At 36.4% G+C, this 288,358-nt stretch overlaps 3 protein-coding genes across 3 annotated transcripts; 2 read left to right on the forward strand and 1 right to left on the reverse strand.

The window, feature by feature from the left end:
* Positions 1 to 9,818: 9,818 nt before the first annotated feature.
* NPY5R (neuropeptide Y receptor Y5) lies at positions 9,819 to 17,777 on the forward strand (the record flags this gene model as incomplete). Its single annotated transcript, XM_080343740.1, has 2 exons — positions 9,819 to 9,944; positions 16,434 to 17,777. 2 exons carry the CDS (start codon positions 9,819 to 9,821, stop codon positions 17,775 to 17,777), a joined length of 1,470 nt encoding a protein of 489 aa, XP_080199866.1.
* Positions 17,778 to 43,530: 25,753 nt separating this feature from the next.
* Positions 43,531 to 62,591, forward strand: TMA16 (translation machinery associated 16 homolog). The gene is made up of 7 exons (XM_080344112.1): positions 43,531 to 44,218; positions 45,405 to 45,517; positions 50,723 to 50,760; positions 51,563 to 51,647; positions 52,756 to 52,904; positions 59,954 to 59,996; positions 61,606 to 62,591. Exons 1-7 carry the CDS (start codon positions 44,090 to 44,092, stop codon positions 61,796 to 61,798), a joined length of 750 nt encoding a protein of 249 aa, XP_080200238.1. The 5' UTR covers positions 43,531 to 44,089; the 3' UTR covers positions 61,799 to 62,591.
* Positions 62,592 to 71,278: 8,687 nt separating this feature from the next.
* MARCHF1 (membrane associated ring-CH-type finger 1) lies at positions 71,279 to 231,389 on the reverse strand. The gene is made up of 7 exons (XM_080344224.1): positions 231,308 to 231,389; positions 163,128 to 163,267; positions 120,310 to 120,360; positions 105,029 to 105,108; positions 91,425 to 91,605; positions 73,812 to 73,959; positions 71,279 to 71,742 (listed from the first exon to the last, which is right to left on the reverse strand). Exons 2-7 carry the CDS (start codon positions 163,227 to 163,229, stop codon positions 71,441 to 71,443), a joined length of 864 nt encoding a protein of 287 aa, XP_080200350.1. The 5' UTR covers positions 163,230 to 163,267; positions 231,308 to 231,389; the 3' UTR covers positions 71,279 to 71,440.
* Positions 231,390 to 288,358: the final 56,969 nt, after the last annotated feature.

Consider the following 288,358-nt stretch of genomic DNA (forward strand, 5'->3'; position numbering starts at 1 on the left):
AGAGACAAAAACCAGCAAAAATAAAACACTGCAGAAAATTTCTTTCCCCAAGCAACACAAACAGGCATGCCTAAATAACCACGCCATTGCAAGGCCTTGGATTTTAAAATCAAAGTTCCAACTCACTATTAGTGGCAGCCACACTGAATCTGGAACTTTCCCTCTGCCTCCTCTTCCATGAGCTAAATTTATTGCACCCTTAACCTTACATTATGGTAATGGAAGTAATGGCACTTAAAATTCACACAAGTGGGTTGCAAACCTGGCTCCATATGGCACTTATCACAAAAGCTGTAAAAACATTGCCCACTAAAATGTGCTTCATTAAAAGTTACCCTTAACGGGTAAGCTTTTGGTCTTAAATTATATTCTATGTAAATCTCAGGTCCATCTAAGTCTCCGGAGCAGAATGTTACTGGTGGTTACTGGTGGCAGACGCCTTTTTAACCACCCATGTGCTGGGGGCCAGAGCTGGGGCAGCTCCTCACTGGGGCAGAGTCAATGTGCAAAGGGCTGGGCTTGCAGCTCCTGTTCCTCCTGAGAGTCAGCCAAAGGATGACTATACCAGTGCCACAGCTTCTCACTGGCCTCAGGAGCTCACCTCAGCTGGCTTTGCAGGCTCTTTATAACCACCACATGGCTACATGAAACTGCAACAGGAGATGTAGCTTGCCTCTGAGTGACATTTTACTGTCAAAGTTAACATAATTTATTTCAGACAAAAGGCATCTCTGCCTGAGGTTTGGCTACTCTGATTTTCAAGCTAGCTAGCCATGGATCTGAGCATTATCTCTCAGACCTGCTGCCTCTGCTAACTAAATCTATGAGGTCTCCCTAGTCTGCAAAGTCTGGTTTAGGGTCTAATAAAGAACCACTCACCCCCTAGGGCCTCTTGAAGCATTTCTTCAGCCAGAGCCAGAAGTAGGTGCTTTACCCAAAGGGCGAGCGTGCAGGTGATGTGGAGAACCAGGACTCCTCAATTCCAGCAGTATGACTTTAGTTCAGCCCAAAAATAAATGTCTGAGTTTAATCATAATCTCAACTGTCACTCATACAGCACAAGGTGAGCAGTCCAGCCCTGAAACTTGATGGGACGATGGCAGGAGCAGAGTCGGCAAGAGGCCGTGTTCTGCAAGGAGACAACTGGGCAGGTTTTCTCACCAGCTGGGACCAAACTGCACTGAGCAATGAGGTGGCCTAGGTTTCAGGCTCTTGGGTTTTTTCTTAGCTAAGCTCTGTTCTTGCTTATTTATTAAATATCAAACTCAAAACCAGAAAATATGACTGCTCCTCCTTCACTCCCCTCTCCCTATAGCAGAAATGCAACCTTAGAGCACGGCTTGGAGCCAGCTCAGAAACACAGCACTGCTGGCAAGTAACAAGAAGTCCTTCCTCCCTGCCCACCTCTCCAAAATGGACCAGACATCAGGAAGGGGTGAAGTTGCATCTCCTCGACATCGACAGCTGCACTGTTCCCTGTCTCCTACCCCACCAACTACCAAGCCAGGAGGGAGATTTGTCCCCATTCTGGGTACTAATGTGAGGTGGGGAAAACTCACAGCTCTGCAGATGCCTCCAGGTGATTGCACAGTCTCCCCCACCACACATGCCCTTCTGACTCTCCAGGAGGATTTTGGTTAAAAGTTTAGCACCAACAGACAGAAAGGGCGAAATAACATGCTGTGAGGTGACTGGAAATGCATTGTAAAACTATTGGACGTCTTCAAAAGGAAGCACAAAATGCTGTCAGCCGAAGCTTATGGTTCACCCAGACACCTGCAAGTCCTCTCTGAGATTTTGTCACCTGCACGTAAACACCAGCCTAACTAGCACACAACCACCCACAGCCATGGGAAAGCAACCGCAGGGGAAACTCACCTTGCAACTGCTCTGCCTGTCTTTGATGTGCTCAGAGGCTGGCTCAGGAGGCTGGACGGAGAAGTAGGGAAAGGAGAAGGATCCTCTGGTATTCCTCCAGCTGAGATCCGAAAGATTGGTGAGGAAGGCTGGAGACTCCCCCTTAAAGCCGAACTCCACCTTATCCCAGTATCACATGATGGTGCTCTGCTGAGCAGATCCTGAAAATCTCACTGCAAGCACATCACTTTTAAATTACACATCTGGGGGTGGGTTGCCTAGTAATTCCGAAACAAATGCAATTAAATATTGAAACAAAAGAGGAGGGGAGAGAGCGAAGGGAAAAGCTCAGGAAGGGAGACAGTTTGAAGTCCTTGTCTGGCTGTTTCAGCATTTTGTCTGCAAGGTATTGCCATCTTGTGGCCAAGCTAAAGATGGAAATAGAAACTTCGGAAAGCGATCGAGGAGGCGATTTTAAGTATAAGGAGCAAGTTACGGAGTTCAAGATCGGCTTTTTAAACCAGTATAACAGTTTGTGGTTTGTATTTATCATTAAGACTGATGACTGGATTAATAAGAAATATCAAATTCCCTTTCTTGCCTTTCTGCCCACTTCCCCCCCAACTAGAAGCAATAAGAAACTATTCTTAAAGTAAGTCAATGAAGTATCAAACCTCAAGAAAATACAGCTATCACTTTGGCTCTTGTAGGTGTTTTTCTGATTCATCCCAGCCAAGTGGCTTGCCATCCTATATGACCTGTGAAAAAAGAAAGGCATTTCTGCAGGTTCATACACAGCAGCAGGATATTCCAGGGTGTTGGAAGGAAAAAGCACCCCTGAAAACAAAGAACAAATCTCCATTGTGAGATGCAAAGCTGGAAAGGTAGTGGCTTTTGCCTTGTCTAGCCCTTCTGCTTTTCTTGAAAACTTCAGTTTCCATCAACCAGACTTTATTTATTTATTTATTTATTTATTTATTTATTTATTTATTTATTTATTTATTTTAAATGCAGCTGACATAACTCTTCAAACTACTACTGGCTATAGGAAGATAGTTTACTGTTTGCTGAACAAATTCACAAAAAGCAAAATGGAAAATTTTACTTTCCATTTGCTCTCTTCATGATCCTGAAATACTTGGCTCTCTCACTCACAAAAAACACTGCTGCAGAACATCCGCTTCAATGGGCATAAAATCAGGAAGCTTGGAGGTCCAAGAGACATTACCCACAGAAACTTAAGCAGCACTTTGAAAATGCCCCGATGAACCTCTCAGGCTGTATTAGGAGTTTGAATTTCTTAGGAAACAGAAGTGCCCTAACTCTTCCAAGGCTCCAGATTAATTTTTCAAGTGTAAGGAGTTACAGTCTCTTACATTCTCACCTTCAGGCATACCCCTATTGTATGGGGTAGGACACTCTTGCATTGTGGACAACTCTCAAGTGAGGAACCGTGTTAATTATAGCTACAAAATTAGTTGCACATAACAAATGAATGTAACATTTTTTTTGCAGAATGAACTTCCTGAGAAGGTTTCAGAATCCAGCACTCAGGTTGATGCTTACACTGTTTTTCCAGGAGCTCAGCTCAACCTCATTGTAACTGCAGTACTCAATGTGAAAAAGAAAGTGGAGGTGTAACTCACAGTTGCTACAAACCAGTAGCCGGGGCACTACTGACATTTTAACAGCAGCAGCCAGAAGGTGAGTGCAGGCTGCACATAATGCCTCCCAAGAACTGCAGTCATATGTGGGTCATTAACATGCACCAGAGTCCATCTGAACAGAACAAAGGTGGATACACTCAGGCACAGATCTAAGCTGAAGATCCCTTAAAGAGCATATTTCTGTCTGAAGCAGTGACCCTCCAGGACATGTAGAACTGAGGACTCTCATTGCTACAGATGTGGAATGATCCATTCACATTACAGAAAAAAAGAGAATTATTGTCCATTTAAGGGCAATAGGCATATTTCTAGGCAGGAAAAAAAGTCTTTTTCTATGCCAGGACGGTCCTACTACTTCCCTGTAATGCTCTTACCCATATGGGCAAGATGGCTATTTAGAAAATTAAAATAAGCATTCTGTGATACAGAATTGTAATACTCTGCCAACAAGTATCCAAAGCAGAGATACATTTTTATGACCACTTTATAATAAAAGGCTTGTGTTTACACTACAAGGTTTTGGTAGTGGAGGCACTGCATGGGTGGCTTCTGTGAGAAGACATGAGGAACTGCTCCCATGTCAGACAGAGCAATTTTCAGCTGACTCCAAAATGGACCCACTACTGGCCAAAGCTGAGCCCATCAGTGCTGCTGGTCATGCCCCTGTGATAACATATTTAAGAATGGGTAAAAAATAATGCATACCACTTGTGAGAGAGAGGAGTGAGAAAAATGTGAGACAACCAGCCCTTCAGACACCAAAGTCAATGAAGAAGGAGGGGTAAGAGGTGCTTCAGGCACAGGAGCCTGTGGTGAGGTCCATTGTGACACAAGTTGTAGCCCTGCAGACCATGAAGGACCATAGTGGAACAGATATCCACATGGCACCCCATGGAGAATAGCTCTCACAGGGGCAGGTTTTCTGGCAGGAACTGCAGCCTGTGGGGAACTCAGGCCGGAGCAGTCTGTTCCTGAAGGACTGCAACCCATGGAAGGGACCCACACAGGAGCAGTTCATGAAGAACAGCAGCCTATGGGAAGGACCAACTTTGGAGCAGTTAATGAATGACTGACTCCCATGGGACAGACCCACACTGGAGCAGGGGAAGAGTGTGAGCAGGAAGGAGCAGCAGACACCAAATGTTATGAACTGACAGCAGCCCCCATTACCTGTCCTCCTGTGCTGCCCAGGGGAGTGAGAGTGCACAAGAATCAGGAAGAAGGAGTGAGGTTGAGCCTGGGAATAGGGGAGGGTTGTAAGGTTGTTAGTTTTGTCTTTGTTACTCGCCATCCTACTCTATTTTTACTAGATTAACCTACCACAGAGGCATTCATTTGCTGCACTAGCAAAATCCAAATAGAGAAATGCCTTTGTTTCTGCCACAGAAATTTCCAGAGTTTCCAAGAGGTCCGATCCTCTTTCTCCTCCATTTTGTCATTAGTCATGAGGATCTCAGTTTCAGCAGTAAATTAAGTGATTCATGATACTTCACATTTTAATGGTTAGTATATACAAAAATTTCAAACATCATATAAATACAGGCAAAGCAAGCCTCAAAATACTTCTTTCATACTACGGAAATATAATGATTTTTTATAAGAGATTGAAGATAGATGCTACATGTCACTAAGTGACCTTAACTCACAGTGATGGCAACAAATATTCATAGAGTTACTCACAATGCAGATGGATGCAAGGTCAGCCTTTAAGCAGAGCAGTGGAGCAATGGAAAGAGCTGCCTGAGTCACTGAGTCTTTCAAACATATATGCTATATATATCTGTATATATACACACACATTCTATAACCCAAGTCTTAGTACAGACTTCCTGCTCTGCCATACTGCTGTGTGCCCACCTCAGATGACTGAGTCTGTTGGAGCCACATCAGTCTTCTCTGAAGCACTTCACATACATGTGAGCACTAAAACACACTAACAAATAATTACTCTAATAAACAAAGACAGGCACTTTTCAAACTCTTTCCATTATAGCTATAGAAAATACATGTTGTGCAGCAAATGCCACATAGCATCAGCTATGTTCTTTAGGAAACTCAGGCTTTAGCAGCTCCTAGCTATTCTGTGCATCTCCAGTCTCAACACCAAGCTGAGTGTCTCCAGCTGGAGACCAAGCTCACAAAGATGTCAAATGTTTCCTCAGTAACTCTTACTCTACTGATGGCCACTGTCAGGACATGAGAACACTGGAGTAGCAAGGTAGCCATTGAGTTAAAGATTATCTTCTTCCAAGGAGTAAAGTATTTTGATGCATCAAAGACACCCTGGACTGGAAGGCTGTGTTTGTTTATGTGCATATGTTTATTTGTGAGAAGGCATGACATTGCAAAGAGAGAATAAGTACAATAAACAGAACACAAGTATATCAACTAAGGAAACAGAACAGCCTGAGCGAAAGAATAGAGAGTTTCTTTAAAGCAAAAGAATTGACAAGGGAACAAGACTTTTTAAGAAACACGTGGCAAAAATATGCCAAGAGATCAACCCATTAAAATTCTCTCTCACTGTAACTCTTAGAAATGGAAGAGATGTCACAAAATGAGGCTGTCACTTTCATTACAATGTATTGTCATGTGTTCAGGCAATGCAATCCCTCTGTAAAACTTAAAAACCACCAAGTGAAAGAACACCACAAAAGTTGTTTGTGCTTTCTAACTTATATAAAACAAACTGAAGTAATTGCTGTAGAAATGAATGGAAACAGTCTCTGAAGGTTTTTTTAAACTTTATTTTTATGGTTTTCATTTTCTAGTAATGAACATCAGTACCGTTGAAATAGTTCATTTCACATTACTCTATTCACAGATAAGGGAACTCAGGCTCCTTGGGGCAAAAGTGTGCCGTCAGTAGGCTAAATAGGCATTTTGCTGTTGAGTACAATAAGAATAGCAGCAAATTCTATGTTTGGCTAAAAGCATGTTTATTCTGCAACTACTCCAACTGACACCAAACATAGCAACAATTCATTTGACTGCTAATGTCACAAACTCAATGAAGCTCCGTGAATAATTACGTGGTTAATCTCTGCTGAGACTTTTGCTTCTGCAGTTCCATTTTCAACAATACAGCCAAGCTAACTAGTGTAAAGCTATCCTGATCATACGCAATGTTACTTAAAGACTGATCTAAATTATGTCCACTCAGGTGAAATACTAAGTCATGTTTTCTGCTTACAGCCACCCCACTCTGTCCATTCAGGGTGCAAACTCATATAAAGTCGCACAAAAGCTCTCAGATGGCTTCAGATGAAGCACAAATAGGCCCCGTGCTTCAGCATGATCATCCAGAATGGGTATTAACAGCAAATGTGTATAACACCAGCCAACAAATATGATGACACCTGTTAGGCAGCAAAAATGATCAATTACATGCTCACCCTTGGAAGTATTTTGTTAGCTAAGCATCAGATGTCCTGTCTTTCATTGCAAAGACATCTCATCCATGGCAACCTTTAGTAATCCATGGCTCACTGTCTTCATGTTCGGCTGCATCATGTGAGGTAGGAATCCGTAGAAGGGATGGGCCAAATTTGTATCTACAGAACTCAGACTTTAGTGGTATTTTTAACAGTCCTTTGTAATAGTATTTTAATAGTATTTTTGTGGAGGAAGAACAGTTGGGTTGATGTGTGTGAAAAATTTCAACCAACAGAAATGCTTTATATATATCTTACAAAATTCCTCAAACTCTCTAGTAGCTATGTCCTACCATTGTAGACTGTCTTGCCCATAGATAGGTGCCCTGTTGGTAGCAGACTTTAAGGTAACATTTAACTTTGATTCATGGCAAGCTTTGACTCTGCACAACTAACCACGTGCTGTGCAGTTTGGACATTAGGTAGCTTAGACCTTGATTTTTCATGGCATTCATCAGTTCTCACCAGTTTCAGTTGGAGCTTTGAGTCTTTGTATGTTTCACAGTTAGTTTTTAGAGGCTAAATTTTCAAAAATATTGGGATGATAATTCTCCAATGCACCAGATTTCTTCCCCAGCTCCTCCAGAACAGGTATTTTTCAACATCACAATCTCTTACTTCCTTGAGGACTCTTCTGTGACTTCAACAACCCTATAGAAGCTGGTTTCTAGGGACCTTTTATCTGTTGTCAGTTCTGACATTAGATAACTCTCATGCCAGTACCTTTCCTATCTCTAGATCACCTATTTTATTATTCAGTAGTATTACTGGCAAGACAGAGGTACCCAAACAGTGAAAAGGAAAAAAATGATAATGGTCTGAATAGCAATTGCCTCTGATGTGTGCAAGTATCAGGGATGAATTGCCCAAGTACAGCTGAGAGAAGTCTAGTGCTGTTTAGAGATCCAAGGAGAAAACAAAGCAAAACAAAACAAACCAACCCACACCTGTCAGTACATTACTGGTTGATGAACTCTCCTGAAATAAGACAGCCAGGAAAACAAGTGTGATATTTTGTTGTTAGAGAAAATTGCTTTGAGGAAGAATCACTTGTCTTACTGACTGCTCTTGCTAAGAAGCATGTAATTTCTGCAGGCTGTTTGGGAAACTGTAGTAGGTGAGTGCCCACCTTAGAAATGGTCAACATGGAGGTAGGATGTTTGTATGTTTACTAAGGTATGATGGCATCCCACATAAATCATAGCTGTCCAATTGAAGAAACCATAATTTCCCATTTGTGGGCTCTGCCAGCAAATTTAGATTTCTTTTTTGAAGATAGTATCAAACTTCTCTAGCCAGAGATTTTCATAGAAAGATACTGTGTCTCTTCCACTCCAAGCAGTGGGGTCAGCAGCATGGGAAGCTCTCCTGGAACAAGAGACATTCATGTAAATCAGTGCCCTGGGAGATGGTCTTAATCCCCTTCCCCCCGTAGCAAGTTAGAACCAGCGTGAGTGTCTTCAGGTCAAATATTTGCATGAAAAGCTCAAAAGTCATCAGTGTTAGGTGGGAAGATGGTCGAAAATGTTATGAGCAGCTGCTCGGCCCTAAAAAGGATTAATTTTGTTCTTTGTGACTAACAGGAGAGCTGTCTTAAAAGGATGAGATGGATTGGCACGTCACTTCCACCTGGCAGCTCCCTCTGCTCCACTTGCACATGCAGTGATTCACCAGCAGTGGGTGGTGAATAATGCAGAAGCAGGCGAAAGAAGATGGGACGCAATCTTCCTCACCATCCTGAGCTCATTCGCTGAAGATTAAGGTTAATTGTTCCCTGTGCCCTGTTCCTCTAAAATGAGTATCTTTTAACCTAAGTTAAATAAGGAACCCAACTGGACTTTCAGTGTTTGTAAGGCATTTTACAATATGTTTGATCCAGCTGTTGGTCTCTGTGTGGCACAGACTTTTACAGGCTAATTATACTGACAGCTTTTCTGCAGTGCTGTCTTAATATCAACTGTCGAAGGAGTGCCTCAGCAAATGGAAAAGTCATTACATTTTTGTGTCAGATTCTGCCACTTGTGCTCCCAGAGACCTACACGTCACTCAGTTTGCCAGTAGCCCTGTAATTGGGCTATGATCAATGAGACTTCTTGTGCTAGAAGATAGCAGCTGTTGAGAACAGCAGAATTTGTCTTTTCACACTCTGTGCTACGACATACCAAACAATTTTTATGCCTTAAAATATTGCTCATTAAAAAAAAATGCCTTGCCTTTCCACAGATGCTCAGAGAAAACCACTCTTCAGATATTTGGCTCTGTAAGAACTGAGTTACTCAGAAAGGAAAGATCTTTTGGGGCAATCCATCACCTCCCACCTGTTCTAAAAGGATGGTAAAAATTAAAGGGTGTCCAAGCAATCTGGATAAATACCGCTAAAGCTCTGCTCCAGCCAAAGTGAGGAGAACTCAAGAGCGCTCAGACCAGTGCTCTGTGATTGACTGCCTGTGCTCGGTGTCCCACCACACAAGGGAGAGCATTTCACCTTTGCAAAATGCTATGTCCTGAATTCCGGGTGAGAATCTGAGAGCATCCCTTAAACACTGGCGAGCGCGGGGTTTGTTTACAGTCTCACTGTATTTCCATGGAAACTCTAATTGTCACACCGGGCAAGGCTGCAATGACAGGCTCCAGATCCGGCATGGAGCAGCCCCTGAAATGCGCCCGCGCGGCGGCTCCCGCCCTGACCCGCTAGCGGCCGGGCGAGCGGCGAGCGTGGCGGCCGGAACCGGCGGCGGCATCCCGCCCCGTGGCCTCCGCAGCGCCGACGGAAGGTGCGCCGCCAGGCAGCTGGGGAGATGCGCGCTTCCCCCTGCTCCCGGGGAGCCGCACTCTCCCCACCGCGGCCCGGGCCGGAGGTATGAGCGCAGCCTGGGGCTGCTCGCTTCGCAAAGCGCTACGCACCCGCGCTACGCACCGCGGCACTTTCCGCCTGCCACCGCCGCGAAACCCCGGGTCGCCCGTGGGAGGCGGGAGACACGCGCAGGTAACGCTGCGGGAGGCGCGGAGCCGCCGCGCAGGGAGATCCGCGGCGGGACTCAGCTGCTCTGGCGGGGCGGCTGCGCAAGTTTGCGCGGGGCAAGTGCACAGTAGTCGTGGGCTTTCGCTGCAGCTGCGGGGAGGGGTGGTTGCCGCGTCTCCGTCGAGGTCCGGCCCCGTCCTGTCCTCGCTGCCCTCAGTTCCAGCCGCGGCGGCTGCGGGGACCCCGGGGCTCCTGCCTGGGGACGGACGGGTGTGTGGTTTGGGACGCAGAGCGGTGCGGGGCGCACAATGCAAAGTGATTCTCTGGCGAGATGTAGAAGGGCAAAATTAACGGCCCTTCCCGTTTTGGGGAGTTGTGTTTGTGTTTTTTCCCATTGCAAGCCGGGAGCTGCTGTGCTCAGTGGCGTAAGATGTAGTAGTGCATCTCAAGTTCTCTGTTCTGATCTACAAATACCCTATTGTATTGCATACATGTCCTTGGAGCTGGAGAAGTAATCTAATTAGTTGGCTTTTGCTTATTTTGGAAAACCATATTCCTATTTTCCAGGGTAATGTTGCATTTCTTTTAGTTAGGCACGTGAAGACGTATACCACTAACATGCATGCAAATCCATTTTGCTGGATTTATGAAGTAATCTTAATTCTCACAGGTTCTCGACTAGTTTTTGTTGTTGCATATAGTCATATTTGAAGCAGCAGCATTTCATCTTTGGCTTGTCTTGTGCATACGACTCTTCAATGGTTTCTGGTTTTTGCTCAAACGTTATCTCAGTTTTTAATGATGTGAGGGCATAATTTCTCAAGTAGCTAAGTGCTTTCTTTAAGCTTAGGTGGTCAGGCACTTACAGCCTGTCATTAACTCTTTGTGTAGAGGTTTTAAGACTTTCTCTGACTTTATTTTCTGTACAGCCCTGATACCACTCCACTATTACAGGGGCAGAAAGCCTGTATTTCTTAGAGAGTTTTCACATTTTGCTTCCTTTCTATATGTGTTTGTCTTTATTTGACTTTAAGTTAGAAAAAGGTCTCCTAAGACTGTGAATTGTTCACAGCTGTAAAGATAAATTGTCCTGTATAGGCACTGTTATACAGACTGAACTGACTATACTATACAGGCAACTAGCCAGTCAGAGTCAACTTAACAGATACTAATATTGTAGGATATAAGTTCTTATCCATGAATAAACCTTAATATAAGTATCTCATCTAATAGAAGGACGATTTTCTGAAAAAAAAAAAAAAAAAAGCCTTCAGGGGAGGATGATTGCCTGCCTAACCTTTGTGTTCTTGAAAATTTCCCCTTAAATGTGTAGAGAAAGAGAAATACCTAGCCTATTCACTTTCCTAAATTATGTTTTATGGATATTGTATTTTAAATACTAGCCTTAAGTGGAATAACAAAAGAAATTATATTTTAAACATACTAAACTAGTATATTTTATGTTATGTGGTACCTCTAACTCAGCTAAACCTGAATAGTGGTTTAAGTTCTCCTTTTTGCTCTCTGGCCTTAGAACAACTGCAACTGAAAACTCCTCTGAAGCATGGTTTTGGTGAAAATAAGTCGCAGTGTTCAGAGAGTCATACTGAGGTATATCATAGATTAATGTGATTTAAGGAGGTGTTACTTGAAATCTTTTGAGATCATGGTACATCAAGTGTCATAAAATACATTTTACTGTAAAAGGTGACCACAAATACTCCTTGCATTTAAAGTTAATTGTATTCAATTCTTACAGTAAATATGCAAATCCATTCTGGATCCTACCATGAAACTGCAGTCTCTCCTGCCTTGTGCAGTCTAGCCTCCTGTCTCAAGCATCCCATTGAAACTAAAGGAAACATAAGCAAACCCACTTCAAGCTCACAGGCTATGAGCTCATGCAGGTGCAGCTGAGCATAGTCTCAGGGAGTGTATGCAGATCAGGAATAACAGAAAAGGGACCTCATTTGCTTGACTGATTGATATAGGAGATGAAAGAGATTTGACTTTTGGAGCTGACAGGTAGAAAATCTCCATCAGGTACCTTCAGATTGATTAAATTTGGTCTTGAAAACAGGCACAAAAACACCCTGGTGCTGTGGTGCATTCATTTTAGAAATACACTTCAAATAGGAGGAGAATGTTTTCAAAAGAAGCTAATTATTTAATTCCATTACCCACAGTGGGATTTTCAGGAATCATTTCCCTGAAAGCTCTGGCCATGTGCTGCACAATTGACAGAGGGAGAATGAGCAAATCTCCAGAAATAGAAATCGCTTTTAAAACAAAGCAGGAAGATAAATGCCAATAAGTGCAGACAGCCCTATGAAATCAGTGGTATGCTAATATGAGTTTGGGAACTGAAGATCAATAATACAGGAGGAAGACTTTTATTTCCATCCTTACTGCCAGTGGCACTCAAGCTGAGAGAGCACCTGGTTCCTTTTGAGCAGGAGAGGAAGCTTAGAGAGCAAGAGATCCACTTGGTGACTTTTGAAATCATGGGGAAAAGTCTGCTTTCATTTCATATATCCAAAATGAAAAGAAAATCTCTTTGGGCATGTTGCAACTGGAACTCCTGTCAGCACAGCAGTTCTCTGTTGAAAGCAGCAGCCTATAGTTTTATTGCCTCTTTCTGTCACTCTGAACTGTGACTAGAGGGAGATGGTGCAAAAGTGGTTGCAGTGCACCTTGACTCCTGTGGTGCCTCGAGTGTCCAGCCAGGGCCTGACCAGAGCATGTCGTGGCTTCTTCCTGTGCTCCTTCCTCATGCAAATCAGGACCTGTGGTAGGGGAGATGGTGCCTGCTCAGCTTTCTCCCAAGGTGGCCACAGCACAGGAGAGATGGAGCTGGAGAACCTATGCTGGACTTCAGAGGCACTCCTGCTAAGCTTCTTCGGTATTGATGTGTCTCAACAAAATAGATCTACTTCAGCAAAACCAGCATATTCACTTTTTGTTTTTAAAGAATTCTATTAAAAACATGCTGAGCAACTCTGCTAAAGCTGCACTTCAAGAACTTCACATGAAGGTGTAGAAATCCACAGAACCTGGCAACAATCTTTGAATTACATTTGTCGGAAGAATGCAGTACACATTTATTTAATAAACATATTCCAATATAACAACACATAAAATTTTGGTCTTTGGCCCTAGTCTTAACATTACCTGTATGGAATACAAATTTCTAGAAGAGAAAATAATTATAGTGCATTTGACTTGAGAGTCTCCTGATTTTCAGTCACCCAAAGCTGAAAGTGGTGGAAGGAAATAACAGTGACACCGCTGGATTTTTTTCAATTTTCTCCATAGAATCCAGTGATTAAGACTAAGCAGAAATTAAGATACATTTCGGATCTTAGCATGTAACTGAAATGGAATGGACTAACTAGATAGAGATTCTTTTCTGCCAGTAGGGATGCCTGTTTTTTCTCCACTCACTGATGAACCTGTGGCCTATGATCAACCTTTTTAATGACAGCAAATATCACCAAAACGTCTAGGGAGAAAGCTGCAGTTTTGGTACAGGCATCAACAAAACTTTTGCATGTACATAACTGCTGTTAAAACTTAAGTATTGGTGTTCATTGCTACTATTCAGTATGACCTTCAAACATATATGACCACATGTGGAAATCTAACTGTTACTGAAAATACCTGTAGATATTCTAAAAGCAATCCTAACCTCAATGTTTCTGAGAGAGAAACAACATTTGCAGTTTGTTTCTTCTTTACAGGTTAGTCCTTTAACCTTCTGTCAGTTAAAATAGAAACTACACATAATAAATGAGAAGGTAATTCCGTCAGAGTCATCATCACTTTGAAAGCATTGTAAGAGTTTCTGAGCTTTTTTTTTGAATCCCAAGATGTTACTGGATTACCTTCCCTCTTTCTTACTAGTCTGCTTATTCTTAGCCAAGAACTGGTTGGTAAGTAACCAAGATTTGGACAGATTCAGCTCTTGAGTAAAGTTTCGTTTCCCTTTCTCCTGATAGGTTTCAAACCTGCTATCAGGCAATGGGATGCTCAATTCATAACGTTCTCTTAATCTGTGCAAGATATAAACTGGAAAAGGGAAGCGTCCAAGAAAAAAGAAAATTGCCCAGAATTTTGCTAATGGATTTTCAGTAAGTCCTCAGTTATATGCAAGGATTTTTTCCTACACACTTCTCAGCTACAGTGAATGTGGTAGTATAATGACAATGAAAAGTTCACCCTGAAAATATTAGGCAGATAATATTTCATACTGAAATGCAATGTAGAGTTGAAATGGCTTTCATGAATAAAGAGAGACTCTGCGGATTACAGATGTGTGCACACACTGAAGTCTGTGAAAACATCAGTCATAGCAAAACCCATCGTTCCTCCATGCTGAACAAAGGAAAAAAAATGATATAAGTATGACATAACAGGGTCATAATTCCATAAGCTTGAGGTAGAGGAACATATTTCATCCAGGGCAGAGCCCTGCTGTGGTTTTCTCAGCCAAAAACTATCTTGAGTCATATTTAGAGAATAGAAATTTCAGTTGATTTTGGAAGTCATTGTGATCTGCAGATCATACTGTTTTCAGATGATTGCTCCCAACTCAGAGAAATGAACTCAGACAAATTAAGTAAACTGTTTACTTCTTTAGCTAATAGATGTATAAAGAGAAGCCCACCAAAGTGAAAACTTCTGAAAATATCAATATAGAAATATAGATTGGATAACTCACAGAATCTCTCGTCTGCCCCTTTAAAGTTGGTCTAAAGCAGGGGTGTCAAACTCATTTTCACCGAGGGCCACATCGGTGTAGGAGTAGTTACATTTATACAGTCCTAAAATTACCTTCGGCCCATTGAAGGCAACCGTGAGGCTGGTGTGGCCCTCGTTGAAAATGAGTTTGATATCTCTGGTCTAGAGGCAAGAGTAGTCTCAGACAGTGTTGCTTCTCTACTATATGTTTTTTCACCATTTCCCTGGAGACTGGGAAAAATTAAACAGAAATAATTTGCATTAATGCCACCCTGCTCATACACACACAGGTATAATACTAAGATTATCTAAATTCACAGGTGCAATTCTAACTTCTATTTTAGCTAGTCTTAAAAAGCACTTTAACTCAACATTGCAAGAAGTTAGCAAAGCTTGGTTCTTTTCACCTCTTCACAACACATTCGTGGAGAAACAAAAACTTGCAATATCTTTATTAATTTTTAAAAAATAGATATTTCTAATCTTACATGAGGGAACTTCACATCACAACATGCTGAAAGTGAATATTCTGAGGATGTTTTATGGTTCAAGTTTCCATATGGCACCTGACAGTAGGAATGCACATATTGTGATGGGAAGGAAGGAGGACATCTGCACATGTACAGGAAACTGATAATAATATTATTGCACTTTGAAGAAGTCAGCATGATATAGCCCACTGAGAATAGCTACATTCTTGAAGAGCCCTCCCTTTTTTAGTTGACAGGTTTAGCCTTCTGCTCATTTTATGTATGTATGGGGTTTGTTTAGTCTTGCCTAAGATTTCTAAACATTAAACAATTTTATACAGGACCTTGGCACTTTGGGCAGTTTTTACTTGGAAACTTTAGTACATGGAGGTGTTAAGGATAAACTGGAGTTTAAACTGAATTCTCTTTGTTTCTTCTAAAGTGAAAACTAATACATGAAGATTCTGTAGGCAGAATAACTTTGTGCTGTGCTAGGTTTTAATGTGGAATGTTTCTGTGCTGAATAGTTAGATGTTTCAAATGTTTGTGTGGGATTTGCTTCCAGTTAACACTGTCCTTTCTATATTACATCCAATTACTGTGGATGTTTTGTAGGTACTTTTCCCTTCTACTTGAGCAATGGTTAAAATATGTTCAACACTTAACAGAAGATGGTTTGCATATGCATCACATTAGGAATTCCATCTTGGATCACTGACAGTGGATCTCCTTATAAACTGATGCTTTTTGAAAGCTCTCACCTATTTTGTGTCAGTGTTCTACTAGCAAGGTAAGAAGTACTACTGCACCTGTTAGCATATGTCAAAACATCATATATTTTCAGGTGCTCTCATTATAATTTGCTGTCATGTTATGATGAGGCACATGCCCAAATGGTGATTGTAATTTCCTTACTCATATCAATGAGCTGTTATTCACATGAGTAATCTCACAGACTCTAAACTGGTTGCTTTCGTAGCTAAGTGCTCCCTCATGGAAAGGCTGACAATATGGTCTATAGCAAAGCATAGTTGAAAACCAGCTTCGTAATGCAGAACCTTAAATTGTCATCATCCCATGTGAGCAGCCAGATAAGAGGCCTAGGTGTCCTGAATGCCACATGATAAAACCTGCAAAACTAATTTGTATTGACCTGAAATTATGCATGATCTGCCTCACAGTAGAATATCATCACTATTAATTTATTAAGGTGATACAAGGTAAATTTCCGTTCCTTTACATTTTGATTAACAGCAGTATCATTCTTCCTACAGATGCTAACTACTGTTCTTCTCGTTCTAAGCAGGACTGTAAAATGGATTTAGGATTCAAAGACCATAACAACAGGACACCTACCAAGAACACCTCTGCTACTACAAAGAATTTTTCTGTCTGGGAAGACTATAAGAGCAGTGTTGATGACATACAGTATTTTCTTATTGGTCTTTACACGCTTATAAGTTTGGCTGGCTTTATGGGAAATCTGCTTATACTAATGGCTCTACTAAAGCGCAAGCAGAAGTCAATAATAAACATTCTTATTGGTAACTTGGCCTTTTCTGACATCTTAGTTGTGCTGTTTTGTTCACCTTTCACACTGACATCTGTCCTGCTTGACCAGTGGATATTTGGCACTATCATGTGCCATGTAATGCCCTTCCTCCAGTGTGCATCAGTTCTAGTTTCAACTTTGATGTTAATATCTATTGCTGCAGTCAGGTACCGTATGATAAAATACCCCCTTTCTAGCAATTTAACAGCAAAACAAGGCTATTTTTTAATAGTGACCATTTGGGCCATTGGCTTTGCCATTTGCTCCCCTCTGCCAGTTTTCCACAAAATTGTTGACCTCAGCAAAACTCTGAATGTAGAGCTACTGGAGAACAGGCTCTTGTGTATTGAGTCATGGCCTTCTGATTCCTACAGAATCGCCTTTACGATAGCCTTATTGTTCATACAATATATATTGCCGATGGTGTGTTTAACTGCGAGTCACACCAGTGTCTGCAGAAGCATAGGTGCCAGACTGTCAACCAAGGAAAACAAGTTTGAAGAAAAAGAGATGATAAACCTAACCCTTCATGCCTCTAAGAGTACCGCCATGCAGGTGCAGCCCTCCAGCCGTTCCAGATGGAGCTGCACCTTTGGCAGAAAGCACCACAGAAGATACAGTAAAAAGACTTCAAGTGTGATGCCAGCTATTTCAAGGCACCATCAGGATACTCATCCCAAAGACCTCCCAGAATCCTCTGGCACAGAAAAAAGCCAGCTCTCTTCCTCCAGTAAATTCATCCCTGGGATACCGATCTGTTTTGAGATGAAACCAGAAGAAAATACAGAGATCCAGGACATGATTACAGTATCCCGATCCATCATCAGAATTAAGACAAGATCTAGGAGAGTTTTTTGCAGGCTGACAGTACTAATCCTAGTATTTGGTTTCAGTTGGATGCCTCTTCACCTTTTCCACATCGTGACAGATTTTAATGCCACTCTCATTTCTAACAGACATTTTAAATTAGTATATTGCATATGCCATTTACTGGGTATGATGTCCTGCTGCTTGAATCCCATCCTCTATGGGTTCCTTAACAACAGCATAAAAGCAGATTTACTGTCTCTTATTCCATGCTGCCAAATACCATGATTTTATGCGCCCTAAGATAAAATAAACAAGTTTGGCTTTCAAGCCCACTGATGTGTAAAAGCTAAATTAGTTTAGTTAGGTTAGTCTGACTTGGTTGTGATTAGTAGCATTTTGTGTGAATGAATAGTTCTATGGCTGCATGTATTTCTTGCATTGACGGAAGTATATACATATAGTATAGTATTCTATCTGTTGCACATAGGAAATCATGCCCTTTGTACAAAACAAGAATACCATTTTCATTACCTGAAATATTGGCAGTCTATACTGTGGAATTATACAGAATATATGAGTAATAAATGGAAGACAGACTGCTTAAACGTATCAGTATTAACTGTCATAAAACTATAATAAAATACATACCATTTACTAAATGACTAATGTTGAGACTATTTCAGTGCCAACTTTGACTGTTTTCTTGGTTAATTCTAGATGTGATGGGAAAAATATTTTCCTTAGTTCTTTGACTGATACTTTGCAGTATCTTTGCAAGATGCTTTGCTCCTGGTTCCCAGATTGCCTTATTCCCTGGAGTAGGTTCTGGGTCGCTGTTGTTGTCTGAATTGTTTCTATCTCACTGTGTTTACCCAGTACAACCCAACTCTGATTTCCTTAGTGAATTTTTACTCTGGCTTGTCATTTTTTCAGCCAGGCCTGAACTTATCTATAGCGATGCCTTTGTTCAGTGATTACCCCCCTGAACATAAAACATGCTTCTGATCAGAGTAAGCCTTCATTACCTAAGTAAATGGTAGTGGAAAGACAAAGAATATGGAAAGGCAGCAGGATTTTTTATTTTTATTTGCCAAAATGCAAAAGCTTACAGCACTTCATTAGAGCTGACCCATTTGTTTTGGAGAGCTGCAGCAGCTTTCAGATAAACATGCATGTGTATGCCTTTTTCACACACGCAAGCGTGCACGCACACGCCCATGCACTTTCTGCATCTCCCCCCTCTCTCCTTTTTAACCAGACCAGTACTTTTCCTTCCAAATTCAAAGCACATGCATTTTCCCTAAGGAAGTCATATTACATTTCATAGCACAAATGTGAAGAGTATTTATTTATTTACTTACTTACCTACCTACCTCCTGGATTACTCTGACTTAATAACCCACCTCTACCCTCAGGATTCAGTAAAAGTACAAAGCCTCTGCCCTGAGTTTTAAGCTGTAAAACTTCTCCCCAGGTCTAGCTGGTGATTATTTCCTTTTTTTCCATTAAGGTTTCTAAAACAATAGGCTTTTTTACATAGCCTTTCCAGGCTGAGAAAAAAACATTATTGTTTTTATAAATGGGTGAATGGGTGCATTTTTTTTTGCCCTGAAATACCTCCCTTCCAGTTAAGCTTTAACAGTGAAAGCTGTTCTTTTATTTTGAGGAATTGTCAAATTATTTTTATCACAGTGTTACATTTCTGAGACCTTTTCTCCCCAAGCCATTATCTGCTAAGCAGTTTATTACATACCAGTGGTAATATCTTTGCTTCTATCATTAAGGTATTTCCCTGAAGTCTAGTTCTCAGTAACCCATTGTTCTTTGTTTTCACTGGTGATATAGTTTCACAGTTTCTTCCTGGACACTGACTATTGCATTTTGCAGATTATTATCTCCTAAAAGCCTGCAGTCTGTCATTTTATAGAGTACAATTGGTATAGAATTCAGAATATTGGAATAATAGATTTTAAAATAGCTTTTAAAAAGTTTTAAATAGCTCAATTTTAAAATATTTACAGCTAATCATGGTAGATAAACTTAGAAAAAAAAATAGCTAAATCCACAGCCAGAAGACAATTATATAGTTTTACAGAAGTTACAGCAGTTTATACCCTATTTATACCTACATATTTTTATGTAATTGTAATGTATCATTTAACCCTATTTATACCATGTGATGTAACTGAGTAGTATAAGAGGATAAGAAAGGAGTCGCATTGTTTCAGCTTGAAATATTCCTTCCAGCCTTTTTTTCTTATTGATTTACTGTTATCTTCCTTCCTACTTGCTGTTTAATTTCTATTCCTTCTTTTCTTTATGTACTTTCAGAATTTCAACCATTTTCAACTCCCACATTTAGGATTGTTATTTAAATACATAATAACGGTTTATTCAGTAATTACTCTGTCCAGATAAAATTCTGCTCATTTTCACTGTATATGACACACAGAATCGTGCTAGGACTTGAATAAGGCCTTCCTCTAGTTTCTGAGATGTACAAAATCTGTACACTGGTGATATTATATGAGCCCTATCCATTTTCCTGGATAGAGTCAATAGCTGTGCTCCCTACACTATGCCGATCAAAGCAGAACGAATTGCAGTGTGGTAACAGAGAGTTAAATCAAGACAGCTACTGAACTTCTTATATCCTCTGCCATCTAAATCTGTCTTCTGTTCTTTAAGATGATCAGTGGTGGAGAATGTATATTTTCTTTTTATTTATAGAGAAAACATCAACATTATGTTTTGGCATCTCCAAACTGTCACTGTGTTTCCTCTGAAATGTTAAATAAAAACAAAATAATTTTCCACCTTCCACCTTCCTTCCAACAGCCAGTGTAACTTGGTCCCAGTACCAGTAAGGAATATATCAGAAGCAGACAGGAGCAGTAGCAAGGGAAATGAAGCAGAAGGCAATTCCCATAAGAGTAACTTCTATGAGTGGGAGAGAAAACAACTGAACCATCCATTTAAGTTTTCTTGGTATGTAACATAAAAAAAAAATATTCAAAACACAAGGATCCCTCCAGCACATGCTTGTTGAGAAGACCTCATCTAGTTTGAGCTGCAATAGATGCTCCTATGGGTTTCATGTGCAACAGTGACTGGCAGCGTGATGTTGTCTCCATTACGTATGTCAGTATATCTGGGGAAGATTCATCTCACCACATTATCCAATGGCATTATATCATTCTCTTATGTATACAGGCATATGTACAGGTACAGACATAGATATATACACATCCTAGAAAACAAGGCACGTTAAAATGTTTTGTCAAATAGCATATTTAATCAACTCCAGGCCAGCTAAACTACTATCTGTCAGTTCCTTCTGTAACTAAAAACCTAAATAATGGGGAACATAGGAGTGTTGTATTGACAATATTTGCTAAATGCAATCAGGAGATGCCAGTTGCAGAGACATCTATTCACTGGAGTTAGAAGAATTAAGTATTGTAGCAGTATGGTGATAACTTTCTATTAATTAAAAAAAAAAAAAGATTAGAAAAGACCCTCTCAGACAGATGGTCATTATGTGTGAAGAATGTCAAAATTCTTATGATGACTTGTATGAGGAAGATAAATGTTGTCATTTTTTTTCAGTTCTACAAAATACCATTGACAAAGTTGACTTTTTGTAAATGTCAAAGATCAAATGTTAATCGCTGGCCTTTGTCCCTCGTCTTTCAGTGCAGAAGAAACAGATGCCCATTAAGAAGTGCTGGCATGGCAGGGTCACTCCTGAGCCAGTGTATGGGGATATAGCGGAAGATTTGGCGAGGAGGTTAGTTAAATGTAAATACGCTCAAGTGACTTGCACCTGTCTGTAGAAAAAGCACATACATCACACTAATTCTTTTACTGACCTTGTGTACTTGATGAGTAGAACCTCTGTGTTAGATAACATAAGTCTGTGAGAAACTCTAGGCACCTTATCACTATGTCTGAGATTCCTGCTTTGTTGTGACAAAGAGCGGGAGGCTGCGCCTGCCTGAAGCCTCGAAATACAGGCGAGCTCAGCAGGCCCAGTGATCTTCCAGCAGGACTGAACTGGCCAGCGCCTGTGTTCCCACTGGTGTCACCTGTGCCTGGGAGCTTAGGTGTGGCTTCGGAGATCCCCCCGTAGAGAGGTAACTAAAATAAAACTTGCTCTGGCGTATATACTGGCGTATATTTATTTAGACTGTGGGGAAGATGTTGGAGCCTCTGTGGTTCTTGATAGTGCCATGGCAACAGTGGCTGAGATCAGATGCGTATGGCTCATATAGGTCTAGAGCAGCTGTAAGCAGAGCAGACAGTGCAGGGTCTCTGCCTGGGCTTGGGCAGCTGGGGCACCATGTCCCAGGCAGATGCCCGCTGGGGGAGAGCCAGCCCTGGGCAGGGCTGTGGGCAAGGAGGGCAGGCAGCTGGGACACAGCAGGAGAGGAAAACCACATTGCCCCTGTATTGGCTGGTGGTTGGAGCCTGTTCCTGGAGCCTGGAAATTCTCATGGCAAAGTGTTTCCATCTCAGCAGTGCGAAAGGAATAAAAAAATGCCATCCACTGATCTGAAGATGTGTGAGAACCGAGAAGAAGAGCACAGCCAGGAAGAGAAGTATCTGCTCCTAGTCATGCTGAGATAGGCTCCCACTCTCCTTTTGAGAAGTATAGAACAAATGGCATGGAAAACTTCCCTACGGAAAAATTACTAACAGATCAAAAAGCCCTTCTGTAATCCATAGTGGTCTGTTGACTATCATGTCACTCGGGAAAAAAAAAAAAAAAAAAATCAATAGTTTTCTTACAATAGTCCTGATACTTTTCTGTGCAGCGTATGAGATAAACAATATTAAACAATATTTCAGAATATTCATGCTTCAGAAATTCATGCTTTGTAAATACTGTTGGGTTTAGAAATTCAGCCTTTGATTTTGATGAAAGCCAAATTATGCCTATACTATTTACAATAAAAAGTCCTAGCCAGAAAATATATTTTTACAGTCTGAAACTGTCTTAGGGCCACTGACAAGACTCTGGTCCAAGACAAAGCTCTTCTTTTTTTCCCCACATAACTGCAATAATGGTATAAAGTCATAATCTTCATGGAAGACTTTTATAAAGACTATTAGGTAAATTTTTGAACAATTTTTGACCATGATGGTTTATGATCTCTGAGATCAGGCTTGGTTTTCTGTTTAATGTCTTTTCAGATACTGTTGAATCCAGAAAAGCAATATTTTCTAAGGCACATAACATGCAGTATGCAATGAAGTTTCCTAAAGTTGCTTGGTTTTGATCCAACAGTATATATTTTTATTAGAGTTATATATTTAATTGGTTGAAAGTTGCCTTTTCACTGAAGGTAGGCAGAGCTGCTGTCACTGTTCATACTCAGTTAAAGAGACTTTTGACAGGAAGGAAAACGAAAGACAGCAAGTGAAATAAAAGCGTGCCCACACTAAAACTCCCTAGCCATTTTATGCCAGCAACAAAGGAACCCATCAAAGCCAGATGCTTCTCAAGTATCTGCCAGGGACAACGAGCTTGTGACACTACCATTGAACATTGCTAATCCCACATGTAGCCAGGGAGCATATTGCAAGTTCTTGAAGTAGTAGCTAATAAATGAGCTAATAATAAGCTAATAAATGAGTAATAGCTAATAAATGAGCATGGATACACGTGCCCCTACCCCTTTCAAAATGCTTCCATAATGTAAAAGCATTTTCTTTCCAACCTTGTGATATGGATAGTTTTGCCTGTGATCACTCATAATGTATCATCCTGTGCCATTAAGACAATCTGTGCCATCATTCTAGGGCATGATGCTATCCACATGCCAGTGAGTCTTAACACAGCACCTGTTTTTAAATCTCTGCAAGCTCAGAGATACTGGCGACATCTGCTCTACTCCAAAGGTTACCATGATCTCCTGGCCTCCTTATTAATCTATGTCTCATTAAACACAGTGAAAAAAAGAATAAAAAGCCTAATACAGTATGTCCTTGGTAAAAATAGTCTTACTGATTCTGACACAAACTTTGTCAAAAACCTGATTTCCTGAGAAAGAATATCACTAAAGACAGGAAAATGTGGTCACAGAGCTTTTCAAAAAGCTAAACTGTGCATTAAGGGTAAAACTAGCATCATTGTTGTAAATACAGTATAACTATACAAATCAGATTTCTATTAACCTTGTTTGCTTTTGAAAATAAAATTTTGTGACATATTTGAAAGTTCTGAAATTTCTTCCTTAACTACTAATATTAGGAAATATTGTAAAAGGAAACAGTGTCACAATCCAAATCTAAATATGAATGCTTCATTTTGCCCTTGTAGTCACATTAAGATGATCCTTTTAATAATAAGGCTTAAAAATACTCCTACGGGAAATTATCAGAATAATGATTTAACATTCAAGACTAAAGTACATTGGCCTTGCTCTTATATCCAGTTAAATAAATGTTTGCTTTGTCTTAGCAGGAAAAGGCTTATGTCTATATTACTTGAATGCCACATTAATTGGACATTTTTCAGCAGGAAACATTTATTACTGTCGCTGTGAACAAAATAATGTACAAAAGGATTTTAAGGGCACTTCTGGTACAAAATTTCTTCAGAGGAGTAACCTGGTGTTAAGCAAGCAGTTTTTCATCTTTTCAGACTCAGTTGGAACCACAAAGACAAGACCACTAATTATAATTTTAACTATAAATCTAGTTTGGTGTTTTGTTTTGTTTTGTTTTGTTTTCATTTGGTTTTTGGTTTTGTGTGGGTTTTGTTTGTTTTAATGAGGAGAAAAATGGCTAAGTAAGGAGATAAGTAAAGCCATCCTTACTACAAGTAATCTTAATGCCTTTTTGTACTTTATGTCCAGATTTACTTATGTTGAACAAGATGTTAAGTTTCACTCTGTTTTGACTGCTAGTTATTCCCTTGGCTTTATGAGACTCTCCACTAAATTAGGGTTCATTTAGTATTCATAAGGATTTTGGCCTCCCGGCCTAAGGATTAAGAAGCTGCTTAAGAGGTCAGAATACAGTCTAAATCTTTACTTTCTGTTGTGTTAGTGTTTGGGGTGTGGTGGTTTTTTTTTTGTTTGGTTTGGTTTTGATGGTGTTAGCACAACTGGGAAAAGCACAAGCTGTTTACTGCAGGAAAATTAAACTCATTTTTATGTAACTACTGGGACCCAATATAGGCAAAACAATTACAATTTTTTTTTAAGACTCCATCAGTTCCAACACACATCTCATAAAGGTAATTGTTTGAATCCTTGATGATGCATTATCTCAATTAATATCCTGGAGTATGAGAGCACATTTCAGAGAGCACAGCCTCATCTGATCCTCACTGCAAATCATTACAGGTGAAGTTCAGAACTTCTTTCCTACTGCAGAACCAAATTGCAATATGCTCTAATTGAGAGCGTGTCTTAAGATCATTCAGGGATTGAAACTCATTCAGGGCACAGTTGATCTCTTACTGGTTTTGTGGGACTCCATTCATCAGAAAAGCTGCTCCAAGACAATTTACGTCAGACAAATTACAGTTAGTTCCCAGGAGCTCTCTCCGGGACATGTAACACCGATCTCCCCCTTGCACATCATCACATCTGCAGTCAGCAGAGGCCCTCAAGTGCCATTCCATTCCCAGAAGAGGGGAGATGACTGAAAAAAGCAGTGAATGAGACTGCAGACTCTATGGTACTTGTTTTCCCTCTTGATCTGAAGCAGTCTAAAATTGGAGACCTTCCAGAAAGTTGTGGAAGACACCTGTGTGAGATATTTTGGTGAGGGAATGAGGAATCACTTCCCAGAGATGAAGTGGAATGAAGGAATCTATCTGCACATCTGATTAGGGCCTTACTAATAGTATGGCAAAAAAACTAAACAGTTGGATGTGGTTCATTTATTTTCTTCTACGAAGATAAATTTATTTTACCTCACTGGACGTAGACTCTGGTATGTGCTCTGATTCAAGCAACTTCACACCGTACTACAGCTCCAACAACAAACTACCCTTTGCTATTAAGGTATTGCCTCCATTTTTATTGGTCCATTATATGGCACAATAGGTCTGATACCAAGAAAACATTTTGTTGAGTTGCTACCACAAAGATGATTAAAGAGAGTAACAGTAGGAAAAAAAAAAAGGAGCACATCTGTCAAAATGAGAAGTTGAGTAGATCAAGCTGTCTCTAAAAAGCTATGGGGACACTACAGCATATTTCATTGACACTTACTCAAATATATGAAAAGGAAAGGTCTATTTTTCACAGTGTGGCTGTTGTTTTTGCTGAACTATAGCTTCCAACCCGTCCCTTTAATTGTGAACATCTATAAAAGACATGACTGTACTAAGAATTTTATGACCACCACCATCAAAAACAGGCTAGAAAAAGCTTTTAAAGAACATACCATAAATTCATCATGGTTTATTTTCTTTGTATATATTACTGGCTGCATGCACTGTAATACTTTCCATGCTTGAATTTCATGGGATAATGCTTACACTAGACTGTAAGCAGAACTAAACCTGTAATTTACAATGATAAACAAGAACTAAAAAGTGGAGTTCATTTAACCATTGTTAGAAACACAATTAACCTTGCTTGTTTTTGTTTAAAGCAGAACTGAAGACAGCATCTGTTACACTAGTTGTGCAATAGCATTCATGTAAAGATTTTACCACATTTGTTTTTTAACAAATAAGAGGAATACTTAGAGGTCGTATAGCCTGGCTGATTCTGTGTTTGTATCATGATATAAATTTATCCTTTTTGATATATAGGGTTATTCAAAGGACAGCAAAAAATTATAAACCATATGTAAAAAAAAAAAGAAAAAAAAAAAGCTTTTTTCTAATTGAAACCTGAATTTCTATTCTCCTAACAGTGATTAAACTTTATTAAGGACTCCAAAATGATGTGCATTTTCATAAAACTCTGGAATTTCCTTGGCAAAGCCAAGCACAGTAGTGATAATCTGTATGTTGGTGGTGGTGCTGTTTACAAAGCTGATTTCTATATAATTTAAATGCTGTTTAACAACATAAAGGGAAAAAAAAAATCCAGCTGAGTTGCAACACCATCCTTGTTTTAAATTTTTTTCCTAAAAAGAAAAAAGGCAAAAGAAGACATTTATTCGTTACGTTTATGGTATCTATGGCACAGTGGTGAACATAATCCGATTTGAGCAATTCTTGCATGAATTTCTCTGTAGCTACTACACCTTTAGGTCTCCAAGCGCCGAAGTTGAGCAATATCAGAAGGCTGCGGGAGCCCTCTCCTGGTCAACACAATTCATCTCCCTCCAGCTGCTGCTCCTGACCAGAGAGTATGGTACGGCCACTCCAAAGGTAAAAGAGATAGTGTTTAGAGCTTTTAAAGTTAATTCACCCATAAATGTACTCCTAAGATTTTTATTTATTAGTTCTTTTTTAAAGTTAGAAAAGACTAAAACCAGGGGCTCCTTTTTCCAATTACCACCTTACAAAGAGAAGCAGAAAGTCAAGAAAAATATGCAAAGGACCGATATCTACAATAAATACAAGCTTTGAAATACTGTCACACTGGTGCGAATTTTGCACAGTTAGAATTGACATCCTTCCAGAAGTATTGCAGTGGTTTAAATAAAGCTACTTTAAAGAATTGTTCATTTAGTGATGAGTATTGAGAAGTCTGACATGTGCCAGGTGGGAAATGAATGAGCAAGCGCAGGCTGAACATCCCATCACATCTAAAGGTGCCCTTGGAGCCTTCAAGAAGGGCAGTGAAGAGGAAGGCTCATGGCAGGAACACAGTTTTTCCCTCTGTAATCAAAAAGAGACAGCATGTGCTGGGTGCATACAACTCTGTATCTTTTCCTACAGATTCCGCTTTCACCCCTAGTGCATACATGAAGCAAACTGCCCACATTATTCAGAAAGAGGGGGAAAGAGAGTATATTAAAACCAATTTATTTTCCTGTCATCCACCTTTCCCCATCTATAGTCACTATTACCAGATTTTCAACCCGGGTCAATACCTGTACTTGTAATATAAATTTGGCTTAATTTTCTGCTCTATTTTCCCTTTCCCTGTAGTAAGCACTTAATTTAAGGTTGAAACACTGAATTTAAAAATCCAGTCTCTCTCACTTGCATTATCCTGCCTACCTTCATATATAAAGTAGCTTGATTTACTGTATTAGCTTCAAGGACACTGTCTCTTTATTCCATCCATTCTGAGGCCCTGAAAACATTAGTTTTACATTGAAATCAGTCTAAGTCAATGAACTACCAAGTACACCTGAGTTCAGCTAAGTATCTAGATAGCATCTCAGTTCAGAGGCAAAGAAAGTTTAAACAGTGTCAACACAATAAGAATACATAAATACCTAAAGCTAAGTTCTTAGTTTGAGAGTTTCAGGAAACACAGAGGCAACCAACACTCTTCAGTGGGAACTAAACATCATGATAGTGATCACACTCCTACATGTTGGGGAGCAGAAGTGCCCAGGCAGCCTAAAATGTAACTCATTGTTCATTTGCATCAAATTCATTTCAGCTAAAAGGTGAGCTTTTGCCAGGTTAAAAGGACCACCACTTTTAACATGGCTCTTTTTTAAACCAGAGAGGTTTGTAGGTCTGCTTTTCTTGCACAGCAGGTTGAATTTTATTGGCTTATCTGAAGGGCCTGTGCAGAGATGCCAACGGCTGGCTGTGTAGCAACTGCCAGGGAAAGAAATGTTCAGAACACAAGGAGTTTAGTTTATGTACTTTGGTCTTAATGTTGACACACAGTTGATTAAAATGTGGTGTGTAGTCAATTTAGTGAGTCAGAATAGCTACATACAACTGAAACTATTACACAGTGGATAACTTTTATGATATGCAATTTGCAATCAGTTAGAAAAACAAGCATTTCACAAGGTAAATTTTTCTGCCTGAAAAGGGAAAGCCTGATTTGTAGCTAGAACACAATTGTTTTCCTCAGCAAGAAGGTAAACATGAGGAGACAATTGGTATATTGAAGAATCTTTTGTGAGTTCAGAGGCAAATATTCTCAGTTCGGCTCTCTTTAAGAGCTCAAAAAAAGAGAAATGCAATAAGGCCTTCTTGTTAAAAAGGAAATGCTTTTATATAAATATGCAGCCTGAATCCCAATTCAAATGATCTAATACAAGATCTTACCTCCTCTGCTTCTTTTATAGCAGCAAAGAGCATCAACAATTCTATTTCTAGCTTCAGTTATACCAGCTAGAATCCAGTATACCAAGGAGACATAGGATCCAGCTGGGAGAAGTAATATTTAGAGGCAGAGTAGTGTTAGCCAAGTTGATCCCTAGGCTGCTATGGCTGAAATGTGCTTTAAAGATTCAAAGTGACAGCTAGGAAAACACTTCCATATGAAACAGACTTCAAGATAGCTTTTTTTTTTTTTTTACCACAAGACTTTTGCTTCAGTAAATAGGTGTATTTTTATCTTTGAAGTTGGGTTGTATTCAAGGTACATTCAAATAACATCAGTAAGTTGAAGGCTCATTGCTTGTCTGGAAATGACTAACTATAGTGGAATGATATGCAAAGCAAACCACCGCAAAGCATTTGTACTCTGCAATGGATTTGAAAACTGAGGTGTATATCCTGAAAAGCTAAAAGGATTGGTCTGAGGACTTGTGTCACTAGGTGAGCGAATGTGAGAAGAATTTTCTGGCAGCCTTTGCCTGGCGTTACTGCATCAAAAAACAACAAATAAACCACTAACACTATTGAATTATTGATTCAATGTCAGAGGAACCCTAAGGATCCTAAATTAACACACCTAAATTAGGGTAAGTTTCCAGAAATGGTGAACACTGTGCAGACACCAGTGTAATCAGGGGCAAACCAAAATACAGAACAGCCTCAAAATGAGAAAGTGTTTCTTGCTCACCTCCATTCAGGAGCTGTGAAGAAAGCTGCTGGATCTCACCCTGAGGAGGGCTCTGCCAGCTGCCATTTGCTTTTTGGAGCTGTGCTTCCAGTGTCTGCTCACATGCTTCAGATGCAGGTAAAGCAGGGTGCACATCTGAGCTTTCACTTTTACCTTGAGCACCTGAAGAAAAGAAATATAGCTGTAGAAGTTTTCTCCCTGCTTCTCTCTGTTGCTATACTACATCTAGGCTGAAATACCTGGGAGTACCATTTCTAAGTACAGTCAAAAAAGCTAGTTGCAATCTAGTTTATTTTATCTAATAAAAAAATAATTATTTTGGGTAGGTTAGTGGAAGCACCAGCTTAACTAGGCAGCAGGTTTAAAGAAAAAAAAAAAAAATCTGACTCAGTTCCTCTAATTCAGTAAACTGACTACTGTTGAGGTGTGTCATTTTAGAAAGGATTATACAAGATTATTATTTTTAATCAGTCAAGGTGTGGAAAATGAAATAATGTGAGTGTCATGCAGTCCTTTAAATTAATGGTGTACTTTTATCTACAATTGCATGTATCATTCTGATCATCTCTGTTTAAACAGAGCAGAACAGAAGATGATCAAACAATCAGATGGTCTCCAGCTGCTAAATACCTTACTAGCAAAAAGCTACATTGGTGAACTTCATAAAAAGACAGATTTAATGAAAAGATAATATAAACCCCTGTTAATCCCTCTGAATGACAGCTGCAGAAATGGGCTCTAGGGTGAAGTGAAACTGCAGACTATAAAAGGATGTTATTAACACAATGCATAATTAATCTGTAAATTTGTTGTCAAAGGAATTGCAAAGGTCAAAGTCTTGGCAAACTGTATTGATTGATGACAATATAAGTAGCACTTTTACAGAAACATCTTTTTACACCTGCTAAGGGGTAAAAGAACCATGAGGCCACAGACTCATCTGTAAATGAGTTTTTAGAAATAGATGTATTAATAAAATATTGTCTGACTGCTACTTGCAAGTCTTGGAGCCACACCACATCCTGATCTGACCCATCTAGAAATGCCCACAAAATTCTGTCCTTGAAGTTGAAAGTTTAAGGCAACATATGTTAAGAACCAAACCAAAATAAAAAAACCCTACACCATCTCTATTTCTTTCTGATATAGTACTTACAGAAAGCTATCAAAAAATAATCAGAAGAAAACTGTAATTATGATAATGAATGACTTCCACATGCATTTACCAGTTCAGTTTGTCAAGTGCTGGATTTTGCACATGGAATGCAGCAACCCTGGCTGTACATACAGACTGGGGTATGAGATGCTGGAAAGCAGCTCTGCAGAGAGGGATCTGGAGGTTCTGGTTGATGGCAAGTTAACATGAACCAGCAGTGTCCCTGGCTGCCAATAGGGGCAACCATGTCCTGGGGTGCATCAAGCACAGCATTGCCAGCCAGGCAAGGGAGGTGATTGTCCCGCTCTGCTCTGCACTGGTGCAGCCTCACTTGGAGCACTGTGTGCAGTTCTGAACATCATAGGATAAAAATGATATAAAGCTACTGGAGAGTGTCCATAAGAGGGCTATGAAGTTGGTGATGGTTTTCAAGAGGAAGCTGTATTACTAAAGTAATTTGGTCTGTTCAGTCTGGAGGAGACTAAGAGGAGACCTCATTGCGGTCTACAATTCCTCACAAGGGGAGGAGGAGGGGCAGGCATTGAACTCTTCTCTTTAGTGATCAATGACAAAACTCAAGGGAATGTCAGGAAGATGTGCCAGGGGAGGTTTAGGTTGGACGTTAGGAAAAGGTTCTTCACCCAGAGGGTGGTGGAGCACTGGAACAGGCTCCCCAGGGAGGCAGCCACGTCCCCAGGCCTGACAGTGTTCAAGAAAAGACTAACAACACGCACAGACACATGATGTGAACTGCGGGGCTGGCATATGCAGGGACAGGAGTTGGACTCAATGATCCTTGTGGGTCTCTTCCAACTCAGGACATTCTATGATTCTGTGATCAGTTTCTCTGAACTAATTCACTTGAGATAAATTATGCAGATGCTGCCATAAACAGCTACTCTGCTTACAATATTTGGTTAACAACACGTGCTGGTTTAACCAGAGATTTAAAATTTAACACACTAAAACTAACATGTATCTAGTTCTAGAGTAAAACAGGGCACAAAGGTACACCATTGACAGTTTCTTTATCTTGCAGAGACCACTACAACTGCATGCCAGTACAACAACTGGCTAAAAGAAATTTAGGAAAAGATTCTCATATTTACCATCAAGGTAGTTCTGAACTAGCTTGAGCTATTGTCCTCCTAAAAAAAAAAAAATAATTGAAGTTTAACATCCAGTAATGCTGTTCTAGTAAGAATTAGGCACTGTAATCCAGACTTTCAAGTAGGGATAACATGAATGGTTCCCTTGGATTTTTTTTAAGAAGTTCTGGATCTGTCACAACCACTAAAATTCTTGAATAGCTTAAAGATACATGACAGTGGAGAGGAAAAAAAAACCTTATCAAAGATCCAGCAAAAAACATTTGTGAAAGTTCATACGACAAAAATCAAGTATGTATGAGAAAAGATATCTCAATTTTCTTACAAAAATTGCTTCATTAGAGAACAATAGCACAAAGAGAAAACAGTTTCCCAAAGTGTGAGCCTCACGCAGTAGACAAGGTTTTTCTTCATATCAAGATTTTCACTTCTTTGTTGACAGACTGTTCAGATCACTTCTTCCAATTTTAGTAATCCAGTGAGAAGCGTCAAGTAATTTCTGAGAGAGCTTCAGCTTGTCTTCTCATTCCTCTCACTGAAATGTATCCACCAGTTAGCAATATACCTGTCAAACTTGCTTAGCAGACCATCAGGAACAAAGCTGAGGCAAACCATAGTGGGCATGGAAATGCTTTTTATTTTAAAAAGTTACTGTGACAGTTATTCCTTGGTGATGCAAGGAAGCCATAAAGCTCTATGGCTTCCTTGCATTCATCAGCATGCTGCAACACTAATCTTGGCCCAGCTGCCCAGCCCACCTTCTCCTGTCACCTCTGTGAGCATCCAGGTTGCATACGGCAGTGCTACCTGCCTGCCATGTGCCTACTCACACTAGCACCCATTTTAAAAATCCGGTTTATTTCAGAGTTGCAGGCTCCCCTCTACCAACTCTGAAAAGAACTTTTTGCCAAATTCTAAAGTTATTTAAAACGTTAGCTGTTAGTTCATAAAGATTGCAGGCCTAAAGGTAATATGCTGCTCATGGCAGTCATTAAAGCTTTTCTTTTAAAGTGCCTGCTCTTGCCATGTTCTTAGGTAGCACTTCTTAAATTCTTCTGTTGCAACAGTGGATGGCATTAGCTGTTGATAAATGCACTCTTACTTGAAATGTCAGATGAACCGAAAGAACAGTTTTATAGTGAAAGCAGCAAATACCCACCAAGTGTAAAACTGCTTTTCAAGACATCAGACTTTTATAAAATAAACTAATTTCTCTTGATAGAAATTGTCACGTTTAGAAACAATAAGTCTGAAAAGGAAAATGTGATCTGACGAGGATGACAAAAGCAAAATCTTCCCAAATATTCCTATTTTTGCACTACAAAATTTAAAAATAAAGCAGAAGATGCAAACCCAATAATTTACTAGGCAATTATAAAACCTGCATGACATTGTGTGAAGCATTATGGAGAATACTTTCTAAGAAGATAATTTTATGTTTTCTCTATTGGAATCTGTTTGGAATAAAACACCTACAATGCCTTTATACTGTTTTTACTACCAGCAGGAAGCCTGGAAATCAGGCTGATATGTTGTCTCAACAGGATTTTATTTAACAGATGAAACAAAATCTAACAAACTTCCCCTTCTCTCCCTCAAAGTAGAGCAAAATAGTCCACTGGCTGCTTATGGCTTGGACTGGCATAGTCTTCACTGAGTAAAAAACAGGCTGGATGGCCAGGTCTGAAGAGCTGTGGTGAATGGAGTCAAATCCAGTTGGCTGCTGATCACAAGTGATGTTCCCCAGGGCTCAGTATCGGGGCCAGTTCTGTTTAATGTCTTTATTAATGACGCGGATGAGGGGATTGAGTGCACCCTCAATTTGCAGATAACATCAAGCTGGGTGGGAGTGTTGATCTGCTCAAGGGTGGGAAAGCCATACAGAGGGATCTGGACTGGTTGAATCGATGGGCTGAGGCCAATTGTATGAGGTTTAACAAGGCCAAGTGCCGAGTACTGCACTTGGGTCACAACAACCTCAGCCAGCACTACATGCTCGGGGAACAGTGGCTGGAAAGCTGCCTGGTGGAAAAAGGCCTGGGGATTTTGGTTGACAGCTGGCTGAATGTGAGCCAGCAGTGTGCCCAGGTGACCAAGGTGGCCAACAGCATCCCGGCTTGTATCAGGAATAGTGTGGCCAGCAGGATTAGGGAAGTGATCGGCCCCCTGCATGCAGTGCTGGTGAGGCCGCACCTTGAAAACTGTGCTCAGTCTTGGGCCCCTCACTACAAGAAAGACATGAAGGTGCTACGGTGTGTCCAAAGAAGAGCAATGAAGCTGGTGAAGAGTCTGGAGCACAAGTTTGATGAGGAGCAGCTGAGGAAGCTGGGCCTGTTAAGCTTAGAGAAAAAGAGGCTGAAGGGAGGAGACCTTATTGCTCTCTACAGCTACCTGAAAGGAGGTTGTAGCGAGGTGGATGTTGGTCTCTTCTCCCAAATAACAAGTGAAAGAATGAGAGGAAATGGCATTAATTTGTGCCAGGGGAGGTTTGGATCAGATATCAGGAAAAATTTCTTCACTGAAAAGGTTATCAAGCATTGGAACAGGCTGCCCAGAGAAGATTTTGAGTCACCATATGTGGGGGTATTTAAAAGACATGTAGATGTTGTTGCACTTAGAGACATGGCCTAGTGGTGGACTTGGCAGTGTTAGGTTTAAGTTTGGACTTTATGATCTTGAAGGTTTTTTCCAACATAAATGATTCTATGATTCTATTTATATTTAGTAAGTTGTAAGTTAGGAGCTGCTGGCTGAAGATGAAAATAGGATCAAGTGGAACCTCTGAAAAATCAAACTAGTTGTACAAAATCTGTAGTTAATGAATAATTCTCCATTATTGTCCAGAATTTCCTAGTAGGAGTAAAATTAATTCAGGTACCTCTTCTCTGCACTTTTTTTTTCACTTAAAAAGCCCAACATCAATAAACAATTGCTCTGATTTTTCCAGGACCAAGCCATGGCAAACCCGCACATCAGCTGCTTGACTACATAATAAATGTACCTATACTGAAGTACCAAGAAAGGTTCTGTGTTAATATATATCCTGACTGGGATAACCACCAGTATGTACCTGCTCAGTCTGTCAGGTGTTGCACAAATGCCTTGGCCACAGGATGAACCCAGCCAGCTCATTGCAACAGAGGGGCCTGCAGGGCGCTCTCACTCCATACTGGTGGTTCTGCTACCTGCATGGCCTTAACTTTATCTAAAATTGCAGCAAAAAGTTGTTATGTGAACAACCTCTAGGAACAGAGTTGTAAGGAAATTACACATTAGCTTGAATATCCAAAAGGAGAGCTTCTCTCCATGGGCAGGGTCTGTTCTCCACAGTGTACCTTGAGAAAGTCCATCTGGGCTCTGTCTGATGCTGCACAAACACAGGGTGCCAAGCATCTGAAGGGACATAGGATTTCCTCACTATCTATATTCATCTTCTTATTTTGTCTTGTTAAGGTACTTATCTTATTAAGACATTTGTTGTAACTGAAAAGGAAAGGAGATCAAATTCTAAATGCATGTAGCAGGATGTAATGCTGAAGCATAACTAAGCAAAGGAACATTCCTTTTGAACACACTGGAATTCTATTGTGTTGTAAATTTTTTAAAAGATCATTAGAGACAAGAATGGCAGGTTAATTTAGCTCCTAGATTCCACGTGATGCCATGTAGTAAAGCTGTATCTCCCTACTCTGGCACTGTTTCACTATAAATTAATTAAGACTGCAGTAAGGCACATGTCATCTTGAAATCCTTTCAATTTCCTCTGGGAAACTAAAGGAAAATAAATTTAAAAGAAAATCAGAAGGAGACAAACTGCTTTTTCTTCTCATTTTTGCAGCACCAAGCTTACAATCTGACTAACTGATCTGTTTTGCTTTTCACTTATACAAATGAAATTGTTTCCAGAAGCTCTTTAGGAGAAGTAGCTGTCTCTAAACCAAAGCAGAGAAGAGTCAGTCAAGGCGACTGGCTGATAGGCCTTACCTATTAGGAAAAAAAAGAGTGAAATTCAATTTAATCTATGCAGATCCACACTTGTCCACACAAGTCATTTTTTAATAACAACAATTTATGATTAGTGTGAATTGAGTAGATTATACACTTCATATACCCACGTAAATGTGGAATGTACTGTCAGACTACTAGATCGACTTATTTTCATGAAAAACTACCAAGAGTTGTACAATTAATATGTTCCATGATAAACATCATGTTTGGGAGACATTCAGACATGCGAGGCAGATTTCACAATAAATGCTTCTGTTTCTTAGTAGCTCTGAATTTTATTCTGAATATAATATAAACTGATTGCTTGAATACTTCATCGAAGACTTCTGTGTCTGTTCCATTCTCAGTACTACGAAGAAAATTATGCCAAACATTGTGAAGTACTTCAGGACTTCTGGAGGACAACAGGATATCTAAGTGACTATACAATTCAGCCATTAAATGGTGGAGAGTCCAAAATGGGTAAGTTGTTTACAACATTGTGCCAAATTATAAAGCTGAACAAGTTTGAAGCCAGACTTGTGCTACAGCTTGAACTTAGGTAATTTTGATGCATAATAGTTCAGCTAGATTTATGGGAGTCTGGGTTATATTTCTTCCCAATACAGGAAAAATATGCTGCCAATTTGTTTATTTAATAAAGCTGATAAGAAAGTAAGTGTGTTTTGGAGATGTGTGATTTTCAGTGCTCTTGACACATCAGGAACCATATAGATAATGAGATTTTGAGTAAGTGTTTACTTTAAACAAATAACAAGTTTCAGTTACAGGTTTCTAGACACAAATGTAATTGCAAGGCTCAAACCCTATTTGCAGGGAAGTGCTAGTCTGTGTCTTTACAGATATCGTGGCAAACTTATCATAGGGCTTTTCTGTAGATTGTTTGTATCTCCTAGCACCACACCCCTGAAACCACAGGTAAATATGGGCACCTCTGGACATTATTAATAGTTTCCCATATGAACTTCCCTAACACGTAGTTTCTAGATATAAGGAGGCCTATGGAGCACAAAGGATATATTTTGAGATACATTTCAACTTCATGAAGACACATGGTCATATTTAAAGCAGATTACAGGTTATCATCTTATGAGGCATTAACATTTCCTAATGGGGCGAAATTAACCCTTTCAGTTCTCTGTAGCCCTCTATTTCCACGTATGCTTTCCACAACAGCATTTTGTTAGCCATACTGACCAACTCCCTGCAACTCAATCACTGAGAAGTTACTATGCATGAAAAGGTCTTAAATGATAGGAGGTAAATATAGAGGCGAGCAGGGTGCTTGTATGGAAAGGTGTAAGAGTTTTTTGTTGAATGGTGGCTCAAGATTCAGTGCTACATAATGGTGTGTAACTTCCAGTTGTATCACACATTGATATGCTCCATGCTATAAAGCTGCAATTGTTAGTAACATTTTACACAGCCCCAAAAGACACTATTTAATTCTACAAATTCACATTTACAGCTGGAAACAATGACATGCAAAAATGGTTTCGGATTTCTAGACACGTAAGTGCCCATTGTGCTATTTCAGTTAATGTCACTGTGTTTTTAGTTGTTTCTTCTCCTTGATTTTAATTATCTTTCCATCTTCTACCATCCAAAAACAAAAGACAAGGTAAAAGACAATGTGAAACTGTAATTATATTCCCTCAGGAAATACTGTCTCTAGTTGCTATGTTTTGGGTTGTTTAGATCTCAAGCCATTTTGAACTACTAGAAAATGCAGGTATGGTTTGGTTATTTCTGTACAGTTTTATGTAGTGGTACTTAATTTTGAAAATAAAGGGGCTTGTCACTTTGCTTTAGTCAGAGCAGTAGAATTATGTTTCCTATGCATGTCCTATTACAAGACAAGTAATAAAGACCAGAATCCTCAGGAGCTGTTGCTTGAAATACTGCCTTCAATGACTGTGATCCCCAAAGAAAGGTAATGTCAAATTATATTCCAGCCTCACAGCAGTGCCAGCTTATAAAACCTGAGGGTCTGGCTGGTGAGCTTTAGGAACAGAGAAATTCTGTTGCAATGTTTTGCCTTTCTCTCACCAATGTCAAACCAAAAACTTCTGGGCTTCTGGCTTAGCGATGCAGATTACAGTCAGTATGATGCTGAAGTCAATACTGATGTGAAGGCTTTTGCCCCAGCTTGCAACCTTGAGGGCCATTTAGACAGAAAAATATACATTATGCAACCTTTTCCTTAGCATGGTAGGAAATGAATGCTGGAGGCAAGATTGCTCATGGATGCTGTAATAGAGAGTCTGAGCAGGGCACATTTTTTTTCCAGTCTCTCCAAAATAGCTTCCAAGTCTCTGCAGCAGTGAGCAAAGCGACTCAGGGTCTCGCTTTCAGTGATAAGCATCAGAGCCTGATTTTCTAGAATGTAATGTTAATTAATCTAAAGATCTTCTATGGAAAAGAGTTAAAATTATTTCAAAATTATTTTTACAGACAATTTCCTTTATTTGTGAAAGAAATATTTCCTCTACTTCTTCTGCCAGAAAGTTTTTGGTTTGGTTTGAAATTTGGAATTTCACAAGGAAGTGAACTCATGATAAATAGCAACACCAAGGATCAGAGCCGTAGCAGCTAGTGCAGCTGTCTTGTAATACTGTGAAAGTGCTTATACTCTAAATACAGTTTCTTTTTATACTGTTTTTAATTACCAGCAGCTACGCAACAAGTTTAACTCCAATAAGTTTTCTTCTCCAAAGCAATTTTTAACATACAAAGAATATGGTAGCCACAGCACAGGGAATATAATCAAATTTGCTGTAAGTGTCAGGTGACAGCTAGTGAGAAAATTGCCTTTTGTTAATGGGTGCAGTTACATCACTGCAGAGCTACATTCGAGCAGCTCTGAATTTGGAGGCAGAGATTTCCCGGGATTTCATTACCTCTATTCAGTGTCATTAACCTACACAGAGCTCACTGTAGATTTCTGCCTTTAGGCAATTTTAGTTTCTTACAGGAAATGTGCATTACACAGTGGTCGCTATGTTACACAATGATGCAATGATTGCTCTGACACTAATTGCATTCAGTAATGATTTAGATTAGGGTAACTGTTGAGTCTGTGCTCCCAGTGTTTCTTACAACAGTGGGAGAAGTGCACTTGATTCACAGACTAATATATCTATATTTATCCAGGGTAAAATTAACAAATTTCTCATGATGACCAATCCAGTTACTGTAATCTTAAATGAAATGTAATGTGCCTCTTCTAATACCTCAGTTTCTTAATTTATCTTATGTATTTCAGCAAATGACATTCTATCCATTGGAAATCCCATCTATATTTTCTCCTATATGATGTTACGGAAATTGCATCTTCTTGATGCTTAACATACGCACAAAAATGAGTCCAACAAAATTATGTTTGATGAACCATGTCACATTTCAATTACTTTTCCTAGATTTATATTATTAATAAGGGCCTACAAAACTAAACGTCACATCTTCTTGATTGAAGATCTCTGTCAAAACAAGTATTACCATTAAGTAAGGTAAGATTTTTTTTTTTTGGGGGGGGGAATAAACACACTGTTGGATATGGACTACAGAGATAACCAGAAAGATTATTAGGATGGTGGAAGGTTTACAAGGAGAAGTTATGTCTAATGAGGAATGATGTAAACCAGCTAAATCAGTCAAAAAAAATATGAAAGGGTATAGTTTGTGATACATGTATACAACCATGAGAGTGAACATGTTTATCTAAACTATCCCCAGATCACTCTTGTGGACCCAGTTTGAAACTTGAAAGTATGTGGATTATCTAATGAAAAATAAACATTGTAGGAGAGGTGCTCACTTACTGTAATGTGGTGTAACACTACAGAAGTTATGCAGATTACATTATTTTAAACTGAAAATATCAGAGGGTTGTATATATGCATATTTTAGTTGTGCATAATATTGTGATGCCCTTTCACTGCAGTAATAAGAAAGTCTATTCCAAGTTTTAAAAAAAGAGGAAAAAAGTCAGTATGAACAACAAAATCAGAAATTATTTGTAGCTTCAGTCACCTGACACGCCAATAAGTGTGCTAGAGGAGCTGGTGAAAACTTCCTGAGACCTGATGGATGACACTTGTTTCCATGAATCTTGGACAAAATTGAATTTACAGAGTCACCTCATCTAAAATATTATACAATATGTTCATATAATAGCCTCAATGCTGCAGCTACAGGGCATGAAGTAAAGAAGATTGAAAAGGACAAGAAGAGACCACTCAAACCAGACAACAGATAGGACTAAAAAATTACCTACTGTCACTCAGAATTTAATGGCACACAAAACACTGAGATTTCACATTTTTCTGTGTCGCATAGAAATATTGGTTTTTTTAGGCTAACTCAGTAACCATTTTCCATATCAGGGGTGTCAAACTCATTTTCACCAGGGGCCATGTCAGCCTCGCAGTTGCCTTCAAAAAGCCAAATGTAATTTTAGAACTGTATAAATGTAACTACTCACTTGCACCCTGAGCAGGTTTGGTCCTTAAGGGAGCCCGTGAAATAGAGTATCTAAAGAACCTAATATAGCAGATTTTATTTTCTTTGCTGAATATGCCATGCTATACAGCAGCAGCATGTTATACTATTACTCTGTAGTCTCATTTCAGGTTTCTTCATCTAGAAAAGTTTTAAACTTTAAATTCTATTAATATGTTCAATATCTTGAAACTGATATGCTACTCGGCTGCTGTGTGACCAGGTAGTTTCAAAGTATATAGAACTGGTTTATTTGAAACATTTCTGTTTTATGATGCACGAATTTTTGGGGACTGTGGTGGAAGCATAGGGAACAGGAAAGGAGGAAACAGATGGGATAGAAGAGGATGATTTTACAAGACACTGTAGGTTTTTTGCATAGATCATTATTTTTGTTACATATTTTTTAGTACACTAAATCTTATTTAGTATTTTAAAGTATCTGTAAGCACATACTGCACTAGAGAGACTCTTAAAAATCTAAACAAATAAAGTAGCAAGAGCACTAATTTTAAAAGGTTAACAGGATTGATAAAATGGCTGACTATGCCTGGTAATTTCATTAGCCTAGGAGGCCCTGTCAAAAGGAACAAGTGGTCTTCTACTTCTCTGATTAGTGACAGGAATCCATTAAGAAGAGTTTGAGAGTAATTAGAAAGGAGAGATTAAAAACAACAACAACAACAACAACAAAGTAACAGCATTTAGAAAAACTGAGAAATGCAGAAATAGGTAGCATGAAACATAATCAAAGGAGCACATTGGGTATTCTTAGTAGTTTCTTGTGCTGTATAGGTTAGAAATAGTTGTAAACCAGAAAGGGAAGAGTAAATTATATAAATAAGTACTTATCTCGTACCTTTTCTTAGTTTATCAGCAGAGAAATTAAGGTAGTGCAAAATACAGAAGAATCAATGACAGTAAAAAACAAATTTGTCATATATAAGCAGTTTTAAGAAAATTTCAAACAAATGCTTGAAAATCTGCTGTAATCCATGTGAAGAACACAAATTTCAAAACAAGTCTCTCTTGCCTTCATTTATAGCTCTGTTGAGTCATTAAAGTCAAATTGTAGAAATATTGCCTTCGTTTCGTAGATAAATGTGTCCATAATCTGTAAACTCTAGAATTAAACAATGGTATGGAATTGATAGGAATGTAATTTCAAAGCATAAACCTGGCTGAATTAAAAGCAAATGGCATGGTATTTATGAAATCAGGATAGAGCAAATATTAGGGTATATCTTTAACCAATGAATGCATCTTCATTTGCTGAAGCTCAATCAGTGACTGAACTGTGACAACGCTGAGTTCAGTATTAGTTGATTTACTCTCCTAAAGGTTCATTTAAAAATAACCTAGATGATGTAACAGTTTCAGTGACTTACCTAATTTATTTACATTTGAACAATCCCTGGAACAGTACCATACCAGTTTCATTTATAGCCTCATTGCTGTGAACAGATTTGAACTCTGCATGTATAGAATGAAACTGACATTCCTAAGAGCATATTATTCATCAGGAACTTTGCAATAAATATACACTATGTGAAACAAACCAAACCAAACACCATTAAAAAAAGAACACAAACCAACCAAACACAATTTAAAGTTAGCAGTGTATTTTGTATTATGTTTACCATCAGGTGGCTATATCCTTCATTCATTAAGGTAAAAGCACGTACAAAAATCACAAATGTAAGACAGATTAGCTTTAAAAAATCCACAAAATAACTGTAGGCATAACTACAATTTTATATTTGTATTGTATTGCTTTGTCTAATTAATAATATGGAATATAGTCAAGAAATGCTACATGTGTCCTTCCACAAAAGCTCTACTACAGGTGCATTTCAGGCCAAGGCAGATCCTGTCAAAGTCATGTCTGACTGCTCACTGTTCCCTCACTGAAGAGTTTCCCCTGCTCATTACTTTTTTCTTGCTTCTAAACCCAGCTGTTAATTGCTTTAACCTTTTGCTGACTACCTTGAACTCAGGAGATTTGCATTTTATTAAAACTGCAATTTTAACCTCCATTCTAATTAATGCAGTTATAACACTGTAAATGGGAATATTCAGAAACTGGTCTGGCTTTTATAGATCAATTAGTCTAAATTTTACATGTCAGAATTTCTGAACATCTGATACATGGTATTGTCATTATATTGGGGTCTCCTTCTCAGAATTGTATGGATTCTGTCTCCTAAGTACCATATTGTAGTTACTGCTTTATATTTTTTAACATGATGTTCCATAGTAACTGGAATTTAATACCAAGCCTGGTTTGGGATGTAAGAATATTTAACCTGTACTTACTAAACCCATTTTGTTTTGTCTCATTGAGACAGAACACTGTAGGAAAGACTGTGATAGCCAGGTATGCTTTTATTTTAATTTATGCATTTGCAATAGTATTGGTAAAATTAATGTGAAAAATGCAAATTAAGATGCATATATCAACATGCTGAATTTAGATTATTGTGTCATGCCCACCCTCTCCCCCCACCAGGATAAATATATGACTTAGGAGAATTTAAAGAGCAGTTGTTATTCTACATAGCTGTCAAGACATTTTACAAAAGATCTTTTTTATATGGAGAGAGTGAAGTGTTAAAAAGCAAAATGTTTTTTTCCAGGTTACACACTATTTAAAGAACAAGATTGGACAAGGAACTGGTGCACATTTACATTGAATAGTTTTTGGTTTGTAACTAGGTCATCAAATTAGATGCATCATCACCCAAGGGTCTCGTTATAGTCAATGACGAAAGACTGGCTGAATAGCCCCTTGGAGCTGCCCATTAAGTATAAGTATCTGCAGAGCCTACGTTTCTTTCTTAGTATTCCAATTAAAAATTTAATCTTAGGTAGAATGAGTCTTGGTAATCCTGCACTGTGGGTACCTTTCAGCTACAGCATGTGTCCCAACCATGAAGTAAAGCTGGTTCCACACCTCTGCCTGCTTCCCACCCAGCATGTCTCTGGGAGACGATAGCTAAGTGGAGACCACAGCAGTTTGTTTCTGTTATTCTGCCAGGAATAGCACAGCTGTTGAGTCCAGACATGCACGCTCTAATGTATCTGAGCTAAGGACATTATCTGTGTGAGGCTGGAGTGGCTGCTGGTGGAGGCTGGTGCTGGCACTTGTGTTTGCATTTGGGAGTGGAAGGAAGGCAAGGACTGCAGTCACAACGAGGGCAGGGTGCGAGGTTGGAAACTGTGCGTCTAAAAGCAAATAATTAAGTCAAGACTGCTTTTTCTTAGCAGACAAAAAAAAAAAAGCGCCACATTTTTGTTCATCCAAATTAACAAAGAGTCTTTTCTTGTTTTTTTGGGTTTTTTTCCAACTTTGGCCTGCATTCATGAGTGGCACCCCACTGTCAAAATGTTTTCACTGTCATTTTACCACAGTCTGATTTATATTTGATTTCACCATTAACTCCCTTTCAAAATATGCCTCCTTCTGTATCCCCCAGCTAAATGTAAGTTGCTGGTCCCATGTAGATTTGAACAGCATTAAACCAGAACTATTCTCAAGTTCTCTACTATGATGCCTGTGCTATTCAACAGCATTTTGCTAGATCTGTTTACTTGGATGGAGGATTTAAAAATCCAGTGTTCAGTTTCCTGTTATGACTGCTACATCCTAAGCTATTCGATGTAAAAACAATGCAAACTGTTCCGTGGATCAATGGAATAGTTTTATTGCAAGTGCACAAGTCAGTGGTGTTCCAATACCGCAGCCTGGGCCAACTCGCACCTTTGCGTTCTTCCTCGGTTTGATTTCCCCGGAAAAAAAAAAAAAAAAAGGAAAAAGAAAGAAGGAAGAAGGGAAAAGGGAAAAGGGAAAAGGGAAAAGGGAAAAGGGAAAAGGGAAAAGGGAAAAGGGGGGAAAAGGAAAAGTCACGCTCGAAGCAAATAATGCCGGGGGTGACAGTGAATCCGGAGGCACCGGGCACCGCCCCGTCGCGGAACCGGAACGCCCGCCCCGCCGGCCGCCCGGGTCCCTTTGGCTGCTGCACCGCGGCGGAAGGAGGGTTGCTCGCCATGGTGTGTGCGGTGGGATGGGCATGGGGCGGGCATGGAGATGGTGATACGGGTAGGGCTGCGGCCACGGCCACCTTTGGGGCGGCGAGGGGCTCCCCACAGGGCGGTCCCGGCCTTTCCCTTCCCACTGGGAGCGGCCACACCGCGTTCCTGGGGGGGCCCTGGGAGGCGGCAGGCGGCCCTGTGGGCCGGGAGCGGCGGTTTCCCCAGCCTGCATTTAAAAGCTGCTCCCTCCCGGGGAGCCCCGAGTGACCCTGCCCGTCCTCCCGGGAGGCGTTCGGCCTGGCCTGCGGTGGGCCCGGGCGGCGGGCTGGTTTTGTGGCTGCAGCGGGCGGCGCCGGATTGACGGGAAGAGCGGGGCTGAGGTGTGAAACGGGGGCAGGGTGCCCTTCATGAGGCATTTAGGTGCTCAGGATAATTTATTTTCGCCTTAACTAGCCTTCTTTTTTTTTGCAATCTCAAACACTGATACTTACACTGATAATACGATGTACTGAATGCTGTTTCCTGCATCACATGTACACATTTAGCTTCCTTTTTTTCAGGTGTTTCTTTTGCGCACACAGTTCTTACTTTAAAGAATTTAAATTGTATATCGTTTGATAAAGCTTTTCAGTTTTGTCCAAACACCTTTTCACCAAAATGTTACCATATTTTTAAAATTTGTGAGTAGTATTCCATCTCTGCTGCACAAACAGCTAGTGAAGGAAGCCTGAGGCTGCTGTCTGGTGTGAGGCACTCATGGTCTGCAGGGGGGGGACAAGAATATCCATCTTTGTTATGTTGTACAAATTACATATGGCCTTTGTCAGAAATCCAGATGCAACAACTGGATACCAGTTGAATGGGGACATTTACTGCAAAAGTACCCAGAGATAATTTTAGTTTCCTAGCTCCAGGGTTCTACAAAATAGGTATTTTGAGAGTAGTCACTATGCGAGATTGCTTACAGCATTTTCAGTGCTCTGGCAGTTTTGTTACACCATGTACCATGTTCAAGTAATTTTTTTTGTTGCTGAGGAGGGTAAGATCTAACTGGTGGAACTGATAAGCTGCTGCTATAAGCTCAGGGCTTTCTGAGCTATTGATGCACAATGTTTTTAGTCTGGACAATGGTGTATGCTCTTAACTTCTCTTTAATGTTTTAATTAACTTCAGTAGTGTAAACTGTCTTTGATTTCTTTTTCAGCCAAAGTTACGAAAAACACAAGGAGGGAAGCAAGAGAAAAAAGTTATCCATCCGTACAGCAGAAAAGCTGCACAGCTTGCAAGAGAAGCTCACAAACAGGAAAAGAAAGAAAAGTAAGTTGACTGTGCAAAATCTGTGTACAGACCAACGGACAGCATCACAGTAGACATTTTGTGTTTGGGGACAGGATGGTGGTGGTGGAAGGGGGCAGTTATGCTGCTAGAACTAACCTTAAGGTAAAGAAAGACATATATAAGTAGTGCTGAGCCATGTGAACTGACAGGTTTAATGAAATCAGCTTATACAAAGTATATAGTTGTGCTGTTTGATTTTTGGTATTGTCTTTACAAGACAGATTTCTTCTTATTGCAGCATTTTCCTTTACATAATCTGAAAGGCGCGATGCTGGTGATTTCACATGAAGCGTAGTCACCTAGTTGGCCTTTGCTCTGGGCTTTAATAAGAATCCTGCCTAGGGTGTAGCTTCTTTTGCTGGACTGCTGACTTCATAGAAAAGGAGAACCAGAAACCTTCCTGCATAAGAAAGACTTCTGAATAAAACTGAATAGTTAACTCCTCTTTGGTGATTTCTTGCTGTTCCATGGCAAGTTTAGTTTTCTGGTTTTAAGCTTTACTTTCTCCTTTCACGGAGGGAAAAGATAACTGGAGAAGACTGGCCTTAAAGCATTTTCTGTCAGAGTATACTGGTATTTGGATGGACAGTGTGAACTGAGCCCAAATGTTCATGTGTGAAGATGTAAAATTACGAACTCTGGGTATAGTTGATATATTCCTCAGAGACTGTGCAACTTTGTGGTTGGGCATGGACATATAACCTTATCTAGAGCTGTAAGGTTGTAAGGTTACTCTAGCTAGAAAGGGTATTTGGACCACTGTTGGGGTGCCTTGGACTACTGAAACCACCTTTAAAGCGGTGGATTTAGCAGTGGTGAACAGGAGAAGCTTCCTCATAATCTCTGCAATGTTTTCTTTCTTAATCCCATCTACAAACCTGATGCCTCTTTGGCCATGTTTCTTATATAGAAATAAGTCTTCTTAGAGGGCCCAAAATTGTAGGCTTCACACAGGCGAATGCACTTCTGCAGCATGGAAAAGCTGATTCATTGATCTTCATTCTAAAATAAGGATCAGAGTCACTCAATTAATCTAGAAAGTTCATATGGTTCATCCTTATTATTTTAATTTAGCTGTGAATTTATTTGCCAGAATATGTTTTTATTGTGGTTGGCTAAATTTGACCTTTTGAACACGTGTACATTTTGTATATTGATTACTACTCAGTAAAGGTATTACCTTGCATGTAGGAAGTTCTTGAATGACATGTTACTGGAAGGCGAGAATGTCTTTTCTGGAAGTAGGAGTAAACTTTTGCCTTGGTTTTGTATGGAGTTTTTTATTTTCTTGTTTTCTTTTTTGTTTGTTTTTTGTTGGTGGTGGTAGTGGTGGTGGTTTTGGTCTCCTTTGGTGCTTGGCTGGAGACAGGATTGAGGACTATAGGCAGTTTAGCCTTCTATTTAAGTTTTTACTTTTCTTTATGGTAAAGGAAGAGAAATAACTCCTATGAAAATTCCTGTTTATGTTAAACAGGAAAGGAAATTACATTTAGTTATGAAATGCATATTTGAGTATCTTTTGCCCAAACAAGATAAGTAAAAAAAGGAAAACGTTACCCAGAAGGAATTTCAATACTTAGTGCAGCACTGGGCAAAAGGAGTGAGAAATTCTGCTCTAAGTTGCAGGAGTCTGTTTACAATCTCCATTGTTCAGATACCCTTCAATGCAATGCAATTCTCCATGAAATGTAACAGTAATACTAAGCTTATTGTTCAGAAACTGGCTGCACTACAAAAGACCAATCTTGACCGTAATTAAGAGAAGACAAACCAGTTGGTTTTAGAAAATTGACTACAGTCTTAAGTTGTCTTGTTTAGTTGAATCGCACCTTTTTCTTGCCTGTATCCCTCTTCTTACTGTTTCTCGAGGTCTACTGAGCAGCAACAAATTCCAGTATATTACTACGGATTTATTCTCTCTTAGTCTACCTGTGAATCCTTATTCCTATAGCTAACTTGTTTGCTCTGTTATAATTAAAAAGATGCTTTTATGAGACAGCAATAGCTGATTCACTGGTGCCAGTAGAAAATTACTTTTTCTACTCTTAAAGAAACCAGAGCATAATGGGATATTCCTGGAACTTCTCTTAGTAGTGATGTACTGGCACCAATCATGGGGTTTTTTTGCTGCTGCTGAAATCTCTCTCTGGTTTTGGTAGCTAAAGCTGATCTAGACATGGATTTTTTTTTTTTTTTCTTTTTCCCTCCTGAGTCAAAATATACTTTTAGGAGTCTCTGCATTTTCATTACAGATATACTAGCCTAATACTGTCATGATGTGAGATATGAGAGTTAGAGTTTTTACAGTATTTCTTGATCTGGCACGAAGCAACCCCTTAGGTGTAAGCAGTAGCCTTAAAATATCTCCTTGTGGAGTTCTCTGTTTGTTTCTCCTTAGCTTTTTGTTGTCTAACCTCTTAATTTCCTTGCAGCCACTATGCTTCTAGTTGTGCTGTTTGCAGTAGTGATGCTTTGAGATCTACTCTTGCAGGTTCTTTATGTGGAACTGAAAAAATGTTAGCTCTTAAAATTCTTTGTTCTGCTTACAGAAATAAAAAAATCAACTGCAGAAAACACCAACATTTTTAATTCTTATAGAAGGATTTTCATATGTAAGTGTCCTAAAGTGCTTAACCAAACCATTAATTGGTGCATAAGCTAACAAAAATGGACATGGGAGAAATATAGAGGTATTTAGCAACATGAAACAAGAAACATGGAAATGTGTCTTGTCAACCGTGTTTTGTTTTGTTTTTCCTAATGGATATGCCTATCTTAGTTCTCAGAGCCATAGATGACCTTTTTGTGTGTAGATATTATAGGGAAAAATACTGAACTGGTGAACCGATTTGGCAACTACTTATTTGTTGTTAGTATTTAGAGTAGAACAGTTGAACACAATATCTGAGATAAAGAGGTGCTGGTGGAGCATGAAAGCTTTAACCTTTTAGGTACCTAGTAAACATCAAGAAAACCACTAATTTTCCTTAGAAGTGATAGAGCTTAAGCAGATGACTTTGGGGAAACAGGAGGAGAAGATCATTACAAAGCAACAGCCTGCCACAAGATGGTATCCCTGTCCTCATCCTCTCTTTCCATTGGGCAAAAGATGTTACTTATTGTGTGGAAGGAGATGAAAGGACCTTTCTTTGATTCCCCTTATTTGATTAGCCTGCCTGTTAATATTATTGTCTTCCAGCAGTCATTGGGGTAAGGCTTTTATGAAAGCTACAATAAGGCAGCATTTGATCCTATCATTCATTTCTCATACTGAAGTACGTTGTTTATACCGAGAAACTAAAGGTTTTCTTCCAGTAGAAAATTGTGTTTATATACTTCATTGCCTAGATAAATACATGATCCAGTGACCCTTGGAGGTACCAGTGGTAGTTTGTAGTGTTTTCAAGCAGAGATACGTGACATAATTTATGATTCTAATCAGGCAGCTTTTCTAGATGGCATCGTAGTTTTCTCCATGGCAACATGTTGCAGGTGTGCCCGGCTGGTTTTGTTGCTGTGCAAGCTTCGCAGCAGGGACTGCTGGTGTAGAGTTCCACAGTGTCGAGTTCCACTGTGTGGAATATGTGTCCTTTGCGTGGTCACTATTACCTTTCAAGACTCCCTGCTATAAGCCCTCCATAGGCTGCCTACCACAATTTTTATTGCAGACATCTACAGCTGAGTTTTAAAGCTGTCTTCTAATCTAACTTATTTTTCCTTTCTTTTTTACATATTATCACCCAGGTCTGTCCTTTAACCCAGAGGAACAAGAGTCATTGTTAAAGCACTAAAATATTTTAGTTAATCAACCAGCTTGGGGTTTTTTGGGAGGTATCATAAAACTCATGCTTGACCTTTATAGACTTTTGCATTAAAAATGCTTATCCCAGATGCTGGGGTATCTATAGAAGTAAAAAGGCTTTTCTTTAATGCCTCAGTAGAATTCTTAGTAGCTCACAGATGCTGTGCACTCGCTTTTATGTGGCTTTCAGACAGTCTTCAGAGAATGAAATGCTGCTTGAAAAAGCTAATATTTATTTTAATAATGTAGGTTTGTGGCCAAGTGACCCAAGTATGTTTGTCTCTGGAAAGCAGGGCTTTCTCTTTCGATCTGGATTTTTGTGACAGGCTAGTTTTGAATTGTGTTGAATTTTGACATGATTTGTTCTTTGTCAATAATATCCTTTATGATTTTTTTTACCCTTTATCAATTTTCTTAGGAAATAATAGTTAAAGTCAATTTTATCAGAGCTCCTTGGATATGTATACTATGAACATGAACAAGATATTTTTTCCAGTGACAAATCTCATCGCGAAAATGTGTTATTTTTCTTTCTGAAAATAAAGTGACATTCAGCAGCATTCATTGCTACAGACTGAATCTGAGAGCTTCAGGATGAAAATGTGTGAGGCAGTGTATTACCTTATATTAACTTATGTTCTCTGAGAACTGTTCCATAGGACGGGAATTAATCCCAAACTGAATTGTGTACCCGCATCCCATAGGCTATAGAAGGCTTCAAGTATCCCTCTAGAGATTGAGGTGGAGTGAAAAATACTTTGATATGGATTTTTTTTCTTTTTTTTTTTTTTTTAATAAAGTTGTTGATTTTGGTTTCTTAACATATCAAGTTTTACTTTTCTCTCAGCACAAATTCTAATTATTACAAGTTTTTTAGATACTAGAGTGGTATTTTTCACATTGTATGCTTGATTTGCAAGGATGCAGTGCCGTGAAATCTTTTGTCCTTGATCTCCAAACTCATTAAACATACCAGCAGAATATTAGAAATACTTAATGAAATTATTACAATGCAGGTCTTTCATAAAATTCCTTTTACCGTGCTCTAAGAAAAGCGTTGTGTCCTGTTTTTATCCTGTTTTTTTTCCATTCAATCCCTTCCAATAAACTGTTTAATTTAACAAGTAAACTGGACAAATTTCAGATATTAGCACAAAAATTTTTTTGCAATTTTTTTTTTTTTTTTTACCAAAAACCCATAAATTTTTAGATGAAGCAGAATAAGTTTTACATTGTTCTCAATTTGACAGAGATTTCTATTTGAAATTTTACTGTGACTTTCATTGTGACTCCAAAACAATGATTCTTGGGAGAAAGAAAATGAAGATCATTATTTGTATGGTACTCATTCCTGGCTAACATGTCTGTTTTTTCTCTGCTAGGTTGAAGACTGACAAAGCTTTGCGTTTGAGTATCATTGGTGAGCAGAAACTTCTGTTACTGAATACAGTATCAACTTTTTAGCATAGGCTTTAAGTTTTAGCAACTTTATAGATACTTTCTCTATAATCTGACTCTATAACCTTAAAATAGACTTTGTTGAAATGCTAAAATCCCTGACATGTTCACTCACGTAGTATATACAGGGCTGAACTTGGGGCTAAGTACAGCCCAATCTTTAATCAGTGTACATGACAACAGGGCAATATACACCAAACATCTCTTGTACATCTGTACATGTATTTTTGTACTCATCTCCGTGCTTTTTTTAATCATTTGTAAAAGAGGATGATACATGTAGGTTAACAGACACATGCTAGTGAGTAACGAGACGCAACCTGGAATATTTTTCATATGATTGACACTGCACCTTTTCAGTTTAATCTGTTTAAGATTGTGATGATCAAAACGCTTGCTCAGCCATTGGGTTGTTGTGTGGGTTTTTTTGGTTGGTTTGTTTGCTTTTTTTTTTTTCCATTTGAGGCCTTCCTAAGTTTCCATCCTAAGCAATTGATCTAGTGATATTTTAAACACTAATTTCCAGTTAAAAAAAACCAAAACGTAATATCTTTTTTTTCTGTAAGGAAGACATAAAGTACATCTGAAATAATGTGAGAATGTTTCTATTATAGCTACCTTCATACCTGGTACACAGAATATCATTGAGTTTATGATGCCATTCAAAATCTTGAAAAATGGGGGCTTATTTCTAAAATTTTGGAGAGCTTTAATATGTGTTGATGCTACAGTGATGATGTAATCATTAATGTTTATTCTTGTAGGAGAAAAATTGGAATGGTTTCAAAGTCACCTTGACCCTGATAAAATTGAATACACAAAGAAGGAAGCTGGTGAACTAATTGAAAAGTAAGACTGATGTTATAATAGGATTAAAAAGCTTGATTTGTCTTTTAAAATAATGTTCTTAAATAAGTTTGATAAAGTGATGATGACTCAGAGAAGGACTTTTAAAATATTACTACTAATAATATTAAATAGTTGATTTTGTTAAAACTGAGGTTCATTATATATTGAAAGACGTATCTAGTCACACTAGAATTCCTGAAGTTGTGTTGTTTGTTGGTTTTGTTATTAAGTATGTGTCTGCTTTTGTAGCGTGTGGAGAATTACATGATTTGGACAGTAGTAATTGCATGAATTTGCTAGTTGGATTATTCTGTGACACTTAAATACACAGGTTTCACTCTACGTCTTTATTCTTTAATTTTCTTTGCTGAGATAAAACAGTATTCAAGTGGGTCAGTTTTTAGGGCAGGAAATCACAAAATAATTGAGTATGCTAAGAAGGAACTCAGTAATTATTTTTGTGCTGCTGGATGTACGTACTAGTGGTTTGTCACCATTTTTCATCTTCTAGCTAAATAACACTATATATAAGTATCCTTAGACACATGTACTATATCAGTTTCCTTTCAGAAACTCTGATGTGCTCCCTACACTGTTCATGAAACCTGGAAACTGCTAATCAATGCCAGTGATACTGCAAAGGCAATAAAAGTGATAGCTGCTTTTTGGATTTAGATTGGAAATTTGCCAGTGATGTAGAACATATGCCAAAGAAGAACTTTAGTTTAAAAATCATTATTGAGGTGGTGAAATTCAGCAATTAAGTTAGGAATACTTAGATTTAGCACTGGTCTTCCAAAGCAGGTGAATGATAATAATGTATTTGGTTTTTTGTTTTGTTTTGTTTGTTTTATGCAAACATAGTTAAAAAAAAAAAAGTCAAATAAAAAAATAGTCCTTCTGGAAGCTGCCTATGATTCATATGAAGTGCTAAATGGAGCTCCCACTTTGAAGATTAAAGTAATAGTTCAAATCTAAGAAACATCTCTGACTAATTTAGAAAATAAATGCAACTAGTAAAAGTAACTTCTTAGGTTATCAAAGTAATTCTGTTTTGCAAAAGCTTTGCGTGATTGCATCTAGCATAAATACATTTTATTTCTTTCAGTTACATGTGTCGATTCAATGCTGAATTGGAGCAGATTGAGTTACAAAACAGTATTAAAGGCAGACAAGGAAGACAGCACGGTTCACGGGAAGCAGTCATCAAGCAGACCATAGAACGTGAAAGACAGCTCTACGAAGGCTATGGAATAGGTTTGTAAAAACATTAGAAATAATCCTGTGGTCACATCATCTCCTGCTTACAAGGCTAGAATCTAAGCAAAATGTATAGGCATTATCTTTATTTTTCTCTTTAAAGGAGTTAACTAAGTGGCAGGTGTTTGTCTTGCAGAGGAATTTAGGAAGAGGGGCATAGTGAAGAAAAGGAAGAAAAGATAGTGGAGATCTGGCTTATATATTTCTGCTTTACTGCTTTGCTTTTGTGCATCTTTGCTAGTACTGCCTCTTTAGTGCAGTCATATATAACTTAGTTTTGAAACCAAAGTGAGATTTAATGCACATGTCTCAAACACATTCTGTTCAGCAGCTTGATGGACCCTCATTATATACAAAGTATTTTTTATCTTAAAAATGCACTTCAGTGGGTGTGCATGTTTTGACATGAATTAGCATCAAGACTTTATTTGCTCATGTGGGGAATAACAAATATCATTTTCTCTACAAATTAATTACTTTTTTTAGGTGGGCTTTGTTAATTGGATTTGTGCCAATGAAGTCATTATACACCACTTCCTCTAACATTCTTTTGATAATATATAAAATTACTGTTAGGGATAAACCTGTGGCCTGACTTGTCCGTTTCCACTGAGGTGGACCAATGGCACAAAGAACTTCAGCAGGTTTCTTATCATGAGAGAGTGGGCTTTAGGTTTCATGAACTTGACGAGAACCAAAGTCTCTGAACTCATGGGCCTAAAACATCTTCAGAAAGAGACCCTTCATTCCATGAAGGTTGAGATGACTTTCACGTGGGAGAATAATTGCAGCAGTAATTGTAGTACAGATGTATTTCCAAAATTTGAATATTTCTGGAGTTTTCTTGTTAATATCTAGGTAATCCAGGAAGAAATCCTGGGCTGTTGTGACACATCTACTCTACAGGTTCTTCTACAAACACAAATGATAATCCACAAGTAGAAAACTACGTTTTTACTTCTGTTCTTCTCAGGTAGAGGAGTTATGCTCCTTTGTCTTACTGGATAAGATGGTGGAAGGAGTGAAAGGCAATATGTGAAGGTCCCAATACTTAACATCTTAATAATTAAAAACCCACAAAACCTCTGAAAATTCAAAACTAAAAGCCTTGTAGATAAAAGCCTAGTTGAAAGCACTTTGAGTTTTTAATCACTTACCTTGGCCTTTATCACAAGTTTGAATAAAATCATGATGCCAGATATTCTTGTTGACTTTTTTATTACTATTTATCTTCCTGTGGGGTAGCCGTCTGTGCCAGCAGATTATCCAGTGGAATCTTCTGAGGAGCATCATGTGTGAAAACCATAACAGAAGATTAGAGAGGAAAATTTCCTCTTAAGGTGCATAGCCTTCTTTAAGAAGAAACAAACTCTTTTTGAAAGTACTTTGTGATTCTGGAGGTATTAATAACATATAGATGCAAGCTACATGTGAGAGAAATAAAACACTGAAAATTTGACAGCTAGAAGTAGGCTGAAGGGAAGCAGAAGTAGTCTGGTGCAATAAGGTAGAAAGACAAAGGGATAATGAAATTTCAAAAAGCAAAGAGTTATTCTGGGGAGAGTCAAGTACAAAATAGTAGTGAAATTGATGTATTTTTCTCTAAGAAATAAGCGTGTTGGAGTTGAGTGATGAACTTGGCTTTAATGCTGCAGTATTATTCAGAGGCAGTCAGTCCTAACAGTAAAAGTGCATAATGGAGGACATTAAAAAACCCTACATTGTTCTGTGGTTAGAATACAAAGCACAGCAAGATTTGGGTTGTAGTCATAATCTCTTTTCCCCTAGTTTATATTTTACCAATAAAGAAAATGAATGGCTCTAAAAATTTTGCCAGTGTTACTTAGTGCTTCCATATCCTACAATAGCATAGGAATTAACAATAGCTATGAGACTTCATGTGTAATCTTTGATTTCTTAAATGAGGGTGAGGGAAAGTCATAGGAAGGTACTATGAATGTTATAAAATAGCTCAGTTGTAGAAAAACTAGGTGTTGATATTTGTTTTCAAATCTTAGTTCTTCCTTTTTTCCTTCTTTGTGGAAAGCTAGCTGAAAAAAGCAGCAGGACCAGATAGAAAGATGTCAAATACACAAGCACAACATAAAAATGAAGAAGAATCCAGAAACATTGTAAGCAGAATTTGAGGTTATTATAGTATTAGTAAGTAAAGCATTCAGAGAGCATGGTGCAACTTCATATATTAAATACACTCTCAAATCATTCATTATTTGTTATCACAGCTGCTGCAGGGTTTGCTCTCTGTCTAGGACAGTATTCATTCAGAGAAAATAGTTGCTGCTAAATACTGTAATTAGAGATTGGGGATAAATGGAAATCAGCTGGAAACTCTGCTTTTATGCTCTAGCTCGCTATTATCCCTGGAAGCTGCAGTGAGGAGAGGTTTTCTAACTGACTTTGTATTTGTTGTGTGTGGTTTTTTTTTTTCTTTTTCCTCTATTCTTGAACTCAGTTATTTCTTGTATACATGTGCCTTTGCTATACAGCGACTACATGATATGAATTGTTTACAGTTAGGAAAGTCTCCTAAAATTTGATGCCATGTATATATATCAGTTATATGTAAATGAAAAGTGAATTATTCTTTACTGGCAGTTTACAAAAGTAGTAGATAGATATCCAAAGGCATAGTAAATTTTAGTCTTTTTTCTTGCCTTTTTTTTTTAAATAGTACCTATACAGGGAATGTTCAGTCTGTCTATGAGAGTTTTGAGTTTTGTTAGTAGCTACTTTGACTTCCTGACTCCCTAAATGTATGTAAATTAATTTTACCGCAATTTTCTTTCTGATGTTGTCATTTATATGTGTGGTTTTTAATCTAGTTTTACATATTCAGAGCTAAGCTATTGAAAGGGAATCCTAGATGTTTACAGTAGATATCCTTAGAACTCAGGATTAGCATGCTTTCAGTTGAAAAGCATCATAATTGTTTCATCTGAACATCACATATTTTTGATAGTTTGCCTCTAATTACCTTGCGTGTTCTCACAGAAGCATAATGTAAATCTCAGGGGGAAAACAGTCTTTAAAGCTAAATGCACCAGTTGTGTTAGTTAATTCCTGAAACTTCATATTATAAGGAAATGGATGTAATTCAGATGAAAATTGTATCATTTACATGTATCTGCTAGTGTAACTACTGCAGTACTTGTTAGCTTCTCTTTTCTGTTATTATCATTATTGTGTAACTGAATGGTTCTTTATCTAAAGAGCATCTACAATTTCTAACATCCTTTTCTTTAACTTTTGGCTGCAATATCATCCTTTGACCTGACTTGAGTGTTTGTCTGTATGACAGCTCCAATGAATGTGATATATATGCAGCCTCTATTCTGTGCAGAGCAGTGACATTTCAGTCCTTGTGAGATTTAAGTAAATCTCTTGCACAAATCTTTGCTTTGGAAGAGAGACATGGTTACTGCTAAGAAGAATGCTAATGTTTTTATTAAGAGCATACTTTTGGAAGGAAATAAGGCATCTTGGCAGACTGTCACAGAGCACTTGGTCAAAAAAATAGTGCTGTGGGACACAGTAGAATCCTGCCTGCCTGTAGAAGGGCACTCTAGCTGTGGGATTAGCTTCTCTATCCCTTTTTTCTCTAGTTATGCTTTAGAAGATCTCTAGTCCATGCCTGTGCACAGAGGTAGGACTGGTTAGACCTATGGCTGGCAGAAGCTGTTTATTTCTGACGCCCGTTAGAACTTTGAAGTAATCCGATCTGGTATGAACAATTGGAAACGTGCTGACTTCACAGGATTTTACACAAGTTCTGTGTTAGAAATTAAGCTCAGTCACTTTGTCTTTGTCATGAAATGGTGTTAAGCAGCAACATCTTTATGACAAAGTTTGAGAGCAAGCATGCTGTTCGTTCTTCCTCAGAAAAAAGATAGAATAATAAAACATTATCTAAAAGGGACAGAAACATGAAAAAAATCCTTCAGTTTTTCACTGCTCTTTTGTTATAATATGTAGGTTACTAATACCTCATCTTAGAAATGCCAGACAGTATCTGCTCCCCAAGCTACTGTCTCTATTTCTTTTCCACTAACCTCTGTGCCATATTTCTCAATCTTCCATTTTTTTCCATCTTTAGTTCAGAAAAAGCTCTCCTGCAGCTTGTTAGTTAGCTTTAAAAATGTTCACAAGTAGCAGCGAAAAACATGACATTTGTGCAGGCTAAGGGTATACATCTGAGTAAGATAGGTGTCATTAATCTGGAAATACAGTGCTTACCACCATCATTTAAAAAATCAGTTACTGTGCAGTATATGATTATACTTTCTACATGCAAAATAGAATGGGACTAGAGTGCTGTTCCTAAGCTGGCAATGCTGGAGTTTGTATTGTGTAACATATTGCAAACACACATCTAAGCAGAACTTTAAAATGTTGCCACTGCTAAAGCACTAAAGATCAGTTCAGTGCCAAATCTTGATTTGGCACAGCATCTCCTGCCTTTAGAATGTGTGCTTTCTTGTGACACTGGGGAAAGCCCTGCATGACAGGCTAGATAAATATGTTAGAATATTCTGTTTGGAAAATGTCCTATGTAAGTTAATAAAAGCCATTAATTTCCAAGGGGGGTTGTTTATTTTGTTTGTTTGTTTTGTGTTTCTTCAGCTAAAACAAAGCAATTGAAAGGGCTTCATTTGAAAGTCTTGCAGTTTAGTCCTGGCTTGTCTGAGAGTAATTCTGAACTGTATGTTGGGTCAGTGCTTTGACAGAAGAAACAAATACGAATCTCGGCACATTTCTGGGGCAGTTGTCCCAAATTAGCATAGTGCCATTTCTGCTGCACTCACGGTTTACATCACTAAGCTCTACCCTAGGAGAAAACTGAGTATGCATCTCTCCTTGTACAGTATCTGAGAGATGGAAAGGAGTTCTTTCATGTGGGGGAGGTTAGGACATTTCAGCATTTGGCACTGTGCTGCCAAGAGTGCTATTCAAGCCATTACAAAGAAAGGAAGAGGGACCATGGCTTTGTTTCAATGCTTAGTTCGGAAGGATGGACCTCATGTGGCACTGATGTTTATCGGAACCCATGAATCGGCAGACAAAAAGAGGATTAGGTATATTTTTATTTGCCTTGCCTGGATAAGCTGTGAGTAGTGTTGCTGTTATCTGTTTGCCAAGAAGCAGGCTGCAGAAATCAATGTAATTGGTATCAACAACTCTTTTGTATATTATTGTTGTTTAGTTGGTAACTTTGTAACCCAGTGTGAAGGGAAGAAAGAATTTCTGGATAATAAAAGACTCTGTCCACGAAGAAAGTGATAGGTGCCATCATCCTACATTCTCTAGTAGCAAGATCATCTATAATTCTGCATTGATAGCATCGTCTGATTTATCACTGTAAGACTTGGGAAAATTGATAGATGAACAGAGGCAGGACTGTAAGTTTGGGGTTCGCTCAGGGACAGTATAAGAAGTTCCTGAAACATCATATTGTTAGTAGCAAAAGTAATAAAGTGGATTTAGCATTACAGAGGTAGCAAACAGTCATCTTTATTAAGAGACCAGCTTGCTGTGAATTCTGTACACTTCATAGACATCAATAAGGTATGTTATACTGTGCAAAATTTCAAGGCTCCAAATGCATAAATCTCTACAGTAAAGTAGTGAAGATGTTAAACATAGGTCACTTGCAATACTTCAGGACTAACCAAGAAAATAATGACATTCAATCAAGGCAAAGCAGCTTAGGCACCCTAGGTAGAATTCTGCATGAGCTTATAAACTGAACATGTAGTAGGAATGTTTTGGTTGCTCCAGAAAGGAAAAAAAATCTGTCCCATAGGTCTCTGTACAAGATGTCTGACAGCTTTTTTTACTATCAAGGGTAATAAAGATCGGTAGTGAGTATACGTCACTTATGTCTGTTAGTGGGGAAGATTGAAAACTTTCAGTCATTGAAACTATTGATCTTTGGTTTTATTCAACCCAGAGGAGGAGACAGGTGACAACAGTCTATAAATATTACGTTGCATTTAGTGCAGTATTTAACAGGCATTTCAGCAACTATGGAATGCTAGTTTCCCAGTATTGAGTGGTTTATAGAAAAGGTATTTAACAATGGAATCTATAATTGGCATTGGAAGGAGACTGATTGTTATCAAATAACCATTCTTTGCTCTCAGACTGTCTCATTGCAGGTCAAAGATAGTAGTATTATATTCCAAAATCCAAGACTATGTTCTATTTAAACACCTGACATCTTACTGTACTTTTCCCAGTGTTTCTATTTTAAAAACACACACACATATATTCTTGTACTGCATGGTAAATTGTATGAAGTGTATATAACTATTTGTTATGTTTTCTTGCTTGAATTTCCAAACTACTGCCAATCTGTCTTGCTTACAGTAGTGACTTAAGTGCTTTGAAGTTTTCTTTCCAAAAACATTTAAAAATACTTATGGACCACTTAGTAGTCACTAATTTTTGTGAGGCTTGTATATTTAGTTCAGCTTTGAAACTAAGCTTTCTTATTTTACCTTTTGTCTGTTGTGCATATTTATAGTAAGTTCTGCAGAGCAGAACTGTGTTATTATATATGTGAATGTCTGTTAAAACCTAGTTTAACCAGACCTTGATCTTGGTTGAGGATGTTAGTTATACTTTTAAGACAAATAATACATTAGTTATTTTTCTAGTTTCTTCACCGGACTGTTTATTTAAGGGAAACTTTAAGCGCTTGAAATTTTGCTATTTTTTGGATATGTCAGTTTAGAGAAAAGGAAGCACCTTATTTTTATTTGTCAGGTCTGTTTTTTTGACAACTGGTACATTTGAATTCTGGAATAGTTCCTAGGTATAAGTTCCCTTCCTTTTCTTCAGCAATGAGAGGTCTTTCTGTTTATCTGTTGCACTAGAAACTTTCTAATATGAATCCACATCCTCATTTGCTTGGTCTTTTAATTTCTGAAATAATATGTTCAGCCCTTTAGCTCACATTTCTTTTTGTGCAGTGAGACTCACTTCACTGTAACACATCTAATAGAATTTCATTTCATTTCCATTAGAAATCCCAGACATTATGAACAGAAAGCATCTTAAATATTTCAGGTAAGTTCTTTTTATTGTAACTACTAATCTGTTTAGGCAAAACAGTGTTTCTGAATTTGACATCTTGCATGTATTTTTTCTTAAAAAAGAATTTATCCAAAACTGTCAGAGAACTTGTCATTTGAAAAAGGCTAGGCGTGGTGTTGCTATTTCAACATTTCTTAGCTGTTACAAGCTAAATGCTGGTGACAGTTAATCATTAACACATTGGAAGGGTTAGAAAGCTTCAACAGTTAGAATTCAATTTCTGTTACTTAAGTATATTTTTTTTCAATATTCTTAGAGAATATTTTCTCTTTACCTAAAATTCTCACTGTTCTCCGCTGTTCACTGATTTACACAAAAAGGATAAGCATTCCCTGGTAGTGTTTAAAGATCATGACGTAGATTTATCGAAAAATGGCATTATACTGTTTTCTTACTTGAAATGAGATTTCAGATGGTAATCGTAGTTATATAGCATACTGACCTAAGGTATTCATAGTCAGAAATTATCACTAAATAACTACAGCAACACAGATTTCTTAGTCATGTTCTTGAAGATCCAACTCTAAGTGTAGTACAGTAGTGTTTGTACATACTAGTTTAAAATCTTAAGTGAATTGACAGCTGCAAGCTGTGAAACTTGCTGCTTGCTTGTCTGGGTGAGCAAGTCAATGTGCCTTTGTAATGGATTGAATGAACAGTCTTGCTGACAGCTCTATCAAATGAGACACTTAAAGGAGAAAAAAGACTTATGAATGCTTATGTTGCCAGGAGCGATATACAGCTAACTCCTAGGAGTCATATGTAGCCAGAAGTCACACTTACAGGATATTGGAATAAAGCCATAAATATCAAAGAAGAGACAGGCCTCTGGCTGCTGCATTTATAAATACACAATTGACTTCTTGCACTGGGACATCTGATGAAAGTGGTGTTTGATTACCTTGGTAGAGCAACAACATGTCTATCTTATAATTGGCAAATACTGTCTCTGCACTTGAGAAAAATTGTCCACAAAGTGCACTTCCTATAATCAGACAACTATCCTCTTTGAGTACTGGATTTGACTTGTGATGTTTAAATTTAAATGAACCCTTCCCTGTTCATGCAGCCTTTTAAAATAATATGCTTATCATGTGAAAGAATATTTGCTAACATTTTGTGTCCCCTTCAAGTCAGTCGTGCAAGGTGTTAACAGGTACAATAAATCATAATGTACGTGTGATATTAGCTCTGCAAATTGAGCATCCAGATGAAGCAGCTCTTCCAAACAGCTTTTCCATTGCTTGCAAGACCTGGGAGGTTAACGTGTCAAACCTAGAAGTAGGTGGCCTAAAGGAACTGAGGATACAAATAGTCTGTGAGAATAAAGTTAATCGTATGTTTTTTTGTTCAGAATGTCAAATCCGAAAGTAGTTATCTTTACAGAAAAATTACAGCTGCTGTGATGTACAAGATCAGGTGAAAACAGTGCTTCTTATACTGCGTTTGGACTAGTAGTAAAATTTAGAAAAGCAGCCTCACGTGAGTTAGCACATTCTGAGGAAAGGTGAACTAATTCTGCCATTCCTTCTTGCTATTTCTATTGGTAATTGTTTTACACTGACTTTTCTTTTTCTTTAAGAGAATGGGATGGTGATCTGAGGAAGCTGCCAAACATCAAAATGAAAAAGCTCTCAGCTATGGACGCTGCTTGCAGTCACCCTGAGGTGGCAGATATGGAAGCTAAAGAAGAATCAAATAAAGCAGAAGAGTCAAATAAGGCAGAAGAATTGGATAAAGCAGAAAAACTGAATAAATCAGAAGAGGTGGCCTAATGAGCACAGCTGATTCAAGAGCTGAAACAGCTGAAGGGAATTATAAGAAATCTATTTTAATTACCACTGGAAACAAGAGTAAATTCTAACTGTGTTTGCATAGGCTTTTGTAGTTGCATTTTTATGAGCTCACTGTGTACCTATCATAAAAAGTAAACAGTATATTATTGGACAAAGTTCTATATTATTAGATAAAAATTTTTGAATATAAATAAAATCTTAATTGTGTCCGTCTCATACTGTACCTTCTCTTTAGGATGCAGGGTCCTAAGTTAACAAAGCAATTTTAGTCTATACCTTGAAATCCTGACTGGTAGAGTACCTCTTCCCTGATCATTGAGCAGTCAGTATTCTGACACCTGTTAGAGATACTCTGTGGTGGGAAATCCTTACGTTTTTCCTGGTAATAGCCAAGAATGTATGTAATTTAGCATATAAACAGCAGGTACCTTGGTAAACAGCAGACCCACCTAGTGGCAACTTTTATCCATCCCTTGTAGTGGTGGCTGGGATGTCTCTAGGTGCATGCAGTTTTGAGGAGAGCAGTCTCACAAAATCTCATAAAATCCTGTACTGCGTCACACAGAACATTTACCCTGGGTGTGAGAAATGTTCTCCTATTTGGTGGAAATGTATATGCAGAAGGTGAGATACATAGAGCATCAGTTAATCGTGAACAACTCTTGTCTGAGAATTTGTGTCAAGAACATAAAGAGCTGGGAAGACTTCAATAAAATATTGGGTATTTTGTATTTCATCGAGAGAATTTTGGAGAATTACATTGTCCTTACCACTCGGTATTGAAGAATTCAGATCAGAAGCCAATTAAAGTTTCTACAGTCGCTTTTTAAATATATCTTTGTCCATACTTGTTTTTCTTACCTCTCTGTTGAGAAAGCTGTGCATTTTAAAATGAAGTTGCTTAGAACTTTTAAATAGCAGGCCTGCTTTAAGAAGCAACTCTGTAGATGCCTTTAAGTGTGGCTTTCAGGAAGGTTCTTAGCAGATTTTCATGTTTAATAATGTAAAATTAAAAAAAAAAGAAAAGGAAAAAAGGGCCAGGATAATTTCACAGCAGGCACTAAGGAGGACATCTCTCTAAGTGCGGATTAGATTGTCTGGGCACAGAAGTCACAGTTCAGATGTACTGTCTGTACACAATGTAGCTGTCACAGTTCAGATTGTCTGTTAATTATGTGAAAATAATTATTCCTAGTGGATGATCTTGATCCCCAATACAGTTCTGTGGGTTAAACAACAAAGCTTTGGCCTGGTAAATAGTTATGTGTGCTTCCTAGGCGCATTTTCTTAGCTGTGCAACAAGTGTTACTAATGGGTTTTATTCTGTTAACATACATATTAAGTTTTTCTCTCTTTACAAATTAGGCTTATGTTATCCTTTAATGTTTTAGCAAACCAATTTAGGTAGTATAGAATTAACTGTTGTCCTCCTTAAATTAATCTAAAGAAGAAACATGAATAAATTTAGCAGACCTGAAGCATGTGTTGGTGATCTAATGCATCTTCAGATGCAAGGCTTAAACCTTCTGACACCAGCCATATCCCTGGGCCATCACATCACTCCTTTGTGTTTTAGAAATAAGTGTGCTGAATTTCAGGGCAGGCCTTTGATAGCTTTTTAACTTTGTTAAATTGAGCTGTGTTGTGGAATTCAGCTTGTTTTGATCTATAAAACTTGAGGTGTTAAACTCTGGTGGAAGCTGAGCCAGGGTAATTGGTCTGAATTAAGACCGTGTGCGTGTTTGTTCAGTGGTTTGACAGATTTTGCCTTTCAGAATATGCATCTTGAATTTTTGCTTGTGTACAACGTCTGATGTGCTTTGAAGCTGTAAGTAGAAACATTGCAGAAAAAGTCACTTTCCTATCGCATTGGGTAAAATACTGAAGGAAAACGAGCAGTAAAGTTACTCGAAGGTTTAGCATGTCACAGTAATGGCAGTATATTAGGCTGACACCTTTGTGAATGCTTTAAAAAAGATGGTTACACAAAGTTACGGAGAATGAGAGGTTCTATATTCCTTGAAACAATTCACTAATAAGGCAATCTAAAAAAAGTAATTTTTACTTGTGTGGTTGATATGATTGTCAAATATTTGAAATTATTCCTTTTTTAACGTCTGTTGTTAACATTTCAAGAATATGTTTACAATTTGGACTTGTTGAGTTTGTGGATTTTGTGTCTCGAAGTCCATGTATTCACTGCTTGTTTAGCAGGCTTTTAAACTGTCTTCTTGTCCTGCTGCGTAAGTCATGAAAAAAGAACAGTTTCCCTCTATGAACTTCTTACATAGATTTTATGAGAAAAAATAATATGTAGCTGTCAAATATTCATATTTGTATTGAAAAGTAATCTGGGCTCAAGTTGATAATGTACAAGACAAATTGACCAGATGAGTTTTGCTGCAGAATGCTAATGTGGCAATGAGAAAGGAAAAAAAAAAAACCAGACATTATTTATTTATTCATATATTTGCTGGTTTTGTGCTGGGAAGCCTGGAGTGCGGGCAGAGAGAGTCTTTTGCCTCTTGTGTTACTGAGACAAGATAGTGGAATCTCTTCTGTCAGTTCCATAGTCCAATCATGCCTGTGCTTTAAAGCCACTTATTAGGGGTTTGTATGGTGATGAGTTTCTTCCCCATGGTGAAAAAAAAGGATGAATGCTGCCAGGAGTTCTGAATTGTTAGTCAGTTTCTTTCTAGTTAAAATAAAGAAAGCAGCTGCTGGTAACAGCGGGAATGGGAAATATTTATGTGATGTTCTCTGTTCTTACAAACTTGCTGTAGGGAATACCTTGAAATTCTGTTTAGTTGTAACTGAAGATTACAGACTTAAGTGTTAAATCGTCTATTACAATTCTGTGTAACTGACAGTGGTTTTGGTTGGTTTGTTTGTTTGTTTTCTGGTTAAAGATTAATTTTATGGAAGATTTCTTTCATTCTTTGCTAGATATTACTTCACAATTTCCCTGCTTTTTAATTGTGCACTGCAAAGGTGTAACTGTTAAAACTCAAGTTTCCTTAACTATAAGGGATCAAATTAAATATAAAAAAATTTCAAGCAGAAAGTAACATTTTAACATGGAAACCCACTTTTATATAAGTTTTTTTTGGAGCATATTTTCTAATTTGTTACATTGTAGTTTGCAGTGTATTTAATAAGGTACACTTCCATTTCAGCCAGCCCTGGAGAAATTGGCCTTGAGGAATTGCCTAAATTACATTAAAACTTTCAGTAGCAGCTGAGTTGTTGTTCTCTGATTCTGGAACATGATTTACGCTCTCCAATTTAAGTTGTTGCCTTAAATACAGCTAAAAAGATCCTGTGTATTATTCCTATAGTGAAACTAAAAATCAGCTGATACTGAGAGACTTACTGTAGTGGTTCCCTAAGCCTTAACTGCTTGTATTGCAAATACTGCCAAGTTTTCTTAAAAGGAACAGTTTAATATGCAACTAGATACCTCTTAGAAATGAGAAATAGAACTATTTAAACTTTAAACTTAGTTATTAGATCAAAATGCCAGCATTACTCAAAAATCAAGGATTTTCTGAAATACAGGAAGGTGGCAGCGTTCTACTAATGTCATCTCATATTTGTGCAGGTTCACACACAGTCAACCAATGCGGTAACATGTTGTTTTGAAAATGTAAAAAGTGACAATGTTTTTTGCTAGGACATGAACTGGCCAAAAATTTTTACCCATATTTTAAAGAGACATTCTTCTTTTTTGCCAGTGCTCAAGATGTCCTCGCAAACCTAGAAGAGGCACTTGAGAAGGATTCACTAAAGCCTTTGCTCAACCTTTTTTCTAGACCAATTTGTTCTTTTGACAACATTCTTCAGAGGTCCTGTAAGTAGCAGCAACGCTTCCAAAAGGCACTAAGATTTTGTTGGTTTCTTTTTTTTCTGAGTTTATTTTAAATCCCATCTAAATCTTGCTACTTTACTTTTCACTTCTTTGCTCCTTGTGAACCATTACTAAATTTTGTAGAACATGGTTACCTCCCAGGCATATGCATACACATATGTAATGATCTATGCTTCATTAGAGCCTTATTTCCTGCCTTATAAATTCCATAAGGTCTAAAGGCATTGTAACTGTATGATAGTTTTGAAGAAAAACAAAAACCCCATGCCATTTATTGAACTAGGAGACCCTAAACAAATATGATAAAAAAGTTATCCTTTCTGTCATAGAGGCCAGACAATTTCCCATGCAGCTTTCAAGAGAAGTTATCCATTGCTAAAATAAGACCTAATTTAGTTAACCCACTTAAAAATGACTGCTACCTTCTGTCTTCTTTGTTTTTTTTATTTAGTGTTAACTATTATCTTTTCATATATATTACCTTTGAGAAGATTTAAAAAAAAAAAAAAAAAAGTTCATGGATTCAGTTAGTATCAGTTTTAAGTATTTGCAAGCAGTAGAAGGGCAAGTTCATCCCAGGGCCCACGTTCTCCAGCAGGCTGGAATTGTGTTCTCAACCACGGTGTAAAATTTATCCAGGTCACAGGCAGTGGGTATGGTATGCCATTTAAAGTACTTCAGGTGAGTTCTTTGTTAACTGACAAATTTTTTTTGGCTTTTAGATAAAGTTCATACAGAACAGCCTCAATGCTGAGGGCAGCAGGGCAGGTGTGAGTAAATACCACATGGCATGTTTCTTCGCATGTACACAGAGAGCAAACTGAACAGAAGTGTATTTTCTGTTCTAATAGTACCCTTCATGAAAAGATTTGAACTCTTGCGTGCAAAACAAAAAGGTGTATTGAACTATACCTTTATTCTCTTAATTCTAAAACCAAATTTGGTTCTGTTTTTCCCTATGCTATAATGAATGGAAATGAATACATCTTTGTCACTGGAATTTCCGTGGTTATGCTGCTTTTTCTGTGTTATATCTTGTAGGGATTCATCAATCCATCTTGGATTTAAATAATGAGATAGTTATGGCAGCTTTAACAAAAGGAACGATCTGTTGACTTCAGATGTAGGGAAAGTAATTTGCTAGAATTCTTCTCCTGTGTTTTGAACATATATTCTTAGCAGTCACTAGCCACATGGTGACTTATTCCAGCTACAAGTGTGAGGTTTGGACTCCTAGTCCACTCCCTCCCTAGCTGACAGTCTAGGGTAAAGATATGGGGCAGGTGGATACAACCCTCTTTAGATAATTAAATTTGTAGTTTGGTTGGAACACTGTATTTCTCAAGACAGTATGCTTTCTTTGGTTTTACACCTGACTTAAAGTACATAGATTCTTTTATAATGCAAACATGAAATATTTATTTGCATTAAAAAAGACATTTATCTTTAAGGTTTTTGGAAACGGAGAAAATCTCACCAAGTAAAATTATAAAATAATAAAAAAGGGAACTTGATCCATTCTGACAGTCTAAGGTGGGATTAGCTTTAAACCATCTAACTCTATTTGTCCAGCCCATCTTTAGAGCTTTCTAGTGTTGGACATAACACAATCACATGTAAAAAACAGTTAATTCCAAGGCACCGCTCTCCTTATAAAGTTTTGCCTCCTCCTGCAGTACTAGTTGTCCATTTTGCTACGGATGCAAAACCTGTTGTTTTCTGGGAGTTAAACAACCATAGGGTTTTTCAGGCGTTTTTGTACTTTGAGTTATTTTTCTGAGCATTCCTGAGTGGTACCCACTCTGGTACAGCAGGTTTACCAGGTGTAAGCATGCAGCTGAGTATATTGTTCACCTTTCCTGCAACAGTGTGGTTTTGCCAATTGATGTTCAGCATGTGATTCTCTATATAACAAAGTGACAAACGTAGAATACTACAGTAATTTGTGTCATTTGTTTAATACAAATACATTTTTTCACAACAATAAGCAGATATATTACTTTTGTTTCCCTTACCTTCTGTCTTTCAGTACACATTCACCCACAAGAACATACAATTTTTCTTTTGCAAAAGAGAGGGAGTTAAACAAGTAACACAAACTCATAGTTCCAAATATTATACACAGTAAAATATTTTCATCATAGAGTAAGTTTTGTTGCATTATTAGAAATTATAAATAGTTTGTTCTGGTGATGGGAAATTACTGTTTTTTTCTACACAACAAAAATAAACACTGCTTTCAGACATAGCAGCGTGTGAATGGCACAACTGGACTAGTTCAGAATCTTTGTAATGCTAATGATAGTCAAAAGTGGTATGTTTATGCCAGTCTGAAATAAACTTCATAATGCTTTTAACTTAAAACAGGGAAAGAAATGTGCGTGTTCCTAGGTTAAGAGTATCTTGTTGAAAAGTCCAGATCTGATCTGACACCAGATTACTTATACCTACCTTCATCAAAACTTGGCTTAAACAAGCATGTGCAGATTAAGCTCTTCTTGTGATGGCAGCTCAGAGCAAGGTTCTGCCCTTGTGGGTTTAGTGAAGCTGAATTCCACTGTCTGCCTATTTGCCCAAGATGCACTGTGGCTACACAGGTAGTTTGGTACCGATCTTTATTTAATATATTATTTGCATAAAAAAGTCTTAGAATGTAGCTTAAAACTTTCAGTATACTGTTTTGCAGGATATAATCCTGTGGTCATTAAATTAATACAGAAAATTGTGCTTTGTGTGGGAATATAAACAACACTGGTTGGTAAGCAGCTGTCTAGTGTCAGTATTTGTGCGCCTTCCTTGTTTGTGCAGACCTGTATGCAGGGCATGTTGGTGTGAATAGCTCCTTTGCCCTCTTGAAGAGGGACCACCCTGCTTCAGAAACAAATGGCAATCCTGCATGAAAGCCCTGAAAGTTCTAGGATACCCAGTGCACTTAAGAGGAGAAAGGGATGCACGGGCTAACATGGTAATGCTTAAAAGGGTAAAGTTTGCTTCAAGCCTGCTGTAATCTCTCTTGTTGCTGACTTGTCTCATGTCTCAGCAGATGCTGTCCCATTTTGCTCCTTTTCCTGCTGTCCAAATTAATATTTAAAAGGAAGAGGAGGAATTAGTGCTGAAGTCTTTCTCCATTCTTTTATTTAACTAACTGTAAGCTCAGTTGTACATGTAGTTTGAGATGAATGCCAAAATAGTGGTTTGAAGTTGAAGTCCTCAGTATAAAATGGCTTTGAAAGTTGTCTGTTCTGTTGCTGACTCTTTGTATTTTTAAAAATGTACGGTAATCTTGTTGGATGCTATAGATCTGCCTTCAGAAGCCTCAGGTATGTTTTTCATTGATTTGAATGTTATACTTGTGCAAGGAAAAAAACAGTGTGAATTAGTCTCCAGTAAACTGTCAAAATAGGGGATAAAGTACTTTCAGTGAGGTCCTGATGCTACAGCAGGTCAAAGAACAAGCTTGCTTGTTCTCTGAAGCGGGGTTACTGTCGCTTAGTAGGAAACTTTCTGATTATTTCAGAAAGATCTGAATTATCTTCCATTACAATTTTCCTTGTCTGTCAATTTTGCTGTGATTGATAAGGTTTTGTTGCAAACGTCTCTCCAAACATTTAGATGCGGCTAGAAACTTTAAGTGTCTAACTTCAGGTATCATGAGATTTACTTCTTACTAAGTAGATTTACATTTTTAGAAAAACGTGCTTTTGCAGGTGCAGTTACGAGGCATTCCTTAATCCTCTCATAGTTCTCTGAAGACCTGAAGTCTCCTCCACAATTATAAACAGGGAAATTATTTGGTTACTCTTGCATGCAATCTCAAGTGAGAAGCTGCTACAATTCCAATTCATAATTGTATAATTGGAAAATTATTTTATATGAAAAAATGCATGTTGTTATGTCGAAAATAAACATTAATCCAACTCACCTGGAGTAACTTAGATAAAATATTAATATGGACCTATTCAAGCACCAATATTCTGTGTCCTGTCTAGCCAGATGGCAATCACTTAGTCACAGCCAAGTTACATGAGCGGTTCCAATACAAAAGAACATAATAGTCTGATAAAAGACACTTTTCTGGTAGTACTGCTACTTAACACATTCAGAAAGGAATGCCTAATATATAAACTCCAACACAACGTAGGCCTAGCACCCTGGATATTTGTAAGAATGTGATGATTTTGTTATTTAACCATAGATATTTGAGTATGTAAAGAGGAAATTTACCATTAGAAACTACTTCTGTAGAAGAATAGTTCACTGGTATTTACAGCAGATTTCCCCCTTTGGATGAACCTCTGCTCTCCTATCCTCTTTACTCTCCTTCTTTATTTGCTTGCTTTTGCTCCTTTAAAGTTACTTTTTTTTAAACATACATTATGTTCAGGCTCCAGACTTGTCCATGCCAAGTCAATGCCTCCTGTTGTGTCCTGATGGTAAATATCACAGGTATGAGAAGTAAATCACAAAATTAGTTCTTTATATATAATTAGTTCTGTTGGACACAGTATTATATCTACATTCATTTATCTATTGCATCCTTTAATGCTATTCACACTTCATTTTTATATGAGAATGCTCAGAACACAAAGTTAACAACTGAACTGTTGAAGCTCTAACACCTCAGGTTTACCTGTACAGAGGGAAACCATTTATATCTTTTTTTCAGTCAGGAAGATAAAAACTAACTTTTCAAAAAAAGGAGATAAAAACTAATGTTCTCTTAAGATACATAGGTATATTTTCTTACATCTACCTTTCTGTATCATGAATCTTAAAAAATAAAGCAAAAAATGGCTTCCATCTTCCTTATATGTCATCCTTTTCCAGAACTTTGATAATATGCAATTTACTATTGTGTGATTCTGCAGTAAATTGCATTTTATAATTTATAGTTCTGCCTCAAACATTTATATATTCAATTAATGTCTAGTTCATGCTTGCAAAGTAAAATAAGTAGCTGAGCTGCTGTTCTAAACACGTATCTACACATCCTCTCCTTCCCGTACCTATTTTTCTGACAGCTGCACTTAAAAAAAATCTGTAGCTTATGGACACATGAGTTGCAATTTCTTACTTTTCAAGAATTCGGGCATATTTAAAAACAACGCTACCCTTCAGATGTTTCAGATATATTTAGTTGACACAGCTGTCCAAACATTCAGGCTCCACTGCAGTCACATGAACGTGTGTTACCACATGAGGCTTAGATAGTGAGTGCTGTGATACAGCTCTATATGCTTCAATTCAGATAATACATATAACTCAGTTGATAACCTTTGGAAGTGTATCTTTAAGAAGATAAATAGCAAATGGAACTTTTAGTAGTAAACAGGTGAAAGGTTTCTTTTTGATTTCTGTAAACAAAATGACTCACTCAGGTCTGTTTCTACCTTCCCAGCCATCCAATTTAAAGAAAAAAAAAAAGGAAAAAAGGTAGTCTTGTCACGTTGGTTTGGCATTGTCTGTTAAACCTGTTCTCTATTGCACTTTCTACACTTCCACTTTCACTACACTTGCTGACTAGTTGAGAAACTACTTCACAAACAGTCACATTCCATACAGTAACAAGTTGCTTTGCTGGATCCATTTTCCTTGTAGAGTTTTCTTTTTTGTGTGTTTTTTTTTTTTGTTTGTTTCTTTTTGTTTTGTTCTCGTAACTGAAAAAAATGCACAGTCATTTCTACTCTCTTTTAGCATTCATAGTGTAGAAAACACTACACATTATTCTGCAAGAAGAAACAACGCTGTCTCTGTCAAACTGGCATGGCCTCAGATGTCGTTTCTTCAGCTGCCGGCTGAGAGTTTGTACCTGTCTGTGCTACTGGCACCACCACCGCCTCCTTGATGTCTGTGGTCTGGGTGCACGAAGAGTTCTTCTCCTCCATTTTTTTGGCGGTGTCTGGGCAGTTCTGAACAAAGATCACTCTGTTGTAGGCTTTCAACCTGCGCCACAGCTGCACGTAGACCTTACACTGCACGTACATGAAGACCAGGCCCCCCGTGAATCCAATGGCCACCACCACGAGTTTTGTCCAAAATGGCCATTCAAGGACACCTTTGAAACAAAACATTTATATTTATTACCATTGTTACACAATGTATAGCAAGTACTGAGTATCAGTAAAGCATTTTGAAAAGATGCCACTTGCTAAGAATCACCAGGTATGTACACACTTTCGGGGTAGTTGTGGTTCAAGTAGGGAACAGCAACTGTTTCCTATCCCATAGGCCAGACAAGAAACTGCAGCTGCACTCAACAATAATAAGAAAAAAAAGAATAAAAATCAAGAATTTCAAATAAGAAATTGAAGGCCACTCTCCTGAAAGAAGCATAATACTTGATAGCATCAAAACCAAACCAAAACATTTTACTAGTCTTCAATAATATCCTCATATTCAATAGCTTGCTTATGCAAAAATACAAGTACCAAACCAGAGATAACAAGATACCTAGAAACATTATGCACATTTTCAACAACTTTTTTTTTTTTTATCTTGCTAGAAGCATAACACTGGTTAGGGTGCCTGGAACACCAACATTTACAATATTATTACCTGGTCCTACCTTCATCTTGGAAGTCAAGGTCTAGTGAAAAAAGCTAGTGTTCATAATTTTTTTTCCCTCCAGTGTTCACTGTCTTTTTTCCCAGCATTCCCATTTAAAAAGAGATAATGAAAAGGGTGAAAAGCAAACTACATATATGTCTCTCCTCCTCTTGCCCCTGCACGCACATGTTTAATTCTGTAAAAGTACTTCCCCCCACCCCCAACCAGCAAATTTGGGGGCAAAAGAGTTCTTTCGCTAAGGCTTGCTTTTGCATGGTCTAAGTACCTCCGAGGCATCTCTTTGTCCATTTTTTTGTGTGAAGAATCATCCCTTATATTTGGCAAACAGTTCTGTACAAATAGTAAATAATTTTTAAGCCTATGAGGATTAACATGATTCTTATGCATTCTGTATAACGAGAAAAATTCATGTTAGCTATTCTGTTGTGTAAATTCAGTTAATCCACAGACACACCTTTCCCCTTTTTAATAAGCAGGTTGATGTTATAAACCAAAGTTCCAAACCATTCCTAGTCCTGTCCTCATGGCCATTTTTTTTCAGAGGAAAAACGGGGTTACCCATTTAGAAAGAATGCAAAACAAGACCTTGTATTATACATTTGTCTGTGAGTTACTGAGGCTTGTTACCTATACCCATACGCAAGAAAGGCAAGCGTCAGGAGTATAATTAAATGTCTAACTAGCAAGGCACAAGGCTCTGCCTGTTTTGTTTGTATAACTTCATAGCACAGCACAAAGCTAGAGACCTTTGTCCCTCTACTCTCTAATTCTCAGAGGCAATTCAGAACAAAACTCAGAAGCTTCTTTTGCTCATCATCATCATGATAATATTTAAGATTAAATTTAAGAACAAACAGATTAGAAATGGAAAACAGTAGTTCAGTTTGCAATATAGTTTCCACATATGGTGCAGTCCAAAAAGAAACCTACTTATGTTATACATGCATTTTGTTATGCATGTCCAGCTGGGTTTTCAGTATCTCCACAGACTGAGACTCCAAGACCTCTCTGTTCCAGCATTTGACCATCCTCACAATAAACACAACTGGAATAAGGACATTCACAGTGACATTCTATTCAAAAGGCCACAGGAATGGCTTTCCATGCTGCTTAAGTCTCCCACAGTCCCCACTAACACAGCTGGACCACAGTCTCTTCGAAGTTTGTATTAGGAAGATATTCTACAGGAAATCACAGTTCAAGTGGGTAATATAAATAAATTTCTGGTTTTTGACCTAAACTTTCACTGAGCTGTTTGAATTTGACTCATCTTTTTGTCTGAGCTTTAGAAATATCTAGATAATGGGAGATTAACCTAAGAACAGCCAACAGGCTAGTTAAGCTGTTGTAATAATTACACTAAGTAGAGGTCTCTCCGCAGGGGCATAACATAAGCTTTTAACACTGATGCATTCATTAATTCTGCATTAAAGCATTTGATGTAGCCACGTATCACTGAGCTGTTACTTCAGAACAGAATGTGACTGGTTAAACAGCAGCATCTCACATCCATCCATTGCATTATCAGCAAGATTGAAGAAGATAAAAGATAGTTACCATTATCATTGCCTTGTTTAATTTCCTCAGCAGTTCTGTCAATTAAAACATACAGTGACCAAACAACACAGGTAATTGCAATTACATGGAATGTGACTGAACAAACTATTTTCCTCCTCTCACTCGTTGTCATCTGTAGTTTCTCCCACTGCAATAAAAAAAAAAAAAAAAAGAATAATCAGACTTGTCTCTTTCTACCAAAAACACATGCTGTAATAGAAATAGCAAATCCTTTTATTTTGATAATACATATTGATAATACATATTGCATTAGTATGTGCATTGGTCACTCTAAAATTCACAATTATCTCATTTTCGTGGATTCAGAGGAATGAAGAGTTCTGTTTCTGTCTGCTTGCGAATGACATCTCCAGTCACTTCATTGCAATACAGCCATAACACTTTAATATACAGGTATACACTGTATATTTATTTTAACTTTACCTGACGTACACTTCTGGAGATAAGAGAAGAAAAAAAACTCAAGAACAAACATGAGCTAGTAATACTTAAACTATTCTCAGCTATTCTCAGTTGCTTAAAATTAGAGGAATGCAGTGTGGAACAGCTTTCCCATAGAATAAACACATAAAAAATGCAACTACATCAAGGATTAAGTTCAATAAACTTGCAAAGACTGTTATGTGGAAATGATCATGAGAGCACAAACAGCCTCAGTAACACAAGAAGGATCTTCCAGGCATGTATTTGTGAGTTATGGCACTAAATCCTAGCTTAAGTTAAAGCTATTTTAAAATGAACTAGGCTATTCTCTGCATTTGAACAATGCAACATTTGAAGTGATTTTTTTTTAAATCTTGCTTGTGAAGACATTTTTTTCAGCACTTCTTTAAAATAGGACCCTTCTGTACTAAAATGCTGCCTTTGAAAACAGATGAAAGAATATGACATTTAAAAGCAGAATGCCTCAATTCTGACGTATAATCTCAGCCCGTGGCCAGCATCTGGTGACTGAACCAAGTTCAAACCACAATACAACAGTGCCACCGCTCTGCAGTTGTGTGTACGCAAGACTCACCTGGGGCTCAGCATCCTCATCCCAGCATTGACCGCTGCAGGGTGCTGAGGTGGTGTCAATTTACTTTGAAGGTATGTGTTTGGCTTTGTTTTTCTGGTTGGGTTTTTCTCTAAGCATTTTTTTTTTTTTTTTAAATTTTGTTTTGATTTGGGGAAATCACGAATTTCCCAAAATTATTGCTAGTGTTGGAGATGGCATCTCAGCTAGATGCTTAGACTAGACTGTAACCTGAACTGAAAGGGCCAATCTTCTAGTCTGAACACTATTTGCTGTCTGGTCACATTTCTACAGAGCACAACTGCAGTAAAAGCTGAAGGAATATCAGTGCAATGTTACTACAAGGGTTCACTCTCAGAAACGCTGCTTCTTGCCATTAGTTTTAGAGCAGTACCTACCAGTCCAAACAAATTTCTTTCTTTAACGGCAACTAAAGCTTGCACATTTCAGAGCCGTTGCCTCAAAACACAATCTCTGGAGCATTTTTTAGCCCTTGCCAGAATTTTACAAACACAAGGCCTTAAAAACTGTTCAGGAGAACTGAAATATTTTCTGAGCAATACAAAAAGGGACAGAGCTATCAGCTACCAGCTGATACCTGATTTCAATTTCTGAGATGCACTTAAGAGTGAAAAGTAAGCTTGCTGGATTTCATATAGCAGTCTGGAAGAATGAGAGGCATTAAAAAAAGTAATAAAACCCAAGAATCTTAGGTTCATAGTGATTTACGTAGGTAGTATTCAGCAGTCAGGCCAGACAGACTGTGGCATTATCATATCATTTACAGTTACCAGGTTACACAGCATTCGACCTGGAGAGTTTCATCCTTTTTGCAGTGAAAATTCAATTCAAGCCTTGCAACAAGCTTGCTTTCTAAAGCAAAGTTGTCTTTGTCCAGATGGAAGAAAGGATTTTACCTTAACCCTTCACTCAGCGTTGGATGCTTTGTGGGAGATCAATGCTGGACGTAAAGAAGAATAAATTGTGTTCTTAAACAGAATTTTTCTGTCATCTCAACTCTGATACTGCAGGTTTGGTCTACTGGAGAGAAAATTCTGTTCTAAATTTTCATTGTAATGTATACCTGTAGTCTCATTATAGCCATTTTACTCTCTATAACATACACAAAAACCTTTGAGTATTGATCTGAATTCCCAGTCAAATGAAGCTTTTTCATACGGAATTTTAAAGTCAAAGAAGAAGAATGCTGGTACTATTACTCTAAGTGTAAACATTTTGTAGGTGGAAAATAGAAAGACAAAACCAACCAACAGGCAGGATAGGTAAATAAAGGCACAACCTCACAAACGTTTGCTGAGATTTACAAGAAAGGTGTATAATGAGAGGAAGCTAGCAGAAACAGGCTAGAGCAGGCATTTCTTGCTGACATTCCATGATCAAATCCAGCCAGAAGGCAAGTCAAAGCCTACGGGTCTGGCCCCTTTTCTTCTCCCACAAGCCAGCACACCTGGGTGTCTATTCTGTACACACATGTGTTGCCACACCAGAAATAAGCTCCATGGCAGGAGAACGGGAGTGGCCAGAAGAGCATGGGTGGTTATGGAAATGGAAGACTGTGCAACACACCCCAGACTCCCAGTTGGCAGGACCAAGATGAGGTTCCTCCTGCTCACACGGACAGGTGCAGGGGGACCAGGGAAATCTGATTAAACTTTGCGCTGTACTCCTGGTGATCCCTGTGGTAGCTGAGGTAATTTTCCTGTTCTACTCACGTATTTTAGGTTGGCTGAACAGAATACCATGTGACTACTGTCGATCTCTACTAGACAAGTGATGTTAGCAGATAAGCCAGCAATTTAAGTTGCCCTGGAGCAGAAAAGTGCGATTCACCATTTTAGGATTGTCCTGGTTTTGTTAAAAACAAGACTGGTTCTCTTTTAGTGATTTTTCTTTCAGCTACGTTGTTCTAGGTGGCTGTACTTTTCTGAGTTTTAGCCTGCATATTTTTTTTTTCAATAGGTTTAAAGTGAAAATTTAACTGCTAATGTTAGTACAGACTTGCTTGGATGAAAACACAGTTACGTGACATAAAAATTGCTTGAAAATCCATTACAAAGGCTATGAGACAACACTATATTGAGCAGTGAAAGTGTCAGCCTCTTTTATTTGTGTTTTATAGTCCAGGTCTCTATATGACCTAAAGCTGGGTGAGTAAGTTTGGCAAGTGCTACCATACTAAATGGCAAATTAATGCCTCCTTAACCGCTGAGAAATTCACCCCTGCTGTATTTTGAGGCTTCTGCAGTTCTGATGGCTCTTTACATTTGGTACCTGATGGCAAGATAAAAATAAATTGCATCACATTTTACTATCTTCATCAGTGATCTGGAAAAAACATACAACCATGAGGCTGATGACACTGTGACATACTATGGATAGATTATTAGATGCCACAAAAACCAGAAAAATAACACAGAAGTATGTGTCCAGATTCAATCTTCCTTGGAAACTTACATGTTAATACTCCTAAGGTGTTCAAGAGGCTGGAGGGAGAGAAAGAAATGGAAGACTAACAGCCAGAGGAGACATTTATAGTGACTTGCAAATTATTGAGTCACTAAATTGATAAACACTGTAGTTTTTGCTCAGCCTCCTCTGAAGTGCCCCTTCACTGTTGTACATACGATTGTCACCACCCACAGATTCCTTAATCCTGGCAGCAACATATACACAGACTGCAAATCATCACAGATGCAAACAGTTTAATGTCCTGCAAATGCAAGCAACTGCATGAATATCATTACACCCCACAGAACAGGTGTGCTAAAACACGTTGTAAAATCTGACAACCACAAGACCTTTTACACAAGTCATCAAATAAATCTGCAATGCAACAACTGTATCTCCAGAACGCCTGAAATCTTCCCAGCCCCTTTTTTATTTTCTGAATAAGCTTTCTGAAGATGTTTGCACTGTGCTCTGCAAACCACTGGAGGGTGGTAGGAGACTGTCGACCTGCTTCAGAGGTTCCTACCAAGAAGTCAGAATGAACTGTCAAAGGAAAGAAGCTGAATTGTAAATGTGATCAGAAACACTCCTCCTAACCTAACTACTAGTTATAACTGCTTCTAAAATATGATGTGCATCTCAGCCTGAATTTCTATGCTTTACTGCCAGAGAAGTGCGTAATCATCTTGAAAGTGGCAGCTGTAAAACTGTACCCTGCTCTAGGTTTCTACCTTGTGTTTTGTGCTTGTTTCTTAAATACTATCTTGCTCTGAAACTTAAAGCAAATGGTTACTGATTTCATAATCCACTCTTGAAGTTACAAAATGTAGTCATGAGTCTTCTGGGGAAAGAAAAAAAGAAGAAATTAATGGCGTGCTCACAGGGAACATCTCAATCATATGTAGCCAACCACTTCCCTTTCCTGTAACACAGTCTGAGAAAATCCCTTGTACTTATTTTAAAGGACCAAAATTTGCCTCCTTGTGTGTAACTTCTACTAAAAGCTTGGTTAATTGATATGTGACAAATAAATATGGATATTTGTTAATATCCTTTGAAAATGGGTTGTTAGCAGATCTGGGGATGCTGCTTCATATTGTACAGCCTCTCTTATAGATGAAAGTAGATCTGCAGTTTTAATTCCCTCCCATATATTAAGCTCTCTGCAAAGCAGTTTCATGATGGCCCAAAGCAGAACAAAAAGCTTCACATTGCTCACACACAAAAGCCATTACCACACGACAGAATTACACTCTGCAAACTTTGCTGCTTGTATTCTTTTTCCCCACCTTCAAGGTGTAGATTTACTGTCTGCTTGCCCCCAATTTGTGTCTGCATGTTGCCTCCTGCCAGTGGTAATCTTCTGTCACTTTGGCTACAAAATTTTGCCTACAAAGATTTCCTGAGCCAACTCCATATCTACTGCAGGTCTGCAGATTCACAACTTTACAACAGAAGGTCTCCTGCAGGGGCTCATCACTGAGGATGCCAAATTGAAGGTGAAGTTAACAGGCTGCTTTGCAAAAATGCCATGAATGCTTGGACTTTTAACTCCTGGGTACTTTCAGAAGTCCTGTTTTTAAAAATTGCATGTAAAGAGGCCTGACAGAGAATCTGGTGTGGGCATGACATTGCTAATAATAAATATTTTACTTGTTTTGACATGTATCAAAGAAATGACAACAAATGTAAACAGCACCCACAGCTGGAGGGATCCCACCTAGAGCTAAAACAATCATGCAACATTTTCTGAATTCTTTCTACAATCTAAAGAAAGAATTTGAGCCAACCTCTATCTTGAAATAAGCATGCCTGCAAAAATGAAGGCTGAAATTATTTACTAGGGGCTGTTGTAGTGGCTGCATTCTGCATGCAGTCTAGGAATACACAGAAAAACATCTTTCTTTTCTCAAACCAGGCCTGAAAGATTTCGGCAGCACTTTCGAAAAAAAGTTCTTAAGAACTGGAGCAATGTACGATGAAGTGAACCGAGCAGTGAAGATACGTCAGGGGTCTGAACATGTAGCTTACAGTTATTTATTTTCTGTGGTTTAGGGACAGTGTTCTAGTCACTTGTTGCAGTATTAATTGGCTCAAGCTCCACAGTAAACTGGTCACTACTATCAGCCTACCAGCTGGAGTAAAACAGCTGCAACAGTAGTTTGCAGGAATGGAATTTGGGCAGGGGGAGGAGGAGGAAGAAATAATAGTAAAAGAGGACAACAATTTGGGAGAAGAAAATGCCACATGCAGATTCGAAGTGTTGACCAGAAATGAGACTTCAAACCTTGTAATTTGAATAAAAGCATTTTGGGCCACCCTGTGCCATCTAAACAACCTGTGGTTATGGCCTGTGCCTGAGGGCCTGCACCTTAAAGAAGGACCAGCCACGCTTCGCTGCATCCTTCTCCGAGTAGAGAAGTGCCCCTCATACCGTCCAACAGAATATGCCAGTGCTGATGCCTGAAAAGAGAAGGGTTTGAGCCACAAAAACACCTCCTCTGATTTCTTTTCCCCAAACACATCCAAAGCGTGTGCAGAGAGGAAGAACTGAGCAGGTTCACAGAAAACATATAATACATATTTGTTGCAGAGAAGAAACTCTTGTAAGGATAAAAACTAGAAGACCAGAATTAGACACTTGCTACATCAGCCACTGAGCACAAAAATAAAATAAATTTTAAAAATCCCATGTTGTATGGTGCATCATATGGCCATATATACACACAACCTTACTTTGATCTAGTTAGCTTATTAGATGAGCTGGTACAAATCCTTCTCTTGCAAACCTGTCCGAAGTTTACTTAAAATCTATTGCTGTCCCCAGGTGGCACTAAACAAAACCTTGTTGGAATTCATATGAAAGTCTGCAGTGTATTTTAAAGACCTATTAAAAGTTTAAAAGTGAACCAGAAATGGGTGCGAGTCTAAAGTCAAATACACTTTCAAATTCACTTTTATGTGTGATATGCATGCCTAGAGTAATAAAAGAACTGCATAACGACAAATCTCACTTTGATAAACACATTAAAATTATCATTGGCAAAGAACTAATAATTCAGTTCTATAAAAATCAAGACAGTGCTATATTTCTTATTTAATTGACAGTTAAAAGAGCTGGCCTTGAGTAATATAATCGGTATACACTCTTCACAAACTTACGCAATTTTTAACTGTGTATGGTATCAATTAGTAGACCCTTAAAAAGTGTAAGATAGGGGTATTAAGTAATTTGAAAAGATAATTTCTAAAATGAAGTAGCTGTTTTTGCAGTCTGGAAGTACTATTGAGAATACTTGTCATTTATGAACTAGAACTTCAGTACTTGCATCCTAATCATCCCAACACAGACTAAACAAAAAAACGCTGTGCTTTGGAAATACAGGAATAGCCAGACCTCATGTCCCTCTCATCCGATGCACTGTCTCGGACAGAGGCCAACACTGGATGCTTCAGAGAAACATGCAAGAAACTCTATGGCCAGTAATTATAGTATAATCTCTCCATATTGGGAGCTTCTTCCTAGCTCCCATCTGCTAGAAATTATTTTACATCAATATATAGAATGCAAAAGTACTCTACAAAGTGTTTACTTTTCAAGCATCCTCCTTGAATGCCAAAACATTAACCAATTCTTTATTCGGAGGTCTACATGATCAGCTTTCAGTACTATCATGAGCTTCCCTTTTACAAGTGCTGTTTCTTTTCTTGTCTTGTAAGCTATTTAAGAAAAGGATCGTTATTTCCTAGCACAGTGCGCTTCAGCTACCTTACCTAAAAAGAAAATCTTGATGGATAAGCTGCAGGTGAAACATTAAACCACAAGTTAGGAGCAAACTATCACCATAATGCAAAAACTATGGGGAATGTCTGGTACTAAGAACAAGAGGCACACATCTAGCTGCCTGGGAATATGCCTTTATTACTCAAAATTCAGAAAACAAGCTACAAGTGGGGCAAGCCATAAATAAGCAAGGAAAAAGGGTATAGAATCTATTTCTCCACTAACTTTTATCACAGTTAGTCAAGAACAGAAGCAGAGGCTACTGTTACTTGCTCTCCCTACAGCATTTCTATAATCTTTCTATCTAATCGAAAGGATCTAGTTTGTGCATCACTTTTATTCTCTTTGCAGTTAGTCATCTCTCTCCTCTGTCTACTCTGTCTTGCCAAAAGAGTAGCACAATTAATTGAAGGCATGACATTTTCCTCCAGTCACTAAGTAGCAAATGCCTTTAAATGACAGTCCAGCTCTCTAAAAACAATTACTTAGGCACCAAAACAAAACAAAACAAAATAAAAAAAAGAATCAATCAATCAAACAAACTACCATACCACAAACCACAGAACATAATTTTGCTGCAAGGCCAGTTAAGCTGAGATTTCATTTTCCAACCAAAGCAGGTGCGGATGCTGCATTTTGTGGTATGTACTATATGGGCAATACAAGAGCAGCCATGACACACTCTCAGTGCTGAATTTGAGATGGATTTGCTGGAATCAAAGAAACCACAAGTCCTTCTCCCATTGCAGCAGCCATAACAAACCACCTCCCAACAGTCTGCGCCAGAGTCTCTGTCTTCAAGCACCAAGTAGCATGTGCTCCCTTTGTACATCTGTGTGTATTTTGGTCTTAAACAGTGTGATGGATGTGGACAAAAGGCTGGGATAGCATGGTAGAAATAGGAAAAGGCAAGAAATTAGAGAGAAAAGTGGATATAGCAACATGCTAGAGATCAACATCCCTTTACATAGTCTTGTACACTTCTCTACTTTCTCTAGTCCCATCCAAGTAAACTGAAAATTCTGAAGAACTGTTCCTTTAGGCACCTAAGACATAGCTATAATATACAATCACAGGTTTGTTAGAGTTTTTACTTGAATCACCTTCTTTTTTCAGTATTCCTCACACTGCTCATTTTTCTTGATGTCAAATTGTCTAGCCTGCTGAGAAGTATCTCGAAGCACATATTTTGAAATTGGAGCTGATGAAATAAAACTGGTGACACCTGAAAAGCTACATCAACAAATATACTTTCTGTTTATTTAGCTGTGGTTATAAATGATGTACAGGGTCTTCCCCAGGAGTTACATTACAATACTACTTATTCTACCTTCCAACCTTGAAAATACTTTTCACCTAACTTTGCCTTCTTTTAGACCAGTGCAAGCATGAAAATTCTCATTACTGCCTTCTACTAAATGTGCGTGGTCTTTTTTGTATGCTGATCATGTTCTTGATTCTCCCATTTGATACATTAAGGAATTTTAGGTATTGGAAAGTGTGTTTAAATTACTAGACTTATAATTTGTTTCTTACAGAAGAAAAACCTAAACTGTTTACCTGGAGAACTTGCTGTGCAACCTGGCACAGAGAAGCATATATTACATCCCTACAGCCCAAGGCCCTTCAGCATCATGTGTAGCAACAGGAATGGAAAGAAGTGTAGCAGCAAGCGGAGGAAGGAAGGGTACAAAGACACCTTCACATGCTGAAGAGTCTTACGGGAAAAGGAGTACAGTTGACTGGAAATCCAAGTCTCTGAATGAAGAGTAGCCATTTAGTACTGCTGGATGAAGCTCAAGAACATTTTGTGTATCTTTTGATCTCATTTTCTATCAGTCACTTTTATAGATCAAAGGTGCTCTTAACAATTCTTCCTCCCCTTCATCACCCACTAAATCAATAGTACAAGTGAACCTGAACACTTGTTCTTTTTTATATGGTCATTATTTTCTTCCTGAAGTTGTAAGAGCAATTGACCCACATTGTATAGAAAATGTAATGCTACTTCTGAACTTCTTTGAATAGTTACAAAGATGTGACTTGGTTTAAATGTCCTTGAATATAAAAACTCTGATATTTTAAAATACATTGTTGTTTAAACACATCTAGAGACATCTTATGTTTGCAACTATATATACATGCATATGTCTGAATTGCCATATAATCAAGATTTAAAAAAGGAGCTGACATGCTTCATTATCTATAAATATGTCTTTAGCCTGAATACTGATTTCTCAATTAATAGCTACAGCTACCTTCTCTGCCTTTTCACTTTTCCCACAAGAGAGACTCTTTTGATCCAATTAAATAAAAATTAAAAAGAGGAAATTTGTGCTGAGGAAAGGCTACCATAATTAACACAAAACTGTAGCCTAGTACTCTGGCAAAGAGCTGAGGGAAGCTATTCATTCTGAAACACCTCCACCAAATGCCATACATTCCAATTTTGCCACATACATATTGGAGAAGATGAATAAAGATCTGAACAACTCTTGGAGGAAAAGCTTCTTTTATTCCAAGTAATTGTAATAAAACGCTACAGAAATAAAATTAAATTAACACCAAAAATCATAAAGTATACTGAATAAACTGACTACTCTCCCATTCAACAACAGTTTAGATCAAGTACTGTAATGACATGTTCAAGAGAACTTCGCTATGTTCAAGAGAAGCCATTTATTGCATGTGTTGCACTAACAAGAAAGAATCAGCCTGTGAACTAGAACTCGGTTCACACCATTCTCACATCAACAGGTCCCAAGCAAAATAAACTTGAGGCACATAACCGCTATAAAATTGTATGTATTAGTTATGTAAGAGATTAATACATACATTAATCAGGTCACGAATAGCAGCCCACACCCATTAGAGCTGTTAAAATCCCTAGCTTCAAAATTTAACAGCAAAAATGGCAATTTTACAAAAATCCATGAATAACAATGACTGTTTTAGGTCAATGCTTGGTTTGATTATGCTCTTTAAATTTTATATTACTAGCCATACATTTTGTGTCAGGGCACCATTTCATTTACAATTTCTTTAGTTGTAAAGCCAGTATCAAGAGATTCTCTTAATTATTTTCAATGCTTCAGCTCCTCTGTTATAACTATTGATGAGGCCAAGCTGTAAAATGGAACACTGAAAGGGCTGAAATAAAAAATAAAAAGGAGACCCTAAGTTCTAAAAAAATACGTCAGAGGCTGATGAACTGCAGGATGGGATGTGAAGTAAAATGGAAGTGAAACCTTTTGATGCAAGTTGCATCTGTAAAACAGCTCAAAACAAACTGTTTCAGCCTCCGAAGGCACAGAAGGATGTGTACCTCCCAGAGCTTATGTTCATGGTTTTGTGCAATAGCCGATAACAACACTGATACCCAGAGCTGGACAGTCTCCTGAATTCCCTTTGCTTTTGTAAAGTACCCAATTTAGTTACTAGCAACTAATTAAAAGAGGAAACAGTTTTTATTTCATTTTCTGGTATAAGAATTTTTGTTTGCTTCTTAAAAGAATGCAAGGTCAAAGCAATGACAATAAAAACACCTTGTTCCACCTCCAGGAAGGATGCTGCATGTGTCCCAGCAAAGTATCACAGTAAGACAGCCTTTGCAAGCCTAAGAGTATATTATGATTGTTTCAAGGTACGAGGCACAAGATGTCAGAATCTCTCATCAGAAGTCCATGGGAACTCTAACAGCTGTGTGAATAAAAGCTGCATTGAATGGAAGAGAAAGAAATATGGAAATGGAAAGCTACTCCAAATTCTACCGCTGTGAGAAAACTAAGATCTATTATTCTTGTTATGGCACAAAATGCAAACCAACAATACTCTGTAAAGTACAACACACTATCTGTATACAGATAAGTTAGCAGTACTGCTGTATTACTCTCTTTCAAAAACTAGGAAGACAAGTGTCTGAACAAAGTAGTCCCTTGCATCCTCAAAACACCACAATAGGATATAAATGCTATAGAATTATTTTTACTTTAAAAGCTTTAATAAACACATTCTCCCTTGAGCACAAAGTTATTCACCCTAATGACATGATAGCCAATAAGAAAGTAATAGCTTTGTGCCTTTGCGCATACTGGTGAAGTGTCTGACCCCACATATTACAAGCAATGATTTGAGGCTGGTGATGTTTTGAGACAGCTTACTGGAAGAAAGAAAACGCCAGAGCAGGTTGCCTTGACAACACTGTGTAGCTGCACCAGAAATCAAAAGGAAATGTAGGATCTTGTTCTATCTTAAGGACTGCAAAGTATTCACCAAACTGGGTTAAAATGGAACTAATCCCTGAGCAAGTCAATGTCACCTGACCTATGCAATATTAGCTATCACTTCTTATCATGAGCCTTATTGAAAAATTGATGAAAAAGCCAGATGGTTCATACTTTACAGCACAGGGCAATAAGACGTAAAGAGAAAGTGATTTTTTTTTTTTTAAGTTTTTTTTTTTTAGTTGTTTGTTTGTTTGTTTGTTTGTTTGTTTTTGTGTATTTTGTTTTGTTTTTGTTGTTTTGGGGGTTTTTTTGTTGTTTTGGGGGTTTTTTTGGGTTTTATTTCCTGGGAGGCTCTGCAAGTCACTTCTGGTTCTGAGAGTCTCCTCTGGTGGGAGAAGTGGTTTCTAATGGTGACCACTCTTGATTTCATAGCAAGATTTCACAAAGATGTCTCTGCAGGCTCTATCACTTTTGGCAGCAATTGCCATATTCTTAAATGAGGAATGTAAATATGAATTATCCAGCTAGCATTGAACCAAAAATAAATCAACACCCTAAACATATTTTGCTGTCACTGAATTTATTATGCATGCTACCAGATTTTATCAAAAAAGGATTTAGCCACAAAGCATCCAGTTATGAATGAATTCCTCCAGGCACTCATATTTTTTAAGATTTACTCTTTTTATAGGACTGTGTTAAGCACAGAGAAGGGAGCTGAATTTGTCTCTATCACACATTAGCTAAGAACTCTAACAACTGTATTTAGAGTAGTGCAGGTGGTGACTGTTTTATAAAAAAAACTTTAACTCCAACAGGAGATGAAGAAACAGATGTGTCCTTGCTCCAGAGTGAAATGTTAAGTCTGGGAGAGAAACAGGGCTTAAACTTTCACTTTAGACTTTCTTTTGTCTATCATAGCTCTCAAAGAAGCATTCTGATTTTCTTCTGTTGTTTCCTTAGGTGATTTTTGGTTTTTTTTTTAAGAGGCTGTGGAATCACTGATTTCTCTGTCTTACAGCTGGGCACTACCCACAAGTTGTCTGTTGGCTCAAACCGTACATTTTAATTGGTTACACACCTCCTACTGATCCAATAGTCGTCTTGCAAACAGAGTATCTTTAACCTACTACAGTAAAACTAAATATTTGCTTTTGATCCAATAGTTAAATCAGCACCATACCAAACAGTTGAAATCTTCCCCAAACTGATGTAAGCAGTTAATCACTAATCCAGCCGCAAAGGGGCACTGATATGCCTGCACTGGGTATTGCTCTGTATGGAAATCACAGTTAGCCAGTTCCAGAAGTTCTCTCCAGGGCCTCAATACCCTGTGCTATGCACTCGTGAACCACACATCTCCAGCTGGTACTTAAACCTGTGCATCCCGAATGGGAGTTAAAGCTGGCACGGACATTTTATCATTCTTATTACAATCTGGTTATCTATAAAATAAATGCTACCAAGCAGAGAGAGAACATTCCTTCCTCCTCCTCTAATAACAGCAACTGGGTACATGAGAAGTTCCACAGAGTTCAAGGGTGTAAAACCCAAAGAGAGACACCTCGTATCACATTTAGAAGTGCTATTTATCAGTATATAAGAAAATACAGGATGCAAGAGGAGTATACACTTAGAAAATACATGTATACATTCAAAATAAACAAGGAGATCAAGCTTCTTTTATTATCAGTATTTTAAGACTGGCTTTTCCTCTGTTTAATTTAACAGACACTTATCACTCTGTTCTGAAAGAACACTCCCAGACATCTATTTTTAAAAGGGTTGAATTCAGATACCCTTTCTATCAGAAAGAAGATCATCCTCAACTAGTACACAATGCTTCCCTAAACAAAAAAATTTACTTGCTCTTCCTTAATGACCAAGAGTAACTATGTGGTAACAATGTGCAACATTGCTTATGCCTTACATAAATAAGACATTATTTGTAAGCCATTTCAAAGATAAAACAAAATCAGGACAGAAAACAGATATATCTGACACCACAGAATAAGCTGTTAGGATAATGCATCAAAGTAAAACATCTCATCAGATACCAGATGTCTTAAATGGACAGCAAAATTTAAATATGAAAAGTATTTTGAAGAATAATGAGACACTGTGGAGAAATCTCCATTTGAAGGTATTTCTGCATCTTAAGCACCTTTTGGAACTTTAATCCATTTCATACTCACAGTATTTTCATTCGTTTCCTGTTTCTGCTATGCTTCAAACACCAAATTCAGGAGATATGAAATGCAGGTGCTACTTTACCAGGATTACATCATTTTTAAAGAAGTGATTTTCTCAGGATGAAGCTATTACCTGAGAGAGCTCAATAAGGAACTCACACAAGCTTCTTGCCACTTTCTAATTCCTTTCATGATAAATAAATTCACATGAGAATTTCTGCATTATGGATTGCAAATGTTGAAAGGTAAAGCTGCAAATGCTGAAAGGTAAAGCTACAAATGTAACTGTATTATTTATAACCATAGATAGACATAATAGAGACTATGAGAAATAAAACAGACACATGAAGCAATGATTAGTATTTAATCTCTAAATTTATATTTAGCCAAGTAATTAGACCTGCTTAAATATATGAAACACTTGCAATGCCTGTTGATCAATGCTTAAAAGGATTACTTCAATGCAAAGACTCACTAAAATGATTAAACTAAGTTTTATTTGATGTCTGGTGCTTTCACGGATTCTGTAATTAAATAACTGTTGCTTATTGGTACAAGCCTGTTGATTTAATAGACGTATCTTGATTTATGCTAACTCAGTATGCATATTGTCAATCATGGGTGCTAACAGCTGTATGATAACATTCAAGCATGATTTTTCTGTGAAGCCCTAGACTTTGATAAAAAACTGTTAGGAAACATTGAGGGTGCATGAAAGGCTGAGGCATGAATAAAGATGGTAATTTAACAGTCGAATAAAATAGTTTGTTTTATATTTAAATTCTGCTTTTCTCATACTGCAAAACCAAAAGTATAGATACCTGTAATTAAGATACGTGGCCTGTAATTTTCTCCCTTCAGGAGACCAGCAGTTAGAATGTTACAAAGGTATTATGACAAAATTCATCACACTCAAGCAATGCACAGTCAGGAATCAAACTTTAGAATCTCACATAATGAGTAAGGTAGAGATTTAAAAATCAAAACTGGTTGAGTAATTTGTAGAATGCACTTCAAATACAGGTCTAGTGGCCATGGAAATGGCATCTTCTGGAGCTGGCCAGAAACTTTCATTTTTGGTGAAACATTTTCTTTCTTTCTTTCTTTCTTTTTTTTTTTTTTTTTTTAAATAAAATGAGTTTCTTATGGAACTGAAACTCTTTTGTTGGAACTAAATCTGTGGTCTTTTGTTTAGGAAGCACTGAAATGAATTCAGAATTCATCAAAGTTTATTAGCAAAATAAATTATTTTTTTGTCAATTTTGCTGTTCCTGTTTGGCATACGGTAAAGCTGACAAGAATTGCATTGTTTCCAGATATAACTGCTACTTCTCATAATGTGCTTGTCATTATGACTAGAGAATTCCAGAGATTTGGGAAATTTTAATTTACTGATGCCAGGCTGGAGACTGGAGGATCTCAGGGTGTAGTATACAGCCAGGCTTTAGCAAAACCTAAAGTTCTCGTGACGGTCTGGAAACCCTGGAGTCTGTAGTGCTTTTCAGATCCTGCATCAAGCAGACAGGATTGTGGAGATCTTCAGCTTTAGGTGCTGCCTGTCCCACAGTGCTTTGGTCTCTGGTAACAAGTCTTGATGCCATCTGCTGAAAACCTCAACTCCTAGGGATCACCCCACAGCTGAGGTTCTGGCCTTTCTAAAATCTTGCAAGAAAAATGACATTGTTTCATCTGAACTTTCCATTTTTGCAAAATATATAGGTTTTTACAAAATAGCACTTTCAGTGATTTTTACAAAAGAAGTTTTGGTGCAAAGTTATCAGTCAGCTGTACTTACCCAATAGGTCTTGTGATGATCACTCGTTCCTCCCTTACCTTGTCTTTGCTACAGCTGTCAAAATGTTTGGTTTACAAAACAGCTTCTCATAAACTGTTTAGAGTGTCATAAATTTGTGAATGATGGTGATGATAATGCATACACTTACTAGGGATGATATATTTAGATTAATATAACATATAAAAGGGTGTAATGGTTGAATGTCATAATTGCAAAAAAGGATAACTAATTTTCATTTTGAAACATTTGGAAACATTGGCATTGGTTTGTGAAATGGGTGTAAATTATAAAAAAGGGATCTGTAGTTAGATGTTCGGTCCATACTATACAGGCAAATATTTGTTGTACTGCATTTGAAGGGGAGAATATTGCCAGCATTCACTGTTGGGCAGATAAATTATATTTGAGTACTGCTTTAAGCAGAAACAAAGTACCCTGTCTGAAAGAAGAGGCTCATCTGTGCTATGTCAGAAACCAAAAAGTTACTTGAGAACCAATGATAAGATAAATAAGGTGGTAACCATACAATTAAGAACAGACAGATTTAGAAGAATTACATTACTACTGTATATCTGCCAGTATTCCATAATTTTTTTTTCAATTACAAGAAAAAAATGGGGGGCAGCAATGATGAGATACACATGTAAAAGTGCCTAATTCTGATACCGACAGCGATTCACGTATTTCACTTCTTTTTGCTTTGGATGCTACAAATTTTATTTAAAGTTTTTTAAAGACACTATTAGACAACACAATCAAGAAAAGGTTTTTGTTAAAAATACTGATATCTGTATATTCTCTTGGGGAATGCGGCTGTTGCCAATGTAGTCGTTAGATGACAGGTTAAAGCAAGGTGTGTTGAGAATAGAAACACACAGAAAAAAAACCCAAAAGATATGCTACAGGCAGGGGATTTTATACAATTATCTCCTTCCTGTCACATTAGCTAAAATTTATCTGGAGTTACTAAAAACTAAGTCAATATAATTAAGTTTTTAGGCATCAGTTTTTTATTTACTTCTGTTTCAATTTCCGATCTACTTGGCAAGGTCTACCTGGCACTTGAGAACTGTCCTTTCTTATCACAAGCTTTGCTTGTCAAATCAATCCCAATTCTCTTTTTAAAAGTGGTTTATCATCAAGGACTTACTAGATAATTTATCTGATGAGAAATGAGAAGGAATTTCATTTGCTTTTCTTTCTCTGAATCAGTGCTACCTCTGCAAGGCTGACAAAAACAAAAGGTCTTTTGCCATAAAAACACTACTACATATGCATACACCACTTATAAGCTAATGGTTTCTACATGTTTTTCAAGGTCTCTCATACTGAAATTTAGTTTAAAGCAAAGCTTGCCCTGTTCTAGATTGCCTCAAACTTGAAGGGTGCAACAAAACCCAAAAATGATGAGAGAAATTTAGAGAAAAATTAGAAGATAAATTACTCATTCCAAAGAAAGCAAAGCCCACATATGTTTAACAAACTTTTCACCTTCCCTATACTGACAACCCATGTACTATTAAATTGATTTATCCTGGAAAACATGAGCCCAGATAACATACATTTGACTTTCAGGATGCAAGGTTGCCCTCTAGTTTGGATTCCATTAACTAATCTTAATGTATGAATGATTAATTTGCCCACAAGTGTAACAGTTAGAACAGATGTAGCTAAATTGATTGAATGTTTTTTCATAATTGCTGTCTCCACATTGGTGTAAGCATTGTTCTCAAATAGAAGCTATGGGCTCAATGTAAAAATTACTGCATGATCCGGCTTGTGTTATTCAGGACCAAAACATGATGAATAAGCTTCCTTTGTGGCTTAAAAATAAGCAGGTCAATAACAAAAAGCTGAAGATAAAACTTCTAAATACACAAACCTATTATTTGTGCATTTAGATTGCATGTGTGGTGAGTCTTTAGTCAAAATCCCCTGCTGCTGCCCATTAACTAACTTACATGTAGCAATAAAATCACTGGGACTGATTTAACAACAGCAAATAGAAAGCCATTTTGTACAGGCAGATGCTTCTTTAATTGTACCAGTATTTTGCACAGCCATTCTGGCCATTTGGCACTTGAGGATAATGAGATACAAAAGCACCATACCTTCCGAAGAGGTTTGAGCTTGGTCTCCATTATAAAGTCGTACTTGCAGAGTTCACAGCAGCGTGTGTCTGAGCTCTTAATCCACTGGTGCAGGCAGGCCTGATGGACAAAGCGCAGGGTCCCTGTGCAGCGACATGGCGTGATGAGGGGACTTTCATCATCTCCCTCACAGTGACAGATCCTGACAGGAAGGACAGCAAAAGCTAGTGAGGGAACTTGCCAACCAGCAATGCAAAGGCACCAGTTTATCTACACATCTTTTTCATTTTCAGACTTGACATTCATAAGACGCAAGTTACATGACCTTTCGGATTGAGGCCCAGGAACATATTCCTTGTTCCTTTCTGCCACTTAGTAATTTCTCTTCACTTAGTTATTTCTCTTTGAATTTGCTATGTGGTCAGAAGGTGAATCAATAGAAATAAGACTGTTTCTCCCTTTTATGCACAGCAAAACCTTTAAGACAAATACCAGGGCTCGCTCTTAGAGCTGACTAGTTCTTGATCTGTTAGTATGGCCAATAAGATACACAAACTTAGCAGAATCTATCCCTAAACTGGAAACATCCAGTATGAAAAGTACAAAAAGTTCCTATGATACCTTTTTGCAGCTACATGGTTAAAAGAATAAGAAAACAGTTTTGAGTACTCTGGAGTAGTGGGTATGTCACAGTGCACACACGCGTGCACACACTTTTTAGGAGGCAGGTGTTAAAAAGGAACGGTCCTTCCTCTTTTTCATTCTTCACTGTCCCTTTGAAGCAGATAGCTGCGTTATCTGGGAAAACAAAAACTACAGCTGCAAGCTGCAAGCCCTAAGGCAGAGGCTGGTACCAGAACTGTTGTTACCTTGTAATGGGATACAGAGCTTTTCATGTTGTGGTTTTGCATGAAATGATCAGTGTCCTAACATCACAACCTGATGGTGCTCATCTGTGACACAAGTCCAAATGTCTGGATGATCTTCCCTTCTTCCAGGCTCCTGGAAAACTTTCACCCATTGAAAACAACACTAGCTTTAGTGGCAAGCATCACTATGAGGGCAGAGGAAGCTCTTTGGTGAGCAGAAGGCTTAACTGAACACCTGAAGTGATGGATGCTCACCTCACTGAAGAGTAACTCACTCCCATTCCCACCTCAGAGAACCACTATAAAGTGTCCAAGCCCTAATGAATGTCCCAAGAATCAAACTGGTGTGTAAGGGAAAAAAAAAAAAAAAAGAAAAAGCGGAAGCTTGGGAAATATTATTTTGAAATAGAGAAGTAGCAACAACAGCACAGATCCTGGTGTCACACAAAGGAAACTTAGAGTTTAGAAACTTAGTACTTGGGAAAGTCACCCTCAGATGGATGTGTTCAGAGGAGTCTGAACATGTCTGAGGAATAACTTGGTCCTTTCTGCAGAAAGCTGTGGCGACACCACTCCTGGGGTAGCAAAGGGGCTGGGGAGCGCCTTGCAATGAGGTTGTCTTCCTACTACTCGGGGGAGGGAAGAAGGTGACCACCTTCACAGCACAGGAGCACCTGGCAGACATCAGGAAACAACCTGGCAAAGACACCCTATGACAGACTGGCTACAGCCCAGCACCAAGGCTGCTAAATCCACAAGCAAGGGGAGGAGGAAATATCAACATCTAAGTAAAAAAATCTATGGAACAAAACCAGCTGCTTCACTATTGTTCTGTGGTGTAGCCTAGAGCCATAAGAAAATGAATCTACGATAATGGGAAAGCAGAACAAAGCTACTTTGATGGATATTTAGAGAGAGAAAAAAAAAAGCTTCTGTGGAAACCCGGTACACAAAAGCCAGATTTCAGTGTCTGTAGTGGTGCCCACACAGTATCTTGTACCCCACGGGAATGGAGGGGAGAAGAAAATACCCACAATGTCCATCTTGCACACATTTGTTTTTTGAGACACATTTTACAAGAACTCTATTTACAGTCTTTTTTTTTAGTAACCCAGCCAAGCTAGGTGCATCAGTGGCTTAGTTCTTAAATGGAAACTGGCTGTATGCTGACTTCTTATTCAGCCTGTAGCTTAAGTAGAACTAAATTTTCAAAACACCGAATAGGTATTTTGCTAACAAATGCAGTCCCAGCTGAGAGTTACATAAAAACCATCATTTTATTTTAAAATTAAAACTATTACCCAAAGGAAAAGTAGCATTCTTGTTCATTTAAATTCAAGCTATACACAATTTATTTTACAGGCTTAACATTTAAACTATTTAGAAATGAGACAGCTAAGCTAGGTACCCAAGAGCCTTTTTTCTACTAGTGCCATAATTGTTTAAAATTATTTTAAGAGCTAAAATACAAGACTAAAACTCCACTGGGATCTTCAAATAAAGTGACATTGCAAATTTGAAATGAATAGAAACATTCTTCAGTAGAAACACTTCTACAGAAAACCTCTATATGAATTATACATTCTATTTATTCTTTCATTGTACTGAAGTTACAAGCTAAATGCATAAATAACAGGGTGACATTAAGAACCTTTATTATACAGAAGCTCCAACTGAATAATCTAATGGCCTCTTCTAGCTTTCTAATAATGAAATATGTAATGAGAATAAAAATTAACTTCAAATGGAATTAAAGTCCAGAGAAAATAACCAAAGGCATGTTTTCCATTAGCTTGAATGTTCTTTGGTGCATTTTAGCTCTTTGTTATTTGTTTAGCCAGATGAAATTACCTTAAAATAAATTTGTGCTACCTAAACTCACGATCACAGTCTTTAAAGATATGTGGGTGCCTGACAGCCATTGAAATAGACTGTTAGTTAACACCTTAAATCTTTTAAAGACTTGGGCCAAATAACTTATAATACCTTGCTTAGCCATGAGTACTGAATCAGAATTCTGTACATCTGTGCCCTTTGCTGTATTTATCTATCATGTAGATCATCATTATCACAAATTACAGAAAAAAAGCTATAGACAATGGTTTTGAAAAATATGTTGTTCAAATGGAACTGAGATAGAAAGCACAGACTTACCTAAGTGGTATCTAAACCAAGTTGGAGGCATAGAACTTACATTCTAGTTTCCTATTTTTACATCATCATAACTGCTTCAAATTTTCACCCATCAGAATGATTCTTTACAGGACTGATCTTATCCCAAGATTAAAATTTGCTTACATACTTTAGAAATGAGTTAAATGAAAAAAAAATAAAAACAACAACCAAACCTCACTCTCCACTATAAAGCAAAACAAAACAAATTGTAAAATCTATACTGATCTATATATAAAGTGTAGTGCAAAGTGTAGTGCAGCGCTGATCACAGTTAATAGTTGCAGTTTCAGCTGTTCAGATACACCTACAGAATTTACATACTCAGCTTTTCTCAGCCTTCTAGTCCTTTAAGGCAGATAAATGGCCTTCATTATAGAGCAATACTTTTGACTATTCCAAAACAGAGGGGAGGAAAGTCAGCTATTTGACCAAATCCTTTCGGTTAGAAACCCTTTATAGTCATAAATTGAGCCTGTTTTTTTTTTATTTTATTTTATTTTATTTTTTTTTAGGTTTGACAGCTTAATTCTTTAAGATACCAGCCTGTGAACAGGACCTTGCTTGTCTAGGGAAAAGATGAGTACCAGGCTCCAAAGGAGCTTTTGCTCTACAAATCATGCGTACACCAGACAATGCAGCATATACAAGCTATTAGATGATCTTCTGATTCAGATATGCACATTTTTTGTGTATGTGTGCAGAATATACAGACATATCCCTACACATTGAGATCATAGAATATTTTTTTAAAGAAATCTCATTGTGCATCTTTATGAAATAATATTATAACAGTGCAGTCATTCTTATGCTTAAATTTTTGTTTTATATGGCAGTATTTTAATTACCCAGCCCATATTTCTCTAGCATAGAAGTGTTTCTACAACCTTCAACACACATATGTACCAAACAGAGAAATTAATGCCAGCACTGTTCATATATCAGACAAAAATCCATATAAATTATTTGAAGGATGTTATTAAATAGCAGGTTCACTTATAATGCAATAAATTAGAAAAAAAAATATATATAACACTTCAGGAAAAAAATAAAAAATGCTAAACTGAAAACAAAATTTGTGGTTTTGAAAGATTTTGCATAATTCCTATTAAAACTGTTGCAGATTTCTTGTATGTTCCCTACATAAAACCCAATTCTTAAACAGAAACAGAATACTTCAATTTAGAAAACGTTTAGAGAAAGATAAGATTTATGTAAAATGGAAAGCTAGAGAAGTTTACTGAGAATATTTTAGAATTATCTTTCAGTATTTCTTTTTGTTCAAAATATTAATTGCATTCAAGGCACATTCAAATGATGCTGAGAACCTAACAATAATGCAATGCTTCACTGAGCAATTGTATGTGACATATTAAACTCTGTACCATAATGACTATGACATATTAAACTCTGTATCATAATGCCTATGCAAAATGAGTACGCAAAGTTGCTAGTAGTTTCAGGTATACCATGTACTTCACTGAAGGGCATATTGACACCATATTCATATAAATGAGAGATGTTTCTTATTGGATTAAAATTAAAAGATGCTGCTAAAACTAAGCATTCAGAAGACAGGCAACTTCAGAATTTGGTTTTGTTGCAGCATCTTTAATTCCATTACTATGAACTGTTTTCCCTCATTTCCCCTGGTCCTGTTCATTGCAAAAATAAGAAGACAGGAAGGGAAGTATGAAACAAGATGGCTACAGTTTGTAGACATTCATACGCTAATTGGATTCAGGCTGATTTTCAGAAAAATGGCAAGAGCTATCCTGCATGACTGTACTTCACTTCTCATCAAATGAAGTTTACTTGCTTGTCTTTTTTTTTTTTTTTTTTTTTTTTTTTAACAAATAGACAAATATTTCTTACATGATCTCAGTTCGAAAGGTCAACTAAAATTAGCGTGGAGCAAGGAGTTCACATGGAAAATTTTCAGGTTTTCCTGACAGCAAACAAAATGACCATCTAGATGATTAGTGACCATCTGAGCTGCTTACTGCAACAGATATAGGTAGATTCCAACAGGTTTGTAGCGTTTCCTTCACAGGAAAGGTAACAATTTTACTGTCATTAAAGAGGATAGCTGCTAATCTTAACTATCATTGGAAAGACAGCAGTAATCCTAACCTGTCTTTCACTAACTCACTTCAGTTTTCTGTAATTAAGAAAACAGGCTGACTTCTATGCCACTGCAGTGAAGTATAAAATGCACTTATTCTGCAGGATGCTTGTGCGCATTGTGAAACTTAGTGCTCTGCCCTTACCCAGTTGGCAAGTGCTCCTCTGTGATGGTGTCTGAACTGCTGATTTCCTTAAGTGGCTACTGCTCAAGGAAGGTCATCAAGGATAAGAATGAATTAGCATGTTCCTGCTTGTGCTTCGAGCTACACAGGTGCCTTGTTAATGGGAACTGCACAGGTGGAAAAGAGTTTGCAGAAATTCTGCACCACCAGAATATTTTCAGTGGATCTCTCCTATTTGAGACTGGCACAGTATCTCAGTACATAATAACATTTTCAAGCATCTTTGGTCATTCCATATAGACAAAGGGTTTTGTTACAGGCAGGTAGTGCAGACAGCTTTTATAGTCTTCCTTAAAAATAGAACAGTTCAAATTTTACTCTCATTAACAAATACATAACCTAGGGGAATGCCTCCGAGGTTTTAAAAAATAGAAGTGTATGTGGGGGCATAGGCATACTCATGATGATGTATGATAATGTTTAAGGGCTATAAATAACCTAAGTATGTAAAACCCGTATTGTTCTCTAATAATCCTGGGTGCTATGTCCATGCTAACTAGCATTGCAGTGAAAGTGTACCAAATCTGTTGCAAAAAACAGCTAGTGTTAAAAAGCTGACGTCATAGAATCATAGAATACCAGATTGGAAAGGATCACAAGGATCATCTGGTCGAGCCTTTCTCGAAAAAGGCACAGTCTAGACAAGATGGCCCAGCACCAGGGACATAGTACTGGTTGCTTTGATGCGATATTGGCTTGAGGTTGGACCAGGCACGCACCTTTCAGTTGACTTTCAGTCAAAGGAAATATAGTTAGAGAACCCTGAGAGCGATTCTCAGTGTGGTCTGGATAGTGGCAAAAGTAAAGGTGATCAGATGTGCTTCAAATACAGGCTCCTTATCTGAATGCAGGCACCAATGGAGACCACTTCACTGACAAAATTAGGAGGGGCTACTGCCTGTGATATGTTTACTGCCCCTGTGATCTAATTTCTATGTACTGTGAACTAGAGCACGATAATAAACTAATGCAGATGCCTTATCCCTCTCCTCAGGAAAATGACAGTATGGAAGTGTACCAGTGGAAGACAAATTATTTCAAACTTTTAACAAATCTCCATAATAAAAGAGGGAAATATCTTCTCTGTATAGATATGCTCAAGGAAAATAATGCCTATTCCAAAAATATTGGTTTTGGAGACCAGAGATTGAAAAGGCAGTTAAAATCTTGACCTTCACTGGAAAGCATACCTGGACTAAATGATTATTCAAATTTAAATTCTTACTCTGTTCAGGGGGTTCATCTCATTGCTGTATCTTGCGGTTACTAAAGGGAGCTTAGTCAGGAAGAAACAGCATAGTTGTAAAATGTTGGACCAACTGAATTCTTGGCTTTGATTCTTGGCTGTGAGGATTATTAGCTGCCAGAATGAAATACCATGAGCTCCTAGGTTATCTTAATTGGACCAAAAGGAAACAATTCCATAGGCTTGCAAAATGATGTACAAAATTGCTGTCCTTACTGTCTGATGATCTTAAGAAAACTGTTCTCCTGTCTAAAAAAGGTCATTTTCTCTTTCTGCCAATTTCTAAAGTGCTTACAGTGCTTTTAGATAGTTAGAACATAAAATTAAAGCAAACAACTTTATTAACAACTCACAGCAAATAATTAACTCATTCATAAGCAGAAATGAAAAAGATATCAAATACTGCTCCTGAACAATTTATCACTTGGAAATAAAAAAGTTAAATTCACTAAATATGTTCACCCTGCAATAGGCTACAGCATGTCGTGTTTCCCTTGCTTTCATTTTGCAGACTTTTTTTTTTTTTTTAATCTCATTTCCATTCTTTCCACTGTTAAATCATAAAGTAATCTGAATGACAAATTGGTTTTTCTCTCCATTTAAACACAGTGTGAATGAAGCACATATTGAGCGTAATCAATTTGTGTACCTCTCCCCTGTCACTCCTGTCCTTCTATTGTATTAGACAGTCAGGCCTTTGTCTGACCAGATAAAAAAACATTTTCAAAATGTTGCACCACACCAGTAGAATTTCATAATGGTCAAGATAAAGCTTTCTCTTGATTTGTGCAAACATGATCAGAATTTGCAAGAGACCAAAGAGCAAATACCATTAGGAACAACGCATGAAATCTTTTATTTTGTCAACATTTTCCGTCCTTGTATTAATCTTCTATTAAAGGTCATAAATAGGATAACTGACCATCTAAGTAGTTACGAGTAATTCCTGCCTCACATGCACTGTCAGAGCAACTCGAGATACATGTCAGACAAGATTTAGTGCAGTGAGCACAGTTCAAAGAACTAGGGACTGCATCTTAAAAAAGGATTTATATTTCTTCCTACCCACATAGTGGAAGTCAAAGCTTTAAGTAACTGTACTCGTTTCAGAACAAATGCAATCTTTAAGTATTTAATAACGGGACTCTTAAAACCAAAGGTCTTCCCTCACGCAATCCTTCTATAAGGAAGTGGCACCATTTCACATATTTGCATTAAAAATAATAAGAGGTTTTGAGAGAAAGAGGCAGAAACCAGGACTTGGTTCTCCCCCAGTTGACTGACCCTAGCCACAACAAACACAACCAGCTTGCCTTGTTTAATTTCCTTGCATCCTTCTGGATCATGGAGAGCTTCCAAAAGAGACTGCATAACCAGATGGCTGAAGAGGTGACAGATGGGGCTTTGAACCATCAGACAGAGAATAGAATTAACCAGAATTTCATACTGCTTCAAAGACTGATGAACCACTAGACCATCATACAGAGGAGGAGATTCCTCAAAAAGCAGCAGATTCCTATCAGAAAGTCACCTTGCAAAAAGAAGGCTTTAAACAGGAAGGTAAGCAGCGGTTGCAATTCTTTAAAAGGAAGGGGTGAGGAACCAACATGCAGCAGGAGATTCAGAGATTTGGCTCCTAACGAAGGAAAGTATCAACTGGAGACCCCAAGGAAGGCACTAACATCCCAGGGACAAACAGGTTAAAACCCCTCATCAGCCAAACAGTGTAGTCCGGCATCCTCCAGTTTTTGGTGATTTTGGAGGGCTCTGGATGGTATTATATTTCGAGTCTATGTATTCTGCACTACTGTTTAAATTATTTACTGGATCCAACTTCATGGTTTCAGTATAAATATTTCAAATGAATGTTAAATTTCAATGGTAGTATTTGAGCCTATATATCTATTTTCTGTTCACCTTTCTCCTTTTTCCTTAAGTCCATGAGGACTTATTTACTCACAAGAGGCTTTCTGTCTGTCTGCTGATTTTGTGAGCACTGTACTACATGAATACTTCAAGATGTAAGTATTTTCAAGCAAGATGCTACTTTTCAGGTCCTGCTATAATATTATCATATTATGAAAATAAAACCCCTGTTACAACACTTGATTTCACAGAGAGAAACCACATAATAATTTTGCCTCTTCTCAAGTGCAAAGTATACTATTTCTTCCTTTCCATGATTGTATTAACACATAGTAATAACTGTATTAGTCTTTTCCTAAGTTTATAATGGACTTTTAATTAATACACTAGCTTTTAAAGCTGATCTTGAAAAATTATGCCTTGAAGTAGACTCTGCAGATTTCATGAATCAACTTCATCATCTCCCTTACTACTTCTCCCCATTCTTACCAGCCTTCTGGCATGCTCTACTCTTGTATTTACTCCACAAATGAGGGCCTTACTTTTCCTGACTGTACATGGAGCTCAACAAAATAAAAACTCTACTTCCAATATGCATTTTTTTCATAGTGAGAAATTTCATCTTATTTAAGTGTGTGTGTTTTTTATCAGCTTACAGAAACACAGTTCAGTGTTATTGCTGAAATGACTGCATCAGTGCTACAAAAAAGATTTTACACCAAAAGCATAACTAGTCAAACAAAAAATATCTTTCAATTCTCCCATCATAAGTAATAAAAATACCATCATATTAATTCAGAATCAGAACACAGAGCACTTATGATATACTAGTTGCAATATCAACTAACTCTTTTTCTTTCCTTAGTAATTCCTATGGAAAATCCATGGGACTAAATCCTCACAATCTATTCACTTTATCATAGCCCACACACAGCTTTTCCTTTCAGTAAAATTACCCATGTGCAGGCCAAAGAAAGCTATTTCTGAGGCTGCGTCTCAAGCCACAGGGCAAATTCCACAATAAAGTACAGTGTGTTTCAAAAAGATGGACCCAATTTGAAATCACATTGCTTTGAAATTGGGAGGAAAATCTCAGACAGGTGCCAAAACAACTCACTATGGTCAGAACTAACTTATATAGTAGTCCTTAATCCCAGAAGCTGAAACCTTGCCTTCTAACAGAGTTCAGAAGAAAGGAATATGTTCAGGGAAGAAATTGTAAAGATCATCATTGGTGCCACGTCATTGTTTTGTCATTTTGGAAATAGAGAAACAGTGACATTGGAAGGTGAAATATCTCACTTGAAGTGACCAAGAGTCCTGCCTTAGACTAGCTGAAGTATATAGTGTGCCATGGTACTGTACTTTATCTGTATGACTAATGCGCTTATGCTAAAATGGGTGCGTCCCATCACACTTCTGCTCAGCTATTAATAAATGCACATTGAGGAAACTGCTTATAGCCTTATGTGCGTATATAAATGTGTTTCATAGCCAGTAAATAATGAGGAAGTAAAGAAAAAAAAAAAAAAGCCTACTCAAACACTTAAAGTTACTGGCACCAGTAGATATTCAAGAACCCTGTTCCTCTGCTATTTCCACACAATGCCATCTAGTTGAGAGCCACTCAGCCAGTTTTGTCACATCAACTAGAAGACATGACTACCTAGGATGAAAAGCCTGAAAAAATGTCTCAGGAAAACAAATTTTTCACATAGCAACCAGTCATGTTAATTCCAGTTTTAGAATAAGCATCACAAAAAAAAGAAAACCCACCAAAACCTTTTTCTCATGCAGAAAAATGTTTACTGTATATATGCACATCAACATTGAAATTTAATTTTTTGTTTGTTTGTTTCAGAAGCAAGACTGTGAATGTGAATAAAAACAGGCCAAAGATCATGAGTCAATTAAGTGCATGGGCCTGCCCTGAAAACAGAAACTGTAGTCTTTACTGTATTGGTAGTAAAAACATGTTTTTCTTTTTCTTCAACTGTCTGCAAATTGATTAACACAATTTACCAGCTATTAAAAATTAACAAGCTTTAACATGATATATTATCATCAGTACGCTACACTTAGTAATGACAACAAAAAATACATCATTACCCATGACACGAAGGTAAATGCAATTATGACTGTATTGACCAATTTTGCACAACAGGCCAAGTTATCAGCCATGGTGAGAATAACTCCGGTTGGTCAAAGAGTGCCTACACTGACGGTGCACCCAGGAACACATAACTATAAAAAGTTTTCAACCTTCCCCAACTAAACAAGAGTCTCGCTGAAAAGTGTGTAAGCACATCCAAAAGGTGCATACTTGAACCAAACTCCAAGTCTTGCAAAGAGTGTCTGAATAATATAATTATAATAAAATTGCATGGATTGAGAAGACAGATGAAATACTGGAGTCTGCTTTCCATCTGAAAGCAAGTCTATGTTTGTGGATTTAGGGCAACAGTTAGGACTATTTACATGAGACAATTACTTTAACTTTTTTTTTTTTTTTTTTTTTTTTTAATACAGTAGAGTTAAGACTGTATAAAGACTTATAATAAAATAATTTACTTTAGTTTTTTGGTAGCTCATATTCAGTTAATAATGATTAAACAGTCCTGTTATATATGTACTGTGCCCACTACGCTGGATCTTCAATCCACGCAGGCTTGGTGGTTCAGAATTTTAAGACAACTCAGAAGATGTTGAAGTAGTTATCTGTGCACATCTCTGCGTCATACCATGTAGACCTACTTCAAGTGTTTCAAAAATATGTAACATATTTACACCACTGCTGCTTTCTTTGCATTTCTGTAAGGAAAAAGAGGTCCCAAGATAGGGGCATGGTCTTGATGTACAAGCTGATGTACAAACACAGCTGGACTTTACTCTGAAGAATATTAAATTATCATGACAGGCAATAGTCAAACAACCAAAATGTCCATTCTTAGCTTGTAAGCGTAACAAGGAGTGCATGACACTAACTGCGTTAGTAATGGCTTGTATCTCCCGCTATGATAAAACACAACGCCTACATGTTACCTTTTTTCTTTTTAAAACTAGGATCTTTGTAGTGCATCACTACATTGAAGTATACTGTGAAACTGAATGATGTGGCATCGTGAACTTCCTCATTCTGACTGTTTACATTTCCATGCAAATTTCTTCCCAGTGAAGAAAAGTGAGAAATTTTGTGTTACCATATCGAGAAAAAAAGCTTTGTAGATGAGAGTCAATGCTGGCTCACAAGTTTGGGGAGGAAAAAAAACCCCAAAACTTGTTTCAGTTCTGCCTAACTTACAGGATGGTGCATTTTCAGTTACCACTAAATTAAGTAACTCAAGTCCACCGAGCTGCCTACTCCAAATTCAGACATTTGCTCAAAAGTGGCCAGCTTGCTCTCATTTCCAAGGGAATACATTCACGCTAAGGGTATCAGCCTGGCTGAAGACTGAACTTCTTAACTAGGGAGAACTGTTGGTGTTGATTTTTCCTTCCCAAAGCTTATTTTAATACTTATTCTGCCCAATCACACTTTATATTGTGCTTATGATGGGTCCCAGACTAACAGCCCCTACAAGTTCACAATGTAAAGGTACTGAGCTGTGCAAAGTCCTGTACAGCTGGAGAGGGTGTTTTGCAGGCACTGTCCATCAGATTGCTGCAGTAATGGTAGCTCTAGAGGACACTGAATCAAAATCATAAATTTATTTCATGCAAGTTTATGAAAAATGAGAAAGAGGGATGAAAACTGGATTTGATCATATAAGAAGGAAAAACTCCATATCCCATTTCACTGAGCTAACTGGCACTTTGCCTCATTCTCTGCCTCTGGCTGGAGGTTTAAAACACAGTAATACTCTGCCAGAGGACACACTGTGTCCATTGCCATGAAGAAAAATTGAGCAAAGAAAAACATTTGGTTCCCTTGTAGGATTACTGTTTTTAAATAAGAGAAGTATGTCTTCAGATCGACATATGCTAACTTCTCGGTAGCAAAGGTTTTTCTGTTATTCCTTATAGCCTGCCCAGCAGTTTGTTACTGAGAAACAGTGGCAGAGAGCAGTCAAGAGGAGGACACTCAGCCCCCAGTGGTGAGAAATTCCTTTTAAGAATGCTAAATCTTTCTTGTTAGGGACTAACCTGCATACTTCTAAATCATCAGACCAGTCATCATACAACACTGGAGGCTTCTGAACGGCACCAGTCCCACTGGGCTGTGCCCCAGCAGGTGCTCCATTAGCTGGGACTGCCGGAGCATCACTGCCAGAGCCTGCTTCTGCAAAGCAGTCCTTTGAATCTTTATTGTGTCTAAGGAAAGATGTAGGCTGCCGATCTCTGTAGTAGCTTTTGCTTTTTCTTTTCCCACATTTTCTTGAGGAAATCCTTGCCTCTTGAGATGATGCTGAAGACTGTGATTCTGTAAGCCTTGGAACCCTTCTTCGACGGTGATTTAAAGTAGGATTCTCAGGGTCAGATACCTCTTGCTTCTTTTTCCCCATCGTCCCCAAGGTGACAAGTTCAACTGCATTATTGTTTGAGGACCCATCCTGGTTAGTGCATGATCTATTGTTCCTTCTCCCCCTCCTGGGCATTCTGGCCTTTTCTCTCGCTTTCCTTCTAGCCTGAGCCCACTGACTCTCATCTGAAGATGATGATGAATCAGATGCATTCCAGCCGGATCTCACTGACTCAGGATGTAATTTACAGTCTTTTCCCTTTCCTTGCTTTTCTGTATGCTCACCATTGTCTCCAGTCTCTTTTTTCCGCCTAAACCTTCGTTTTACTTGTTTCTTACCAGACTCCCTATTAGAAGGGGTCAGCACCATGACAGGGGTTGCATGTTCAAGCTCATCTTCTGAAAAATCATGCAAGGTAGAAGATCTAGACAAGGCAGTAAGCAAAGGAAAGGGATGGAAGTGGTAAGGATGGGTGGAAAGAGAGAAATCACAAAAGAAAAAAAAAAAAAAGAAAATGAGAACATGAATTTTAACAGAAAAACACAAGACTGAAAAGCAAAACAGAACCAAACCAGAAATCAAATGAAAACTGAAGTCTAAATTATGAATAGCGTTAAGCAGAAGCAAGAGCTACATATTACTTAATAAAGACAACAACTAATGAGCATCAGCCAGATTTGAGCATATTTTTCTCAGCACATACCTACAAATGTCCTGAGTGGAAGGGCAGACAGACAACCGTGACTGACTCCTGGGAGCTGTTCCTGTTGTAGGACTGCTTGCCTGTTGAAATAAATTAGACAGTTTGGAATCTTTGTCTATGAAATACATCGCAGATATTTTACTGCTTTGCCACATTATTACAAAATTAAACTGTTGCTGCTGTTCATAGCACACTGTTGAACACTTGCAAGCTCACAAAATACAGGAAGCCTGACCAAAAGCAAAACCTATTTGTGGAACTAAATATGACTGAAGTGTTTCAGCTCTCATTCGCTCACAACTACTTTTGGTCACTGTTTGAGGAAGCAGCTTTCAACATTTGAATTTTCACTTTGTTTTTGATCTACTGTAAATGTCTGATGGGAAAGGATGTTGTTTTTATTTCATGCAATCAAACAACCATGATGATTCCTTTCAAATTGGAGTGAAGCGCATTTACATTGTGCTGAGTGATGAAGAGCACTAAGTTAACCTATGTTGAGTGGACTGACAGAACAGCGAGAACATTAAAGTATGTTTTAAAAGGTTTTCAAGGCAATCAGATCTTCTAGAAGAGCTCAAATATGTTAAACTGATGAGCCTGGTAAAACCAAAGTGCAGGCTGCATCTCTACAGAACTGATCACATTCTTAAACAGCAGGAGAGACGGAAAACACATTTAGTATGTGGCATTTTGTTCATAAGGTTGTTGCTACAAATTGCAGACTCAGTTGCTCCATACTCGCAATGAAAACATATTTTGATGATGCTAACAGCAAACCATTTCAATCTGCCTCACAATCTACTGTTAGCATAGCTGTACAGAATCCAAATTTAAATCTGAGGCTTCGTGATTCTTCAGGATCACTCACAAGGTATAGTATTGTGGAGAGAGGGTTTAATACAAATCATTCTTAATCTATGAACTTCCTTTAGCTGATAAGTGCATTAGCTTTCAGTATGCAACACTATCCCACTGTGAGCACCACTACGAAATGGAGACAAAATGTTATAAGCCTAAGAGTTCTACAGGATCACGCACCAGATGCAAGGGAAGAATGACTATTAAGCAAGAGTAACAAAAATAATACAAAGATGCAACGGCTGTCATCCCAGGCTTTAACACAAGCAAATCAAATTCAGTCACACGTGGAGTCCATAATAAAAATTATTTCTAGCTCACTTTTCACAGACATTTTTGTGGTGTCAGTTTGAAAATTAATAGTACAGGCATAAATAAATAAATACAGCAAGTACCTGCTGACACTTCACTTTTATTCAAGGTTCTTAATATCCATTATGGCTCTTGCATAGATCTTTTAGAAGCATCAGTCACCTCTATGTGCATTTTTGCTTTTAATGGGATACCAGCTGAGACTCAAGAACAGTGCTTTTGCGTGAAAATAATTTAGTTTTTGGAACTCAGGTAACCTTTTTTACCTCTTGATGTGTTAATGTCACAAATCCAAAAATATTGCTAGTTCCTTATGACTAGTTCCACAAAATGAAACTCAGTAGGATGAAAACCAAGCCCATATCAGAAATTAAATTGTTAAAGCTTCTGGGCACAATCCTTATGTTCAAATAGATTTTCTATGCCTGTGACCACCAGGCAGAGCAGAAACATCAGAATAACTGCAGCCTAATGTTGGAAAAAGAAAGGACAAGTATCAGTGAGAGATATTGTTTGTATTTCATATTTCTTTTTCTACAAAAGCAACATTTCATTTACATACAGTGTGAAGGAATATGAATTTGTTTTACATACACATTAGAAGCAGAAGGTACATGGGACTGCTTCTACCAAGTTCAAGATTAGAGCATCCCGACACACAGAAAGTCACGGAAGGGAGTCAGGAGATCTGCGTGGTTAAACAGGGAACTGCTGGGCAAGCTCAAGTGGAAGAGGAGAGTTTACAGATCACGGAAGGAGGGGCTGGCCACTTGGGAAGAATGTAAGGCCACTGTCAGAGGATGTAGGGAGGCAACTGGGAAAGCTAAGGCCTCCTTAGAATTCAACCTGGCGAGAGGGGTCAAGGACAATAGAAAGAGTTTCTTCAAATACATGGCAGATAAAACTAACACTAGAGGCAACGTAGACCCACCAATGAATGAGGTGGGTGCCCTGGTGACAGAAGTCACAGAGAAGGCAGAGTTACTGAATGCCTTCTTTGTCTCTGTCTATTCTGCCGGAGGCTGTCCTGAGGAGCCTCGTACCCCTGAGGCCCCAGAGGAAGTCACAGCAATGGAGGAATCTGCCTTGGTTGATGAGGACTGGGTTAGGGACCAATGAAGCAATCTGGATATCCATAAATCCACGGGTCCTGATGGGATGCACCTGCGGGTGCTGAGGGAGCTGGCTGAAGTCATTGCTAGGCCAATATCCATCATCTTTACTAAGTCGTGTAACGGCAGAGATGCCTGGGGACTGGAGGAAAGCAAATGTCACTCCAGTCTTCAAAAAGGGCAAGAAGGAGGACTTGGGTAACTATAGACCAGTCAGCCTCACCTCCATCCCTGGGAAGGTGATGGAACAACTTATCCTTGGTGCCATCTCAAGGCATATCAAGGATAAGAGGGTCATTAAGAGCAGCCAACATGGCTTCACCAACCATGCTTCACCAACCTCATAGCCTTTTATGAGGACATAACGAGGTGGACAGATGGTGGCAAAGCAGTGGATGTGGTCTACCCTGACTTCAGTAAAGCATTTGACACAGTTTCCCACACCATCCTTGTGGCTAAACTGAGGAAGTGCGGTCTGGACGATTGAGTGGTGAGGTGGACTGTGAACTGGCTGAAGGAAAGAAGTCAGAAAATTGTGGTAAATGGGGCAGAGTCTAGTTGGAGGCCTGTATCTAGTGGAGTGCCTCAAGGGTCAGTACTGGGACCAGTACTATTCAATACATTAATCAATGACTTGGATGAGGGAATAGAGTGCACTGTCAGCGAGTTTGCTGATGACACCAAACTGGGAGGAGTGGCTGACACGTCAGAAGGTTGTGCTGCCATACAGTGAGACACAGACAGGCTGGAGAGTTGAGCAGGGCAAAATTTAATGAAATATAACAAGGGCAAGTGTAGAGTCTTGCATCTGGGTAGGAAAAAAAACCAGGTTCCAGTATAAGTTGGGGAATGACCTGTTAGAGAGCAGTGTAGGGGAAAGGGACCTGGGGGGTCCTTGTAGACAGCAGGATAACCATGAACCAGCACTGTGCCCTTGTGGCCAAGAAGGCCAATGGCATCCTGGGGTGAATTAGCAGGCGGGTGGTTAGTAGGTCAAGAGAAGTTCTCCTCCCCCTCTACTCTACTTTACTCTACTCTACTCTACTCTACTCTACTCTACTCTACTCTACTCTACTCTACTCTACTCTACTCTACTCTACTCTACCCTGGTAAGACCCCATCTGGAATATTGTGTCCAGTTCTGGGCTCCTCCGTTAAAGAAGGACAGGTAACTGCTGGAGAGAGTCCAGTGCAGATCCACAAAGATGATTAAGAGAGTGAAGCATCTCCCATATGAGGAATGGCTGAGGGAGCTGGGTCTCTTTAGCTTGGAGAAGAGGAGACTGAGGGGTGACCTCATTCATGTTTATAAATATATAAAGGGTGAGTGTCATGAGGATGGAGCCAGGCTGTTCTCAGTGACAACCAATGATACGACAAGGGGCGATGGACTCAAACTGGAACACAGGAGATTCCACTTAAATTTGAGAAGAAACTTCTTCTCAGTAAGGGTAAAAGAACACTGGAACAGGCTGCCCATGGGAGTTGTGGAGTCTCCTTCTCTGAAGACATTCAAAACCCACCTGGATGCCTTCCTGTGTAACCTCATCTAGGTGTTTCTGCTCCAGCAGGGGGATTGGATTAGATGATCTTTCCAGGTCCCTTCTAACCCCTAACATTCTGTGACTCTGTGATGTGTGGTTCAGCATATAATTTTTTTCCAACTCAGCCTCTGTGATTTGTTTTAAGTGATTAGTTGTACCTTAAGCCATTTGTGCAGCTTCTTAGTGAGGAAAGATGCAGACATCAGCACCAGAGCCACATTGTTGGGCTACATGCTGCGGCTATGTGAAAAAACATCCCCCCAGACTAAACCCCAAATGAAGGACTGCCCTAGAGTTGAGTGTGGGCTCCTGAATTCATCCTCTGTGACCAGTTCCCATTTCTTTTTTCCCATCACAGCTGCAGAACTCTACCATTGCTTCTTTCAGGATCTGTGTACTCTAGAGCTTTGGCTCGATCTTAAGTGGTGCTCAGATCATCCCCATGCCATAAAGACAAGATTTATGTCACCTTGCCACAAGCATTACCTATGAGAGGATAACAAGAACAGCTAAGCTGGCCCAGTAACCCCCTTCAGGAGGTCTGCACAAGTTCAAGAATCTCTCAGCAGCTATTAAAAGCAGGAAGTCAGCTAGACGGTTCTTAAGAGGGCTGGAATCAAGCCAAAAATTAAAACAAATTCCTTGAAAAGCTTTTACACTTATTATTTGGGACTGGAGACAGGTGGAAATCTAATTATTTTAAGATAAAAATTACATTATCAGTTTGATTGCTTAAATCTTATATTTCACTCTCAGCTGTAAAGAGGTCTGGACTGTTTCAGCACTGCCCTTACTTTCTAGCTCCGCTGCACCAGTATAATGACATTATGTTTAGTTGCACATAACTCAGAGGAAGGTTTATTTCCTTCTAAAATAATTTACATCAAATTCTTAAAATTTGATTTTGCTTGTTTGTCTAATTCCTTTTGGAACAAAGCTGTCATCTGGGCAGCAAAGAGCCTATGCACTGCTTAAGTCTTCAAAAACAAACCAAGAAAACTCCAATATGCCAAGTTATGCACAAGAAAATTCAGATTCTTTGAGCAAGTTTCATTCAATAGGTTTCTAAAATTTTTAAATACAAATTTTGATTTTTATGCACTTTAAATAGCTTTTAGTAGTAGAATGAACTAATGGAGTAATTTCTAAAATCAAGAAAGTTACGTGTTTCTGATATTCATTATCTGATATTTACTTACGGACATCACAGGTACTGGAGGGCCTTATTTTGTAAATAATTCCCATCTTACCTTTGTAAATCAAACAGGAGTGGAAGGATCTGTTAATATCAGGTCTGTCCCTGCTACCATGTTATATGAATATAATCACTCACAACTAGCCAAGCTCTTTTTAAAAACTTGTAAATACCAACTCAGCTGGAAGCCTATTCCAGACCTTTACCCCCAAATTGCTTTGCTTTTTCACCCTATCCATATTCTCACAACATAAACTGCATTTGCTTTCTGCTGCCAACACTGCCTCTGGGCTTGACTCATTTCTTTAAGTAATGTTCCTTCTTAGCCATCTCCTCTACAAGCTGTACTTCTCATAGTCATGAAAAAAAAAATAAAAAGGGTCACAATGAAGATACTTAAAGTAGCATTTAGTTGGCTGGTGTATTTACAGAGCACAGCATAAAGCCATATGGAAGTTCCAGGTAAGATCATGGGAGTGATATCAGTGTTTCGCTTCCTCTGCAAGGTAGAATGGGCTGATGCTACCTTAGGGGCTCTGCAATACTGTGCCACCACAAACACAGCATTAAACAAGTCCATCATCCCTGCTCATAATATAAGCTTTATTTTATTTTTAACCATCTTTACTGTTAGTTTTAACAACAAAATAAAATATCCTTTAAGAGGCATAAAGTTTATTTTAAAGGCATATCTGACAAACCAAAAAATGATCATTTGAATATATTCTGGTCAAATATCAGTCTGGCTATTATAGGATTGTATATACAGAAGACATTGGAAACAGCCTCAAGCACACAGATCTTATGGCTATAACTGCTGTCCCATTGCTATGGTGGTATTTAGCACACTGAATATTTTCAGATACTGTATTTATTGATAGAGGGATCAGATTGATGCTGTGGATTCTAATTCCACTTGGGAGGCAGAATAATGAATTTTTTTTAAAAAAAACATTATTCTTTGAATAGATGTCTACTTTAGACAGCTTTATTGTACAGCTCATTAGAATGGGAAAACTAAACAAGCACTGTACTAATGCTATCATAGCAAATTGTATCAGCAGTGTAATTAAATGTGGTAATTCAAAATAAAGTTGTCCAACAATTCATTTATAAACAAGGCAGCTCATTTCTCTATGCCATCAACACAAGGAAAATTCTTGAGGGATAATGCCAACTCCAGCTGATTAGGTCTGGCATTTTGAAAATGTTGTTAGTAGAGAGAGATTCCCCAGTCATCACCTTCTGCTGTCTTGGCCAGTTTACATAAACTTTCTTGTCAAGGATATCAAATTCACAAACATGACAAGGCACTTACCCATTATAATTCTTGATACATTCACCATGATTTGTTAGTATGATTTTCAAACTGAATACTGATAAATATGGAGTTTTCAGGACAAGCAAGATGATATTAATTTATCTGACACAAAGGGACTTTAATATCCCACACATATGTCCATGTTAAAAGACTGCAGCAAAGACAGAGATGGGGGACATGCTGAAGTTCAGCTGATGAAAACAATAAGAATTTCAAATCAAGATTGCTTTTACTTTGGTGTTCGGGATCTAACAGAATTTTCCAGACCATAACAAAAAATGAGAGTCAAACTAATTTTCACCTTTTCACCATATATATACATCAGCCTCACGGTTGCCTTCAAAGGGCCGAATGTAATTTTAGGACTCTATAAATGTAACTACTCCTACATTTATACAGTCCTAAAATTACATTCGGCCCTTTGAAGGCAACTGCGAAGCTGGAGGGGCCCTTGGTGAAAATGAGTTTGACGCCCCTGCTCTAAAGCCTCTGCTCTGTGCAAGGAAGGCCAGAGGCATTTTCAAAAGCTCCTCAGCTCACAACACAGCTTAAGTACAAAGTTATAGAAAATGGAGGGATGACAGGGCAGACAGGGAATATGAATAATGCTTTTATCTCTTACTAAGTATGCTTTATAGCAATGATGCATCACAGAATCCTCTGGATCCAGCCAATAAAGTAAAAAAGCTGAAACTCTGTCCTATTAAAACAATGGCATACCAAGGAATAGATACCTTAGAAGATCAGAGCAGTTTGCATGGCAAAAAGCTCAGCAGGAGATCCAGTCTTTGTGTTTTCATCTGAAAGTTTCTACTCTGTAAACAATGCAACTTTTTATGGAAAACAGCCATTCATTATGAACTTTCATTTGGATAATTTCTCAGATCTAAAAAGATTTAAACCATGGTAGAAATGACCAAGACTGGGTGTATCTTATAAAGCATGTTGGTGGAAACGGAAACATATGCACATAGGTTTGGGAGAGGGGGTTTCTTGGTGTGTTTTTTGTTGTTTTGTTTTGTTTGTTGTTGGTTGGGGTTTTGTTTGGTTATGTATGTGTGTTTTGTTTGTTTGTTTGGTGGCTTGGGAGGAGGAGGTTTGATTTTTTTTTTTCCCCTTTCTTTTTTTGGTCTTTTTTGATGGAGTTTCTGCTTTGTGCTCTGATCTCGAAGTTCATATAGTCTGACTGATGGCTTTACAGCAACAGTTAAATTAATTGGTAACTCAATTTACGTTACATTTTCTTTCATGAGAATTTTTTTTTATTATTATTTCTTGCATATCTCTTCCCCAAACCCTTTCTTTCTCTCCTGTCCTCCTTCCCCTCCTTCCACCTGCCTCTGAAGAGAAGGAATAAAGGGAAAAGTAACACAAAAGGAAGGAGAGAAAATATCCTTATGATTCTGCTGAACAATACCATTCAGCATCTTTGAAAGTAAGGATGATCCTGTTATAAAATAGTTTGAAATCTAAATCACTAAAGCAGGTTTACTTTCCATCAAAGGAAAATCAAAATTGCAAGTGGCAAATCTATCCTACTATTTAAAAAATGAAAACAATAGAAGCAATTACAACTTTGACTTGTAGATTCAATAAACTTTTAAATTTCTTTTCTCCTGTCTTACCTATCTATGTTAACTTTTATTTTGAAAGTAGAGGTTCCACTCTAAAATTCACACTTTTGGTAGATGCAGAGGTACTGATAGCTAAGCTTTGAATTATCAGATGGATTACAGTTTGCGAAAGTAATTGTACTACAGTGATGCAAGATTGTTGATTCATTATTCTCTTCAAGGGTGCATCTTTCTAGGCATTATCACTTTGTTAATAAAAATGTTATGTGGTTCCTAAAAAAAAATATACTCTGATACAGGCAGTTGAAACAAAGGATGTGCTGGTCGTTATTCAAAAGTCGCAGAGCCCTGAGACCAGAAGCTTTTGTGTCTGGAAGTAGATAAATGCAAGTTTAGCATCTAGGAAAGGCGAAGCACAAAACACTCATCTTCTTTGTTACTGGATTTTGTAGTATTTTAGTTCTAAGGGTAGTCAGTGTCAGTATTCAGAGAATATTTAGACTTTCTCTTCCAAAGAGGGCATCTGTTTCTACATGTCCCTCTATCTGCAAGACTTGAAGCCTGTCCTGGTTTTGTTAAAAAACAAGTTTCTCTTTTAGTGAATTTGCTTGTCAGCTGACCAACAGGTGACCAAGAAGCTGACCAACTGTGTATAACATTCCATTCACGTGAATACTTCATCTAAAAGTGAGAGATCATGACGATCTCGTCCCTTTTTCCTTTTTCCCTTTTGCTTATGGCCGACATTAGGAGAGGATCTTGCTAGTCGTCCCTGCGAACTGAGGCCTAGTGAGAGACTGAATCCAGCTCCGGTTGGCTGCAGAGTCCAATCCAGGACTTTGGGTGCCAGCTCTGCAGTTGCTGAGACTTTCAAGATTGGTTTTGTATATTTTGTATTATTTTCTCTACTCTCATTAGTAGCATTAGTAAAACATTTTTAATTTTTCCAACTCTCTTCTCTCTGTCCTTCTTTCCCTCCCAATTGCCTGTCCTTGGTGGGGGAGAGGGAGGGGCAAAAGGAGGAAAGGCGGGGGGAGGAGGTTACCAATACATCTGCCAGGGTTTTATTGTCACCCCGCAATCAAAACCCTCAACAAAGCCTCAAAATACTTCTATGTACTAAGCAGCCTTCAATCATATGACATTCCTGTCACTCTCCCACCAGTGCATAATTGAGTGAGCGCACACACTCACCATATTCTTCATTGGGTCTGATAGGCTATGAAAGACACAGACTCGCTAAATTCCTATATCTGTAAGGATATCATTATTATATTTGAACAAGTCTACTCTAGTGTGTATTTGACATCTATTTATTCCAGTGATACAGAAGAGAGAAATCTAAATGTACCAGAGCAAAGGACCTGTAGAAAGAATATCGAAATGACTAAGCTGAAAGACAGTGAAACCCTGACAATGCATCATTAGAAAAATCAGGATACACTATATTTTTATGAAGTACAAGGAATCTGAGATTGCAGCCAAAAATAAATTTGTAACACTGTAGAAATAAAGTTTGCTTATTTTAATTGTTTTAGGACAAAGACCTGCAAAGTGCTTTTGACTGACATGGTGAAAAAATAAATGCCATATGAAGATTTCCAGGAGTACCTATGGACTAGGTATGTTAAAGATCACAATTCTTGTTGAAAACTAAACAATAAACATATGTCATAACTTGCATACCATGTTTACTGAAATTAAAGCAAAGCTACTTTTCCTGTATGTTATTGCATATCATAGGATAGGACTGAATTCAGTGGTAACACAATGTCTTCACAGAAGTGGAAATTATATACAGGGTTTACACACAAAGTAAACTCGTATAAACACATAAAGTTTGTGGTACTTTAAACGCATTTCAAACATACTTGTGATTTTGTCTGGCTTGTGGGTCTGGCACATTTAGGTATACTCAGAATATGCTATTGGTAAGAACTGTGATTTAATAAAATATACTAATTTTGTCTATATTCCCTCTCATCAGAACACAAGTTTAAAACAGGTCAAGTGTATCCAAGAATAAATTGAAAAGATATTCTTTTCTACTGATTGTCCCCTGGAACTGAGATGTATTGAATGCAATTTTATTCAGAAGTTCAAATATCAGGCAGATTTACGTAAATTCTGCAGTCATGCCTTTTGTTAAGCTTATCGTAAATAAAGAATAAATTATTATTACAAGTCACAAAGTATTCTCTAGCCAAAAAAATCAAACAGTTACATTTAAGAGGAAAAAAGTGTGCAGCAATAGTTATTATGCCATTGAATCTATTTTTTTTGCCTTTCTATGCTTTCTATTTTGATGAACAAAATAGTCTTCACTAACTTGTTTACTTTATGCTGTTGTTTTTTACAGTAATAGAATCATAATGAGAGTCAAATGCTAGGTTAGTCTTCACCTTTGGTATTAATGATTCTGTTTATGAGCAAGAAGAATAATTTAGATGACTAACATAACATTTACACTCATTTTTTAATGCTGGTTTGGTATACACGATATTATTCACTGTAACAGCATTTTTGAAGGCTGGCATTTTACACTTAACAAGAGCAACTTGTTGTTTTCTTGAATGACTTTATTTTTTGAAAGCTGCAAGTTTTCTCAGTAGCTCATTACAGTAATCTAGAAGTTACAGTTGTAAAGGATGGATATACCTAGTTCCTTAAAAAAAACAACCAAACAAACAAGCACCACCACCAATCTGGATGAGAAGTGTCACTAATAATTAGATTGAAATTGGCAAAGAACAATAAGAATAACAAAGGTGGATCAACTTGTAGCAATGCAGACCTCAGTAGCAAAATGCAAGGGGTCACACTTTTGCTTTTTACGATTCAGTTGTGCAACAGGTATCTTGGAGATGCTGCAATCCTCTTTCAGGCTATCAAAGTCTATGATATGAACTTTTAAAAAAATAATATTTAAGTTCCTTTATTCTTTTTCCACCATAAAATCTATTATTTGTGCTTACAGTAATTCTGACAGCAGATATTATGCATTCTCTGTAGGTATCATGGTCAAAGACATGGTGGTATGTTTACTCATTTTAAAAAAAATGTACCATGTGTAACAGTGAGTTCTGCTTTAAGTTGTACAAATCTCCCAAACTGTGATGCAGGACTCTTTACACATTCACCTTGTACTGACAGAGGGTGCGAAACTAGAGAACATCAAAATCCACGTGAAAGAACATACAATTTTAATGGAAGAGTGATTAAATGGAAAATTATAATTAAAAAATAGAGAATACTATATCACATATTACATAAATTGATAGTCAGTTTGTGAAATATATTTCAAAATCACAAACCAAGTAGCTCAAATCAATAACCAATAAATTGCCAAAAACACCTTTTTCATCTGAAACTTTAGTGGGCACCACTTTGACATGCTAGTGTCTTTTGATTTTTATTTGTACGTTACTAAGAGAAGCCCAACCTGACATAACAAATCAGTATAAAAATTGCATGAACATACAGTAAAATAAACTATTTCATTCTTTCCTTTCTCTGTTGTTTTTCATATTATAAATTAGACCTGTGAATATTATCACACTGAATATTCTGAAACTATCACTTCTTCCTGATGTAACTCAACAGAGTTTTATTAGATGGATGCTTCAGAGACTTGTAAATAAAAAGTGTTCTAACACCTGCTCCAGGCTTTTGAGAACCAATTGAGGCAAAACAAAAATCAGGCATTTTGCTCCAAGTCTGAGTTTCTCTGCACTGAAAAATAAGCCCAAAGTTCCCATCAGAGAATTTCAAATCTTACTGCTGAGAGAGCAACCTTCTCTAAGGAGCTCTTGAATCATAATTAACATGCAGAAAGATAATTACAACATGTTAGAAACATTTCTTCCAGAAAGCATTCTAACAAACCAGGCAGCCTCAGAAACACATATAAGCATAACCTCTATGGACTGTAATTCAAACACAAGATTTGTTCCACTGGTTAAGCACAACAGAAATAAATGAATCCACCAGACCCTTCTCAGACTAGCGTTTCTCTTATATTATATTTTGGAAAAGATAAAATGTTTACTGAAAAATCTACAGTGCACAGAACTAAGCAGTGGCAAATAGCTAATGAACAAGATCAAGTTTTTAATTTACTTAGATTTTAAACACCCAGATAAGATAATGCTAATTCTGAAATCCAGAATAAGACTCTCTCTTACAAAGAACAATGAAGTTGCCTCTACTACCAGCACCAGGGGAAATGGGTGGGACATAGTAAAGTCTAACAGTTAAAGGAAAAAAAATATAGCGAGGCTGATTCAAAACTCTTATTTACAATATTTCTCTGGTTTTGTTTATATGTATTACAGTAGATGATAGGTTTTGAAAGCCGTAGTCGTTAACTGGGGCTCCACTTTGTCACTACGAGTTAATATGAAACACAGATCAGTCCCAAATATAACCTATTACTCCCCACACGAGCAGAGCAGAAGGCAGGAAAAATCTAGGTTATTACCAGAAGTGCAGCAGAAATCAGACACAGCTACATTTTCCTCTGCTTGGAAAACCAGCTGAAGCAGTTTCTCTTGGAATGCCAGGGTAGTTTTATTGATGTATAGGCTGAAGCAAATGAACAAATGTCCCAGGTGAACATCCACTGAAGACAGCCAGAGCGGCTGTCAGTCAGGAGTACCAGGAAACAGGCAGATAGAATTGGGCAGAGTACTGAAGAGATTACTCTCAAAAACCTGCAATTAACTCAGTGGTTACCTCACAAATGGGATGCTTAAGGCCACTATAATGAGCTGGAAAAGAACAAGAGATGGATCAGCAAATGAGTTTGAGCAAATGCTCTCTTCTCCCTGCTACCTGCCGAGCAAGATGGTGCAAGACACAGCAAGGGAGTGTCAAGGGCAGCAGGGGAACAGCACAGTGTCTTCTGGGGACATGGAGTGGTGGGACCTATAATCCTACTAGACTCAGTTTTCACTGTTCACATACTCTTGCTCACAAATAAAATAGCTGAGTCAGGTTAACAGAATGGAAGTGCAGGATTTTGCCTTACTCCTGTCATATGTACGACAAAATACTGGCCAACCACTGTTTTGTTTACTTAGGAACATGTATTACAGTGGACTTCACAAATAAATTTGAATTTAAATAATATCTAAATATTTTAAGTTTTGTCCTTTTATTTGCCTAAAATAGTTTGTTACTGAAATTCTTATCAGAAACTTATATGCAAGAGAATAAAAGTCTTTGCAAATTTGTACACTCTGAACAAACAGCAAAAGTGAACTGTAAGACTGAAGTGCTGACTTTTACTTCACCTCTAGGGAATGTTGGATTTTAAAATCTATAGGTTTAATAGGTATACACTAACTCATGTCTGGCAAATAACAAATTAAACCAAAGCCACTCCTCATTATCTCTAGATAAGACATATTCAGTGTTGAACAACTGGGTTTAGTCTGATATACCATATAATTCAGATTTAATGTACCTAGTATGCAAAATTGTCCAAGCATACACTGTAAACCTCAGGTGTCATCTCTGAATAAACAACTTCTGAACATTATGAAATATGAATCTGTATTTGCAGAATCTTTGCTGTATTCCATTTCACAAATAGGGTGGTACAAAATCCAGGGATATCAGGGAACATCTACTCTGCTCTGGAGCAGGAGCTCCATAGATACCTTTGGTTGTATATGGAGCATACACCATACATAGTAACCACTAAAATTTAGCTTTCAGTTCAGCCCATTTTAGCTTATTCATACAGGCAAACAAAAGCAATAAGAGATACAAAATCAAAGTTTTGATTACTGTAATTTACACTTCTAGATAAAAACTTTCTGATTTTTCTGTCAATGGAAATTTTTATTGTATGCAAGATGCAAAACTGCACAGAACTCAGCTCTTGCCTTTGCTACATAATTTACACTACCTAGAAGCTTCCATTCTTGTTTTGGGGTGTAATATTTGCTATCGTTACTTTGTGCCATGCAATATTAACCTGAAAATTCAGGTGTTTTCTGTGTTTACACATATACTCTTGTAGAAAAAAAAAAAATCATTTTGAATCAGACAACAAACTGGAAACTGGATTTCCAATCAATGTATTTCAGCATTTAAGAAACTTCACTGGCAGGTAGCCCCACAAAGAAAAATATAATGCTATACATCAGAAAAAGATAAAGTGCATGTCTGAAAACCTTGCTTTTAAACTTACTGCCTTAAAAGGTGCAAGTACCCCTTCCTAATACTCATCTATCTGGATTTCTGCAGTAACTACTTCAAAATAAATGTTAACGATTAGAACTACAGACATTTAAAACTCTTAGTGAGAATGATACATACAACTCACTGTGATCAAACTTGTAAGCATATAACCATACACTTCTTAAAAATAGGCAGCAAGTCAGGAAGTGATTCAGCCATAACCTACAACAGACTGGATATATTCTACACATTTTTCCCTGCATTTTTTTCCATCTTAATGAAAAAGAGCAGAACTTAACATATAACTAGTTTATTGAAGTCAAAAAAAAAATAAAAAAACCCCACCATTTTTGTTTGTTTGTTTGTTTGTTGTTTTGTGTTGGTTTTTTTTTAATGTCTCTGAGAAGAAAACATTTTTACAGTGTATACCCCACAGACAATAATATTGTGGGGAAGGGGCTTAAGGGCACTGTGCTTGCACTGGATGCAAAATATTTAATCTCTAGATACAAACATAATATATAGCAGAGATTTAGGCTGGGATTCAAACAATTATTTTTATCTTTTACATTCTGTGTATACTGGCTTTTTGGCATAGATTTCAGCCACATCTGAATCAAAAATACAAAAAAAAAGGAGTTAAAAACAAAGGACTCCAGTACAAATCACATTTTGCCTTTTCCTAAAGTTTCCCTTCTCCGTTTCCTAGAAACTAAAAAGCATCTAGATATAAAGTCCTGGTTTCAGTGACCCATAAAGACCTGTAAAAGCAATTCAGTCCAAAATGATGACACATTGGTAGCTTTACACATCACAGCTGTTATTATTTGGGTAGCGGAGGGGTCAAGGAGGTTGAAAATCAAGCAGCAATTTCTTCTTAAGCTAAAGTGTTAATGTAACACTAAGCAATTGTGGAAAGAAGGTGAAAAGAAATGCAACTGTTGTTTACTTCTTATTATTACAAATATTACAGAAATGACTAATTATATATTTATATTTTAAGAGGGATTTTACACAGTAGCCATAAAGATAGGCAGTAAAAACTTAAAATCTGATGTTTATAAAGAAAATATCAAAATATGCAGATATGGTTAAATGGAGTAAATTGCTGCACTGTATTTCATAAACGTAATTTTCTTTGAATTCTATACAAAGGAAATATATTTCACATACCTTTGAAATGTTACTTGATCGACTTGTGGAACGCCCCGGTGATTTGTCATTCTGGAAAATAAAATGACGAAAAATTTCTGTAATTCAAATTCTACCTAAGAAGCTGTTGTACTCTTTTGGGGATTGTGAGTGCACAGAGTTTCTCTTCCTCTATTTTTCTTCAGTTTATTACTGACTGTACAATGGAAGACAGCTCAATAAATAAACCATTATAATAATCATGTGAATTACATCAGTAAAAATTGAAAAAAATTCAGTAAGAAATTAATGTTAGTACTCAATTACTGTTGGTTTATTTTGCGGGGTTTTAAACAACATTTGAGTGAAAGATTAATGTATCATCACAGCTTCTCATGAAAACTGGTGCTCTTGTATGAAGAGGAATATTTCATGATAAATAATAAAATCCACCTAGTTACACTGGACACATCCCTGCTCAAAAAGTTGAATTCATCCTTGCAGGAAAATTAAAACAGTACTAGATGACTTCTTGGCCAGGCATGTTATAAAAACAACAAACTGTTGTAGTCATAGGTGTAGTTCAATTTAACACGTAATCCCTCCATCCCCTCTCGTTCATGCAAAAAACACATACACACAAACCAACATCATAGCCTGAAATCCACTAATAAAGTATATGTTGAATAGCTACTTTTTTTATAGCACTTTTTTTTTTTTTTTTTTTTCCAAGAGGAGGTAGTGAAGCAGTGATTCGATAACTTGTTCAGTATTTACACTTCCCCAGCAAGAGATTCAGCTTTGTTTACATTGAAAAAGATATTTAGAAAACAGTGCTCATCCCCTTGGTAAATGCACATATCTTAGGGAGGTCATGGAAATATTTTTCTCACCGTTGAGAATGTAGGTTCAAATACTCAGGTGAAAAATTCATATAAACGAGATTGATTTTTACCTAGAAGGGGTGGAACTAGATCCATTTATGCAAGTTTGTTTTACAAGCTACTTGGGACCACTGAATAGTCCAAGTTGAGAGAAAGAGTGCTGGCTCAACAGCTTTTGGGAAAATAAAAAAATAAACAAATTTAATTATAATTTCCAAGTTCAGGTATTTCGTGGTGATTTATCCTGAAGAGCATATAAATAAAACATAAAATGTTGCACTAAATAACTGTACATAAATCACACACAGAATTCTTGAAGTTTACATTGAACTCACATGACTGTTCATACAAAGAAAGAACAAAATAGAAAAGTTATAGCAAAATCTCTCTTGAACTGTGTCCTTATAGAATGGCTGTGTGCTCACATTTTTATGGTTTATCTTTACGAAGTGTTCACATGGTTAAGAATAAATGATTCATTTTCTTAATATAAGTGCAGAGGAACTATCTTTATTGAAGAACATTTTTCATATGAGCTTGCTAAACACTAACAAGAAGATTTCTTTTTCCCCACATTCAATATTAATTTATGTTTGAAAGGTTATATCTGAAGAAATGTGCAAAAAATATTTATAAATGTTTGAACATACATCAGGGAAATGTCTTATCATGCCTTTTCAAAAACACTATTTCAAGGAAGGTAGCATCTGCCTATTAGAATTAACACTTCTCATGCAGACATTATTTAATGTCTCTACCTAGGATTCTTGATCTCTCTGACTTAAGTTTTCTGAATTTACACATACAGAGGTCTGGCCCTTGAGCAGAGTAAAAACAAAATATTCAGCAGGATCTCTCGCTAAAATTATCAAACTGTCTTTTCCTCAAAAGGAAACAAGCAGCAAAACACCTCCTGCCAAGACTCATTCTGGCCATGACAGGTATGAGATTTTCAGGTTGTATGTTGTATTGTGCAATCCAAAATTCACACTGGAATGCCACTCCTTATTTCCAGATATTTTATACCGCAAATATCTCTTCTCTCCTATATCACATTCTGCAAACACTCATCAGGCAGCTCTTCAAAACTGTTATAGCACAGAAACAAGTTCCTGTAACTTTTCCACTGTAATATCGAGAAAAATCAGTCTATGTTTGTAAATTTCCTAAGAATTCAGTTTTACCAAGATCATTTACAAGGCTATAATTGTAAAAGAAATTTAACCTTCAGTATAAATTCTGGGAGAAAGACAAAAGAGAAATAAGGCCACGAAATATCAGATGATGACATGATCAGGAAACTGCTTTGGGAGAAATGTTTATATGTGCCTGTCCCAACATATCATACCAAGAAACTAACTCTGGTTGCAATAAGGAATTAAAAGAATTAAAAATAAAATAGTATGTATGTCTCTCTTCTTGTGTCAGTAAACCACTTCTTAAAATATCATTTCAGCATAAGACTGGGTTGTTGAACTGCTCTTTTAATTTTTTTTTTTTTCAGTGACCAGCCTGTTAAACATTTGTTAAACTTTCTGGTGCTTAAAGATACAGTTTTTCCCAACTTGCAGATGTGGTTTACATTGCTAACAAACAGTATTTTTATTAAAGCGAGAGGATAAATAGAGTAGTAGTAACAACAGCTTCCTAAAATACTCCCGTGAATGGTTCAGGCTCCCATTCTAAGGAGGAAAGCAGTAGAATTGCTGGTTGCTTTCTGACTCATGCTAAAATTTCATATGCACAGTTAATGATCTTGCTGAGCAGCAAAGCGCATTGTAAACTAACTAATCTGTTTGTCTGGTTTCTTTCCTTTAGTTGCCCCGTGGTCTGCTCTGGCTCTGAGCATCACTTGGGCTGATCCAGGCAGCTTGCTAACGGATTGTACTTCACCTCTCTGAAGAGTGCACGATAGCGTTACGAACTAATAACAATATCTCAACTCACAGGCAAATCTTAAGCAACAAATTCTGTCACATATATCCCCCAATCCACCGCCCATAAAAAACAAAACAAAACAAAAAAACCCCAAAAAAACCAAAAAAACACCACCACAAAAACCTTTGCACAAAATATTTTGCCTTTCTTTTTTTTTTCATATGGTTGCTAATCTTTGTATCCCAGTGGTGCAAAATGCTGCTTCACACATTGGCATGCAAGCCTTGCTTAAAATAATAATAAAATATAAATAATAATACCTATTAATACCTATTATTAAAATTAAATGAAATATCAACAAAATGCATACAGTATAATGTTTTTATATTATTCATATATACATCATATCTATATATGTCTATAAAACATTTAATATCTATGAATGTATTTATATGTATATAGATATGTAAAAGTATTAATTATTCTTCTAGTTATCTGCTACGGGGAATGGCCAGAACCAGGATAACACTGTCTCCCATAGTGTGGCTGTTGTTACATTATTCAAAAACTAATTCACAGTTTCTTGTGTTGGAGGTCTTAATTATTAAAACAAATACAAGTATATACCTATTTATTTACAGCTGTTTATAACAAGAAGATAATCACAATGTTACTACTGACAGAGCACACAACCCACCTCTTGGCCACCTCAGACTTGGACGGCCTTTTCTCTATAGGAAGGAGGGACAGGGGAAAATCAGTTGCTGGTGACAGCATCCGAACATCTTTCAGAATAACTCACAATGTCTAAACAGCTTTGATGTAGAGAATTTGAGTCTTAGAAAAAACTCAAAGCAGATTTTAGCCTTAAAACAGTACTGAGAAAGCAGCTCATAATGAATTGTTAGTCATGTTTTATCATTCATGGAATTCTTTTCTATGTCGTTACATATTTTAGCTGAATTTTTTAATACTTTCAAATATTCAACAGTTAGCCATATAAATCCTGTTATAAATGAATCATACCACTAAATCACCACATATAAAATTTTTAGTAGTTAAGTCTGTATTTGAAATCACTCTTTGTAAACTAATAACTTGTCATTGTAATAAATTTTAATTTCACTAAGAAGCTCTACATTCATGTCAAATCACTTACAAGTCACTATGCAAAAAAGCCTCTGGAGAAGGTAAACCTTAACAGACTGAAGGTTACATTGTAAAGCACAGCTGTACAAAAACAGCTGATTACCTCAAAAAAACCCAAAGGATTTTGAGGATGCTGAAGCATTTCAAGCATGCCACTCTGACTCTCCTCTGTGGAAGTAGACTACTTAATCCAGTGTGACACAAAGAAGTTAGGTTTGTTACCCTAGAAGTTGCATATTTTCCATATTTGTATGTGGGCAGAAGAAAGCATAGCAATGATCGAGGATCCTCCCTATTAGTGGGCTGTTGCGTAACCTTACATAAGAATAATGTACAGGTGCTTTAATTGTCATATGTCCTATTACTTATTTTGCAACTAAGATATTTTTGTGGTCAGATTCGCAGCACATGAGACCATAAAATTTGCACATTGATACTTTCACTGCAATAAGTTTGAGAATTAAATATTTTCTGAAGTTATTTTCTTCTTCACCATTTTTTCCTCCAAACAAACATCTACAGTACCACCAACTGCATGGTACAGACATATCACTGAGTTAAGTACAGCTGCTTCTTGCACTAGCATCTCTAGTGGGCTGGGTTCCTTTCCTCTCATATCTTATACTATCTTACACCACATCAGTCTCACTGGACTCAGTGTAGCAGCTTTTTGTTTAGCGTAATCTGCTAATGAGCATGATAAATATATCAGAATCTCATCCACCATCCTTTTGAGTGGTAAATGTTAATTTCAATTTAATGAGGATCAGAGCAATTTCCATCACAGGCCAAGATGAGTCAATACCATGCTTGCTGTTACAATGTAAGGGCTTCACAGTGATGCTTCTACCTGCAATTACATGGACAACTTCCGTGTTACAACTTTTGGTTCTTTTCTCTGTATTGCCTGTACAGGGTCAAGAGCTTTTTAAAAATGGGAATAAATACACTATTTTATTTTAAAAAAATAACAAACAAAACAGCACTGAATCAACCTTGAAGAACAGCATAGACATGCACAGAATACAGTCAGAAAACAGCACATACTAAACACTCATCTGACATCAGTACAATTCCTTTAATAGCTCACATAAAGAGCCAGATTTTACTTTGTTGTACCATATTTAGCAAAAGTGAAAAGTTCCTAGAAATCCTTGCCAAAATTACAAATGAAACCATCATGAAGTTGGAAACAAGTTCAACACAAATCAGTAAACAGACAATGTGCCATGTAGCTACCCTGACTGATCATGAGACAAGAAGCTAGTCAGATTTTTTTATCAGAAAATGATTTCTAGTAATGCCTAATACTAATGAGAATGAGGTTAAAGGAACAAAACAGAAAATACAAAAGGCCAGGCTTTCAGAAGATCAACATATAAAGGTAAGCAAGAGTTGTACAACAACGGAACCACACACTGAAGTCAAAGGGTCTTGCTCATTAGCATGTCCTGCTTTATAGGAGCAAAGTGAACTTGTTCCTACTGCAATTAAGATAACCAGGAACTGAGCGCTGGAAGTGGCTCTAATTTCCTTCTGCGCCTGCAGATCAAGAGGAGTAATTTGATTCAGTTTGAAGGGTGAAGGAGATCGTGCCCTTTCCCTCACTGAATACAAGAAAAAAACTAACAAATCTTAAACTGATCTAAGAACTGTCTTCCACATTTTTCTGCTGCAGATTACACACTTCTTCATCCAAGTCAATAAAATGCAGTGCAACAATCCAGTCCTGGCCCCACAAAATTCAAGGTCTGAGCATTTGAACAAGTTACCACAAGGGAAGTTTCCAATGTACACTATTATAAGAAGATCCAGCACATTAACAAAAAAAAAAAACCCAAGAAACCAACAATCCAGATTGCCTACATAACCTTCAGCAACAGAACATCCTTCAGAAAGTGTATTTGAAGCAGACAAGATGCTATAACAGCCTGACTTGAAGTATGTTTCTATGTCCAGAGCATCAAATTATTAAACCACGAAAGAGAACTGAGGGGATTTGTCAAAACAAATGTGAATAAGAAGTATCAATATTTTCCATCATTTGATACAATGTATCATATTTTTGATTAATGTCTCCACTTATCCCTACTAGGAGCCAAAATGCATATGTTGCTCAGGATAGACTTGGGTAATAAGCAATATACTGTTGTGTGGCAACAGCCTGGTGCCAGAGGACCTTTCCACCTCCTCCAATCTGGGGCAACACAGTGAAGTGCACCTACTGGCAGGGAGGTTCATGGTGCTCTTCTTTTCAAAAATAAATCAGTATTATATAACCCAGTCCATTTCCAAATGACTCTATCCATTAGAAACTATGGACACCAATATCCTAACCAGTCTCTAGGTTAACATACTCTAAAAAACCCATAATTTCACATGACTGTTTCAATTTTTTAAGTAAAGGTGAAATTTCCATACCCTCCTAGTTTCACTCACTTCAGCAAAAATACAGAGCTTTTTATTATTATTATATCTATGTCTAACTACAGTCTGTTTAATTTCTTCCATTGCACTACATTAATCAGAAAACTTTAGTTGCAAGAGGTAGAAATATAATTTTTGATAGATTTTCACCTGTCAAAACCAACTTCTGCTACTTCATTGATAAAGTCAAAATTTACTGACAATTATAAACAACTTGCATGATTGCACTAACTCTTGATTTACATTCATTTATTACTGGAGACATGCTGTAGGAGATTTTATGTTTGGGTGTTGTTGATAAAGATATCTTACCTTGGAAAATTGTAAATGTTATTTTTATACACTTTTTACCTTGGCATTACTGAGCTATAGAAAATGAAGACAAGCACCAGTTTTGGTTTTTGTTTTTTTCTGGTTTGTTTGTTTGGGGGTGGGAGGGTTGTTTGTTTGTTTTTCTATAAAATACAAATGTAAAAAATAGTCTGGAGGCTTTGTTAATCTGTTTTGCTAACATGTGACTGCCAGTTCAACTTTGTTTTATTACTTCTACATACGTGTGACACATATATGTTGTGTACATCTTTGTTTCAAATATGAAATAAACCCACTGTTTAATTATCACTTATTTTCACACTGTGTTACCCTTCTTAAACAGGTTAGACACAAATAGGAAGAAAGTGAAATAGAATCCTCCTCACTATGACATCAAATTATAATTTTGTCTCTATTGATTATGAGCAGAAACAATAAATTGCACTGCAGCATTCTTAAATGGTACTATCATATACATGTTCTACAATTCACAGATAATGTATTTAAGCATTTCCGTCCATGATCAATAAAGACCTTTTTTGTCATTCTATCATGTATTGATGGCAAATTTAGTACACTAGCCACTATATTTATTCTCCAAAGCTCCCAGTAGATCATGGAACTTCGCTTTTTGTTAAGTCACAGTGAGTCTGAAGAGATGACTTGCTCTTCTCATCACTATTTCCAATGAATGTTAATTCAATTATCAGCCTGAGTGCTCCTTATATTTTGCTTGTGAGTGACATCCTTTCCTCATCCCTCAGGATGTTTCCCCAAACATCTGGTCTCTCTTGTATGAACATTCCTGGTGGTCAGTAAACAAATATTTGCAAGGCTTAATGACTAGGTATTTTTTGACAAGAAACTAGACACAGATAATTGTCTGTGAAGTATGTCATCCAATTTTTAATTCATAGTATGATATGCATTTGGTTTTGCCTTTGTTAAGTAGGACTATAGGCAATTTTTTTAATAGAAAAGACAAACTTGTTTCAGAAGCCAGAATTCAGAGGCCACTTTGTTGTCTGCCAGTTATTGTGACCTGCTGGATTGTAGTAAACTACGACCAGAGATGAAAGACTCTGGGTGGCCAACTACTTGTCTAACAGCAAAATATTTATCAAAGGACAAAGGATTAATTAAAAATACAAAGTCAAAGTGCCTCAACTACAACAGAACTATAAAACATTACTTGATACTGTACATTCAAATATCACCATTTTCATACCTTTTGTCTGATTACAAGTTTTATGTCTTCTGTATCCCTTTAAAACAAGAACTTAAAGTCCTTCAAGTAATAGGGAACATGAAAGGAAATAATATTTTCCTCAGTCCCCTAAAGGATATCCAGGAATGGAAACCTTTTGAAGAACAGGTACCACCTTTCATTGGCTGATTTGACTCATTATTCAGCCCAAACCTCCTGATTCCCAACTGCAATAAGAATAGAAGCAAAATTATAAATAACTAAGTTCTTAATCATAAGTCCTATGTACTAAGTAATAACATTAAGAAAAAATAGTGGAAGTAGAACTGGACAAAAACCAATACTATTTGAGTATACACCTGGCTTCTGATCTGCAGAAAACCTGTATCTCAGGGATCTTCACATGAGTAACAGAAATGTGCTTGTAAGCAGAATAGTAGAGCTCACAGAAAATACTGACATTAGATAAGAGTGAGATTAAGAGAATTTACATTGAACTCTGGTGATTGCTACCACTGGATGCAGCTGAAAAATCAGAAATGTTACCAGCTGAACAATTTAATTCTGTACCAGCAGGCTCAGATTCAAAGGCCCACAGCTCTTAGCACTATGTGCTTCGCATGTCTGAAATCCTAAAATCACGAGCTGAAAATAACAAATGTAAGGACATGAAAGAATTTTATGCCAGTTGAATCTGAGGTGCACATAGATTCCACAGGTGCATTTATCAACATCTTTCCTATCTCTTCTGGAAATTCCAAAATTCATCTTAATGCTAGATTATCTGAGATTAAGAAATAAACAGTTTTGGGCTTATTGTTCTATTTAATTATCTACCCGTTAGTTTAGTCATTGCATAGTTTGTGGAACATTGCAACTCCTCTCTCTTTAAAAATCAAAGCAAAATGTAAACTTCAGTGCTTGAACAACAAAATTCTTAGAAAAATTCTTCTCAACCAACCTCTACACTAAAGTTCGTGGAGTGATATATTTAGTCACACTAAAATATATAGAAAATCTGAAGGAAAAACACCTTCAAGTTAAAATATGTATCCACAGCTGTTTATCTCTGTTTCAGATAATTCAAATCTTATTTCTATGTAGTTTGATTCAATGATCATCACCCTTCATAACTGATGTGATCTACCATCAAGGTAATAGAAACTTTCCAACTGTGCAGTTTCCATATACGCCATCATAGATCTTTATTACAGAAATGATCATTTTTGTTTACAAGTAAGCGTTCTCTGATTCGCATCTCTAAAGTTACTGAGTCTGCTCATAAAGAAGTTAGCAGCAGAAATCAATAGTAGTTTACTACTGCACAAACCCAGAAATGTGTCATTTACTCTTTTGAGGAGATCTGATGACAAAGACTAGATCCTTGTTTCAGAATGTTTTCGGACAGCAAGTTTCAGGATCCAGGCCACAGTTTTTTTTTCTTTCTTTTTTTGCTTTGCCTTCTGTAATATTCAGTGTATTCATTACATGAAAGATACTGTAGAAATTACAAGTAAATTTGATTTATTCTTAGAACTCACATGTATATCTATTGCTATATATTCATTTATTCAGTCAGGGGATTGAGTGAAACTACTAAACAAATTTTTTTGTTTGTTTTTTAAAGCGACTCTAATGTTTAATTAAAGGCTAAATTTTGATCCTATTTTCCTATTTTCCACTATTTTCCGTATATCTATTGCTATATATTCATTTATTCAGTCAGGGGATTGAGTGAAACTATTAAACAAATCTTTTCTGTTTGTTTTTTTAAAGCTACTTTAATGCTTAATTAAAGGCTAAATTTTGATCCTATTTCCCACTTAAAATAATGCAGGTAGAAAGAAGTGTGGAACATAGTATATACCTATTTCTTAGCAGACTTGCCCAGTAAGTCATACATATTCATGGCAGAAGCTTTCTGCAGGTCTTTTATTCCCAGACAGACATGATCAACATATTAAGTCTCAAAGATGTGTTGAGAGAGGGACATATAAAGCACACTATCTGCTGGTTACTCCTTCTTGGCAGATTTTGTGTTCTAACAGAAATCTCTCAGGTGGAAAGAGGAACACTGGGAGAGAATATGGGGAGACTGTCCTGGGGAAGAGAAACAGCTACGCTGTCTTAGGCAAGGGAAAATTTTACTGTTGAGAGCATGATTTCTGATTCCAGGTATGACTAATAAATTAATGAACGGGAAAAAAAAAAAAAAAAAAAGAAAAAAAAAAAAGAAAATAAAAAAGGCTATAATGCAAAGACATTGTAGGTGGTTGTTAATTCCTCCCAGTCAGACCTTCATGCCTAATAAAAAAAGTCCTTGGTATAATTAGGACAGACAATAATTCAAACTTTCCCAGAGTGGCTATAAATAACTGCCTAACAGAATATAGAACATACTATATTTATTTTATTCATATCTGTTAATTACTGCATAGAATTTAAACTAATGTGTTGGGAGTAAAATCCTGACACTGTAATTGACTCAAGTATTTGCACACAATATTCTGTGCGTTTATGTGTGTCTGTCTTCAAAGGCTCTAGTTGTTAAAAACATCACTGATATCTAGTCTCTCATTCATGAAACATTTTAATTACTGTTTTAGATATCAGTTAATACCTTAGGCTTTGCATATTTTCCCATTACTACAGGCAACAATAAAGCGTATGTGATTCCATTCTATTCTTTTCTGTGCTTGATCACCAAGGAATCCTGCTTTTCTTAGTCACAACACGTAATATGAAATAACATCACACAGAAATCCCTATTGTCATTTTCTAAACACATACCTCAGCTTCTCTCATTTCACAACAGTAGGTCTTTGTGATAAATGCTGTGGATTTTTAGTCTTCATTAGTCTTCAGTACACTTCAAGATTTCCAGAAGTCCATGTTAGAAAGGACTTCAAGTATGTTTTTACTCTTATAAGAAAATAAACAATATTCTGCCACTTGTATCTGAAGCAGGTATTTGACTGGTGACTTACACAGTGTAAACGTGAACAAGGTCCACTGAAGATCTGGCTTATGCATCTTGGGTCATGGCCCATACTTTGCAGTATGATGTTCATAGAACATCCTAGCAACATGTTATCTTTCAGGTTTTTGGGAAAAGGCCTCCCAACTCTGGCAAGCATTGGCTTACATAGCTATAAAAATACAAATGGTAATCAAGTGACTCTCTTTTAGATCTAAAAAATATTTTTAGCTCAAACTGATTTTTTCCCGTTACACAGAAGCAGTATTCTTGGCAGCTATTGCTATAAACAAGCAAAATAAGGCTTTCACAACCTGAGATACTGGAGACAAAATTAGTACAAAGAAAAGCCTCAGAGAAAGGATACAGATTCAATTTTCAGTCCTAATTTTTGTATTAAGCATTTAACTGATTACAAATGCTCAGTGATCAAGCAAAGATCAATGTAAAGGGATTAAATCTATTTATTTTTCTTTACTTGCTTCCAGAGCTTAGTTTCTTTTAAAACTTACACTCACACAATAGAATTCCACAGAACTTGTGCTTTAACTTGGAAGGGCCTTGGAACACTACCATAGAGAGTTGGAACACAGGACATGTTAGGGAAAATGTCAGTAGAGACAGTGACGATTCAGTATCTCCTTTGCTCTTCCCATTTCAAAACAAAGATGAAGCATGAAGATGTAATTTCAGTATTCCAATTTTGGCTTACCTTAGTTCTTCCCAAGCTCAGCTGTATGCTTCATCACTTCAGTAATAAACTTTTACTTTAATCTAATTCTGGACAATTATACTGTTTCTAGATATCAATGATCCACTACAAGGATCCCAGTAGAACTTAAAACATATGGGTTTTTGAGTATGTTTCAAATATGTGTCCTGGTTGGGAAGGTTAATTAAACTATGATTCTATCTATCTTCTTTTCCAGTTGTAAAGGTCAGTATCCAGATTCAATCTACACTGAAACAAAATTAACCTTTTGCATTCAAAGAAAATAGATGTGCTAAAACCACTGAACTGTAATACAGCCAAGGACTACAGCACATAACTCAGCTTCCTCATCTACATCAGAGACAAACTGACAGAACTTCTGAATAGAATACCAATTAGCAGGAAGAGAAACATAACCTCATACTGTGATTAGACAGAAGAATTTTACTGGCAGTAAAAAATGAAAATACAATCCCCAACAACAACAGATCTGATATAATTTATCTTACTCTAGTTGGAAAGGACAGTGAAAGTCCCCTCTCCTTCCCAGTGTATGCAAAAGACTAAACTACAGACCCTGTGAACATGAACATCTCAGCCACCCAGATTCTCTCAGCCTACACAATTCATAGTTAGCACCAGGTGAGATCACTTCCTTCCCTACATTATTCTTCCCAGGGAAACTTTATTAAAACATGCTCAGATGGCCCAGATAAAAGACAGAAGATTAAGTATTACATAGATAAAACATGTTAAGCCCCTGTGATGTAAAATATCTATAAGGCAAAGTATTACAGCTCTTTATATAAGAAGATGTGGGTGGGAGAGAAGTCATGTAAATGTCGCAGCTCTACCTTACACAATAGACAACGTTATATCCCTGGAGTCACTCTCTCACTATGATATTTTCTCATGGTGCAAGTATTTGGCCTCTGCAATTAGCTGGAAGGAAGAAGTAGCACAGCTGGATTTTCTTCCTTTCTCAGATCTGTATATAAAACTGCTCAGTAAGAATCTCTACAATGTAAGGAGAAAGTGAGATTAGCTCATAATTGCAGAAACGTTAGCGGACACTTCCAGTTAAAAAAAAAAAATTAAAAGAGCCTAGCTGTCAGCCCCTCAGTTCTCTCACTGCAAAAATCAGTACTGGGAGCCCTGAATCAGCTACAGGACTTAACAGATGCAAGGAAGAAATCCCCATCCATTCTCTGAGATGCTCAGTCATTGGCAAGAGTCTATTCTTCCACTTTAAACATAAGAAGAAATGATACTTTTACACCACTTCACGTCACTTCTCCACTGCACTTCAAGCTAAATTCCTGCTTTTTAACTGCTGCAGTGCATGCAACTTTGAGTTCATATTTGTACTAGCTTTCCAGTTCAGTATTACAGTGCACTTCTCCATAGGCTATAATTGGTATGTGTTCTTTTGTGGTACAAAGAAAATAGGACATGAAACAGGAGCAGAGAATGGAAAGCTGTATGACTTTTACTAATACTTACTGGAATCTGAGAGTAGATGTTGGGATATCAGTAGCTTCCCTTGCATCCTAAAATTAATGTGTTCTGATCCCTGTAGTTTATTTAGCTATATAACACAAACATTCACTCGATAATCCATTAAGGTGCTCCCTTTACCAATGAGTCAGGCATACGAGTTGTGCACTGATCTCCATGGCAACAAGCTTGTATACCTGGCAGCTAAAACAATCTGGTAAATTAAGGGTCATTTCCTATACTTTTTTTACTCTTACGCACTTCTAAAAGCATAAAAAGGAAATAATAAGAAATAAACAGTTTACGATATTTTTCATAATGAAAATGACTCAAACCAGAATCACTACAAAAAGGCGGTGCTTTTCAGAGTTATTTCAATGAATTAATTACAACACCAATCATATCTGTCAAATGAACATTACTTGGCAAATTGCTAGTTTATTAAGTATGCATTTGCAATGTATTTTAAACTGCCAGCTCTGCTGTAACAACCACTGTATAGAAAATCCACTATACAGTATATTGTATACTTAGGATAACCAAAAGTAAAAAAAAAAAAAAAAAAAGGAAAATAAAAGGTTCTTTGCTTTTCCAACACCTTTGCAAATTCATCTTGGCCACCAAGAAAAAGTATTTCAGCAATGGGTGACCTACCCTAGTCTGGCTGTGTCTCTGCAGAACTTCATATTCTGTTTAGGATGACAAATCAAATTCAGATATAACAAAAAATACTATCAGTCTAGACTGTACATTCAAAACTGCAGAGAAATTAATAGTAATACTAATCCCTATGAAAATGACTGAGATTCATCTACACCCCTTTGGAGCTCAGATTCTTCAGGGTGAAATTCTGCATCTTGACTCATGAAGCAGTTAGACAAGATGGCTTTTTTCTTGCCTTAACATATATTCTTCCAGACTTCAAAATTTGAGACTCTTGGGTAAATTTTCACATTGCATTCAGTACCCTTCAGTGTTGAAAAAACTGAATGTAGAGCTGTGAAAGAATCCTACAAAAAGCTTAAGTTGTGTCCATGTGATGAAAATATGAATAAATATACGCTATGTGATTATAAATAAAAAGACATGGGTCAAAATTAAAAAGACAATAAGCAACCATTTGCCAAAGGCATAAATATTCATAGTAAGCCCCTTTCTTCCCCTAAACACATGAACAGTGAGATGTCTGCTGGAAATTTTCTATGATCAATAGATGGAATGGCCTCTGCACAAGAATCAAGTAAATAAACCATAGCCATTCAAACTAGAAGAGGGACTACTGAGTTGAAATATGATAAGGCCAAAAAATCATAAAAGGCATGGAAAACAGGAAATTATTTTCCAGCATACCAGTACAAGAGAACACCAAACCAAATTAGCTGAAGATAGGTTCAGAACGAAGTAAACACCGCAAGTGGCTAATGTTTAAAATGCATATCAGAAATTTTTAAAAGCTTACAGAAGATCAAAAAGTGACAGAACATACTTGCAGAAGAAAAGATTTTTCAAGGGGAGCACATAAAAAAGTACTTCTTGGCCGGGAATTCTCTGAACTTCAATTTACTGGATGACGGGACAGTATTTTGGGCGGCCAGGCTCATGCTCTTACATCACCTTTCCCAGAGTGTTCACAATTAACTGCTGTCTGAGACAGCACTCTGGGCTACACGAGCTTTTAGTATGCCTTTATCTAGACGTTCTTACATTAATAGAAATAAACTGGATAATTATAAGGCTGAAATTTGTCCTTTCAATTACCAAAATGAAGATAAATGAGAACATATCACACTACTCAATAAAACTCTTGTACAAATTATGTATGACAGTATTTCACTAATTCAGGCCTGGAACATATCTTTGCAAATGTAAAGCAAATTACTTAGCTCTCAAGTTCCTGGAAACTCAACAGTTCTTAAAATTGTGAGGAAAGAATTTTTTATGTAAATGTGAAAAATTGCAGTGAATCATAGATTGCTAATTCATCTATATTTGGGAAAGTTCCTGGTGAACATAAAAAGTCTGTGTATAAAAAATATTTAAAACTATTCAAGATTTAGTCCTGTGTCCATAGCTTTGTCCTTGTTTTATTCCTCACAGAATAAATTCAGAATAAAATAAACAGTAAGTCCTTACCTTTGTTGCATAACATTTTGAAAAAATTATTAGCATTTATAAAGAAATGACTCAATGACTTACAATAGCTGTGCAAAAAACCGCATATCCTTTATAAAAGAGTTACAAATACCACACAATATAAGTCAGATTATCTTTGATTATACTTTTAGTATGAAGCTAATTATCCGATGTCCTCAATATAATTTTTTTAATTTTACTTTTTAATTTTTTAAAAGTGAACAGCATCATGCCAGCATACTTGTATTAGACTAGTGGCAAGAAAAATATGATAGTATCTGAGTATCCTAATTACACAATATTTTTGCTAAAAGTTTCAAAGCTAGTATCTGTGCACATTCTGCTTAACGTACCATTTTACACAGCATGTTCTTGCTCTTTACATTGCAACCTAACAAATATCAGGTATGCAGAGTAGCAGACAATAAGCTTTTCAGCTCTGAAGTACCAAAAAGGGAAGCTAAATCCCAAGATGTTATCCTAAATTCACAGTGTGTACATGTAGCTAAAGCTCTTTACAATAGCAGACTTTATTCTTCGGGTCACTCAAAGTATACCAAGGAATATCTAAATTTTTAGGCAGAATTTATAATACTTATTTAATGGGAGATATATAAAAATTAACTCAACTTTTTCCAACATTCCTGTGTTTACAATACAAAAATTAGTCAACAGAGACTAGATCAAACACATATCATCAAACAAATATATACACACCAATTGTGGTTACTAATACAGATAGTTCAGATTTTTTTCCATGTTCTGATTAGTAGCTGTTCCTTGAAACAAAACCATTTCATACCCATTAGGATCTGAATAAAATTTCCCTTTGAAAGTGTTCCTACTCACCTCACAAAAGAGGTTAGTTGCTGGAGTTAGCTTATCCAGCTGTGAGACTTGGATGCTACTCCCTGTTGTGTCTGATCCAAATCACAAAACTACTAGCTCTCTTGGGGTGATAGCTGTCTGTTGCTGGGGAAGAAATTAAAAAAGAGGAAAAAAAAAAAAAAAGGCAAAAATTCAAAAAAAAGGGCACCCTGGTTTCACCATATTCTGAACAGGAAAATTATTTTTGCTGTTGTCAGAGGTAGGTAGGGTTTTTCCACCATAGTACACTGAAAAACTTTACTTTCTACTCCCACATAATTCTGAACTAACTTGAATTTAGACACTTCTGATATAATATTTAACTTCTACATGAGATAAAGGAGAATCATCAAGACTACATTCATTTAATAAGTTGCTTGTTAATAGGTAGGATAATCAAGAATAAGCAGTTCTCTTTCTCATTCTAATTTACAGGTCATATATACGCATTTTAGTGTATAGCATACTAGTATCTCCTGTCTTTCTTAATGCACTCCACCCATCTATCAAACATTTTAACAAAGTTTTTAAATATTTCAACTTTTTATAAAGATCTTTGGTGAAGGATTATCACAAAGATAAGCAAAAAGCAAAGAATAGAATATTGCCAGATACACTTAGAGAAATGAAACCAGATGCTAAATAGTGATGTGGGAATATAATTTTACATGCTGCCATCAAAGACAGAGAGAGAGAGGATAAAAAATGGAGTTATGGCATGCATCCTTCATGTTCTGTGACTCCTGAGAGTAATTATTCTGAAAACCATCATGTGTAGATGAGTGCTATAAAAGGTCATTAGACACTACACTGAGTATTGTACTGTAAACCTGAAGGAACTAAATGAACACGAAAATAATGAAAACAACATAAAATTAAAAAAAAAAATAGTCAATCTGAATTAGTTGTACAGACTTAACAGACTTAATTCATAGCCCCACAAGCCTCTAAGATGAAAAGAGACTTCAAAGAAGGATACACAGGTTCGGTGGCTTTGGGGAAAGAGATAGAACTATCAAAAATATAGACAAATATTAATTATGTCTTATCAATCTCTTGCCACCAAGTTTGGTTTTGTTTGGGGTAAAGAAAGGGAAGAAGATTTACTCCACATGAGGCAGGGAAAGACCTCTACATATTGGTACTGGCAAAATGATAATTCAGCCCTACCATAAAACAAAATCTTGCACTCCATATGGTGCATCACACTTCTCCTTCTGGGAACTGATTTATATCTTGTTAGCCAACTCACCTTTTCTGGAATTCTAAATTTTTCCATTCTTCTCAGCGGAGTGTCATCTTTACATTGTTACACAGATCATAATAGAAAATACTGCATCATGAGAAACATAGTACTCCATTAAAAGTTTGCTATGTCACTTAGTATCTGTACGCTCTTTCCTTACTTCTAAAGTATCATATCTTTATCTTTTCTTGAGTTGTTATTTCCTATTTTGTTACTATTTTATTTTTTCCAAGCCTTAAGGATAAGGCTCAAGGTTCAAGATTTAATCTAAATCTTTTTGAGTCACAGTTTTTGAAATGTGGTCAAAATAAACAAAGCATTCCAGATATTTTGTGTAGGGTTTACCATGGATTTACATGGTGTCATTACATCATCTGCAGTGTTATTTACTCTCACATTCAATATACCTATTCTTACACTTCTAGTTTCACTGAATTTAGTTGTTAATCCTGAGGAAGACTCCCCAGAGAAACTTGTAACAGCACACCAACCATTTTTCTGAGAGAGTTAATTTTGGATGCTGTATAACGTATATAATACTTTTAGTATTTTAAGTAGTAAACAAACAAAAAACTAACTGGCTTTGTACCAGCTTTTCTACTTTTTATATCATGTAACATGGACATTCCTTACAGAACCTTTGGCTTCAATCTCTTCTGTGCAAAGCAACTAATTTTTAGCTGAAAACTTCTTTACTTCCCTGCACCCTTCATTCTTTTCAAGACAAAAATGCTAACTGCTTTTCTTATTAAATGATATGTTTTTTTAGCACAGTATTTTGTATAAGGAAACTTTCAATCCAAAAACTTCAATTACACATTTCTTTATAATCCTTTTCTTAAAAGACACTAGAAGAAAGATGAATGCTTTCTGCAAACTATCAGGAAAATGTTATCATTGCTGTGCTAGGCACTGATGAGATCACATCTAGACTAGCAATGTACAAGGACAGGCACATAAGAAAGATTAATTGAAACTGCAACAGAGGTAGAAAGGCTAGCAGAATCATTAGAGAAATGGAAAGCCTGCTCTCCAAGACAGGCTGAAAGAGTTTGACTAGTTTACCTTACCAAAATGATGGTAGAGATGGGCTACCTGGTATGTTCTGCAGTAGATAACTAGGGGCGGGAAAATTTAAGATAAGCCTCAGTTAGCACAGATTAAATGGGTATAAAGTAACCATAAAGTAAATTTTGGCTAGACATAGAAGATTCTTAATTGCTAGGAAAACAGCTTCTGAGTAAAAGGAGAAAACATATAACTGTTTGACAAGAAGTTGACAACAATAATATTAAAATTGCAACAGTGGGTGACTGGACTCAGTGATGGAGTAAGTCCCCTCTAAACATACATTTTACTTTGAAAAGAATGTTTGGTAATTTTCATCAGAGACAGTAACTCATTTTCACCAAAAGCATTGCTTGGTAGGAAAAACATTCTTCTTCAAACATCTTCCGTCCTCTGAAAATATGATTTTAGAAAAAATTTAAAGCACAATGCCAACAAAATGAAAAATTTTTCATTTCAAAATTGGCCAATATCTATAATAATGAATTGCCTGTGCAATACTTCCAATGAAATAAAAACAAAAAACAACTAACCAAATTAAAAAACAAACAAACAAACAAGTTTCAGTTTTCAAATTCCTATGAAGCATAAAATGGCACGAGCACTTTATTGACATCTGCTCCCAAGCAGCTCCATGATGTCTGCCTTCTCAGGCATAAGACTACAAGTATCAATACAGTTTATTAAAGACTTTGTAAGATGTAACATGCAGTAGTAATAAGGCAGTCACAGTGACTAACATGAATAAGAAAAACCTGATTCAATGTTCTCTGGTTTCAAACAAAAAAGCTCAATTTTCAACTGCAAGTTTAGTTGCAGTGTTTTTTTTGTTTGGTTGGTTGGTTGGTTGGTTTTTTCTAAATTGGTTAAAAGACCTCAGTTATCAGCAAGAAAACCACATTTTTAAACACTAAATATTTTGATAAGAATATTCCTCAGGAATATGACACAAAATTACCTACTCTTTCCAAGATGAAAATCTACTAATAAATCAAACCTGAGATTAACAGTTATTTTTTTTATAATTTATTATTTCCTGTCCACTGAATAATCCCTTAGTATCAGCAGAAGTCATCCCTTTCCTTAGTTAGCCAGTTTAATTTTTCCCTTTCATCTTGACAGAACAAAATAATTAACAAATGCATAATTTGCATAATCCTTTTTCTCTGTATCTCCTCAATGTTTTCAAAACCATTTTATTAGTCATAGAAAGGATTTGGGCTTTTCTCATCTGGCATTTCTCTTTGCTTGTCTAAAGGCTATTTCCATTCATTGTTACTTTTTCTTTCCCAAACACATTTTTCAGTTTTCCATCTTGCCTTTCTTACACTGAACACTGCTACAAAACTGAGCTTCAAAACTGTGTTTGTGAATATGCATTCCAATGCAAATTTTGAGTTTTGCTACTTTAGCTAGGATTATGCCCAAGAGTGACCACCCCTCCTAAACATCCTTCTAAATATTTTTTAAGATTTGAATATAGAGAATTTATATAGAAATTTGGGAATATTTCCCAATAAAGAAGTTGGCATTTGCATCAAATAAATACCTAATCTAACAGGATTGTATCAGTCATGTCTTCTGAAAACTATACCAATATCATTTAGATTGAACTTCTACCAATATACTTTCAGACGGGAGTCCTGTTAGAGAGATAGGCTTGAGATGCAGGGCAGAACCTTGGCATCTCAGCCATGGCATCTCACTGCTCCTTGTATCACAAGCACAACAGCAGGAAGACCCACAGAGCTGTAGTAAATGAGGTAAGGTCCATGAGATCAAAGCATAAATCATTTTTTATATCAGAATAGTACATGGGCCCCAGCTACCTGAGGTAGGGATTGCTCACTGGCTTTTAGCATTTTGTTTATTCCAACAAAGCTTCCTAAGTTTCATTCAGAGCCCTTCAGTTTGCTTGTGCACACCATTTCACACATAAATTAAATATATCTGCACTTCTCCGTACATATTGCTTCTGCTGTCTCTAAACACAATATGTCACTACAGAGGATTCAGAGAGTTATTTAGCAGATTTTCAAATGTGATTTAATTATGCTGTACTGTTAGCATATGTAAATTAAATTATTCTGATATTTATTGCCTTTTAAAGTGTTTTCCTGTTAATTTTTAAACTATTTACTAGTATTTGTAATAAATAAGCATTTTTCAAGTTTTCTTTGGAATAACTGTCAACAAAAATATATTTATACAGATCAATATTTTCATTCAAAATATTCCCTATGACAACAAGCCATTATTCCAAGCTATGACATGACACTCGTACCCTCCAAGATGTTTTCACTGAAATTTTATGGCACAATGAGTCCTTGATTCTCCTCTTCTTTCAAAAGTGACAGCTTATTTTGTTATTCAGATCTTACTCTAAGAAGTTAATATTCAAAGGTATGGAAATAAACTAAATTCTGGCCTGCTCACTTTTAAATACCACTATCTGACTAAATATGACAAATTGGACTGACTCCCCATTTTTCCTAGTGAATTTTACATCTCGGTATTTCTATAACACTTTGAAGGATCACTATTTTCAATTCAATCTATGGGACAAACCAGGCAGTAAAAAGCCTGTATGAAAGACTTTGCTAGACAACATCCATTCATTAATAAAAAGGTGTGCTTTATTCATGGGAAAAGCTTTCTTCTCAAACAGTATTACTATACTGCACAGATGATTCCACAACTGTCAGTTCAGTTGACATGAAAGTATAGACAAAACAAATTATTCCAAAATCTGTACCACTTTCACAATGTTATTGTCTAGGATTCATCTATCTTCAAATTTCTAAGATGTTGCAAACACCAATATATATCTGGTTTGATTTTGTAACCCCATGTATTGCACTAGTATGTTATTATAAAACATATCTAAGGTGCAAGGTATACCTTGCAACTTGTTATCTTGGCATACTGGTGAATATCTAAAGTATGCTCAGTTTATTCTATTCAGTTTTGGTAATAGGACATTAGATTCCCTTGTTTGATGAGAACCTCATTAAAAACTAAACAGAACTTTGTGTTAGAATTTTGATTCACACAACCTAAACCAAAAATAAAGTGAGAAACACACCTAACTTGTGACAGCAGGGCAAAATTATAATCAGCAATTTTAGCTTCCGAGTCAAAGCATGCCCAGTGGCCTATGCATCATGGTACTCCTTCAACCTCGCAGAATACCAAAATTACAGTCTCTGACAAATAATCAAGTTCAGTGAATTTAATGGTTTTGACTGCCCACGCTGACATGAGATTGTGGTGACTTTGGAAAGCACAGTAAGGTAAAAATTTGAAGAAAACCATGTTTTAATCTTCCCTAAATGAAGGAAACCCGGCCAGGCTGCAGAACAAGAGGCAGCACCTAAAAGGAATGTGTTCTAGTTTGATCAAACACCCTTGCTTGATTACCAATGCACAGGCAGGGAGAAAACACGTTTTCATCTTTTTTAAGAGAATCTTGGTTACATATCTGCAACACTGGGACTGGCTCCACTGATATGTGCTGGCTTCTTATGATGAGGATTGCAATGTAGGACACATGAAGATTCATACATTCGTATATTATCTCCTCTCTATGCTCAACATTCTGCTTACTGTTATCAACCAAATGAAAAAAACGCTGTTGTAGGCGGTTGTAGGCCATTGGTTATTAATTCAGACTTGATTTACAATAGAGAAAATAACATCTAAAATTCACATTCAATTTGCTAACAACATCAAAAGCTTTAATGAAAATCTACACATTCAGTGTAAAGCCTCAGCTTGAATGACCTGAATTGCCTATCATTTCAGTTTCATTTATTTCACTAGTAAATTGAATCCTGCTATGTGCGCATGGCTATATAGCCACGTAATTGTAATGAAGTCATTATAATACAGAAAATACAAGAATTAATAGAAAGTGCCTGATGATATGCTCATGTTCCTAGTGAATGCTACCACTGGCGTTCATTATGAGTCCTGTCCCAGCTCATTGTCAGAAGCCTGGAATATGAGCATGCTCTTAACACTCTCAGATCTGTTTTGAAGTCTATTTAAGAAAAAAATATATCAATCCTGCACATACCATAATGCTTAGCCAAACAGCCTGAGCGTGCTTAGACCTACTAAAATAAGAATAATAATTTTAAAAGTTGATTTCAATATTAGTTTACCTTTTGTTTTGTAAGAAGCTCATTTTGCTTCTTCAAAAATTCCAAGTACTTGAATCACTCTGCAAACTCCTGTGCTGATAGAGATTAAAATAGTAGGGTATAATACAGCAAAATTATTCATTATTTATTTTGCTGGTGCCACGGGAGACTTGTAAATTTCCCGTTAATTGTAAACCAATGTAAAATATGTATCTGAGCTTATTTTAAAATACCTGAGTATTAGAAAAGGTCAATCATAGAAAAGTAATATACACCTGAATAGTTTAGTTATGGTGATATTGCATAATTTAGTTGAATTTTTAAATTACTTCAGTATTACATGAGCTTAAATAGGAGGTATTTGATCATTCAGCTGGAAGCAGCTTTACCTATACTGTTGACATGTTCTTATACACAAACTACCCAACATATGTTAATATTTAGCAATTCAACAGGAACTAAGATGTCTTTTTGTTCACCCACTGAATTGCTGGAATTGATATTTTTTATAATCTAATCTCTTACTATGTACCTGATAAAATTAGTATTATGGTTAACAAGAACCTTGACATCTTAACTTGCAACTGATGAAACTCAACATACTTCAGCATAGAATGTGTACAACAGAACAAGAAATTATTAAATAATTATAAAATTATTAAAATCTTAAAATCATACAGTTTATTGCCAACTGTAAACTATTAACTAGATAACTTGATGAAAATACTGCATTTATACATACTAATGACCACGTGACAGAGAACAGCAAAATGCATAGTTAAGATTCCTCCTAATATATAAAGCCCCAGGCTATTTCTAAAACAGGCTGAATGTTTAAAAAATGCTTGAAGATTCTCTGACAAAACCCAAGCATCTCATTTCTAAAGATGTGTGATCCCACTTAGAAATTTTACTTTAAAATGCTCTAAGGCTGCTGTTATAAGATACCAAAAAGATAAAATTAAATATGCGCACAATAGAAGGCATAAATAAAAAATATTCTTCTCAATGCAAGTATACTAGTTGAAGGACTGCACTATTAAGAACAGGCACAAAAAATAACATAAAATATGGAACTGTAGAAAGACTCAGCCCTGTGACAGTATATTCATTGCTTATGCACTTCTAGCAAAAAATTAAACATCATTGCTCCAAGAGAGGGATACATAAGTTAAAGGGTGCAAACTAAACAGGTCACCTGCAGTCCTAGCTTCAGGACTAGTCTGACAATACTCTCTGCTGCTTTCACATATAGCCCGTACTTAGTCCTTTCCCCCTCCACAGCTGCACATCTTGGTTTCCACCCTTTTAGGTTTTCATCCTATTAATATCACATCAAAAATTTTAATTATTATTTTCCAGTGAGTGAGCTTCAAATGATAGTATGTGACTCCAGTAAAGCCTTTGAACATAAAGCTTTTTCCACCTTTATATGATAACTTGTCTGTCTGCATAATTCATGAAGGCAGATGAAGACTACTTCCCATGTAAATATGTCAGGCAGAAAAATCACTACCTTAAAATGAAACTGAAGGTAAGATTTAGATCAGACTTCTGGAGTTAAAGCAGAAAGCCAAACTCCTAGCAAGCATTACAGTCCTTATTTGTGGCAGAGGGTCTGCATAAATTATAGACCACATTCTGCCCTGTACCAAAATAAAAATCTGACTTTTAGCTAAGTGGACTGTGCAACATCAAAACATCTAATACACTATAAAAGCTATATAATGCTGAGGCATTCCAAAATTAGGTTATGTGAGGAACACCAATTACTTTTGAAAAACAAATGATTATTCTGCACTGGTGATTTACAGAAACAAAATGAGAGCATCTGCCTTAGCAATGCTTTTTGTACAAATATAGCTCCACATTTGCAAATCATGGAAGATCTGTCTTCAGGTAGAAAAGCGAACCTTTTAATTTCACCTTTGCTTATGCCTGACAGGATAAACTCTGTTACCAAGTAGCTAAAGAACTAACCTGAGTACAAAATTATACACTGAACTTCTTTCTGCATCTACTCAGAGAACGCTTTTCAAGATGCAGTATTCAAGAACAAGCCTCTTTTCCAGACACTATGCCCTGATTCAAAGAACCTTTCAGCATAAGCATCCTCAATTTAAAAAAAAAAAAAAAAAAGAAAGATTAAAAAAAAAATCCAAACACATCCTTTTTGATATCCAGACTAAAGTCAGCAATTTTTATTTACCCTGAACTTTCAATCCTTTCCTCAAACCCCTCAACCATCCACTCAGCAGCCCGAGAAAAGGTGGTGTCCTTTTCTACCCTTGCAAACAATAGTGGAAGCCACACAAGAGCAACCTCTCTGAAGCTGAAAGTCTAACGTGCACATGCTCATCACCCATGTCCCTTGCTTCTCATTCCCAAAGTGACTGGGCACAGCACCAAGACTGCAGACAACAGTCGGATCTGCCAAAATGGAACCACTAATGCTGCCTTCTACTCTTCCGTGGAACTGAATTTTCAGTGTCTGAGAACGTGCTGACAATTTTCCCCCTGTTTTTTTTGTTTGTTTGTGTTTGTTTGTTTGTTTTTTGGGGGAATCCACTGCAGGGAAAATTGAAGTTAGGAGTAGCACTCTGCTTGATATGCTCTTGAAGGTATTTCATATTCTTCAGACTTCCAACAAGAACAGGTGTTTTAAGACAACACATTTGATAGTTTATTTAATTCACATCTCAGTAAGAGCCTAGAGAGTTTTTCAGAATAACAACGAGCAGTAGTTCTTCATGATATTAAGTAATTAAGTAATTAAACACTGGAACTCTGCTAGAGAAATTGATCAATGTTAAAAGTTAATGTTCAATGGACATTAAAAGGCATGCAACTGGAGACACTAATGAAAGAAAACACATTTATTAATGGCTGTTAAAAACCCTATGATATCCCAATATGGATGAAGAGGACCTGTGATGCATATCTCTTCAGATTTGAGAAACACGTCACAGAAATACTAATATCTGTATTCTTCTACAGGAATCTGTTGTTTTTGAAGGAGACATGACATAGGGTTAGATGAAACCTTTGATAATCACCCAAATAACTGGATTTTGGATTAAACTGGCTTTGGGAACCATTTTTATGTCCAAAGTAAACAAAGATGTAAGGCTTTCAGTTTGGGATGTCATTGCTTTCTCATTGTTCAACATTTCAACTAAAGAGAAAAATAATTCTAAGAGCAGCAGATTATTTCAATTTTAGGAGTACAGTGAATAATACCAACCTCAGTCATATTACAACATCCTTTGACAGCAAAAATATAGTTTGTGGCTTACTTTATATAATACTCAGCCTCATATAAAGACATTCCATTGTCGCTATAGCAAGAAATAAAATTAATTTGAATTACAAACATATTTGTATGCTAGGTAATATTGTATACTCGTAAGTGTTTATGTAAAAGTTGTATCTACTATCTAACATAAGAACAAGAAAATGTTTTATCTACAAGAATGTCCAAGAATTCCATGATGAATGGTAAAGTTTCTTTATTTGCATTTTCAAAACTATGCATCTGAAAAAGATAAATTAAAAACCACAGAAGAATAGTATTTGCTGGAAGAAAAATAAACCAAATCTTAACAAGAAGAGAGCTGTCTGTTTTGCAGACCCACTTTTTTGTCCCGTGTTGATGTTTAAACACTGATTAGGTGCAGGTTTGCTTATCTTATAAGATCCAACAAGATCACAGCTTGTGGCAATATAACAATAAAGGATTAATCTCCTCCTTTAATGTGTTCATTGCTACCTCAAGGAGTGAGATAAATGGAATAGGGAAAAGGAATGAAAAAAACAGTGAAAGTACTTCAGGTAGGTCCAAGTACAACTTGCTTTTCTCATCCCTCAACTCACATGTGCATATGTGGTTTAGACACATGCTGTCTATAAATCATGGTTAAGAAATATGCTTATGAATGTCCTTAGTTATCCTATTCAGTAAAAAAGATGCTCTTTAATGGCACCGTAATGCATACACTTGGTGAGATTTCTCATCTTAGTTCTCAGAGTATTAATTAGTATGATCATTATTCAATTAATTCCCTCATAACCAAGAAGACTCCTCAGATAGGACAGTTTGGTGTACTAACAAAATCAGCCATGAATTTTTGATCCCTGAACGTTCTACTGTTGATTTTTGTACATAAGGATTTTCCCTAAATCTATTCTAATTTGAAAATTAGAAGAGATATTACTAATCAGAACAAAAGTCTCTCTAATGGGTAGCATTTAAGCTTTGATCATGAAGTTTATTTAAAAATTTTCTTCTTTTAAAAACAGCATACTGGTGAACTGAAGTGTATTTAAAATTTATACAGAGTTGACAAGGTGAAAGGTAAAATATTACAAAATTTTGTCGAATATCCTTCTATTAAAAAAAAAGTCATCTTTGCTGACCATTACTGAGTCTTTGAAATCTGAAAGACCAAATCCTATAATACTTCCCTCCTAACTGAAAAGACCTTTAGAAATGGGGATGACAGATGTGTATACCTGCCAATATATTTCAGTATGGGTAATGGAAGAAAACAGTAAGGACACTATGGCTCATATATATTCTGAATGTGATTTTCAAGTTCAAAAAATACTGAAAGGTTTATTTTTTTTCTATTTAAATCAAGAACTAGAACCATCCTGAAAACCTAAAATCTTAAAATAAACCTGAACTTTAAAAATTAAATTTAGAAAAATCTTTTCTAAGCAAAGGAACTCAGCCATCAATGACCTTTCACTTATTAAAAAATAGAGGAATTTCTTACAATACAAAGCAAAATCCATCTTGTGTTCAAAAGGTGAGCCTTACAGAACACGATAAAAAAATTGATGTTTCCGAGAAAAAAGCATTGCAGGAACATCAGAATGAGTTTCGAGACTATGGAGCTTTCTTCACAGCAATCTCTTGGCAGCATAGGTTTTACTAAGGATTATAAAGCAGTTTTAACTACATTGTTTTCATTAATATAACTATCTCAAGCCATGCAAAGCCAGAGGCATTGACTGGAAGGTATTAAAGAAGAATAATAAGCTTTCTTGAGTAGACGTGTTATTCACAGAAATGCTGCTGAATCTCTTTTTTACATATATTCTGTCTTAAAGATAACCTACAGGTCAAATGCATTGAAACACATTCAGTCTTCACGCTCAGCTTTCTAAATAATGCGTATAAAAAGCTGACATTTCTTAGTCTTGGACTTCATTTAGTATTGGGGTTGAAGGGGAAAGGAGTGAATATGTAAACATCCCACACAGCTGATCCCCCACACATCCCCCATTTAGGAAAAAAAAAAACAAAAGGATTGTCTTTATTTTGGTACAGGAAACTTTACAGTAGTTTAATTCCTATGCCTGAAATGTAAATATTTGTCCTTTGCCAACGTATTTTAAAACTGCATATTATTGAAATAATAATACACATGGTCTAATTACTTGCTTTTATGTAAAGAATAAAAATAATAATTATGTAGTCCTTCAGACAGCTTCAGATGGTCTATAGAAGAGCTGATTAATCTAAACAATGAGCTAATAAATCTCAAAGTAGTTAACATTTTCTAGCAGCTGCAATCAGTCCAAAGCAATTGAATGGTTTCTGAAATATTTTCACATAACTAATAAAAAATACAATCTTTACACTATTACTATGTATCACAAGTTACTGATTCTTGGATTTCCCATCTCATGTTTTCTTATTTATAAAACTTATCTTATCTTCTACCTAGAATATGTAACCAGACAGAAAAAGTAGAAAATATATCATGAAACATGACATCAGAGATTTCATAGTTTCCAGACCTTCTTACAAAGTCTGGCAGAGATTCAAAGTGATGTAAGCACTGAACCTGAGGTGATGATAGTGAGTAGAAAGCTCTAAAATAAATGGTCAGCTTCTTTGAGGAAGGATGCCTACTTACAATTTCATGGCAGCACAGATGTTATTTGATAGGTAAGCTGCTGTAGGTATTTGGGAAAAAATAAAATGCTTGTGCATCAAATTAAAGTCTACACTGTCTGCAGAAGCTACTATGCTGTATTAGAGAAATGTCTTGCTAAATTCTTAGCAATATGGAATGAAAACAAATACATTTTACATATTATTTTAAATAAATCCACAATAGGAGTTTATCCAGTAGCGTCTATTCCATCCATGTTCGGTTTTAAACTACATCTAATATAAAAATGCACAAAAATGATCAGAAGAGCATTAGTTTAATTAAATAACTGAATATATTAACTTTTTTAAGAAGTTCTAACAGATTATGTTAGAAATTACATTTACTTTTTCCTGAGAAAGGCATGCTGCAAGTCTGCAAGCTTGCCAGAATGCTCTTTAGTTAATTTCTCTGAAGGAAGCAACCTGTATCAAAGCAAAATATAAATCTGTAATCAGAAAAATGCAAATACCAGATTTCTAGTCCCTCAATTTAGAGCAAAAAGCATACAAGTAAGGAAACATTCATCCCACTATACTGCTTTGAATATGTACTAAAAAAGATAATAATTCATGAACTTGGTCTGATCTTTATGACTTAACAGAAAGTAAAATTCTCTAATATTCTTCCACCTTTATGCATACTTTGGTGAAGAAAGAATTTGCCTGTACCATGGAGTAATCAAATGAAAAATAAAACAACAACCCCCCCAGACAATGACCCCCAGAAACAAAATTCCTAATAATATAAGTAGATCTCCAGATGACTAAAATTTCTGAAAAAATCCGAGAGGCTCTTTGCTTGTAGGGATTTTTTTTTTTTTTTATTAACGTACATTCTAGCCTTAAATATACGTTTTATGCAGACAATTTGATAGTCACTTCTGAATGCACTTATAGATAGATAGGCACAAACAGATCCCATTCCAACTGGCCTTCATGCAGTAAAAAAAACCTGCAAAAAAAACCCCAAAGTACATATATAAGCAAAGTATATTGAATTTTCTCATGTATGAGAAGAAATTGTTTTCAATTATTCTTTTATATGCAAAAAACCAATTACTTCACTACATGTTTCGAACTGGGAATAAATATACAAAATTACTAAACTAATTGCACATCTCATACATCTGAGAAGCTGATAAGGAACACATTTTCCATGACAGGTACCAACTGACCAAAGCACTTCACTCACGTTACTGTTATTCACATTATTAAAAAAAAAAAAAAAAAAAAAAAATCTCTTTGTGAATGGTTCTTTTTTAGAATAAACTAAAACAGACCATACTTTCAAGACTGATACTAGAGTTAGCATCTCCTGATTCAGTCCTCTGTGTAGACATGTATTACACAAAAGCATTCTGTATATGTTAAACAAAAAGCTTTTAGGTCACTTGCAGCATTAAAGCAAATATTTACTGTCAGACTTTGCAGAATTCTTTGCCTTTTAAACACTTCTTCAGAGCCATAGGAAAAATGTTTTCCAAGAAACACTTTTGCATTAATTATGTTACACTGTATGTTTGCTATGTCCATGTTTAGAAAGAAAATATGATCAACATTCAAGATCATGAAAGGAAAATGAATAATCCTCTGATTAAAGTACAGAAATCAGCAGCAAGATGACAATTTGTGATTCCTGTCAATGATGGTGCATGTAAAAACTCAGGTAAAGTTTCTTTAGAACAGATCTTCAAAAACAACAGAGTAATGACAGATATCTCCAATTTTTTTTTTTACATTTTTTTTGAACATACTTGCATGCTAAAAGGATAGGCGCCCACAGAACATTTCAAAAATGCATTTAGTTGGAAGTTTCAACATATTCAGCCTTGCAGATGCTGTCACCCATCAGTACTGCTCAATATATAAGCCAATGTGAACTGTGAGTATGGTATGATAAAAAAAGTATTTGGAAAAAAATGAACATTTATTTTTTCTGAGAACAAGGGAAGTCATGGTTGTACAAGATACTAATCAAATTGGAGTTGACATCTGTATTTACACAGAACTGACTTTTTTTTTTCTTTTTTTTTGTTTATTTGTTTTTTCTCCATTCTCTTCCTCATCTGATTTTCTTTCCCCTCTATGGAGAATTAAACATAAGAAAAAAAATGTTCTGCCTGAATCATCCTCTCATTATTTCAAACAACTCCTGACAGTGTAGAACCTTGATTTCTGCAAGATTTCAGTAGTGGCAGATTTTCTGATGCTATCCGAATTAGACCTTGCACCTAAAAATCACACTTGGATAAATCACCAAACTCTGAGATGCATCACTTCAGATATTCTAAATGTGTAATTTCAATTGGTTCCTCTGAAAGGTAGCCCATTTTAATTGAAATCCTAAAGTAATGATTTAAAAGCAAATTTTAGGTTCACACTTTTGCAAACACTTCATTTGACTATGGAACAGGATTTTCAGAGACAGGTAGCATCATTAGCCATTTAAAGTTACTGGGAGATTAGCACCTCTTTAAAAATGACATTAATATCTTGAATCAGATATCCAGAAGTAGAGATTTCAGGATTTTGCTTTAAATAAAATAGACTTAACCCACATCAGCAAAGAAACTGAAGGGAAATACTACTTAGTCTGTATAAAATATTCAAACTATATCACACTGCTGTAGTTCAACGAGAATCATTATTGATGTTTTCATAATTTAGTAATTATCTACGCATTTATAAAATCAGTTTAAATTGATTAATTGAATTCCTCATTTTTCTGTATTTCATTTTATCAGCTTTTATTAAGATTTCATGAGCATTAATATTTATAGATTACAAAGATTACAAGAAGCAATTACCACATTCTGAAATAATATTACCCAGAGAAAACAAACATCAAATATGATTAAATAAACTCAGGTTTCCATAATTAAAAAATAAATTCAATTATTTCAGCATCAGGAAATACTGTAGTCTAAATTAGTGTCAATCACCAAGAAGAGTATATGCCTAAATCTAAATAGGTAAAATTTTATTTCCCCACTAAACACGAAATCTGAGTACATGGTTTTGATGCACCACACTGTCAGATTATCAACAGAGCTCTTTAAGAACCCTCAGAAGCATCTGTACTACCTCTATGGTCTTCCTTTACAGATGAGAAAAATAGCTCAAACTGACAGCAAATTTAATTGTTTTGGGAAACTTTCCATTTCGGCAGTGTTAAGTCTATGGTTGGACTTGACAATCTTCAGTGTCTTTTCCAAACTAAATTCTATAATTCTAAATGAAAAAACCAAAAAACTGTGTAAGATGAAAATCTTTCTTCTCACAGCACCAAGAAGTGCTGTATTTCAAATCAGTAATAAAACTTTAAACTGAAAATACATTTAGTATCATCTTTACACATTACCAGAACAAGACACAGCCTGAAAAATAACAACGTAGGCTGCACACATGACCATATCTCAGTGCAACTTAAAACATATTTCTTTGTAATATTGAAACATCATTAAAATCAATTTTTGTAATGCTTTTCTTCTTTTTATGTCAGATCATGTTGATGCTGTACATAATCAAATTCTGTTTCTCCAAAACAACAGAAAAGATAAAAAAGTCACAGAAAAAAAACCCTACTATTTTTCTCCCTCATGCACCATGAAAAGAGAAACTGTGTTTAACTTTGGGGTAGAAAAATACTACAAGCATAGTTACATTTGGTCCCTTTCATTTTAATGTAAGTTGGGCCAAACGTAAGAGCCTGTTTACAATATCTTATGAAAAACAATAATTCAGTTATATAAATTACAATCTACATTTTTAACAAGTAAATATTGTCAGGTTCAGTGCAGACTGGAAAAAATATATATGTGTATATATATATGTGTGTGTATATCTATATATACGAACCACAGAAATAAAAACCAGACACTTTACCACAAAATATATATATTCACAAAGGATGAAAACCAACACTTCTATTTAAACAATGACTAATGATTAGACAAATCGTAATCAGTTGACTGATCTAGTACAGAAGTGTAATTTTCATACCATTGATTTTATAGCAGGGTTAGCAGAGCAAGAAAAGCTAGGATGTATTCTTTTAGAAATAGGAAAAAAAAACCTATATGCACAGAAAATTAGAGGTAGGAAAAAAATAACACAAACATCCCCTTGCAAGTGTTTTCATTCCAAATTTTAAGGATCACAGACATGAGATTCCTGTAACCCTCAATACAAAATCATACAGCAGCCTAAATCATTTAATTGTCAAGAGCATGTTCTTCAGCTTCAGCCTCAGCCTAAATTTTCCCTTCTTAATCTCATCCCATTACTCCCATCTCATACTTTATGAAACGTCAAGGGTGAGAGAATAAAAGACTAACCCCAGATGTAATTAGCCTAACAAGGTCACAGGCAGTTTTCTTTCACAATCAACAGACTTGACAGAAGTTACACAGTCAGCATGAACATATGGCCATCTTCGACCACATACCCATTTTTAATTAAATTGATAAGACTGGCATTTCCAAGACCAAGATTTGTACTAAAGCCTTTGAAACTGCAGCAAATTACCTGGATCACGCTGTTATCTCCATCTCCTGTGGAATGAACACTGAACCTCAGCCTACTCATTGATTCATCTCTAGAAACTACTAGGTCTTCTGCCATATTCTCTCCTCCTCCTTTGTATTAATTATCCAAATGTATTTAAATCTTCCACTATCGACCAGGATAGGTCTAACATCTTTGTCTCTGCAGGATTTAAGCAACTTATGATTGTAAGTGAAATTTTATCCTGAACGTTATCATGAGTTCACATTAGCGAGGCTGAAATCACAAAGAAGTGACTTTCACAAAGTTACATGGAAGTTACATACAAAGCAAATCAATGCTTTCACCAAAACAATAACTATGATCACTTTTCTGCACCATGCCAGCACTTTCTGTTGCTGTTCTTTATAATAAAGGGGATACCAAAACTGCAGTTGCAATGCCAAGTATTCAGTGACACTGCCAAGTAGAAAACAGAACGAAAACATTAGATTTCAGAATCTTCCCACAGAGTATTTTTGGAAGAATCCGCTTATAAAGGTTATCTTTTATTTGAAGATCTGATTTCTCCCCAGACCTTCTCCTAGCTCAGCATTCAATCAAAATCTTATAAAAAGGGAAACTTATATGTTCTGCAGATTTCAAGAGGCCCTACTTAATCTTCTCTGCTACAGCATGTCTGTTATATTAAAGTCAGAACCACAGAGAACTGCAATGAGGACTCGGACTGTCTCTATACAAGCTTGGTGCTCACAAAACAGTCCTGATATATGCAGACTCGTGCTGCAGGAAAACCAACCGACAGGCTGGGTGGAACATGATGCTGAATGTGGGCAGAAATGCCACTATGATGCACTGACATACCATTGCGTCAGAAGAAGTATGAAGACATGTGACTCACTGTGTAGCCTCCGATACTACAAAACCAGCACCAAATCATTTGGAGCACTGGGAAGACTCTTACTAAGGATAGTGTAGCAGAAGAATACATGTAGGGATCTATCTAGAGAGACATACAACTCCCTATAGTTTACTACTATTCTTCTTCTTCCACCCCCGTCTGTAGTAAAACTTACATACTAATAGGAACACATGAAATGGCTTATATGCGTGCACATACAACCCCATTTTCCTTTCTAGTATTTTGAAGTATTTTTTGCAGTAATAATTATTTTGTAAATCACTTAACAAAAAGTGAGAATGAATCCTGATGTAGAAACCACACAAACTTGTTTGATTATGTACAATTAAAAATAGCAGGGTTGAAAGAAATATATATACATATACATATGAGGGAATTGCTGATTCTTACCATTTTCAATCAATGCTCTAAACTGCTGCTGCACAAACTTATATGCACCTGCTTCACTCTAAGCATACAAATGGTATCACTAGAGACTCTTTATGCAAATTATTAATACACATTTCTGTTTACAGGACTGAGTTGCATCAATCATAGTAGTCAGCATAGCAGAGAGCTTATCCTAAAACAGTTCCTAGGTCTTGTAATTCCAGTAGTACTGGACTGCAAATAGCATGCAAAAAATATGAATCCTCATGAAGGGGAGTACTAAGTAAACTTGCAATTTAACTTGAATATTTAGTATTGCCATGAGATTTTTTTACAAGATAAAGTTGCAAAATAATCTTCTACTGCCTTGTTTTGTTTTGCTTTTAACATGATGTTCTTTCGTAGCTTTCCTTGCTGGTATTACTCTAGCAATAAATGAACGAGCAAAGACATTTCTTTGATGCTTCCTGTCATCTTGGCTTTCCCATCACAGTGTAGGTTTTCAGTTAATGATAAGACTGAAGGCTTCGCTGAGCTAAAATGAGAATAACCCATTTCACCTTATGAAAAACTTAGGTTAATTACTTGGCCCTGTCTGATTTTCTCATTTTCTAGAACTCATTTACTGGATAGAAACTGAATGGTGATCTGGTAATCCCCTCTTTCTTTAAGTACATATAACCCTACAGCGTATCACCTGGAGCTTTACACACTTTAAACCAAATCTAAGATTTTTATGGACGTATTAAAAATTTCTAGAAAAATAACTCAATGATAGTGCTAGAAATAATAATAATACTAACAATAATAATATTAAAATATTGCTAGAAAAATAATTTGAGCTTTCAGTCAAAAGTTATGTAAACAAGTCTGGTGTACATAACTCTTCTCTCCAAAACTAAAACAAAACAAAAATAGTTAATATCTTTTAAATTCAGGACTTAAAAGATGTTCCTTTTCCATAAGTGAAATAGACTAACAAGACAGCTTCAACTACACAAAAAATAAACAAAATTACAAATAATTTATATGAAACAGATTTGAATCAATCTTGTGAACACATGTTGTTATGAGAAACAAGGTGCATGAAATATTTTGGGGAAAAAATAAAATATTTAATGCGATCTATTTGAACAGTTACACAGGTACTAAACAAATATTTATTGTCAATGTCTTATAGTAATTTGATCTACAGAAAATAGTTTCATGCAAATTCCACTGCTAAAATTATCAGTAAATGTGGACACCTAATACCTAGAAAACATAAATAAAATGTAAGTTATAAAGTTAAATAAAACATTACCTTCATAAGCTTTAAACAATAATATTAATAACAATAATAACAACAATAATTTATTCATATTGAAGCCAGCATTCAGGTAACCTTAATTATTTTTCTCCAATATTTAAGTTATTGTTGCTTCTACAAATACAAAATGATAGTAATTTTCTGCATGGTCTCCATTTTGGTTGGGAAATATGTCATCCTTTTCACAAGCAAAATGAAAATGATTTAAATGAGGACTGTCAATTTAAGCCTGTCATAGAGGAACCCTAGCTGAAAACACTGGTCAAATAAGTAAAAATTCGACCATATCTGCCACGCACTTAAAATTATTAAATGACACTAGTTTGCACTGAGAAAGAAACTGAGCACTGGGGAAGACTTATCCAAAAGCTCTGGCCTACATCTGCCCCGCTCTAATGGTTTACATATGCACAAAAAAGAAACGTAAACGAACTCTTAACAATTTTACATCCTTGTAATGCATTTGTGTTGAGAAGCCAGAAGGTGATGGTAACCCAGGTAACGACTGCTAATTGGCTTTAAATATAAAGAAAATCAATAAGATTGGCCTGGGGTGGCATGGCTACCGAGGCCACTGACAGCTTAGGCTGACCCTGTAAATTGTAAAGTGATAAATAGTTAAAACAGTTGCCCTGCAGGGGAGCATGCAGCATTGTGCAGAAAGATAAGCCCCATGTGGAACATCTGTATCACAAGGAAGAGTTTTCACAGATTAACATTAACAGATGCTAAGAGAGTTACTAAATAAAAAGCTAAAAAATAATCTGTCATAAAATGCTTAAAATGAATATGTATCTAATTAAATTTCTTCTCAAAAGGCCTTAGCACACTTGAGGAAATAAAAACAGGTGAGGTGAATCAAAAAATACAATGAACAATGGCAACAAGATTTCTAGCTCAAGGAGAGCAGAAACGCTGCCTTTAACTGAAACGCTGCAGAAGTTTCATAATGTCCATGAGAAGCAGATGGAAAAATGCAGTCCCTTAGGATAGAACTTCTCAGCACCAGAATAGAGGAACTGAGCCCAGTTGAGATATGTAGCACCAGAGAACATGAGATATTTAGGATCCTCCTCTCCTCCCCAGAATTTATTCAGACATCATATATTATTCCATAAGCTACCTGACAAAGAAGCCAGGAGCAGCATGCCTGAAGCACAAAAGCTTCTACTCTCAGTAGTTTCTCTTTTTTTCATGTGTAATTAAATGTGCTTCACCCAGCTGTATTTTTATTCCAGAAGTATAGACTAAGAGAAGGTTTAAACAGCATATAATTTATTATACCAGGTGAATAATTCTACCTCTTTTGAAACTACATTTCTTGTAGAATCTCTCTCGTCCACAGTTTGATTCACATATACACATTGATTGGCTACTATATTAAAGTCACTACTAGACTTCCAAAAGCAGTGTCTATAGAGCAATTTTGCAGGTATAGTATTTTGGATTTCCAAGCTGCTCCTGCAGCCTCATTAATAAAGTCTACTTAATAGTTATGCAAATAAGAAGATAATTCAGATGAAACAAACTCCATATTCTTAGATAATTACTCCTTTCTCCCTTACCAGTTTTTTGAGTTTTAAACTACACCATCTTCTTATAACGAATTAAAATATAGATCTTAAACACCCCCTCAGCCCCTGTCAGCTTACCAATAACAAGCCTGCAATGTTAAAGGAAACCCAAAGGGATCCTATTTCACAGGATTTTCAGCAAGGAATTACACTCCCTTGATGAAAATAGGAGAGTCAAACACTTCAAGCTCAGATCAAGAGATCTCTTGTGTTCTGGAATTAAATTTTGGGGTTAGAACAGAATCATAGAATGACTGGGGTGGGATGGGACCTTTAAAAATCATGTAATAATCATACCTACACTATTCAGAACTTTCATACCGTTAGCAGAACTTAGAGCTAAACCCCAGCTTCTCGGTTTATCACTGGAAGAAAACTTGTACAGTGCTATGTTCTGGATTTGTGACAAAAACATCATTTATAACACAGGGATGTTTTAGTTACTGCAGAGCAGCTCTTACACAGTGTCAAGACCTTTCCTGAGTCTCACACCACACCACCAGTGAGTAGGCTGGGGGTGCACAAGAAGCTGGGAGGGGGACACAACCAGGACAGCTGATACCAACTGACCAAAGGGATATTCCACACCATATGACATCATGATCAGCAATAAAAACTGGGAGGGGGGGGAAGAAGGAAGAAAGTGAGACATTTGGAGTTATGGTCTTTGTCTTCTCAAATAACTGTCATGCCCAATTTCTTTCCTGGAGATGGCTGAGCACCTGCCTGCAGATGGGAGGTAGGGAATTCATTCGTAAGCCGTCTTTGCTTGTGTGCATGGCTTTTGCTTCACCTGTGGAACTGTCTTTATCTCAATCCATTATTTGTCTCACTTTCCCTCTCTGATTCACTCTCCCATCCCACTGAGGAGGAGTGAGTGAGAGGCTGTGTGGGGCTTTGTTGCCTGATAGGGTTAATCCACAATAAAACCACTTTCCATTGCTTGTTTAATTATATTTTAGAATGACCATTGACTATAATTAACTTGCTTGGTCAATATGTGTAGATCAGATGTGGTAACTTAATATCTGCCTATGTCAAACAGATAATTCATGAACATTTTACTGTTTCTTAGAGAAGCAGATGGTATCATTTGCTTTCATACAAAAAAATCCATCATTAAAGTTAAATTAGATGCTTTATCATTTGCTGTGACTTCCAAATTTCATTTGCATATACAAACATAAATTACCTAGTTACTCACATGACTATACTTCCACATATATTCACCCATAATTCTATTGGGAAATAAATCAGGGGAAATTAGTATGTACTAATGAGTACAATTCAGCATTAAGTATATGCTCATGTCCCAGTAGCTTCACATGTAGAACATGATGTACTTAACCAAGGACCAGTCCATACTCCATGCAGAACAGACTGTACAAACTATTAAGAATATAAATTGTGATAATGCTCAAGTTCTGAATAGGGATCCCAAGAAGCACTGGGTAAGGATAGGCAGACATACAACTACTTCTCATCAAATTGCTTAATCAATGTTAATACATATTTATGTCTTCTCATCAAAACTATACACATATACTTCTGAAATCACAGTATAAATAGATACTGTCAGTACAGAGACAAGTGACTGATGAAGAAAGAATTTTAAATGGTATGTTTGCAATTATATTCATTATCCTTTCAGAAGACAAAATACTGCAAATATTGCACAGACCTATGAGCTTTCAAGATCTGGGTGGCTTTTTTTCAATTAAGGAATAAAACATTACTGTTCTGCCCCTAACTCTAGCAAAAATCAGAGAAAGAGAAAAATGAAAAAAATATTAATTTGCATTTAAGAAAAAAACCTCTGGAGAATAATCTGAGCATCTTCAGATTTGTGTGAATGAATATGTAGCTTCAGAAGAGATAAATATAGTAGATGAAGCCTACATGAAATAGAGAAGCAAAGAAACATACTAGGAAGCAACAAAAAAGGAAAGAATTACCAGGAAAAAAATAAAACAAAACAGAATCAAACTTTCCAAAAAGAAAGTTAAATGCTAAAAGGTATTTTTGCTAAACCAATATTTTTTAAAAAATAAAAACAAAAAACCAAACAAAAACAACAACAACAACAACAATAATAAGTGAATGGAAGATAATAGAGGAACCATAATAATTTGAATTGATAGAGTCTTCATGTACTGATCAAAACTTAGCATAGTCTAGGTTTGGTCTAAAAACTAAAATAATAGTTAGATAGAAAAATATATTGATAAAGTGATCCTAAATCTATGCAGTATGATAAATGTGTTACTGAATAGGTAATAATTGGTGTCACAATTGTTAGGAACAGAAAGCTTGATCTGGAATACTGTGTACAACTGGTCACTCACGGCCAAACTGGAAAAAGAACAGACAAGACTTCTTAAGATACCCACGAGAACATGGAAATTGTTACAAAAATGAAAGTAAAGTTGAAAAATTATATTACAGGTCTCTAAAAATAACTCTTATGATCAACATTAGGAAGGATGAACCTTTAAAGTTTAGAAACAATGTATACAGGACAAACAAGCACAAACATAATAAATTCAGCTTGAAAAATAGATAATAATTTGTAGCTATAAGAGAAGCAAAGTAAATTCAAACTTTATGTTCCACTACACCAAGTTAATGGACTATATGAAATTGTTTTGAGTATGAAAAAAATAAAAAGAGATCTACTCCCTATAGATCTAAAATTATCAAGACAAATCGCAAAATCAAAAAAATCATAATATTAAACAATATTTTTTGAGAAGTTATGCCTCTTTTGATTAAAGGATGAGTCAAAATTTTTGAGGTGTGCTCAGAACCAAGAAGCTGGATTTCCACCTGAAATTGAACACAAAGGGTTAATCTTCAAATAAAGTAGACTGATGTGGTGAAGCCCGGGGCTAACAGTATAATGAAGGAGAAATTAATAATGGAAAAATGTTTCGAAGAATATTTAGCTGAGTTTTGCTGAAATATTTCAGAATTTTATTTGAACAAAGCTAGAACATCTTATCAAATAAAATGAAACAGTGATTTTATTAGGCTCTTTTAATTTATTTCAATGTTTTCATGAGCTAATTTATTTTTTATTTTTTCCTGCACTGTTGTTCAGTATTTCATTTACATGCTAAGTGAAAAAAGCAATTTTTTAATGATCATAACTTGGTTCCTACTCCGCAAGCAGCTTGCTCCTTCCTTCCCTCCTTCCCTCCTTCCTTCCTTCCTTCCAGCGAAAGATAAAAATATTTATGTTCATATAAATTAAGAAGATATACTTGCAATTTTCAGATCATTCCTCTTTAGGAAGTAGCACAATGGAACAACAACTTTGAGTGCTTTCTTTTGTTTTGTTTCTAAAAGGAAATAAAAGTTCCATTTGAAAAGCCTTAGCTGCATTTCTAAAATACATAGGATATTCTGCTGAATCAGAAGTGCAATCAAAAGGCATATGGCAGAGGTGAAAAAAGATAGTGTACACTCCGTTTTGCTTCCCACTAAAACCAGACTGGCCACCTCCAGTCTAAGGAAGCAAAGAACTGTTTGTTTGTACCATAAATGTGCTTGCAAGACAGATCAAACAAACCCCCACTAAGGGAACCAGTACCATGGAGGAGCTGCAATCCACTGAAAAATCAATGTTAATTCAGAAAGAAGGGACTTGAATGGTTTATTGTGTGTTTGTACACTTACAAAAAATAATTTATTATTCTTTATTCTCTACTGTTTCATTACATTTCATTTTCAAATGCTAAAGTCCACATCATCACACAAGACCAGGTAGAAAATTTTCCAGCATTGAAAGGCTAACAGTTCTAAACAAAACCAAAAAAGATTTGAAACAAGATTTCAGCTTTAAAATGTTCATAAGGAAAACAAGGATTCAGCCTATAGCCCACAAGTTGGAAAGACACTGCTAGCAAAAGCTTACACTGAATGTCATTTATTTCAGAAGTGAGGGACAGGAAGAGTAGTGGTTGAGAGAGTAAGAAGTAAAGAAAATGAAGAGGAAAGCTTGACAGGCCTCTAGAGATGTAACCGCTCTGTTTCCTGTTGTAAAGACTATTATTCTATAGCCAATCATGACATTAAAGGACACACCGTATCTTCCCTAGCTCCTTATATCCCTGGTTTTCTTACACACTTCATCAACTAAGCAGCAGTTTCATGCAAGCTTATTTTTTAAAAAGTTTTAATATTAATAAGGCTAAAACATGCTAACACTATTGATTCAACTGTTACGAACTGTATTCCCAGTTCACCATTTCAAAATCCCATCTGACAGACTGGAATGCTTGTCTTTGGAATATCAAAATGAATTAAAAGTTGATTAGCAGTCAAGCAGAAATCAAAATATGCAGATTTTTACATACCTAAATTCCTTAATAGCTATCACATATTACTAGAAATACCCAAACATTAATAGTAATTAAATAAAATTTAAAAAGAAAACTGTAATAGTAATTAAATATGGGGATAATATACTTGAATTTTCTTGTTTCATGACTGATTGCTTTTAAATTTCCTTTCATTTCACTGAACAATGATGATGAAAGCGAGCTGTAATAATAATCTAGGGTATTAAGTAAATTATATAATTTGCAATTTTTAGTGCTGCCTTTTTATGTTCTCTTCTTCAGCAGAAATTTACATTCTATATAATGTACCACTGAACAAGATAATTTTGCCACATTAAGTAGGGCCTTTTTTTCACCAGAACTTCAACAACTTTCAAACAGATCATTGCCTCTTCATTTACAACTCTTGTCACACTCATTGGAATACCACGTTTCATCAGTGGTATAAGAAATAATTCATCCTTCTGGTTAGATGTTGTCATATCCATGTTTCAACAGCTGGAGAGCAGTACTTCCCGATACCTCATGCTTCTTAGGATAGGAAAATATTGTGCCTATTTTAAACTTAATAATGTAATTTGATCAGGCATATTCAATTGAATATGTTTCAAACAATCTGTTTTGCTGTAGTCTTACAATGTCAAATCAGCTGAAGAAAAACAAGTATACAGAATATTTTTGGTCTTACATGTGAGACAATATGAAGGCTTTACATTAAAATATTGGTTCTTACTCACCTGGGGATTTCTACTGATGTAAATGGAACTATTTGAATGAGCAAAAACTGCAGGATTAAAATTCTTGTCAATAAGTCACTTTAATCAACTTCATACAATTCATAATAACTCCACTACGTAAATTGTCAACTTTGCATTGCCTCAACATCTACTGTCAATAGCTTGGCATGCAGAAACCCGACCATCTCTTACATGATCATGTTAAATATATGAAGATAATTTTTAAATCAATTTCTCTCACACCAGTATACACATACTATACCTTGGTCCTGTTACAGGCAGGAGCAAAGAACAAACAAGGTATCTTTAGATAACGTGTGGCTGTATTCATCAGGGACCAAATGCCGTTGCATTGATTAAGATCACAAAGAATGTAAGTAATCCATATTAGGACATTTCTTGCTTAAAGGCTTCACCATTCACAAAACATCAATACTGATTTATAGACATAGCATGCAAGACAGAATGGACCATGCATAACATAAAAGATGAAAAAATAACAAATGAAAAGAGTAAATAGCTATAATGTCAAAGGGTTTCACACACTGAGGCAATGCAATCAATGGCAAAACTACACTTTTAAAAATAAATTGAATGCCTTTGAAGTTTGTCTGAGCATGCCACCATCATGAAATGCAACTTTTCACTCACCAAAGTGGAGTTATGTGAAGCATCACCTGAGACCTCGGGTGTTCTTGTGCTGTTTGGAAGTCTGTGAGGGTTACGAGCTATCGCTTGGCACCAGCCCAACATTTTCTCCTTCCACTTATCCCTTCTCAATTTCTGAAATTCTGAAAATAATTTAGATTCCCTGAAACATTGACACTTTGAATTTATTATGTGCATGTCTTTGGATGCATGCCTTTAAAAATAACTTTTAAAGTTGTTTATAAACAAGCTAATAAACATATTTTTAGAACATGTTTATTTAAAGTACTCTGAGGGGTTATGCCACACAGGTTATAAAAGAACTATGCATTTTCAGCACACCTTACATTCATTAATACTATTTCAGTGTCAGCAAATTCAGTGCCTTCTCTGCCTGTTAAATCTTTCTCAAGTTGTCACTTCATTTTAAAAAGTGGTATTTTAAAGGATTTTTTTTTTTTTTTTTTTACAAAATAACTGTGAGACTAGCACCATTCCTAGAATTATATAACATTTGGATGTAATACTCCATATTCCCTGAAACAACTAGAAACATTCCCAAAGCAGTAGAAGATATTAAATAGAAAGAAGCAATGTGAAAACATACAAACATGTATGTACTTATGCCCACACATACCAGAATGCCTGGCTTGTCTTGAAGTGTTACATTAGGATGTATTGCAAACAGCAAAAATTAATGTACACATACCAACAATAAATGCTACAAACCAACTGCAAGTTGCATGTGAACTTATTTTTAGTGTGTAACAGTAATGAAATACCTTCTAAGTAACAATAACACAAGCTGGAAATACAGGTGGGGAGTTTTTAAGTGTAACAAGCCTTCATAAGTATTTTTAAAATGTCACAATCTACTTTTCCCAGTTGAAATAGGTAATTCAGGTATGCAGTGCAAAACTTTGCTAATTAATTACAAAAAAATAACTTCAAGCAATTTTTTTCTCCACATCTGGTTGTGTATAACATTTTTTAATTTAAAATTTGTTATTCTGTACCATCATGAAACATAATAAACAAAAAGATTAACCTACCAGATTGAGCTCCTAGTACTCCAAAAGAGGTTAGCGCTAGACTGAATAAATTTGGAATATACTTACAATAATGCTAAAGACTTTATATGGTAAAGTGGCATTTATTTTATGCCACTGAATATTACGTACTTGTAAAGTAGTTTATCTTTTTTTTTCTGCAATACATCTCCATGCAGTATTCCAGATATGCTTGTGTTTATAGCAGCCTTTCATCTTCCCAAGTTCTGATTCTGACAAACTACAGCCTCTTCTTGAATAACTACATCTCTACCATTTCCACACTTATCACTAATATATAATTTTCAAAGCATGAAACGCACAAAGTTGTACTTCTCCACACAGCCTCGTGAAACTGATGGTAAGGAAAAAGTGGAAACTAGCCTTAGCTTTATTGCACTGGAGATGATGAGTGAGTCTCCAGGTGAAGTGATTCTTACTAATTCTTCAGTCATTGAAATCTTAACATGAGATAAAAATATATGCCAGTAAATCATTAGCAATATGAAAACTGCCACGCAGCCTGTTGACTGTGGAGTAATTTCCATTTTTCCATTATAAAATATTTCAGTTGTAGACTTACAAGAACAGGATCCTCCAGGCCAAATATACAACCCAGCAAAGGCTTCACAACAAGAAATCCGCATGAAGCACCAAGTCATTATCACCAATTTAGCAGCAGTAATGACGTCCACTGGATCAGAGGATCCACTCTCTTGCAAGTGCTACAAGACTGTTTATTTTCCTTTGTTTTGTGAAAGCAACTAGCAGAATTTTACATACCAAACTGGAGGTTTTTAAGAGTGAATAGTTTGTGCATTTAAGCAACCTGTACACAAATACAAAAAAAATGAATCCATGTTTTAAATGCTTTTCATTGCATATCCAACCTATCTTGAATTACTTAAAAGTAACACTGGAGAAGCAGAAAAAGTGTCAGAAGGACAAGCATATAGAACCATAGAATGTCCTGAGTTGGAAGGGACCCACAAAGATCATCAAATCCAACTCCTGTCCCTGCATATGACAACCCCACAGGTCACACCATGTGTTTGAGGGCATTGTCCAATTGTTTCTTGAATACTGTCAGGCTTGGAGCCATGGCTGCCTCCCTGGGGAGCCTGTTCCAGTGCTCCACCACCCTCTTCCTAATGCCCAACCTAAACCTCCCATGGCACACCTTCCTGCCATTGCCTTGAGTTCTGTCACTGGTTGCCAGAGAGAAGAGATCAGCACCTGCCTCTCCCCTTGTGAGGAAGCTGTAGACCGCAATGAGGTCTCCCCTCAGTCTCCTCTTCTCCAAACTGAACAAGCCAAGTGACTTCAGCCGCTTCTCATATCGCTTGCTCTCCAAACCCTTCACCAATTTCGTAGCCCTCTTCTGGACACTTTCCAGTAGTTTTATATCTTTTTTATCCTGTGGCACCCAGAACTGCACACAGTGCTCCAGGTGAGGCCGCACCAGTGCAGAGCAGACCCGGACAATCACCTCCCTTGCCTGGCTGGCAATGCTGTGCTTGATGCACCCCAGGACACGGTTGCCCTTCTTGGCTGCCACGGCACACTGCTGGCTCATGTTCAACTTGGCATCAACCAGAACCCCCAGATCCCTCTCTGCAGAGCTGCTTTCCAGCATCTCATTCCCCAGTCTGTACGTACAGCCAGGGTTACTGTGTCCAGGTGCAAAATCCAGCACTTGCTCTTGTTGAACTTCATGTGGTTCATGATTGCCCTCCAATTTGTCCAGATCCCTGTGCAGGGCCTCTCTGCCCTCAAGAATGTCAACAGCTCCTCCCAATTTTATGTCACATGTCCTCCGCTGCAACTTGGAAAGATAAGCACTTAATATGAGAAAACCAATCAGAATTTTGACACTGATCAACTCTATTAAACTCAGTGAAAAGGGATGAGCTGCTCCTGCTCTCTTTATGACGGCACCCAAGTCCAAAGCTGGGCAAAGAGGTACTGCTTACTTTATACCTAACAAGGACATCACAATCACCCCTCGGTAGGTGATCAATCCACCCTTAATATACTGTCTGTACCTGTGAAGACAGGGAATCATCTGATTATAGCTACAGTTCTATTCTGTTCTCGGGGTGCAGAACCTCTTGGAACATTCACAATTCTTTTTTTGCCCTGAGTAACCAAAATGATGACTACTACTGTACATATCATAATTGAAAGGAGGACTTTGCACTTGTTCATACAACTGAAGAACCACCATCTAAAATAAATTGGCTGAAAAAGATCTTAATTCATCCCCTATAAATTTGTTTAAAAAGAAAATAATTGCTTTATTCATACTTTTTCAGAGGAGACAATCTTTACTTCTAATTTAGGCAAGCAAAGGGACATACAGAATTATAGATTCAAGTACATCTTGCACAATATTAATACTAAATAAATAGGGGTTTAGTTAAGGATGATGTATTAAAAATTAGCCAGTAATAGGAAATAAAAGTATACTGTCTCAAATAAAAAGTTCATTAATTTAGTGAGAGAAAAGAATCAGTAAGCTTAATTCAGGAACATAATCAGATTCAGGTAACAAAGGCCTCAACAAAGGCTAAATTAAGATGAAGTACATGAGAAGTTTATGCTTTTTCAGTCCTTAACAGGATCTAACAGCTACCGCAGAACAGCAGGAAATTGAAGGCAAAACATACTGTTCTTTATCTAAGCTAAATACTTTTGTTCTCTGTATTCGAAGATTCCCAACAGCAATCAAAGTGATGATATTTGTCCAGCAACTACACCCACTGCATGACTTGGCAGATCATTAAATTATTCCAGGAGTAGAGCTGCAGGAATTTTGAAATGCAAATACCCTTCAATTGCCGAGCTCTGGTAAGGGAAATATAGTCCCTGTTGTTCTTTGTGTATTTCTTGTCTGAGTCCTATCAAGCTGTGACTTCCAATCAATTATTCGAATTTGAATACAAACATAAATTAATGTTCTGGATGCACTGGAAAGTCCTGATAGCTTGTGCTATCATGTCACAAGTGAACCACAGGCGTTTCTCAACCAGTGAGTTAATATTATCCTACGACTGCTGTATTTCACAGGAACAATTCAATGTAGCCATAACATAACATAATGACTCCAACTACCCTTTTCTACAAATAAGAAGCTCAACCTCAAGTTTTCAAATTATCTCTATATTAAAAAAAAAGTCATATTAGAATATATGTGACCATGCTAACAGCCGTAAAATATTTCAGTCCTATACAATTCAGTGGTGGCTCTTTTAACTCGGGGGTGGGTTGGGAAATTAGTTTTTCCACATCCAAATGTGATAAATGTCAGTAATTTTTTGTTGTTGTTGTTCATCAGAAGTGCTAAGTGTCACCTGCCCCTCCAAAATGAGGAATAATTTTGTAAGAAACAGATGAGTCCAACATTTAATTAATATAGCTTCCACAGTCAGTAGCTTGAAAGTCGATCAAGTCTATCTAGCAAAATGTTATCTTCCTGCCTGATACCTGCAGCAGTTAGCTAAAATATGTACCTCATGTGCTAGTCTCATTAAAAAAAAATGCAAAAACCAACAAAAACAAGCATGCTTGCCCACAAATCTGTCAGTTGACATCTAGCATGATGGTACTGATCGAGATACCAGTTTTCTTGTATAGTTACCGCATATATGCAATCAAATTCCTCTGCATTAAGTGGATGTAAGAATCTGAATTAAATAATGTTCTCATATTTATTAATGGCTCATTTCAGAAGTGCTTCTAGGGCACTCCTTGAAGAGTAAACCCAATTATGCACATGTAAATGCTTTTCCCTAGCTGTAAAGACAAAATAGAGTTGTCATTTAACTTAGTTATGCTTACCAAATGTGTCACTTCAGTAGATCTTTAAAAATATAACCACAGCATCAGCACCCCTCTTTAGAGTATTACAAGTTTTATTATAATTGAGTTTTATAGAACTTGCTTCAATGGTTTAAACCTGCAAAGTGTCAACTATAGCATCTTCTTAAATTACTACCTATATTATCCAATCAATTTGCAGAGACTAGGAAGTGGCTTTTTTGATGCTTCTGTACCATAATTAACCATATCCTTATTTCCAACTAAAGCCAACCTATGTTTTTTTTCTTTTCTGTTTCATTGCTAATATGTATTTTTAGTTGCCCTTAGCCCTTCAAGTCTCTGTTTCCGTTTTGTCATAACTAAGGATCCAAATTTCATTTATTACTTAAACCTATTTAATTAATGAAAATAAATCAATTTAAGATGACCAGTACAAAAATTATTGCAGCTAACATTGCTTTGTCTAACCACTCCATAACCACTATACCCAAAATGTGACAAGAAATCTTTAAAAGCTTTCAAAGCAAATAGTCTTTTGGGTTACTAAAGATAGAAAAATTGTGGTTATGGTTGTCTTTATAGTCACATTTTTTCATTTTTTTCTTTCTTTTTTTTTTCAAAATGAAAAGTATCTCTTGTGTAAAGCAGAAAGCAATTTTAAATCATGCCAAGCTCTTCAGAGAAACCATGACAGTTTTTGTTCCCTGTGGTGTGTCTTCAGCATTGTAATTCTACTCTTTGCATTTGTGAAGACTGCAAGAAGAAAATGTTGAGAAATTAGGAGGAGAAATGTATATCGATGGCTACTGATTTAATATTAGAAGAAAAATCTTTACACATGTAGATACCGCCAAATCTGTATTTGCCTACACACAGTTTAATTCTCATTTTTTGAAATTATTAAGCAACCTCTACACCACAATCAAATATGACTTTGTTTTCTAAAAGTTTCTTGCCCCTAATATCACTACTACTCTTCTTGGGAATGCTTTGTTTATCCAAGGGTAGTTGTCTACATTGAATTGTCTTCAACGCTTTCAAAAGCAATGCAACACTATGGGTATGTCCTCCTGGCTACAGGTGGATGACAAAAGGGTGCCTAAATCTCCTCCTGGGACCCCTCAATGTAAATTCCAAATGCATCTGACTCCCAAGTGGAAAGGAGAATGGTCTGGAAACAACCAGATTTGAGAATAAGAACAAAGTACATGGTTTTGCCTTTTGAGCTTGCATATATTTAACTGTACATGACTGCCAAGCAGTTAAAATCAAAGCTTCAATCAACAATAAAGGCATGACTGGTAAGCGCACATGCTAAAACCATACTGAGCACTTAGCAGATGGAAATTCTTCAGGGAAGCCATATGTAACATACAAAAAATCCACAAGAAGGTAAAGCATTAACTAATTCATAAAATTATGCATGCAGTTATCCAAACACACAGGGCATAAGAAGGTAAAGTCTGTAACAGACTTTGTTCCACATATATAAAACCAAAAGTCTATCTCACAGAGCTTTTCCTCATTCATCTGTGGTTTATTTAGGGAAGAAAAGTATCTTTATATATAAGATAAACCCCACTTTGAATCAGGCAGAACTCTCTATTGAAGTAAAATATGAAGATGAAGACAGAAATAGGGGTTTCTTTTTTAATCAAATAAAGGTTGGATGTCTGAAAGACATCCTTTAACCAGTGAACACCCTTGTTTCAAAGCATGGATAATTAATACTGAATTTAAATGAGCTTTTAAGAACAAAGGGAAACTTATGTTAAATCACATTTCATCAGAGAGCCAGAAGTACACATGCCAAAGTGTGCTAAGACCACGCTTAGTCCAATGGAAGTATTATCGTATTTCCTCTTTGTCAGAGAAGTATTTTTAACAGAAGTTCTTCTGTTAAATACAAAGTTCTGGGCAGTCATGAAGCATCCTCCTTTGAAAACCCTAAGCACTGAAATGTCATGGTTGTGAGCAGTTCAGGTCCTGCTCCTGTGGTAGGTCAGTCATATAGCACCTACACTAGACAATGGCCACCACTGCTGGAAGGGCAAATCCTGTTGCTTAAATACTATTGCCATTCATAATGCTGACTATAACAACTATATTGCAGGACAGGTTATATCTTTACAAGTCTCTTAGATATTTCTTACCTAATTTCAGATAGATAGTTTTCAAAAGCTCTTTTAGGGTGAGTGACATCAGAATGACAGGAATGAAATCACTGCACCCCAGTCAAATTAACAGAAACGCTTCTGTGAAATTCTCACCTGTTCCAGTAGGTTCATTTTGTATATAGAAACAAGATGAAGCAAAAATTCTTAGAATAAAAACCTGAGCAAAATAATTAAGTCCATTACAATCAGCATATTTTCTGCATGTATTCTCTGCTGACTCTTCAAGGATGACAGAAAATGTGGTTATATACTATTGTCAATGTTTGGTTTTTTTAATTCACAGTGCTTAAATAAGTGGTTTATGTAAAAGTATGTTTCATTATTGGTTTTGACTCTTTTTGTTTTATTTCATGAACAACCATAACGTAAAAGCACTACCATTAAATAAATGTTCATCAAATAGTGAGTAGTTGCTTAACACTTCAAAATTATACTTCTTTCATATTATTTAGGTTTTTATGTTTTGCCTCATTTTTTTAAGATGTCCTATAATAAACTGGGTTCAGGCTTAATTTGAAGCTGTTTGAAGACACTCTTAAGAACATCATTAATGTCAGTTTAGGGTACCATATTGATATTTACCCAATCTTCTGACACCTCTCCAGTTTTATTATCTATTCAGCAAAACATTTCTGTTTATTTCACTAAGTTAACTACAGACATAAAAACTAGAAGGGCTACATAATCCTTCAATTTTTTTCCCCCCTACTCAATTTCTGCAAGTATTTCCCAACCTAGATTTTGACAGCAGCCAGAGTGATGAGAACAATTGCTTCCAATAATTATATCACCATAATTATTATTATCTATTGAGAACTCCATTAAAATGAAGTATTATTTCAGCTATTTTTTTGTACCTACACATTCACTTCTAAGCCCTACTTTTGTATTTGTTTTCTGGAAGCTGTAATTGAAAACCATCAGAGTAATATTATTCAAAGGTTTATTCAGCTAATTATTAGCTTTTAGGTTAACATATACTTTACTTATGTAAGAGACTAGTTATTTAAGCTGCTATCAGTAACTGCAGCATTAGGCCACTAGGCCAGTAATTATTTATAACTTAAATTACTGGAATCCGTTTATCCTGAAAAACCCCATATAGACCATCTGTCCTACTAGTAGAGGTCAGATCCTAAGTCACAATCTTCATAATGTATATCTGGGGGGTGGGAGGTATGAAAAAGCATTACTTACAATAGTATATTTCTGTTAGTTTAGTAGTAACAACTATTTAATGGGATTATTTAGTCTTTGTTAAAATGGAATCAAGATTTTCTACCTCCAGCATATCTGTTAGAAGTTTTCATCAAATACAATTTGGCTCTTATATCAGCTTATTAGGTAGCATACCTAGTTAATCCTTGATAACAACAGAAACCTTCAAAATGTTTAGCATAATTTTCTTTATTATAATGCTTACAACTTCAGTTTAATAAGTGTTTTAACAAGTACCTTCCAATAAAATAATCAAATTCACCTTCTTGTAACTAATTTCAGTTGTTAACAAGAAAATAGCTGCACCTCAGTTTCCAGAGGTGACTCTGAATTTTCTGTCAACTAGCATTCAAATAAACTATCAATCAGTCATGCCTACAAATTTGTATTGCTGGATATGACCGCATTGCTCACTAATCAGGAGTAAATTCCTTACAAACACTATTTATTAAAAAAAACACGCTATTTATTAAAAATAAAAAAGATGAATGCAGCCAGAAACCAGTCCAACAACATTTTATAAAATAATCTAATGGAATATGAGGGCAAATGACTAATAATACTGACAGCTAATAAAAAAATAAAAATATTATAATACCAGACCACAACGATTTACTAATTATTTTCCACAGAGAATATTGGTTTTTTCTTCTTTGTGAGATGAAAACAATACAGAACCTGCAGTTATCATAACCACAATTCTCATGGCTGTCAGAGAGCAAAGATTCATGCAGATCACATGCATGTCAAATTTATAATACACCATTTTTCACAAATCATTAAATAATACACTATTCTTCACAAGCCATTAAAAAGAAAAACCAAAGATGTAGTATTTATTGTGTTTGCTAATTAAAGCAGAAAGCTAGGCACAGCATCAGTTCAAAATAACACTAAGCACAAAATAGGTATTCACCCTTTTGCAAGTATTTCCAAAGAACCTCAAACAAATAAGACATTAGCAAGGACACCGACAAAATGTAAGTTTATAAAATTGTGATCTTGAGTGTATAGCAGAAGACAAACACAATGCTTGATGGCACAGCATTGCTCCCTGGCTCCCTTGAGTGGCTGGGTGAACACAGAACGATTTGCAGCTCCGCTGTGGCTGTGGTGCAGCAGCTCAGGCAGCCAAGTCTCTCCTGCGCCACCCAGAAGGTTTGATCTCTGCCTTTGACAATCTGCCAAAGCATGTCACCTCACAGTTACAGCCTCCTCTGACTCTGCTACCATCCATACTGTTTTCTTTTAGGCTATACTGAACGCTGGCTGTGAAGTTGAGACAACAGTATGCAGTACAGCATGGTGCAGAGATGCCCATGACAGTTGCAGGATGTGACCTGTCCCAGCTATGTACAAAGGTCCTGCTTCAAAAGCTGTTTAACAGCTGCTCTGAAGAGCTGCTCCATGGCTAAGCCATAAGCCTTGCCCTCATGAGAACTGGTGCACAGAAGTGTGAGACCTCCTTAAGCACATGGCTTCTCAGATAAGCTTGGTGCTCACTTGAGTAGTTCTGCAGGTGTCATTTAATGACTTATCTTCACGTATTTAGCCTGCCTGTGTCCCATAATACCTAAACACTCCATAATTTTCAATGATTTGTTTTCTCATAACCTCTGTGCTGTTTTCTCCCTTCTACAGATGAGGTGTAACAGACACAAGCTTTGGCTTTCCAAAGATACCTTATACCGTTGATGACCTGCATTAAATGCCTCCTCAAAGACAACTATGTTTTTGATTCAGTAAGATCTGGAATCAAATACTTCCTCAGCCCTGCCAGGCAACATAATTCACTGATATGCGTTGTGTCTTGTGCATAAATACTTCCCTTGGCTGGCTGCTTTTTTCAGCTCTTTTTCCCAATGTACTATTTTTTTTTCCTGTTTTCTGAAAATGCCTCCTCCTTCACATGGCAACTCTGTCTTCTTCTGCCATCAGGACCAATCTACATACCTCTTTTATTCCAATCACTAAAATATATAGCATTTCTCCTAAAGAACATAGGCTCTTGAGCTTGTACATAGGTTATGCCTCCTTTCTTTAGCTACACAGTTCCTTGAATTTCAAATTTTATTAATTTCGACATTTACACATTTTTTACACTGAATTCAGACATTTTTGTGTCATTAAGGTTTAATTAAGGTTTGTTATACTTTGACATTGCCAGCTCTCTGATACACCATTTATTTTCATATATATACATCTCTAGTCCTAACATTTTTACATGAAGGCTCTCTCTCTCTCTCTCATTTTAAGAAAGTAGGCAAGCAACCTTCCATTCTAGCACTGATGTTTTTAATTTTCTTCAGAAAAATGTTTTAAACTAGAAATGTTTGTTGAAATAGTTAATAAATAAGAATTTAACCAACAAAATTCTGTCAAGCTGCTAGAACCAATACATTACAAAATTAAGGAAAGCACTCATGAAAGTACATCTATAGTTCCATGTTACTTCAACAAACCAATTTTCATTACATTATCAGAAGACTTATTTACAATTTTGAAATATATGCCATGCTACAGGTCTCAACAAGCTAATTGGAGTAAGTACACTATTTCCCAATGCCATGCCATTCTCTCTTCCTCAACTTCTTCAGTGGACTAAGAACACACTTCCTAAGTACTAGCTCAACAAATGAGATTTTATTAAGGACCCTTTCTCTGTATATAGCTCCACAGAAAATAAGTTTGCCTTAGGAAACACAAAATAATGGAAAACAGAGATGAATGCAAAAGCACATGTAGGCAGCTGGCCTATTATCAACTTATATGGACTTACTTAGAAAGCTAAACAGAGAGAAACTAACTTTGAAAGTAAAAGTTGTATTCAAGTGCAGGCCAGTCACCCAAAAAACTAGGGGACATTTCAAGAAGTCTTGAGGAGAAAAAAGAAATGTATGTGCTAGTGAAAATAATTACATACAGGGTGACTTGTTATTGCTATTGAAGTACTTATTTTAAAAGGCTCCAAGCAGAAAATGAAGATCCCAGCCCCTCACTCAGCTTTTGCAATATTGGGGTATAGCAAATCCAGGTCAGGCCCCTGTTAATGGGGTGGAAGTGGATAGGGATAAGTGAGAGACAAATAGAAAAGTGCATAAAAGATACTGAAAAAGTGGGGTCAAAGATGATTCTCTGTGATGTGAAAAACGGGAAAAGGAAACATGCACAGGGCATGTAATAAACCAAAGCATTGGGAAGAGGAGTCTTATAGCCCAACATGACAGTGGTCTTCAGGCACTTTCTTATAGCTGAACTTCCATGGACATGTTTAAAGGCTCATTAATCCATTTTGTAAATCTTTACAGTCAAGTTAAGAAGTGAAGGACAGTCCACTAACCTTGTGTTTGTGTTGAAGCTATGTCATGTTTTGAAGGATCAGGACCTCCCAGGGCTGACAGAGGAGATGTGCAAGTATGTTTAGAAAGACAACCCACTCATCTGTGCCAACAAAGTGCTGTGACATAGTGTCCTCAGGGAAGGACAGACTATTCTCAGACACAGAATATATTGATTCCCAGGGTATATATTTACTCAAGTCTTTACTGACAATCCATGGGACTGCAGTTTGCTTAAATGTTGACAGTTGTTATTAATACAGGTTAGCATTATGTATTTTATATGTCTCACATTTCCTGCACTGTAATAAAGATACCTTAGCACTAAGAATACATCACTATCTGATATCTAAGATCGCACCATCAAGCAAAACATTTTTCAAATTACATTAAAATGAAAGTTCCAGCATAACACAGAAAAAAATGCATCTTTCTCTTATCATATATGCAAAATTTCATCGCAGAAAGTTCTTTTCCCACAAGTAAAAAGCCCACATGAGTGGCAGTGTAGAATGAAGGTGCCAGCTCAAATTTTCTTTTCAGCAGAGCAGAAGCTCTACTACAGAAGGAATACTTTTTACAGAAGGCACCATATAGTCCTTAAAGTTACAAGACTATCGAAAAAGTCCTGAAATAGAAACAACACTGTGACTTAAAATATGTTTTGCTTCATGTAAGCTCAGTACAAGTACAAAGAGGCATGGTATCCAAAGTGTGAAAATTACACATTTTCTTTTCTTGCCACTAACTGCTCCCACACTGAAAAGCACTAGAATGTACATTTTTCACCTTCAGAGACTGGTAAAATAATCAAAATGTACAGAGAAGAAAAATGTCAAGTGCACCCTTTAAACACTATGGGAGTTTACTAATTAGGGTCTTCTCCAGTACCGTTGCCACAGTAATGTCAAGGGATGCTGATTGTATAAATCTAATTAAATGTTAAGAAGACTCTATATAGACGTACTTTATTGACAACTACTAATCAGTCCAGGCAATCTATCAGCAGAAAGCTATCACAGGCTTACAGTGTAAAAAACGCAGCATTAGAACAAAATAGTTCTACTAAATAGTCTGCTATAGAAAACACGAAATATTTTAAGCTCACTCATTTTTGTCCCTTCTCTTAGGTAGAAAGATATTTGAAATAAAATGTCTATCATAAAGTAATGATTATATAGGAGTGAGAATTCTGGGTTCCAAACTTTAAATATTTTTCTTTCCAGATAAAGGGTTAACAGGAAACAAACAGTAGCATTCCCAGCACAACATTAATTTAAACTCCCTGCTAAGCATCTAGACTCACTATTCAGTCTGTATTTGTACAGAATAATCCATCAAGCAGCAGGTAAATATGTTAAATATTCTTCTGAAAATGAGGCAGCAGGTCAGTATTCCAACTTGTGTCAACCAGAGCCAAAGCAAGACTGCCTGGTAGGTGACAAGCAACATAGGTAGACCCTGATTCCCAGTAACTGTGCCTCACTGACATTTTTACCATTTCTCTACCCTTCTGTTTTTTGACTGTTTAGTTAAGAACAACAGTTCCTGTTGGGAAATCTATTAGGATCTTTGAAATATTTCAAAGCTACTTACAAGGAATAACCCATAGTTACCACCAAAAACCTCTCTAGTAGATTTTGCACTAATCATATATTCAGACTTGATGAACTACACATTGCTAACTAAATAGTTATTATAAAAACATTGTACGATACATCATCACAGAGCTATTGTCACAAATCGCAATTTCAGATATATGCTTAACCTAATTCTGAAGATCTAGTATGTCTAAATATTTATATTGCAAAATCTAGTTTCCAACAAGCATAAATTTAGATATCCATAAACTATTCTTACCTTTTGTTTTATAATGAGGAACCTCAGATTAACAGAAAATTGGTTTAATTCGTTTTGAACATTTGAAATAAGTTTGCTTGACAGTGCTGTCTGCTAATAGTGAAGGATAAGTATATTCAAATCAAACAAAATGCATAGAATGGTTTTGATCAATTAGTACACAGAGATGAAACCTAACCTCAGCTCTTCGGCTTCACATAAGAACTGGAGCTTGCCTAAGCAACTTGTGCTCTAGCTACCTTTTGAAAAAACACCAGTAATGGCCTTCAGAGTTATTGAGCTGGGCACCTTCAGAATGAGCTAAATCTAAACAAATCAGACCGCTGTGAGGTAATAGGGAAGAATGGGTAGAATCCTAATAAGGTGAATCCTGCTTTGACCCCTTAGAGCTCTTGGTGGAAAGTCAATAGAATAATGAACAAAGAATGGAAATGACTATTCACACGGACTCTGAAAGAACTTTAAGTGATAGCTTCCTAAAAAGATACTTAAGTAAGTAATTATGAGCAGTAGGCAAAGTTCTGTGTTAGACAAAAATATGTCTCAGTTGAGCAAGAATAGGCAGGAATAAATGAACTATTTTTATTGTGAAAAGAAGACAGCTTCAAGGTTTTATACTAGGGTCTTCTAATTTTGAAAATTAGGAATTGTTGCTTGAAGGAGGTCAGTGAGGCTGACAAATCAACCAATAAGTTGAAAAAAACCACCAAAATTATAACAGCATGTTATATATGCACTACATAACCTCATTAGTTCTAGGGTCACACATTGCTCTTCCATGCATTACTTCATACACACAGTGGAAAATAATCACTTAACAGAGGGGAGAAAAAAAAAAAAAAAACAACATGAAACCATGTTTACTGTACTGTCCAGATTCTTCTTCAAAACACAAATTTTAATTTCCTCATAGGTGTTACTATAGCATTGATAAACACACAGAAAACTCTCCATTATCCACATGCCATTAAACATACAGGTTACAAATTAGTCATGCCTCTGACGCAGTCCCAGAGCTGGTGTTTGTGCAGAGACAGCGTTGCTCTCAACACTTTCCTCTGCTGATGTATGATGTGACTGCAGCCATATGGGCTACAGGCCTAGAAGCAGTTCAGGTGTGAAATGGTTATTAAGCAAGTCCACATCCAAGCTGACTTCAAAAAAAACACATGGGTATTGCCCTTCCCAAGAGCCACAGCCTGCAAAGGTTTGCTGGCAAAGCCACAGCATGAACACCTGAAGACATCTGGGGCCACGCTGCACTTGAGTAAAGTTTATCTGGTGCTTGAGGCACCAGAAAATTTTGTGAAAGGATGGCCAGGCACTCCTATGTGAATTGGTTTGAGTGAAGATGAGATCACTAGTTCTCTGGAGGCCAAGTTCTGCTATACCCTGGCAACATATTATCTGGGTTTTCCATTATTCCAGACAACGAAAAATTGATTAACACTTGCCAAAGTTTATGTAAATTACTTTTACAACTTCACAGAAATCATTTAGGTGTCAGCTCAGAATTAAACTTCTCTTATTTTTCTGATTCTTGTGAAATATGGGTGCCTATCTCTTCCCACTCCTGTACACATTTTAAGGGAAAATGCTTCTAATAAGTACTTCTCCAGGATTTATGCAATAAGCGACCTTTACTGGGACTGGATGGAGAGAGAATTAGGAAGGAAATTTTCTTCCCTCAAGTATTCTCTCTCATTGGCTCTTGTATTGGAAAAATATATTAACATTTATCCTTTAATGGTGTTTTCATTAATGTTAAAGCATTAATTTTAAACTTGTGACATCCATAAACTTTGTTTATGAGGTCTTTCATAGATATAGGATGTTATTTTGTTTTTCACCTCTGCAATACATAGTATTTTATACTGCAAGGAAGAAGAAAAAAATACTACCTCACAATAACATTCACATCTTTCCACTCCTACCATATTCAGGAGGCTAAAGCAGTCCTGTACATAATTTACAAACTCCAAAGGAGGCTGGTAGACCTGAGGCTTCATTTTGCCCAATAGCCTTGTCCTCGCCAGTTTGCAACATATTGTTAAGAGATCTGACTTGAGCTGTCCAGAATCTTCAAGTGAGCAATAGAAACATGAAGTTTGTGGCTTTGACTTCCCATTAATCCTTAATTCTAGATTGAAATGTTGGTGCAAACCCTTAAAATTATGCATCTTCCTCTGCTGGCTACTTCCACTAGGTCTCTGAATTTTTAACTGGCTTTATTGCCTCTGAACAGTTCTGTACAACATGAGGAACGTATGGGCTCATGCATTTATGAAGGGTTTCTAAGAGTTTTTTTAAAAAAAGACATCTCATATTTCAAGATTATGTTTCACCTAATTAAGCAAATCTGTATTATTTGGTTCAAGAACTGACACAATGAAATCTGTCTTTCCCAGAATTTCAAGAATCATGTGAGCAGGGCATTTGAGTGATAAACCCATGGGAACACAGCTGGTGATTTTACAACAAGTTTTGAAGGCTATGAAAAGTGTAAATTTTATCACCTCCACCACATCCTACAATTTATGTCCCACATAGAAGGCAAACATCTGTTCCTGAAATATATTTTTAAAAAAAAAAAAAAAAAAAAAAGGCAAACCACAAACCAAAACCACACAATAAAGTATGTCAAGCCATTTCTCAGCTTAGTAGAAGAAACAAAGTCAGTAACCAATCTGAATAGTCTTTAGCTTCAATAACTTTTAAAGACATCTAATGGCACAGAATTTTTAGGGAAGCTTAGGTTTCTGTGCTGGAACAAACCACACCAAACAGCATCACACCCCCGCCTCGAAACACACTAATATGCCCATATAAAGGTATTTCCCCTGTCATTACACTTGATTTCAGCTCATGTTAAGAAAAAATTATTTTCTAACACAATATTTTTTTCTAAGGTGGAACAATCACATTCATTTTTGTAAGAATTAGCATTTCTACTAACATAAATTAGAAATAAATAAGTCATCTTGATAGCTTCTCATTTGACACACTTTCCTTAGCTCAAATATTGAAAATACGTAACAGTGATTTTAAAAGTTACTTGGCCTCTCTCCTATAATTTAAATCTTTAGATCACTGCCTCATTGAAATGACATTTGAAGAATCAATGATTTTATTAATGTAAAGAAAATTGTATTTAGGTAATTCATATTAAAGAATTCAAAGGAACTTATATCACAATAGGGTAACTCTGAAATTCTTGCCTGAACTTCTGAGTAAAACTTCCATATTCTCTCTGCTATGACCACAAGACTCAGCAAACTTAGTTTGCCTGAAATATAGTAAACCTCTCTTTATAAAAGGACTGGAAGCCAATACACAGTAGAAGGCATAGCACTGGCCTAACTTTCTAAATATTAGAAGAAACATCCACCTTATGTGTTGTAATACTGTTTGACAGCCTCTGAAAAATGAAAGATCAAAAATCAACATTCTTTCCAGCTACTTCAATTTAAACACTCTAAAACATAACCTCTTGTGTGATTATTCGGACAGTATCGTAACAAAATTATTAGCTAAAGCTACAATTTAGAAATCATAAAATTATAAATGTCATGCTTTTGAGACAGTCTTGATTATTTGAAGCATTTACCTTTTGAGCTGATAAATTCTGTTCATCATTCTCTTGAAATTCTTTAACTCAAGTTTAAAACCCTAAGGTAATGAAATACAGTTTCTTGTGCCTTATTTTTGAACAAATTCAAGGCCAGCAGATGGAGGGCAGAAAAGCACATCTTTGGTGAGGAGAAACTTAGATTTGAAATGAAGAGCAAGTTGAAATCTGGCCCAGAAAATAAATACTTTGCCAAGAGGGCCAGCTGTAAAAGAATCAGGAGTGGTCAGGAACAGTGTATATGCCCAAACCTATGCCTCCCTTGTTGCATATGCTGACTATGTTCTTCCTTACATTCATGACTATGTCTACGTATTTGTTAGGAATGAAGAACTGCAAACTTCTGGGTGAGCACAGCACAATGACAAAGGGAAAAAAAAATATAACATTTCTGTTAATGCACAATGACATGACAGTTTGGATTAGGAAAAACAATAGCCAGATCTTATGAGAAACCTGTTTTCCAGTACTTCTAGGAATACTGTAGGCATGTCTGTAAGGCAATTTTTTATAAATGCTAGAGTTATAAAAGTACTTCAATACTTCAGTGATTTACAGATCGATAAAATATATAGCATGTTCTGTGTGAATATGCGTTACCCAATATTTTGTACAGAATGGGAGCAGTATGAAACTGAGGAAGGAAGATACAAAAATCGATTCATCCAAAAGTGAAGAGGTGTGTGCTTTTTCACTTAGTGATCACATTTAGTGCATGCCTTCCTCTAGTGTTCAGTGTTTCTCTATCACTCTCCATACAGGATTTATTTAATACTTTCTCAGCATCACTGAAAGTAGGATTTGTAACGCACTCCACAACTTGCAATCTGGTTTCAAATTTGGCATGCTGACAACAGCAAGGCAATCCTATAGTGTAAGTGACTTTTTAAAAAAAACCTCTTACTTCCTCCTCTTGAGATATTTTACTACTGAAAACATTCAATAGCAAAGTTGCTTAGCTAAGTATCACAAAGTGAATAGTTAAGTAGCACAAAGTTCAGTTATACTGCAATATATTTTTGATTAGTAGCAATGAAAATGGTGCTGCAGGCTCAGCATTTCTTTTTCAGTGTTTGCTATGGAATGTTTAATACTACGTAAATTTTCCAAATGCAAATACTGGCAAATCAGCCTAGGCTTGGAAAAGAAGCTCCTGCTTTCTCATGTATTATCCAAAAAACCCAACACATTGCAGAATGCTCTCTCTCCATACTTTTGGAATTCTACTGTTTTCCACACAGATGAAAGCATCTAGAATTCAGTAAAGAAATATTAACTCCACACAAAGGCCAGAATCAAGCCTATTTCTTTGTATCATCTTATATTTTAACTGTGCAATTAAAAGTAATTAAATAGGAATACAAAATAAGGAACTTGTTTTCAAGAGCAAAATTCAGTGTCACTTCACATAAGATTACAGTCTAAGAAATCACAAAACTTGGGGCTGAAATAAGAGATTTGTGAAATAACAATAAATTGCTGTGTGATGGATGATTGGATCACAGGTAACAGTTAAGGGAGTGGCACAAGCACAGACTTGAAAACAGTATGGGAAATATACCAATGCAGTCACTCCTATATAATCCTATATATGTAGGAAATATTACAGGTGAGCTCTGAGGTTGGACTTGTGCATCTGTTTGCATTTGCCTATGTAAAATTGTCACAATCAACACTGACCTCATAGTAAAAGATAATCAATTGACTGAGAGGCACAGCAAGTACTTTAAACTGCTTTTAACAATTCAGAATAAGATTTTCAAATATTTCTATATGTTGTTTTGTATGTTTTATATTTCAGGCAGGATAAGTCCATGTTGCTTTCACACAATCATGAGTATCAATGGCAGGGAATTAAAGACGACCAAAAAAATTATAGATAAATATTACCATCCTGATTGCTATATAGCTTGTTCAAACACAATGCAAAACATATGAATAACACAAATTCATTATTCAAAAAGTCTTTGGATCATGGTAGCATTTAACATAATATCTCCTATTCAAAACTATCAAAATAATATGTAAGCTGCCTAACATCTTTGACATCTCCATCCTGTCCTTCAAGAGAAATCCAAGCCTTCATAAAAACAGATGCATTTGTAAAAGCCTTATTTTCTTAAGATCCTGTCTTATACTGTTTCTGATCGAAATGTAGTCACAGGTAATATTTTGATCCAGTAAGAAACAGGGGAACTACCAACAAAACCAGATTTTTATTTTTTTTTAAATATAATTTTGTAAAAGTAAAGCAAATACTGAAATTAAATGAAGACATGTTCACACAAACTCCTTGCAGTAGTGCCTCAGATGTTTTATTTGAAATGTCTTCTGAGAGCTTCAAACACATAGAAAATGTATTGTATTATGAAGAAATAAAAGCAGTAGCTCCAAACACAGCAAACGTTGATCCACTGTAATATCTGAACACTTATTTTGGAAAAAAAAAAAAAAAAAAAAAAAGTGTTTTCCTTAAAAGCCACAACTTGAAATCAAATACAAAATCCAGTGTTTTGCCAAACAAAAGGTCCCACAGACCTTACAACGAAGTTAGACAAACTGAAAAAAAATGCAAGCCCATTTGAGGATTACTTTTTATAACTCATGTAATCCTTGATTAACTCCTGTACAATTCTGTATATCTAAAAATGAAAAGCCTTCTCAGTAAAGTTAGAGACATGATACAGTCATCCTGTATTTTCTAGTATTATCAATAGCTATTGCTATCAATAGTATATGTCTATACCATGATCTATCAGAGAAATGCAGAAAGAAAGCTGGTTTTAAAGGTTCAGTCCAGCTCTGCAAGAATTTGGCTGCTTATTAAATAAGTGTAAGTATTCCATAATGGATACCATGGTCAAGATTATCATGGTATAACCAAGTCCTGGATTTCAGCATTTCTCCCCAGAGGGATCCATGAAGTCGTAAACACAAAATTTGTGAAGGCATTAATATTAATGATTTACCCTCTGCCAATCCAAACTGCTCAAAATAACTTCAGCTTGCACAGAACTCAGTAGGGGAGGAAACCACCTTTAAGCTGGTGAATACGTACTGGAAGAACGTATCGTGGAAGACTGCATGCCCAAAAACTGCTTTTCAAATAGGCACTCAAAGGTGTTTTGGAAACAGTGAAATGTGCTAATAAAGAAATGTAGCCAATTTGTATGGGTTTGTTGTGGCTGTGGGTTTTGTTGTTGCTGCTTTTTAAATCAAAACAGGTTTTATTAGTCCTTCCTCATCAGACTAACATGATTCACCATGATAGCCTTTTTATCACTATTTTGGCCATTGGCCATATCAGTAAGCATAAAGTAGAATGTCAGGAAAATATGTAGTCTAAAAAGTATAACACAAACAAAATCTTTGCAAACCTGAGTGCCATTTTTTTTTAATTTCAGTACCAGGTAGTGTTCTTGTACTGTTATTTTATAAAATAAATTTTGTTCCAGATGCCTATCCCTCTAATTAATTCAGACATTAAAAAAAAATCAGAAACAAAAGCTTCTGAAGAGGTTAAATCATAGCAAGAAAACGGAAACAAAAGGAGACAACACTTGCAAAGTCCTCGTCTTTGTCAGATTACTAAAATTGCCAGTGTTAAGATCTACATGAATAAAAAATAGGGAAAAAAAAAATCTTCCACTGAGCCAATGAAAGACAATTCAATAAGTTCACACATTTATGACAGTATTGCCAACATGGAGACACAATGAATACATGGAGAAAATGCTTTCCTTCTTTTTAATACACACCTAGTATGAGCTATATTCACAGAATTTAATGAGGGGTTTCTTGAATGTCAAAACCTAATCTGCTTTTTTACTAATGCTGTTTACATTATAATATCATACAGAAACTTTACAGCTAGCATGGGACTTGACACATGCAACACCTCTCGCAGTTGTATCAGGCTTTGCCCAGAAGCTCACTTTTCTTCACTACCAAAAAACCTAATGTATAAAATCATGATTATTCCTCTCCTACTGCTGATTTCTACCAGCAGATTGACTGGATTTCATCAGCTATACAACCCGCTTTCCAAAGGAAAGAAAAACACTCAGCTGTTCACACCTTTTTCCACCCTTTAGAGCAACCAAACACCTGAGGCCAAGCTAGTGGGAAAATTACTACTACTCATAATAAGTTACATTAAAAAGAGGACAAGAAGAAAATCCTGTTTCCAGGAACAGTGATATCTCTTCTGAGTCTTTAAGAAAGAAAAGGCAACACTGGGAATCTGCATATCTGCTATGGTTTACCAGCAGCCTTACTGTGAGATGGCATTAAAATGTATATTATGTAAGTACACTAATGGGGATAAGAGGGTTACTTAGCCTCCCAAGATGATTATATCTAATCTAGTTTCTTGGAAATATGCTACCACAGAACAATTAGACTAGGTTCTCACTGGTTTTCCTGCTTATAAAATTATTTCAATAGGACCCTTCAACATACACTCTACATTCTGAAATACTTCTTCAACAAAGAAGCAAATATATTTCAGAGTAACCTAGAGCTGAAAAACTTAGTGTCCTGATAAGCATTACCCTTTCTTTAATTATTCATTCTGTATATGCTTTCTGGTTATTAAGTTCTAGCAAACATGAAGAGAAGATTGTCTTGAGCACTGTTAGGCTCACTGTTAGGCCTTTACATAATAATATGAGACGTCTTCAAAACACCATGGCTATGCCTCAGATTTTTAAAGGAATTTAGTATCTATATGTCTGTCAGGGGACTTAAAGGTATCTGAGCATCAAAATAGTTGAGTTCATCTACGCGTAACTCTTATCAGTTCCTGAAAATGGGGTACAGCAATACAAAGTCAAATTATACCCTTGTATCTTTACTAGTTATGGCCCTATTTACTCCTCCTATTGTTCTGTTATTCTGTTATCTTAATTCAGATCTAGATTTTGGGGCCACATCACATTCTGAATATAAGGTGGTGAAGTAACTGTCACAGTCCAGAACCCCACAATGGCCCAAACTTCAGACTTCCCAAGTCTGGACTTTGGCGCTCTTGGTGAGGCTGCAGAAGCTGAATTCTGCACTAGATGTGCAAGCATTTTTCTGCTCTGTTACTTCATTCCATGTTGACTCCATGTTCACACAATCATAAAAAGCCAAGATTCCACTCACTTCATTTTGAGAAGAAAACTGCTTTCATGTCTGTGTTAGATGCAACAATAAATAATGAGTACAGTCCCGCAAAGGATGGAATATGGGTAACAATGTGCTTCATAAGCAGGAATGCTTAAGGCACAATAACAAAGTTGTTATTACAAACCTCTTACATTTGCTATATTTAACCTAACAGTAATATAGCAATTGCTATGTATAAATTATAATTAGCATTTACTGAAGATGGGATATTAATAGGAAAAGAAAGCATTGTGGATTACAATTACTGATTCAAAATGAAACCAACTTCCACCAACCAACCAAATTCAAGGAATGTTTTCTCCCGATTTCTACTGACTGCTTACTCTGATGCTTCAGGGATTACTGAAGGTTCCTTACATTTGCTTCAATAAAATCCTACTGTTAATCAACAGGGGACTGAAAAAGTTGTTGCTGCCATTGACTCCCAAAGGTGCTGATTGATGCATTTACTCTTTTATGCATGTGTGATGGGGGAAGGAATTTTGTAAATTGTTTAAGATTTGCCGCTTTTCAGACAAACTAATTATGATTCACCTTTTATAACAGTTATTTTCTAACAGGACTTCAATCTTTTGCAAAGGAAAGTAATATTTTTCAACTTGACACCATTACTTTTCTCAACTGAAACACATTCTTTTAACAGTGAACCTTGATGTTTTTAATAATTTTAATTAGGACAGTAAGTAATCGGATGATTTAGTAGTAATGTGACATGATTTACCTCTTTATGCCTGAGAGCATTTGAATTTTAAATAGAAATCCTTATAAAGAAACAGCATAAGCAATGAATTCACTAAGACTAATCCTATGCTTAGTACAAATGCTTTGGATTGTCTTCATATAAATACACATTCACATGTAAGAAGAAATAACAGAATCTGTTAAAACAAAGATATATAAAATTGTGTGGCCTGCTGTAATGGATCCACTTTCCCTAAATTGCTTTTTTGTTGTTGTTGTTTTGCTCTTTTCCTCATTCTTTGTTAATTTCCATTAAGTTTCAAAGCAAGAACTGCTTGTATTTATCTTTGTGTCATTCTAGTTATGTACAGTAACTAAGAATAAAGCAACATGGTGAAAATGTTTATATTAATAGTATAATAATCATATTTGTCATTCAATATATGGAAAAAAGACTTTGGGGATTTTAGAAACTATACTTTTTGTGTAGAAGTCTAATACGTTTCTAATAAGTTTCTTACTGTCTAGAGATTTAGTTTCTCATTCACAATAATTCACTTCCCCAGTATCTGGTTTTTAGAAATCACAAAAGGGATTATTTTTTTAATAACATAGGAATCTACCATTATACACCTGTTCCCTATCTAGATCACTATAAGATTCATATTTAACAAATAATATTAAAAGGCACACAAAGCTACCAAAACTGTATCCTCTCTTTTTGTTTATTTTGAATCTGATTTGTGGCAAGGAACTGCCACAAGGATTACAGTATTTCATTGCTAGTACAATACAATAAAACCTGTTTCTTCCTCTCAAATGTGTCTACCTCAGCTTATTAGGGCTGTAAATTTGGCTGGTTTACCTGTCCAACTACATTTTTATTGTTTGCTCTTAAATGGCATAATGGTCATTTGCATTTTGGAAGCAGAACAGTTTTAAAGTTTTTGAATAACGTAAACTGTGGAGAGTAAGACAAAAGTTTTACAACTAGTGATACTGGAAGAAATTTAGAAGTCACCTAGTGTTTCCAAATGACTACCCAAATACTGTAAGGTTTTGTGCAAAATAAGAGGGTGTCTGATGAAGCAAAAATAAAAACCTGCACTCCCTCTACTGATCTGCACATTTCAAATTTTAATAGGCTTGATTTCACCTCCTTTTAGTAAGAAAAAAAAGAAGGGTGAAGTAAAATGTGTACAACATCAATTGTTTGCTGGCTTCTAGCCAAATGCTAAAGACTTTTCCAGCAATTATTGGAAAGAGGAGAGCAAAATAGGGGAATCACATGCAATTTATGCTAGTCAATATTTTTATTGTGTCACAAATAATGAAAATTTGAAGTGCCAACCCTTAAAATTCAATGAAACTAAACCTCTTGTATTCTTGGTCAGATAAATTCCTTAACTCCTGTTCTATGTTAGAAACCAGCACTAAACTGCATCATTAGACAAACTGGAAAATGAGGGGTCTCACTGTAGAAATGAACATTGTTAAACTACAGTTGGAAATAAAAAGCACTTCAAATGGGAGATGTACGTCAGGAAACATATGCGAATAATAGCTATCCATTAACCGATTACAGATGTGTGGGCATTGCTTTATCAGACGGTAATTTATACTTTACACAGTAGATAAAACCAATCTGATTGAACAGCACTACAAAACTGTATTATCAGAATAGCCAATACACTGAAATAAAACTAGACATTGAAGAGGGAAACTTTTAAATAAAGACTATATTTTGGTACATAATCTACTGCAACTAAATGGAAAGCAAAGGGAAAGCACAAAAATTACTCGACAATTTCTAGCTCATGCAATAATTTTAACAGTAGTATCTTAACAGTTGTCAGTCATTAAAAGTCACACACAGAACTTATTTTAGTGTGAAATTATTACAACTATTAAATTTGAATCCTTGCCAGAAAAAAGAAAAAAGGCAGATAATCTCAGAGGCTGCAGAGACAATAGTGGAAAAAAAAAAAAGCTGTTTACTATCTAAATTCTGCCTCCCCACCCCCCAGGATTTAGGCATTTAGGAAACTTCAAACCACAAGAAAAATCACAATACTGTAATTCATTACAGAATTAAGATTTTGGCCACTGCATGATGAAACCAAAAAAATGAAATCTTACTTAGAGTGTATTCTCAAGATACTCAGAAGGGGTTCTTTTAAAACAAATACTGTTGGGGGAAAGCAGTATTTTACTTTTTTTAAATATAGTTTTTCTTGCTGTTGTTATAGCAGATTGAATCAGCAAATACCTTTGACAAAGAGTAAGCAAAGGCTAGGAACTCCAAGCATGCAATAAGTCTCCCTGGAGCCTTCTCCAGGCTGAACAATGCCAACTCTCAGCCTTTTTTCTTAGGAGAGGTGCTCCATCCCTCTGATCATTTTTGTGGCCTCCTCTGGACCCTTTCCAATAGGTCTGTGTCTTTCCTGTACTGAGGTCTCCAGCACTGGACACAGCACTCCAGGTGGGGTCTCACCAGAGCAGAGTAAAGGGGTGGAATCACCTCCCTCGACCTACTGGTCACAGTCGTTTTGATGCAGCCTAGGATATGGTTGGTCTTCTGGGCTGCAAGCGCACATGGCCAGCACACATCCAACATTTCATCCACCAGTACCACCAAATCCCTATCCACAGGACTGCTCTCAATCCCTTCAAGCCCTTCTCTGCAGGGCTGCTCTCAATCCCTTCATCTCCCAGCCTGTATTTATATCAGAGTTTCTCTGACTCAGGTGCAGGACCTTGCACTTGGCCTTGTTGAACCTCATGAGGTTTACATGGGCCCAATTCTTGAGCTTGTCCAGGTTCCTCTGGATAACGTCCCATTCCTCAGGCAAGTCAACTGCACCACTCAGCTTGGTGTCATCTGCAAATTTGCTGAGGGTGCACTTGATCCTGCTGTCTGTTTCACTGATTAAGATATTAAAAGAGTACTGGTCCTAATACAGACCCCTGAGGGATACCACTTGTCACCTATCTCCATCTGGACATTGAGCCATTGACCACTGCTCTCTGGGTGCAACCATCCAACCAATTCTCCACCCACTGAACAGTCCATCTGTCAAATCCATATCTCTCCAATATAGAGAGAGGGATGTTGTGAGAGACTGTGTCAAAGGCCTTACAGAAGTCCAGATATCCCTTCCTTTGTCTACTGATGTAGTTACTCCATCATAGAAGGCTACTAGGTTGGTCAGGCAGAACTTATCTCTGGTGAAGCCATGCTGGCTGTCTCAAATCACCTTCCTGTCCTCCTTATGCCTTTGCATAGCTTCTAGGAGGATCTGTTCCGTGATCTTCCCACACACAGAGGTGAGACTGAGAGGTTGGTAGTTTCCAGGGTCCTCCTTTCTTACCCTTTTTAAAAACAGGTGCAATGTTTCCCTTTTTCCTGTCACCAGAGACTTCACCTGACTCCAATGACTTCCCAAATGTCATGGACAGTGGCTTGGCAACTACATCAGCCCATTCACTCAGGACTATGGGATGCCTCTTGTCATGTTCTATCGACTTATGTATATTCAAGTTCCTTAGGCGATCACAAAAATGACCTTCTCTTACAGTGGGTATCCCAGGACATCTGTCTCTGCTTCAACTGCCTATGCATTTCCTTCTTGTCATTTAGTTTGACCAGCAGATCACAACTCACTCATGCTGGTCTCCTGCCTTTCTTACCCCATTTCTCATACCTTGGGATAGAGAGCTCTTATGCTCTATGGAGAGCATCCTTAAAGATCTGACAGCCCTGTTCTGCTCCCTTGTCCCTGAGGGCAGTTTCCCAGGAGGTTGTTGACTAATTCTTTGAAGAGCACCAAGTTTCAGTAATGGCAATTAGGTCGTAGCTTTCCAGCAGCACGGTGGCTTCCAACTCCTCCTGTTTGTTGCCCATGTTGCATGTCTTGGTGTAGAGGTACTTTAGCTGGGCTGTTGGCCATGGTTATGTCACGTTCTTAGAGGATCAACCCTTAGTTCCTTTGAGGTATTTCACTGGTGTTTCCCTCTTGACTTCTATCACTTCAGGAGCTCCTGGCTCATCTCCCCAGGACTTCAAGTGTGCTGCAGTGTACCCAACACACCTCAGAGCAACAGGCTGAGGACCCTCGCTAGCACCCAGTCCCTCTAATCTTGGCATGTCATTCCACAGCTTGTCATGGACAAGCCTGATATTACCTCCCTCCTGCTTCAAATCTAAAACTCTGTCAACGAGCCTTAATCAGTGTGAGTGTGTCCTGACAGGATGTGTGTTTCCTAGAAAATAAATTTTACAAAACAAATTGCTATCAGTCCACTATAACCACCATGTTTAGCTTTTTTTTTTTTTTTTTTTTTTAGCTAAAGGATTTTATGCCAATGAATGGTGTGGTTCTGTTCTTGCAGGTATCCCACCCTGAATTCACAGAATCACAGAATGTTAGGGACTGGAAGGGACCTTGAAAGATCAGTCAGTCCAATTCCCCTGCTGGAGCAGGAACATGTCCAAGGGGGTTTTGAACGTCTCCAGAGAAGGAGACTCCCTTGTAGAAATATATATTTTTCCTCTCTAGATGGTCCCTATGCTATGTGTCAAATTTCCCCATATTAAATGCCCATTAATAATCTCTAATATATAACAATAAAAATTTGCACTCTGGGGGACCTCAAAATGTGATAAAACATTTATTGATAAATCATTCAAGTTAAATACATTTTGCTATCACCATATTTTAAACTATCCTTTTGAGAAGTGGGAGCCACTGGACCACCAAATGCAAAGATCAAGAATCCTTAGCATAAGCTCTCTATTTCAAGTCTATAGGCTTCTCTTTTAAAGTTGTGCAGTCAAAAGACATCTGAATCTGAGAAAGTGTACTTAGTATTAACTGAAAATTCTGCAAACACTGCATGCTACAATACAACTCTGCATTTAACAGCTATGCAATATTTCACGTGTGTCGTGTGTACTTTTTACTCCCTGAATCTCTTACTCCAAATGTCCAAGTCAAATAGGAAGAAAGTTACAGGCTTTATGCAGTCATGAAGAACATGAGGAGAATGAGCAAAAAGTAATTATTTGGTGTTTAGAAATATTTGAAAACAATATCCCACATATCAGTTCCTTGTACCATATGTAAAAACAATGTAGATATACTCTAAACATTTGGTTATGAGCTTCAACACTTTCTCTTTGAAATGGAGTTTTCAATCTATTCTTAACTGCTAGATGAGGTATTGCTTCATGGATATGCATAACTTCAGTCTTTCTTCAAGATAAAGTTTCATACTAAACCAAATAAAACAAAAAATTAACTTCAATTGCAGAAATACATGCCCATGGCACTGGGAAAAAGTAATTATGTTAGAGAATTACTATATTCTCTAACCCATGCCAGAGACTTCTGCGTACAGAAGTCACACTGGAGACTTACAGGCAAATACACATAGATCTTTTATCTGGCACCTTCAACTTGCAGACTCTTGCTCTTCAATGGTCATAAAAGTTGCACAGACTCATAGTAATAACATGATCAGTATGGCCACTTTTGTCAAGGGGCACTTTCTACCAGCTGTTCAGCTCTCCAAAGTGGAGATTTTTGGACAGCTTTTTCCTTTAAACCTTTTGTTCTTACACAGAAGAAAACCCAGAAATTTACCAATAAATGCATTTCTGCTGCATACTTCTTTACAGCCCGTGCATTTATTTCCTTTTGTGTAAGATGAATTTTATGGACCATCTACTCAGTGCACCAAGTGTATAGATTTTATTTTCACAGTGACACACTCTGCTGTTTTTATATCCAAAATTTTAGATGCATGATGAATAATTGCTATTCAGACATATTATTTTCAGGTGCAGAAATGAAGGCAAATGTTTCATAACGTGTTTTTTGGTGGCCTAACATTATACTGAATGCAACTCACTTTATGAGGACACCTGGTAAAAGTTCCCTGCTGCTTTGTGCATAAAATGGAACATGTCCTTTATGCTGCAACAGCCACCCTTCCTCCAGTTTTTGCAAACCCAGTCTTTTTACATCAAACAAGCAGTAAAGTTGGACGAGAATTCTTATAAGGTTCAATTTTTTCAAAACTTGATCCTCTGTTCATACACTGTTCATACAGACCAGTAATAACCTTGGAGCTGCTTTTATTCCATCTATGACAGCCTCAATTTGCAACAACTTTGGGGAAGTTTTGTCACCAGGTAGCTGTATAAAAAAGCCCTTGGGGATCACCATAAAAGGCACTACAAATTGATGAAACACACAGAAAAACAATCCATATGCCATATAAAAATAGCCCTAGCAAAGAATAGACTTAATGTGTCTTATAGAACTAATTTTACAGCCATGACATTACAGTGTCATTGACGCACTCAGCACACAGTGAGATTAATTCTCGTAGAAAACTAGCCAAAAATAAGTGTTTTGCTAATTTGTGAAAGAGTGAAAATCAAGATTAGGCATTTATGTAGCTTTTAAATATATTTTCACATTTTTATGCGTATACCTATTACCAAAAATATCAATTGAATGTTCATGATTGTTTCCTGCTGAGATTTGCACTTACGTATTCTTACATCTCTCCCTGATAAGATGGTTGAAACCACCAGAAGTGCCTGCTACAAGGCAAATAGGTTTTGAAATACTCATCTTTTCTACAGTGCAAAAACCTTCTATGTTGCACTTAGATCAGCTTAGACAAAATAAGGCTTCCAAATCTATTCTGTGACACAATCTCTTTCTAGCTGAAGCTCTCCTGTCCTCAGAAGTCAGATGGTGAATGTAGCAATGTCCTGTAAGTTGAAAGTGTTGTTTTGTGCCCACGGTTGTTGTTCCTAAGTACCAACCCTGAATCACTGGGTCTCTGATGGGGAAGGGCTTTCAGCAATGCCTCCACACACATGTGCAGAGCCAGGTCATCACTTTGTGGAGTGTAAGCAGAGTCTTAAAGCATGGATCCCAAACTGGCAAGGTTGTGAACACTTTTACAGTTTGACAATTCCTTGAAATCTGTCAAGAGTAGCTAGGCAGAGCTAGGGCACCTCAAATGTATCTATTTGTTTTCTATGTTACTTTCTTCCTTACATTATTTCAGCTTTCAATATTCTTAATGAGAAATTTGGAAGGAGGAAAAATTAGTAGGATCAGAGGAAGAACATAGAAATTTTGCACTGTAACTCCCATGCAAGCTGATTGAAAATTTACTTTTCCCTCATAGATCACAGATTGTATTTGTTACTTGTAACCTTCAGAGTGAAATTAAGTTTTCAGGAAGTTAGTCTGTTGCAGATACTAGGTTGTATTTTTTTCTCTCTCTCTCTTTTTTTTTTTTTTTTTTTTTTTTTAATAAATAACCATTTTAAGGTTTTTTTGTCTGTTTTTTTCTTTGTTTGCTTGTTTGTTTTGGTTTGGTTTAAACCTTTATTTTAAAGAGCCTAATTATTCAGGCAGTATATTGAACACAAAAATTCAGGCAGAGTAACACCAAAGAAATACTTTGGGTTTTCTCTCACTAAACTAAAGAAGGATAAAACTGGTAATAGGAATTTACTGACATACTATTGAGTCACAAAATGCCACTTGTACTTCTGTGAGAAAATATGATCATTTTCAGTGCTACCAAAAAGTTCATTATGAATAATGGAAGGATATATGAAACCTATTTTGAAGTTAGTGTTTGATTTCAAAGATAAGTGTACTTTGACTAATTACTTCATAGAACAGCTAGAACATCAGTGGGGTTTGCTTGTTTTTATTTTAAACAAAGTAATATTACTAGTACAAGTAGAGCAATTGTTTCTTAAATGCTTATTCTTCTGATTCTACTCAGTGCCAAATGCTATTCTGCCTGAAAGTGAATGACAAATTAAATATGCTTATGCACACCAGAAAGTATCAAGTTTAATGCAGGGCTGCCAAGGGAAAAAACAAACAAACAAGAACAAAAAAAGATGTCACATTGAAGATAAAAGTTTTAGTTAAACTTTAGTCAGACACGTTTAACCTCCACTTGATTTGTCTGCACTTTAAGTTACCACACACAGATACATATATTACTTGGCATAATCATTTTAGCAAAAGACATTGTATGAATCATCAGATGTTTAAACTCTCCCTTATTTCTTTTTTCGATTCAGAAAAATGCTGTATATGTTAACCATTTTTTCCTGAATGGACACAAAAGTGATACCTCAAGGTTTTATAAAACAGATCAGTCACTTGTGTGTGGCAGCATTGCGAACTGTACTGCAAGTAGCAACAGAGTAACTATTTCCAGTTATGTCATAATCTATTTATTTGAGCTTAGCTATTTGACAATAAAGGTTACATTAGCTTCAGAAATAAAATTGATTCTGTCATATTTCTCCTATAACACCTGGACAGCAGCAATTCAGGAGAACAGAGAATTCTATATTAAGATCTCAAATGAACTCAGAATTTTCCATCCAGTTCGACTGGTGGCAGATGCTGAGACTATGAAATCTCTGAAAGTAAGAAATGCAATGCTCATTCTTAGAGTCATGCTATTAAGCAAGAATGTCTAATTTCTCTTAAAAGCTACTGTCTTGCAATTATGATTGCAGAGAAAAAGCTTGATAACACAGTCTGTGAAAATATACAAAATCATTCTGAATGATATGACTTTTTTTTTAGTTTGAAATGTTTTGAAGCAGACAGCTCAGAATGACAATCTTTGAGCCCACCATTTTTTATATACTGATTCTTTTTTCTTCCTTGTACATTTTGTATTGACAGCACGGTCATAACCAGTCTACTAATTTTTAATTTTATTAGAAATGAATACTGTGAGCCTGATTAGAATATCAGAATCTCAGAATAACTTATGAAACTATGGTAAACTGCCCTTCTATTTATCTGTTAAATAAATACACAGAAGGCCGGAAGCATGATTCATGAGTGTATAAATAATACAGAATAGAGACTGTATTGCTAAAGAAAATCCTCAAACACTCATACAGCCAAAAAGGTACTAGAAACTTTATGAATGAGAAGTTATGTCCTAGAGGCCACCAATACCAACCAATATGTTACGTAAGATTTAACAGATCTGCATCAAATTCTACCATTATTCTTCCAGCCTCTTCTTAGTTCTTATGTGTTAATATGCAGAAATTTCGAACAGACAATGACACCAGTAGTCTAAATTCTTGACCACATTCAACAAATGTACAAGAGAAAAGCGGCCAACACTTGTATTTTAAACAAAGCCTAAAATAGCAATAAACAAGGAGCCTGTACATGAGAAATAAGTCGAGCCAAGCTGCACCGTGTACACAGAACTTTCATGATTATGTGGGAACTGTAAAGGCTGAAGGGTCTATTGTTTCCATGGAAACTTTTACCTACAGGATACACCCACGGGGAACAACACAACTCATCCACATCCCTTATAAAATGGACTTCAATGGGGGGTTCAGAGTGTTGTATGAAAGCAGAGGGAGCAGCACCACACTGATTTGAGATGAAGAAAATGAAAGCACGGAAAAAATACATGTGGAATTAGAACTGAAGTCAGAGTTCTCTGAGATGTCCATCAAATTCTGTCCCTGTTATAACAACTCAAAGAACAGCATTATAGATGATGGAGGGAGGAGGAAGAGATACAGTAGAAAAAATACCATCAAAAAGAACACTATTTTCATGTATTTAAATGATTGCCCACGAATCCTACGACGAGGACCATCAGAGAACCAGTGATGACTCAATACACGCACTGAGGCTCAGGATGGCCAAACAACACAACCTGCAGACACTGGCTTACAGTGGGGATTCCTCGCTAATGAGACTTGAAACACATCTGAGGCAAGACATGCAGTTAGGCTGAGATCATGGCAGCAGTACCCCCACACATGCTGTGGCCTCCTTTCCTCACTTCAGGAGACAGCAGCAGCATGTGAGGATATTAACAGGCCTTCCTGTTGCTGCCTATCTGTAACAATGATATAGCCCTGACGACAGGGTTTTGGGAAAGCCAATTCACATCCTCACTTGTGTCTGATCTCCTGTGTTTAGAGCAAAAGGCTGGAAGTGGTTAGAAAACTAAGAGCAGCAAAGCTTTCCCAGAACTTATGCAATCACTATCCCATGCAACTCCAGCACCTTTAACTCTTTCACCCAGCACTACAGATATAGTGTCCTTCCAGATACACAGTCTTTGCAGTTATCAATCCAACTCATCTTTGAGCACTGTACATTGCAAAATCACAGTCCTCTCTAGCTACATCTATCACGTGATACAGCATACTCAGACAACTTGGTCCCTACTCACCAGCACTGCACAGTTCACTGCAAAAAGGCAAACATATCAACAGAATGCATTTCACCAACAAAATGCTGGAGCTGGATGGCTCCGGCTCGTGACAGACCCTGGGCACCATCCTGTGTGCTGAAGTAATGCCCTGAGCTGCAAGCAAAGCAGAATTCAGCAAATCTACGGTGATCACCTCATTTTAAAAAATGAAAACAAACAAGTTTCTTGTCATTTTAGTAGTTTCTAAAGTATGCAAGTGTTTAAAACTAGAATTGTATTTCTATATGCTTATAACAAGTCACTGAAGTCAGGCATCATGAACACCCTTCCACTTCCAAAGCTGATGACAGACCTAAAAGTTGTCTGTGCTTTCAGAATAAGAATGAGCTACATTCAAAGTGTCTTTAAGAAAGACCTTCAAGCTGGGAAAGTCTTAACAAAAAAAACAAAAAAAAAAGTCACATCAAATTCAGTATTACTTTTTAATTGTTGTGAAGAATTAAATATTACCATAAATAATATTTCAATATCATTCTGTGTGTGTGATGACCGTGTACCTCTTTTCATTTAAAATTTTCTTGTTGAGATAGTTAGATTCAGACAAAACTGGACATCCCTGTAGGGCTAGCATCACAAGTTTTGCAAAGCTGGCAGCACACTCAAGCAATTTGAGCCCCTAAGATCTTGTTTCTTAACTAATCAAATAGTTGCAGTTAGCCAGATTTCAATGCCTGAGAGTTGTCTTTAATCAGAACAAGATTTGGTGGGGTATCTGTGACTAGAGAAGCTACTTTTTAAAACTCTGTTTAGATTTCAGGGTACTTTTCTAAAGTGAGCCTTGGAATAGAGTCTCCTGATGAAAAAGTTCTGTCTTGGACAACTTTCATTTGAACTGTATTTGCAACATGTCACCCCCCACAAGAAAAGCATGTGAAACAGACAGAACAGTTCACAGAGAACTGTTCAAAATGGAAGTCAGTTTGAACGGTACCTAGAGCAAATCATCAGTTTTTCAGCTTCCAGTTTTTCCAGTTCCAAATCAGTCCCATTCAGCTACCAGGTTTAGGCACTACAACGCATTCTGGAAACTGTCTCAATTACAACAACGGCTTCAATCTAAGTCAGGACCTGAGTCATGGAACGTTATGGTTAAGGATAAGACAAACAATCACTAATTTAAAAAGATAGATTTTTTGTACGTGTCTGTGTGATTTTGGTTTGTTGCATTTATTTTTAAAAAACACAATTTGAAAGGAAAAATTTACAATGACTTTTTAATAAGGCAATTCTTTCTCTGTAAAATCTCCAAGTAACATTAGAAGGAAATCCAAATGAAATGAAATCTGAAGCCTAATATTTTAAATTCAGACCCATTTTAGAGAAAGAATGGGAAAATACACACAGACAAATTGAAACCTTCAGCTTATTAGAACTGGAAATTACAGAGATAAAAGGAATTAGAAAAGCTTTCTTCATGAGTCTTGTAGCCAAACTTCAGCAGCATCAGAAGACATAAGCCAGCAGATTGCAAGCATTAGCTAGAAACACAAAGAGGAAGAAGGCTACTGTGGTATGAAATCTTAAGCTTCAGATCTTTTATCAGTGAAAAGACCAATTTTAAAATCAATACTGGTATTTGACACATAGTCAATACACAACAACTTGAGTTGAAATATGCATTTACCTCCTTTTCATAAAAAGCCTGACAATTATACTATGCAGTCAGTAGCCATTACATGGTCTTATCAGGAAAAGCAGCCTGTAAAGAAGTGGCACTATCCTACAGCATGCTAATAAAAGCACAGCAAGCAATGTCCTCTTTTCTTACTGGTAGCAGAATAATGTTTTTTATTCACAGGAATATGAGAAGGAACAAGGATCCAGAATGATTAGAAGAAACCTAGCCTCTGTTAGGTAACACTTCCCCTTTCTCTCACTGTCACGAAATCGCCCGTCATAAGAATCACATGGCAGAGCAAAATAATAACAGTTCTCAAACAGGAGTCAGAAGACTTACTTGTAAAGAACTTAACTTTCTAAAGCATCTTCAAGAAAACTAAGCACACCACAGGATGACTTACAGCTATACTTTGGGAGCACTTCAACCATTAAACACAACTGCAATATATCACCACAAAATTAATAGAAAAAATTCACCAGGAAGCAGTGTCTTATAATTGCAGATAGAGGTGGATTTCCATGCAAACATAGTCCAGAAGTCCAAATTGTGATCGTGTCAAGAAAAGAAGAATAACCTCTCATGTCTTTTGAGAAACAACATACAATATTGTCAATATAAAGGATTAGAGATTTTATCATATATGTAGCATTATGTCCAACGTGAGCTTTCCATTAAGAAAAACTACGAAGGAAAAGCAATATGCCTTGAAGTACATCAGTAATCTGATTCATATGCTAGAGCTTCCCCTCCCCCCCCAATTCTCCCAAACCCCCATCTCTCACTAAATAAAAATTGCGCCTCCTAAAAGGACTGCAAATACATTAATCTTTTCAAGCAGCTTTACTTTAAAACAAACATCCTTACTCTTCCTGAAAAAAAGAGAAAAAAACCAACCAAACAAAAACAAAACACACAAAAAACCCCCAAACACACCTGCGTGTTATACAACAAATGGCCATGTCTATTTATCTGTTAAATTATACCTAGGAAACTTTAAGAAAGTAATTTTAGATAATCAGCAACAAAACCACAAACATCTGCTCTCTGGCTGAAGAATTATTTCATCAATTTCTTGGAATTCTAAGGCTTTTATTCCTTGTGCCATATATCTCACGCCATCCAGAGGAGGAGTATCTGCTATTTTATTAGTACTGCTATGATTGACATTTTAATACATGAGGACTTACTCTAATTTAACCTTTTGGTAAAGTGATCAAAGCCACTAACAATTTTAATTACACAAATTATTGTGCCTCCCCATGAAAAATCAACCAAACAAACAAAACCACAACAAACTACATTGCTTGAATTAAGGTTGTAAGGCAATAACATTACATAAACAGACAAGTAAATGTTAACCTTTTTTGTTAATGACATGTTTGAAGTATCAAATATCTCTGTATATACTTCACAACTGCCATGAAAATCATTTAATAAAAAAGTACAACCACTACTTTCTTTGTAGCACACAAGAAAGTATATGCCTTTAAAAGTGTTTAATCTACCATTACTTCTATTTAAAGTTAAGCAAGCAACAAGTGAGATAACATAGGTAAATGTAAGCCAATTCATTCCCATTAAGATCACTCAGCTACCACCTCCTCCCTTCAAAAGCATGTCAATGTCTCCTAAACTATTAACAAGCTTTAAGGTAAATGTTGGCAGTAACTCCAGTCTGGCATTTAAAATGTTAGCACCTACTCTAACGTGACATTTGAAATAACCATTAGCTTTCAGTCTCAATTCTGACTTGAACAGAAGACCTGTAAATGGGCACACATAATTTTGAGCAACACATTCAAATGTTTTGGTTCGTTTTTTTTAAGGTGCAAGCTGTACAGCAAAACCACCAAGTTCAAGTCTAATCTACTGTACTCTCACCATAAATGTCAAAGTATTTCCCTGATAACATTTAAGGCCTCAAAAGTTGCAGATCTCTTGCTGTCTTGCGATGAAAACACTGCTTAAGAACAGAAAGGGGTGTGTTTCTTTCACAGCACGGAACTATGCAAAATACAGAATTCGATTTCATGCCAAAATATGACAAACATTGGGGTGATGGTCTGAGAGGGAAAGAGAAAGATGTTTAAGTAGGTAGATTTAAAAACAAATGTAGCAGTACTTATTTTTTGAATGTGTTAGTGAAAAATAAAATTCCTCCTTGCATTTTATTGCATTTTGTGCAAACACGAAGTTCTGTGAAGGAAACTAATATTCATCATCACCTCTGTTAGAACAAAAAAACATATTGAGATAAAGAAATGTAATAGGCATAAGTAGAAAAAAACATTTACCAATATGTCAGAAGCAGTACTGATCCTCTGCAAAGAATCAAAACTTCAAAATAAAACAGTAACATGGCAAATTCATTGTTTGTTAATAGTAACTACAGAACATAAAATACTGTAACATCTTAAGGATACTGGGTTTGGGTCAATGGACATAAGACTTATCACTACAACAGGCAAGTCTTATTACCATACAGATGTGTCCAAAAGTCGTATTACATTTCTAAAGGCTTTTTTTCTTTTATTTTAAAGATAATTCTTGAAGGTAAGCATATCAGTATTGACTTGTGTCTGGCACAGCCTTCTTTGTTAAAATATCTTTTACTCTGAGATTATTACACTCAGATAAATAGAACTAATTGTTGCTCCCCATGAGCAAGAGCTCAGTATTTTAACTCTTCTAAAAACAGCACGCAAATTTTTCAGTACTAAGTTTTGAAAAATAATGGTTGAGCTGAAAAAGTATAGAGTCTATAACATGAAGGAAAAATTCTAGTTTGGCAGCAAGGAATATCTTCTCTGTTATTTCATGACCTTTATTGTTGGCATTTATAAACCTACTCCTACCACTCTGTGTATACAATATTCAAGTTTAATTTCCACTGTAGTTAAGGTAGTTTATGCTATGACCCTAGCAAACTCTAGGTTAGTGTTAGTTACTATTTTTTTTCTAATCTTTACAAAGTTGTCATGCCCAATTTTCTCTGCTATATGAAAAGTTTTTCTGTAGTTAACTCACCTTACCATAATAATGGATGCCAGTACACAAAACAATGTAAACAGAGGCTACTTCGCGAACCTCACAGTACATATTAATAAATAAATAATAAAATTAGCAGCCAGAGCAGGCATTTCATCAACCATATTCTTCAGGAAACATATACATTTCTTTAGCCTTTTTTTATCACAGTAGAGAAGAAAATCAACCAGAAGTCCACCACAGCTGCTTAAATATTAGATATAAAATGGGGGGCATTTATTTATGGCACTGGTCTCAAAGCACTGAAGTCTATGTTTTCAAAAACTTAACAGCTTTGGAGTCCTAATGACATAATTTGATTTCTAAGTCACATAGTACAACAATTCTGTTAACAAGCTCTTCTGTAAACAGACACCCAAGCTTTTTCCCCATCACAGAATCACAGTTACACATTTTACTCTATACTTATGAATTTCTCAAATACTGAAGAAAGTTGAATTAACTACTAAATACCAAAAAAGTCCATATCATGTTGTGGACCCTATACTCTACACTTTAACCTTCATTTCAGCAATAGTCCTTTCCAATAGCATTAGTAAAAGAATAAGAAAGAAAGACAACTTGCTTTATTAAATGGTTTGACGAAAACAAGTAACATTAATGACTGTTAAGCCTTCCTAAAATCAGCAAAACCAACTCATGGAAGATTATACCTGCGTAGGGAAATGTAGTGCAGAGCTGCTACAACAGGTTATACAACATTTAGCATTTTCAGTGTGTTGTTACGGAAAAAACCTCTATCATCTTTAGACTATACTCGAAGAAGCTCTATATTTAAATTTAATGCAAAATCCATTGATAGCTACAACTTCCACTAATTATTGAGGCAAATCACCCAAAAATTACAGGAATATACTGCAGAGAAGGTTTTGCTTCCACAAATGATGTTTCATAGGAACATTGCCTTAAAAAACTCTCTCTAGCCATTGTTATCATGCTAATAATCCTAATATTGGTCAGATATCTATTATGAGCACTTGTGGGTCATAATTAATACCGCACTTATTGGTATTCTTAAAAAAACAGATCAGTATTTTGCAATCATCTGTAACTGTGCATAGACATTAAGACATTCCGATAAAACAAGTCTATGAGCAACTACGATCACTGAAGTGTTATAGAACGACTTGCATCATGAATCATAAGCAATTGAGGTTCTTAAGTCAGCTAGATTTATGTAATTTACTGTGAACTTGGAAATAGTTTGCTGCAGTGAGCTCTGCAATTAGACAAAAGATTAACTATTTTTCATTAATTTTAATGTATAAAATTTAATGTATAAAATTCTCTAGCAATAACAGAATTTGGCATACTATCATAACAACTGTTATCCTAGCAACTGGAAGACATTTCAGACATTTCATTTTTTCATGTCTCCCTGAACATGAACTAGCTTGGTGCTTTCACTGCTCTAAGCCCATTCAACAACTTTATTTAACTCTTTCACCTCAAAATGCCTGCTAATGGGAAGGCAGAGGAAGCAGGTACTTTCAGAAGCAGCATCAGTGTATACCATGAACACAGAGGACCCTCACTCACGGAGAAAGAAACACAGAGTACAAGCAAGGAGGTTTCCCCTTGTGAGATCCATGCTGTGGAGAAACTGCAGGGAGAGAAGACCATCTGCATAAGCCTGAGCAACCTCTGTGTGGACAATAAAAAGGCTGGTTCACTGCTCCAAAGTTACATTCACAAAACAAACATTAACATCATTGTAATTTAGATATTAGGAGAAAAACAGTCTTTACCACTTGATCTATGATCTCTATCAATAGCATTAGGGAGTTTTTACTCTGCAGAAATCCCAGCCACAGACCCTAAGTGATAAAGAGATACTCAAGCAGGATGATTACGCTCTACTCAGCAGAGGACAGTTCAGCAAAAACATTTCCATGAGCAGCAGGTACTTTAAGGTTGGTTGGAAGTTTTTTGGGGTTGGGTTTGCGGTTTTCTATTCATATCCATTTTAGAAGAGAACTTTCATGAATTTAGTTATCTCGGCTATTTTGCTTTATATCCCATGTAACTTCCACTACTTTCAAGAAAAGACTTTGTTTCCTGAGAGTCTTGCTGAAATTATGGAACCCAGCCCTCCTAGGAAGAAACCTAGAAAAGCACATGAGACAATTCTTACGATTTAGAAGCTCCACACTTCCTCCACCACTCTAAATCAACTATCACACTTATCTGATCACTGTGTAAATGTTGTACGTATTCTTCAGTTAACTCTAATGATCGAATTAAAACAATGACAGAGAGCAATTTTAAGCTAGGTATCTTTTTATACTTCAGCTTTTCACATCTCGAGGCTTAATACAAAGATCTGTTTTCACCTGAACCTTCACCTTTAATCAATCAAAGGAGGAATAATACCAAAGCAAAAGTTTTCCATTTCAGACTACAAGTCTCCAGACATTATAAACTCTGACAACAGTGCTACCAGTAAGCAACTGGGAACTACTTCCAGGGAAGGACACTGCTTATATATAGATGCTCAAAAAAAACCAGAATCATCACATCCAATGAACTTGTCAAAGCCAAATATTGAGCACAAAAAGCATCTCAAAAACAAACAAACAAACGATAAAGCCTGCAAGCTTACCAATACTTTTCTGCAATCACACAGACGTGTTATGAGTATCAATCATCTGTTGAACTTAACAGTTTCCTGAAAACTACATCACACGAACCACAAAAAGAAAGTTGAAACACTACTTCTTTCAGGGATGCAGTTTGTCACAATCTCTTAGGTAATACCTAGAAAACATCATGTTTGTTTTCCCAATAGTTTCTTATTTTCCATACAGCAAGAGGGAACAGAAAAACACAGAGACAAGAAACATGACTATAAAAAGCAGATGTCTGTGTTACATATATTTACTTTTATACCTAGAAACAGATTACTTATGTTTTCAGATGCCTTTTTTTTTGTCTTGCACAATGCATGCTTAATCTATACATAGCAAAACAGATTCCTACATATAAAAATACTGTTAAAATTGCACAGATTTTCTGCATTTTTTTGTTCTAACCATTAATATAATATGCATTTGCAGTTTCTTCTTAACTGCAAAACAACAGGATATTATATTTACTGCTGGAACAACACCTCTGTATATTTCTGAATCAAAGTCAAGAGATACAAAACTAAACAGTGATGCCTTTTAAATTATAATAAAGAGCAAGTTATAGAGTTCATGTCTACATTTGCTATGAATAACACATGCATATTAGAAAGGCAGGCTTTAACATGAGGTTTTTGGTTTTTTTAAACAGAGATAGGAATCTTATTAAAATTACTTTTTCATCCAACCTATTATAAAGAAAGTGCTGCTTGACAGCATATTAGGAATAATGTTTGTCAGTACTAGCAGAATGCATGCATTTAAATAAAAATGTTAAAACCCCCTAATTCAGCTTGCAATTTCCATTTTTTTTTTTTTTTTTTTTATTTTTTTTTTTCCAAATACGCTCCTTTTTTTTTTTCTGTAGTGCTGAGATGTTATCAGAGAAGATCACTTCAGTGTGCTACAGCATGCTGCACCCATGTGTACTGTGTCGGTCTCTGGCACACTGCACCCTGCTGAGCAGCAAAACCCACTGGCTACCAAAGGCAGACTGGTCCTACCATAGCAAATTGAAACCTTCCTCTTACCTCAACTTCCTTGCTCTTCTCTTTGTTTCTGCCCATTGAACTTCTCCCATTGCTGGCAGTCTCCCGCGCTGGAACTACAGAAATCTGCTGGAGGGGCATTTTTACAGTGCTGCAGGTTGCCAATACCTGTTTGGATGCCTTATATCTTCACTCCCCCTGAGTAGCCCACCTGTATAATTGTTCATATCCTTGCTTTGCCAAGCTCAGCTCTAAATAAAAAGGGGAAAATAGTATTTGAGAAACCGTGTAGCATATGCCAGGGTCTTCCATTAAAAAGAAGAAAAGAAAAAAAAAAAAAAGGAAAAAAGAAAAAAAAGTAAAGCAGAGCAAATTGTAACCACAAAAGAGAAACAGCAGACAAAGAAGTAAGGCACAATAATCCAGAGAGTTTCACAAGCTTAGAGTGATGAGTTGCTGCAAGTCATAACTCCTCTGCTGTGTCCCTGGAGCACCCCCCTGCCCCGCAGAGCACTGAGAGAGACAATTCAATCTGTGTTACCTAATAACTGTCATGGAAACCAAGGAAACCCGTGTCTCGCAGGCCCTTTCTAGCAGTCGCTTTCCTCTAATGGCACAGGCTCCCACATTTGCAGCGGCTGCCACTTCTGCTTTTGTTTCCCATCTGATTCCACAGGAGCCCACCAAGCACCCGGAGACACTGCCTGTGCTGACTAGGTAAAGCAGCATACGGCTGAAAAGCTTAGTGTCCTATTTTGGAGCCAAAATCTCCTCCTTTAAAAGCAGGGATAGCTTGCTGTGTCCTTCATGCATCTACAATAATCTGCTTAGGTCAAAGGATCTGCCTTGAAGTGAAGAGCAGCGGTGAGCAAATGAGGTGTAAAAGGGAAGACAAGACTGGGAGGGATTGCAAATGTGGCTTTCTGAGGTTGATAGTAAAAAGTTAACCCTTTGCGGTGCTCGTCTTTCCCTAAGACATCACAGAAGCAAGCTCAGGAGGAGACGCCAAAGGCAGGGACACACGTGTCTTTACAGTAGTCACTGACTCCGAAAGAGGCATTTACACAAGCTTCTCCCACCCAACAGCTTCTGTTCTCTCAGTTACAAGAAGCAAAATGCCCAGGAAAACTGTTTCACCATGTCCCCAGCCCTTAAAATGCAAAAAAATAAAAGAGTATCCCAGGTACTGTATTACAAAATGCATATGAAGAAAGGAAACTCTTAATACTAATACTTCCATTAAATATATATATATATATTATTGTTGATAAATATTAAGAATGCAAAGAAAACTGATTTGTGATAAAAATATTAAAGAGGTAACTAGATCAGAAGTAAAATTCTCAGCACTGTATAAATAAATAAACAATACAGGAAGGAAAGCAGAGGAAAAAATATTTTAATATGGTAAAAATTAAAAAAAAAAACCTAGGCCTTGAAATAAATAATCTTTATTTCTAGCCTTATACGGTTGCACTTGCAATTCTAACAGAAATAATGGCATTATATACAGTCTGGATCTTCTTACAAAGCCATGTGGAGAGGATTAAAAACTCTGTTGATTCACTGCTCCGCTACTTTAGTTACTATTTCTCAGTCTGAGTTAAGAGTTTAAAAGAGACTAGCTAGAGAAATCAGGATCTCTTTCATGCTGACATCCCAGTTTTACATCAGTGGTTTAAACTAAGGTATATTGACACACTCTAACATGAGGGTTTATTGAATACATTAACAAAGAATCATAATTTGTACCAGGAATTTAGAGGTGCTGCAAGATGTGTGTATATGTGTGCACAGTTTAATATTCATATATATAATATATATATATTTCATATATATCTGTAGTACTGAAATTGATTTACAAATAATAGAATGAAGTCTATTGGCATTTACACAGTTCCTTTACACATTTTTAGTGATATCTTACATGTTTATTCCATCTTTACTCTCTGATATTTCAAAATTAATTTGAATGGAAGTTTCAACAACTTCCAGTGTCCACAAGGAGAATTTACTGAATTTTGTATATTAATTGGGAAAAAAAAGACAAGTTCTTGTTTACCAAGACAGCTGTATACAGCTGTAATACACACATTTATTCTAGCAATATTCAAAGACAAGAAATGCCATGTAGCAGACTAGTAAAGTCGCACTGTTAATCTTAGACTATACAATAACGTAAAGGAAATTCTTCGCTAGTATAACAGAAAGATTTAAAGCTACAGATAAACTCTTTTCCTTCCTCTGAGGAACAACAGGATTAAGAATCCCTAAACCTGGCTCTGCTTTGTCATGATAATCACTTACCTCTTTGATAAAATCACTGATAGAAAACCAGTGGTTTTGAGGTATTAAAATAGAGCTTTCATGTAGTATGTGTTTCCATGTCTAGTTAAGCTTAAAAAAGTGAACCTGCCTTTTGATACCATTACAATAGTTCTGCATTTTAAATCATCTGAACTTGAGATTCAAATCAGAGATTTCTAGGTCAACCAGTAATCTCTTTAATCCCATCTGTGTCTGTTTTAGTTAGCTAGAATAAAGACCTTAAAGGGTGTGATGTGCCTAGTTCTTTTTAAAATAATGAAGTCTTGTGGCCTCTTTTTCCCTCAGAGTGAAGCTATGCCCTTAAAAAGTATTTAACAAAAATCCCAGTCCAAAGCAAGGAGCATACTTCACCATTTAGTCAGTCCCTGCTCGCATTCTGCTGAACTGTTTCACTAACTGCATTTCTTCACCATGTGGAGATTTCGAATTCATGTGTGATTGCCCTCACTGTACTTATGCTGAACATAGTTCTTCCCACCCTAACTGCTGAAACAAGTTGCAAAACAATCAAGCCTCATACTGCTCTGTGCGGAAACAGGGAGAGCACCACCGCTGTCAGAATCATAGAATGTCCCGAGTCAGAAGGCACACACAAGGATCGTTGAGTCCAACTCCTGTCCCTGCATATGACAACCCCACAGTTCACACCATGTGTTTGAGGGCATTGTCCAATTGTTTCTTGAATACTGTCAGGCTTGGAGCCATGGCTGCCTCCCTGGGGAGCCTGTTCCAGTGCTCCACCACCCTCTGGGGGAAGAACCTTTTCCTAACGTCCAACCTAAACCTCCCCTGGCACATCTTCCTGCCATTCCCTCAGATTTTGTCATTGGTCGCCAGAGAGAAGAGTTCAGTGCCTGCCCCTCCTCCTCCCCTTGTGAGGAAGCTGTAAACCACAATGAGGTCTCCCCTCAGTCTCCTCTTCTCCAGGCTGAACAAACCAAGTGACTTTAGCCGCTCCTCATACGGCTTCCTCTCCAAACCCTTCAGCAACTTCATGGCCGTCTTCTGGACACTTTCCAGTAGCTTTATATCCTTTTTATAATGTGGCACCCAGAACTGCACACAGTGCTCCAGTGAGGCTGCACCAGTGCAGAGCAGAGTGGGATAATCAGAAAACACGGGACGTATCCAAAACCACACTGTAAAAGTCAGTGGCATAGGTGGGGTTGGGATCATTTTTCTGTCCCACACTGTGGTGCTCCCTCTTCCCTTTTTCAAGTTTACTATATAGAATTATAAATTTTAAAGCTTTTGTATAGGTCTCAATACAGTAGTATAACATCAGAACACATCTCACAGAAACAACAAAACTACTGATTTCGATTTACCATGGGTTTTTAGCTCCCAGAATCTCAAAGTACTTTGTAAGATTTAGAGAATGATTTGCAGGCTCCAGTGTTTCCTTCAGTCACTTCCTGCTACATCCCAGGGTGGTCACTGGGAGCTGAACACAGCTGTCTCACAAAAGAGGGAGCAAAGGATGAAAAGTGCAAGCCTGAGGTAAGCTTCAGATAGATGAAATACATAAAATTTGTGTCAGATCTCTGTCCTCTCTCTTGTTGAACAGGACCTTAACTCTACTAAGTTATAAACTGTAATACCTATAACAATTCTATCAAAATTATATACAGTTGTAAATAAAGTTATTTTTAAGACAGGAGAAAATGGCCTCAGGTTGAATCTGAGAATACTCATATTGGATATTAGGAAAAAAAAAATTCATGTAAAGTGTTGTGAAGCACTGGAACAGGCTGCCCAGAGAAGTGGTTGAGTCACCATCCCTGGAGGCATTTAAAAGACATATAGAGGAGGTTCTTAGGGTCATGGTTTAGTGCTAGAGTTATGTTATGGTAGGACTTGATGATATTAAAGATTTCTTCCAACCAAAATGATTCTATGATTGTATATACTATATATTTTATATATAGCATATATTGCTGTATATACTATATATTTTATATATGAGCACACACTTCTTAGGAAATATGATCACTTCCCCTCATTTCTCATGGTGATCAGCCTGTGATATTCCATTTAAACAACGCTAATTTCGGCAAACATACCACTCGAAGAGTCAGCATTTCAGTGCTGTGCCTCACCCAAAGGACAGCGTGACAGCTGCTCTGGTTAGGTATCGAGCTGCCAAGCAAAGCAGTTAGATGGAGTTTCAGCCCCGAAGGAGTGACAATAACAGAAGAGAATTGGTGACCCGGAGCAGGTGAAAATGACATGTCAGAAGAGACCTATGTGTTGGGTGGGCCATTAGTAACTGATTTAAACTACAGAAATATAATCTGCAGTTCATGAAGCAAGTAACTACGGAAGAGAGAAGTAACCTCTTCTGCCCCATGGTTTGAAATGCTACTAATCCCAACTCAGAGAACTCAAAGGATCCAATTTAATTTTTAGTTACCCAGTATTCTCCCCTCAGTTGGACCCTGGCAACCATCAAGAAAACTCAAGACAACAGGAGCTGTTTTCCTGGTGTTTCACATCATAGGTCTGCTCCTTAGCTGTGGGGCTACACCCTGTACTGGGGCTACACCCTGCTCTACCCTGCAACATGTACAACCTCTGTGTATCCCCTCCATCCATGGGCTTAAGGCTACTACCTTCTCTTTCACACTCACAATATGAACATTCACTGTACAAACCATCCCTTAAAGGCTTTCTGTAAGAATCAAACAACAAAAAGAGATCAGAACTCTAACCCTACATACATACACAATGGTTTTATTCTAATTTAATAAGGAATAAATGTCCTTCTCACCATATCTGTTTACACAAGCCTGCTGCACGGATGTAAGAAGAGAATCTGATCAACTATGATTAATGGTCCCACCATGGTGATTTAAGAGTCGATGAGAGAATGAAAAACAGTGATATAACCCCTTTGTGACATAATTAGAAGGAAACATCACACTGCCAGTTTACTGTCAGCTTATATATAATCACCCTTCCATGTTGCCATCAATTTCAGAATCTCAAATTTTTGCCAGATTCTCAAATTGAAGAAAGCATAGTAAGAAGTTTCCTTGCATAAATAAAACTTTTGTCAGAAACAGGCAATTCTTTTTTAGTCAGGAAAGAAGAAAAAAAAAAAAAAAGATTACATAAGAGGCACTGTGGCCATTATATGATCTTGAAGCTTAAAGCTATGTTGAATTAAAAAATAAAAAAGTGGACATAAAATGCTTAGAAGTTGGCAGGTTAGATGCTGCATTACTTGTTAAAAAGATACACAGGCTATGAGTGCACAACATATGAAAAAATACAGACCTATAGCCTATAATCCTGAGATCTAGGAATGAGTTTCACTGTCCTCACAATTAATACAGAAGAGTTACGTACACTCTATATACTGTACTCCCTTTACTATCTAACTGTGGAGATTTTACACCCTCATAAATGGTTTCAGACCTATTAACATGCTTCCTATATACTCCAAACTTCTTACTTGACCTCTAGTCTATGCGTCCCTTGTCCTCAAGAGTCACTTTTACCTTCAGCATCTACATTACCTTCATTTTGCTAATAAGAAATTGACAAAGAATAAATATAATTCTATGATCTCATTTGTTCTTATCACAACTTTATTGAAGAACACAACAAAACAATGTGGTTTTATGAAAAGAATTTTGACTAGATAATATTCCATTACTGCACTTGGATGCGCCACAGTCCAATATATATATTCATGTATGAAGTACAAAGCCTTCTGTAATCCAAAATTTCTATGAAGGATCCATACCATTTCCCCTCTGATACTAACAAGTGCATCAAAGTAATTGAGCATCTCACCTCTGACCTGCACTGATTGCAAAATTACAAAAGGGTAAAGCATGTAACAACTGCAAACAATAGTAATAATAAGAGGTATTGTCATGAGGCAGATTTCAAAAGAATTTACAGGTAAGTCCTAAAGAAAAGAATCCTGCTTATAATTTTAAATGAAATTTTGCTGTCAGGCTATCAAAACTGTATCAGCACACAGCTCAAAATTAAGGTTACATACCAGTACGTATTCAGGGGTCTTTATTCATTTACACACACACATATATATAAAAAATTCTAATAAAACTCTTTAAACACAAATTTTCATTTTTCTGCAGGTATTTCAGAATAAAGCAACCTCCACATAGACAATCAGTATAAAATTGAGTATGTTATACTATGAAATAAAAGTCAGAAAGGACCCTACTTTCACTTACCAATAATGAATGTGGTTCGCTTTCCCTTAAAACAGCAATTACCCTCTTACATGAAGTTTTGAGAGGAAAAAAGAACAGAAAAAACAAATTGCATCCATATTAGTAAATTTAAAGCAGACTACTTGTTGTGACTTTCAGCTTGTCTTATATTTGCATCTTAGGTACAAAGAAGTCTAATCACTACAGTAGCTGTGGAAGTGGATACCAGTACTAGATAATGATCAACTGGGAAGAAGTACAGTCACTTTAACTAGCAGAAGCTTCTGACACCTAAATTAAAAATGCAGCTAGCAGTTGTCTAATGCAGACCAAACATGACTGATGTAAATCAGTCCTGTGGGCTTCACAGCATCTTGTAGTTACATGATGCTAGAATCAAATGAAATTGTTACATATATGAAAAATACCTTTAGGACTCCCATCCCTGACAGTTTAAAACAAAAGCAACAACAAGTTTAAGCCTACTGCAGTACAAAGTTATCAAATTAGGGCAAATACGAAAGAGATCTTTAGCCAAATACAAATATTTCAGAGTGGCACGGATCGGTTTCCAGATACATTTTCCCCTGAATAGGAAAACCTGTTGCTCTCTGCTATGTGGACTAGTATGTTTTAAAACCTGTTCTGCACTGTGGGCTGGCTTCAAATGGAGGAGCCTCAGGAATACCAGACTCTTAGTCAGAACTCTTGTGCAAGTAAGTCCTCATCAAAAGCAAAATTTAAAAGCTGTTTAAAAGATGTGAGTAGAAATTCTTCACAAATTAGAACAAATGGCTGTGAGATGCCACATTAGAAGTCACATTTTAAATATTATACAGAGTTGATATAGATTTGAATGTAGCCTTCATGTTATTAGATCCTCAAGGGGTTTTTGGTAGCTATCTCCTTTGCTCACCTTTAACTTTATAATTGACTGAAGTTCTGAGAAGTACCATGTGATGTAATATGAATAATGGTGTATTAAAGGTATTAAGGAAGTAATACACTAAACATTTCAATTTAATGTCTTTGCATACTTTTTTTTCTATGTTGCCATTCATAGGATATTACACGTTATTACACATTATTTCATCAACAGCTTTACTAAGCGCAGGTCTTCTTTTTTTCTCCATGGAGAAGCTAAAATAGAAGTCAGAGCAAACATGGAAGAACCTATTTGCCACTTGCACAGTTTGTGCAGATATACTGCCCAAGCATTTTTAGAACACCTAAAAATCCAAGATCATGGAAGGGAACAAGGCAAGTTAAAAAATTAAACACTAATAGCTGAAACTGAATTAAAATATGCACAGTATACCAAATAGAAGTTTACATAGCTGAAACTTAGATTTTATGAAAGTGAAATATGAAATGACAGAACAGTGGTAAATTGGATAAAATGTGGCCTCTGGCTGTTACAACCAAATATCTTCCTGATCTTCTAGATAGCAGAATCAAAAACAACTTCTGATTTTCACTGTTAAACACAAAAACTTTCCTGGATGCCTCCAATACAGTGTTTGCACTAAGTTTATTTCATCTAAATTAAACGAAGCATACTTTTGACTTATTTCATGACAGTGTACCCATGAAACAGGGGATAAGGGAAGAATTACAATGTTCTACAAACTGCCAGTAGCTTGAACAGCCCATTTCTCTCACAAGTAAGAGTAAAAATTCGGAATTTTTTGTTTAAATGTAGCTATATCTTATAAAAAGAAACAGGAAATTCAATTACAATTACAGTTAAAGCATCCACTCAAGAAATTGCTATTTACACTTTGCAACTCACTACACAGACAGGGATTCTACTATGTTTATTCTAATTTGCGGTACTCAACTTGTGTTTATGCCTACACGTGCTAGGAGGTCCTATCGCCTCTTCAGTTCAGGTAGTTCTACCTTCATGATGAACACCAACCTCACCGCCATCACTCTGCTTACAAACATTGCAGACCTTCAGCAATATGAAGATGGTATCATTTCATTACACTGTATGAAATTATGTTCCTACTGGTGTAGTAGTGGAAGTAATCTGAATGCCACGCTGCCAGGCTGCACATGCCCACCAGCATACAAACACAAAATTAAAATGCTGTTGTCTATGCATTACTTCAGAGCACAAATACAAGTGTAGTTTTTCAGGAAATGGTGATTGAGTTTTTTGGTTATGTTTACTACAGGAAAAAAAAAAAAACAACACACACTAAAAATGCTAAAGAGTACAGGGTAAATAAAGACATTGCCACTTAAAGTGTTATTTACCATTATTTTTCACATTATTTCCCATTTCTTACTGGCATACATTTAGAAGGCATTTTAACAGCTCTCTAACAGAAGGTGGTTAACAGTCTTTACAAAAGAAACATCAAAATGCAGTAAGAAGCAGAATCCACTTGCTTAGTTTTGGGTTCAATGCTGCAAACCTGAATCCAACAATCTTAAAGAGTTCCTGTGCTATTCAGTAAGAATGGATTCAAGTTCTTGGCCAAGATTTAAAACTATCAGTCAACACAGAGAAGGGCCAGGGCACAATGCAGAGAGACCTGGACAATCTTCTAGATGAGAGCATTAGAAAGAGAACAAAATTCGGTAGTACAAGCAACACAGTTACAGCACTGGTAGAACAGGAAAAGAAAGTTGGGTAGCAGCCAGGAGCACAGACTGACAAGAAGGATCAGTGTACCTCTTAATCAAAGGATGACTGAAAAATGCTAATTATTATCAGCTGCAAAAATGTAAACATAGTCCCAGGGTGCACGAAGCAAGTTATTTCCAATTCTTCTTAGTCATGAACAAACTACACCAGTAATTTCCTCAAAAATTAGACTTTTTACTTCTCAGAGTCCTGATCACTGGCATCAAGGAGATGCTGAACTGGGACACAGTAGGAAACTGTTCTAAAAAACCCTCGTAACAGGAATTATTATTTGGTAACCCACCTGCATCTGTTACTGGCTACATATAATGAGATTGGAAGACAAAGTTTGTTTGTTTATAATGCAGATATTCAAGTGCACAGTATATTGGAGTTTATAATATGAACTGTGCTCTCAGTCATTATTTGACAAAGAATCAAGACAGATGCACAATCTGTGATCAAAAATAACATCTTGCAACCAGGTCCGTCTGTGTGAATATTGAAAGTCTACTTTTAGAGATTTTCAGTGTTTGCTAAGCATTATTTGCTTTGTGAATCTCAGCTGCTAGAATTTTTAAGGGACATGAAAAAATGCAAGCTAATAATTAAAAAATGCAAATGAATATTGATTCAAGACATTTTTTGTCATATACTTCTTCTCACCTTCCTACATGTCTATTGCTGATTATACTGTATTTTTTGCTTTATTTTACGTCTCTATCTTATGAGTTGAAAACACTGCCTTTTCCCTCCTACTCTCATCTGCTGTGACCCCTTACTCCTCCTTTCCTTCAGAAACATCTAGGCAGAATTTTATCCTTGGCTAAATATTCATATTCCAAAAACTATAATTTCTCTAATGTTTTAATATTCTATTCTGTAATCAGCTTTATTGAAAATAGCTTAATAAAATAAATCATCTATATAGAGCAAATTTTTTAACCTTATATGTCCAGTCTGCATGTTGCTTGGCTTTGAAATTTCTCCCAGTGCTTCAGAGAGAGGACAGTTAATTGCCACTATAATAAGGATCCCATTAAATTACAACAGCATGGAGTCTGAAAGGATCTGTGAAAGCTAACATTACAGAGGTGGCAAATTCGCTTTAAACATACTGGTGGTTCTGATCCACAAAGTCTCCTGACTTCATAATTTTAAGATGACTATTCATAAGATGTACTATGCTTCTCTTTAATGCTATGAAATAGCTTAAATGAATTCTGATAACAAGATTCATTTTAACTCAAATTGTAGTTCAGCTACAGGATTAAACCATTTTAAAAATACAGACTTCACATTCTTGAATAATTTTCTTCAATATCCAAATATTTCCTAAGTATAAGAGTAACCACTACTGTAAGTGGGTGCCACTCCTAAATCACTGCCACCCACCCATTGTGCTATTTAGTTTTAGAAGGAGGTAATTCAGTCTTACTTGCTTATTTTGTTACTTAGTACCTCTTTATTTATTTGCTAAAATTGAAACTTCTTTGAATTTAAATGCTGCTGTTTCATTCTGTAAGACAATTATTGATGTTTTTCAATTAAAATGTAAGCCTACAAGTAACTGATGCCTGGCTGATAACTGGGGTCAGCAGCCTTGTTCGCTTTGAGTAAACAGATAGTGAAGCACAGAAAAGAACTCCGAGGTAAATGAGCCACCAGAGGGAGCTCATCCAGCCTTCTGAGTATAATAGAACTATATTGACACTGGCAAAGTTAATTAAACACTTTTATAGGGGTCGCTGACTGAGTTCAAAGCAAAGCACATTCCCTGGCTGAAACTCTACATGCCTGAGAAGCTTAATGCAATCAGAGAAGGTTGTTTCTTTTACAAACATGGAATACATTTCTGATTAAATAAAGATAATTAAGCTGCAAAATGTTTGATACAGCATTCACCTACACAAGCCTTTTCTTCTTCATCCTTCTTTATTTTGTCCAGTTAAAGGGAATTTCACAGTCTTATCAAACTACAAGAAAAAAACCTTAAGTTTATAATTTCACTTAGGAATTGTGGAAATATACCGAAAGCAGAGCCACATAACCATTACGAAGATACTAATTTCTAATCTAATTTGTTGTTATGATACTTAACTAGTTCTGTAATTACTTATTAGACTTAGATAGACATTGCCACAATACAGCTCTCATTTTAACTTATATTGGACCCAGATTCAGAAAACAAATCTGTTGAGCTCCTGTTCTGAAGAATCCCATGGTTACTACCATATTCATAAACAGTTTCTGAAAAGCAGTACTAAAATAAGAATTACTCAGATTTTTATAGGGTGGTTTTTGATCAAGAAATCAAGAGTTTTGCAGGGGATTGTTTTGGTTGTTACTTTTCCACAGAAGTAGGCCAGTTCCATGGAATTACCAGTGGTAATCAGATGGGGGGTAGGCAGGAGAAGGATGGTAAAAGTATTTCCTAAAGAAAACACATCTTTCAACATAAACACCCAGGCAAATCATTGCAACTCTATGTATTTCTACACATTATGTACCTTAAATATTCGTTCCCAATTAACAGAACTCTACTACAGATTTAAGTCATGTATTTCTTTGTGTTACCCATTACCAGCTTTCTAAACATTGCAAGATTAATTTGATTATACTGTAATCTTATTTCTGCCTGGATGCTTTGCTTTGGAAGATAAGATTAAACGTAATGTGCTATTACATTTATCTGTCCTTTCAAGCTTCAATAAAAAACCTGAATTGTCTTCAATGCCACATAAAAGAGTAAGTTTTATAGTGAACTCCTGTACACTGTGAGGATACTATGAGAAGCACTTTGCTTTATAATCACACCAATACTTAAGCACTGGAAGAAAATCCAACCTGAGAAGACTTAATCCTAGTTACAGTTCCTTTAAGTTTGACTAAGCACTTCAGAGTAACAAGGTTCTCCACACGGCCATTTCACCTTTGGTGGTTACAATTTTTCATCATTTGCCCATATCAATCAACAAAAATCAGGAAAAAATGTTACAATTGCTCTCCAGTACACTTTCTGAAGTCATCGTTCCCAAGAATATTTTCAGACATGAGTAAGTTTTTTTCTGGTTTTTCTCACTAAATAACTGCATTTTAATAGAATCAGAAAAGGTTACTAAGAACCTGAATTAACAAAGGGTCAGATTTGCCAATCTCCTGCTTTAAACAACTAAAAAAAAAAAAAAAAAAAGAAAATCATTCTCAATATTGAAATAAGATTTGTTACTTCCTCCCACCTCATCCCCCTGCCATAAAGCTAACCAGTTTCTTCACATCACATACTGATAAAAAGTTTATTTTATATTGATGAATATCTTACCAAATTAGCAATTATCACACGTATTTTTACAACAGAACAGTTATAAGATTCTCTAGGAACCTGGGGTGTAAAATAACATTTATTAAAGCCTTTAAAGCCTCTGATCGGTATATAATCAGTAGCTAACAAAAGGACAGAAGACACTTAACTCTTAAAACAGTTTTCTTCATGTGTTTTCACTACAGGGTAAAATTCATCCCTGTTCAGAAGTCAGCATATGAACAAAACATATACAGAACATATATATTCCGTATGTATATTGGTATATATATATATATGGAAGCCTGAATTGTATAGCTCTTCAAAATGCAGCATAAGAATGACTTCTAAACACTAGCAACAGTTCACACACCATTTATACTCTGCAAGAGAAAATCCACCTTTACAAATCTCAGCTTTATGAAAATAAGATTGCTGTCCAATAGCTTATGTGTTTCTCATCATCCTAATACCAGAGCTAATCAGCAACTTGGCAACTCGATATTTATGAGGCTTGTTGCATCTCCACGTGATAAGCAGAGAATATTAGCTTATTTTATTGTAGGACTGCAAAGTGTATTAATTGCTCGCACAATTCAGATTGCAAGTCTCAATTTCTCATTCTCTGAGCAACATAGGTACCTCAGCTCTGAAAGTCAGGAATACACTGTAACACCTCCAAGATGTGAATCTCTCCCCTCTATCCACTTCTGAACTTGAACAGCTACTGTTGAAGACATAAGCAAAACCACAGCCTGGGCACAAGCACCCCATGCTTCTTACACAGCAAAGGACCACCCTCGAAAACACACTGCCACTGGGTGAGTACACAGGTTGAAAATGATCTAACAGGAAATTGTCATTTGTATTTGAATTCTGAGTCTAACTTTTTTTACTCCCTTAAGAAACTTTTTTTCAGTGGGGAACTATGAAAAGCTGCACATTTCAAGAGCATTTACAGCGTAAGTTTATATTTTCTAGTAATAAGCATTGCAAGCAGGGAATATATATCTTCATTATCATTAAGATACTCAGTGTGGTAAAACACAAGTTTGACATCCATCTCAGTTTATGCAGATATCAGACCATAGCACACAGACTCCAGCTAACGTGTGAAAAACTTGTTTCTTCAATGAACAAAAATATTGGGTTTGGTGACTAGGCATATACATTGGTGATATTTTAAAACCATTGAATATACCAGTGGAAAACTATTTGAAACTGCATGAGGAAATCCAACAGATACTTTGAAGTAAATGCTACTAAAATACAAAAATGAAACAAACAGTTATAAAGCAGCTGAAGAAAAATGTCAAAATGGAAAGAACTAGGAAAAAATAGAAGACTTTGAACAATATTACTACTCAACTACACCACGTCAGTTTAATGGGCACATTAGAAACAAATGTTAGCTGCAAAGTAAAAAAAGGAAAAGGCTGACTTCATTGTTTATGAGGTTTGGTTTTTTACTTTGTGTACTACTTACTTAGTGCCTGAAACTGAGAACAGGCTTTCAATTTTCTGATGAATTTAAATAAGTTAAAAACCTTATGCCTGCTAAATTTCAAAGGCAATTTGGCACCAAATTCCTTGGAAAATCCATGACAAGTGCATTTGAAAACTGTATCCTTTTCACTTACTGATGGATTTAACCTACACTGAATATCTTTGAAAGATTTTATTGATTTGTCCTTGGTTTTCTTCAAACAGAATTCAGTGAAATTTGGGGTTTACCATAAAAAAAAAATAAATAAATCAAGAGATATCAAAGATGTTTCATGACAGCAATAAACCACTCAGGTCAAAATACATCTGAAAACAAACAAACAAACAAAACCCCAAGCCAATGAACAAACAAAAAACCCTACAAACCAACAAGCAAGCAAACACAAAACTTCTGAAGCCAAAACTGAACATTTGCTAGAGTTAGCAAGATCTCCAGTTAAGCCAAACATTAGCTGAGGGCAAGTACTGTTAAACTCCTCCAGGAAAGGATGCACACATAGTATTTCCAGGTTTCCCAGAGGGACAAGTCTCCAAGCACCTTAAACAAAGCCTGCACCTTTAAACTTTCACAAAATGTAATGAGGCACATCTTGTTCTAATTACCACTTTTCCTAATATCATAGACTGATAAATACTTCGTAAATTTAAATATTTTAAGTATCATTTACCTCAAAATAATATTCTGTCTCATAAATAGATGATAGAGCTTTCTCCTAGTTGCCTCTCGCTCACCTCCTCCAGTATTACTCAGACTAAACAAGATATTTTATTACCTAAATCTCCTCCCACTGGCTTTTTCCAGCATAAGCAGTAAACTTGAATCAACTGAAATGAATAGCCATAGCTCTCTTATCCCACTGAAATTCTCATCTTGGATAGAAAATGTAGTGAAAACATGAGTCCTTGCTAGATGATTTTCCCTCATGAATACTAGGGAAAACTGAAGTGACACAACAGAGAATAAGAACTGTAATAACAATACAGTAACACACATTTACCAGAAAGACTAAAAAGCTGGTGTCTGTGAAAGACAAGGCAATTAATGAAGTAGCTTTGCTCTCTCCTATTACCCAGCTATGAATGAAATAGTGAGTTGTTGCTGCCCTACCAGCTTAAAAAAGCTACAAAATTATGCCAACTAAGCCACAGCTATTAGTGGCACTGGGTCAAGAGTTTTATTACAATTGTGACGCAAAGATAAAATTTTCCCTTTCCGCCTCATGCTATGAAGTTCACCCCTGGATCCAATTAATAGCAGGTACAAATCTGTTTTTAGATCAAGTGCCCTATAGTTGCAATTTTTGGAAATGTTTGCTTTAGCAAAGTGTTGAAACTGTCCTCTGAGCATGAGTCCCTGGTGGTACATGAGTAACAAAAAGCTGGGGGGGTGCCTCCTCTGAATTACACAGCCCCGTTTACTCAACCCACTGGATGACTCTGAGTATGACACATGTATGAGCGACTGCCTTTGCATGCTGTCTGTTCAGTTATGGTTGAGATTTCTTCATTTAACTAATATTCACTACTTTTTGCAGTGAACTGACACTTCATTACAACTTCTCTTGTCAGCTGCATTTAAAGAAACATTCGATGGGGACAAAAGTGCTAAAAGACAGTGGAAATAAGCAATGTTTAAAGAAAATGCTACAACTGTAAAACCTTATTTTCTACTCGTATTTTTTTTGTATATTTAGGCAGCAGGCACTCCTTCTGGAAAAGGGTATGTTTTTATATGCATGTCACATCTAGAAAATTAGAAACCTGGTCTAATTAAAATTAGCATTTTTAGGCAATATCAATATAAACAGACATATTTTGTCAAAAATTACAAAAGGAGAACATATTCACTTATTTTAAGCAACCTTCATAACTCTTCCCACCTCCTACTTCTTGTAATAATAACAGTATTCAACTTCTGTCTTCAGACACCACAATTAATCGTGAATACAACCAAGCACGGGTGTTGGGGTATTTTTATCACAACAAACAAGAGACACTATTGCTAGGATTCATTCTAACATAAAGTAAGCATATTATAGGATCAAATCAAAGCTTTATATAACAAACAAATGGAAGGGAGACTTGGGAGGATGAATGGGCAAAAATTATGCTGAGAAAAGTAGAGGAAAAAAAATCATATGCTCGTTCCCTGTTTTTTTTGAGGAAACTGTCACAATTTCTCAGAGACAGTTGCCACAGGGTCATAAATGTTCACTGTGGCGCTCCCATGCCATTAGACTCACTTAAATGGTACAGAATCTACAAAGCTTCCATCTGCAGAAACACAGATGAAAAGGACAGGTTGCTTAATCGGAGAAGAGGGCTGATGAAGAACAAAAATTAATAAAGTAATGGAAGAAACATAGAAAAAGTAGTTTAAGAACTTTGTCAGGACAGAAAGCAAGGGATTATTAAAGGAAACTGGAAGGAAGAAAATTAATAAATTGTAAAAATATTGAATTCTCATAAAGCATAAAATTAGAGCAAAGAATTCAGTTTCAGGTTATAGTTAAGGCCACAATAACATTAATAATCACAAAATTACTAGACATTTTGTCAAAAGAAGAATTTCTAGGATATACTAGCAAAATCCAAATTTGTGTCTCAGGTGAGACTTGTAAAAGCTAATAAAATAATTTTTAATTTTTACTGGTTATGACACATCTCTCCAGGTGGGTTCACATCTGTCTGCCTCAAAGTGTTTAACAAGGCATCATTCCCCTTCAAAATAATAATAGTATTATTATTATAGCTGTACTTAAATGTATGTCTCAAATATAATAAAATTATTTCTCATGGTGACATCTTTGAAAATTGCTTTATGAGGACTATTTTAAAAAACCCTGTAATTTAGAGAATTCTTCCAGAAAAAAAAAAAGGGGGGGGGGGGGGATGATCTCTCTTTTACATCTGTTTCATTATGATTCTGCTTATGCATAGGTCATCTCTATTTTGTATATAGAGCTCCATTTAAACAGACTGTGATTTGCTTAGGAAGAAAAATGTCAAAAACATGATTTAAAAGAAAATACAAACAATTTCTTCCAGAACAAAATTTTCAGTCAGTCTAGTGTCAGAAAAATCTGCTTTCATTTTTATTTTTCCTATCTTGAAAACTGAATGTCAGCTTTCAACTTTTCTTTGTGACCAATCCAGTTACATTTTGTCAGCTCTCAGTAAAGGTCTTCATTACAGTATCTTGCACAAAACCAGTTCCACTACATCACACACATACTTCTATTTCCAAGTCAGTATGCGTGAGGACAGAGGCACTTTACAGCATCCCTTAAGCTCTAACCTTCAAGTGTCACAGCTGTGCTCCTTCTCCGTATCAGGAGAAGACCCGGCTGTTCTCCCTCCTCAGGGGTGTTTATATTTGAGTAGAGGGGAGACAAGCGCTCAGATCTGGTGAAACCACAATACACCCCTGATGGAAACAGCAAGGAAACAAAGGTTGTAAGGGTCATTTCGGGATCTTCCTGTCCTCTAATGTCAATTGAGCCAAACTGAGTCATTATAAATAATCTGACCTGCTACTTTAGCATGTGCACTACTGTGACCTATGCAATAGGTTGCAATCCTCTTTCATTGACTGATATACACAGGGTAGAGTGGAAATGTATGTACACCATCTAACCTTAGCCACTTAAAGTGTGCGGAGTCTATACTCCAAAGCAACTACTCTCCTCTGTTAAATCAGATGTCTGGACAAATTTCATACTCAGTGACATTAACACCAGTCAGTCGGCACTAACTAAGCCTCAGGAGTTAACTTTCTAGACATTTTGCAGAAAAGAGTTTATCAATGGAAGATTTCAGCAGGCATTCTTGAATGAATGCTGCAAAACATTCCAGGAAGAGCACCTTTCAAATTTATACAAAGATGTGTACGTGTCATCTAGCTAATCCTGGAGTCCAGTTCATCTGGTCAAAGGACACCAGGCACCACCTGCAAGTAGGGTATACTAGTAATACTTCTAAACCTTAACTCTCTGAAACTGTGTATACATAGGTGTTTGTCTCTTCAAGGCCTGTGAAGGCAGTCTACATGATCTTGTCCAAGTTACAATGAAGGTGGATCTTTAGGATTCATGTCACTGCAGTTTAAATTTTTTCAGTGGTATTCATTCTAAAAGCTGCTAGAGTTAGCCCTCAGGACACTAAGCATTCCAGGTGAGGGTTTAAAGTATATATGATCTTTGTGTACTACAGCACTTAGTAACGGTTCCCAGATATCCCTCCATGAGACCCACCATTCCTCTCCTACCTGTGCACATGGTACATGCCTTGGCAGGGACCCCTCACATACAGACAAGGCAGGGAGCACATAACTGTCATCCAGCCACCTTCCCAGCTAGAAGGCAAGATGACCAAGGAATGTTGCAGGCTGTACCTGCTAGAAATTTAAGCCATATTTAAACTACAGTTTTTAGTTGTAACTATTTCACACACAGAATCACACAGAATCGACTGGGTTGGGAAAGACCTCAGAGATCATCGAGTCCAACCCTTGGTCCAACTCTAGTCTGTTTACTAGATCATGGCACTAAGTGCCATGTCCAACCTCACTTTAAAAACCTCCAGGGGCAGCGAGTCCACCACCTCCCTGGGCAGCCGTTTCAATGCCTGACCACTCTCTCTGTAAAGAATTTCTTTCTAATATCCAGCCTAAATTTCCTCTGGCAGAGTTTAAGCCCATGCCCCCTTGTCCTATTGCTGACTACCTGGGAGAAGAGACCAATCCCCACCTGGCTATTACTTCCCTTCAGGTAGTTATAGAGAGTGATGAGGTCACCTCTAAGGCTCCACTTCTTCAGACTAAACAACCCCAGCTCCCTCACCCTCTCCCCATAGGTCTTATGTTCAAGTCCCTTCACCAGTCGTGTTGCTCTTCTCTGGACCCGCTCCAGCACTTCAATGTCTTTCCTGAACTGAGGGGCCCAGAACTGAACACAGTACTCCAGGTGTGGCGTCACCAATGCAGAGTACAGGGGAAGGATCTCTTCCCTACAGTTTTTAGTTGTAACTATTTACCTTAGTTATTTAAACACACAAATACCACCTATCAGCAATATTTTTCCAATTTTACCAGTAACTACAAGATAATTGAAGCCGGAAAGGCCCAGAATTGGGCCTCCAACAACTATGCAATGCTGATAATGGAAGGCAGTAATAACGCACAAAACCTTGTTTTCCTTAAGATCCTCTACACAGCTCTGTATAATATAGACTATGTACACTGCTGGGCTAGTCAAGCAAAAAAACCCACAAGCTGCTCGTACTTCCTAGCTCCTAGTTAACAAAGAGCTGCAGAGAGCAGCACAGACAAGTTTTGCTCTCACTTACTTTTGGATTATTGACTTCTTACTGTGATTGATCACAAAAATAGAAACACACACAGGAAACATATCAGTATTCCTACTGCCCTCCTGTCAGTTTGACAGTCATTCCTGATATTCTTTAGTTTATTTTCTGCTTAAATAAGCCTTCTGCTTATAGTCATGGTCACTTTGAAACTATTCACAAAGCAAGACCTGTATAAAAATGGTATATTAAAGCCTGAGGAGTAAAAAAGTCATACAAAATCTATAAATACAAGCAACCTATCAGAGATTACTGCATAGTTGAAAGGCAATGCTCTTACAATGCACACATGATTTAAAAAAAAAATAAAAAGGAAAAAAAATTTACAGCTACATAGACCTGACATTAATGGAGAAGTAGTTATTTGTGGAGCAAAAGCACCTCCTGACATTGAAACTCTGTGTTCTAGCTAGTAATTTCTTATGATTCATATAGCGTAGGTTTATCTGAAATAGACTACCAACAATAAACTGCAATCAAAATAATTATTGAAGTATGAATTTGCCTCTCTCATTCAAGTTTAGAGCCAAGAGCTCATGCTATTTTTCCAGGAAACTACTGGAGTGGCAGCAGAAATAGAGAATTCTTACAACATTCTTGCATGAATCAGCCTACAGAAACAATGCTGTCTTTGGTCCATTACTTAAATAAATAATCCTAATTATCCTGTCTAGCTGTGTGGAAGGCACAGAGAGCCACAATCATTACAGTTCCCCAGACTGTATCAGCAGACTACAGCAAGAGTGACCCTGCAGAATTCCATTTTCTGAGATGGTCACCCTTAAACCAGCCTTTAGAGAAGGGAAACGCAATGCTCAGTGATACATCAACTTCTAGGCTACATGAAGAAATAAATTCTAAATTGCTTCTCTACCAGTATGAGGTATCTCAGGAGTGTTCAGCTTTCAGTGGGTCAAAACAAGGTCATTATGCAGCTGTACGGAGGTCAATGTCTTGTGTGAGCATTCTGGAGGTCTTGTTCCACCTCTTGCATCTCTATGACAATACAATCCCTCTACACTGCACAAATTCTCAGTACAGGAGCTGCACCCTTTATCTGTTGGTAAGTTGAAACAAGAGTTTTTTGCCCCAAGCCAGGTAGTATGAGATGTAGACATACAGCATAACAATACTGTATCTCACACAAAATTGCTGTACCTGTTAAGTCATGTGAATTAATCTAAAGACAATTCTCTTTGCACTTTTAAGACCATGATGACTCTTGCTTTAAAGTGTGTTAATCTTGTTTGCAGAATAAACAACTATTTGCAAACAGACTCAGCAAAACAATTTTCACTGGCTCTTAATTCCAGGTACCCTTCCTGTCAATGGACTAATTATGGAGTAATATCTGACAAGTGGAATAAGCAAGTGAAGTACAAATGACCAGCTATATAATAGTACTCAGTCCTTCCCTTCCCAACTACTTCTGTAGCACAGTCAAGATGGTCACCTCAAGAGGGAGGCTGTAAAGCCAAATCTTGCTGCATAATTTGGAAGCATATACTATAACCACACCATGAGGGAACCAAATCATTTATAATACCTACCCATACATTCTGTAAACCAACACATAATTAACCAGAAACTTATTAATGGTAAAAAAGCATTACAGAATTAATTCATGTATATTTTCACAACAATGAAAATAAATTAAGAAGTTGTCTTCTGTTGAATTTGAAAAACATTAGACCAAACAAAAATTTAAAAATAAACATTATTAGTCAGCAGTACTCACTACTTGTACTATTTCTTCCCTCCTCTCCCACTGGACCTGAATTTATTTATTTATTCATCAAATTCCTGAGAATTCTTTCCTATCATTTTTTTTCTTTTATTTGCATGTCTTTTTTTTTTTTTTTTTCCCAACAGCACTTTTTCAGATTTGGCATTGCTTGTTCCATGATTAGCTGTCAACCTCTTAATTTCCAAGGCAGTCTGCACAATTCTATGGCTTCCCTTACATTCAGCCGCTAATGAAGCCGTATCTGGTGACTTGTGAATGCTGCATTTTGATATCTACATGTTGCATTCTGACACTATCTGAGATTTAGGAAGTTTATAACTAGAGCAAAACATTAGCTGCATACTGACCCCAAAGGAGAAAATATTTCAGTTTAGTTACATTGACATTCTTTCCTGTGTCATCGCATTTAACTTACATGACATTTTTTCCTGACCACTGCTTTTGGTACTACTAGTGGAAATATGCTATTATACATTTTTAAAAACACAGAAGTACTCTCATTTCACCTTCAGCAAATCATCACTTTGTCTGTCTGATTTTAACAAGGCATGAAATTATACTTCAGCAAAGTAAATTAACAAGCAACACCAGGGACAGCTGCTGTATTTGTTAGTGTCATCAGTTCAGATATATTGATTTATATTCTTCAGTACATCCTTTATTTAAAAAATTCTACATAATAAATAATGAAGCAAAAGAAGAAAGACCTTCACAATAATTTTGTCCTACTTACTCTACAAGGTAGTTTTGTAGTAGCTTTTGATAAGGAAGATGCTTAGAGTGTGCAAAAACACTACAATTAAAACTTGTATTCCTCAGAATATATTCATAGCAGCTGACACAAAATCATGTGCCAGGTAACATATGAGATTAATGTTGAAGTCTGAGTTCAGTTCAGAAAGACAAAACGAAAGCATGGGGGAAAAACAGAGGAAGATTCAACTCCAGTGATCACTGAAACCTGACTTAGAGCAGTGCAAGACAGTCTTGGAAACTAATATGCCCTTAAGTCACAGAATCTTCTAAAAAAGAAAAAAATAAAATAAAATAAAAAAATAAAAATCTGTGTTATTATTCACCAGTTTCTATTTAAATAATTTACATTTTTGCTACTGATTTTGGGGATGTGTTTATGCTTTTCAACTGTCTTAGTGTTACCTTTTGCTACGCTTATCGGGATCTCCAAATAAGTGGCCCCACCCTGTATTCTCAGTGGAATCAAGAGAAGGTATTTCAAAGCTTTTTTCAGAGTGCATGAGAAGAATAGAGGGGAAAAGCTAAGTGCTCCAAAGATCCAGCAAGAGAAGTATTCAGAGAAAATTATGAATGCTTGTCACTGTGCATCAGCAAACAGACTTTTCATAAAGAGGAATAATTTACTGTTTTGTCTATGTAAACAGTAGATTTGTGCTCCTACATTTCTGACAAAATGACTGACTACCATATTTAGAAATTGTTGTGCTTTTACATTTAGAAGTAGCATTTATGCTACTACTTATTTTATATAGAACATATTAAGATACATAAAGATTTGATATTTTAAAAGGACAGAACGGAAATGTTATTTTGATGGTGAAAGGCAGAAAAAGATTTGCTTTCTTATTGCTAACATTAATAGAAATTATACATACAAATTCCTTTTGGAAGGAAAAGCATAACGATTACAAAACTGATGATCATAATGAAGTAACTGCCACCATGATCTATAAATCTCAATATGTTATATAGTTACTTGTCTGTGTATTGTGACAGCCAATTTTACAATACTGATTTATTTATTTGGAATACTACCAGATACATCACATGTAAACAGAAATACTTTAATCAATATCACAATTAACAGCATGGAATTATTTCTAGCAAAAAGACTTGAGACAAGTAAGTTGGAAATATTTCATGGTTTAAAAATGTTAGATTTCTCTCTCTCATAGCCACTTGTCATCAGAATATATAAGAATAATAATAATAGTATCCTTTTTTCTCCTCATGTTGTCTTTTCTGTTGTAACAGTATGAATACATGAATTATAAAATCAATTACAGCCTTCAGTAGGAAGCTGCATATATGGTGCTTTGAGACATGCCTCTCTGATACTGTCTCCCATTTCCTTAACAAGAAGTGAATAGATTAAGCACTAAATATAGATGTCTATAGGAGGACTTCAAATAAGCCAGTCCAGTTATCTGTGAAAATAAAGACTGCTGCCGTAGCTTCATTAACTTATTGGCAGCCAACTCAAAAGAGAATTCAAAGAAAACAGAACCAGAATTACTTGCCTACAGTTGTCCAAGCAAAATTTAATTGGTTGAATAAGGCATGTTATTCCTTCTAGCCTGAATATAGTACCAGTCAGAATTTACTTTAATACTTCTTTTATTAGGCCCTTATTAAATCAACAATCGGTCTCTATAACCTTTTAACCTCCTCTTTTCAGTACTTCTCTCTGAAGCATTCTGCCAATGTAGGCAGACTTAATGAAAAACAGTATGCTCAATGCTTCTAAAAAAATCTATATTGACTGATATAAATCTTATAAAATTGTTATTATGTTTATCTAATCAGTGCTTACAAGCTTCTTCTTGTTCAGGCTATCCCATAAGAACTGTCTGCAGAAATTGTCAACTATATCCTTAGCATTTTCAACTGCCTATGGTCAAAATTGCACAAATAAACAAGTAATTAATGTCCTGACAGCATGTCAATACAGGTATACTAGAGGCAAAAGTACATCCTCCTCTCTCTAATGCCACTGCATATGATCCAGATGCAAAAAAGTATATAAAGTCAGTGTATTGGCAAAATGACAGAGCAGAACCTTTGCTCATTCTTGCCAGAGCATCAGACAGCGCAAACAGCTCAAGTGCAGATTAAAGATGCATGAATGTCCACTAGTGGTAAGGACCAGTGGCAGACCACCATCTTTCTGGAGCAACAGGCTTAGGAAAAACAGGCTGAAGCCTGCACTTCCTACAAAGCAGGACAGTTTCTTGGCCCATGTGAATCTCTTTCAGGCGTACAGACAGTTTTTTTAGCCCACTCTAATTCTAAAATTCCTGGGCTTCAAAGCAACCTGCTACTCCATATAAGAGAGGTTCCACATGTAGGTGTTCTAAATCAAGTGCACAACTGTCTTTAATGCTTCTGCGAAACTGAAGTTCTACCTAGAGAAGAATGCTTTGCATAGTAGGAAAAATGCTGACAATGAAGTTTAGAACTATGGTACCGCTGATGTAAGTTATTAATGCCTATGCTCCATTAGTATCACATGTATGTGAACATTTGTTTATATCACACACCAGAAAGAGGTTCACTGGCACTTGGGAGGAGTAGGTATGGGATCAGTTCTTAGGCCAAGGGAAGAAAATATGCCTCCATGCTCGCTTATTCCCGGTTCTCTGACCAGGCTTCAGATCAGAAAACAAACAAACAAATGTATTTCCTGCTATTTTGTCCTCAGACACAGTCACACTATTAAAATCAGGTGGAAATCAGCATATTTGCAAAACTTCAAATAACACATTTTTTGTTTGGGAGGCTACATAGGTGCTTCATAGTGCTCAATGTGCAATGCAGTTCTCAACTTTAACATCCTGTCAAAGACTTTTCTCCATGTTCTCACCTAAGATTTTTCCAAGTCTGTACTTTTTTCCCAAATGGTGTTGTATCTTAAATGAATATAAATATCTACAACTGATACACCCAAGCACACACAAAAATTACTTGTATTTCTCAGAGAGACATGAAGAGATGAACAGAGTGATTGAAAGAGAAGTCCAAGTTAAAATCAATTAGTCAGTTCTAACTCAATCGTACCTCTTTTCAGTTTGGGTCTTTTAAGGCTACTCTTATGATACTGGAAGTTCACTTCCCTGACTACGGCTAAGTAATTAAGCCTACCAAATAATACTACAAATCTGACAAATTCTGTTATTACGACAGTATTATCGGAGTAGCAGTGCCTCATGTCTCTTCTCTCTTCCTTGACTAATTATAAAAGTTTCCTTGAAATATCCTGGAATATCCCCTCCAGATTCTTTGATAAAACCCAAGGAAAAGCTTCAGCATCTGAGTCAGTTTAAGATACTTCAGATAGCACAGGGCTGAAGATTCACCAGTACTGTGTGAATATTTATAGAATGAAGACAACAGTGTTCAGGTTTTACTTTACAACACAAAATGCAGAACTAAGAGTCTAATTTCTAATGGATTTTCTTCTAACTGCACTTACTTTGTGGTTGTTTCAACACCTCTCAAGTTATACCAGAATAGTTAAAGAAATACTAAGACAAAGAAGTAATTCTGGGGAAAAAAAAAAAAAAAAAACACAAAACCAAACCAGAAATAAATATAAAAATATTTTTTGAGAGTTCATAAAGAGTTTGAATTGTGGAAGAGTAGAATTTTTAAGTTTTCATTTGGTTGCAAGTTATGATGCCCAGGTATAGGAGTTGCTGCTGTATAGGAGTGCTAGATAAGGAAAAAAACCTGAAATAGTTATATTTAAAGGATTAAACAGCTGCTATCAGTTTTGAAACACTCTTCACCAGTACCTGCTCCCTCACAGTTTTCAGCAACTTGCTAATTACATGGTGTTTCATTAATTAGGATAATTATATTTACAAGGGAGAAAATTAATATACTGTTTAAATTCTAGTGAGTAAACTCCAAGTCTCCTTAAAGATATAGTTTTTAGGCATATTTATATATGATATCTAGGTAGAAAGCTTTTCTCTTCCCCATCTCATAGTTTATTTTCAAATTTTAACTCTTGATTGGAACTAAAACCTTCTAAATTCTTTTCTCAGCTACATGAATCTGTCAAAATCAACAGCCAATCTAATGCTTTTGGATCTTTGTGTAAAACAGATCTTCTAATATTTTTCTTGCGGTATTGTTAGGAGGACAAATTCATCCCTCTCACTTGCCTAAATATTTTGATGTAAACAATTAGACTCAAGATGAAAACAAAAGTTTAAATTCCTAAGTGGGGTTTGTTATGCGATGTATGTAAAATTAAATTATTTCACCATAGGTCATAGAAAATTCTTTGCCCTAAGTGGCACAACCATAAAGAGCACTACTGTATTATTTAATAACTCTGGAAAAAGATGCCTAATCCAGAAGAGGTCTGAGTCACAGAAGGCACCTGCACAGGCAATCGTTGTTAAAGAATTTTTCAGTGGAAAGGTTTCATACTGATACAGGTTTGGACATTTTCTACCTTTCATTCACTTTTAAAAGAATTCCTGAAAAAAATAAGCTATTGCAGTTTAGCACTCATCACCGTGCATGTATAACCTATAATGACACAACATGAAAAGCTTGCTCATTAGATTAAAAACGTTAACAGAAGAGGAAAAATGTTTGTTTGCACTTCACTAAAATATAGCACGTTAATAATAGCAGGTGTTAAACATAAGGCACTTGGCAGGGTTTTCTGCACCATTAAGCTGGAAGTCAAAATGCCAAAATAAACCCTCCTTTTTTTCTTTTTTTTTTTCCCCCCAGCAGTATGGATATAACAACATTTGACAACAAAAAAAGAGAACAACTTACAGGTAAAACAATCTTTTAGCAAATTCCTGCTATGACAGAGCTTCACATGGCCCTTCACATTATCTCCTGGGTTCATTGCCTAGAAAAAAACAGAAACAAGACACACATGAAACCAGCTATATCATGTTGAAATATTGTAAACCTAAACTTAGTAGCCTTAAATCACGTTATGAAGCAAGCATTGGAAAAAATTTTAATGCTGGTGTCTTGTAGATGGTACAAACCAAAACAACACTTCCAGACTTGAAAGGGAGTCTTTAATAACCTTTATCAAATCCTATACCAGACACTTGTTCAGATTCATCTTTCTGTAGACTCTCAGATTGATTTGAGATTAAAGATTAATCCTTGATCTCCCTGAGCACAGGAAAACTGTACATGATTTTCCCTCTATCAGCCACACCAGTGGAAAAAGCCTTTTTGTAGCCAGCTGAATGTATGGCATCGACAGAATAGCATTCAAGAATAAATAAAGCTTAATAAAACAACAACAAAAAAGCTAAAATATGTAATTTGTTCACTAGCAATGGTTTTACACACGTCTGCTTGCAAAACATAGAGTAAAACATATTAAACATTTAACTAAAAGAGTTTTCTTCTGAGGTCAACAGATATAAGCTCTGCCCAGCAAAGCACCCAAACCAGAGCTGTGCAGGAGCACACAGTGGGTGTTTGCAGTGGGCAGCTCCCTGCTGGGGGGACAGAGACCTCCAGCTGCCACCATGACCTGTTGCCCAGGGAGGTTTGCTGCTTGCCAGGGACTCAGATCTAGACATTGTGGAAAGGTTGTTGTAGGCTATTACCCTCTACTGCTCTTCCATATGGGCAACAATGATGATGGCAGGGCCAATCAGGAAAGCATCAAGTATTGACTACATTGCCATGGGATATGAGGATGAGGTGTGGGGGGCTGTCAAGGACATGGCAGAAGGCAGAAGGGTGTGAGGAGTAGACAGATCCTGTAATTCAACAATTTATTCTGCAGTTGGTGTGGGCAATGGGTTTTAGTCTTTATATGACCATAAGATGCTGTACAAGGACAGAGGATTGCTTAGCAGAAATGGCATCCACTTAAGTGGGGAAAAACATTTTTGTCAACAGTAACCTGGGCTGCATTAGGAAGAATATCACCAGCAGACTGAGGAAGGTGATCCTGTCTCTCTAGTCAACACTGGTAAGCCATCCTGAATGGTGGGTCCTCTAGTAGAAGCAAAGCATAGGCTGTCCGGAGCAAGTCCAGCAAAAGGTCACAACAGTAATTAAAGGACTGGAGCATCTTTTGTACGAGGAGAGGCTATGGAAGTCTTGAGAAGAGAAGGTTCAGAGGGATCTTATGGGATCTGATGGGTGGCAGAGTAAGGAAGGCAGAACCAGACTCTTCTCAGTGGTATCCAGAGAAAGGACAAGAAGCAACAGGTATAAATTTAATACAAGAAATCCCATTTAAACATCATGATTAATTGTTTTCCTGTGAGGGTGTTTAACCAATGGCACAGGGCCTCAGGTTGTTGCTCCATCCATGGAGATATTCAAAACCCAACCTGACATAGTCCTGGGGAATATGCTCTGGGTGACCCTGCTTTGCCCAAGGAGTTAGACAATCTCCAGAGGTGCCTTTCAACCTCAACAATTCTGAGATTCTATATAGTATTTTATTTAACTGGTCTCTGCTTAAAATAAATTGAAAAGAGGTTAAATTAATCACCCATGAAATCTCTTCTCCAAAATGCGCAAAAAAAATACATCAACCTCAGTGTGCTCTAGAGAATATAAAAGCCATGAAAAGGTTATTAGCGGAAAGCTAGCAACATATAGTAACCCTGATCCCAATGAATGCAAACATGCCTTCTGGCCTCTCTGATATCAATGGCAAGACTACAACCACAGATTAAAAGCAATGGAAGAAATTCAGCTACACTAATCCAATTAATTGTAGAAGTCATAACATTTTCCCCAATAATTCCTCCTCCCAGTTCTCCCTGAAAAAGCAGAATTTACACAAATATATAACTCCTGGCAGCTATTCACATGTGATGTTTTAAATGGATTAACAACAAATACATTAAATGTATTTTGTTTCATAATGAAAATATATACTTAAACAAACATCACTCTGATCACTCAAAAAAAACCAAACCAAACAAAACCAAAAAACAAAACCTGTTAACATGCTCTCTAAAAATGTGACTTGACTACATGGTATTCAGTGCTATGGTATTTCATGACATTTCATACTAAATGAAAAACCCTGACAGTTATGTGGGCATCCATGGGTTTATGGCAGCATGACCCAAAGAACTGTTTCACTGTATGTGGAGAAAACAACCCATGGAGCAAGTTTTATAGCTTTTGAAGAACAAAAGGACACTGAAATTGTAGATTAAAAGTCCAAAGAAATTTTTTTTACAGTCAATATATTACTTAGGGGAAAAAAAAAATGCTTTCTTCAGCAGTGGAAATCATACATCTTCAGGAAAGCAGATTAAGCTTTTATTTTTTCAGAAGTTTTTCTTTTTGTAAGTTTGAATTTGAGTTGTTGCACACATATGACTATAAATTATATTTCAAACTCTCTACCTATTTCCTTAGAGAAAAAATAAACAGCACATGCCTATTTTATTTGTTGCCAGGGAGAACAAAGAATACACATTTAATAAACATACAGTGGATTTCTTTACATAGGTACTCTTACAAAGGCATGTTGCACGTATATACGGGTATCTTTTGTGTTCACGTTGCTAAGGAAACAAACTTCTGTGCCAAACATATGATTACAAAGGCACTCTAGTTCTTAAACAGGGTGGGTATGTGTCATTTTTATTTTTTAAATCAAGGTAAAAAAGACCATGTATAAGGTTACAAAAGATCTCTCAATAGCCAAGAGTATATTAAGATAACAAGATCATGACATGTGAAACACAAAGATTTTTCATTCCATAATGTTCATATACTTCAATGTAAATTCAAAGGCTAGCCCAAATGGTAGTAGAATACAGCATAACAATAGGACATTACTGGTTTTGCATAACACAGAAAATGAGGCAGATAAACCTGAAATTTTCTTTGATTTGTTGAAAAATTAAAATGTATAGAAAACCTTCACAATTCAAGTATTCATATCGCAGTTGTTTATCAATGGCATAAGATAAAATACTACTAAAATATACTATCTTGTTTAAATGAAGACAAATCAAGATTGTTATAAAGAACTGCTTTCTGAACATTAAGCTATCAGCATACCCATTAAAAAAAGGAAAAAAGAACTATGTTACATAGATTTGAGTTCATATTTTCCTGTTGTTTCACAGAACATTACACAATCTCTATTCAATACTTGTATCTGTTTTATTTATTTTGGTCCATCTGCTCTGCAAATGCTCTTTCAAAGCAGTTTCCCATGGCAACATCAAATATCACATAGTCACAGTCTTCTGTTGAAGCACCTCTAACCGATCCACTCCTGAATTTCAAGCAGCATCTTTTTCTGGAGTACTTAAGAAAATAATAAATGGAGCAAACTATAAAATAAAATTTAAAAAACCCACCTATGAATGAAACAAATATCCATTAATAAAACCCCCTAATTATGGGATTATTTATTTTATTGTTTTTATAATTTCATTTCTGGACAGAATTACATTGAAACCATCTAAGGCAAAGGTGAGAGATCCATGTTATAAGAAAACTGTTGATCCACCACTAGTTTTTACTTGATTCAAATTTCAAAATCATTATGTTGCATGTAGAAAAAGAAATCATGCACAATAAATGTTTTAAAGAATAAGGTTACATTGTGCTGGAAAGTAAGTTTTGGAATGAAAAGCCCACAATGACTGCTACTATGGGACAATTTCATCTAGATATCATCACCTACAGATCATTAGCAGCCCGTCTAATTTTTTTTCATCCTCATGTTTACAGTGATCAAAGAAATATAAATAGGAGGAAAAAATTTTCAATACATTTTCATGCAAGATAAAAAAAACTAATAACAGCGATGTCCTGAAAGTAACTTATATTTTACCTGAGAATCTACCTTTAAAACCCCTTCTCCCTATTTTAAGCAGCAGTGGAAACCTACAGCATTCATTTTCAAGTGAAGGTCTTCTGAAAAACTCAAAGTAAACACTCAAAAAAAAAACCCCAGACAAACAAACAAAAACCACTGAGTAAGTATTAAGTCTTGAGCACAATGATTCTGTGTGAAATTGTAACAGAAGTGTTGTTCAAGCTGTAAATCAAAAGACAATTGTCTTAAGTTAGGAAAACTGATATGTTGAATTTCAAAGTCCAATATCTCTATTTTGTATTTGTCTGTCCAAAACCACTGGAAGCAGCTAGGAACAGGCCCTGCAGAAATTTAAAAGGTAATCAGTACTTCTGGGTTACTTTTCCACCACCATACTTTATAGTAGTTTATGACCTAGACCTGCTTTAAGAACTACTACATATTTATGCAACCTCAGATCCACAATGAAGAGCAAGATGAAATTCCCACAGTAACAGGTTGGTTTAGATTGCTAGTCTATATGGTGAAGTGCTGTACTATAATTCTGATATTTTTAGGTAGAAATAAGAGCACATGAATTATCCTCTTTACAAACCAACTCTAAGCTCACCTGCTACCTTCCTATTGATTTTCTACTACCCAAAGTATGTTGCCTACAAGTATCAGTAAACAGAACTTCTATCTATTTCTGGTGAACAATAGATTGAGTTTATCATTGCACTCTAAAAAATTGCATTCTGTATTATTTTTAACAGGTCATTAAAATATGCCCTTGAGTTGATGAGCGATCTGTTTACGATTTCTAACACATTTTATTTCTCAAGCAAAGGCAGGTAGTAGCACTTCTGCCATCAGTCACTAAGGTGATGCTAAACCTGGTAATTCAGTTCCTTAATTTTATGAACCTAACCATGCATGTATTTTATTATTCTTTATATAAAATGTTTGTCTAAAACATGTAGATTGGTTTATAAGAAAATCAAAGGTAAAAACATTCCAGCCAAAACTACAATGAAAGCTATAAAAAGTACATTACTGCAAGTTTTCATCAAACCACAATTACTCTGTGTTTATTTGTCCATCGGAGGATTACATTTCTACTCATTTTAAAATTCCATAGTAAAAATATCAGTGATAAAATGATCAGTAATTGCTAATTTCATTACATGCAATATATACATGTGAAATAAACTGGGTAAAATCAGAAGATGTTTTGAAAAATATTTTTCAAATAAGCTACTTTAAAAGCAATGATCTGAACTAAAAATAAAATAGAAAATCTTAAATGACTAACATCCCACTTTTTCTGACATGGTCTGAAAGCATATAAAGCCCTTAAATTATTACAATCTATTCTAGAAATGGCTAAGCAGCCAGTACCGTACTCATTTATCCTTTGTCCTTTTAAGCTTTCAGGGTGCTGTGTAGCCATAGTAACTATGCCTTTCCTCTGCGAAATCCATTAGCTGGTTTCAATCTGGGATTCAATACTACCATAAAATCAAAGCCAAAGATTAAAAAAAAAATATTATTAAGAAAAAGATTATTGGTGACAAGCTTTTATTTTAAAAGAAATTTCTGCGTATTTATGCTTTACACATAACAGCAAAAGAAACCAAAAGTTTAAAAGGACAACAAGAGATAAATTCAAAATGAATTTTAAAATTTGGCTACCATCAGGAATGACACATTACGACCTCAAACTAGATCTCAGAGCAAAACTAGCTCTCATTTGCATTAAGTCAGTCAGGGCTGCTGGCTAGCTGGCCATCCACAAAACAGCACAACAGATGAGCTTTCAACCTCAACAACTCACTCTCTTTCTGACAGGAGACTAAGATGCAAGTATGAGAAAGGAAGAGGGACCAGGATTTGTGCTGCAATTTGGACAAGCCCATGCAAAAGATAAAAATCACCTTTGTTCCTTCAGTATCTTTTGTGTGACAATACAGACTACAAATAATCTGTTGGATCTCTACTGTACAAGAATTCTATCCATAGGAAACGGAAAATCTTAGACTCAGTTATTCCATGTAGACAACATGGAAAGAGGGCAGATGTTTCAGAAGACTAGGATAAGCTTTATCCTGTATCCTGACATTGGTTACAGGTAAACTAAGCTGATGATATTATATTGCCAGTGTTTGCTCAAATCCTAATTACCAGAAATTACACTTGGCAACTCAGAGGAGCTACATTTGCTGCAAGTAGTTGGAATATATTCCACAGCTGGAATCTGCAAAGCGTTGGAATATATTCCACAATCTACTAATTTAAAAATAAATAATTCCTTGAGTCGTTGTACTGGATACCACATTTCTTAAATAAAAATTTTCACTGCCTCCTCAGCTGTTTAACTGTTAGTTCATCTTCTGCTGATTTGATTTTATACTTCCATTTGCTTCTACATTATATTAGAATCAAACATGATTCAAAGGTGAAATATCTGCCATGGTAAGAAGTGCCAATATTCGGGCTGATGGAAGAGAGGATTCCCACTAATATGAGAAAATGAACACATACAAGTATTTTATTTCTGCTTCCTAGCTCCTTATTCTGTTATTGCCCTTTTATAACAAGACTGAATGGCAAGGCCATGTTCATATAGGGTAAAGAAAGATCACATGATTACTTTTAAGAGGTCATCAAAATTGAAAAATGACATAATATTTGCACTCAATAGAAGAAAAAAATTCACATGAGAGTTACCTGAATCTAAACCTACTTTTTTCTGACTTCATGGAAGTTAGTAGCAAAACTCTCAATAAACGTCAGCAGGGCAAAGATCTCACTCTATGTATATTTATGACAAGGATGACAAAAGAACGGATTAAAAGTCATGCTTTCTATCACTGTGGTACAGGACAAAATATTGTCATCATAGTTTCTACACCTAACTTGATCAATGATTCTGTGATCGTAAGCTTGTCCCTGATCTAAACCAAAATGGCAACACGTTTTAGAAGTCACAGTGTAAAGCTCAATTATAGCCTCAAACCCTTTTGAGAGTTCAACACTCAAAGAAAGATGCACAAAATGCTTTTTTCAACATAGTCTTGATGCTGTCTTTCAAGCAAAAACAGAGGGAGGCTCACCTCTACTTTGAAACACAGGAAGCATATTGAAGAAGGCAGGGATGTTCTTAACAGTTAGAACATTTTGACAAGACACTAGAGATCCAGATACAATTTTGCCCTAAGCAATAAGATACTCAAAGACACAAACCTTACTATTTAAAAAAAAAAAAATTAAAAAAAAATTAAAAAAATCCTTTGTCATTAGTGATGACTCTGCAATGTCATGAACTCAGGCTATAGAACAAAGGAATTCCATCTATATTGACAGTACAGTCTGTGAATTATAATTTCAGGAGAGGAGAGCAGGATATACAGGTACTTTCATCTTGCCACTCAGTCTTATTGCCACAAAGGTCTCATAATGAGAAGCAGCAATGATGGGGAAAAACAAAAAAAATTACAAGAAATTAATCTAGCTCTGAGAATAGGAATTACCTAAAGCTGGAAAAAAATGAGAAAACCCATAGATCTAATACAGTATAAATAGCCATAGGTGCTCTCAGAAGACTTGCAAGTGTTGCAAAATCCGAGGAGAGCTTTTGCAAACACTGTAACTTAGAACACCTTGAAAAACAGCAGTAATTTTCTGTTCTTACAGGCTTCACATCAAAATATTGCACAGCAATCTCTCTGTATATGTCTTTTTAAGTAACTTTACACTTACCTATTTATTCCACAAAGACTCTTCAAAATTCAAAAGCTATTGTTCCTTCCTTTTCTTACTGATCTTTTAATATTTTCTAATTTACGTAACAAAGCAAAAGGAAACACCAAAACTTTAAGCCACATATTTTCATAGCTTCAGTTTTCACTACATTAAATTCTAGGTGCTAATGCTTTTAAAGGCCAACGTATATTCCACAAGCTTTAAATTATGAGAGAACACAGGACTAAACTCTCTTTAAAACCTGTGATACCAATTAAAATAAACTTGGAAGAAGACTAGTCACAGGAAGTTTAATCTTCCTTGATATTAGGAAACAAAAGAACCTCACACAAATAAAACATCAATATAATATCTGCATCTGAGGAGGCTCTGCGAGGATGTTTTGTATGTCCGAGGCTATTATTTCTTTCACAAAACCTTCTCTCCTCACCCTCCATTCCAATACTCTGTGGTTGCCATAGTTACTGTTTCACATGGCCATAGTGTAATGACCTCACATTCGGTAAATCCCCAGAGGCTTTGAGTTTGCAAAATATTTCAAGATTTGTGCAGAAATTTTGCCATGAAATTTCACTAAAAGACTAGCAGGTGCCAAGTCACATGCAAACAAATGTCTCTTTTTGAAGATGGGTATTTTATTTGCTGAACTGCAAACTTTCAGCTACAATGAAACTATAGGAACTGAACGAAGGTGCAGGAACTGAAAACATGGTGTGGTTCATCAATTAATCAATTACATTCTGACAATTTTGACACGTACTTTTAACGATAAATCAAGTGGTTTTATATAAGGAAGGTAATTCAGCTATAAGCAGGTTTCTCTTTCCAAATTACAGTAAAATTGCATGAAGAAAAATCCTAAAACATTCCTAAACCACAACATAGTAAGAGAAATTGAGCCTTCCTAGAGCATTTACAGATTGATGTTCCCCACATACTTTCAACAAAACTATCAGAAGCACTAGATACACAAACAGCAATCATTCTCCTAAGCTTGAACGATGACAAAAACAAATCATAGTGATGACAATCTAAAAGTCAGGTGTCATACACCATAACAGATAAGTCACTGAATTCTTAACTATTGTCCCATAATGAACATATTTGATATACTGGATTTCTGCATGAGGTCCCTTAGCCTTGTTCTTATAGAATATGAAATATAAAGAACTGTACTTGGAATAAATCTGAATTGTGCCCGAAATCTTCCATATAATGCAGATTACTGTCTATTTATTGATATATAAAATTCAGGTACATATTGCATCTATCCAAGGAACAGAATTTCCTAAAAGTAGGAATGATTTTGTGTTCATTGAACAAAGTGTTGGATCCTTAGGCCCCTGCTATAAGTTTCCAAATATGCAAAAGAAAACACTTCTCCCGACTTTTCACTTAAATGAAACCACATGCATTATTATTGAAATTGTCCTAACTTCCAAATATGTGATCATCACAGGAAAAAAAAAAAAAAAAGAAGGTGAATATTTGAAATACATCTTTTAACAAATCAGATGAAATTACACCCCATTCCATTTGTTCTGCTCAGATCAGATGCTTTACACGCCACCTTGTTTTTCTTTTGTCTTTCCTACTCCCTGAATCAAAAAAGAACATGTTAAGATGACAAGAATCCATCTGAATTATGCTGATATAATGCTATACAGGTAAAGAGATCCAATGAAGTTGTGAAAACATCATATCCATCCACTTACTAGTATATATATATACAATCTATAAATCAGAATTTTAGTCACAGAGTATCACTAACTCAACAGTTAGTGCTAAGGATCACTATGCGTGAAAGCGTTACCTTCATATTAATCTTGTGAAATCCTGTGATATTTCATCCACAGAGCAACATCACCTTGTCCCTTGTCTCTTAAAACTGTATTCTTATGTGAATATACTTGAACATTCCATGTTGGTTTTAACCTTAGAATAACAATGATAAAAAGCCATCTATGGCAACCCAGCACTTTGCAATACATGCATTTATTTCCCTACTTAGTATGTTTGGTATCTTTCTCACCTATTTACAGCCAAATTTTTTTAAGCCACTCTTCTCTTGACTCTGACCCTGCTATGCCTCCTCATCTCTGTTTTTTTCAATGTAGACAAAGAGCGACTAGAAGGGGTCTACTCTTTCCAACATTTCCTACCCTGGCCTGGCACGAAAACAAGAGCACACTAGATCAGTGAATGGTCTAGTGCCAGATAAAACAGATGCAAGTACTCCTCATAAGCCTCAGAACAGAGGAAGCCAGGTTTCTGCTTCTGTCAATTGGCTTTTTAGGTGAAGTATGCTAACACCATACTATCACATTCTGCAAAATATTTTGGTCTCTATGCTCATTCTGCCACATTTGTATGTGTATTTTAAATCCTTGCTCACACTAATAGTTCCTACCAATCAAGAACTCCTCCCAAAATCAACAATGAATGTTTAAAAATGATCTAAAGTGTCAGGCTCAAAGGGCTGTGGATCAGCAGCAACCCAGTCCAGCTAGAGGTCAATGACCAAAGGCAACCCTCGGTGTCGATACAAGACCAAATACTCTTTAACATCCTCATGAGTAACTTGTAAGGTGGGACAGAGCACACCTTCAGCAAGTACACAGATAATACAAGACTAAGAGAAGTAGCTGAAACACCAAAGTGTTGCACAGACCTTTACAGGCTGGAGAAATGAGCAAACAGGAACTTCATGAAGTTCAACAAAGGGAAATGAAAAGTCTTGCACTTGTGAAGGAATAACCCCAGACACTAGTATAGGCTGAGAGGCCAAGTAGCTGGAAAGCAGCTTTGCAGAGAAGGACCTGGGAGTCCTGGTGGACAAGCTGACCATGAGCCAGCAATGTGCTCTCCTCTCACCAAAGGTAGTCCACAGCAGCCTGGCATTGTTAGCAGGAGGTCAAGGCAGTGCATTGCATCTGTTCAGTACAAGCAAGAAACATCTGGAGTGCTGGGTCCAGTTCTGTCTGAGCTCCCCAGAACAACAAAGACATAGGCATATTAAAGCAAGTCCCGTAAAGTGCCATGAAGATGATTAAAGGACTGGAGCACCTGTTGTTTGAGGACAGGCTGAGAGAGATGGGGGCATTCAGCATGGGGGAGAGAAGATTGAGGGGAATCCTGTCCATGTGTGGATCTTACTGTCTGGTGGGAAGAAGAGTAGGTAGCAGACCCAGGCTCTTGCCAGGAGTGCCCAGTCACAAGACAGAGGGCTATGGGCACAGACTGAAATACAGAAGTTCCAGTGAAAGATTTGAAAAATCTTTCTTCCTGCCAAGTTTGTCAAACACTGGAAAATGGTATCCGGGCTGCTTGTGGAGTCTTTGTCCTTGAGTATGCTCAAAAAAATGACTTGACACAGCCCTGTGTAACCTAAACTACGTGACCCTGTTGTAAGCAAGGAAGGAGTGCTGGATAACATCCAGAGGTCCCTTCCAACATCAGTCTTCTCTGATTCTGTTAAGAACTAATATCTCTGGCTGTAAAATGGGGAACCTATTTGAGGTTTCTCTCCTATCCTGAGAATTAATGTGCCTAGACAGTATTTTGTTATGATCCACTTTGTTGTTGCATAGTGTCAACTTTATGAGCGACTGAACGACTGTATTTTCACTATTGTCTTATTGTTCTTTTGAAAGTAGCAGTTTTCATATTCATCAATACCATTAGTACTCAACTAATTGTTAAAAAAATCATTTAATAAAGGAAGATGGTTTATAGGAATAAGTGTTCTGTGATTTGTTTTCTCTATTGTCTTTCAATAAAATTATTTCATAGTGTGATCACTTGGATCTTAGTGTGTAGATATTTTCAAAGTATCAGCAGTTTTTCCAGTTCTGGTAAATTTTACCTTTTGATAATCCCAATCCCAACCATCCTCACTCACTATACAAAATAGACATTGCATTTCACTCAAAATCTGCATGAAAAAAAAAAATCACAAAGTCTATAATTCTCTATGAAGTCAGCTTTACCTCTCATTTAATACTTCACACTTATGAGATGACTGGTTTACAATTTAAATGTTATGTTACTCATCAGTAACCTCTTTTTATGTTGTTTTGATCCCTTGTGAATAGAATATTCACCTAGCATTTAAATTAATATTTAATTGAAGAAAATTCAGTTCTGTATAGCTCATGAACTTGAGAATTCACAGTACTTAATTGTCAAGCAATACACAGGAAGGTCTCATTTGGAAGTATTAAATGAGGAAGTACTACACACACCTTCCTGCTCCCACATACTGTCTTCCATTACAGACTCTCATTCCTTACACAGCTACAGGGAGCCATTCTACTTCTTCGTGAAACATTTCCTCGTACCAACGAATCCACTTAGAATTTTTTATTCTCAATTAAAATCACTATCTTCTTTTTCTTCCACTGAATTCATTTTAGCCTAGGTCTCTTCCACTCTGTAAGTCATGGGGAGAGTGCAAAAATTATCCTTTTTCTAGGATTAAAGGAAGTAATATGAGAAAAAGGGAAGGTTTCCTGTGGTACTATTGCCTTTAAAAATGTTTACAAATCTATATCCTTAGAAACCAAAACAAAGTATAAGATAGAGTGAAGGACACATGACCAGGGATAGGGTGCATAAACTTTACCAGGTCACAGAGGACCTGGTGCTTATTTCATTATAATGATTAAATACACTGGGGATACTTACAGAGTAACTTACAGAGGTATTATGACATGGCCTTTGGCTTCTCTACTATGATTTCTTAAAAGAGGAAATAAGATTTGTTACCCCTAATGGTGCAGCTCAGAAGTAGCATTGTCACATTTAGATGAGCAGCTACCCTAGAGTGCCTGACTGCTAAACTTATAGTCTTACTTAACAACCTATGGGAAGTACAGCTGGAGTTCCCCCACATTTGAGATGCACTTATAATGAAAATGTTGCCTTAAAGTTGGAGCAAAAACTTTAAGTTAGTGCCTCAGGTAATCCAATATCTAAACCAGCAGAAACATATAAAGCACTCTCTTACCAGTGCTAGCCTCTCTGACTTAACATTTGCAGTCTACAATTCAGTATACTATATTTTCAAAACTGCAAATATATAAACCCTCTATTTTCTCTGCTAGAGAAGATGCTTTCTTATGCCTTTACATCAACTAAATCAAGCTGCAAAACCATAACTCCCCTAAAAAATTTGTGCAACTATTTGTCAGACAATATGCATGCCCTGAATTCCTAAAGCAGTTGGCTAATGCTAAGAAGAGTCTTAACAAGGAATTAGCCAAGAGATCTAAAGCATTTTTAACTTAAACTTTTTTTTTTTCCCATTCTCAGGAAAAGATTTGAAGCAAAAAACAAAGCCTACCTCCATTTTACTTATATACAAGCAAGGTACATCTTCTCAGAAATTTTGCCTACTATATACTCATGGAATACCAGGACTTCAAATGTCTGTTCCTTTGCATATATTCTACATTTCATAAATGTAAGTTACTATTTAGTTGCTGAGAACACAACAATACAATCACTAGTTTATTTGTCTAAAGATTTTCCCATAGCTGATTTCTGAGGACCAAGAGGGCTTCAGCAGAATTGAAACGGTGTTAAAAAGTACGAAAAGAAGGTAAGCTCTGCAATTTAAACAAATACTAACACTTATTTCTCTGCTTCTTGCATAAGTGTGCTACTGAATACTGTAATGGCATATCAGATTTACCAAAGCTCTGAGTGAATTTACCTGTACTATCTGGAGAGCTGCTTGCTGGAAGGAACAAGGCTCTTCTTCCTCAAGAGTTCTACCCAATTAATTTTCAGCATCTGGAGGAAGGCAGCCCTTTCCCACACTGCTCCAGCTATGACCCTTTCAGCACAAGATACAGGGCAGGTAACAAGCAGCAAACAAACCGCACAGATCATCCATCACATCTGTGGACTCTTCAGCGATTAGGCAGACAACATCTCTACAGATGTGCAATTTTGGAATGGCTTTGAGGTCAAGTTCTTATGAGAAACATCGAATTTCTGTAGATTCCTTCCCACTGTCTAAATAGCATTTCTTCTCTGCTACCTACATGTTTTTCCAATGCACTCTGCCTTATTGAGGCATTACATGCTGGGTAACATACTCTCAAGGATGCCACAGTGAAAGCTGGAAGGCTTTTGTCATTAATTACTTCAAACATCAAGTTCGGCATCTCAAAGCTCAGCATTTCAAAGCTCAATCACTGGGTTGCACTTCAGTAAATATCCCCAAGACACATCATCAGGCATATTTTCCACGTCACCTGTAGCAGTTGAAAATTGTCTTCCTATTACAGTTCCCTTGAAACAGAACTGAACTGAGAAAGGAATGGATGATCTTACTCCACTATCATAGTTAGCAGAGACAAACCTACCTGGAGTGTTAATGGAAAAGACCCATAGAGTCTATATTGAAAGCATGTTTTTGGCCTCCAAGTCAGAGTCCAGTCAGTAGGCCAGAGAACAAGTGTGACAGCAAGTGCATATATTCTGATATGGGAGTAATATTCATGATCACGTGGCAGCATCCTGTGACTTGCATAATACAGTGGTAGATCTCATCAAATTAACTAAATACCTCTAATTCTTAGAGCTACCACCAGGTGTCTTTTAGTTAAAGAGGAAGTCATTGCTCACAGTAAACATTTTGTAAAATATCTTATTATATCAGATTTCTTACTTCAAACTCTGAAAGTCTCTCTCCAACTGTAAGAATATCCTTATTTTATCCAAATTCTATTTACATAATCAAGAAAAAGAATAATAGCATGTGACTACTAAACTGCTTCAAATATGGCAAAGAGTATACTAAGTCCAAAAAATGATGTTCTGAATGGGCTCTTCCTAAAAGACCCAGTGAGCCTGGAGGACACCTGCCCCACTACTGCCAAAAGTCCCTCACAAAAATCGCCGTTAAATAAGGAAAAGGAAACCTGAAGATGTAAACAAGGAAAAAAGTAATAAATACCTTTCTCTTTGAATGCCCCAGATGGCCTTTTGACAATAATGCCTACATTTTCAACAACAGCAGCAACCAAAACAAAACAAAACAAACAAACAACAACCAAAAAAAAAAACTGAAAACCACTCATAGGCAAGATTCACAGCTGGAGTTCTGGTTACTTACACTAAGGTCATTGATGTATGTGAGAATGTAAATTTTTTCCTCCTGCTCTGTATCTGGCATAGTATCAAGTGCCAGCTTTCTGTCCACAACTTTAGGCAATAAGTAGTCTAGCTTAAATATAGCCATGGAACTTTAAAAGAGCTCTCGAATAAACAAACATAACTAGCAACTCAACTTCATAAGCAAAGCAGAATTGCCTGCCACAGGAGATAGGTTTACCTGTGCAAAACCAGGGGTTTTTAGATGTAAAAATGTCTAGTGTATACCCTGACCTACTTAGAAATCATCAGAACTCTCTCTCACAGGCATATATGAAGTCAACCTTTCAACATATGCATAGTGAAAAACCAAAACCAACACTTCTCTATCAATGACAAGAAAGCCAAGTGCACAAACCTCTTTCCCAAGAAAAGAAAAGGCAATAATAAATTATAGACAGATGTTAGTCAGCTGGCAGACTAACATCTTCAACTACAATACTGATATATTTGCAGAATACAATACACAGTTCAATTGCCAACATAGTCTTAACATCAAACACAGAGCTTGCAATCTTTGAGTCATAAATGGATGCCAAATGAACCTATTGGAAAATACAGTAAATGGAGGAAATAACAAATCAGGTTATGGGTACTGTTTAACTACTGTTTCTAACTGTTTTCACTACAAATTGCTTCATACACGAAGGACAGCTAATGACAAATTCAAATTACCAACATTTATGTCAATAAGAAACAAGACAAATCTAAGGATATGAACTGATAATATCTAATAGACAGCACTTTTTTTTTTGTTATTGTAGACAACAGACTGACCAACTTGCCATGACAAACCCAAAATCTCACATATGGCTTGTTGTGAATTGATAGCTCTTCAAAAAAAAAAAAACAAACAACAACAAACAAACAAAAAACAAAAACAAACGGATGCATACTAGTCCAGCAGGTAGCATTTGACTACACAGTCTTGGCACAGTCCAAGAGTTTCTTTTATCCCCTTGCTTCCATATGGCTGCCAAGGACCTCGTTTTATGGTGTATAAATTTCTTCGGGATACTTACTTTCTCTTTAGTTTTAGATCCATGTTTTAATTATCATAGGAGCAAGAGCTTCACTATTTCAGTTCTTGCTCCTTTGTGAGTTGGAAAATAAAGATAGTATCTATAATTGTTTTTTTCTGCCTGGTTGATTAGATTCATAAACATACTGTATGGGGACCCAAACTCTCACAGGACTAGTGTAATTAAGAAGTCAAATTGCTATGTTGATTGTAGACACTCTTCATGAACTTTAAAATAAATAGTTCTCAAAATAATCTCAAATCTTGTGCACAATTTCAGAAAACAGTTATGCTTTCTTGTTTTATCAGAGTATTACAATTTTCATGTCAGAGAAAGACTTACATAGGGATTTTTTTAAAATTTGCTTTCTAAAAGCATACCTGCCATCGCTTTACTCGCATATTTGCCATCACACTTCTTAGCTACAAAAAAATAATTTCAATGCTGTGAAATGTTCTTGGAATTTCGTGATTGTTACTTGATACTTCAGAATAAAAATATTGAGGTTATACTTTGGGAAATCATAAAGATCAAGACAAATACCTAGGAAAGCAACCTGCTGAGGGAGCTCGTTGCCTACCTTATTAACCTACTGAGGGCTGATTAAAGGTTTAAGATAAAGCGCTACTGCAGAAAAATTCTGCTTTCTTGCAGTAAACACATCCTTAGGAATCCAAAGTTTCTTTAGCCATAATTTTCAGGCTTTTACAAAAGATCTAGGCTAGGAAAGACCTCAGCTGTTTTTCAAGTAGTGAAAAATCTCCCAGAAGAGGCACAGAACTGCAAAAAAGAGCAAGTTTTGTCACCTGAAAATTCTAACTCCTCCACAAATGCCACTGTACCAACAATCAAAACCAGCAGATATCTGATTAGCACAATGATTCAGCCACAAATTATAATTATTGTCCCTCTGCTATTTCAAGTTTTCTTTTATCTCACAAAGAGGAAATCCTCTTCACATAGGATATAGCTTCAAAAATCTTCAAATGTGACCAGTGCGAATCCAGCGCAGAATAACATATACTTCCAACCCGGCCCCTCCAAGGTGTATTAGTAACCACAGTATTTCACTGCTGAACAGATAAAGACACAATATGTATCTTCTGTTTCTAAGAGCATCACTGATAAATTAATAAGTGAAGCTAAAACTTCATTTTTTAGTCATTAGAACAACAGGAAAGTTTCAGGAATTAAGCTAAAGGAGCAATATGCCTTAGAAAACAAAAAGAAATAAGATGATGATGGCAGGAAAGGATGACTTCCATATGCTCAAACAGTATATATATATCAAGAAGCAAGGTCTGTTATTCAGGACATTACAATGATTACAAATAATAGTTTGAAATTAGGACCTAAAAAAAAAAAAAAAAAAAAGATGCCAAGGAAAACTTTCATATATTGATATTTATTAGGCTATTAAAAAAATGTTAAAAATATGTACTTGAAACAGCTGGGACATTTAAAGTGTAGAAAGCAACTAAATATACAACATACTTTTATGCCATACTTAGGAAAGTGCAAATTACAGCTTAATAAATTTATTTTCCTCCTTTGATGTCTACTGTTCGTTACAGCATTTTCTACTGAAGTAAATATTTGAAAAGAAGAAAAAAACAAAACAAAACAAATGTCATTTCCATATTCCATGAAACAATAAATCTCTGATTTACTCCTAAATAATCAAAAATTTATGAACTAGAATAACACACACACTGGGTAAATTCGTGAACACTAACACTCAAACATTTACTACTCAGGCAGAAATTTAGCATTTGAAACATTCTAAGTACAGTATGTCATATCTTTTTGAAAATAAAATTACATTTTTTAAATTAGTATAGAAATACCTGAAAATATTTTATATATAAAAAAGCAGAAGTTATAGCTTTCCTTTCAAAACCCACAGGTCTGTGGGCTTAATATGTATTGAGCCATGTGACAGATAAGATTATAGGTGGGATCCAAAATATAGCAGTTTATAATGTTCTGCTGTGCAAATTTCAGTGCATATGGTATACAGGAGAGTAGTAAAGCACTGGGCATCTGCAAGAAGGGAAAATAGCAAATAATGTATGAGACAGCAATTCATGGAGATTTTATAACTACAGACATGCAAATATCTGCTTTTTGGTCTACCAAAAAGATAAAATAAATATAGATAATTTTTGGTCAGTTAGAATAAAAACATTAAAAACTTTTGGTTAGCCAAAAGAATAGAAAAAAATCTTTTTTCTCAAAGTGTTTCTTGAACATTCACCTTAGCATGCTATGTTTCAGTTTGGCATGGTGTAAATAGGGACCTGCTTTTTTAAGAACATAGAAGTAAGGGTCAAAACTTTGTGTTATTTTCAACTGAGAAGCATTAGGCTTCAGCATTTTCAACATGAAATAGTCTCTTTTCTTGCTTTGTGAGTTTTTTCCTCAGAAAAATGTAGGCGGTTTTCTTGTGGAATGAACAAATCACCAAAGACAGAAAACATATGTCTAGTTTCAGGCAACTCAAATATGAATCCTGTGAAAAAGTTATTCCTGTCTGTTAATCCTGTAGAACTATTGACTTTTGGAGTTTTCTCCATTTATTTTCTGTGTACAGTAAATGGAGCCACGTGCAGAGAGAAGTGTCAAGTCTTAAAGCCAATTGAACATTTAAAGTTTGTTTTTTTGTGGTTTTGTTGTTGTTTGGTTGGTTGTTGGTTTTTTTTATTGTTTGTTGTTTTGTTTGTTGCTTGTTTAATAAATATACATACTGGTTGAAGCAGGCTCATTAATACTGGTTCATTCATTCAGTTGACTTCTCAATAGAGCATACCAGTAATTTCTACCAAAATAATATGGGTTTACTAGGAAAATTTCTTCACCACCTCACCCAAATCCCCATACCAATACTTCTCATATAACATTATGATTGCAGAAATCTCTTATTTACAAATTCTGTATGTATTACATGTTAAAACAGAAAAGGAGCTGTCACTATTTCCAATAAGGACAAATATTTCCAAGTATGCAGACTACAGGTCATTTTTTGCATATATGGCAAAAAATTCTCATATGATACTTTGCTTTCACGCTGTGTCCTAGAACTACCTGATACATTTGGTAGAGAAGTAATAAAAGAAACAAGGAACTATCAGGAGGAAGTCCCTTTTCACACCAGCTAGAAACTTTTATTCTAAACTGTACAAGTTTCATGTACATCAGTCAGATATTCCATTATTACAGTAGCACTAAATGACAACTGTAAAATGCAGAATTAGTTGCTCATCATTCTATGACAAGTTCAAATTCAGCCTGTACAAGTTTCACAACTCACCATGCTTAAAATTCACACTTCAATTTTTAACAATTTTTTCCCATTCCATAACTAATTGTAAAACCAAGATTTCAGCACTTCTTATTTTTTGTACAAAAACAAGCCTACTTAGAAGCAATGTCACAGGCTCAAGCAGAACTTACTGCTGATGTGTTTCATTCTTCATACCTGGATTTCTCTTTATCTGCTGGTAATAATATACTCTACACAGCTATGAAGTCAAAACTCTGCCATATTATTACACTGAATAATCACATAAATACAAAAATTTAGTCAATATTATGCAAACTGCTGACAAAATAATGAGAGCTGAAACCTGACTGGCAGGCATCTCAACCAAGAAACAGTCACTATATTCAGACATCCCCTAAGAATATTCATCTGTTTGAGGAAGGTGTAGACGGAGTACTGTAGTTTGGAGAAAGAAAGTCTAAAGTGCACAGAGCTAAACAACAACATAAATTTAGCCTTGACAACATTTTGGAAGCCAGAGAATCAAACTAGAACACAAATGCACTCACTGATCATGCAGTTCTTACAGTATACGGTTCCAAGGCTTTAAGACTAACTGATGTGGTGCTTATGGTCTTCCATCAGCATAAGAATGAGCACAGTAAAGACTCACCTTTCTCTCTCTGATACCCCTGGCTCTTCTAAACCTAACTAGGGTATTTACAGTTTGTATTTTGGCCTATACTCTGATTATATGATTATAATAGACAAACCTCTTTGCTACCAAAATTATAGATAAAGTTAAGGACCATATAAAAACTGAGTAGTATTATTGTTTTCATTTTTTATACAAAAATGTCTCATAGATCTTATACATACACTTTTTAAAATGAGCATCATTGCTTCTCTGCCTTATTTTAAGGTTATTTTTCCCCTGTGTATAAAAGCAAAACAATCCTACCATTCAATACAACAATTATCAGTGCAATAAGTGTTCATAGAATTAGGTATATCTAATTTCAACTACAATTAGTTCAGACGACCTCTTTCTGGATTATTTACCAAGTGACACTTCCATAAAACTCACCTATAAAGCTAGATGTGAAAAACATTTTCATGACCAAGACCTATGAGTATCACCAGTCCTGCAGGATGAAAAGATTGCTGCCAGAAATCTGATGTTGGTTATGGATAAAATTATAATTATATAAGAAAGATCAAAGTTTCTCAGCATGATAGCTTATTTGTTTTTTCCATTACTATCAATATTACCACTGTAAACTAAGGTTAAACAAAGAAAAAAACCCTATCAAAAGTATCACGTTTCCAAAGAAGTTTTCTATTACACCACAAAAAAAGATTATATTTTGAAAGTAAGTAGCCAAAAGCACAACAATAGCATCCTATTCTTGGAACAGAGCATTTTTTTTTTTGTATTTTAAATAGCTACAATGTAGTACATATAATCTGGGGTAGAGGTGGAGAAAAATCACTATTGATTCTCTATCCTCTCAACAATAAGTAATTGGACCCATGAGCTGAATAGTACAGATTAGCATTAAAATACCAGTCAATTATTGCTAGCTGTAACATAACATTCTGAATGGACAATACTCTGAACAAATACATGCAGAGTTAACTAGAGCATGGAGGCCAACAGATGTCTGAATTAAAAGAGCCAGGGACTCCTGTTAATTTCAATCAGTGATGTGATTCACTCTCACCTTGTACATTCTTCAGATATCTGCACTATTTCAGCATGAATGACAAGAAGCTACAACTACATTATTACAGTAAAGAAGAGCTCTGTCATGTGTACCCTTTTTCCCCACCAAGGCAAGAGTTCATTCAGAAATAAAATTAATAATCTGTTCTGATGAAACTGGGACAAACTCAAAGTATGCTGTAATTATTGCCCTGTTCCTGTGAAATACCACATCTTGTATACCAGCTATAAAAGACTTGGAACTTAATATGTTGCTATTTCAATCAAATAAAAAGGGTATTAAGTTGAATGAAGTCTTCTAAGGTGATAGTCTCAGGTGTCTGCATTAAGGTTCCAGGGAACTACTTGGCCTCTGACTGAATTTTGGTGAAGAGGACCCAAATGTAAGATCTCAAAGTAGCTTTGCATTATCAATTGCCTGAGCAGAATGATAGCACTGGCCAACTATGATATGCTAAGAGAGATCAGAGAGGCAATGAGGGAAGGAAATACAATTGTAACAGCAGATACCATGAATATGAGGCAAGTATCACACTGGGACACAAAGCAGAGAAGAAACTTTTAGCGCTACAGTAATCATTTCATGGAGAGCTGGTTAGGGAAACCATTAGCAACGTAGTCCCAGACTCAGTATTGAATAGCATGCAGGATCCTGTTCAAAATTTTTCTATTGAAAGGTGCTCTAATAAGACATTCAGTTTCAATATGCCTACAGCAGTTACAAAAGGCATAAAATCCACCACAGTTGTATGCAACTTCCAAAAGGAAAATGACACAGAAATGAGAGAGCTTATTAAAATGAAGATAAAAGAACTGCTGAAATAATTAAATTCCAGAGACATCATGGATATCACTGAAAGACACCATATTGAAAACACAGTTCCAGTGCACATTACTTATTAAGAAAGGCTTGGTTAAAAGGAACTGACTCGGAAAAACAGGCTAAGAGCAGTTTTCAGAAACGGGAAAACAACCACAACAACAACAAAAAAAAATTAATTGAAAAGCTTAGATTATGTTCAGATGAAGATAAAAATAATCATAGAGCCTGGTGAATTAAATCAATAAATACAAACAGGTGAAAAAAAAAAAAGTTTGAGAAGTAACTCAGAAATCAAAACAATGTACTAAATTCAATCCTATTCAGAGCTAGGCATCTGATAGAAATTCTGTGCAAAACAAACCAACCAAACAAAAATAAATAAGCCACATCTTGCAACCAGTGAGGAAAGCCCTGGAAGCAGGCCTGGTTCTATTCCTTCTTTCCAACAGTAGGATTACTCCCTGCAGCTAAGAAGCCAGTATAATCTTCTCCAGTTTGGAGAACTTCTCCCACTAATTAGCTTCAGCTTCTATCCATTTCAGGAGACAGAGTCAACTGTTAGAAGATGCTGAATTTGACTGGAAAGTAACACTCATGTTAACTAAGTTGGGCTTTTGTTCTGTTGCTCATTTTAACTTTCTTGCTTGCTTCTGGGTCACTCCTTAATATTCTACTCATTTCATACTCTACTACAAGTAACATATCCATACAAAGCTCTTAAAAATACTGTTTGCTATTTTATCATGTTCCTAAATGTGTGCTATCAAGACACATAGTGGCTTCTGGTTTTACTTTTGAAAACATTTGTCAGCTGAAACTAAAAATTTAGTCAGTGCCTGCTTTGCTGTAACCTGGAATATGAAGATGAAAAACTGTTGTCAAAGATCTACATTCTAAAATCTAATGAAAAATTATGGCTAGTTTTAAAACTGCATTTTTGCAGAAAGTAAAACCAGTGAAAAACTGTCTCAATGAGGGTAGGACTTTTGGGGGGCTTTTTTAAGGAAAAACTAATGCAAAATTGCTTATGTTGGTGTATTCCTTCAAAGGCTACTCCTGTTGACAAATGATATTGCAGTGAGAACATTCATGTCAGCCTCCTCTGGTTGCCAGCTTTCTAGCAATTTTGTCATACCTTTCTATTTCTGTTGCAAGGAAAGTTGTAAAATTTGACATTTAAAGTCGTAACTTAAATCAGGCACCTATCTTACCTTTACAAGCATGTGGATATTTACTGCCAGATAATATAATGTGTCCTGTAGTCAACTGACTCAGTTATGGTTTAATTATTTTTATATAGTTACAGTATTCTTATTTGCATTTTTAAGAGAAAATAAGTGTTGATCTGTGCAAACTAAGGGTTTTTCTGAATAATGCTGTAAATACATATTGATGATGACCACACTGGCTAGGTGTCATCAACAGTGCTCTGCTCTTCAATGGCTACATCTGAATTCCCTCTCTCCTGTCAGAACTATGAGATATTCCAGCAAGAAGAGTATCTCAACAAACTCCGACATAGATGCAGTCCAGTCATTCACAGCATAGCTTTTACAAACAGGTTGCTGATTACTGAGTGTACAATAGTGCAAGTCTTCCGTGTACTTCCTTTATTTGGTTCAGGTTTCCCCCCTACAAGTTAGTGACAAAGTCAAGAACGGTGAAACATAATGAAGAAAAAAATGTAAAGCTATTACCATGTGTACACATAGGAGTACCTCTCACTGCTACACTGGTTTTGTGTCTGGATAGGAGTAACAAAAATGAAAAAACATCAGGAAAAAAAGGGTACTTCACACAGGCAAACAAATTAATGGGGATTTCAGAGACCATTGAAACACAACAAAAACACCTCCTCAGAATCAAGAGTGCTACTGGCACTCAAATCTCTGTAATAGGATATGAAAAGAATCTCACAGGTATGATCCATTTCTTTCACTCCATCTGGGCAAGGAGTCACTCAGGCATTGTGGCCAAGATGACGCATTCTACATCCTCTATTCCCTGACCACAGAAACATGGTGGGAATTCTTCCAGCCCCACTAATGCAGCTGCTGCATGATAGACTCAATACAAATATCTCGGGAATAATTTTCAGGCAAGCTTTTCTCAATAGACGGTGAGAAATATTTTTATGTCTCAGAAGAGCTGCTTCATTACCAGCACTGTTCTTTACCAGTTCTTGCATCAGCTCCCATAGTAACTCAACATTGTCCATTTCCAGATACATTCACTCTGTTTTACTCTAAGGACTGCCAAGAGTAGAAAGACTCCTCAATGTATCAGTCCTTAAATCCATGGTCTACTCTCACTACCATAATTTCTGATCAGCAAGTCACTTAAAAATAAATAAACAAATAAAGAATCAATCAGTACATATAAAAGAGATTATAAAAATATTTAGATCACAGCAATAAAGCAAGCAAATCAAATATACAGGCCTGAGGCATGAGCCCTCATGATCACTTGACCTTCAGTGCTCCGTAGTGAACCAGTGAGATAAAATGGGCAGGGGCCTGCTTACTGGTAAGAGGCAGTTTGGTGCGTGGCTCCTTACCTACCTTTTAATACGTTAGTCACCAAATTTCTGTTCATGTCTAGTCCTCACAAAAGCATATAGCCAGGTGTAACTGCCCAGGTGAGCTTACTAATGATGACAAATCAAATGTGAAAGAAAACTTGGTATTTCAAGGCATGAGTTCAGGGTTAAGAGCAGACACCTTATTTTGCCTCTTTCCTGCATCCACCAATAAAAAGTAAGACACAGCATGTACTCACAGAAGAAAAAACACTTTCCCAAAAGCTATGCCACAACTTGAGAGAGGAGGTTAACAGTGAGAACACCATACAACACTCTCTGGGGAACAACAAGCGATGATATATGTTGTGTGATAACAATCTTACAAATCATTTTTTTCAGAGTGAAAATAATCCTCACAGAGTTAATTCTCATGTCAAGACTTAAGAAAAAGCAGGTAAGAGAGACGAGTCCTACATGCAGTGGGGTTTTTGTTTTCAAATGAAGCACATCAGTGCTTTAAATAGAAACAAATATACAATTTGTGTAACTGAACAGCTTTGGCACTAAGTTCTCATCCCAAGTATTTAGGAAAGAATAGGAACAGCAACAACAGAAGATTGTTGATCTGCTCTACATAACGACAACTCCGTCACACTGAGAAAATGCATTTAAGTATTACACTTTAGCAGAATGTTTGTTGTAACTGAAGGTAGAGATAGCAAAATACTTATTATATTTCTTTATTTAATTCAATATATGTCTTTGTAGCAGCAGCAGCAGCAATCGTAATAGAGCACTAGAGTTAGTTGCATATGTAATCTGAGCTTATTGCCTTTACTTACACTGGCTCTTAAAACAAGTTACTCCATAAACAAGTAGCACCCTGAGCTTGGAAATAATAAAAAAATAAATAAATAAATTCTGAGAGCTCTGTACAGGAAAGCCCATGATGACATAACTTACACCTCTTCCCAAAATTCAGTGAAATTCAGTAATGTAAACTCCTAACAGCTAATGAAAAGCTTCTCGGCAAAGAACTGAAATACAACATAATTAAATAGAAAAAAAAAAAAAATAATAACTTCAAATTCTAATTACACAATGGTCAAGGAACCAGAGCACATGATACACAAGGAGAGGCCAAGGATACTGGCCTTGTTCAGTCTGGTGAACAGCAGGCTGTAGGGGCAAGGCAATAGCTGCTGACAAAAAGGGGAAGCACAAAGAATAAGGAAGCCAACTCTTCTGAGTAGTACGAGATGGCAAAGCTAGGGGAAACAGTCCCAAATTGGCATTTGGGGGGTTCATGCTGGACATCAGGACAACATTTACCTAGGAGGGTAATGCAGCCCTGGATCAGGTTGTCCATGCAGGTTATGGAACCTCCACATCTTTGAAGGTGTCCAAGACCAGCCAGAGCCCCATGGACCTGATATACTGCTGGCCATAGTCCAGCTCAGACAGAAGTTTGGGCTAGATGACCCCAGAGCTCCCTTCCAACAGATACGTCTATGATTCCCTACATGCTCATCTGGGAACTCTTTTCATGGCTGTCTCTTATTCTCAGTTAAGGTTTCTTCCTCCTCCCTGTTGCTGGTCATGCTGATCTCATTTTCCCTTAATCCATATTCTCCCAAGAACAACTGAAACAGAGGAGAAAATGGCACTAGAATGACTGAGTATGAGCTAACCATGAGTGATCTTAAGAGGGAGGCCAAAAGGTTCTGAAGCTACAATCTTTCCCTTGGGAAGTATTTTTTCCTCTAAACACCAGATCTCCCTGGTTTCCCTGTTTAAATGAAAAAGAGGTTTAAACTTATGCCACATGCTTTGCAAACCAGGTGTATGAAACCACACCAACAATATGAGAATGTAAGAGGTTGCAGCAAATAACCAACTTTTGCCTATTTTTATTTTTAATCAATATGGTTTTCTCTTTGTTCTTTCTTATCTATATTTATCAATCTATCTCTCATTTAGATTGAAAGCTTTCCAGGCTGAAAGAGTTATTTCTCTCTAGTGTGTTGTTGTTGGTTTTGGTTTGTTTTAGTTTTTATACCTTTCTGTTTTTTTCAAGGTCTTGTCCCTTACGAAAGCTTATAAGCCTCACAACAAATCACATTCAAAACCCCAAAATGAAATGACTATGACAAAACCCCACACCTTTGGGTTAAAAAGGCAGAATGCAGACAGAGAAAAATCCTCAGTAAATTGGCTTGGCATTTAGGCAGTCTTTAGCCCTTTATTCTAGACCAAGAGTTGTTCTCTAATACTGAGAATTTATCAAGAAATATGTTCAAACTAGTAAGGCAGTCAAGTGATAAAGCTGTAGAGAGACATAAAAGCTTGTCTATTGTGCAGAAAGAGCTGTCATTAGATAAGCAAAGAAAAATAGCACAAAGAATTATAATTTTGCTTGTACCAATTTCCTCAGAATCTCTTTTTTTTTAATCCATTACACTGAAAGACACTATTAAAGCTGTAGTTACATCTTCTGATTTGAGAAAAATGGTTACAGCAAGGAAAAAAACTTGGAAAGCAATGAAGCAATAAATAATTTTACTTATAAAAAAGGCAGAGGTTCTCAACAACAACAAAAAAATCTATATAAACTTAATTAATTTGAAGCTAAGACAAAGAAGATTGGCAAGGAAAATTTCAGTTTCCTTTTGTTAAAGGAGGATTGACTCCAGGATTAGGTTAATTACTGATCAAGAAAATGGTTCCAATGTTTTATTAGCTAAATGCTTCTCTATAATACAAAAGCATGCATTGCGCCATATTATGTGGCTCACCTCTGTTACTGGAAAATTAATTTTAGCTATCTCAGTAAGGAACTTACTCCTCGTGTTCATTTATTTTCCAGCCTGGCAAAAACAGCATTTAGTACAGGAAAGCAACAGAAAGAAGCATTTTCCAGAAAATAAATATTCTGAATGCAGAAAAAGATCAGTACTGTTAACTGAAAGATAAGCTGGGAAACGCAGACACACATCTGTGGATTGTAAATGGGAGGACAATAACAATACAGAATCCCTACCTGAAATATTCTACGGGACTGTATTCTGACATGAAGGTAAAATATTAAGAAGAAAGATTTGAAAACAATCAGGAAAAAAGATTAAACCTGAATTCAAAGCTTAATCTTTGCAATGAAGAAAATAAAAACCTTTCCAAGAAACAATTTAGCAGAAGCCTCCCTTTTGTTCTGTCAAATGATTCATAATATGCCAACACATAAAAAAGACTTGACAACCATTCTCCCCCAGTGTTGTTGTCCCCATCTGCAATGTTGCCAACAAAGTGCAAATCTCCCAAGTGTCCTGCTATCTGGTCTCGCACCTTGACAAGGTAATGGCCAAGCAGGGTTGCCTCCTGAATCAGCAAAAGCTCATGTGCAAATACCTCCCTTACGCTATTCCATATGATTCCTCCAAACAAATTAATAGCTTTATCAACTTCAAAGATTTTGCTGTATGAGGATTAAAGAACACCACGTTTCATATCATTTATTCATTCATGCACCAGCTTTAGGACACTGCACAGAACTGCATGAGTATCAGTAACAACTTCTGATGGTGTCAGAGGACTGTCAACAACTGAAAATATTTAACATATTATTTCAAGAATTTATTTGCATAAATCAGAATTAAACTTTGTCCATGCAAAACTCCTGGAGTCCTCCCTCACTTATACATGCAGGAAAAAGTAAAGTTGACAGCAGCTGAAATAATTACTCTATCAACCTCACTGAAAATTGGAGACTTTTTAAAAAATGACACACAATTTAAAATTCCCTGGTTATCATTTAGAGCAAAGCCTTTGAAAATCACACTGAAGAAAACCAAGTTTTGAAATTTGAAAGATACCTAGTCTGCACTGTATCTACTTGTAATGAAACAAAAAACAAATGAAAAGCATGTTAGAGTTATCCCAGGTTATGCATGCAGTTCCTCATATCTGCCTACTGAATAACTGTACTTAGATGGCAGCAATGCAAAATAAGAAGCATTTAAAAAAAAATAATAATAATTCTTTTTTCTGTCAGCCAGTAATGTAATACATATAGTTCCTAGCCCCTTTAAAACAAACAAACAAAAAAGGAAATCTAAGCTACATTTAGTTTTGAGTACGTGAATATCTCTGCATATTCTAATAATAGAACAGACAGGGCACAAAAATAATAAAATGGATAATCACAAACAGCAGAGAGATCTTACAAGATTGCCATTCTTTGCAAACCACATTTCTAGATGAAAAGCAGCTGTCCAATGTGCAGAGGAGCTTCCAGTTAACCAAGAGACACAAGGGACCTTATGCTTCTGGAATAAAAGAACATCCTGACCCCTAGCACAATTTCTGCTGCTTCAAGGGAGAACTGTAAATCCTAAACGACAGAATGTAGCCTCCTCCCAAAGGTGACATGAATTTGGCCAGTAGGTCCAGTTAAGAGTTTTTATGAACTTAGAATTGCTATAATACTTCAATATTTGCAAAAGTATTACGAAGTTCCTCCTGAGAAAGGAAGGTTGGTTGTTTTAACATCTCCTCTGGATTCATAACTTTAGCACTTAATCTGTTCAGAGACAAAATACTTCCAAAAAGCATGCTGCAAAGTACCAGATTAAGCTAAATAAAAACAGTTGGAACTCCATAACTTAATCAAAAGATCTTAATTTTATTCCTGAATAAACATCCTCCACAATTTTTTGTTTGAATATAGTATCCCTTGTTTACTTGTCTCATAGTAACAAATTCATTCTCCAAATTCCTTCTAATGCTTTCTGTGAAAGTCAGGCTACTCTGTGTCTCCTTAAAATTTTGAAGAAAAAAAGGAAAGAAAAAACAAACAAACAAACAAACAAAACCAGACAAACAAAAAAACCCACATAAGTAATGCTATCATTTTCACTTTCCAAAGCAATTTTAAAGGAGTAAGTCAAAACATTACTCTACAATCTGTTGCATAATAATAAGACTTATAAATTACACACATTATCATAAAACTATAAGCTTATTGCAATTGTATTTTATAATGGACTTCAATTTTCTCTAAGCTGAGATGCTGTGCCGACTAAATTGAAGTTTAAATCATGACAAATAATTTCTGATACACACACACAATAAGAGAAAGTATGCCACCCACAAACAATTTTTGTGTTTCAAACATAACAAACAGCTTGTGAATATGAATCAAGATACATTCTTTAAAAAAAAAAATAGATGTAATTACAGAGATGAGAATTTACTGGTACCACCAGCCAAGGGTTGCCAACTTGTTAAACTGAAGGCTGAGATAATTATATGATGCAGAAATTATTTGAAACATTAGTAGTAGCTAGACTTCTATGAACCCAACATTTTAGAAACTGAAGTACAATTTGAACAATCTACTGATCTTCCAGCACACTTTATTATGGGAAAAGATATTACTTCTACATGTTTTCCTCTTCTTTCCAAAATATATTATCAGAAAACTCTGTGCAAGTCACTGACTTGGTAGGCTTTTACTCATTTGGAAGTATAACTATTTTAATTAAAGACAATCCACAGCATGTAGTAGTGACTACAAGCTGGTTTCCCTGCATTTAGAATTATCTTTTAAACATGATGTACTTCATGACTTTTGCTTCACTGATTACAGAAGAGCCGCTCATCTCTCTCTGCAGAGGCAACACCAGAGGAGGAGACTGTTACTCCAACAGCAACAGCAGAACCTCCCCCTTGCCCAAGTTTCTCCCTGAAAGGGATTGTGTTGCACTGTAATCAAATCAAAGGCAAGCATGGCAGCTTTATTCACATGGAGAAAACTGCTGCCCCAGACCACCTCTCTTTAGCCTGTGGATGGCATTCTCTTTCTCAAATTTTGAAGAACAACTGTGAGTAGGCTTTAACCAGGAAAAATCTTCATATCCAAGGGAGAATTTTTTGGCAAAAACCATAGTCTGACATGGTAGGCAAAAATTCCACAGAGGAAGCATCCAGTTAGGCTATTGAAGAACCAGACAAAAGTTCCTGTTATGATTTCTAAATGAAAATGAAACAGCTTTTGGCACTCAAAGTGAATGACCTCATTTTATAAATACTATCTACCACGAAACAGCTTTAGCTACACAAACATACATTTTCAAAGATAAGTTACCCAGTTCCTGATAAACAAGAATGAATACGTTTATAGAATATTGAAGAGGCTTTCAAGGATAGGAATATTATTGTCTATACTTCAAGTACAAACATCAACTCAACAAAATTATAGCACAAAAATCCTTACATTCTAACCTTAGAATATATCACATTTAATAATATAAAATATTAGAAAACTTTCTTTGGTTCAGACTTGCTGAAAAATGAGTTTACATAAACTCAATTTTTTTAACTATCAGCTTCCTATGGAAAGGAAATTTCACATTATAACAAGGCTTTATATGTAGATTAGTCATGGTAGAATGTGACATTTAACCTTCATTGTTTTAAAACATATTTCTTTTTGCATACCTAATGTCATGTATATTTATAAATAAAGTTGGAATGTTTGAGTTAAAGGAAATAATTAAATTTCATTTTTGCAGCTTTCTAGCTTTTAAAACATTCCATAAATTGCTACAGCTATGAGGGTCTTCAAGAAAGTCCCCTATTACATTAAGACTCCATAGCCCAAAAGCCTGCTTTTGTTCTTTGCTCAGGTCCTGTTTCATTCAGCACATCACCTGGGAACCATGCAGAGATAAAAATTATGGAGAGCGGGTGGTCAGAAACTTTCATTCATGGTCCTGCTGTGAACACTATATATGTCAGCTCTCCTGGGATTGAATGACAAGTGAAGCCAGTATCATTAAGGCACAGTCTGGCAACAGGAATGTACCGCTGTTTCCTTGATTTTGGTATTCGTTGGAGATAGCTACTCTAAATCTATGTGCTGGGAAAAAAAAAAGAAATTTGTGTTTCATTTGAAATGTATTAGAGTGAAAAAGTTTAACTTCCATAACGTGACTATAGTTGACCCTTTCACCTTCAGCCATTTTAAACAGAAACAGCTCACTATTCCTTAAAGCACGTCTGTTAAATTACTACTCATTGCTACTACAAGAGGCTAAACCTCTATCACTCATCTCTGTGAAATCAAATGAATTGTAGCAAGGTAGTATTGCAAATGTATATCAATTCCAAATGTGTTAATTAACCTAATCTCTAATCTTTTGGGAAGAGATATTTTACAAGTTGGAAGGTGTTTCTTATAATCAAGAATCTTTATATCATTACACAAATGAAGCCAACATACAGACTTCATACAGAATGTATTTTGCTCCAAAATTCAGAACTGCTGTACATGATCAGGAAAACATGATTTTGTGAAAATGACTGAAAACAGGAGATTGAGATGTATAGATATATGTATAGATATAGATATATGTATAGATATAGATATAGATATATGTATAGATATAGATATAGATATATGTATAGATATAGATATAGATATATGTATAGATAGATATAGATATAGATATAGATATAGATATAGATATAGATATAGATATAGATATAGATATAGATGATATAGATATAGATATAGATATAGATATAGATATAGATATAGATATAGATGTTGTGGTTTAACTTGGCTGGCAGCTGAACACCACACATAGCCATTTGCTCACTCCCCTTGCCCAGTGGGATGCGGGAGAGAATTGGGAGGGTGGGGGGGGCAGAAACAAGTGATGCTCACCACCATCCATCAACCAGTATGCAGTCAGCTCCCAAGAAGTAGTCACCCTCAGCAAGCTTCCTCCAAATTTATATGCTGACCATTGTCACATAGTGTGGAATACCCCTTCAATCAGTTGGGGTGAGCTGTCCTGGCTGTGTCCGCTCCTAGCTTCTTATGCACTCCTCGCTTTCTCATTAGCAGGCCAGCACTGTACCAGCTACCAGGAAGAAAATTAGCTCTATCCCAGCCAAAACCAGGACTATCAATTACACACCAGTGTTCATGATTCCTCCTTTCATCTCCTTGGTAAGGATTTAAAATCCATCCACACTTGCTGGTTGAGCAATAGAAGCTATGCACATGTGGAGAATATATCAACCATTCAACCATGAAAAACAACTGCTTCAACAAAGTATCTAAATAAACCATTGATGTAGACTCATCTGTTTCATATGCACGTTATAATTCAAGGGAATCAAGTCAAGCAACACCTTCACTAGACTATCGCTGATGTTGAAATAGATCATTTCTTGAGTAGAGTAAGTTTTTGATTCATCCTTTTTGTCTTCTTCCCAAATCCCAATCTAACAACTTGTCAAAACTTAATATTGATTCTACACTGACGAAAATCTTTCTGACAGCTAGATAAAATACTTGACATTTAAAGTTACACTGCAAAAATCAGCCTTTTGCTACCTACTTTCTCCTCTATTTTTTCCTCCAATTCATCATTTTCCTCAAACATCAGAAGCTGTGCATTTTTACATAGCTGATTGTTTTAATTGCAGTTAAGATATGTGATATTACGAGCTTCAAAATAGAATCTGTCAAAGCATTACACATATTTAGAATTCCATTCAAAATACACATACATCTCCATTTATTTGAAAAGAGCCACCATAGCCTAGTTTGCCATAATTATTTTTCATCAGAGAGGCCAGACTTCTTTTTCCTGCTTTCTAGAAAGATAAGCTGCATACCTGGGAGTAATTTCCAAAAGTACTACCTAAAATACCCTATAGTGAAGACATCCTACATTAAAGGCATGTCATTAATTCCACAGACAAAATTAGTGAAATGAATAAACAGTCAAACATTTTGAAGCCCTTCACAATTCTTTCACAGGATCCTAACTATCCTGAAACCACACTACAGATCTTTTGTTTTCCATTTATTTGTAATGATTTTTCTTGCAAGCTTTTGTCTTATAACAACACAAATCATATCATAAGGCAGTAATAATTCCTACCCTGGGACCTGATAGAAGCTCACTGAACCAATAACCTTTGACAGACTTTACTGAGGTCTGAATGGGGCCAGCAGTATTGCTGGTATACCACAGTACCACTGTGGTACATTCAACTCTGGTATGTCATTTCTTAATAGCAAAGATTTTTACAGTGCTCTTTGACCTTAACATATAAGTGAACGCATATCTGTTTTTCCGGAGATGTGAGTTTGTAAGAGTGTATGCATAATACACAAAACATAAAAAGTTGCTGTATTTAGAGGCATGACAGCAACAGAAAAAGTCAGGCTTTCTTAATCACAAGTTTTCACAATATTGCCCAAGCTGTCTTTACATACTAGAGAAATATGGAACTCATTATTTTCACTGGTCAGTATTCTCCCCTTGAAAAAATCACCAAACAGCCCTTTAACATATGGGTTATCTTGAAGATATTTATCTTGGCAATACACACACACACATATGCAGGTTTAAGTTACTACAAAAGGTATGACTGCAAACAGTAAAAACTCTATAATAAAAACATTGTTGAAAGCCTAAAATATTTCTTTTCATATAAGATGTTTTTCCCTCCAGAGACTAAGAACTATCACGGTTTTGGTAGTCAGTGAAATCAAAATATAGTCCTATATACCAAGATAAATTCTTCTGTCGTTTCAATACATTACTTATAAATTAAATAGAACAGTTAAAGAGCAGAACTTAACTTTATTTCCTTCAGTGGAAAAAGAAAATAAAAATTGTAACTACAGAACCAAAATTGAAAGTGCTAGTGTAGCTGTAAACACTTATACTGATGTCACCTTCCTTCTGTCAACATATACAGCTTCTCATTATAATACTGCTATGAAGGAGACCATACACTAACTTCATTACCTTTGAAACACCTGGATAATTTAGCTCTAGTTTTCAGTGAAAATTTAGGAGTTTGCTCAGATCGAGGCTTATTGAGATTCATTTTCATTATTGTAATCTTAAATTAGTTGAATGTTCCAATAAATAAAAAGCAATCAAATTCAATATTGAAAAAGCAAACCAACTTATATTTTGGTAAGTCTACAAGTATGCTAGTATTTAGTTTCCCATTAATTTTAGGAAAACTATCATTTATTCCTGGAGAAGTCATAAATAGCATCCCTATCAGAATGGCTATTTATAACACTCAGAAGACTAATGTTTTATGGACACACACACAGAAAGGAAGATGGAACAAGATTTAGTTCCATACATTACTATGTTAAATTTTCCTAGGAAACCAAACAATTAGTAAAGTATGTGTTTTTTGAACACTTTAGAAACTGAAGGTGGGAAATTTGACTTGGAAATTGAAGAATATTAGATATACTCTTTCAAATATATCTATAGACATATACAGAATGTGCCTCGTAGTAATCAATGTTCATCTGACACCTGAATGTCTTTAAAAAACTGACTACTTTGCTTTTTAGAATAAGCATCTCAGCACTAGATCTGTTGCAGCAACTCTGCCAAGGGAAATTTTCTATTTAAGTGATGGCTTGATACATAGTTACATTTTTGTTTTTGTTCCACCTATCTTGAAAAGATAATCCGTTTGACCCTTATACCAAAGGCCATCTGGATTTGTGTACGCCGTTGTTATTTTAGAGTGACAATCATCTGAGACAATGCATCATCATTTATTCAGAAGAATTCATAGGTATTTCACATTCTCACAGGAAAAACTCATTTCTTTCTCACTTATAAGGTTGCTCTGGTGCAATTTAGAAAAATCAAACATTTTTCAAATCAATCCCTTTCACAGTATATAAATTAATCACTTGCAATATCAAAAAAAATTACAGGACATAATATTCTTCCGGCTTGCATTGCATTGCTTTGCCCCTATAACAGAGATTTTTAAAATACACTTCCTGAAATAGACTTCAGCCTTCTGTTTGTATCAATATCTTATTTTACCACCACTGCTGTTGATCAAAATGTTTCTGTCATTTGAACCCTTTAGATTAAAAAAGCCAAGTAAATATCCACATTTTCTTCTAGCAGAATGAAATTTACATTGTCAAGATTCACTAGTTCGAAAAAATCCTCTCGTTTTTAAGAAGCATTCACAAAAAATTCACAAAGTGGAAAATTTAAGAATTTAACTTGCATACTTTGAAAAGGAAAAAGAACTCAGGTTTGAGTAATTATTTTTCTTTGGATGGATATACAAGTAAGTTTTTAAAATAATGACTTATGGTTTTCAATATGTACTTAATATTTACCTCATGATCTAGACAATAAGTAAATAATAGCCCACACTTGCAATTGGCAACTTTAGTCATTCCCTAGACATTATTACTTGATGCAACATTCACTAATATTAATCAATTTTATTTGAATTAGATTGATATTACATTGATTTGTGTTATATATGTTATGGAAAGTTGAAAATCGCTACTATACACATTTCTACATTCTTAATCTTCATTAGAGCTTCCAGCTGATAACGCTGCAAAGTTTTAAAATGAAACTTTATTAGATGAACATATATAGAAAATGTACAAATGAAATTTATCAAGTGCCAAGAATTCCAACTGCACATTTTTAAACAATTTGAAAATGGCAGACACTACTAGATGCAGGATCTTCAAAAGATGACAAAATTCAAGACTGGGATGCAGGTTCATTTCTTCCTCCTTTATTTTATTGATGGCAATAACTGGTTAATTTGAAGTATGCATACTACAATTCAGTTTTTGTTTCTGAACAACCCATTGACCTTCTGCTATTAATTATACATATTTTCACAAATGCTTCTGTCAGCAACTTTTGGCACAATAGTATAGAGATTTTCATTAGCTTAGAACACTAAAAAGAGTGTGTGGAATATGTTACACCTAAACAAAACCAAACAAAAAATCTGAAACAAATTGCAAGTCACCACCCTACACAAATAAATATTGTGTGTATTATAAAGATTACATGTCAAAGTTACTGATATCCTACTTATCTATTCCTTTATTGCAAAACTATTATTCTTACATTTTGAAGGATATAAAGTTTTGTCTGAAAACTAGCATTTTTCCTTTCATAACATTCAAAAAACATTTTTCCTTATTGAATTTTGTTGTAGCTTTATTTGCTTCTCATTTTTCTCCCCTAGCACATCCTGACAGTTATATAAATCCTTCAGCTTTTTTTTTTTCTGTTTTAAGGAGACAACCAACTTTATTGTCAGAATTTTAAAACTTGTGGTGAGAAAGTACCTAGCTTAGAAATACTAATAAAACTTAGAAATACTAATTTGGCTTCATATCTCATTTTCATAATGGAACAAAACTGACTAGAAGGTGATTAACGTGTATTGGTTTCTTTCAAACTGTAGACTTCCACATAACTCTGTGCAGAACAACATAAAGCTAAAAGATTCATGCATAACAGCCAAATGAAGTGAGATATGAAGAAAACCATTTAAAAGGAGTGGAAATATTCATGGATATCAGGAACTTCATCTGGCAAGCAAAACAGAACCAGACTGCCCTGCAACTTCAAGTCACTCCACTGCTGCTTATGGTATCTACAAACCATATTTATCTTGGATCTGATGTCATTAATGTTTGGATAGTAGCTACTGAACCGTAGAGTAATAGAGTTAGTATTTTTAGCACATGCACTTAAAATGGTAGCAGAACCAATCCCCCCACTGACTGAATGCTCCAAAAAAAACGTTCAGATGAGTATCTGTGTCAAATTATTGGTCAGACGCTTGAACAACATTTACCAGTATCTTTCTGCACCACAGTTCATCTTGAAAATGCACAGCATGAACTTTTTAGCAGTTTTCCCCAGAGACAATAGTGCTGAAAATAAAAATAAAATTAAAAAAAAAAAAAAAACCACAAACCACAACAAACACAAAACACAGAGATTTCTCTCAGCTGCCTTAACCACATAATATTTGAGTACTTCAATATTTCCATCTACACATTCTTAGGAGGCAACTCCACCATCTTCCCTGACAGGATTACCCGAATTCTCAGGCTGCCTCTCATCTTTCATCACCTTTCTTTCTTTCACAAAACCCTACTGCTTCTTTCTTTTAAGTCTACGCTCCTTTGTCTTCCTTTCTGCTAAAATACTCATCTCTCTGTCAGCCTGTCTTGAAAAGTACATTTCCCTCCTGGTTTGCTTTCTATGGTTCATCCAAAATTCCTCCGTTCAGTTACTTCCCCAACAATATTTTTTATAAGTTTTTCATTTGCTCACCTCTCCTTCCATACCCAGTCCAAGGAGACAACAAACACATTTCTGTGGTGTAATGTTATCACATTTTCTCTCTGTACAATGTTCCTAAAGTATGTTTTAAAATGAGGCTCCTGAGGCTTCCAGTGGTCTCCCCCTCCACAGTGAAAGACCTGACTGACTTCATTCGGATACATCAAAATCTATGTGTCTTAAACCATACACCTCAGAATCTCCTTCTCATGTGATTTTTAAAGCATCAACTGAGTTCAATTTGGAATAAAACACTATTCAATTTTTAGAACATTTTCAGTGCAAAAATAGTTATTCAGATTTTCAATTTATTTTAGATAATTGGTTTTGTTTTTTTTTCTTTTACATCTTTGTAACACTCCGATTTTAATGGTAAACTGGATCACCACAATGAACTCTACAAGAAACAATACATTACTGTTACCTTGGGCTGTTTCCAAGTAACAAAAGTATTCAAGACAAAATTTTGCAATAGTAAAGAATTTGTGCCTTACAGCTGTAAGTCTTCTTAGTGAAACTATGCATGTCCCATCACTATTCCATGGTATTCACAAATTGCAGTACATACAGCTGAAATGCTGCTTGATTAACACTAGCATTACCTTAAAAAAATGGCATTTACAATTCCTAGGAACATTGTCTAACACTGACCGTAAATCTGAAGCCTCTGAAAAGCCATTGGATTTCTACATAATACTTTAGGTTTCCCTTGTGACTGCTGTAGAGGATTTGTGACATTTTGTGGCCATAACAATGCCGGTGAAGAACAGTGGGAGACAGGACAGAAAAGAGTTTTGGCAGCTGAATGTGAAGATAGCTACAGAATCCATCTCACCTCAGACATGTTTCAGAGATGAATAATAGGGATGATAGAGTAGTCAGGACTACAAGCACCTCTTTGGCAGAACCTTTGTTGACTCAGAAAGAACAATTCCTTTGAAGAAAGTTTATCAATGAAGAAGAAAGGAAATTGAGAACTAAGATATGTCAGCTACTACTGAAAAAAAGAAAAAAAAAAAGACAGTCACCTCACCTACTATCCGTTTTTTCCATGAAAATAAAAACAATTCTTTCCATCGTTAAAATGCTGCACAGAAAAAAATAGGAAGATGGAGTGATGAAATAAAGCTTCTTTATTTTTTAATGGTATTTTACACAAAGAACCATGCAGAAAGTAAAATATAAAGGTAACTCAATAAATTTCTGCAGTATTTTTATTCTTATTTTAAGAAAATGGTTACTTATAAAGGAATACCTAATAGGTACCCAGAGAGCTGCAACTTGTAGTAGGACTGCCTCCCTTTAAATATTGCAAATTTGTGTTTAATTGGAAAGCCAGACAGTGCCTATCAGTAAGCAAATTAAAACAAGTCAACCAGTTCCTGTGAACACTTCAGCTAGCTCGTCTTACTCAGACCAGCTGATTACAGCACTCTAATAAAGCAATTTATTAACACAAAACATTCCACAATTAGACTGTGAGAATCCCATCGAGACCTGATTAACTCTCACATATGAGACAGATTCCAGGAAACCAGAAAAATAAAACCACAATAAGAGTCATAGATCAATAATTCTAACAGTCCTTCATGCACAATACGAAAAACACTTTTTCCCTCTGTTACCATTACACAGCATTCTGAAATACTTAGCATTTACTGTCCCAGAGAATTTAGTACCCTTCAAGTAGAACTTTAATTGGAGACAGACAATAATGTCTCTCTAATAGACAGAAATTCTGGGTAAGTCAATTTAAAAGATCTGAACTGAAATCACCACCATCCTGGTTTATTGAAGTCTCAAACCCATTTAGATCTGTCAAGCCTTTGAAGTGCTCCAGTGTTGGTTGACACATTTCTGTATGAAGTTTTATCTGTCTATACAGCTGTGCTGGAGCTGCATTCTGCAGATGACTTTCGCTGCTTTATCGTTGAACACAGCACGAACACTGTTGTACCAGTACAAGCAACAGCTTTTAAGTGCTCAATAAGTTTATTTAGACAAACATTTCATACTAGTTGCATAACAGAGGCTTCCTGACAGCAAGGTCTAACCTATTTTATTTATCATACCAAGAAATCAGAAGTAATCCATGCACTGGCTGTGACTGAATTTAATACCTGAGTGTATGTGAATTGATTAAGGCAGAATAAGGCAACTGTACAGAGACTGGAATCTTCCCAGTCAGCACTTTAACTACTGAAAATAATTTGGAAAGGACAAGCACCATCAGTCTAGGCTAAGAATGCTGACTAGAAAGCATAAAAGATGACAAACAAAGAAAGCAAAGCAGCAGAACAGGTAGTTCATTGTGTCCAGAGAGACCTCTATGACGTTACTCTTCTGTGTAATTGCTAGGTCTTGTTCTAGAAAACCAATGGTTAATAGAATGAAAATGGAACTTTTCCTTCTAAGCAGCCCTTCAAGGTTGAAACCAATGGAGCAAATCACACTCTTCTTTGTTTTTGTTGCAATCTATTAGTAGCAGTTAGCCTCCTCTTTGCCAGACATCCAAGAGTTCACAGAACAAGGTTCCCAAGGAGGGTGCATAACCTCCACCCATAAAGGACACCCGTACTTGCCTGCAGGAGCATCTCCTCTGACCAATGCCATGTTGAACACAAGGCTGGACTTGGGACCTCCAGAAGTCCCTGCCAACCTACATTAGTCTACCATTCTTCAGCTATGATGATTGTCCTGAGTAGTTTATGCTACTCATCTCACTACAAATTTCCACGGAATTCATAGTGCTTTCGCCTCCTGCTTCCCTCCAGTTAAGAGGAATCAGATACTAGATACCTTGTACTGTTGCACAAATGAGTCAGAAATAATTCACCTACACAGAGTTGACAGACAGACTCTTCACCGATCTTAGGTTTAGACCCAAATTCCTGTTCCAAATTAATTATTGAATGAGACTGCCCAGTAATATAAAAAGCCTGCAGAAAGCCAGCTTTGAAATTAAATACTAAGCCAGATATCTGAATATTCTCCTGACCCACTAATATTTTAAAAGTTTTGAAAAAAGTACTGCTTTACCTGTTATCCTGAAGACTACACACTAACTTGAAATATAATTTACAAATACTCCTGAAAGCCTCTAATTTTAGTTTTTAAAAAGTTTTTAGAAATCCATTGTTAGGAATCTCTTTCAGCTACAATAGCATTTCAAAAATACCAAATCACTGACATTAATGGAAAAAAATATCAAAATTTGAATTATCTATCTCAAACACTTCCATACTGGAAAAGCTGTTTGGCTGCATAGTGTGTTGGGTTTTTTTTTAACTTCAGCTCTGTGGGTCCTTTCAGCAGTTTCTGGAGCTTCAGATGTTCTCTATAAATTATTCCTTCTTTCAACAGGGAAACTATTAGTGTCTTTGTGGAAAACAGTATGGCTAAACAAATAAAATAAATCGGAACAGTATAAATAGAATAAAAAATACTGCACACAGATTTGGTGACAAATGACAATTAGTCAACGCAATGAAATCCTTAAAAAGAATGTTTTCTCTGGCCTAACACTTAATTAACCTCTAAAAGTTCCCAGTCTGAATTAACAAACGGGTAACAACAAGTCATTATACTATGAGAATTTTCTTCTGTTCTGAGCTATTACATACTGTTAACAAGTACTGCAGCTTTCCCGTAATGAAAGCACAAGGTGAATTAAAAGAATAAGCTCTTTGTGTCTTCGTGTTCTCCTTCTGTAGCATTAGGTAATCAGACATCAATTTATTTTTCCACAACTCTATGCATCAATTGTTTACATGAAACATATTGCCAGCAGAGACCAACTTTTTAGATTACATTAAAGGACAAGTATGTTTTATTTCATCTGCTCGATTTCCTCTATCCACAAAACAGTTTTAAGGACTCTGTCTAAACTCTAGGGGAATCACTGCCTGTAACAGAAAACATAAAATTACTCTTTGGCAGAAAGCACTGCCTACTTCATATTCTTCAACTATAAGCCTCCTTTTAATAATGAAATAATGAAAGAAATTACTGTTTTGTTTTGGTTTTTTTTATTAAACATGACCAAGATTCAGGAAAGATGTTTCCAAGTACACAACCTGTGTGACTATTCCCATGTAAATTTGAGGCTTGAGTACCTCGAAGTATATTTTTCAAGCCAGTTGAAACAGACAAACACACCTCACATCAAATTTTCAGCAATCTTTGGGAAAGGACACACAACTTACTACTACTGATAAACCCTTGTAATGATCATATCACCCTCCATACCAGCCACCCTCCCATATGTTACTGTCTTTATCTTCTTTATCTTTAAACACTGACAGGGAGGCTGGGAGGGGACAAAAAGTAGGGAGCAGATAGGGAAAAAAGAGAAAATTAAAAAGCAAAACAAAACAAAACTCAAAATTTTTATGAACTTCACAAATCAATTTGTTGCAGCATAAAAAAATAATCTATGTATATAAGATTAAAGAGGCTTTGATCTCTTCCTTGGACAGTAAATAAAGGATCAGCTGTAACTGAAATATTTCACAACAGGTTGCATTTCAAAAGAGATGGTCATATGGTGCAGGGCTGAGGCGCTCTACTACTGTTCATGTAGAGGCATTCTGTTCCCAAAAGGTAAAAATCAATATAGTACTTACCAGAAAGTTTTACAGAAATAGGGGTAAAAGGGGGACTGTCATACAACATGGTATAGTGTGAAATATAAATTTTTTTTTCCACAGAAGGCAGCTTTCTAATTTTATTTTTCCCCTGCTCAAACAATGCTATTAAATGAAGGGAGGCAGATGAGTACCATTTGACTCTCACTACATTATCACTACCAATAAATTTTGAACACCTTAGAGTAATATTAAAATCACTTTCCCAATACTATTTTGGAATAAAATGAACAAGTTAAAGAATGCCATGACTAAAAAAGAACCCTTAAAAGGGAAGAACTCCTTCAATAAAGACAGGGAAAGGGATGCAATGTAGATTATTTGTTTGTTACATATTTCACAAGTATTCAGCCTTGACTGACATTTTAAACACCTTTTGGTGTTTAAACCTTTTAGTGTTTTTAACCAAAACCAAAAAGCAGCATGTTATCTAACCTGAAACCACATTGCAACATTGAAAAATACAATGCACTCATAGAATCAAACAATGGCACAGTGAACAACAACAACAAAAACACAAACCAAATAAAGATATAGACAATGAAATGAAAAATAAGAGGACCGGACCAATTTTTATTCTTTCTTTTACCTCTTCTAAAGTAAATATATTAGTTCCATAAACACCAGATCATAAATTTTCCATTTCATGCATCTTTAATTGTAACTTAAAAAAAACCATAATCCTCTTTTTCAAATTCAAATGCATGTGCTGAAGAGCCCAAGTACATACTAAGTCAACCTGTATAAAGGTCAGTACAGACAGTACCAAAGCATCTCCTCCAAAGTCCTACCTATATTTGCAAGCTAAGCCTCCACATCCTCCTATCACCCAAACTAAGTGTCATCCCCTTTTCTGCACAACTCTGAGTAACTACTGTTACATTAGTTTAATATTATCTTAAGACCTGCCAGGACTGATTTAAAGCATACACATTTGGGGAGAAATTGAGAGAGCTGGGATTGTTTGGCCTGGTGAAGAGAAGGCTCAGGGGATTTAATTCATCTGTCTAAAAATCTGATGCTGGGAACTAAAGAAGACAGAGCCAGGCTCTTGTCAGTGGTGCCCAGTCACAGGTCAACAGACACAAAATGAAACACAACAAAATCCACTCAAACAGAAGAAAAAGCTTTGACATGGTGTCATCAGTACCTCCCCGCTCCTGACCCCTGCACAGATTCCTGTCTGTTCCAATAGTGTTTGGGTGACATGTTGTAAGGATCAAACACTAAAGCAGCCTCTGCCCGGGCTACTTGTGGAGTCTCCATCCTTGGGGATGCTCAAAACCTAATGGGACACAGTCCTCATAAACGTGCTCTAGTTGACCCTTCTCCCTGCAGGGAGATTGAAGTAGATCTCCAGAGGTTCTTTCCAACATCAAATATTCTATGATTCTGTGAGTAAAGGCACATTTAAAATTACTCCAAACATTGTAGTTTTAGTTAGGAAAAGGTACCCATTCTTTGTTTCACTGGAACAGGTATTCCAGAATTCATCTACAGCTAAATCCTAATTTTTCTGGAATCATTACAACAAACACTTAAGTACTCTCATTTATTCCATTCTGCTTTGAAGAAACTTATGCTTCATGTTTTCATATACTGTGCAGAATACATGCAAAACATGTCCAGGTATTCAAAGAGTAACCTCAAGCTTCTGCGAAATTTTACCTTGATAAAGTTACCTGGTTCTGCAGCTAAATGGGGCAGGGACTTGGCGGGGTGGGGCGGAGGGGAATGGAAGTGAGGGAGAAAAGAAAAAATATAAACAAGTCAGACAACTGTTATATACAACCAGAAAATCCAAACTATTTGAAAAATAAGGTTGCTGCAAGTTAACAATACTGCAGGCTTGGATATATCACATTCATTACACGCATATGAAAAAGAAGTCTGTCTGAATGTCAAAACACAACAGAAATGTTACAAGCAAAGATTAGTCATATGTTTGACAACTCTATGTATTCAAATTGTAATATTCACAGAACATTACAGCAGGCCTTGGCACAAGTGCTCGGAAAACTAGGAAGTGCAAAGGGAGTCATTGCAATGTTTCCCAACAGACAAAGAACAAACAAGAAAAATTTTTCTTTGCAGAAAATTCCTCCAATATATTAACCAATAAAATGCATCTCCACAGAGGAAAAACATTTTGGTAGGTTTACTGAATGAAAGATTTGTGGTTCATAACTAAAGGCACCAAAACACTTTTTAAAAAATAAAATAAATCACTTGAAATGAGTTCTGAGCAACAAACATGGAAGAAAGTGGAAGTGTGCATAATACTATTAGTGGAAACCAAATAAAATGTGAGGGAAAAGAATTAACTGTGTGATGAAACAAGTTTGGACTCTGTCACTTTACAGACTGAAAGGTACAGTGTGAAGACAGAAGGGAAAGAAAAATATAAAGTGCAATAATTTTCACTACTGAAAATATGGAAGAAATAAGCAGAGAACAGAAAGAACTAGACCTGGCACACTTCTTTTGGGGTTTTCTTTAGTATGAAGTTGCAGGGGCCACCCGCTCACCCCTTCTCAATTTTGGTGTAGAATGGAAGGATAAAGGCAATCCAAGGAAACAACTTAAGATTTACGTGACAGGCTTTCAGAATTCGAGGTTTACTTCACTCATTACAAGATTTTTGGAAAGCTGCTAGTATTGCAAGTCAAAGTCAAGTAAAATTTGGATATACATACACAAACATATTTGTTATTTATTACTTGGGTTTCTACTATATTCTAGATTCACGGACTCAGAAGTCCCTTAGCAAACCAAGAAGAGATTTACTCTATAATTTAGGAAGCATATACAAGAGAAGCATAAAAGTTTCACACCACTTACCAAGCATTCAAAATACAATTAGGGCATTCACTGACCCACCATTTAGAAATCAGATTATATGTAAAATGAATTGCATACATATATGGCAAGTTAACACTATTGCTAAGACTTGACAAGCAATATAATCTTCAGGAAGACATTACTATTTTAAAAATAGGGTGGAGACAAAAAGTTCTCGACCTTTCAACAAACTGTCACAGCCATCAACAGCCATAACAGCAGATGTTCCTCAAGCTTGTGCACAAGTGGAGTGATGTCAAAGCTGACATATGCTCTTCTCACACATTTGTTCATGACAGCAACGAAAGAACTCATTAGGCCAATTATGACTTAATACTGAGATTTGAAACTATTTGTAAGCAAAGCAAAATATACCTATGGACACTAAATCTTGCATATTACAACTGTGTAACCCAAAATTAAAATAAGAATTTTGTCTCAAAGTGCAAATACACAAGTTAACTGAAAACAGCAACACAGTATTTAACAGATTTCCATTAAAGTACATAACACCCAGTAATGAAAGACTGAGAGATTTATGGACAACATTGTGGATTCAGATCTTTCCCCCACTTCAGCCATAGCATAGCTTCTCCCACAAAAATACTTGTAGACTGTATTAAATATCTACCAATATTCTTTCTGCTCATTAATTCCACTCATTCTGCAGTAGTTATGCTAAGCAAGTCTCTGCAGAATTTTCACCTATATCTTGGGCATACAAGTCAAATTAACATCAAAACTATTTTGATTTAGGAAAATAAAGCCTGTCAATTTTCAACTGGCTGCATGTTTTTAAGTGGCTTTGGTACTTCTGAAAAAAAAACCTTTCTACGTGCCTTGAATTAGGATCTCCGAGGGGCTGAGAGCAGAGCAAAACCAAAAACAGTTGGTCTCGAGAATCTTAAAGATTTTTTCCAACCAAATGATTCTATAATTTTATTAAAAACTATTTCTGAAGTAGTAAAAGAAAGAAGATATCTCTGGCTTTAAGAACCGTAATTACAAAAAGGAAAGGAAAAAAACAAAACAAACAAAACCCACACACCATAAGTGGCAAAGTGTTGAAATATATACTAAGAAAATTCTTAGAATAAAGAAATAACACCTCTCTGCTGATTAAATAATTTGTTATACTTGTTCTTTCAAAGACCATCTAAGTCATCAGACTCACCCAATACTATTACAAAGAGCTTCATAAGTGACAGAGTTTATGGGAGGAGAAGTACTTTTATACACATGGCTTAATAAAAATGCTAAAGAAATTAGGAAAACTTGCAAATAGTATTTTCTTTTTACTGGCATATAAAGATAAACAAAAAGAAAAAAATGGCATGCAAAACAGCAACAATAGAAGTAGCGCTTAAAAGGGCATAATCAAAGCTTAGCTGATTTTGCCAGTGATTAAATTGAATTTTATGTAACATTTACAATATTAAATCTTGCAAACTGTAACTGTCTTACCCTATTCTAGTGTTATATTTTATCTGGAATCAACAAACCAACTGCTGTCTCTGGCTATCTTATCCAGGTATAAATTAAATCTGTTCAGGTGGAGCCTAGGTATTTTACAGAAATGCTTACACCTGTGCTGAAGTTGGGCAGAATAAATAAAATGAATGCAATAGAAACATTACAAGCATAGAGATCTTTTAAAGCTCAGGTAAGAAATCAGGAGTATATCCAAAATACACCTTTGTCCCAAGGAAATGTTCTATTGTTCTGAGGCTTTCACAGTCTCCTTCCTCCTCTTCCTCATATCTGTATTACTCTTGTTCTGCCTGTTCCCCAAGCATTCAACACTTCCCAAAAGAATGAGTATGCATGACTTACTCTAAACATTTGATTACGAATGAAACCCATTTGTTTTGTAACAGATTGCATTCAAGCAGCAACACAAATTACAGTCTGCAAACCTCAACAGTCAACTTCCTCACAGTCCCTTCAATTTGTTGACTGTAAGAGCACAGGATAAGCAATATAATGAAAACAATCATTTACCATCTTCATTAATAACCTGGAAGATGGGATAAATGTACCTCAGCAAGTTTGCCAGTGATTGAGAGAAGGTGTTCACACACAAGAGGATACAGCTGTGCTTCAGAGGGAGCTCAACTGGCTGGAGAGATAGGTTGACAAACCTCATGAAAGTCAACAAAAGACAATGCAGAATACTGTAACTGGAACAAAATAGCCCCATGCAACGGTACAGTGTGGGAGCTAACTGATCAGAAACCAGCTTTGCATAAAAGGACATGCAGGGTCTGGTGAACAATTTGAACATGAGTCAAAAATGAACCCTTGCAGAATTGAATGCTATGGGCACATAGCAGGCTGCACTAGCTATAGCATAACAAGCAAGTAGGAGGAAGTTATTACTCTACTCCACATCTGCCAGAACACCTCTTGAGTATCGTATTCCATTTTTGCCCCCTGATATAAGACATATTGGTACAGGAGAGACCCAACAAGATGGTCTGGGGCTAGAGTGTAAGATACATAAGGAGAGGCTGAGAGAACTGGATCTGTTGAGCCTCTAAAGGAGAAAGCTAAGGGGAGATCATGCTGTTACACTCAACTGTTTAAAAACAGAGCCAGACCTGCTGAGAAATGCACAGTATAAAGATGAAAGGCAACAGACAAACTGTAGCAAGGGACATTATCATTATATACAAAGAAAAAAATTGTTCATAGTAATGGTCATCAAAAACGTGAACAAGTTGCCCTGAAATCCTGATGAATCTTCACCCTTGAAAATATTAAGAGCAAGTGGACAAGGCCCAAAGCAGCCCATATATCTTCAAAACTGACCCTGCTCTGGGCAGGCAGCTGGACCAGATCAATTCCAGATGGTACAGAAATGGTATGGCATAAGGGGTGGAGATCATACTGGGTCTAGCTGGGATGGAGTTAACTTTCTTCAGACTAGCCCTTATAGTGCTGTGCTTTGTACCTGTGGATAAAACAGTGCTGGTAGCACTGTTTTAGTTATTTATATTATTAGCACATTTTAGTTATTGTTGAACTATGCTAGCACAGCGTCGATTCAGTAGGCTGGAGGTGGGCAAGAGGCTGGGAGAGGGCACAACCAGGACAGCTGACCCGTACTGATCATGTTGTATGATGTCATGCTCTGAAATAAAAGCTTTGGGAAAGGAGGAGGAAGGACAGACATTGATGGTTATGACATTTGCTATGCAATATGGAGACCCCGCTTTCCAGAAGTGGTTGGACACCTGCCTGCCTATGGGAAACAGTGAATGAATTTTTTTTGCTTTGCTTAAGCATCAGGCTTTTGCTTTCCCTATTAAACTGTCATAATCTTGATCCACGAGTATGCTCACCTTCCATTTTCTCTTTATCCCATGGGAGAGGAGAGTAAGCAAGATGCTGGGGTGGTGTTTGGCCCTTGGTGGAGGTCAACCCACCACAGGCACCCTTCATCTTGAATAACTCTATGATTCTATATGTCTTCATAGATGTTTGTCACATACTCCATAGGCTTCAAAAAACACTTCACAAGTTGGAAGGAAGAAGTTACTCATTAAAAAATTTGGACCGTCCCAAATTTTCCTCAAGATTTTTTGATGTGAAAAGTATGATCAATTCTGTATTGGTCAATATCCCAGGAGGGCCACATATCAACTGCTACCACAAGCCAAGAATCTATACATTTATCTTCCTTTCCTTTTCATCAATATTCACTGAAAAGTGAAGGGACAGAGGAAAAATCTCAAGGAAGTTGTAACAAAACTCAGAAGAATTATTAGATGATACACTATACTCTAAGTTTCTGTGTGGGTATGTGTGAATTCTGACATATTTTAAAAATTTAAAGCATTTTTACTGTTGTGGGTGTTCACAGAAGACAGCTGAGCAACTGTTGTAATATGACAGCCAAACAAAAAAAAAAAGCTGCCAGATGCACTGGATTTGCCCTCCTCCCAAGAAGCAAAAACAACCTGAAGACAAATAATTGAAGACTAAGTCAGTTAGGTAAATTACAAGGTTTGATGGTTTACACTTAGGGATTTTTTTTGTTTCAGCTTGGGAGTACGGGGGTGATGGATTTTTTTCTCCTTTTTTTAAATTTATGAGCAACGACCTACTTTATCTCACGCAGGGATGAAAACAAGGGTGGGGTAAGGAGTTACACTGGTTCTTAAAACCCTAATGAGCTGCTGCAAATGCCTCAGACACTTTTCTCAGGCCTAGAATAGGAAGTGTGAAAACTAAAGAAACTTTAACAAGCATGTTTATTTTATAAAGTTTGACAGACATGCTGCATTTACATTGGTGATATGCAGAAGGACTGAAAGTACAGGCAGCAACAGACAACACAGATATACTTCATTTGAAACATTCTCCTAACAGGCTTCTTGGGGCTTTTGGATTATAACAGACCACCACATGCTATTAAAATTATGATCTAGTTTTATAGCACAAAAATGTTGCTTATCGATATTTGATGGCCTTGCTCATAGACATCCGCAGAAAATCAAATGTTTGCAGGTTTATATTGCTGCATCTAACTTTATAGACAAACTACAAATACTCTCATTTTCATGGAAATTAGTTTTGTATTACCTGAATAACCATGCAAGATCACGTAGCGTGAGTACACACAAAGAATTCACAATTTGCTAAAATTGAGATTGAACAATAAGAAAAATTCATAAACATGCATAAAATGTTACATTACATTAGATTATGATAATAGAGAAATAAATTAGTGATATAAGAATGAAATGAGGAATTGAGAGGGATTTAAAACCAAATTATTAAACAACTGGTATAACAAATATCTTGATAAAACAGCAGTTACCTTCACTGAGTTCAAATAATGTAGAACATACCAAATACATGCCTCTAAGTCAGCAAAAAATACACCTGTATCAATAAAGTGGGTCTTTTATACATTATTGTTGTAGTTATCACTATTATATTTACCCTTCCAGGACAAAAAACTCAACAAGACTGAGGTAAGTTTTGTCTGCTTGTTATAGAAAGATGAATCATGAATCCTAAATTGCATTAGTGATGACATCTATCGGGACCCAGTCAACAGATGCTGAAGTATGTTAATAAAAGTGGATGTGACAGATGAGTTATGTTACAATGGATTACATATGGTATCCAGCTTTTCAAATTAAGAAGTGAACTGTGACATCATCAGGTTATTTTTATAGAGGACAGTGGGAGTAAGTTACATTCCTGATTAAGAAATCTAAAATAAGCAAAGTAAGAAAGGGCCACCTTGTAAATTAAAATGTTTAAAGAGCAATACAATGCATGAAAAGAACATTGATGTGCTTTAAACATTACAATGTTATCAATCCATGTTCTCCCTTTCTTTAGCATTTTGATATGGTTATTTTGAGATTATACATTGATATAGATTAAACCAAGCTGATGCAGCAGCTATCCCTTAATTTAAAATTTATCATAACATTAAAGAGCAGAACTTTTTATAAGCTTTTGGGGTTTTATTTCTTTTGTGGTGGGGCCTTGTTGGTTGGTTGGTTGTGTTTTGTTTGAGGGGCCAGGATTGTGAAGTACATCTCTTGTCACAGTGAAATGGTGACCCTGTGGCTAGAAAAGACTTATCATGTGCCTTAGAAAGAGACATGATTTGAATCTGATGCAATAGTCAGCAGTAGTCTGTGGCAGACAGTCAGGTGGCCAGGGTTTGTTCTCCTACCTAGTCCAGAACTGAAGTACACTCTCAACACTCACACCTTTTGTCAAGTCTTTCAAAATAGTTCAAATTTGCTGCATTATTAAAACAAACAAACAAACAAACAAACAAAAACTAAACAAAACCAAACAAAACAAAACCAAACAAAAAAAAACCTGCTACGTCCTCAAGTCTGGTTTTGAAAAATACAATTATAGACTTGATTTCACTAGTAATTCAAACAGTGATCTTAGAGATCAAAGTAAATTCTCACCTAACACATGACTTGAACCACTCAGAATACTAAAAATCTTCAAGTAACTACTGCAATCCAGTTAAACAATATTGAGGTGTATCAGTGAACAGCAACATAACAGTGAACAGATGTGCTTTGAGTACTATGTGTTAAAGTATTCATAAAGAGCTGCAATTCAGGAGAGAGGGAAAAAAATACAAAACAACCCACCCACACCCAAAGCACACACCACACATCAAGGGAGAGTTTTCTTCATCCCTAAAGAAAAACTCTAATTTTTACTTCTCCAGTCCCTCAAAGTTCATGTATGTGCTTTGTGACAATACTCCTTTAAGAATGAAGAGTTTTTCCTTCCTTAACTGATCTTCCTAGTCATACAAAAACCACCAACCATTTGTTGACGAAAGGTTATCATTTCTGCATTGAAGAGACAGATGTCATAACAAGGTCTGGAGATTTACTACCTTTTGCTCTTATTAATGAGCTACCTCTCAAAACAAACAAACAGACAAACACGGAAAAGCAAAATAATGTACCAGGCAACTAACTTACTCAGGCAGCTACACATGGCCATTTCCCATGAAGGATTTCAAGAACAAAAGCTTATATTCCATATATTTTATTTTTAACACTAGATTAAGTACCTATTAAAAGCTATGCTCACTTTTTCTGTCATATCTTTAAAGATAGTGGGAAAGATGACAGAAAGAAGAAAAACAAAACAAAAAAATTTCCCACTTTCACCTTTTCTCACCTTCTTTCCTGCTTCTCTTGGGACTGACCACACCCCACCACCAGATATATGACTTAGAACAGACTCAATGCTTGGAAAGATTCACTGGAAAACACAAAAACATTCCTAAACAAAAAGTTTTATCATTCCCAAAGTGTGACCCTGTTTTAAGCTTCAAATTAACTTTTTAGCCAAATCTGGGAATGGGGGGGTGGGGCAGAGAAGCCAGAATAATTTACTTCAATGGAAACAAATAAAGATGACATTGTCTTTTCTTGCAACAAGCAAAAGTTGCAAGTAGTAATATTTCTAGGCTAAAGTAACCCTCAACATGCAAATACAACAATAGGGACGAAAGATGTAAATGGCATTTCATGGTGGGGAACAGCCTCATATCATGCTATGCAGCTATAAAGCTCTAGCAAAGGCTACTGAGCACACTTCACTTTGGATGATGAGACTAAGTGGTGATAAGTGATCAAACTTCAAGAGCAGGTCAGGCAGCAGGTCTTTTAGATTATCAAAAATAAGGTCAACCTATAGTTTATATAGTTTTGGTAGTCACTGACAATAAACAAAGCATGACATAGACCAACAAGGAGAAAAAAATTGCACCAGATGATTCGCCAAAAGACCCACGCCATAACGCTGTGTCATTTGTTTATGTACTATATATATATATATATATACACTTATAAATATATGCATGTACACACACTACTGCAGCACTCCTCACCAAACTGATGTCACATGTCCACCTGTTAATCAGAACTTACATGACAAGAGCCATGTCCAGGACAAACCAGCAATCACAGAAAACCAGATTACTACATTGTCAGGCATTTATGAGCATCATTACTGGATGATTCTTAAGACAGCAACCAAGTGATGGAGGGGAGGTACCTTTTCTTTTTATGGAGAACTTCAGGAGCTAGGAAGGAAAGGTTCCACACAGCACTTTGAGAAAGAATTAGGAGAGAAAAGGTCTTCTTATTCTCTCCTTTACAGGTGGCTGTAATAAAGTCAGAGTCAAGGTTCATGTACTAATTTTAAATTCATGTAGAAAAATCCAAGAACATTCAATTTCCTACTAATATTCGACCTGCTTCCTTGGAAGTAAAAAAGTCTCATGCTACCAGAAAAATAAACAATGGAATAATTTCTCCATTGGGCCAATAATAAAATAGTCACAAGCTAGTGTTTCAGAGATCCAAATTTCAGTGTCCTTAACTATTTGATTTATATTTTATCTGAACACCAATTCATTTTTAAATAATATTTCAAAAAAATATTATTCTCATTGAAATATAAAGAATCCTTGGAATCCATAATAAAGGAGAAAGAAAACCACTGCACATGATAAATTTTGAGAGTGAGAGAGTAAGCAAATGCCAAATGAACAGAATAGTCCCAGGCATTACATTGCTTTCTTCATTTACTCAGATACAGTTCGACACTTACAGAATAAATTATACACATTCTAGCACTTTGTATAAGGAATGCAATCACAGCTGTAAGAGCACACAGCTATGAGATTTTATATAATTGTAAGTGCAGGACAATAGGGTATAAAATGAGGAAAAATAATCTATAGATACTCCCTATCTCTATTGTTGCAAAGTAAATTTCCTTAGACCATCTGTTCCTATTCAGGTATAAAAGCTTCTAAAATAGATTGGGATATTAAATAGTCATCTCGCAGAAGTTTCCTGTTGCTAGGAAACAGGAAGGAAAAATAATATATCCAAGGTCAGCTATTACTGAGTTGATTCAGGATGATAAATTTTTGACCCAATTTGACATAACTCGTAAGGAATCAAACACATTGTTTGTTTAGGCTGCACTGTTTCCATAACCCTATTCTACACAGAAGTTTTACATTTGTGTGGAGACTATGAATGAAACTGCGTTCAGTAAATGGTGACAGAAATGTCATTCTGGTTAGGCAAATCTACAGGGAATTACAGTACTTTGAGAAATTTTTCTTGAGGAGTTAAAAAGTTCACTGCATTTTCTATGACCTTTTGTTTCTGGCAGCTTTTTCATTAGACAGATTTTAGTTCTTGGCTTAAGTCAAAGGTCAATGTTTCTAACACACCACTCTCTCAACAGGCAAGTTAAAAATAACCATTTTGTTCAAGGCTTCACTCCTGCAAGTATGAAATAAGGCATTATTTTCCTGTTACTCTCAGCACACTGATTCAGTTGCACTCCCTCAACAACTAAGAAATCCAAAGCATCCCTCTACCAAAAAAAAAAAAAAGGAAATTTTGGGTTTTTTTTTTTTTAAGTGTTCCTTGATTTAGCTATGGAACCATGTTCCTTTCCAGCCAAGCTGTAGGGACACACAGAAGCAATCAGACACTTTAAAGAACTGCAGTCCAAGAATTTCCCCCTTTCACCCTGGGGAGCTAATTACACTACATACAAGGCCCTGGAAAACAATAGGTTACATGCACAAGACGTACCATGTTATAGTCTGCTCAACATTAAACAAGCATACAAAACAAACAAGTAAATGGCAAACTGTTTTACATACTATAAATAACCTAAAAAAATCCCTGCTAGACAGTAAATCTATTTGTGTTTTACACAGACATTCCCACTAGTGTGTTGCATACATTTGGACATATACCAAACCTAATGCATGTTCAAGTACAGAAGTATAAATGTTCATCTCAGTGATATTTTTTCAGTCTGAAAAGACAGTTCAGAAAAATATAGCATGTGCCATACGGCTACTCTTCTGGCTTGCAAAATGCCTCTTGCTCACCACACCTGTTCCTGACATAACTGTCTGAACTCTATAAAAATAGCTGCCTCTTGCTGTCCCCTACTTGTTCGCTACATTTCCTGCTTATTATCTAGTCTGAAGTTAACGTCAGTGATAACACACCTCTTGAGAAAAGAGGGAACCTGACAGTGATAATGCCACATTTTGGTGCTGAAATTGCCAAGGAGGACAAAGGTTCAACAGCCTTCTGTACTCCCAGGGTTTCTTAATCACATTGAAGGATTCTCGTACCTTTAGGGATCCTGTATACCCATTTAAAAATGCCTGTATTAAAAATAATGAATAATATAACTCCAGTATATTATTTTACTGTATTTTATTACATTGATCTATTAATGTCATTGACAATTTTAATAATAATTTGATTAATTTAATAATATTACTGATAATGTTGATACATTACAATAAAAATAAAAATATGTCTATATTAAAAATAAATTGCCTAATTAATACAAGATACTCAATAACCCACTGTCCAGGTTTTTTTCTTCCCCTCTGACCTGTTCTTCATTTATTATTTAAATTTTAGTAATCTGGTGTCACACAAGATTTTTGAAAACCGTAAAGTGTCTTGGCCCATTTCTTCCTCTGATACCTCCTAACCCTACCAACAGTTCTCATGTTAGTAGGGAAACTGAAGACAGTGGTTTAATTCAGCATGATACGAGTAAGCATTAGATAGCATAGGGAAAGTTACTGTAGCAAAATTCTACGTCAGTTCTTATGAAACAGGAAGACATTCATTTGCAAATATCCCGCTTCTACTTATCTTTCCAAAGATTTAATTCACTCACAGTCTCTTACTCACCTACACACAAGTGACATGTATGCCCAAGTGGTTTGGCCAGGATCACCTGTATGTGACAAAGAGGACAAAAGACACCAGCTATCAAGTTCTCACTGTATTTCCAGGTTTCTTCTCAACTGCCAACAACAAACTAGTTTTTGGATGGATCTTCATAGGTTTTAGGAGCCAGCAGCCACTGTGGAGCTGTCCTCTATACCAGTACCCTACTTACCTCAGCCTCCATAAATCTTAGGCCGGGTTGTTTCCTACTCTGTTTTTCATCATTTGGAATACATATGGTCTATAGTCTGGTATTCTGATAGGAAAGCAGGAAAAGACATGATACACATGACAAACTTCCACTGACAAGTCATCTACTCTTTCAGAAGGCAGGCATTCTGGTCTCAATGTAACTGACACATTCCTCAATTTTACCACTGGCAATACTGTACCTGGGAGGTGCATCCTTGGAGAGCTGTTCTTCATTATTGATACAGGCCTTTCTTTCAACCCTTCTGCTGCTGCTTCTTGTGGTTAAATAGCCTTTTTCATTCCTACATGATTAATACCAACCCTAATATTTCTGTTACAGATCTCTATAAAGGTTTTAGCAAAGGTAAGCCAACCACCACAAACAGCACAAACTGCCATTCCTGGAAATCTCAGTAAAGAAGCCCAAAGCTGATGACCATCAACAACAAACCTCTCAGCCCATGCAGCTAGTCCCAAAGAACTGAGGTGCCTGATGGTCCTTGTAGGAACATTTGTTGCTATGTTCTACAGTAATTAAAGAGTTTGATCTCTAGCTCTATCTGGCCTCTTCCCCAAGAACTGGAATTAGTTTTAAAAATCAAGTGTGGGTTGATTCAACTGACATAGATTGTCATATTTTGCATAACTTGTAAAATGGAAATGTAAAAATCCAATGGAAATTGGCAAAAGGACTTAAAAATCCCATAAAGCACTTTTATTTTTATCAAAAATGTTAAGTATGTCACAATAAATATTATTTGAAGACACATTTCTGAATTGCTGAAAGCATAAAAGCAGCACAACAGAGCCTATCCAACATATTTTCGCTTAACAAAGAGGAAAGGAGCTTTACAGCCAAACTAGCTAAAAACATTATATTTGCCGGCTGAAGCTTTTGAAGAGAAAATGAGGCCTGCTGTAGAGGCAACTACACCCACTCACCCCCACTCTCCAGGACATGGTGCCTGGGCCCCTCCTGCCTATACAGCTTCCACGCCACCACACACACAGCTCTATTCCTATTGTGGTGTCCTCTCCTCATAACTTGAAACACTGATCTAGAGCCAGCTTCAAGGACCGAGAGCTGGACATCACCTGGGTTTATTTTTTCTGCAAATACGGTTCTCCATTATCCCATAAACCTCAGGTTTTAGTCTTTCGTTGTGGCAATGCACCATACAGGAATGTTTCCAAGGAATACTTGAATATCAACACACAATATCTTTATGTATAATAGCTGACATTTTTCCTCATAGAGAATATTTTTACTTCCTGCATTTACAGCATTTTTCTTTTCTGTCTTGATTTGGGCCATGAACTAGAGAGCAGGCTATATGCTCAGGGCTTTCCACAACACCAATACTGATATGTAGGTAGGTAATCTTCTTCCCTAATGTAAGGGGTTTTGGCATCTGTCCAAAAATGGTTTATCCACTACACATATTTCAAACAGCTAATGAGCCTCACATTGAATGCTCCTTGCTGACAGAGAACTCAAGTTCTCAACAAATACAATTGATTAGTATGTACAGTATATATACAGTATATAAACTAACAAAATTATAAAAGAGGACTTAGACTGAAGGAACAAGATGTCT

Source organism: Nesoenas mayeri (genome assembly GCF_963082525.1).
Source record: "Nesoenas mayeri genome assembly, chromosome: 4".
Lineage (NCBI taxonomy): Eukaryota > Metazoa > Chordata > Aves > Columbiformes > Columbidae > Nesoenas > Nesoenas mayeri.

Excerpts from the sequence above, each read along its gene's own strand:
- TMA16 (XM_080344112.1), top strand. The coding sequence starts at position 44,090 with ATGCCGGGGGTGACAGTGAATCCGGAGGCACCGGGCACCGCCCCGTCG. Across the intron at positions 44,219-45,404 it reads AAGGAGGGTTGCTCGCCATG|CCAAAGTTACGAAAAACACA; the intron begins GTGTGTGCGGTG and ends TTTCTTTTTCAG. Across the intron at positions 51,648-52,755 it reads GCTGGTGAACTAATTGAAAA|TTACATGTGTCGATTCAATG; the intron begins GTAAGACTGATG and ends TATTTCTTTCAG.
- MARCHF1 (XM_080344224.1), bottom strand. The coding sequence starts at position 163,229 with ATGTTGGGCTGGTGCCAAGCGATAGCTCGTAACCCTCACAGACTTCCA. Across the intron at positions 120,361-163,127 it reads CTTCACATAACTCCACTTTG|AATGACAAATCACCGGGGCG; the intron begins GTGAGTGAAAAG and ends TTTATTTTCCAG. Across the intron at positions 91,606-105,028 it reads TCCACTCAGGACATTTGTAG|GATCTGTCACTGTGAGGGAG; the intron begins GTATGTGCTGAG and ends CCTTCCTGTCAG.